Source organism: Cryptomeria japonica, chromosome 7 (genome assembly GCF_030272615.1).
Source record: "Cryptomeria japonica chromosome 7, Sugi_1.0, whole genome shotgun sequence".
NCBI lineage: Eukaryota > Viridiplantae > Streptophyta > Pinopsida > Cupressales > Cupressaceae > Cryptomeria > Cryptomeria japonica.
Window position 1 is genome coordinate 102,588,825 of NC_081411.1, and position 288,358 is coordinate 102,877,182.

Genomic DNA, 288,358 nt, shown 5'->3' on the forward strand with positions numbered 1-288,358 from the left:
ACATGTGAACGTGTGATATATTATAATCTTATAATTTTTTCATACAGGAAATATCCATACCTATTTCGTCAATGGTGAACCCTCCTCCTTGCACTGGAGAAGCATCTCAGGATTTGGTACACTTTTGTTTGATATGTAAAATTAATTGTTTTTAACCTTCAATACTTATCATTATATTAATTGTATTTAATCTTTGAATATTTATTGTATAGGTAATAGTGACAGTTTCTACATCGATGGTGAGCCATCCTCAATCCATTGGAGAAGCATCTCAGGCACAGGTACATCATTGTTCACCATATTATAGCTTTTAAGTGTTTTTGATATATTTATGTTAGTACATTGTATTAATTGTACATTTAATCTACAATAGACCCCTTCGTGGTACGGCCATAATGTAGATCCATTTAAGTATCTCTTCAAGAAAACTCCTAAGAGTGACAAGGAGAGGAGAGTGAAGACATTAGCTCCTAGATCAGCCAATGAGGTAATCTACATTTCAATTGCAAAGGAATTAAATTTAAATGCATAGTTATGTTGTTAATTGTGAACTATTTTCTACAAAAGAATTTTAACTTGGCTTTTGAATTGTGGTTTTGCAGCCATCTACAGAGTCACGTACTGCATCGAAGAGGCTTTATTTTGATGATCCACCACAAGTTTAGGATCATATAGTGTTAGTTTTGGTCATAGAATGACCAATACATGTAGATATATTCTACATTTTTATTGTATATCGATTTGGACATGGCATATGCCACATTTTTGTAATACTTGTATTGACTTGGCAGACATGCCTTTTTTTATATATAAATATTGATATTCAATCCAATAAATGTGTAATGAGTTCATTATTTTGTATTCATTGAGTTTTGTGGTTGCCCTTTAATAAAGTTAAATAAATATTTGCATATTTAATCAACAATATGAATATAAACAACAAAAATATGTGATATAAAACATTGCAATCATGGAATATGATTTGATAAAATTTCTAAAATGTTGAATTAACCCTTAAAAACTCCTTATATTCAATTCATTATTGTGTATTTGTTGTATTTGGTGGCTGCCCTATTATAAATTTAAATGAATATTTGCATATGTAATCAACAATATGAATATAAACGACAAAAACGGACAATATGAATATAAACAACAATGTGTATGGTGCGAGAGCACCCTCATGCTTGTAATGGTCAAATTTTGTTTTTCGTGTGCAAAAACTGACATCACAATCACGTCTAGGTGGGCAGGTTTACGCTAGGTATGCCCTTGTCATGCATCCCAAAGTGCCAGAACGTCGAGAGTCCTACCGTACCGATGCAATCTCTCAAGTGCCCTGAGTCCAAAAAATTGTCAAAATTTGATAGATTGTTTATTCAAATACAGGACACATATGGTCAATCTGTTTGATCCCATGGGGTCACGTGAGGCTCCTCTATAATGGCCTATCTCTATTTTCGATGACTCGGAGCCATTTTCGATTAGTAGCATTTTTTCGCCTGCTACAAAAGTCGTTAGTTGCATGCAATGAAAAGTTGCAAGAGTGGCTAGAATTGATTCAGTTTGTCATGTGCACAAACCGACATCGCGAGCGCATCTGGGTGGGCAGGTTTACACTAGGCATGCCCTTGTCATGCATCTCAAAGTGTCAGAACGTCAAGAGTCATACCATACCGATGCGATCTCTCAAGTGCCCTGAGTCCAAAAAATTGTCAAAAATTGACAAATTGTTTATTCCAATCGAGGACACATGTGTTTGATATGTTTGATCCCATGGGGTCACATGAGGCTTCTCTATAATGCCCTATCTCGGTTTTTGATGACTCAGAGCCATTTTTTATTAGTAGCATTTTTTCGCCTACTGCAAAAGTCGTCAGTTGCATGCAATGAAAAGTTGAAAGAGTGGCTAGAATTGATTCGGTTCATCGTGTGCACAAACTGATGTCACGAGCACATTTGGGTTGGCAATTTTATGCTAGGCATGCCCCTATTATGCATCCCAAAGCGTGGGAACATCGAGAGTCATACCGTACCGGTGCGATCTCTCAAGTGCCCTAAGTCCAAAAAATTGTCAAAATTTGACGGACTATTTATTCCAATCCAAGACACATATGATTGATCCGTTTGATCCCATGGGGTCATGTGAGGCTCCTCTACAACCACCTATCTCAGTTTTTGATGACTCAGAGCCATTTTTTATTAGTAGCATTTTTTTGCCTACTGCAAAAAACATCAGTTGCATGCAATGAAAAGTTGCAAGAGTGGCTAGAATTGATTCGGTTCATCGTGTGTACAAACTGACGTCGCGAGCACGTCCGGGTGGGCAGGTTTATGCTAGGCATGCCCCTATCATGTATCCCAAAGCATTGGAACGTCGAGAGTCATACCATACCGGTGCGATCTCTCAAGTGACCTGAGTCCAAAAAATTATCAAAATTTGACGGACTATTTATTCCAATTTAGGAAACATATGGTCAATCTGTTTGATCCTGTGGGGTCACGTGAGGCTCCTCTACAATGGCCTATCTCAGTTTTCGGCAACTCGGAGTCATTTTTTATTAGTGGCATTTTTTTGCCTGCTCCAAAAGTCATTAGTTACATGCAATGAAAAGTTGCAAGAGTGGCTAGAATTGATTCGGTTCTTCATGTGCACAAACTGACATCACAAGAAGGTCCAAGTGGGTAGGTTTATGCTAGGCATGCCCCTGTTGTGCATCCCAAAGTACTGGAATGTCCAGAGTCATACCGTACCAGTGCGATCTCTCAAGTGCCCTAAGTCCAAAAAATTGTCAAAATTTGACGAACTGTTTATTCCAATTTAGGAAACATATGGTCGATCTGTTTGATCCCATGGGGTCGCGTGAGGTTCCTCTACAATGGCCTATCTCAGTTTTTGATGACTCGGAGCCATTTTTGATTAGTAGCATTTTTTCGCCTGGTCCAAAAGTCATCAGTTGCATGCAATGAAAAGTTGCAAGAGTGGCTAGAATTGATTTGGTTTGTCGTGTGCACAAACCGACATTGCAAGAATGTTTGAGTGGGTAGGTATATGCTAGGCATACCCCTATGGTGCATCCTAAAGTGTCGAAACGTTGAGAGTCATACCGTACTGGTGCAATCTCTCAAGTGCCCTGAGTCCAAAAAATTGTCAAAATTTGACGGACTATTTCTTCCAAGATAGGAAACATATGGTTGATCCGTTTGATCCTGTGGGGTTGTGTTAGGCATCTTGACAATGGCCTATCTCAGTTTTTGACGACTCAAAGCCATTTTCGATTAGTAGCATTTTTTTGCCTACTGCAAAAGTCATCAGTTGCATGCAATGAAAAGTTGCAAGAGTGGCTAGAATTGATTCGGTTCATCATGTGCACAAACTGACATCGTGAGCACATCTGGGTGGGCAGGTTTACGCTAGGCATGCCCCTTTCGTGCATCCCAAAGTGCCAAAACATTCAAAGTACAACAAATATGACAAAAAATATCATCGTTAGTGTGCAAAGTAGAACAAATATGATGAAAAATATCATAATGCATGGAAAATTCAATATGCATCCTACAACAACACATGGTGCATACATGATTAATCTTAATATAAAAAGGTTTTGCCATTTCAAAAAATCTTTGAGAAATTTTTATTTGAGGAAACTTTTGAAGGAATCTTTCATAAAATTTAGTTTGAGTCATATCCAAATAGTGTTTCGCATGTGGCTCATGATTTTTAGACCCAATTCTCCTTCTAACAACATCTCTTTGGTTGGGCGATACTCTTGTGTTGTCATGCCAAAAAATTTCAATTAATGATTTTAGTGTATCAACAACAACCTTGTCTTTGTGTGGTAGTCTACCCGAGAATGCCCAAAGAGAATTATTGTTAGGTTCCTCTATTTGTTCCCTCCTCTTTAATGCTTTACTTAATGTTGTTCTACTAACGTTTAATGACTTACTTGTTTTGCTTATCAAACGATCTTTTTTTATTTTCTTGCTCATTATGGTTGATGTAATGACACGTCGAGTAGCATTAGAATCTTTACTACATGATTTTGAACCAATAGATTGATATGCATCAAATAGATTTCTAACAATAGTTCTTTCACTGTTACTTTCAGATGATCTTAGGCCTAGAATTTTCATTGTCTCTCTAAAATTCAAATTTTTAATCATTTGAACAATTAATTGACATCTTGCGGTTTGATTTCAATTTTTAAAATAGTTTTGCCATATTCTTTTAACCATTCTCATACAAGTTTGTTCATTCATTTTATTGGGCATTGACTTCAATATATTCTCATCAATGTCAATAAGATACTTTGGTTTCCTACGAATGATTCTAGGAGGTGTTAACATCGGTGCATTATGTACATTCAATTCATCACTTAGTAGAGAAGGTGTAATATGTTCATCATTTAATTGATTATTCAATGTGGTATCTTCTTCAATTGCATTAGGTTCAAACGGTAAATTATCAAATGTTTCTTCTTCAATTGCATTAGGTTCAAACAGTAAATTATCAAATATTTCTTCTTCAATTGCATTAGGTGCATTATATTCATTTAGTAAATCAAATTGAGATGTTGAGGATGACATACCTTCTTCTCCCATTGTTCTTATGTCATGCAATTTCTTCGTACGCTACCTTTGTCTTTCCTTTTGAGCCTCTCATTGTTCGATCATTCCTCTCTTGTTCTTTCCCATGGTTGATATTGGTTGACCTAAATAGAATCATATTACATATATATGTAAAGAAAAGTTCATAAATAAACAAATAACCATAAATATGCATCTTATCACATTTTTTGGAATCAAACTATTAAACAATCACAATTTAATCATTTACCATGCAAAAACAAAAAACTAATAAAAACAATAATTCAATCATTTGAAATCATGCAAAAACAAAAAATTCACTTACTTTTATGTATACAACAGTGATAGAAGTATAGACACAGTTCCAGTGGGGCCTTCAACGACCTCAAAAACTTCTTTTGAGGTCGTTCATGCTCTTGGGCAACTAAAACTATGTCTATAAATTGCATATGTGCTACAAGTGTAAGAGCTTGACCTAACCCTAAGAGTACTGCCTAAGTTCTAAAACATATGATGCTATTAAATTTGCAAGGTTATAAGACTGAGCTCGATTGTGACTATAGGAATTACACACTTGATTTCTTTCATGGGTATGTACTATTCCAAGTTGTTTGACAAGTGATGATCATCATATACTACCACTATCATGCATACAACAAACTTTAATTTCTTGAGGTGACAAGCGTTGTCTAACAACATGGGAACTCTCGCATACCCACCACTATCATTCTACAAGACATCATCTATGTTACTCTCCCTCTTTCTCTTCCTACTTGTTGTTTTCTTCTAAAAAACATATTGCAAGTACTCTGACTCATCATGTTGCTTTGTTGACACTATTTTCCACATCTGCTCTGCTCATTAAAAACACATTCGAGGAAAATATTGCTACAGGTTTCCTTGTTTGGCACGGTAATATGCCCATGGTTCAATTTCAAACCCTATTCCTCCTATTCAATATACACCAACAAATCCATCACTTAATTTTTTTAGGAGAGGATACATGATAAAAATCAAAGAGGAAGTTGCAGACAAGAAATAAATTCACTTACTTCTATAGAAGTGTAGACACAGTTGTAGTGGCGTATGGAGGGAGGGAGAGAAGAAGAGAAAGAGGGATGAGGTATGGAGGAAAGGAGAGAGAGAGAGAGAGAGAGAGAGAGAGAGAGAGAGAGGCACCTTGTATGCATTTGAGAGGGGGAGACAATACACTTTCATGTGTAAATATATGTTTAATATATTATATATATACATATATTATATGTATATAAACATATTATATATGCAATATCATATTATACAATAGCGCGTATGCACTATTTATAGCAAAGGTAGTGCGTATGTGTTGTTTATAGGGAAAGAAGCGCGTATGCGCTGCTTACACTATAAGTACCCCGTATGCGATTTTTAAACCATACGTACCCCGTACACGCTTTTAAATGTTTAGGCTTGGAAATTGGCCTAGATGACAAAGCTACAGATTGGAAGTTTGATTTTCATCCATTTCTCTCATTTTTGACATGTTTTATTTTATCAACTTGGTTTATCGACTTTTTGATCATCGGGTTTACACTTCATCAAGTGGGTATTTCTAAAATTGCCACCATATTTTCACCCATCTTCTGATCTTTCTAACCATATAATTTGTTTTCAATTTGAACAACAATAACATATTATTATTGAATTTCTTTTACCAGTGTCTCCATAGTTCTCACAGACATAGGTGCACCATTTTTTGAATAACTTCTGATATACATATCCAAATTTTAAAAACTTCATATATTATTGTAGTGCACTTGATTCTTTACAATTTAAAAAAAAAATTGTATTTTTGATTTGTTTAGTGCAACTTATGCTTCGCACACAAACAAATACCTAATTTTCAGGATGTGCACAATTGAAAAAATCATTAAAATACTCAACAAAAAATTACAAAAAAATACACATCTTCTAGTGCACTATTAACTATCTTTCTGCCAAAGGATTTGTCAAAATACTAAATCTAACTATGACTTTTTTGATGCGCATGTCAGACACTATGTTATGTTTTTTAGAAAAAATCAGGGTTAGTTTTTCGTGCGCCAAGGATTTGACCCCCTTAATCTTATCCAATTTTGACAAAGTTTAGTAGTTTGGAAACTAGATTCAGAGTACTACAATATTTGTTCTTTGATTATCTTCATATCTTGAGTGGATGACTTTCAAAGTTTGCCTCCAAGTTCAGGTTCACCTAATTTTAGAAAAAAAAAGTGTCCACTTATACCCCCCTTTTTTACCACCATCTTTGTGCACTTACCCATATTATATATACAATATCATATTATACACATATTATATATTACATATATTATATGTATATACACATATTATATATACAATATCATATTATACAATAGCACGTACATGCTGTTTATAGTAAAAAGAGCACATACGTGCTGCTTACACCATAAGTACCCCATACACACTTTTGACTATTTAGGCTTGGAAATAGGCCTAGATGACAAAGCTATGGTTTGGAAGTTTGGTTTCCCTCCATTTTTCTCATTTTTGACATGTTTTATTTTATCAACTTGTTTTATCGACTTTGTCATCATTAGGTTTACACTTCATCAAGTGGGTATTTCTAAAATTGCCACCATATTTTCACCCATCTTCTGAGCTTTCTAACCATATAATTTTTTTTCAATTTGAACAACAATAACATATTATTATTGAATTTCTTTTACCAGTGTCTCCATAGTTCTCACAGACATAGGTGCACCATTTTTTGAATAACTTTTGATATACTTATCCAAGTTTTAAAAACTTTATATATTATTGTAGTGCACTTGGTTCTTTACAATTTAAAAAAAAAAAAGTATTTTCAATTTGTTTAGTGCAACTTAGTCTTCGCGCACGAATAGGTACCTGATTTTCAGGATGTGCTCGACTGGAAAAATCATAAAAATAAATACGCAACAAAAAATTACAAAAAAATACACATCTTCTAGTGCTCACTCTTAACTATCTTTCTGCCAAAGGATTTGTCAAAATACTAAATCTAACTTGACTTTTTTGATGCACACGTCAGACACTATGTTATGTTTTTTAGAAAAAATCAAGTTCATTTTTTCGTGCACGAAGGATTTGACCCCCTTAATCTTATCCAATTTTTAAAAAGTTTAGTAGTTTGGAAACTAGATTCAGAGTACTACAATATTTGTTGTTTTATTATCTTCATATCTTTAGTGGATGACTTTCAAATTTTTCCTCCAAGTTCAGGTTCACCTGATTTGAGAAAAAAAGTGTCCACTTATACCCCCCTTTTTGACCACCATCTTTGTGCACTTACTCGGTTCATTATCCACAATTCTAATTTTGTCACTATCGATGCCATCTTGGATAGATTTTTGAAAATCAAGGCAATCATCAGCATTATGGTCATGGCTTTGGTGAAATGAACAAAAAAGATGTTTCGAAGAAGAACCATTCTTACGGGCTCTTTTGATTTGTTGTCTTTGAATATGATCTTTAAAGTTTTGGAGCCTAAGGAATTTATCCATAGAAAGAGGAGTACTGCTTCCTAGGCCTCGTGTAATAGTTTGTGTGGGAGGGTTTATAGGGACACAAATTCCATGGTCAAATTTCTTGATGCCTTGTCCTTTAAAACCTTGTTTTGTCATTATACAAAAGCCACGACTATAAGAATGTTGCAATTGACTAGATGGAGGAACAAGATCATGAATTTCTTTGAAATCTGATGAGTAAGGGGGAAGAAAAGGATTTGTAGATAAAGGAGTATCATGTGAAATGGCAATCTCCTTTCCTTTATCAAGCTTATCCTTTTTGGAAGATTGGGGAGGAATATCCTCATCATCTAAAATCTCTATGTGAGGAGAAAGGTCATTAATAAAATGCATGACATCATCTTCCCCACATATACTTTGATGTTGAAGATAGGTCATAGGAGAATAAGGAGGATCTAAAGATGTAAGAATGTTGATGTTTTGATTTTTCTCAAGGGTATGTGTATGAGAAGAGAATGGGTCCATGTCGCTTTCCAATACTTTCTCTTTTTTAGAGAGATCATTGGTTAAAGCATTAGATCTCATTTCATCCACACAAGATACCCTAAGAGAGGTACAAGGGTTAAGATCTCTAGGTTTAGGATCTACAAAAGCCTTAAGGTGATCAACATAGGAAATGCATTTTTTTAACAACATCACCATAATGCAACAAAAATGATACATGAATGCTTTGAGATCAAATTGAAAAGAGAATAATTTGAAAATCTTAACAACAAAATATGACCAAGTGCTATGAATGAAAAGAAGCAACATGAAATGAAAGAAACCCTTATTTAACACATGATTGTAGTAAATATATGTGAAAATCAACATAATCATATGTGAAAGAGAAAATAAATCCAATATATTAATTGCCATTGATAGTATCTTAATTAAAATTTTAATTTGTTGGAAAAGAAGATCTAAAAATAGGACCTTATTATGAAAATTAATTTAAAATTTGAATTTGATGAAATTGGAATTTGTGTTTGACCTTAAAGGGTGTTAAAATTGATAAAGTACACCAATTTTCTAGATTTAAGCAAAAAAAGACAATCAATTTTGTCTCTCGAAATTTCGTGAAAAAAGTCAAGGACTGTGGTGAAAATGTACATAGTCTGACCAACTTTTTTTGAATTTTTCAAAGATGATATATATTACAATATTATTGTGGAATCCAAAAAAATAGTTGATTTGGAGATGTCTAGGTCGGTTAGATTTGCAGTCAAAGGTCAAAAATGAAAGGATCTTAAAAATTAGGGTTTTATGATTTAACCATTGAATTTTTAGAGTAAAGAGGCAGATTTGAATTGCAATTTTGAAATAGAAATCAGATTTGAAACAAACAATTAAAATGTTGCACTTCACAAGCTTAATTTCCTTAAAGTGAAAAATTAGGGTTTTTATGCAATTAACCACTGGAATTTGCAACTAGATCAAACTTAGAAATCAAATTTTGAAATTAAAATTGTAATTAATCAGATCTAATAATAAGAAATTAGAATTAATGTGTAAGACGTCAGGTTCACCAAAATGTAAAGTGGAAAAATTGAACCCTAGTGACTCCCCACCTAGGAGAGAGAAAGGAAGTCACTAGGATGGTTTTTCACTTAGGAGAACTTTACATTCAAAAGAGGGGCTTGAATTCACTAGATCCAAATCCAAGGGAAACAAGGATGTGAATTCCAAGTGGACTGCAAGGGTTGAAGTGTGATTTACCCTCTTTTGTAAATAGGAAAGTTGACTTGTTGACTATGTGGAAAAGAGAGAGAATGAGTGAAATGAGGAGCTATTGGTTCAGGATCATGTTGTAACTCCAGATCTGAACTAATTAGACTGATGCTGATCTGGCCTACAAATTTGGAGAAAAGTCATTGAAACTGTGGCGAAAGTGTACATGGTTTGTCAAAAAATCCGTGAAACAAAAAGGGTTTTTCTGTCTCTGCAAATGGAGTCCAAATCTAAAAATAAAACTGCGTACCTGTAACCTACACACATAAAAGAAGGGAAGAAGGGTTGTGGATAGGGGTTTTCCTTAGTCAAACCCCAATTGAGGAATCAACCTTGAAATAAAGTAATTGCAAAGGCTGAAATGTAAATGATGGAAATGTATACCTTGTATATTTACAATTTGTTGATGATGATTGCTTTGCTTCTTGAATGTAATCACAAATGTTGTATGAGATGGCATGTAACATGAAAAAAGCTTAACACACACACACATGCTTGCAAATGAATGTTGTAATGTTGCTCCAATGGATGAATGAAGACTTGAATGCTTGATGAAGACCTTAAAATCTCGTAGCTTAACCTTATGCCTATTATCCTTATGATCTTCTGTTATATAAAATGAGGGAATTGAATCTCCTTTTATACATGCCTAAAGGATTTAATTTTCAACCACCGAAGGCCGACAAAGGAGAATTACAAACCCCGAAGGTAGATTATGCATTGGGAACCAGGAAGACCCAACTTAGGGCCACCCTAGGAAGTGGGGACAGGGGCATGTCCTTCCCTATTTTAGGGCTCAGACAGGGTCTAAGGCAGAAGAAAACCTAGACAAGAGGGTTTCAAGGATGCAAATGCATAAAGGGATCCCGGTTAGGAAGGGAGAGTATCATTGCCAAGGTGAGGACTTTGAATGAGGTTAAAATCTCTAGGGTTGCAATTTTATGACACTACATTAGATTAACAAGATCTCTTGAATTCTCTAGAATGTTTGTAATTAATCTTTAGACATAATTCTTGGTACTTTAAAATGAATGAATGAATGTCTTTAAATACAACATAGCACTCAAATAACACAACTAATTTCTAGGTTGATTCATAATGACTAGAAAAGTGGCTACAAGTAACCAATTTTGAAAAATCCTTGGCTATTTGTGTTACCTCTTATAATAATTGATTTCATAAGGCTCTAGAAATTTTGTGATAAGTAGGAAACTATTGCATACTTTTACATATATGGAGGCAAAAATGGCCTCATGTTTTCTATGCAATGCCTCTAGGGTAATGATGTAATAAGTGAATTACAATTAAGATGAATGGATGGTGTAAATTCTTTTTCTTTAACATGTTAAGGGCCAAGATGCCTAGAGATGCAATTTGTTTAGCTAGTTCAATCCTAGATTTCTACTAGCAAGAACTCATTATTGGACATGTAAAATAATGCTAACAAAAGTTTGCATTTATGATAGAAAAATATGTAACTATTATATAAAAATATTCGCATCTAAAAATCTTGTCTCATACTCACACTTGTTGTTCTCCACTATATTTAAACATACACTAACAATTTTTAAGCATACATCAATGGCTTAAATTATAAATATGTTTTATCAAAAGATTTTAGAAATTCTAAAATTTTCAATAATAGAATAAATTTCCTCAATCAATAAAAATTCAAAATCAATTTTAATAAATCAATAAATAATTTATTAATTATTAAAATAATATATTAATTTTAATCAAAAAATTATAACATATAATCAATTAATATACAACTAATAATTTATTTTAATTAGAATAAGAATGTGCCAATTAAAAAAATTGTTACACAAACAATGCCATTTGCTAATTGGCCTACCAATTGACCTCATGTACTCCACAAATGTATGGAAATAATATTTAAACCAAAATTTTCCCTAATTGACCTTCAACATAGATCTTTGACATACCCATTGTACACCTAAATATGATTGCTAAAAATTAAATTCAATTAGAATAAAGCTGTCTCAAATATTTAATTTCATTTTACAAGGAATTTTTAAAAATTAAAAAATAAAATTCATAAAAAAAATATTGAAAACAAATATTATATATAGTAAAAATTAAAATTTTATTATAAAGCTAAAATTAAGTAATTAGGGGAAGAGCACCAATTATCGTCCATGTTCCAAATATCATTAACACTCCTTGCTCACCCAACCCCCCAATTACTAACTTTAAAGACACAAAAATATGATAACTAAAAACCCATTAATAAATTATGATGTTTGCTATCCAGATTCAATTGTGAAGTTTTCATGTCAAACTCGTTAACTCGTGTTCATGAGTAGTTCACAAAAACCCATCTCTCATGAGAGTGGATGTTACACTTAGCACTCATTGCATTTAGGTGCTGCTTACAAAGGTGAAACATTGGGCCCTTCGAGAGGTCACCCATATCAATACTACTACAACTCAATCACACTTCACCACAAAATTTACTCCAAGGTTAATTCCACTCAATTCGCAACTCCATTTGCAAAACCTTCAACAAATGTTATGCCTTATGATTGCTAAGTGCACCATACATTCTCATGAGGTACGAGTTCTTGTCCACCACGACTCTTGAAACATTAGCCAATGAGTTTGACTCAAAAGCTTCACAATTGAATCCCCATAGCAATACCATAATTTGACTTCTTGTGAAAATACCTCCCACTTACTATTAATAAATTTCACATGTACCAATAACCACACAAGTTTTTGACTCTAATCCACCTATTTGTACACCTTCATTAGTACCCATAGTACATGACTATTAAGAAATTTGAGCATAAATATTAACAATTATAAATGCACAATTATTAAAATTTCGTTGTACATTTCATAATCATTATGGTTGCTGTGAAGTCTTGTCATGCTTCCTTTCTCACTTTACACCCACTAAAATGAATCTACTGCTTTTTCACAGCAGCCCTGCAGCCACCTCTAATATGTTAAATGGTTGGGCCCCACATAATTAATTATCCAAGCCAAATGAGTGCTGGACACGTAGTTGCCTGTAGCTTTTGTCATTTAGCAGGACCCGCCCTTGTCGTTTACGCCGTCAGTAAGTCTCTCCTTCCATCCTTTTGCTTCCCCCCAACTTTTTGACTAAGATATACACTGAATCTTCCCTCCAAAGATTTCTTCTGCACAGTTCAACTTTAATCATTTTTTCCATTTGAATGTCTGAAATTATTTTTATGAAGTGGCCTACAGCTATTTTCGCTTAGCGGGCCCACCATTGTCTTTTACGCTGTCAATTAGTCCCTCCTTCCATTCTTTTCAAGACTTGTGCTTTCCATATCATGAGAAACAGCTGGATGATTGTTGTTTTGCATCATAAGATACAAATTCTCGAGGTTGTCATTTCAAGATCTATAATAATGATCTCAAATAATATAATTGAAAACAAATAATTACAGAAGAACATAGATTTGATATCATATTAGAATTTTTCATAAATCTATGAAAGATAAAAAAAATCTGATAAACTAGTCACAAATCTAGTTGAATAATAACACTAACAAGATTTCTTAAATTCTATTAAATATCTGTAATTATTCTTTAGAAATTAATTTTTGATATTTTAAAATGAGTGAATGCATGTCTTTAAATTCAACATAGCACTCAAATAACATAAACATTTTCTAGGTGGCTCATAATGACTAGTAAAGTGGCTATCAATAACTAAATTTGCAGATTCTTTTTCATTAACATTTTAAGAGCCAAAATGCCTAGAGATGCAATTTGTTTAGCTAGCTCAACCCTTATTAGACATAACTCATTATTGGACATGCAAAATTATACTAACAAAAGTTTGCTAATTGACCTACCAATTGAGCTCATGTACTTACACATGTATGAAAAAAATAAACCAAACCTTTTCCTAATTGACCTTCCACAAAGATCTTTGACGTACTCATTACAAACCTAAATGTAATTATTGATAACTAAATGTAATTACAATAAGAATATATCAAATATTTAATAAAATTTTTTATTCAAGATTTCTTAAATATTAAAAAAAATCATAAAAAGTATTTAAAAGAAATATTATATATAAAAGGCTCGTTCAAGGGTAGTCAAGGGTTGATCCTTCTAGTGGGCAAATAAAATAGGTGAGATGGGAAAAATCGGATAATGGATGGATTAAGATCAACTTTGATGGAGCCTCTAAAGGTAATCCAAGTGTATTTGGGGTTGGATGTGTGGCGCGAGATGAATATGGAGTGATTCTAGCAATTGGAGCCCAAATAGTTAAAGATAAAACCAATAATGGGGTCGAAGCTCATACAACCTTGCTTGAAATCAGGCTAGCAAGATGTATTAGTGTGTCTAAATTACACCTAGAAGGAGATTCATAGATAATTGTTGATGCTTTAGCTTCAAATGAAGCGCAAACTTAGAAGATCAACAAAGTAATCAAGCTGACTACGAGCCCCTTAGAACAATTTCAAGATTTCAAATTCTCTCATACTCTAAGGGAGGGAATGTACTTGCAGATAAAGCATTGAATTGGGGATGCAAGTTGGACAAAGTGCAAGAAGTTCCATGGTGGGAAGACAAGGATAACCTCCCTTTTCAAATTGATGAAGCCACTGGTAGTGAGATTGAAGTGATGGGAGAGGGTATGTGAGTTAGATACTATGATCGATTTGAACTGAAGGAGGATATAGTGCTAGCAGAGGGGCTATCGGTTTGGGATGTCGCTAGCCTCAAAAGTATTGAATTGGGACATTGTCAATCAAACACATTGTTAGAGGGGTCACAACATCCAATGCAAGAAGGTTCGATGGATGTGATCTGATTTTCCTTTAAACTTGTAGTCGTGAGTGTTAGACCGAAATAAGAAAGCATTGATTAAAAAAATTGCAACAGAGGGATGAACAAAGAAGAGAGAGGCAAACAAAGAAGAGATGAAAGAGAAATTCTCTCTTGGTGCATCTAAACAACAAGGAGCTTTCAAAGGGGTTGTCACTAAGGAGTGAATGTGTTATATATTCAAGATTGATAAACCTCGCTTCGTTTGTATGGTAGACATGATGTTGGGAGAAGTATGTGAACTCCTCTTTCGGATTTAGGACCAATGTGGATGTGGCTTCTATTTTTTTGGCCTAGTGCTTGGATTTTGGCATGAAAGAGGATGTAAAATGGGTCATGAGAGAATGCATCAAAGAAGAATGGAAAGATGGTCTTAATACTTTCCTAGCAGTGGCAAGGCTAGGTGAGAGATTTGTAACTACAGGTGGAGAGTGGATGCATGTGGCTTAGCCACCATTATAACCATTTCTTATTTGGGGAGCAGATGATGATCGTGAAGCAAGGAGAGTTGAGGTACATGATGGGTGGAGTCACATTAAAGAGTACCTTAAGGATAGAGAGGTGGATTTCGAAGATCAGGAAGAAGAGAATGGAAAGAAGAAGAACAAGGTAAAGCCATAGTTTAGAAAGAAGGATTATTGGATTAGCAGAGGTCTCACCAAAGGTGAATCATCTAGTTATTTAATGTTTTGTATAATGTCTAAAATTTTGTAATGGCATTTGTATTAAGGCATTTTGTTTATGTAGGTTTAAAAGGAGAAGTGTAGTAGGGGGTTAGTAAGTGTTGCAGGTTTGATATAGATCAGGAGAGTAGGTTTAGGGACTTGGATAAGAAGATATGTAAGGGCAATCTCAAAATGCTATGCATCTTTTTTGACATCTAATATAATACATATAACTTAAAAAATTATAAATAAAAGAATAAAAATTATTTAAAGTTGAAGTTAAATAATAAGTCACACCTCCAAATCTAAATTATAAATAAATAAATAAATAATTATATTTCTAAAATCATTTATGCAAAATTTTGTATACATGTTACCTATATGTTCATTCACAAAGTTTTCTTAAATTGAAAAGTACTAAAACAATTGTTGCAAATAGGGTTGCAAGCTAAGTGGGTTTAACCTTGGAGGAAACATCGTGGTTAAGTGTGCTTGAGTTGGAGTAGTACTAAGATGGGTGAGCTCTTGGGAAGGCCTAATGCTTCACCTATGTGAGCATCACCTAGATGCAATGAGTGTGAAGTGGACCATTCATTCTCATGAGAGATGGGTTCTTGTGAACCACTAATCATGAACCATTGGTCAATGAGTTTGACTCAAAAACTACACAATTGAATCTTGATAGCAAGATGATGATGATGATGATGATGATGATGATGATGATGATGATGATAACAACAACAACAAAAATATAATAAGATAGTCAATAGACTATCAATAGAATCATTAAGATCATATAGACAAATAAACATAGTGAACAACATCAAAATTGCTGCTCAACAAAAAGAGAAGTGTGAGATAGACTATTCAATGGGACATAATAACATAAACGCTGTCATAATTCCCATGAACAAGGAGATTAGCAACATAAACCATAATAAGCAACATAAACATATATAGTTTCCTATAAACAAGACAAATGTGTGACATAGACTATCCAAGACACAACAACACAAACCATAATAAATAGCATAAACATAGTTTCCTATAAACAAGACAAATGTGTGGCATAGACTATCCAAGACACAACAACACAAACCATAATAAAGAACAAAAACATAGTTTTTGATAAACAAGACAAATGTGTGGCATAGACTATCCAAGAGACACATAACATAAACAACATAACCATTGTTTCTAATGAACATGCTAAAAAAATAAACCACATATTAGGTATTAGTCGTACCCCCTCTCCCCACTTGATCTCATACACTTTTCTAGGGCTAATTACTTACAAAAGTCTAATTCTTTAGAATTACATTTATTGGTTAGATATTTTTTCTTGTGGTTTAAACTGTGTGTGAAACCATTTTGTAATCAACATTTCCACACATAGTTTAAACTAGAAGTGAAAATATCTAACATGTTGGACTGTGGAAATTACATGACTCTAATATTTATTGGTTGTTAATAAAAAATAATTACTTTTATAAGATTGAAAACACCAATTAAATATTCATGGAATCAAAGATATCTAGGGGAAGAGCACTAGTTACCATCCATGATCCAGCAATCATCCACTCCTTGCACTCAACCCCCGATTACTAACTTTAATGAAACATAAAAAAAATTACAAGGCCATTAATAAATTACATATACCTATAGCCACCCATTTTTTAGCATTTTTGGACAATTATTGGCCCATTTTTGCACCTTTATTCTTACACATAGTGTGTGACTGCTCATGTATTTGTCCATAAGTCTTGGCAATTTTAAGTGCACAATAATTGGGACATCTTTAATCAAGTATCAAGCAACACTTTGAAATATGTACTTTTTTACTCTTGCCCACATAACAGATACCATAACATGCATAGTTAAGACTCTATATTTCTATGTTACTCAAAAAGCTGAAGAAATTTAAGGAGGGGTCAAATCTTATGAAGAGGATTCCTTAGAGGATAAGAGAAAATTATGCAAGAAATATATATATATATATATATATTATTTAGTAAAGTGTCATCATGCATAACGATACAAGTCTCACCTAAAGGTAACCTGAAATCTATTGATAATTGACAACACACAAGAGGAAGACTAAACACTCAAACCTCCAAACAAACAAGTGGAAAGGTCTCCAAAGTAATAAAACAAGATCTAAGAGGTTTTTAGGATCACACAAGACCATCCCCGAAGTTACCAAGCTTGGTTCTTCAAACAGGACAAACCGCTAGGTCCTCGGTGTCATAGATGAGCTCCAATAAAATCCAAAATGTAAATGGACACCCTCAACATAAACCAAACTCACTCAAACCTACTCGGGGCCCCTTATGGAGTTCTCTAATGTCACTATATTCTCAACACATCTAAAATTGGGTCAAACTGACCTCTCCAGCTCTTGAAAATGCCCTCGGATTGAACAGGCAAAAGAGGGTTCTCAACAATGGCTAAGTGTCCCCACTGGAGGACACTAACACGGTGCATTGGTGTCGTAGGTGTTGGTGTCCTCCAGCCTCATAAACCCGCATTGCCATCCTTGAAATGCGCATTCATCCAAAACCAATGAGCTTCCCAGATGGATAGTTCGAAGCCACAACACACTAAACCCTTCAGTGAAGTTGATAGGACCATCCGATCCTTGAGTTGAGAGAATTGGGCGAAAAGGTGAGAAGATTAGTCAAGTCTTCAGACACTGGGTCATCGTGTGACTCCTATAAGACAAGGCAGAGTCCAGGTAGACTCACTTCACCACACTCAGCCCAATTCGCCCTCGACCAGCTCAAAGGGACACCTAGAATACAAGAAAACTAAATTCCACAATTGAGCCCACATTTCCCAAAGTTCAACACTTCAACATAGAATGCATTGTAAAAAACTCATGCAACCAAAATATACTCAATTGGCCGTAATGCCAAGAGAACGGACCCGATTCAATCCACAAATGAAACTTGCATATATGATATCATCATTCCACATAATAAATTCATAATTAAAACACCAAATTCATAATTTTATAAAAATGTCAAATTGACCAAACATTAGTCATGGAGCCCATCCATCATTGATAGACCTTTAAAAAGCTCAAATTTTCAAACAAAAATAATAAAAAATATGGAGAAATACATTAGTCCATAGGTGAACAACTCTCATCCATGTGTAATAAAATCAACAATTCGAGCATCCAAAAAAAATTGGGCAGCATTTCATTTTGTAAAACCATGATTTCAAATTTCAAAACATAACAAATCTATATTTTAACTAGAATTCAAAATTGAAATTAGGGAAAGCATCTAAATTCATTTGCTAATCATAAGTAACAAGAATTGAGCAATTTCATAAAGATTCAAGGGAGAAATCAGTAAAACTCATACATGGAGTCAAATAGTTCGAAAGAGCTCACGAAAACTGGGTAGCAATAGGTCTTCGCCCAAACGAATCCAATGAGCTCCTACCCACAATATTCCTCCAAGAATTTTCCTTCCCAATCAACAAATCAAATTTCCCATTGAAGGGTTCTTGAGAGCTCCAAATTTTAAAATAAAAAATGTCCCAAAAATGAACTTCAAAATACAATATAAACCCCATTTGAATTGAAAATATAAAATACTAAAAATCAAATTGAATAAATAAATCCAATTACTCCCAAAATACCCCAAAGGTAAAATCATTCAATCCACATTAAATCAAATATATAAGATCAACAAGAAGAACATTATATTTTTACTAGCTAGAACTCATTAGAACTCATTGTTGAACATGTAAAATAATACTATGAGAAGTTTGCAATCATGATAGTAAAATATGAACCATTATATTCAAATTTTCATATGTTAAAATCATGTCTCATGCTCCTTGTTGTTCTCCATTATATTTAAACATACACTAACTATTTTTAAATATACATTGATGAATTAAAATTATAAATATTTAGGAAATTGTGAAAGTTTCAATAATAGAAAAAATTTCTTCAATCCTCATTAAAATTTACAATCACTTTTAAAAAACCAAAAAATATACTATTAATCATGAGAAATTTGAATATTTATTAAACTATATATTTTTTATCAAAAAATTATTGAATCTTCCCTCAAAGATTTTTTCTTCACGATTAATCTTCCCTAAGAGATTTCTACTGCATGATTCAACTCTAATCTTTTAAATTGGTAGTCTACCATAATCTTTTTCATGCAAAAAGATTTTGTTTTTGTCTCCACTTAGGTAATGATCTTCACAGCTCTATTCATCTTTTTAAGAGCTATGTCGCCATCCTTGTATGAAATTTATTTATCTTTCTTCAAATGAAAAAATTCTGTAAGATGAGGAAATCTAATGGAAGCTTCATCATGTTACTTTTATTTTTATTTATAGTTTAATAAATATCAATAAAATAAATAATCTGATAATATTTTTGCACTATTTAGGTTTACTGAATAGGTAAGTTTGTTTTTAACAATATAAGCTGCAGTAGCCTGCAGCTTTTGTCGCTGAGCGGGGCCCACCCTTGTTGTTTAGCCGTCAGTCAAGTCTCTTTTCCATCCTTTTTTTCACTGTTGAAACAATGGGCTAAAAATATAATGTTATATATTTTAGGTTCTCATTTCGTAGGGTGGTATGACATTAATCATTCTCGTAGTAAATTTTAAGGTCTCATCTGTTTTAGAGGTGAATTAATGATTAGTTTTTATTTAAAAAATATTGAATATTTGTAGATATAATTTGTGTTCAATAGGTAGGCATTATGCCATCATTCAAGATGTCTATCTGTAGTGCTAGTTGTGACAAAATTAGATAATCTAAGGTACATTGTAACACATTTTTAAAATTAATTGTAAAGAAACTAATGTTATTATTTATCTGCACTTAGTTGTCTCAATTAAATATTTTCATTTTTTATTAGTTCATGAGTTCAACTATCATCATTCATAGTATATGGAATATATTTGACGTCGATTTTGTTGATACAATCTTATCATCAATGTCCCTAATAGAAATATGAATGTGAAAGTGTAAATTTAATTATTCTTGATTGAAATCTTAAATTATTTATAAATAATTATATATTACTATTATTCTATAATATATCGATGCAAGCACGTGACTTTCTTTGTTGCTATTTGACATTTTCATCTGCCAAGTTTTGTCAAACATTGGAAAAGCAACTTTCGAATAACTAAATGCATTAGTTTAAATATATTTTCATTAAACTCATGCTCTCTTTCAGGTAAAATAGGTTTTAAATTTTGACATGGGTTGTAGTTTATACATACCTAAAATAATATATTTTTAAACAATAAAACTGCGTATGCATATAATATTTAATTAATATATATTTTATAAAAACAAAAGAATAGATTAATGTTATGTAATTTATTTTGATTTATTTTTTTACAAATTAATTATATTTTTAAAATTTTAATTTTTATCATGATTTTTCATTATAATCAATATATATAATAATGAATATCAAAATATTTATTATTATTATTATTTTTATTTTTAATAAAAATAATATTACATATTTCCAATTATATTTTAAAATTAATTATAAATTTAATTTTTTATATTCATGAATTAACTTTTTCATTTTAAAATTTAGCATGAAATACCTATAGATACACATTTAAAATAACAATTCATATATATTTTATTTATAAAATATATATTATATTTTTTTATTTCTATGCACAACATTATAATAGTCAATAAAAATATTATAATAAGTAAAAAAATTTACCTTAAAATCTTACAAAATTTTTACTTATTAAGATTCAAAAAGTTTAAACTAGCAGTTGCAGGGGAAGTGCTTGCAACAAGAGGCCGATAGGTGTGATTGTTAAGGAGAATGAATGAGTGATACAGTTTAGTTAAGCATAGAAGCCTTCAATAACTGAATAAGAAATTTTTATTAAAGTGAAAGAGTTAATTGTTTGTGTACATATCCCAACCAATGGTTGTTCCCAAATTTTAAAATTTCCACCAACCATCCCCCATGCTGGTGTATGCAACATGATGTACTTGAAGAATATGTTATGAATATAGTTATACATTTTTTTTTGTAGGCTATAGTATTCCCAACTAATTTTTTTTGTTGGACCCAGAGTCTTGTTGTTATCCACCCTCCACCCCCCATGCTGGTAAGAGCAGCATGTTATATAGCCTTCTGTTGAATTGTATGTGATGTATATGATAAAAGACCTGCATCATTTTTTCATTTATATATGTTAGTTTTGGATAATATAAAAATTTTGTGAAGTTAAAAACTTTGAAAATCTTGAAAATTTGAAAGATAGTATTTTTTAGTAATATAATACCTGATGAATGTGTAATTGCAGAATTGGAGTTTCTTGTATGATGCATGTGAGTAGTTCTTTGTTGTGAGGCAGTTTAAGCTTTTTTTGCAGTGAAGAGAACCTGAAAGTGGGACTGACTGTTAGAGAGAGAAGGTAGTAATTGTTGAATTGAATAATAGGTACAGATTCAAAACCTTGAGAAAGCATACATGTACTTTACAGATTGAAAACAAAAAGTACAAGAATCTACCTTGCAAATTGAAACCTTTCACAGCTTGCAGCAAACAAAATAGCCTTGAAAATTGCTTGCAAACTGCAAGTAGTGACACCCACAAATAGTTAAGTAACAGAGACAAAGCAAGAACCCTGCAAGCACATGGTAGGAGAAAATAAACAGTTTATAAACAAAAGGTAATGCATAACAAAAAGTTTTATAAATAAAATGGAACGTTACCTTGCAACTTCAAACCATTAGCTGCGTTAAGTTCACAAGGAAGCCAAGTAAAATAGTGATAACGAGAAGCAAACGTAACCAGTAAAAGAGTCACAATGAGAACAAAATCCTCCAATCTATGTAAACATTTGCAGAGTGAAAATTGCAAAGTGAAATATTGGCATCAACAACACAACAAATTACATTTTAAGGTTGCAAACATGCATAAATGATGCTACCATTCGTGCACAGCCTCGAGGACAAAATCATTAAAGACATCATTAAAGACAACATCTATTGGGAAGCGGAGAGTAAAACACTTATAAGTTAAACCACAATTTTATTAAGAACAGAATGGTCAAAATCTAAATACCTGTCAAAGTAACATAACCAAAGTAACAATCCTGCAAGCACACCATACCCTAAAATAACAAATAAATGTGTAAAATTGAACAGGTCTATTGGAAACTGGAAGTGGTGAAAACTATCAATAGTCAGAGAACATGAACAAAGCAAGAAACCTAAAAGTAGAGGACAGAAGATTTGAAGAGTGTTACATACCTTCAAATTACTGAACTTGGTGTATTGGTTCTTGTTATTTTTGAAAGTTAATGTTCATAAAGTGTAAAACCTGTGAAATGAAAGAGGTGCAGTTAAAGAAGAATCTTGTATTTGTACATTATTAGTTAATATTAAATCTATTGAACAAGTGAAATGGTAGAGAGAGTGTTGCATTAGTACATAGTATAATGCTTACCAATTGTAAATAATGTTGTAGTGAGTAAATAGCATCACAAACCATTATATGTGTTAACACCTGTTAAAGAATAATGGCTGTGAAGAATCTTGTATTAGTACATCATTAGTTAATATCAAATGTATTGAACAAGTGATATGGAATAGAGAATCTTGTAATAGTACATGAAAGTAACGAAATTGTTGAATAGGGAGTAGGTGTTACGTTTGTACTATTTTTCTTGCAGACTTGGGGAATGCAAATGGGCTCTTCACTTCTACAGTCATTCATTGTGTTGTAGATCCTGGAAAGTAGAAATATTGTTTTGTGATTGGTGAAAACTGTGAACAGTTAGAGAACATGAACAAAGTAAGAAACGTGAAAGTAGAGGACAGGAAATTTCAAGATTGTTACATACCTTTAAATTACTGAACTTGGTGTATTGGATTTTGTTATTTTTGAAAGTTAACGTTCATAAAGTGTAAAACCTGTTAGATGGAAGAGGTGTAGTTAAAGAAGAATCTTGTATTTGTACATTATTAGTTAATATTAAATCTATTGAACAAGTGAAATGGTAGAGAGAATGTTGTATTAGTACATAGTATAATACTTACCAATTGTAAATAGTGTTGTTGTGAGTAAACAACATGACAAACCATTATATGTGTAATACCTATTAAAGTATAATGCTTGTGAAGAATCTTGTATCAATACATCATTAGTTAGTATTAAATGTATTGAACAAGTGATATGGAAGAGAGAATCTTGTAATAGTACATGAAAGGAACAAAATTTTCGAATAGGGAGTAGGTGTTATGTGTGTACCTTTTTTCTTGCAGACTTGGGCCATGCAAAAGGGCTCTTTACTTCTATAGTCATTCATTGTGTTGTTGATCCTGGGGAGTAGAAATATTGTTTTGTGATACAGTGAATAGAAGATATATAATACATGAAAACACAATCAAGATTTGATTTGCATACTTGATTCTGTTTGGTCTGTAGGTATGCTTGTTCTGTGCTGTGTGAAAGCTCCAGCAAGGTGGATTCCTCTACCTTTCGAAGTACTATTGATGTTGCACCTTTCAATCGGGAGTACCTTTGGTAGCTGAAGTCTGGTTGTATACATAGATGTTCAATTGCTTTTACTCTTGAAAGGGCTGTAAATGTTAGGCCTTGTTTCTCTGTTTTGCCGATGTCAACTGCGGCAAAGTCTAATGCCAACCCCTATGATTTGTGAATTGTAATGCCCCATGCCATTGCTAGTGGAATTTGTGCGGTTTCCTCTAGTAATTGGTGGAATTGGGACATGTTTTGCATTCTGTGGATCCCATGAAGGCCCAGTATAATGTTTGAAAAGAACAACAACATATTTTGGCAAATCAGGTGGTTTTGAACCTGGAGTGTAGACAATTTGTTTGATCTGGCCCAAAGCACCATTTACAAGGCCAACTTCTATCCATAGATTTGCAATAAGCATAATTTCCTGGTCTATAGAAAGAAGAATTTAAAATGCTAGTTGTTCTTCTTGGTGTGCCTGCTTATCTCTTTGATGTGCAATGATTGTTGTTGCACGTGCAATGGGCGAGTGCAATTGTGTTAACATTTGTATGTTGTGTGCACTTGAAGTTGCATTTGTTGCAAACAAATGCTTCTGTTGGCTGAAGTGATTATTTTCATCAAGTGACAAAGCATGGGTTGACCGCAACTAGAGGGATTTCCAATCTATTTGCAATGGTGTTGAGTTGCAGATGTTAAGCAATATTTCATAGAATCTTATGTGTGAAGAACTTGTGCTTTGTTGACAAAATGGAATATCCAAGGTGACAACAATATTGAATGTGTGCCATAGAGCTAGTGCCATTGAGTGAGATGCATATAATGGCCTATGCATAACTGGTGGAAGTTGTGCAAGATCACCAACCAAAATGACTGAGATACCTGCAAATGATTCATGTTGTCTGCTAGGAAAAGCTTCTCGCAATCTTTTATCAATCTTAATGAGTAATTGAGGGCCAACAAAGCTCATTTCATCTATTAAAATGTAATGTAAGTGTTTCCATTGCTCTTGGAACATTAATAGGGAATGGCCTATTAAGGGTTTGTATTCTTGAATGGGTATACGTAGCATGGATTGTGGTTGCTTGGATATTATATACGGAGAAACCTCTTGGTGCTAGTACAAGCAAAGGGCATTGTACATGTTCTGTATTTGAGTTTAACTGTCTGCGTATGCAGTCAATAAGAAATGATTTTCCAGTTCCTGCAGTGCCTTGAATGATTAATTGTAACGGTGAAGAATGCAGGTTTTGTTCAGCATGAGTTTTAATAATATCAAGTGCAATCGTTTAGTTTCATGCAAGCTCATAGTTAGTAGGTGGATTTAAATGCGGGTTCGCAAGATTGTGGGGTGCTTGGCTTTTCTCTGTTAAAATAAAGTTAAATTCTTTTGAATGAAGTGGTTCATCAGGTATAGAAGCAGTCCAATCAAACTGTAGATCAAAATCACTTTTGCCAACTAGTTGAAGAGCAGCAACATTGAAGTTGTTTGATGCTCCCATTTGTGACAAAAACTCCCATTCGTACAATCCTTCCTGAGTTGATTGATGAGTATCTTCTGGTTGTAGCTCTTCACCATTTTCTATGGTAATGTGTTCTTCAAAACCATTTACATGCCATCGGATGTAATCTGTACTTTGAAGAGCTTTCCAATTTATGATAATTTCTTCAGGTGAGGTCCCTATATGTAGAGGAATAATTCGAAATGGTTTGTAAAGAAGCAATTCACTCCAACAAAAACTTTCAAAACTATTTTCATCTTCTAAAGGTAATGATTTGTGTTGTGGATAGACATTTACAATTGTGGGTAGCTTTCTTTTCATCCATTTACATGATTTACGGTGCTTGAAGTATGTATATAGCTAGGCTGAATGAAGCAGAGTCAAGTTTGCTAATTCTGATGGTCGTTTCATGTAGTTTGAGATATAAGATATTGAGGTTTGAGATTCTTCATTACAATTAGCTATGCATTGGAAGATTCTTTTACCAACATTCAATGTTACAAATTGGCGTGTGCAAGATATCAATGGGAGTTTAAGAAACATGTGACAAGTTTCTTGTACGCTAATGTCCCTATCAGCAACTATTCCCATAAGTAGTCTTTGGTATGCCAAGAGGATTGTATCATCTGAATTCATTGATTTAACTATACGTTTCAAGATATGAATATAACTTTCTGACTTTTGTTCAGTTTTTGATGCGTACTTTGAAATATATTATAGAACTGCTTTCTTGGAGCAGACAGGCTGACAGTCAACATTTGCTCTCCATATGGCGAGCATTGTAGGGTTGTGTACATTTAGGCGGCTATCATTCCTTGCTGGTTTGTATGATGGGTTATTGTTGTGGTCTAATATTAGTGAGGATTCAGGTTGTTCGGGCCAAGGAGCTTTGTATCGGCATTGAAGGATTGAGTTTTTTTTCCTCAAGTAGGTATACTCTGAACACTTTGTATGCCATTGAACATCATTGAGTAACTCAGTGTAATTAGTACAAGGATCTGATTTGGATATGATCTCTGTATCTGCAAGGCATGGATCTGAAATTGCAGGCATATATTGCATGTTCAAGCGAGCCTCTTCAGGACATGGATTCCATGCTATGATGTACTGGTCAAATAAGTGTTTTACTGATTGGATATTTGCATGATCTGACTAGTTAAGGTTATCAACATTTGGTGCTTGTGGCAACCAAAGAAAACCATGTATATGTGCAGAGCCTTGGTGTTGCCACTCATATCTGTACCAGTGGTCAATAGTTTTCAGTTCTTTCACAATGACTTCATCATGAAAGATTTGAAATCTTAAGTGTAAGTATAAAGCTGTAATGTGAGGATTATTGATTAAATTTTCAGTAAATTGTCTTCTATTGTTAGGTGGAGTAGCTGACTTTGACTTTGGCAATAACTTATGTGAGTCTAGCAATTTTGTGTCAGCTAAGCTTAAGGTGAAGAACAGTGTAGGTGCATCTAACTGTTCTATCATTGATGTAAGGTCACGTCGGGACTTGCTCCAAAATGCCCATGTACCACGCAATGAGGCTGCATATCGCATGATATGATTTGGTAATTCACTTGACGATGTGTTTTGCAAGTATTCCTTTAGGCCATAAAGATTATGTGGAAGATTATCTTGTAGATTAGTCTTAATGAAGACAAAAGCTGATTGCTGGGATCGATGTCTCATCATGAGATTGTAGATATAATATCTAAAGCGAACATGTTGCCCAAATCTTTGATCATAGTATTTGATCAAGTGTAAAGCATATTCATGTAAATGCACTTGCTTTGCTCTTTGTTGTAGTGGTAAAGCTATTCCAGTGGGGAAAAGTGTTGGGAATGCCATGGAAAGGAGGCCCTCAGTATTGTACTCATTGATAGGTGATGTACTAATTTGTGGCCAAGGAATAACGTTGTTGATGCTGTTATCTAGATGCAGGATGTTTTTGATTGCATCAAGTTCTGGTATTGATGATGGTAGTTGTGGGATAAATGAGGAACTATTCTCCCTGATTTGTTCTTCGTTGTTAATATCCGGGATAGTAGAGGTCTCTTCAACAACATCTTCTTGCAGGGAATATACTGAATGCAGTAGTTCTGTAATGTCAGTGGTTTGCTCTGGCAATAGAAGCACCGCATCTGGATCAATGACTACATCCTTGTAGTATTGACCATGTTCCATTTTGTAAGCCAATGCATTCATGACATGAAATCTATTCACATAACAGTCATAAGTTAAACCTTGGAAATTTGTTCTATGGACAATTAGAATTTCTAATTGGTTAATATGCCGAGGTAGTGTTATTGCAATATCAGAAATATCTTGTGGGAAGTTTATTGTATGGCCAAAATATTTGTATTGGCCTCCCCTTACATGTGTTACTTGTAAAATAGGGGCAATTCTTGATATGAGCATTTCTTCTACCTGAGAGAGAGACTTTAAAATAGAAGGTTGCTCACCTGGGTCCATATTGTTTGATAATGAGAAGTGGTGGAGGCCTTTTTCACCATAACATCTCATGCACACAACTACATGATTGAGTTTTTTAAGAGTCATGCCCACATACATTTCTTTGCAAACAGAACATGACTGTGTGACCTCCAACATATCAATCTTTTGCAGAAATTAGACAACGTATTTTGAAACAAAGTAGCCTTCATAGCAAGTTCAGGAGCAGTAGAAAATGTTTGATTGAGATTAATTTGCTCAACATCATTGTTTTCTATTTCTAAGTCTTGAGTTATTGGAAGGTGTATGAAGTGCATGACGCTTCAATTGTCGTTTCTTGGAGATATCAGCTCTGTTCTTTGCATAATAAGTTCTATTAGTCTAGCTTCTCCTCAATTTGATAGCATCAATTTCTTGAGGGCAAGGCTAGATAGATATCTAATATTTTAAAGACAGCAGAGGTATGTCAGAATTTTCATAATTGAAGGTAGTTAACTTTGAAGCATGTATGAAGAATGTATAAGAATTGAAAATGGCTTCATATATGGTTATGTGATTTCAGAGGATTTATTCTGTATGTAAATTGCTTTTGTTGTGATTATTTGTATCTGCAATTATCTATTCTGTTGTTTTGTTTCTCTTGTTGGCTCAACTTATATGTACAACTTTACTTGATATATGGGTTGTGGAAAGTCATAACTTTCTAGTGTTGTACTGCATAAATATGCTACTGCTAGCAAGTTGGTTTTGCAAAAGGTAGCATTGTCATATAGGTATAGTAATTTTTTATGTTTTGTGTTTTAAAAGCATGATTGTAATATAGGTATGCACAACTATAGTAAATTCTGATACATACAGATGTATGTATACATATACACATGCACATATACATATAATTTAAAAATTCAAGGTTTTGTATATGAACATATGCACATATATAAGTACATGTATATATTTAAAATACTATAACTATGAATACTTATAAATAGTTATGTATTGTATTGTTATACAGGTAGGTATAAGACCAGAAAAAGAACAATATACGTGCATATATGTATATTTTATTTGCAAACAACATAGTGTCAACACATTTAAAAGTAATGACTATGACTGAAAATAACTAATGTGAAGAGGAAAAACTTTCAAACAGATAATTGGTAGATGTAAGAAATGTCCATATAGATATTTATAGAAGCACCCTTGTCTTTGTAAAATGTACTTGTTTGTATGTGTAAAAGTATTAAATATGAAAATTAGCTAATAGTATAATTGTATTGTAAACTGCAAAGTTTAATAATTAGAAAATATATGTTATAATTTTAAGTCTCTGTACTTAGGCAGCCAATTTCTGCAAGTAATGCATGGCACTCAGCTTTGAAGTCAACAGGAGCAACTTTATTGACTATCACTTTCATCTTGGTTTCTGAATTATATGTCTCAGTAGAAACTAGCACTGTGAACAAATAGTAACATGATAGTAGTCTCTTGATCACCGAAGAAGGTGTCTCTGTTGTTGTTGCATCGTTTTGTAGTGCATAGAGTTGTTTTACAGTTTTGTGTAGCAAGTGAATGCCACCCTCATCAAATGTAGTGGCCCATAGAGTACCTGTGGCATCTTGCAACTTTAGAGGCAAGAGGTAACTATAATTACAGTCTTGCATAGTCATTTGACATCTAGAGCAGAACCAAGAATCATCAGCATGCTGTGTACATTTTTTCTTGCAAGGCCTTCCATTGACTATTAGTGGGCAAGCTACGTAATAGAAATTTTGGTCATTGATGTTCACAAAGCACAAAACAGCTAGCAATGTTGTCTGAATTATTTCTAGTTTGATGGTCATCTGCTCACAGATTGAAGAAATTGTCATTCTAGTATATCTGCCATCTATGTGGATAGTTTGTGCAACAAAGGGTACAACTAGCAAAGGGTCCTTTCCTCTTAATGTTAGAATCTCTGCTTCTGGAAAACTTGGGTTGATATGTAATGTTGTTGCAGGTGTTATGTTTATAAGCTTTCCATTGAAATAGCCAACACGAGCATTATGTAAAGCAAGGAATAGAAAACTATCATTGGTCAACATATTTTTCAATTCCAGACCCTTTTGTTCTGCCATTGGACCCCATAAGTTGATGTCAATTGCTGAACCAGATAGACCATTAATTTTCACCACATGTTTTTGTGTTTGACTACCATATTTCTTGTGTATAGGAATTTGATATCTCCAACATATAGAACAAGACCAATTATGTCAACCAGTGTGTTATTTGCTAGATGAAACAATTCACTAATGGGCATGAAAGGAGGACTTTGTTGATCTGGTTGTTCTTCATTGGTGCAACGTTTTAGTATGGATGTAACAAACAACATGATTTCTAAATGGCTGTTTAGTTTGTTGTACCTTGCATTTGCCTCCTTAACAGATCCTTTTGAAATAATATAATGTGAACCTATGTCCACACGATTAGAGTGTAACTTAGCTATCTCATCAAAACATGTAATTCTAATTTCAGAACCATCACAATCAACAATGTGAAAGCTAAACACATGGCCATTTTTGGTCGTTGTGCTGTATGCCTTAATAGGCCGTTTATGAGTAACTCTCCCTTTGATAGTCCATTTATTTTGGTATGGGTTCAAAGTTTTGATAGGGCTTATATTTTCAAAAGTTGTTGTTTGTGGGGATGGCAATTTAGTTGCAAACTGAAGAGATCATTTAGATGTTGAGGGTTTGTCCTCAAACATAATTTCTAGTTGTTGTTCTTTGAATAGATATTCTGGTTTACCAACGAATGGGCAATCATTTTGTTTCACTTCCAGACTAAGTATTACAATAGTCTTGTGAAAACAAAATACTTCTTCTTAAATTACTGCTAATTATACATAAATGAAATTAAAAAAAGATGAAACATATTGTATTTAATAATCATAGTTGATTTCCTACCTTATGTTCCATATGTATCGGCATGTATAGGTCGATAACTGGACTATTGTGCCTATTTTTAGAATATCTGAATCTATCAGAGTAGCATATTTAGAAGGTAAGATTGCCAACTACATGTATGTGCTATCAGATAACACTAATTTATGTTTGTCAATATCATCTTTGCTGTTCTGCATTTTCTGAAATGACAAGACTTGTAGCAATGCTGAAGGAAGGTCATCCCTAGCATTGATAGATTGAATTGCAAAAGGGGTAGGGACATACTCTTGGTTTTTTTCCTACAAAAAATAATATGAATATAGAGGATTTAAGTTTAATGACAACCAACTCATATATTTCCTTACTTGTTAATGTAAAGCTTGTGTTACTAAATGATGTAATCAAGCTATGTTATGTATAGAGTATGCATCTACTTTTGTACTATGATATAAAAAAGGTATGCATGTGGTAATGAAAAGGATGGTATGGAAAAGACCGATGAACTATCCAAAAAAAGAGCATAAAAGCTTTCTATATTGAAAAGTTTTGATAATTTAGCTTACCAAATTATCAATAGTGGACTGCTCTATGGATTCAAAGGTAGCTGTTGAAGATGCCATTGTGCATATATACCTTTTGAGAATTAAAAGTAAATTATAAGCATGATGAATTGTAGTTCTTATATCAGAATACAATCACAACATGATGTAAGCTTATCAAAGGTATATATGCACAAGTAGTGTAAAATTAAGTGAGCATAGAGTAACATTGTTATAGTTTTTTTTTTGTTTCAAATGGTAATGAATTGATCATAATGTGATTGAAACATGCATTGAAAGCGATAATTGGTCATATGCTGATAAGCTCCAAAAACATTAAATATGACATAATGATTTATATATTTGAGAGCATATTAACAAAATATGAGTTTATCTAATCAAAGATCTTTGAAAATATGGGATGCCTCTGTCTGTTTCAAACGTTAACAAAAAAAAGAATGTAACTTTTCAAAGATTGAATAATTACAACAACATAGGATCAACCCAAGCAACCCATCTGAGGTTGTTATCACTCCATTTAAATACTTTGTCTCCCAATGTGAAAATAACCATTGGATCAACTAATTGTTCAGTACTTGGTATTGGGAAAGGTGCTACTTCAATACTATCTATGGTTGTTACAACACTAGAAGATGTAGAGAGGTTGACTGTTGTTTGATTTGGTGATTTATGTTTGTAGTGGGCAATGATCTTTCTGAGGTTACTCTTTAACTTGTTGCTTTCTTGCAACATGCTTTCAATTACAGTGTTGATGTCCTCTGTTGCTTTCAAACTTGTATCCATTGTTGAAATTTGATAGTGTTAGTGTGGTTATTTTCTATTTGAATGACAGAGTGGAAATGCATCACTACAAAAAGTGAACATACAAGAATAATAGAGAAAATCTTTAAGTAGATCACATTTTTTTTTGTCAACCATAATGAATTTACTATTAACTAACTCTAAAAAGTTGTAATAATTACGACAACACATTAAGTTTTGTAAATTGTCTAATGAGTCAACTTACAAAGCTTTCACTTTGCGAGAGAAGTGCTTAGTTGCATTTATTTTATACTATGTGTATATATATATATATATCCATGTGTATATATACAAGTATACATGTGCATATTAGAGTACATAGATGTATACATATACATCTGATATATATAAATATATATCTATATGTATACATGGATACATATTTAAGTATGAGCATGAATACTTCCAGTATGCAACGTAAGTATCCAATTTTAGAGTTACAAAATTAGAATTATAGACATCAATTACAATATATTAATGTTCTAAATATGGAACATTTCTTAGTGGTTACTTAACCAAGGAGATTAAAAGCCTTCATGTGCACAAAGTCAGTTAACTGATTTGTGTTACCCTGACCAAATATTTTGTCAACCAACGTTGTCGTGTGGTCATCTTTGTGTGTGGGCTCTATTGGCAAAGCCATGCTATCTTTCATGATTTCATCCAAAGGTTGTGCATGAAAGTCGATGTTCTCTATGGTTGGTTGCAACCTTAAAATCTAATTTTTTTTGTTGTTGTCAACAATATTTTTCTCTGCTTTTTTTGCTCTAGAAATTTCCACAAAAGGTTATTAGCTTTTGTTCTTGTTGTGACTGTTTTATGGTCTGTTTCCCAAGTGATGTTGTCTTTAATGATATCTTTAATTATTTTGTCCTCGGTGCATGAATGTCGATGTTCTTTATGGGTGTTTGCAACCTTAAAATGGAATTTGTTTCGTTGTCGTTGCCAATATTTCTCTCTTCAAATGTTCGCATAGATTGTTGGGTTTTGTTCTCATTGTGACTATTTTACTGGCCTTCCTTGTGAGCTTGACAACGTTAATGGTTTGAAGTTGCAAGGTAAGGTTCCATTTTTTTAAAATACATTTTTGTTTTGTATTGCATTTTGTTTATAGCATGTTTATTTTCTCCTTCCGTGTGCTTGCAGGGTTGCTGCTTTGTTTATGTTATTTAACTATTTGTGGACGTGACTACTTTCAGACTACAACATAGAGTACACTATGTACATATACATACACACATGTCTATATGTACATACATGCATATATATGCATACATGTGTGTATTGATATACATGTATAGATGCCTACACATGCATGTATGTATATATATGTACATATGTGTATGCACATATACATATATTAGTACTTCAATGTGCTCTAATATATATATATATATATATATATATACAATTTGTTTATTTTTTTTAACTGTTTGTGGACATGACTACATTCAGACTACAGTGTAGTCTTGTATCGACAAATCTTACACACTTTACAATGGAGCCATACACGTGTATATGCACACACACACACACACACACACACACACACACACACACACACACACACACACACACACACACACACACACACACACACACACATATATATCGGTCCTCTAACAATTTCTTAATCTTTGCACACATAAAGAACGTCGACAATCATGCATAGCCTTGGGAACAAAATCATTAAAGACAGTGTTTTTTGAGAAATAGAGCACATGCATGGAGATGAGCACAAGAAAAAATTCTTGACAATAGCAAAAGAAATTAGATTTTAGGGATCTAACTAGCAACCTGTTTGATTTGGCTCCTTTATGAGTTTCATGACTTGAATGCTTTGATGTTCTTGCAGGGTTGTTGTTTGTGGTTGTTGTAGACAATATTTTGTTGTGTAAATCTTCACATAAGGCTATATATAGTTGTGGAGTTAGGTTTTGTTCTGGTTATGACAATTTTAAACGGTTTCTTTGTGAGCTTCACGCCATGAATGGTTTGAATTTAGAAGGTAAGCTTGGGTTTTATTTAAACTCTTTTTTTGTTTTGTAATGCATTTTTTGTATGGTCTGCTCATTTTCTCCTTTCGTCTGCTTGCAAGGTTGTCTTATTGTAAGTATTTTTCTCTGTAAATTTTCTTGTAATTTTTGATTTAGTTGTCGACTTAGGTTTTGTTTTAGCAGTGAGTATGTATTGCTCCATGCACACAAAGGATTTTAATCAGTAAGATAAATTGATAAATTGATATATATATGTACATCATGTGTTTTACACTGTAAAAATTTCTTTATACTTGCAGGCTTGCTACTTTATTTATGTTATTTAACTATTTGTGGATGTGACTACTTTCAGACTATAACATAGAGTACTCTATGTACATATACATACGCACATGTCTATATGTACATACATGCATATATTTATGGGTACATGTGTGTATTGATATACATGTATAGATGCCTACACATACATGTATGTATATATATGTACATATGTGTATGCACATATACATATATTAGTACTTCAATGTGTTCTAATATATATATATATATATATATATATATATATATATATATATATATATAGTTTGTTTATGTTTTTAATTGTTTGTGGGCGTGACTACATTCAGACTACAGTGTAGTCTTGTATCGAGAAATATATATATATATATATATATATGTACATGTGTATATGCATACATATATATATACATACATATATATATATATACATATACATATATGTATGTATATATATATATATATATACATATATGTATGTATATATCTATATATATATATATACATACATACATATATACATACATACATACATACATATATATATGTATGTATATATGTATGTATGTATATATGTATGTATGTATATATATATATGTATGTATCTATGTATATATATATATATTTATGTATGTATATATATATGTATGTATGTATATATATGTATGTATGCATATATATATTGGTACTCTAACAATTTCTTAATATTTGCACACAACAAGAACATCGATAATCATGCACAACCTTGGGAACAAAATCATTAAAGACAACATTGTTTGAGAAACAGAGCACATGCATGGAGATGTCCACAGGAAAATATTCTTGACAATAGCAAAAGAAATTAGATTTTACGGATCTAACTAGCAAAATAAAAGAATTCTAACATAAGCCACAATTTCATTAGTAACAGAATGGTCAAAACCTAAATACCTGTCAAAGTGAATAGAGATGATGTAGACTGAAAATAATCACGTTCAGAAACACTTAAATAACATAACAAAAGTAACAATCCTGCAAGCACAACATACCCAAAAGTAAGGACGGTATTAAATAATGCATTACAAATTTTGAAATTTTTAAAAACAAAATAAACAAGTACTTGGCAACATAAAACAATTAACGCCGACAACCTCAGAAACAAGCCCAATAAAACAGTCCGCATTGGTGCACATAACCGAGCACAAAAAGATTAAAACATAGTAATAAACTTAAATGAATAAATATCTAGAAATAGAAAAACCAAACTAAAACCCTTTTGACCTACAACAAAAGACACAAAGTAGCAACTTTGCAACTACACCAAACCAAGAAATAACCAGAGTATAGAAAAATGCAGTATAAAACAAAAAAGAATCTAACCAAAATCAGAACTTACCTTGCAAATTCAAATCATTCACCCAGAGTGACAACAAAACCTAAGTTAAAACTGAAAGTAGTCACGACCACAAACAGTTAAATAACATAGATGAAGTAACACCCCTGCAAGCAGAGCCAAGGAGGAAATAAGAAGACTATAATAAAAAACCAATACAAAACTGGAAAAAAATTTAATAAAATCAATGCTTACCTTAACAATTCAAACCATTCACAACCGACGACTATATGCAACCTTATACGAATATTTGCAGACCAAAACATTGCCAACAACGACAAAACCAATTAGATTTTATGGTTCCAAGGGCTCATAAAGAATCTAAATAAAATGGGAACTTACCTTGCAATTTCAATAGTCACGACCACAAACAGTTAAATAACATAAACAAACAAACAACCCTGCAAGCACATCAAACCATTCAAGGCATAAACCTCATAAAGGATCCAAATAAAATAGGCACAACTAGAACAAAACCTAACTGCACCACTATATACAAACCCATGCGAAAATTTGTAGAGCGAAATAAGGCTTACAACAATAAAATAGAGTAAATATTACAGTTGCAAGTGACGGAACTTACGTTGCCAATTCAAAGCATGCATGCTGTGAAAGTCACAAACCAGCCTTGAAAATGACTTCCAAAGTGCAAGTAGCCATGCCCACAAACAATTAAAGAACATAAACAAACCTACAATTCTGTAAGCACACAGAAGGAAAAAATAAGTAAAATGCATTACAAAAAGAAAAAGAAAACAAATAATACAAAAAACTACCTTGCAAATTCAAAACTTTTGCGGCTTGGAACTCATAGAACAACCTCGAAAATTGCTTCCAAATTGGAAGGAGCGATGCCCACAAACAGTTAAGCAACATAAATAGAGGAGCAACCCTGCAAGCACACGGAAGCACAAAATAAACAGGCTATAAACAAAATGGAATAAGAAAGAAAAACTTTTTTAAAAAAACCAGAACCTTACCTTACAACTTCAAACCATTTATGGTGTCAACTTTAGAAGGAAGGCCAATAAAATAGTCACAACGAGAACCAAACGTAACTAGCAAAACAATCAGAATGAGAACAAAACCCAACAATCTATGCGAACATTTGCAAAGCCAAAATTGCACAGCGAAGTATTCAAACAAAACCCAACAATCTATGCGAACATTTCCAGAGCGAAAATTGTAGAATGAGATATTTGAAGAAAACAATCTATGCGAACATTTTCAGAGCGAAAGTTGCAGAGCGAAATATTGCCCACAACACATGGAACCACAAAAAAAACAAGCTATAAACAAAATGGAATACAAAAGGAAAACCTATTTAAAAAACAATGAAATCTTACCTTGCAACTTTAAACCATTAACGGTGCCAAGGTCAGAAGGAAGCCCAGTAAAATAGTCACAAAATAGAACGAGATATTCGAACCAAACCCAACAATCTATGCGAACATTTGTAGAGTGAAATATTTGAACAAAGCCCAACAATCTATGCCAACATTTCTAGAGCGAAAACTGCAGAGCAAAATATCTGAACAAAAAGCAACAATCTATGCAAATATTTGCAGAGCGAAATATCGGCAACAACAACAAGTTGATATTCATGCATAGCCTCGAGGACAAAATCATTAAAGACATCATTAAAGACAACATTCATTGGGAAATAGAGCGCATGCACGAAGAGGATACACGCACGCACCGGAGAAAACAGCCCACATGCACGCACCGGAGGAAGAACGCCATCAGCAAGACATTTCGGTGGCCACCGGAATGTCTTGTAATTTTCCAGCAGCTTTCTCCCACTAAAAGCCTATCGGCTTAATTATTTTAAATAATATTAATTTACTTTATTTAGTTTATTTTAAATTAGTATTATATAATTTTATAGTATTTTTAAACATTTATATAATAAATTCTAAAAAAATATGTCTCAAATAATGCATCTATACATTTAGTGGATGCATATTGTAGTCACATAAATCTGTCCAATTCAATTAAATGAATATTTCCTATTTATTTGATTAAAAATCCACCAGCCATTAGTTAATTAAATTAATATTTAATTAATTCATCTTCAAACATTCTCCTATTAATTAAATAAATTATTCAATTTATTTTAATTAATTCATTCAACCAAATTCACAAATCAATTAAATGAATAAATCTCATTTATTCAATTAAACCCCCTTTTCCTCTTTTAAATAAATTAAATTAAACATTTATTTAAATCATTATTCCCCCCCCCCACTTGCATTTTCCTACAAATGCAACTTGCTCACATTTATTGAAATAAATGAATTTTATTTTAATAAAAATCCAATTTTCCCTCACCCACCAAACCCACTTGCAAATCTAATCCCTTTCTAGATTCTTCTAATCCCTTCCTAATTAGCCTAATCCATTCCCTAATAATTGTCACTTTCCTAAGCAACTTTAAATCACTTCTCAAAGACTTCAAAGTCTTTGAAAAGCATTAAATGCTTTGCGTGTTCAACAATTTAACCTCCAAAGTCTTCCAAACCACTAATGGCTCTTACATGACCATTAATGGCTCTTACATAACCATTTATGGTTATTTCAACTTGCACTCATGTGTCTCCTCAAGCATTTATTGCTTTGACCATGTTTATCCCTTTTGCCTTTGCACAAGAGTTTATCCATTGGATAAAAGCTTTATTCTTTGAATAAAGAATTTATTCATTTAGCTAACCTTAACCCTAACCCCCAAGTTGACTCCCAGGTCATGTCAAGCATTTAATGCTTATTCCCTCTCCTCTCAACCTATCTCATATTGACACTTGTCATCCCGGGATTAGGTTGAAAGCCCTCACATGGATTGAATATCATTCAATCCTGGCCCTTGTTGAGATTGCTCAATCTCAACCATCCGTTGCTCCATTTTACCTATAAATAGAGCTCACATTCCTCATTTTCAAATCCTCAAGCATTTAGCATTCTTAACCATAATCCTGAAAAACTTGTATGCATTTAATCTATAATGAATTTTAGAGAGCATTTTAGCATAATAAACTCATATAATTGTCATTTTGGTTTTAAAAAAATCATCTTAGTATCTATAGCATTTAGTATTAGCTTTTCATTCATATTTAGAGAAAATACTTTAATCTTGAATCTCCATAAGCATCCATAGTGCAAAAAGTTGTTGAGAGCTACACTATTTTGAACCTGGATAGGAGAGGAACAAGGAAGGAGAAGCTACCAGCATGGTAGAGAGCATTTGGAGGAGCTTAGTTGCTTTTTGTAGATTCCTTAAGCTTTCTTTTTGCTTAGTAGTGTCTTTCTTGATATGCTTGCTTAGGATAGTTTTTAATTTATGATTTTTTAACATCTAACAATCAACTTCTTGTTGTTTCTTGTTTAGGTGTTTGTTTATCCTAACCTGGTCCTTTTTGCAGAGCATCATTTGGTGAACCCGGCGTGAATCCAAGCACCCAAAACTTTAAAAAAAAAAAAACCAACTAACATGTTTGAATATTGAAATTGACACACAGGTCGCACTTTAGCGCTTTTGATCGCATTGTAGTGCTATTGAAACTTGTTATTCTAGTGCTATTGTCTCAAGTTTGGCGCTATCGTTCTTTTTTTAGCGCTTTTGTGCTTATTTTAGCGCTTTTGAGTTTGTTCTAGCGCTTTTGAGTTTACTGTCAAATTATTCTTTTAGCACTGTTGTTTATGTAAAAATGTGTTTTTGGTTAACTAGCGCTTCTATTTTTACACAGACTAGCGCTCTTGTAATAGAACACTGTAAGGAAGGCCTTGTAACCGAAAAATTGATTTATTTTAGGCTTGTGGAAGCCTCCCTTAGGTGTGGATTTTACTAACTGTTTGCTTTGTGTGCAGGTCTAAAACTCACTTCCTTAAAATCAAAATTTTGTTTTTGGTGTTTTAAAAATTGAACAAAAAGAAAAACAACTTTTCTTTTCTTTCCAGTTAGGATCATTTATTTTTGGTGCCTTAAAACTGAACAAAACAAACTTTGTTTATTGCAAGTTTAGGCTTAATTTTTCATTTGGTGCTTAAAATCAACAAGACAAATTTATTTCTAGCATCAAACTTAAGCAAAAATCTAAAATCCACACTTCAATCTTTGGTGCAAATAAAATTCACAATCAACTTGTCTCAAATTTTGCACAAGCGATTTACTTCGAGCAAACATGCTTTTTATTAAGTTGACCAGGATTTTCAAAATTCTAGTTTATTCAAACCTTTGCCTTTGAAGTTAAAAAGAACATCATGGTTGTTGGAGCAACATCTCCAAATAGTTAGATCACATGGCAATGAAAATCAGTTAAAAAGAACAAGTGCTTTTTGTGTTTGGCATGCTTGTGCAAAGAGTTGGTTGAGTGGTCCTACTTCTAACACACACTATCCTCTCCCTTGGCTTTCATGGTCCTAGGTGCAAGAGAAAAGTGTTAGTAACACTAAATTTTTTTATCTTTTTAAGAGAGGCCTGCCAAGAGACACATCACTCTTGGGAACGACCTCGCGCGGTAAATCCTTCGAGCCGCTATAGAAATCAAGTGAGAGAGAAAGTTGTAGCCTTAGGTATAGTTGTTCCTATAGTGTAACTTGCCAAAAGGACAAATGGGCCCCACCATGAGTTACAAGGCTCTTAAGTGAGTCACTACAGAATGAACTTATGTCCAAAAACATTGAACATTACTAAACACCTTTAAGTAGTAGCCCACCTGTTCTATTGATTGAAGATATTTGTGATACAATTCAGTGCAAGAGCATAGAAGGTTTTGCTCCCAAGATACTCACCAAAAATATTTTCTTGAGTAGAAACATAGCTTTTTGAAAAGTCACTTGTGGCTTGATGAAAGTGGTGACTCCCCCATCATAGGGATCATCTATTTGTTATACTTGAGCAAGACTTAGTATATCACATCCTTACTTGCCACAACAGGATTCATAAGGTATGTAGTACCAAAGTCGAAGAAATATCAAGATGTGGGCTGAATTTTTCACAACTGGCCATTTGACCTTAGGGATAAAAAGTGTTTTAAGTATTTTTGTTTTTGAGTCAAGACCAAGTACAAATTGAGCTGACTTCAGGCTTTGGAAGAACACCTTAAAAAGCACTTAAAGGAAAAAGGGTCATACAAAGTCCAAGATTGGGTTGATCTAGACCCATACTTATTTGTTGTTTTTGAGGCAACATTCTTGTGTTTGTGTGCTTGCTTTATTTTCTTGTCAAAGAAAAATCAAAACAAATCAAATCCAAAAATCAAAACAAGTATTCATCCAACCAAACATTTTTTCAAAATAAACCAAAACAAAAAGATCAAAAACAAAGAGAAAAGTATCAAAATATATGACCATTCTTCACATCTTGAGAAAGAAGAATTCTTATCAACACATCAACTTGAAGAAAAGACCATTAAGCTTCAAGGCTTTAATCAAAAGAAGGAAATTCTTCCATCTAAATAGGCAAATCTTTGTCTCTCATAGAACCTTCCTACGTCACATGTGCCTTTATCTTCAAGGAAAATCAAACTAATTTGATCCAGAATCATTGAACTGCAGAGCTTTTATGCAATATAGAGCTTTGAGTTATCACAAAAACCAAGGAGGCAAGATCAATCCCAACTTCTTCCCAGACATTTGTATCACATATAACGAAGCTCGAGAAATACCACCAACACTCGAAAGAGAAGAGATAGACTTTGTTCCATTTGTGACACAAAGCTTTTATTGAAGTTAAAACAATTCATCCATTTCAAAAACATTCATATCATCACTTCATTTCAACTCTCAAAACATTAAGAGGTTCTTGTCCTAAAGTTCTCTTTTAGATATTGCTTGAATCAAACACAATAAAACATCACTTTTAGATTGTTTCTACATCTAGGATAAGCTCATCCTAAGAGACATTTCTACGCAAGTAAAAACTAGTCTATGAGTGCATCCTCTCATTACTAGGTAGATGAGTCTATAACACATCTCAGATTTCTCTACACCTTATCACATCAAACTTTGTCAAAAATAGTAAGCAATTCAAGAAAGAACTTTGGTTAGCATCTACCTTTTTCATGCTAGGAATCCATATGCAAAGCACTTCACCAAACATCAATCTTTCCGTTCATCAACAAATCATTTTCATTTTCACCCAACTTCAACAAAAACTTATAAACAAGATGGCTCATACCAGATTATGAACTCGACAAATGGAAATTGAGGAGGAAGAGGAGGATAATATCAATGAGTTCCAAGAAGCCCTTGGAAGAAATACAAATGATGAAAACCCAAGTAATCCTACTCCAGTGGCAATAGAAAGGGCTCAACACAACCCTCTCTTTAACTGACTTTTTGACGAAATATTCAAGAGCAATGCAAATGCTCACTTTTTAAAGCTTGCTCAAGAAGGGGCCAAACTCCCCTCTGACTTTGATATTTCCCAACTAAGGCAAGCATCGGAAAGACAAAGTTACAATGAGGAAGACAGAGGTAGAGAACACATCAGATACAATCTTCCTCAAGGTAATCCCCCATCGTCTCCTCCTAATGAAATAGACATGTTGCGGCAACAAATTGAAAATCACACTCAACAAATTGATAGTGGCATAAAAACTAATCAATTTTCAATCAATGACATTTGCCCCTATCCCTTTGATAGGAATCTTTATATGCCACCTTTCCCACAAGGGTTCAAAACACCCAAGTTTGAAAAATATAGAGGAAAAGGAGATCCTTGCGATCATATCAGAGAATTCCATTTAGCTTGCCTCAAAGTGGCATACGAGGATACATACCTAATGCACCTTTTTCCCCAAAGCTTGGGAGGAACAACCACATCATGGTTTTCCTGATTACCAAGTGGCATTAGGACCTTTGAAGAACTCATCCAGAAGGTCCTAGCACATTACTCCCATAACATTGAACGTGATATCACCATGGCTGATCTATGTAACACTAAACAAAAACTAGGTGAACTATTCTTAGTCTTCCTGCAACGATGGCGTCAAATGTCTAGAAGATGTTCTCTTTAGTTGCTTGAACAAGAACTAGTGAAAATATTTATTTCCAACTTAAACGAAGAAATGGAGTTTTACTTGGATGTCAGAGACACCGATTCTTTCAATGACATGATCACCAAAGGCTTGAAATATGAGCGGGCCCTCATCAAGAAAGGACTTATCAAAATCTACAATGAACCCAAGGATGGTCCTCATCCATGCTTCAATAGTGATAAACCAAATTTCTGGAACAAGAACAAGAATGTCATCAACGATGGAGTTGTGGATGCCAGAACTATCAAAAGTGCACAACCTGTGGTTCAATTTGTCGAAGAGAATCCCCCACCTAAAACTAACACAGTTGGTCCTCCAAATCAAGGCCACATCACATCTCAAGATGATCCTAGATCATGTCAACAAAAACCAAAGCAAACATACACTCCCTTAGGGGAACCCATCGAAACAGTATTACGGCAGTTGGTTTCTCAAAATTTGGTTACCCTACCTAAAACATCAAACTATGAACCTCAAGTCAAACCTACATGGTGTAGAGATAATGAACACTATGATTTCCATCAAGGAAAAGGACACAAGACAAGCAATTGTCATAGATTAAAAGATCTTATTCAAGATCTTATTGACTAAGGTGATATTGAAATCGAAGGACATGACCCAAAGACAACAAACAATGATCATCTAATGTTCAAAAATCCACTTCCATCATATGATCAAAGGGGTCCTTCCACTTCAGGGAGAAACACAGATACCACCGATTATATGCAAGCCGCATATAATTACACTATGAATCACCTATATGACGCCAGTGAACAAATTGCCACTATTACTATAAAAAATCCCAGCTCCACTTGCAATGTTGTTACACATCGCAACAAGATTACCATAAAAGCAGCTCCACAGGGCACCACATCTATCCCAAAGCAGTATAACCTTGTGGACCAATTAGACAAAATGCCTACGCTTATATCCATTTTAGAGCTATTGCGCCTATCTTCGTCTCATAAAACAATCTTGGATCAAGCTCTCCAAGAGGGGTCAGTCCCTGCTAACTTGAATATAGATCAATTCCAAGCCATGGTTGGAAGTCTAAAATCATCCCCTTGTCTCACTTTTTTCGAAAGTACAACACATCCTTCTAGCAACCTCATAACACCTCACTACACATTGAAGGATTTATCAACCAGCATAGGATCAAGCGAGTCTTGATCGATAATGGAGCAGGCCTGAATATTTGTACATTGTAGTTAGTCACAGCTTTAGGATATGCCATTGAATTCGTGGATCCTCGCAAGAAGATCACAATCAAGGCCTATGATGATGCAGAGCGTTCATCCAAAGGAGCTATTGTGCTACCAATCTGAGTGGGCCCGGTTGTGAAACACATCATCTGTCAGGTTTTGGACCTTCCTCTGCCATACAATTTGTTGCTAGGAAGACCTTGGATACACACCATGCAAGTCGTTCCCTCCACTTACCATCAGTGTATCAAGTTCCCACATACTGGTGCAAAAATCACAATCCTGGGCGATGCAAACCCCTTTGCATACTATCATAACATAAGTCATCAACCAGAGATTACCATTCCCAATAATAGAGAAGCCATCTCCTCCACGTCATACATAAGTCCAGCTTCCCTCTCCAGTTCAAACACTATTATACCCAAGCAAGAGAAGCTTAAGATGAAAATTGCAGAGGAAGGTCCGGGAGAATACAATCTAAGCCAGCTCTTTTGTGTTGGACAAATGCCTACTTCTCCTAAAACACATGGTAAACCTCAACAAGTACTTCAAATGGCACTGGTTAAACCAGCATGTGCATTGACACCTTTCATCCTTGGAAAGAGTCAAGAAGAAGAAACCAAAGATGAAGACGTAGCAAAATGGATATATAAGGATCCTATCACTACCGATATTTTGCAAGCTAAGCTTCCCACAGATCAGTATGGCAAAGGTCTTCTCATTATGCAAAGAATGGGATATGATGGTCAAAGTGCTTTGGGATATTGTAAACAAGGGCAACATGAGCCGCTGCTGCCGGAATTACAACCCAAAGACAATGCAAGCTTAGGCTTTCAAAAGGAGATCTTTCCTAAGCTCAGATTCAAAGGGAAACCCAGCAAACCGCTATATCAACCCACTACAAAGAGGCTGCCTTTGATTATAAAAGTAGCACCCCAGAACATCACAACTGTCTCATTGAAGCTACAGATACCAGCAAAACCATCCACAACACCAATCATCCCACCAAACAAACCAGCAATGACACCATTAGCAGCAACAACTATATCTGAACCTCTGGCAATATCTACAACATCAACAATTCCAGCAGAAGCAACAGAGTCAATGCTACCGATACTTTCGGTATCAAATTCATTGATCCCCATAATCCTTCCTGCAACACCAATCATTTCCTCTACAAAGGTACATCAACCGATCACACCTGCAGTATTTAATTCAAAAGATATCCTAGTATGGTACAGTAACCAGTTACTGGAAAGCGACTTAGAGACTAACTCACATGAATGGGAATTTGATTTTGTCTAGCTTAATACTTTAGATGAGGAAGACACATCACTACCTCCACCCCACAAAGACATCCCTATTTATGGAGAAGCACAGATAAAGACTTCTTGGGTTCTTGAGCTGGAAACTTCTTCCACAGACCCTACGTCACATCCTACGCCTGATTCTGATAGGAAGATTACCATCAACAATCTTCACCACAACGTCTTAACCCTCACTAATACATCTAACGAACATAACCGAATCGATGAGATAATGCCCATTATCCATCCTGAACTCATCGAATGGAACCAACCTAATCCCCCATGTCTTGACCACTTCCAAAATGGTGAGGCGATCATTGACTTCTTGGACTTATGGGATAACATACCAAGCGGGAATCACAAAGTTGGATTCGCCATAGAACTTAATAATGCAACATACTTTGTGGCGGATGCCAAACCTTTCAGCTACAAAAATATAACAATAAAACATGGATCTTCTAGTGAAAACCACACTGTGGCACTGTTTGACCCCACAAAAGTAAAAATAAAGAGTGTATCCAATGGTGAAAACCTCTTTGAGGCGCCTTAGGATGAAAGGTTTGACATTCTCCCCTCTAGTACACAGCAGGAATGATCAATGATTCTCATCAAGGAAACAAAAGAATACAATGTAGGGACTCCTGAAACTCCTCACCTCATACATCTAGCATCTCTTTTAACTTCAAAGGAACAACCCAAGTTTGTTGAATTCTTCGAGAAGTGCCAAATCAATTTCACATGGTCATATGCAGACATGCCTGGTCTTGATCCAAATTTAGTCATGCATCACCTCACAGTAGTAGAAGGAGCCAAACCTGTCAAGCAGAAGCTTCGTAAGATGCATCCTTAGATTGCAGTCCTAGTCAAAGCAGAACGTAAGAAACTTCTGGATGTTGGTTTCATTAAACCCATTGATTACATGGATTGGATATCCAACATTGTTCCTGTCGGCAAACCAAAAGGGGGCATCCGCATTTGTATTGACTTCAGAGATCTAAACAAGGCATGTCCTAAGGATGACTTCCCCCTCCCAAATATCGACATCATATTAGACCTGACAGCAAGACATGCCATGCTTTCACTCATGGATGTCTTTTCAGGATACAATCAGATAAATCTTGCACCAAAAGATCAACATAAGACAACCTTCACATGCCCATGGGGCACATACTACTGGAATGTGATGCCTTTTGGTCTAAAGAATGTAGGAGTGACCTATCAGCGAGCAATGACCACCATCTTCCATGACATGATGCATACTATAATGGAAGATTATGTTGACGACTTACTAGCAAAATCACTCACAAGAGAAGGTCATCTGGAGATATTAGAGAAAATCTTTGATAGACTAGAACAATATTATGTTCGACTCAACCCAAAGAAATGTGTCTTTGGAGTAACCTCCGGGAAACTTCTAGGATACATTGTCTCAAGCAAAGGTATTGAGGTTGATCTAGCAAAGGTCAAAGCAATCATGGACATGCCACCTCCAAAGAACATCAATTAGCTGAGAACACTACAAGGGCAACTTCAATCCATCCATAGATTCATCGCACAACTAGCAGACAAGTGTCACCCATTTACACACCTATTACACAAGAACATCCACTTTCAGTGGGATGCTAAATGCCAGCAAGAATTCTAGATGCTTAAGGACTATCTAATCAATACACCATTGCTGATTCCACCAGCTTCGAGCCAGCCTCTCTTACTCTATATATCAATGACAAGTATTGCATTGGATGTCCTACTAGCACAACACAATGAAGCAGGAAAAGAGTGTGACGTGTACTACATCTCTCGTACACTCGTTGGCTATGAACTCAATTACACCCCTATTGAGTGAGCTTACCTAGCAGTCATCTTGGCAGCCACCAAATTAAGACACTATCTGTTAATGCACAAAGTACAACTCATTGCCAAGATCAACCCACTCAAGTACTTACTCAGCAAAGCTACATTAACTGGCCGTTTGGCCAAATGGGTGATGATTCTCAGTGAATTTGATATTGAGTATGTCGACCGAAAGGCTATCAAAGGATAAGTTATTGTGGATCAGTTGGCCGATGCGCCACTCAAAGGTGATCATCCTCTCATTTCTAATTTTCCAAATGAGGAGATCTTCATGCTCATAGCCACACAATCATGGAAACTATACTTTGATGGTTCATACACTAGGCATGGCTCAGGGGCAGGCATTCTATTTATAACACGTCAAGGTGACAGTATCCCGAAGTCATACAGGCTCACATTTTCATGTACAAACAACATAGCTGAGTATGAGGCCTTGATCATAGGACTTAGGCTAGTCGTACAATGGAAGTTACAAGAGCTGCAAGTATATGGAGATTCCCAATTGGTCATTCGACAAACAACAGATGAGTATCAGACCAAGGATGATAAACTCATGCCATACAAACAAATGGTGGATAGGCTAAAAGAATCATTTACTACTATCACCTTTGAATAGATACCTAGAGATCAGAATCGAGCAGTTGACGCTATGGCTACTATTGCTTCTCTCCTAGATCTTCCAAAAAATTCAACACGCTATGAGTTCTTGGTTGAACAACTTTGGATTCCCGCTTATGATATCCCTGAATCTCACATGATATGTTGCCTTATCGGATCTGAATCCCCATGGTATGGTGAGTTTTACACCTACCTTCGCGATCACACCCTTCCACCTAACCAATCGAATAACCAACAAAAAACCTTCATCCGCCAAACTACTCGATATACCATTATTGTTGATACCCTATACCGACACAGTCTTGATGGTACTCTCCTTCGATGTCTGGAACAAGATGAGATACATGAAGGAATTTGTGAAACTCATGCAAGTGGTCTGTCACTAGCCAAGAAAATCATGCGCACTGGATACTATTGGCCATCTATGGAAAAATACTCCTACTACTTTGTCAGAAAGTGCAAGAAATGCCAAGTTCATGGAGACCTGATACATCCACCAGCACAAGAATTGCAACCAATCACAACACCATGGCCTTTTTGTCAATGGGGCCTTGACTTTGTGGGTAAAATCCATCCATCTTCATCCAATGACCACAAATTCATTATTACCGCCACTAAATACTTCACAAAGTAGATCGAAGCTATTCCATTTACCCAAGTTACCGGCAAGCAGATCGCTTCCTTCGTCCTCAATTACATCATCTGCCAGTATGGTGTACCCATGTCCATCATCACAGATAACGGTCTTCCTTTCAAAAATCAGGATGTCCATGAACTCTGTGAGAAATTTCACATCCAACACTGCTTTTCCACTCCCTATTATCCATAAGGCAATGGTCAGGCCGAAGCCTCCAACAAGAACATATTGAGAATCCTAAAGAAGACAGTCAATGATGCTAGTCGTGATTGGCATGTTCAATTAAAACAAACACTATGGGCATATCGAACTAGCATTCAAACCCTTACAGGCGCAACTCCCTACTCATTGGTCTATGGTGCTGAAGCTATTTTACCTATTGAGGTTGAGATACCATCACTACGGGTTTCCTTACACAATCTCATAGACGATGAAGCATACAGAGTATCCCGTCTCCAAGACTTAGAGCTACTTGATGAGAAGCGAGAAGCTGCATACAATCACCTCAAGGCCTATCAACAACCCATGAGCAGAAGCTATAATCATCGAGTTAGACCTCATACATTTGAGGTAGGTGATCTTGTTCTTCGAGAAAATCCTTGTAACCAACCCAACCAAGAACATCAAGGAAAGTTTGAATCAATTTGGCTGGGTCCATATGTTCTCACTACTGTATTTGGGTCTGGGGCATATCAGTGAGCTACTTCAGAACAAGAACCACTAGCTGATCCAATCAACAACATGCACCTCAAAAGGTTTTATACATGAGTTGCACAAAGCATCAGGCTCCCTTACATACCGGCAAAAACATAAAAAAAAATTCAGAAAAATGTCTTGAAGAAAATACAAAAACATCAAAATAGTAAAGAAAAATCATACATCCAAACAGTGAGAAATCACTCTGGTGGCACCTGGCAAATAGGTGCCACTCATAAATGATATGACTCCATTGTCTTTCAGGCTTGTTGCGATCACATTCATTGCATCCACTCATCCATCAGCCAAACATTCATTACACACACATATCCATCCGTCCACACCATGGTTGGTTATTGATCTGCAATAAAGAGATAGTACTTCATGTGTCTTGCATCCTACTTTTTCATGGTCCTACCTATACTAGGGGCAATATCCTTAACCTATTCATGGAAGCGGATTTCTACATTACTTGTGATTCGTTGAGTTCTTCATTCAAAACTATCTCACAAAATCCAAAAACATCAGAAAACATCAAAAATCAAACAAAAACATGGCAACACATTTGTACATACTCATCTAAGTAGATACCAAACAAGCATTGAAAAATACTCGCATGATGATCACTTCTCCAAATTGACCAAACCATCAACATCAACACTCAAAACTATCTTCACCAAGGATGCATCCTTCCTTACCAAAACAAAGACAAAATGACATTTTCTTTGACAAGAAAATTATGTGTTAAGCTATCAAATACTTGGTTGATTTGTGAGTAAATCATTCGTTTATATGTATCAGGTTCCTATGACATTGTTTGTGTCTCTTCGGTGCATTATTTCGATGAAGTTCTGGGGCATGTCCTAATGGTGTCTACATGGGAAGTTCACTAAGCTACATGATCTTATGCAAAATGCAGCTATAGATCACTACAGCTTGCTGACTACAGCGTATACCTCGACCATATGAGCATGAACCATTACCAAGGATCCATATTCTTTATTCTTTTGTATATACTGTTTGCATGCAAGAACAATGCTCCTTCTTTGGTTCCTCCTCATCCAATTTGGATAAAGGTTTTTGTCTCTTATTAAGGTGTGAACTTGTCTTAGGATATGATCAACCCAAGATCAAGGAGGATGATCCAAGTCATGCATGAATGGAGATGATCCTTGTCTGTTCCGCAAGCAATACTCTGGTCAACTTGACCCATTATATCAAGTTGTTTGTATTAACTTGCTATATCAAATCCATGTAAGAAATACTATGGTCATCTTGAATCATTATGTCAAGATGCTTGTCTTTTCTTACAACATTTTAAAGCTCAATGATGAAAATAGAGCACTATGGATCATCATTTCATCTCATCTATTTATATGTTGCATTCCGTTGCATATCACTCATCCATTCACTAATTTATATGTATGATTTTTGTATGCCAATATGAACAAAATTAAAATGAGCAAGTTCTGCGACAATTGAGCTGGTCTTGGATATGATCGTGACCAAGTACTCTAATACATCATCGATGCATCATGCAAAGTCTAAAAAACCTTGCATTCATCATGGTCATATCATCATCATTACATTTAGTTGCATTTGCATCAAGAATCGTTCATATCATTTTAGTTGGTTAAAATGCATATAGTTCATTATCATTTATTGAAACATTTATATCATCTCATGATTGCATAATTGAGATGTTTAGATTCATTCCTATAAATCAATTGTCCCTGATTGTATTAACCATTTACTATGCATTCATTTAGTGTCAGTTATCCATTATCATTTTATCATCCTTTATCATCCTTTATCATTTATCATTGCATACATTCATTTATCTATTCATTAGTTAAAAAAGTGCATTCATTCATCCATTATTAAGTAATCTTACTATGCTCATTTTAGGATTCATTTAAAAAATTGCATTCATTATCCCTTTTTAATTGCATTAAGGTGCAGTTATTAAACCATAAGTTGTATTATCACTTTACTTAATCATATTTTAGGCATTTGAAATAATAAAACCATTTGTTTCCAACATTGGTTCATACATTATACATAGGCATTCATATAAACATTTGTACTTTACATTTGTTTATCCATATGTCATTCATCTAACAACATCTAGATGCATATCCATACATAAATCATTCATTCTTTGCATTAACATCATTGCATATCATTATCTCATCATTATATATAACATGAAGAACAAAAACCTGTCCATATCATTATAAGCATACATCATCATCATGGCATTACATACATAAAGCATTACATCAAACAAAACATGCACACATGTATAAACCTGCATTCATATGTCAGTATCCAACATCATAAATCATCATAAAAACATGCATATAGGAATCATCTCATCAATACATACATATACACGTATCCATCTAAGCATAAACTCATAAAAATCACCATCCTGCATAACATCCAGACATATCAAATGCATATCATCAAACTATGGGATCTCCTCATATATATCATCTCATGTATTAGAGTATAATGAAGTCTACAAAAAATCGGCTACCCAGAGCCATCCAAGATACAGTCCAAAAATAACAATGATAAAATACATGCATGCAAAATGCTCTCTCAGATGCCACTCTGACCAGATGTTGCACCACCATCACCACCTGCTCCCCCACTGGTCCCTACACCACCTGATCTATCTCTCTATGGAGGCCCCATCAAACCACCACTAACTCTAGCACCACCTGACCTATCTCTCCGTAGAGGACCCATCACACCCCCACTGCTCTGCATCCTCTGCGACTGCTTTGACCTGGTCTGTCGCATTTGTGTATAGCTCAATGCTCGCTGACTAGCTGGCACCACCTACTCATATAAACCCCACCAATACTCTATCTTAGCCTGTGCCCACCCAAACTGTCTCATCACCTCCCCAGTAGGACCCTGTGCTCCTACTCCCACCTGAACTCTCTCTTGTAGCTCCGCTAATCTCTCCACCGCACTATCCCTCTCCCGCAGCACCACAGTCAGCTCCAACTCTCATGCAAATAGCTGCACATCTCTCACTGCAACCTCCACCTCCAGATCCTCCACCCGTGTCTCGACTGCTGTCAGACGGGTCTGCAAATGTAAAATCATGTGATCTCGAAGATCACCACCCCCTGTCGCTCCCTCCCCTGTATCCATAGGTGCCTCACCTGTAGCTCCCTCTCTAGTGGCTCCCTCCCCCCTGTCCATCGGTATCTCACTCTCCATACCTCGGCCACCTAATCTGACTCCTCCCTGTATCAAAGGACCCTGTGATATTCGCAATGGCAATCCACCTCTCCCTCTCCACGGGACCCGACTACCTAAGCCACCTTCTCCGCCACCTCCTTCATCACCTCCACCACCTCCATCGTCTCCTCCTCCTCCACCACCATCTCCTCCTCTCCTCCATCTCTATCCCCTCTTATCCTCAAAGGCGGGAATCGGCTCTGCTGGATCTGATATTCGAAGTATCGGATGCACTACCCTATACTGTGTATACTCATCTGACACCCTAGCATCCACCACCCTCGGTCGTATATCCCATGGCCTCGCCTGAAGCATCCAGAACTCCACCAATGCCTAATCATATGGAAGTACTGGTCCCCATGCATATCTCTCTCAAACCACTCTGGCATACTCTCCTGATCCCCTCGGCAATCCCTGCTGCCGTCCAAACTGCCTCAGAACCCTGCCTGACACCTGTCTCTCTACATCATAGGATGTCCGCCCAATGAGGAATCGAGTCATGAATACATATGGCAAGGCCTCGACATCATCCTCCCAAGGCTCACACTCCAGATAAGGTCTCCAGATCATCACATCAAGATCATCTAGCGCCTGTCGCCACCACTCTAACTTCTCCAGGTGGGGCTGACTCATCATGTTGTTGAACATGAACATATAGGGCTGATCAACTGCCCAAAATCTAAGACTCACTGGTCAAGTCACCGGTAAGTGCTCCCACGCCCAAATGTACAGCAGCATCACTCCCACTACCAAAGAGCCTCTCCCACGGTATGCTACCTCATGTAGCTCCTGATACATGTGTGCTGACACGCACGGTCCTCAAGCAAATTGGGTCCCCTCCATCATCATCTACTCTATAACCTTTCCCCATCCAACGGCCAGACCATGCGAGCACCTATCAGGACATAGTAGCCCTCCCACGATCCCAGACAAAACTGCTGGCAATGGCTCATACAACACCACGATGTCTTCCTAGGCTATGGAGTTGTCATCAATGAACACGTCCTCATCAAAGAATCTCTGCACTGCTAGCATCCCCCATGATCTGTTATATGTGACTAGCTCACCCCGAATGGGAATATGAAGGATATGCCACACATCCTCCAAAGTCACTATCATCTCCCCCTGTGCTAGGTGAAACATGCACGTCTCACTGTGCCAGCACTCTGCCAAGGCTGTAATCAAATCATGATTCATCTAAATCACGAGCATATGCATCACATCATACAACCCAGTCGCTGCAATGCAATCAATCTCGGCCTCTGTCAGCCGATCCCGTAACCCCTGTGTCACTAGATCATAACTATAACATGCATAGATCCTCCTGCACACGGCCATCAATCAATCATTATCAGTTGTTTTGTTTTCAAACTTTCTTAAGTTTAAACCTATACTATCAACAGATACTTTGATCAAATGTCTTCGAGTCTCAACAGGTAAGCAATCATGGCACACCTAAACTTCAATAGGCATTTATCCTAATGACCTAAGTCTCATTAGGACTGCTATGGTTCAAAACAACTCTCACTTCACCTCCCCATCCATCCATCGGCATCAAGAGATTTTTGTTCACACACATTGGGGCATCTAGTTTCCTAAACACAAGTGCTATTTTGCAAACAAAAGCACACCTAGAAAATAGCGCTAAACCCCTCACAAAAGTGCTCAATCAACCTTACAAAAGCGCTAAAAGTGCAAAAGCGCTAGAAAACCTATGCAATAGCACTGCTAAATGACAAAAGCGCTCAATTGACCCCTCAATAGTGCTAAACAAACAATAGCGCTTAAACATACACACAATAGCGCTAATCTTTTCCATAGTGCTCAAACAACAGCACAAAAGTGCCATTGTGGCACAAAAGCGCTAGTTAATTAGACAAAAGCGCCAAAACATAGTTTCAGTGCTATTGTCCTGACTCAACTTGGACTCAGCAAAAAACATGACAAAAATGCGTAAACTTCAAAATTTCAAATTTGCGTACCGCTGGTCCATAGTCATCTAACCGATAGAATCGATGAACTCACTCGAAACGGTGCTCTGCAATCGGTACTGCCATCCTGACTGGTGCTCACTCCTCTAAAAATGTCACTATCAGAGCTTTGAATTCACACTGGTCGCAGTTTCAAATGATCCTATTTTCACCCATTTCTCGCCATATAAACCCTTCGCCGTCACCGTAACTTTCACCCGCTCATCACCATGGTCCCCGTTAACTTCTCGAGCCTCCCATTTCTCCATTTTATCTCCGATTTTTTCTATTTTTCACCTGCATTGCTAACTTCTCCTCTTCTATCACCCTGCCAATTTTCATTCTTTTTTGAGAGATCACCCAATTTTTTGAAATTTTTTGGCCCATCTCTCGAGGGGGCATACCACCCATTAAATTTACATTTTATGGGGAATTCCTTCACACCTATGCTTCTTTCTTTAAAATGACGCGATAAACTGCATTGTCTCAAAGAGGGGCAAATGTAGTCACATAAATCTATCTAATTCAATTAAATGAATATTTCCTATTTATTTGATTAAAAATCCACCAACCATCAGTTAATTAAATTAACAGTTAATTAATTCATCTTCAAACATTCTCCTATTAATTAAATAAATTATTCAATTTATTTTAATTAATTCATTCAACCAAATTCACAAATCAATTAAATGAATAAATCTCATTTATTCAATTAAACCCCCTTTTCCTCTTTTAAATAAATTAAATTAAACATTTATTTAAATCATTATTCCCCCCCCACTTGCATTTTCCTGCAAATGCAACTTGCACACATTTATTGAAATAAATGAATTTTATTTTAATAAACATCCAATTTTCCCTCACCCACCAAATCCACTTGCAAATCTAATCCCCTTCTAGATTCTTCTAATCCCTTCCTAATTAGCCTAATCCATTCCCTAATAATTGTCACATTCCTAAGCAACTTTAAGTCACTTCTCAAAGACTTCAAAGTCTTTGAAAAGCATTAAATGCTTTGTGTGTTCAACAGTTTAACCTCCACAGTCTTCCAAACCACTAACGGCTCTTACATGACCATTAATGGCTCTTACATAACCATTTATGGTTATTTCAACTTGCACTCATGTGTCTCCTCAAATATTTATTGCTTTGACCATGTTTATCCCTTTTGCCTTTGCATAAGAGTTTATCCATTGGATAAAAGCTTTATTCTTTGAATAAAGAATTTATTCATTTAGCTAACCTTAACCCTAACCCCCAAGTTGACTCCCAGGTCATGTCAAGCATTTAATGCTTATTCCCTCTCCTCTCAACCTATCTCATATTGACACTTGTCATCCCGGGATTGGGTTGAAAGCCCTCACATGGATTGAATATCATTCAATCCTGGCCCTTGTTGAGATTGCTCAATCTCAACCATCCGTTGCTCCATTTTACCTATAAATAGAGCTCACATTCCTCATTTTCAAATCCTCAAGCATTTAGCATTCTTAACCATAATCTTGAAAAACTTGTATGCATTTAATCTATAATGAATTTTAGAGAGCATTTTAGCATAATAAACTCATATAATTGTCATTTTGGTTTAAAACAAATCATCTTAGTATCTATAACATTTAGTATTAGCTTTTCATTCATATTTAGAGCAAATACTTTAATCTTGAATCTCCATAAGCATCCATAGTGCAAAAAGCTGCTAAGAGCTACACTATTTTGGAACTTGGAGAGGAGAGGAACAAGGAAGGAGAAGCTACCAGCATGGTAGAGAGCATTTGGAGGAGCTTAGTTTCTTTTTGTAGATTCCTTAAGCTTTATTTTTGCTTAGTAGTGTCTTTCTTGATATGCTTGTTTAGGATAGTTTTTAATTTATGATTTTCTAACATCTAACAATCAACTTCTTGTTGTTTCTTGTTCAGGTGTTTGTTTACCTAACCTGGTCCTTGTTGTTTCTTGTTCAGGTGTTTGTTTATCCTAACAGCTAAAAGAGTCCTATAGCCTCACTCTCTCCTTTTCGATTGATAAGACCTTTGCTTTCCATGACCTCCAACTTCCCCAATTTTTCACTAAGACATACCACTCATTCATTGAATCATCTCTCTGAGATTTCTTCTGCACACGTCAACTATAATCTTCTTTTTTCATTTGATAGTCTGTGAAAAAGAATTCATGGAAAATGATTCTGTTTTAGAATCATCAGTAGATGATTTATTTTTTCCTTCTCGCAATAAAAAATAATAACAATATTTTTTTTCCTCCCCTGCCAACTGTAATTTTAAAATTAATGAAATCAAAGGCAAGCTTTCAATCTCTTTACGTTATTTGTACTATTTAGAGTTACTACTGAATATTTATGTTATTTCTTTGTTAAACATATAATTAAGAATATTCATTTTAATTCTTCGTTAGATGATTATTTTTTCAATTAAAAAAAAAAATCATAAATTATATGATCATTTATGAGATTAATACAGAATTAATGTCCGAAAAAGCAATGAATGTATCAATAATTTTGATGTCTATATTTATTATTTGTAATTAAAGTAAGTGTAAGAGATTTTGATTTGAGTAAGGGAAGAAGATCCATTAGCTGAACATGTACAAGTAGTTATGAGGGAAATTGTGAGGGGACTTGTCATAATTTGACCTACTAATAGAACATATTTTCAATATAATTTGAATATAAAAAATATCAATAAATATCTATTTTTGTTTTAATAAATATTATATAAATAATTCTTTTGAATTTACTTTACATATATGATTAGTACACCAAAATGCAAATAAATGCCCATTAGTGAATCAAATGAACAAGGATTAGTGATTCATTGCATGGTCCATAGGAAACCAAAATAAATTAATTAATTACAAATAAAGATCACTTATGAAAATATAATAAAATTATAACAAAATATTATGTAAAATTTATTTTAATCTTCCAACTAATTTGTCCAAACACATAAATGATACCCATTAGATAGACATCAATGGAATACTATGATTTCCTTGGCTCCACCTGTGGTATCTTGTATGTAAGCTGAAATTCCTTAAAAATCTTATATTTTTCCTTTACTATTTGTCTAGTAACAAATTTGTTACATATTTTAGGAAAACATCACAACAAACCTTACCCGTGCTTTATGGAATCCCACTTTTGTCATCATAAGGAAAAAAAAGACATAAGAGAAGAGCACCAGTTACTAACAATGTTCCAATAACCATTCACTCCCTCCACACCCTACCCCGCAATTGCTAATTTTATAGAAACCAAAAAAACAACTAAAAGCCCATTAATAAATTTTACATGTACCAATAGATTCTCATCTTTTACCATTTTTGGACCAAACTGGCACATTTGTATACCTTTATTGATACCCATAGTGAAAGACTACTAGGGCATTTGTTCATATTGGCAATTTTAAGTGCATGGTTATTGGGGCATCTTTAAGGTGACACTTTGAAATGTATACTTTTTGACCCTTGTGCTTATTAAAAATCCCATGAAATGCACTGTTACTACCTAGAAGCCAAAACAATAGATATATGTATTTATGTCACATGTAGAGAAAACAAAAAAATTCACCAAAATTTGATGTACCATTTAGAATCTATGGGTGAGTAGAGTTAGCTATAAAGGCTACTAGTATGCTTCCCCTAGTTGTTAAGACCAGACTTGTAATGCTACAAAAAAATTACATATAAATGCATTCTTTGACCAAGATCGTAGGCCATCCAATAGGAGCATAAAGGCTAATTTACATAGATAAATTTATAATTGTCCTTGCTCCTTCAAAAGTTGACAATAGAATCACCTTAAATCTCTTTCCAATATATATTTTGTTCAATCAATAAATCTTAACATGGAACTTTTCAATGCATATAATGGATTTTACTAATAGTTACATTTATGTTCAAGAATTAGTGAATAATAATTATGGCATTATGTAACATATATTGAGTTTTGTAATGTACCTAACCTATATAATATAAATAGAAAGATTTTAGTTGGTCAATAATATTTAATGAATCTTATTATCATCTTTATGAAATTTATAACCTTCTTGATTGACAAAGAGAAATATGAATAAAGGAAACAAAGAAATTATGGAGAACAAAATCTCATGAGGCACATTTAACAATCCTATTAAGGATTTTAAGGTTTGGCTATAAACATGAAGATGCCAAAGAAATACGAGGAAACAAAACTAAAGTACCTTGGATGATGTGTCAATAAGGGATAATCTTTAAAATTTGAATTTGAATGGATTAGTATCAAGTTTGTAAACACATTCTTTAGCTCAAAGACCGTTGAAAATCTATTATGTGGTAAAATAGTAGAAATAGTTGAATAACAACTATTTCATATTAGAGATATACATAGAATTATTAAATGGTTAGAATATAAAAATTCTATTTGATTTTGGGTGTAGCTGGATAAGTTGAAATAAAATTGGTAAGAATATACATTTATAGGTATAAGTAAATTTTGAGAAGATATGCTCAACTTTACATGAGATTGTGTCATTTATTCATGTCTACATACATTGAGAATTTTTCTTAAAAAATGACATAGATAAGAAAATTCTTTAAATATGTACTTTAAAAAGAATGTAATACTCATATATAAGGGACATACCAAGGTAAGGTTATCGATGCACTCTATAATAAGATGTGATATCTAGCACAAAAGTGATTTATATAAATCAACTAAGATAAATCTTTTGAAAAGTATGTGAATCATGAAAAGTCATGGAAAAGTCATACCTAAAAACTTCTTGTCTTGGAATACTGAATTGGCTTACTACACAATATTAGGTATTGATGAAAAATCACCAATATAGATACTTAATATATGAGAATCTTATACAACTAACTATTCTATACTATAAGTATTCTTTTCTTATTTTATAATTATTAAATAGCATTTACCCAAGGGGTAAACTCTTACCCAGTGGATAAAGCTTTTACCCAAGGGGTAAACTCTTGTGCAAAGGTTAAAGGGATAATCATGGTCAAAGCAATAAATGCTTGATGAGACCCTTGGGTTAGATGGAGGTTGAGTTAAGAGAAAAAGTCTCTAATCAAGCTAGAGGGTTGAGTTAACCATTAATGGTTTGGAAGACTTTCAAGGTTAACTTGTTGGAGACATAAAACCTTTAATGGTTTTCAAAGACTTTAAGGGTTTGAGAAATGACTTCCCTTTGTTTAGGGATGTGACAATATTTAGGAGATGGGTTAGGCTAATTTAGATGTGATTAGAAGAATCTAGAAGAAGGTTTAGGGAGGCAAGTGGGAGATGTAGGATTTTGCAAGTGGGTGGGGAAACTAGAATTTAATTAAAATAAAATTTATTTATTTCAATTGGTTGCAAGTTGGGAAATTGAATAAATAAGATTTATTCAATTTGGGGTAAACTTATTAATTAAATGTAAATTTAATTAAAAAGTAAGAAGAAGGGATTTAATTAAATAAAAAGATTTATTCAATTAAATGACATGAAAGGGCTTAAGTGAATTTAACTAAATAAATTGAATAATTTACTTAATTAAAATAGAAGAATGTGGGTGATTTAGTTAAATTAGTTTTAAATAGAGGAATGGGAATAAAATGAACATTAGATATTCATTTAGGAATATGGTCATTTTTATACATCTGCAATAATAACTTATCAACCAACATGTTTTATTCCCTTGAAAGATATTGTAGAAAGGAAAAACATAGATGACTTGGTCACAAGATTAAGGAAGTAAAGACACATCCTGTTCATATCTAAATGAATCTTTTGGAGGGAATTAAACAATAACTTGAACATTATTTCTTGTATCAAATACGACCATGAAAGGAACCTTGAAGTTCAAAAATGATAAATGAACAAGTAAGGACTTATAAACTTCTCATATTACTCATCTTGTCAGTTAAGTTGAAAGTAAATTATAATAGAGTGAAAAGAGATATCAATTGTAGTTATTTGAGATAAGCATGCAATCAATAGATCTATTTAGGAATATAAATTGAATATTTGAAATATTAAAAATGTTTAAATCCATACAAGGAAGAAATGACCATCCAAGGGTATTTGTTTGAAGAACCTCCATTCATATACCTCTTTGAATGAAGGTGCTATTAATGTTTAAAAAAATATTAGAAATATATATGGCCTTTAAATGAAGGCGATTGTCTATTTTTTTCTCTTCAACTATGTGAACATCTAATGTCCCATAATTTAGACTCAATATTGTGGGTCTAGTCCTAGACCTTGATTACAAACCTAATTAGAAATATAGAGAGTACTCCACAAACATATAAAAATCACCTATGCTTGTGAATAAATAGAACCAATTACTAACTTTATATCCTCAAAGGTTTAGGTCTCCACTTAACAACATGACATAATAGCAAAGTGTGATATCCAATAAGAGAAACCAAACTATCTATTAATTTCTATGAGGAGAACTTATTCTTTATATGTACTTCACACCACCACCTTACTAATGATGAATTTGAAACATTTTATTGAAAGAAAAAGAAATGTTTGGGATTGTATAACAAGGTGTTATCAAATAAGCCTACCGCCACCTTTTATTGAGAATCATGTGCAACATGAGCCATCACAAGCCAAGATCTCCCTTTGTTGATGCTTCCCTTAATCTGATTGCCTCTCATACATATTATTATCAATCTAATATCATGTTACATAACACTAGATCAACTTTTATTTATCTTTCAATAAATATATGAACTTGATAGTTGCATTTGAAAATGCATACCACCTTTGTTAATGGGGTTGTGTGTAAACAACAGTTTCATTAGGTTCTCAAGATGGATATCCATGTTTCAATGCCTAAGGTGACATCTATAGTTGAAATTCTAAATGGTAGCTCTTGGAATTTCATTGCGGCTTTTAAGTTAAGTAGAGTTAAATTAGTGGATTGTAAGTTAATAGATTGAAGGGGAGGAGGTCCAATTTTGACCTCTAGTGGTTTGGGGCCAATCTTTATTATCAAAGTTTCCCATTCCATCTCATTATTAAATCAAATACCTAAAAATAGAGATACACCATTTATCAACTCTCCTTGTAGGTTACATAACACAAAACCTCCTCTTGTTAGCTCTTTGATGCTTGACAAAAGATGGAATATTAATTGGTCTAGGTATGATATCTTTTATACTTGACTTATATGCACAATTTGAATAATATGGCATGAGAAATGACAAATAATGATTAGTTGGAAAGGGGTCAACTTAGGACCATTATTAAATTTGAATGCATGTTGATAATGTATGTGGATGATCAATCATTGGAAAAATTTAGAAAAAAAAAGGTGAACCAATGATTGAATGATTTCTAAATAGATATTATTTTTCACTATTTATAGTCAATAAAAAAACAAATAAGAAAGAACACCAAACAAATCAAGATTATAGTTTACAAATTAATTATTAAGATATTCATATAAAATAATTTAAAACAAATAAAAAATTTATTACTATAAAAATCTTCCAAATACAATTAAAGTATAATTATTTTTTTAAAATTTTAAAAACATATGTAATACTTTATTATACTAATATTTAATATAATTAAATTATTAGATGTAATACGATTTTAATCACTTTCTTTCTCTTTAAAGTATAACTTTGGGTTATCCACTCAACAACTTTATTGGATTCCCAATACATGATCTTGTCCTCGCTTTAAGTCTTTATCACTGAGTTCTCTATCTTATCTTTGTTTACTTCTCTTGTCTAGGTAGCTTTTATCTTCGCTCTTTGCCTCGTAAACCTTGTTTTACCTGAAACCCCAAAAGACCCTGGTTTCTTCTCCCCTCCGTGTTCAGTTCAATTTCATTCCATTGAAATGGCTTCCTCTTCTACAGCCAGACACAATCAGACTGAACTGGAAAACGCTTTTGAGCATCCTGAACCATATTCAGAACGTAGGCAAATTCAGAAATGCCTAATGGTGATCATAGAACTCTTGCAGAAATGGGTTCAATCCATTCGAAACGATTTGGAACGAATCTGCCCCCTTCCATTCCGCAGGGGTGCGTCGGCTCCTGCAGTCAGCCGCCAAACGCTACCTCTCCTCTCTCTAGGTTTCTCACTCCCTTCCTCTCCACCTATCAACCTCTACATCCATGTCTCATTACCCACCTCTCTTTATCCCCCTCTATCTATCTCAATCCTCTATCTCAGCATCTAGGTCTCTCATCTCTCTTTCCCCATCTAGCTCTCGCATCTATCTATTTGTCCCCTCTCTAGTTCTTTCCCTCTCTCTCCCTCTCTATCTCCCTCCCCCTTTACTCCTATCTATTTCTTAAATCTCTCCTCTTCTCTCTTCCCTCGCCTCATTTATCTCCTCCTTCCCTAGGTCTTTCACTCCATCTCTCTCTCTCTCTCTCTCTCTCTCTCTCTCTCTCTCTATATATATATATATATATATTCTTTTGTCTCTCCTCTTATCGCTCCCTCCCATTTCTAGGTATCTTCATTCCTTTCTTCCCTTCTCCATTTCTATATTTTGAAGCTTATTATAATAAGAGAATCCCCTTACCACATATTATAAGGAAAGTATAGGGTGTTTTAAAAAACAATGTGTTTCAAAACATAACGTGTTTCAAAATACACTATATTAATCTACATTTCACAACATACCCAACCCTCCTTGCATTATAGATCTTAGTATTATTTATATCTACTACCATTTACCTAATTTTTGTGAACAAAATAAAGCATCAATTAGATTATACAAGTTAAGACCTAACATAAAAAAAACTTTGGGCAATCGTTTTCTATTTTGGTATCTAATTCCTTTCAAGATAGATGGAATTTTAATTTAATTCTCATCTAAGTTGAGTCATGTCAAAACACCCATTAATAAGATTGATAAAAAATAAATGATAAGTAACTAAGAAGCTACAATGACCTCATCATGAACATGAAAACAAAACTTTTATAATCTGCAATATAGTCTATAGTTCCCAAAATATTTCTCAACTATGACAAAAAAATTGTAAATCTAGAAATCTAAGAGTAAACTATAACTATCAACCCTTAGATCCTTGCATCATCTGGAAGTCTCCATCTTTGTTAGAAAACTAGTTATGTTACTCTGAGAATATGTCATGATATGATATAACTAGTTTGAAGAATATATCCCCTCCAGTAGTTGATGTCATTTTAGTAGCCTAGGTTAGCATTCAATGAGCCTATGAAACCTTTAGCAAGCCATGTGAATGTAACATCACTACTGCATTTGTAGTCACACTAAAAATGACACCCATTTTATACTGTTCAAATGCCCTTCAATGTCTTATTGTGTCATAGCTCCTCATGGTGTGGCATCAAAACCACAAGGTTACAAAGATCATGTCAGTGCTGCCCATGAGAAATGTGCATTTGTACCAGGTATAGTTTCTTTGAAAAGGCTCAGATTCATAAGCATGTCATCGTCAAAACTCTCGATATATGCCTAGGATCTAAGGCACACAATGAGATTTCAAATAGTGGCGACATCATTTTGGGGTTACAATCTACACTGATATAGCTCCATCGATCCTTGAAGCCTATCGGCATCTCCCATTACTGCATAGTCTCAAAGAAGATATGCTTGACAAGAAAAAATCCTCAAAGACGCCCCATTGAATCACTTTGCTCTGACTTTGCCACAAGATGTCGCTTCTATATCATAGAGAATCACTGTTTATCAGGCCATGTGACAACTCAACAAGATGACCACACACAACTTCATTCTGGGCATCGAAAACAGTATCGAAATATGAAATACAATACAAAACATTTATACAAAAGAAAACAAAAAACAATTTACCTGGATCGGCATAAAAATGACAGGAAAGGAGGTGCAAAAATGGTGGATGAGTAGCTGAAGAGGGATATTTTAAAGAAGACCAACACTAGCCTTGTTGTCGCCCACTACCGTATTTGCTTTTAGATTTTCGAAATGAAAAAAATAAAATGAAAAAAGCAAGAAGGATATTTGAAATGTATTGAGTGGGAGGGATTTTTAAAATTTGTTGGGCAGGAGGAAGATTTTAAAATCCACAAAAAACTGTAGTTGTGTCGTGACCATGAGAGTTGCCGACAAATGTTAGTCACGTGCAAATGCTTTCTGTCAACCACAAAACAACAACATCCCTCCCACGTCAAAGATGGTGGGTCCCAAAATGTCTCTCATGGCATCATAAGAGGGCATGCGATTTTGGAGCCGCATCATGGTAGGGCATGTCATTTTGGAGCTAGAATAGCTACAGCCTCCCTCAAGGAACCTAAGAAAGAGGTTGAAATTGAGATAGTGGGATAAAGTCTTGACCAAGTTAAGTTGGATAATGTTTTGCAAAGTTCACAAACATCATCTCTAGCACCCATCTAGTTAAAGATCAATTTGGATAAAATAAAACAAGTCATTGTTAAATATTTGAGATTACATGACATGGTTGTGGAAGTTGGAAAGGTCAAACCAAAGAAGAAGCTTTGAGATCTTTGCACTCAACTAGAATATATGACTTCAAATAAAGGATTGTTGATATTACTACTCTACTAGTTGATAGGGATGATATCGATCTTTAGATGACTGACTATCAATTATCACAAGTTATTTTAGGAGGTAAAAAATAGAAGGGAATAGATGGCTTCCTTAGAATCAATTGTGGGAACAACTGTCACAAGGATGACCAAAGATAAATAAAGCAAGGATGAACTGAAATCACAACTAGCACAATAGAAAAGGTTCATTGTGGACTTGACAAATCTTATTGCCCAATAAGTGATAAAACCACAAACCCTAGTTTTGATAGCTAACAAAGAAGTAGACTCATTATATATAATGAAATAAAAAACTAATATTGTGGATAGTTGGGCTTCTAAATTGGCAAAAGAAGTTGATGATTTTATTTTCACAGAATATAGATATTATAAAAAGACTAATAATCTTGAAAGTGAATTGCTAGCATATAAAGGAACACTATGAAATGTATGGAGAAAACCTTAAGCATGTCAAAGAGAACTATGTAATTTGTAAAAAATATTTAAAAAATTGTAAAAAAATATATTGAAATATATATTATATATGAGAGAAAAAATTAAGATTTTGTATGACCGAAAAGACTAATTAAATATTAATTGAACTGACAATACACATAAATTTCTTTGTTAGTAAAAAAGGTAAAGAAAGTTTTGGAGGGGCGGAAAGTGGAAGTCATATGAGAGGGGTTCCACCTTCCATTTGTTTGCTTGTCAAGTCTTATCGTGCCCCCTTTCTCACTTTACACCTATTAAAATGGGGAATCTCCTGCTCTTTCTGTGGTCGTGCTTAGCGGGCCCACCATTGTCTTTTACACTGTCAATCAGTCTCTCTTTCCATTCTTTTCAAGACTTCTGCTTTCCATATCATGAGAAACAACACGAATGATTACGTCTTCAAATTGTTAATCTATAATGATCTCAAATATTATAAATGAAAACAAATAATTATAGAAGAACATAGATTCGATACCATATTAGAATTTTTCATAAATCTATGAAAGATAAGGAAAATCTTATAAACTAGTCACAAATCTAGTTGAATAATAAAATCTCTTAAATTCTATTAAATATTTGTAATTATTCTTTAGAAATAATTCTTGATATTTTAAAACGAGTGAATGAATGTCTTTAAATTCAACATAGCACTCAAATAACATAAACATTTTCTACTCCGGGTCAGCCCCCTAGTTTTTGTTTTTGTTATCAAAAACATAAACATTTTGTAGGTGGCTTATAATGACTAGTAAAGTGGCTATCAATAACTAAATTTGAGAAATTCTTTAGTATTTGTCTTACCTCTAGAAATTGGTTTCATAAGGCTCTAGACATGCAATGTGTAGATTATTTTTCATTAACATTTTAAGAGCCAAGATGCCTAGAGATGCAATTTGTTTAGCTAGCTCAACCCTTACTAGACATAACACATTATTGGATATGTAAAATTATACTAACAAAAGTTTGCATTCATGATAAAAAAATATAGGAACCATTATATTCAAATATTCACATGTTAAAACCTTGTCTCATGAATTGATGATGTAGATTCTTTTTCTTCAACATGTCAATGGCCAAGATGCCTAGAGATATAATTTGTTTAGTCAGCTCAAATATAGATTTTTACTAGCTAGAACTCATTTTCAAACATGTAAAATAATAATAAGAAAAGTTTGCATTCATGATAATAAAATATGAACCATTATATATGCAAAAATCACGTCTCATGCTCCTACTTGTTGTTCTCTACTATATTTAAATATACACTAACTATTTTTAAATATACATTAATGAATTAAAATTCTAAATATTTTTAATGATTTGAAATATTTTAGAAATTGTGAAAGTTTCAATAATAGAATAAATTTCCCTCAATAAATTAAAATTTAAAATCACTTTTAATAAATCAATAAATATACTATTAATCATTAGAAATTTGAATATGCTCTTGAAAAAATGGTGTTCGTGCGGGGGCATGCAGGAGGCCAAGCTAGGGTTTTGTGACCCTAGCTTGCAGGTGTTTTTGGTGTGGATTCACGTTGGGGGGAAGTGTAGGGTGTCGGGGGAAGACGGTGGTGGAAGGGGCTGGTAGGGCTCAGTTGTGGGTGTGGGGCTAGTCGTCGGGAGGTCTGAAGACTGCGCAAGGGTGTGGTTTTTGCCTGTTGCGGCCGAGGCTATCCTGAGTGACAGGGATTTTCGGTGGGCCTTTCTTCGGTGGTGTTGGTGAGGGGAGGTGCCTTGGGTGTCGAGCTTCCGTGGGGAGACCTTTGGGGTGTGGGCCCTTGGCCATTTTGTCCTTGTTATTTTTTAATTTTTTGTGCCCCGATGGTGACTTTGGGTGGGGAAGCCTCGCAGGTTGCTCCAGCCATGGATTTCCGTGTTGCGGTGGGCTCAAAACCCCCATTTCATAATTTCAAGACATTTAACAATAATCTCTTCTCTTCTGATTCGGGATCTGGGAGTGTTGGTAGCTCTCGCATGGTGAAAATTAATGGTTGCCTAAAGATATGTAGTGAGAGGTCGAAGCTGATCATCCCTCTTGAGATAATAGTTGAAGACATTGAATATTTTTCAAATCACTCACTATATTGCAAGTTTTTGGGAATGAGGGTTTCATTGCAGTTTTTGGAAAATTGGGCGCAGCGGACATGGGCACTGGAAGGGGAAATGGAGATTATGCTTTTGGAAAATAACTACTTCATGGTTACTTTCAACTGCATGGAGGATCGCAATAGGGTCTTTGAAGGAGGCCCATATTTTTACAACCAAGTGGGATTATTCATCAAACCTTGGCATGCGGGGTTTAATCCTTCTGAGGAGCACCCAAATAGGGTTCCGGTGTGGGTTCAGTCACCATGTCTTACAGTGGAATGTTGTCAGGAGGATGTGCTACGGATGCTCACCGCTCTTCTTGGGAGGCCAGTGGGATCCTTGTCGCAAACTCTGGGGAGAAAGGTAATGACCTTTGTATGTATCTGTGTTGAAATATATCTTAGTAAACCCTTGCCAGATGCTATAGATATGTGTGCAGGCTCTTATTCTTGGGTTCAACAGTTAGATTATGAGACTTTACCATTCTGCTATCGTCTGTGTCATGAGTTTGGTCATTTATAGCGTAAGTGTCCTAGATACAAACTGGTGGTGCGACAACCTCAGCAGTCAAAACCGAGCCTTGATAGGGCTGAGAAAGGGAAAGCTGCCATGTCAGGCACGTGGTAGAGGGTGCTGATGGTTTTGTCTCAGTTAAGACAAAGAATAGGAATAGAGGACAAAAGAGACCCTTACAGGAGAGACGTGAGGAGGATACCTTTAACAGATTTGAGGCCTTGGATGACCTGAGCCATCATGAAGTAAATCCAGGGTTAACCCCTCTAGATCAGGGTGCATCAAGAGGGGTTCCGGAAAGTGTAAAGGAGGAATCTTCCCAAGCCCTACTAGTGGTTGGAAGCCAGTAGATAGAGATGGACCAGACAGTAGGGGTTCAGTTGGGCTTGGCTCCTGGTATTGAGGTGAATCTGGCTGAGGGGGAGGGTTCTTCGATTGCTTTGAAATTGGAACCAGCTAGGGGTTAAAGTAATAAGTCTGCCATTCACCTGGGTCTACATCAGAAAGATATTAAGAAAAGTGCTTCAGAGAAGAGCTCAAAGGTTGGCAAAAAGAAGGATCTGGATAAGATCAAATTGATGGGGGAGAATTTGGTTGAGTTAGGGTCGATGAAGACTTTGGATTTGCACTTTTCCAACCCTCCTAAATGATTGTGCTCTCATGGAATGTAAGGGGCTTGAACAATAGCCCTAGACAAAAAGTTGTTCAGGATTTGATTAGGAATCATTCACCTGATGTCCTTTTCTTGCAAGAAACTAAACTTTCAGTGGAGAGTATGATGGGTCTAATGTCAAAGCTATGGGGGCGAGGCAAGTGTCAGTGTGTTGGGGTAGCTGGTTCCTCGGGAGGGGTGGCCTGTCTTTGGAACCCTTTAAGGTTCCGCACTGTCTGGTGGGCTACCTCTAGATCCTCATTATCAAGGGTGCTATCTAGTCTTGAGACTGGGGAATTCATCTTGTTTTTGAATATCTATACTCCCACTGATCTTCAAGGTAAGCAAAACTTATGGTCTCATGTTTCTGGTATGCGAAGGTTGGCCCCTTTTCATCCTTGGATTATGGCAGGAGACTTCAATGCCATCCTGGAGTTGAGTGAAAAGAAGGGGGGTGTAATGCAGTTGGAACCTTCTTCTTTCCTATTCTAGGATAGTATCTCCTTGCTGCGGCTAGTTGACATCAAGCCTAGCAATGGTTTGTTCACTTGGAACAACAGGAGGGTGGGAGAGAATTGGATTGCTGAATGGTTGGATCATTTTCTGGTTTCTTGTTTTTGGATTGGTGGGGGGTGGTCCACAAGTTCTGAGATTCTTGACTAGAGAGGGTTGGATCACTAGCCCATCAAGATAGTTTCATCTTCAGCTCAAGTAGCCCATTCGCCTTCATTCAGATTCCAACTTATGTGGCTTTGGGACCCTTCTTTGCAGGTTCTTGTTGTGGACTAGTGGAGGAAAGGGAGGCCAACCTTTGGCACTGCCATGCACTCTTTTGCTAAGCAGCTGCAATTTGTTAAGCTTCAGCTTAAATAGTGGAACCGACAAGGTTTCGAGAACATTTTCATGAAAAGAAAGGGACTCAAATTGTGCTGAATGAGATCACCAGTGAAATCAGAGAGCATGGGTTGTCTGAGGAATTGCTTAGAGAGGAAGACAGGGCTATCAAGGTGGTAGAGGAATAGGAGCTTAGGGAAGAAATATATTGGAATCAGAGAGCTCATATTGATTGGCTGAAGGAGGGGGACAAGAACACTGCTTTCTTCTTCAATTTAGTGAAAGCAAGAAGACACGGAAATTCCATTCCTGTTCTAGTTAATGACAGAGGTGAGCGGTGCTTATCCTTGCAGGAGATGTCTAGGGAGTCTCTCCAATTTTTCCACTCCCTCTTTAGGGAGGACTCTCAGGGGCAATCAGTGGAGGAGAATCTAGTTCTGGCTTGCATCCCTTCTCTTGTCTCGAGGGAGATGAATGAGCAGCTTTTGTGTCCTATTTTACTGGAAGAACTTGAGAGGATTGTCTTCCACGTGAGGAAAGGAAAGGCACCTGGACCAGATGGGTTCCTGGTTGAATTCTTTCAAGAGTTCTGGGATATAGTTAAGCTGAATTTATTGGAAGGAGTCCAGGAGTCCAAGAGGAATAAGCAGATGCTTAGGGCATTGAATGTGACCTTCATTGCTCTAATCCCCAAGTGTGAATGGGCCAACCAGTTAGGCCAATTCCGCCCTATCTCCCTCTGCAATGTGATTTATAAGATCATCTCTAAGCAGATAGCGGATAGATTGAAGAAATGCCTGGGGAATGTTATTTCTGAGGAGCAGAGTGGGTTTGTGGAAGGGCACCAAATTCTGGATGGGGTGGTCACTACTACGGAGACCATTCATTCTATGGTAGCCTCCAAGGAAAAAGCTATGTTTATCAAGCTAGATATGGCTAAGGCATACGATAGAGTTTGGTGGTCCTTCCTTCAGAAGATCCTTAGGGCTTTTGGTTTTGCTGATGAGTGGATCCAATGGGTTATGAGTTATGTTACGTCCACCTCTTTCTTTGTTCTTATCAATGGAGACCATACTGAGTTGTTTGGTGCTTCTAGGGGTCTTCGCCAGGGGGATCCCCTCTCACCTTATTTATTCATTCTTCTTGCTGAAGGTCTGGGGAGGCTGATTAAGCACAATGTGGGCCTGGGTACTATTCAGGGTTGGAGATGGGGTAATGACTTGCAGCTGCAGTCTCACTTGTAGTTTGTGGATGATACAACCCTTATGGGGCTAGCTCGGATCAATGAAGCTACTAATTTGCGTAAGGTCTTGGATGTTTATCTTGCGGCTTCTGGCCAAATGATCAATGAGGATAAATCTTCTATCCTCTTTTTCAACACTCCTGAATCTATTCAAAGGAGGATTTCTCTTATCTTGAGATTCCAAGTTGGTTCCCTGCCCTTGATGTATTTGGGTATCCCTATTTCTCCTGGCAACCCTCCTAGGAAGTCCTGGCAGGGGATCTTGGATAAATTCTGCTTGAAGGTTGAACACTAGACTCATAGATGGTTATCCTTTGCGGGGAGGGTTCAACTAATTCAATCGGTGGTTCAGGCTCTTCCGATCTATCGATGTATGCTTCAGGTGGCTCCTAAGTGGTTCTTGAAGGGTTTGGACTCTCTGGCTAGGCAATTCTTATGGGCAGGTAATCTCACCTCTTCCAAATGGAGTTTGGTTAATTGGGACATGGTATGTAGCCCGAAGCAGTCGGGGGGCTTGGGTTAAGGCAGTTTATTCTTTTTGGGGAAGCACTTGCAACTAAATTGTACTAGAGGTGGTGTGTTGAGCAGAGTCGAGGCTGGGCTAGGATTTTGGCCAACAAATATATGCAGAGGATGCCGATGGAGGAAATCCCTAGATATCCGCTTGAAGGAAAGGGCTCATCGATCTGGTACACTCTCAAGAGGGGGGCTTCTCTCATTAAGGCAGGGCTTTTTTGGATTTGCAGAAGGGGGGAAGAGGTCCTTTTCTGGAATGATTCTTGGGATGGATACCCTCCCATCCTTGATCAGTTTCCTAACCTTGGAAACCTGGGCCAAAGGTTTTTGGAAGCACGATGGTCAAGGGTGAGTGACTTTAAGGTTGTCTATAGCTGCAGTTGGCTAGATTTGGAGCAGTGGAAGACTCCTAATGAATGGTCGGTTGTTGGGATGGAGGAAGAGTGTGTAGAGTTGCAGGGCATTTTGGCGAATAGACACTGTAGCTCCTTTAAGGGTAGGGATGGGCTTGCTTGGTCTCCAAATCCTAAGGGCATTTTTTCTGTGGCTAGTGGATACAAGGAATTATTGAGCCAAAGACTTGAGGGAAGAGAAGTGAACTGGTGGAAACAGGTGTGGAATAATGCTTCTTGGGCGAAGTGTAATTGCTTTGCCTGGACTTTGGCTTGGAATAGATGTCTAACTTGGGACAATATCCACAAGCGGGGATTCTTGGGGCCTTCTATTTGTGTTTTGTGTGGTAATGGAGAGGAAGACTCCTCACACCTATTCTTCAGATGCCCCTTCTCTATGCTTATATGGCACTATTGGTGGGGGGTGTGGAAGCATCCTTGTGTCCATGCGGATTCTCTGGTGGAGTTTTGGAGCAGTTTGGGTAGACCTCCTATTTCATCCTCCTTGCTCTAGATGGTCTGGTATATTGGGCCCATCTTCATTCTATGGCAGATCTAGCTCGAAAGGAACAAGAGGATCTTTCATGAGGCCAAACTATTTGTTCAACAAGTTTGGAATAGGATCACTACTATGATTCAAGACATAGTGGAAGCTAAATGTGAGGTGAATTTCCCACTGGGTAGAGATGAGGTGGATATTGTGAGTAGGCTTGGCTTGCAGGAGTGGTCCCCTACTTCTGCTTGTATCAGGAGAGGTAGACGGACTATGAAGAAGGTGCAAAGGGTGGGAAGGTGGATACCCCCTCAGGATGAGTTTATCAAGATTAACACTGATGGCTCATCTAGGGGTAACCCAAGCCCTACTGGAGTAGGTGGAGTTGGCAGGAATAGTAGGGGGGAGGTTGTTTTCTTCTTTTTGGTGCATAAAGGGTGGCAGTCTAATAATTTTATGGAGGGTTTTGCAATTCTTTATGAACTTGACCGGGCTTTGGCATTGGGTTGTAGGAAGGTGATTTGTGAATTGGATTCACAAATTGTTGTTAACTTGCTATCTGATCAGAAGGTGAGTGGGATTCAGTGGCAGTTGGCAGGGATTGTTTAGCAGATTCTCCAAATTAGCTCTTTAATGGACCAGGTGTCCTTCATCCATATTCCTCGAGAATGGAATGGAGTGGCTGACTATTTGGTCAAGTGGGCCTCGAAACATGATAGTGATTGGAAAGTTGAAGGTTGGCAGTATCTCTCTGGGGATTACTATCAGGAATTGTAGAAGATTTTCACTGAGGACATGGATGGCTTTGAAGCTGGTTGATCTGTGGTTGGGTTGGTAGTTCTTCTCTGGGGCCTTGAGGCTTTGTTTCTTTTTGTAATGCTTCTCTCTGATTCTCAATAAAGTTTTTACCCTTTTAGTCATTAGAAATTTGAATATTTATTAAAATAATATATTATTCTTAATCAAAAAATTGTAACATATAATCAATTAATATAAAACTAATTACAATAAGAATGTGTCAAATATTCAATAATTTATTTACTATAAATTCTTAAATATTAAAAGATATATTTCGAAAAAAAAAAAATTTACAATAAGAACGTGTCAATTATAACCTTTATTGCAGAAACAAAATCATTTGCTAATTGGCCTACCAATTGAGCTCATGTACTTACAAATGTATGCAAAAAATAATCCAAACCTTTTCCTAATTGACCTTCCACATAGATCTTTGACGTACTTATTACACACCTAAATATAATTATTGATAACTAAATGTAATTACAATAAGAATATGTCAAATATTTAATATTTTTATTTATTAAAGATTTCTTAAATATTAAAAAAAAAAATCATAAAAAGTATATAAAAGAAATATTATATATAAAAGGCTCGTTCAAGGGTAGTCAAGGGTTGGTCCTTCTAGTGGGCAAATAAAATAGGTGAGATGGGAAAAATCAGATAATGGATGGATTAAGGTCAACTTTGATGGAGCCTCTAAAGGTAATCCAAGAGTATTTGGGGTTGGGTGTGTGGTTCAAGATGAATATGGAGTGATTCTAGCAATTGGAGCCCAAATAGTTAAGAACAAAACAAATAATGAGGTCGAAGCTCATACAACATTGCTTGCAATCAAGCTAGCAAGATGTATTGGTGTTTCTAAATTACACCTAGATGGAGATTCATAGATAATTGTTGATGCTTTGGTTTCAGGTGAAGCTCAAACTTAGAAGATCAACAAAGTAATCAAGCTGACTATGAGCCTCTTAGAACAATTTCAAGATTTCAAATTCTCTCATACTCTAAGGGAGGGGAATGTACTTGCAGATAGAATTGGGGATGCAAGTTGGATAGAGTGGAAGAAGTTCCATGGCGGGAAGACAAGGATAACCTCCCTTTTCAAATTGATGAAGCCACTGGTAGTGAGATTGGAGTGATGGGAGAGGGTATGTGAATTAGAGATTATGATCGATTTGAACCGAAGGAGGATATAATGCTAGCAGAGGGACTATCGGTTTGGGACGTCACCAACCTCAAAAGTATTGAATGGAGACATTGTCGATCAAACACATTGTTAGAGGCGTCACAACATCCAAGGCAAGCAAGTTCGGTGGATGTGATTTGATTTTCCTTTAAACTTGTAGTCGTGAGTGTTAGACCGAAATAAGAAAATGAACGAGCATTGGTTAAAAAAATTGCAACAAAGAAATGAACAAAGAAGAGAGAGGCGAACATAGAAGAGATGCAAGCAAACTTCTCTCTTGGTGCATCTAAACAACAAGGAGCTTTGGAAGGGGTTGTCACTAAGGAGTGAATGAGTTATAGATTCAAGAATGATGACCCTCGATTCATTTGTATGGTAGACATGATGTTGGGAGAAGTATGTGCACTCCTCTTTCCGATTTAGATCCAATGGGGATGTGGCTTCTAATTTTTTTTGCCTAGTGCTTGGATTTTGGCATGAAAGAGGATGTAAAATGGGTCATGAGAGAATGCATCAAAGAAGAATGGAAATATGGTCTTAATACTTTCCTAGGAGTGGCAAGGCCAGGTGAGAGTTTTGTAACTATAGGTGGAGAGTGGATGCATGTGGCTCAGTTTGAGCCACCATTATAACCATTTCTTATTTGGGGAGCAAATGATGATTGTGAAGCAAGGATAGATGAGGCACATGATGGGTGGAGTCACATTAAAGAATACCTCAGGGATAGAGAAGTGGCTTTACAAGATGAGGAATAAGAGAATGGAAAGAAGAACAACAAGGTAAAGCCATATTTTAGAAAGTAGGATTATTGGATAAGCAGAGGTCTCACCAAAGGTGAATCATCTAGTTATTTAATATTTTGTATAATTTCTAAAATTTTGTAATGGCATTTGTATTAAGGCAATTTCTCTATGTAGGTTTAAAAGGGGAAGTGCAGTAGGGGGGTAGTAAGTGTTATAGGTTTGATATGGATCAGGAGAGTAGGTTTAGGGGCTTGGATAAGAAGATATGTAAGGGTGATCTCAGAATGCTATGCATCTTTTTTGACATCTAATGTAATACATATAACTTAAAAAATTATATATAAAAGAACAAATATTGTTTAAAGTTGAAGTTAAATAATAAGTCACACCTCCAAATCTAAATTATAAACAAATAAAAACATTTTATATTTCTAAAAACATTTGTGCAAAATTCTATATACATGTTACCTATATGTTTATTCAAAAAGTTTTTTTTTAATTCAAAATTACTAAAAAGGATTACAATGATAATAAGGCACAACACCTGCTAAATTTTTTGCAAATGGGGTTGCAAGCTAAATGGGTTTAACCTTGGAGGAAACGACATGGTTAAGTGTGCTTGAGTTGGAGTAGTACTAAGATGGGTGACCTCTTGGGAAGGCCTAATGCTTCACTTATGTGAGCATCACCTAGATGCAATGAGTGTGAAGTGGACCATTCATTCTCATGAGAGATGGGTTCTTGTGAACCACTAATCATGAACCATTGGTCAATGAGTTTGACTCAAAAACTACACAATTGAATCTTGATAGCAAGATGATGATGATGATGATGATGATGATGATGATGATGTTGAAATGTGGTGACTGATCAGCAAAGTACTGTACACTCAGCACATATCCTCGCCGTTTTTCGTTGATGAAAACCGACATTGTAATAAAACCCTAAAAAAGGCCGACTTTGTTTGTTGCCCTAAAAATGCATGTTATAAGCGGCTGGGATGCTTAAGGCATTGTAAGGTTGATGTACTATTTTTTGCTGGATAATAAGAAAGATTGGACGGCTGTGTATGGTGGACGTAACCCTTTCTGGGTGAACCACGTTAAATCTCTGTGTTATCTGTGTCCTGTTTCATTTCTTTATCTTTTGTATTTAAATCTGCATATAATTGTTAGTTCATATTTGCTTCGGATCTGCTTGAAACCCTAACAATTGGTATCAGAGCGAGGTTTTCTGTAAATTGGCAGGACTTTCAGATTTGAGTGGGAGCAATGGAGGATTCCAAATTCAAGGTCGAAAAGTTTAACGGCCAGAATTATCAGTTATGGAAAATGCAGATGGAGGATTACCTGTATCAAAAGGATTTGTGGCGGCCATTGGAAGGAAAGGCAAAGAAACTGACCACAATATCAGATGAAGAGTGGGACATTTTAGATAGAAAGGCATTGGGATCCATTCGATTGTGCCTTGCATCATCTGTAGCATTCAATATAACAGAAGCAAAAACGACTGTAGATTTGATGGCAACATTGGCTAAGCTGTATGAGAAACCCTCGGCTTCGAATAAGGTATTTCTTATGAAGCGTTTGTTTAATTTGAAAATGAGTGAGGGAGGATCTGTAGCGGAGCACTTAAATGAATTTAATACAATTACCAGTCAATTGTCTTCGGTAAAAATTACCTTTGCAGAAGAGGTTAGGGCTCTCTTGATTTTATGTTCTTTGCCAGAAAGCTGGAATAGCTTGGTTATGGCTGTAAGTAACTCTGTCTCTGGTAAAAATACTTTGGTATTTGATGATATTGTTGGTGTTATCCTAAGCGAGGAAATGCGAAGGAAAAGCACAGGTGAGACTTCAACATCATCGGGTAGTGTTTTGAATGTGGAGAACAGAGGAAGATCAAAGGAAAGAGGAAAAGGCCCTAGGAATGAGAAGTCACGAGGGAAGTCAAAGAAAGGATGCTCTCAATCTAGAGGAAAGAAAGATTGCTGGTACTGCAGAAAGCCTGGTCATCTAAAGAAAGACTGTTGGTCTCAGAAAAACAAAGAAGGAGACAAAAATGAAAATGACAGTAAGGAAGCTAATATTGCAAGTAATACTTTACAAGATGCTTTAATCTTATGTTTGGATAATGTTAATGATTCCTGGGTAATAGATTCTGGGGCTTCATTTCATGCTACACCCCATAGAAAATATTTTCTAGATTATGTTCAAGGTGATTTTGGACAGGTATATTTGGGTGATGATGAGCCCTGTCAAATGGTTGGAAAAGGAAAGATAAAGATCAAGTTGCAGAATGGTAATGACTGGTTTCTGCAGGAGGTAAGACATGTTCCTAATTTAAGAAGAAATTTAATTTCTGCAGGGCAACTAGGTAGTGAAGGTTGCATAGTTACCTTCTCAGATAGTATGTGGAAGGTCACTAAAGGATCATTAGTAGTAGCTAAAGGTGCAAAGGTAGGCACATTATATCTGTGTACTGGTAACACTTACTCTACCTTAGCTGCTACAGATAAAGTTACTGCAGGGACAACAACAATAAATGTTGCAAGAACAGATTCGATAATGTGGCACCATAGGCTTGGGCACATGAGTGAGAAAGGGATGAAAATCCTTCACTCCAAAAATCTATTGCCAGGACTAAAGAAGATTGATTTAGAGTTCTGTGAAAACTGTGTTTATGGTAAACAGAAAAGAGTCAGATTTCTCAAGGTTGGGAAAGAGAAGAAGAGTGAGAAGTTAGAGCTTGTACATTTAGATGTATGGGGACCGGCTCAGGTATCATCTCTTGGTGGCTCTTGTTATTACGTTATTTTTATTGATGACTCAACCAGGAAAACATGGGTATATTTCCTAAAACAAAAATCAGATATTTTTTGAAACTTTCAAGAAATGGAAAGCTTTGGTTGAGAATGAGACAGGAAAAAGGTTGAAGTGTCTCAGATCGGATAATGGAGGTGAGTATTGTAGCAAAGCATTTGAAGATTACTGTTCCTTAAATGGGATTCGAAAGCAAAAGACAGTTCCAGGAACTCCACAGGAAAATGGTGTGTCAGAGAGAATGAATAGGACCATCATGGAACGTGCGAGGAGCATGAGATTGCATGCTGGATTGCCCTTACATTTTTGGGTAGATGTTGTACATACTACTGTCTATTTGATAAATAGAGGACCTTCAACTCCTTTGGATGGTGGTATTCCAGAGGAGGCATGGACTGGTAAAAAGGTAAATTATTCTTTTCTAAAAACTTTTGGTTGTGAAGCTTTTGTCCATGTTGATAAAGAAAATAGAACCAAGCTTGATGCTAAATCTCAGAAATGTACCTTCATTGGATATGGGATAGATGAATATGGCTATCGGTTATGGGATTTTGAAAATAAGAAAATAATTAGAAGTAGAGATGTTATATTCAATGAGAAGGTTGTGTATAAAGAACAAATGCAGGAAAAGAAGCATGGACAAGACAAACAAGAATATGTGGTGTTGGATGAGATTCCTGAAAATGAAATGCCACAGGTAACTGATGCTCAGCAACAACAGATTGTCCCACAAACTCCTGCAAGTGTTAGACGTTCTACGAGGACAAGTAGACCCCCTGAAAGATTTTCTCCTTCTTTGTATTCTATTTTATTAATGGATTCTGGTGAACCAGAAGAATATGAAGAAGCAATGCAGGTGGATGCCAAACAACAGTGGCAACTAGGCATGAAAGAGGAGATGGACTCCTTGATGAAAAATAAGACTTGGGACTTAGTCCCTTTACCTGCAGAAAAAAGAGTCTTGCCTAACAAATGGGTTTATCGGCTGAAGGAGGAGGAAGGAGGTCAGAAAAGATATAAGGCCAGACTTGTGGTAAAAGGTTTTGCACAGAAAAAGGGTATAGATTATGATGAAATATTTTCTCCAGTTGTAAAAATGACTTCAATTAGAACTGTACTTAGTCTTGTGGCTGCAGATGATTTACATCTTGAACAATTAGATGTCAAAACAGCTTTTCTCCATGGAGATTTGGAGGAGGAAATTTACATGTTGCAACCACAGGGATATGAGGTCAAAGGTAAGGAGAACTTGGTGTGCAGGTTGAAGAAAAGTCTGTATGGCCTAAAGCAAGCACCCCGACAATGGTATTTAAAATTTGATAGTTTCATGGCTGAACACGGTTATCATAGATGTCATTCTGATCATTGTGTATATTTTAAGAGATTTGATAATGGCAGTTATATTATCCTATTACTTTATGTTGATGACATGCTTGTTGCTGGGTCTAACATGCAACATATAAATGATCTTAAACAGAAATTAGCCAGGTCATTTGCTATGAAGGATTTGGGTGCAGCTAAGCAAATTCTTGGTATGAGGATTACACAGGACAGGAAACCTTGAATTTGTCCCAAAGTGAGTATATAAAGAAGGTGTTGAAAAGATTTAACATGCAGGATGCAAAAGCAGTTAGTACACCTTTGGCTAGTCATTTCAAATTGACTAAGGAGATGTGCCCAAAGGCACAGGAAGAGGTTAATAAAATGTCTAACATCCCGTATTCACCAGCTGTTGGCAGTCTGATGTATGCAATGGTATGCACAAGGCCAGATATTGCACATGCAGTGGGAGTTGTGAGCAGGTTTATGAGTAATCCGGGTATGGAACATTGGAATGCTGTGAAATGGATTCTTTGGTATTTGAAAGGAACTACTACAAAAGCATTATGTTTCAAAGGATCTAATGCTTCTCTAAGTGGATTTGTTGATTCTGACTTGGCTGGTGATATTGATTCACGGAGGAGTACTACAGGGTATGTTTTTACTATAGGGGGAACTGCAGTCAGTTGGATTTCTAGGCTGCAAAAGGTTGTTGCACTTTCAACCACTGAAGCTGAGTATGTTGCTACTACAGAAGCCAGCAAAGAGATGATTTGGTTGCAATATTTTCTAAAGGAATTGGGTCAGACACAAGAGGATAGCCCATTATATACTGATAGCCAGAGTTCCATTCATCTTGCGAAGAACTCTGCTTTTCATTCAAGGACAAAGCACATTCAGCTCTGGTACCACTTCATCCGGACTGTTTTGGAGGAGGGCCAGTTACGGCTTGAGAAGATTCACACAAGTGAGAATCCTGCTGATATGTTCACAAAGGCAGTTCCACAGGAGAAGCTGATTTCTTCATCAGTTTCTGTTGGTCTTCTTGATTGATGATTGTGGAATTTATACCAGTCAAGTCCTAATGTTTTATCCAGTGGATGTTGCATGTACAGTGGTGTCGTGTAGTATCAGTCTCCAAGTGGGAGATTGTTCGGTGTGGAGCCTGATCAGTCTCCAAGTGGGAGATTGTTGAAATGTGGTGACTGATCAGCAAAGTACTGTACACTCAGTACGTATCCTCGCCGGGGTCTGAGGCCGGGCTGGGCCCCGGGCAGGGGTTCGGGGGCGGCAGCCCCCGAGAAAAGCGGGGGTTCAAGGGCGGCAGCCCTCGAGAAAAATTTTTTTGCCGTTTTTCGTTGATGAAAACTGACATTGTAATAAAACCCTAAAAAAGGTCGACTTTGTTTGTTGCCCTAAAAATGCATGTTATAAGCGGCTGGGATGCTTAAGGCATTGTAAGGTTGATGTATTGTTTTTTGCTGGATAATAAGAAAGATTGGACGGCTGTGTATGGTGGACGTAACCCTTTCTGGGTGAACCACGTTAAATCTCTGTGTTATCTGTGTCCTGTTTCATTTCTTTATCTTTTGTATTTAAATCTGCATATAATTGTTAGTTCATATTTGCTTCGGATCTGCTTGAAACCCTAACAGATGATGATGATGATGATGACGATGATGATGATGATGATGATGATGATGATGATGATGATGATGATGATGATGATGATGATGATGATGATGACGATGATGATGACGATGAGGATGACGAGGATGAGGATGACGAGGATGACGATGACGATGACGATGACGATGACGATGACGATGACGATGACGATGACGATGACGATGACGATGACGATGACAATGACGATGACGATGACGATGACGACGATGACGACGATGACGATGACGATGATGACGATGACGATGATGAAGATGACGATGACGATGATGAAGATGACGTGATGATGATGATGATGATGATGATGATGATGATGATGATGATGATGATGATGATGATGACGATGACGATGATGACGATGACGATGACGATGATGATGACGATGATGATGATGACGATGACGATGATGACGATGATGATGACGATGATGATGATGACGATGATGTGATGACGATGACGATGATGACAATGATGACGATGACGATGATGATGATGACGATGAGGATGATGATGATGATCATCATCATCATCATCATCATGAAAAAATAACAACAACAACAACAACAATAAGATAGTCAATAGACTATCAATATAGTCATTAAGAGCACATAGACAAATAAACATAGTGAACAACATAAAAATTGCTTCTCAACGAAAAGATAAGTGTGAGATAGACTATTCAATGGGACATAAACAACATAAAAATTGTCATAATTCCCATGAACAAGGAGATCAGAAACATAAACCATAACAGACAACATAAACATATATAGTTTCCCATAAACAAGACAAATGTGTGACATAGACTATCCAAGACACAACAACACAAATCATAATAAATAGCATAAACATAGTTTCCCATAAATAAGATAAATGTGTGGCATAGACTATCCAATACATAACAACACAAACCATAATAAAGAACAAAAACATAGTTTCTAATAAACAAGACAAAAGTGTGGCATATACTATCCAAGACACAAATAGCATAAACAACATAACCATTGTTTCTAATGAACATGCTAAAAAAATAAACCACATATTATGCATTAGTCGTGCCCCCTCTCCCCACTTGATCTCATACACTTTTCTAGGGCTAATTACTTACAAAAGTCTAATTCTTTAGAATTACATTTATTGGTTAGATATTTTCACTTGTGGTTTAAACTGTGTGTGAAACCTTTTTATAATCAACATTTCCACACATAGTTTAAACTAGAAGTGAAAATATCTAACATATTGGACTGTGGAAATTACGCTACTCTAATCTTTATTGGTTGTTAATAAAAAATAATTACTTTTATAAGATTGAAATCACCAATTACATATTCATGGAATCAAAGATATCTAGGGGAAGAGCACCAAGTAACATCGATGATCCAACAATCATCCACTCCTTGCACTCAACCCCCCGATTACTAACTTTAATGAAACATAAAAAAACTATAAGGGGCCATTACAAAATTACATATACCAATAGCCACCCATTTTTTAGCATTTTTGGACAATTATTGGCCCATTTTTGCACCTTTACTCTTACACATAGTGTGTGACTGCTCATGTATTTGTGCATAGGTATTGGAATTTTTAAGTGCATAATAATTAGGACATCTTTAATCAGGTATAAAGAAACACTTTGAAATGTTTACTTTTTGACTCTTGTGCACATAACAGATACCATAGCAAGAATAGTTAAGACTCTATATTTCTATGTTAGTCAAAAAGCTAAATAAATTTTAGGAGGGGTGAAGTCTTATGAGGAGGATTCCTTAGAGGATAAGAGAAAATTATAAAAGAAATGAATAGAAATACTATTTTTATTTAGTAAAGTGTCATCATGCATAACGATACAAGTCTCACCTCAAGGTAACATGAAATCTATTGATAATTGACAATGCACAAGAGGAAGACTAAACACTCAAACCTCCAAAAAATCAAGTGGAAAGGTCTCCAAATAATTAGAACAAGATCTAAGAGGTTCTTAGGATTAGGCATTAGGAATTAGGCATTTTTATACATAGTAGCATTAGGCATTTTAATGATAGGATTTGTAGTAGAAAGGGCCAAACCTTTATAAATATAGATTATAATGATTTCAAAAATTGATAATTTTTTTTTGAAGTGTATACTTATCAAAAACAATGAAATCCATATGTGCTCGTGATAGCAAATGTGTATATATTATCGAAGAGATCATTAGCCCCCCATAAGGGGGAAAGTGAGAGACTATGTAGCTCCCCCATGGTAAATAATTACCTACAAAATGGGAAATGTCTAAAGACATAACATGATCCAATTCTTATTAGAAACTTGTCTCCCCTTAGGAAGAAAAAAAACCATATATAGATGTGCAAGGATGCTTCCCATTTGGGATATGTAAAGAAAGATGAAAGCTTGAAGAATGAAAATGATGTCACTGAAATCTACTTATGTATCTCCTTGTCCATGAAAGATGACGATGCCACACTCCAATCAGGTACACACATAAAAATATAAGAAAGTGACTAGTTGGAACCTTGTAGAAATTGATATGGAGCAAGATCCAAAGATAAAAATACTAAAATATTTCCTCCAACCAAATGGAAAGTACAATGGTAGTCCCTCTTGTTAGGAATGATAAAAGTCTCAATCGGTAACTCTAGGGAAGAAGTCATTGAGAGTGAAGGTGGATCAATTATCTCTGAAGAAGAATCAAGAACCTCTGAAGCAACCTCGATTGAAGTGTCAAAAAAATCCAAAGGATTGTAATCAATGTTTCCTAGAGGCATGAGTGGTAATCGAGGTATAACCCTCTTCTTTGCAATCAAGAGATTTGTCCTCATGTTTTGGAGATAAACTTGACGAAGAAGGAACAAAAATGTTATGCAGCTTGAGTAATTATCGCAACTCATGATTTTCCTTTTCAAGCAATTCAATCCTTGAGTTTGCTATTAAATACAAGAGCACAAAAGGATGAAATGCAAGAGATACCCCTAAAAAGAGAAAATTTTAAATATAAAATTTTCTAAGTGTCACATTTGTCAAGTGAACAACAATCACAATTATGAAAAATTGAAAAAAACTGAGCAAGTTGGAACAAAACACCTAAATTGGATGAGTACGACTGGTGGGAGGTGGTCGACGATGATTGACTAGCTTTGGAAGGCATTGGTATGATGGAGATGTCGGTCATGAAAAAACTCTCCTCCAAATATTTGCAGTTGTGAAGAAATATCTAAGTCCAATCAAGAGAAATACTTGTTGCAACAGTTGGTGGTGTATCATCATAGCCTGAAAAAAGATCTCAATGATTAGACTGGATCATATTTACTCCAGGTTGATATGTATCTCTACACCATGGGTGGAATAAATCACTCTCTAGTCACCATAGGCATGCATGTCATTGCCATGAACAAATAGAAAGAGGAGAATATTAATATCATTGCAACACAAACAATAATAATTGTTGCAAGTAATGTATGTTGTTGTGGGCAAGTAGATTTGTCATTGAAATTAAGAAAAATAATATCGCCATAGTTGTTATGACAAATTGAATGGAGGTGACTTTCATAAATTTTGAGAATTTCCAACATCGAAATGAGGTCAAATTTGCAAACAGGACTATGAGAGATTCAATAATAAATTGCTCTCTCTAGTCACTAAAGGTGTGTATGTTGTTGCAACTAGTAGATGGAAAGACGAAAAATTATCGCCATAGTCAGGAACAACAGAGTGAAGCGACTTCTAAAAATTCCAAGAATTTTCAATGCTAAACTGATATCAACTCTGTGAACTGGTCTGTAGGAAGATAAATAATAGATCTCTTATCAACTGCTCAATTCTTTTATCAGGAAGGTAATTTGTTTGGATGAAGCTCTAATACCATGTTGGAGAAATTATAAGCCCATGAAGTTACACATACTTCAATGGATCAACCAAGAAACTATCCAACCACACATGAGAATGTTGCAACTTGAGAAATGAAGAGCAAAGCTTGAGATTAACTTGTATTGAATTGCTATAAATTTATATGTTACAATGTACAAATGAGTTTTCTTATATAGGCAAGAGGCTACACAATTAAGAGCGAGATGAGAGAGTAGGTAGGAATTGGTACAACTACCCTATAACAAAATTATATGCATAAAACTAACTCATCTCTATCTAGAATGACACCTAAGACAACTAATATGGATAATATTAAATGATTGTGTTATGTGACAAATAAAGCTATCCTAAGTAAACTTAATCAAAGTAAATAGAATAAATCTAATTTACTCCAATATATACAAGCTTTTGTCTATGGACATAGAGATTTAACAAATAAAAGATTGATGGTTCATTCATGGCCTGAGCATATATTAGAGTTATTTCTTAAACAAATGGGACCAATGTTCTAAGCATATAACAATCATTGGATCTAGATTCAAGTTGCATGGTGATACCATACTAACTTTAGTAAGTAGACCATACAAATCCATTTATAATCAACACATTCAAGGGTGAAGTGGAACCCCCAAAAGGGTAAGGGTTGTGTGTTGGACCCTATTGTTTTCCTTATGCTACTTTTGATTTTGGAGTGTCACATTGTGTATTTTAGATTTGGTGGTGAATAAAAACATATTAATAATAGTTTAATAAACTTAATTTACTAACATCTATTTTATAACATTTTAAAATTACTTATTTTATAATTTTTTAAATAAAATAAGACAATATTTATCATATAAAATATATTTAATATAATTAAATAAATTATATATTTTAATCAAAAATAATTTTAATCGCTTTCTCTCTCTAAATATAACCTATGGGTACAATGGTAATTTCGATTTTGATACCAACTTGCTAATTTTATTGGGTAATTTTGATACCCACTGGCTAAATTTTATTGAATACTCCATACGTGTGAAAAGTTGTTGCGACAAAAGTTTCACTTTGACAAAATACAGTTTCTTCTTTCCGGAAAAAACAAAAGATTCTTTATAATCGTGGTTGTCTTCCACGGAGACGCTTCTTTGCAATTTGTATGAACGCTGTTCATTCACGCGGTTTCGTACACGCCATTTTCTATGCTTATCCTCCCCTTAAATCTCTTCCAATTTTGTCCATCTACATCACTTTTATCCTCACTCTTTGCCCCCAAACCCTTCTTTTACCAGAAATCCAAACCAGGCTGAACTCGGAAACAATTTTGAGCAACCTGAACCATCTCCAGAGCCCAGGCAACATCTAAACTGCCTAATGGAGATCATAAAATTATTACAGGAACGGTGCCTGTCCATTCTAAACGTTTTGGTACGAATCTGCCTCGGTCCATTCCGCAGGTTTGCGTTGCCTCCTCCACTCAGCCGGCAAACGCAACCTGATCGCCAAAACGCTTTTGACCAGCTCGCACCACCATTCTCTGCGTCTGCATCCACGGAGCCCTGGCAGATATTCATTAACCATCGCGGAAGTGATGTCAAATACACACTTGCCAGCAAAATTCACCAAACACTTGATGGCAAGGGATTCCGAGCTTTCCTCGATGTAGAAGAACTTAAGGCCGGCGACGTGATACCAGCAGAAATAGAAGCAGCAATGAAGAGTGCCTCTCTTCACATTGCCATTTTTTCTCCCAACTATGCCCAATCCCCATGGTGTTTGGCTGAGCTATCTTTCATGCTAAAAACTGGTGCAAAAGTTATCCCCATATTCTATCATGTTGAGCCCTCTGACCTCAGATGGATTGAGCAAGGAAAAGGAAAATATGCCCATGCATTTTCAGATCACAGAAAGAAAGGCAGATACACCCAGGAAAAGCTCAATGAGTGGAAAAAGGCACTTCACGACATTTCATTCCATTCCGGCCACGAGGTCAAAAATAATGAGTATGTATCATTTTTCATATTTTTTCGATGAAAAGTCTTATATCAAATAAATAGGTTCTTCTTCTATTCTGTTACCAGAAGGATTCAAACAGACTAGTGTGTTATATTTTAATTTTCGGCTCTAAATATTTAGGGACGAGGCCACAGTTTTGAAGAATATTGTAACTTGTGCATTGAAAGTCATGAAAAGTGTTCCCTTGTGGGTCGCCGAACATCCCCTTGGATTGGATGAAATGGTGAAAGGCTTCCAATCAGTCGCAAGTGAAGGCAATGTAAAAATCACGGGGATCGTGGGCATGGGAGGTAGTGGTAAAACCACTTTGGCCAAAGAACTCTTCAACATAAACTTTTCCTCCTTTGAGAGATGCAGTTTTGTTTCGGATGTGCGTGATGCAGCATCCAGAAATGCTCTGCTTGACAAGCAGAAAAAGCTTCTAACAGACCTCGGTGTCCATCATCTGTCATTCGACAGTGTAGATGAAGGCAAAGCAGTTCTCGGAAATCGATTGGGCTCTCATCGGGGGCTCATCGTTTTGGATGACGTGGATCACATCGACCAGTTGAATGCTCTTTTGCCAAATAAAGACAACCTTGGATCCGAGAGTATGGTTATTGTAACATCCCGTGAATTGGGGGTCCTTAAATTATGGGGCCTTTCCTGCATTTATAAAATGCCAGGACTGAACAGGTCACATGCCGAGCAGCTGTTCTGCTGGCACGCTTTCTTGCAACACTTTCCACCCACTGGATTTGAAACTCTGGTTCAAGATTTCTTGAAGGCATGCAATGGGTTGCCTCTGTCGCTAAAGGTTTTGGGGGCACAATTATATGGCGAAAAGTCAAAAGATTACTGGAAATCCCTATTAAATAAACTCTCAAGAGTATTGCCTGGCGACATCCAAAAAAGTCTACAGCTTAGCTATGATGCTCTGGATGAAGAAGAAAAAGAGATGTTCTTGGATGTGGCTTGTTTTCTCATTGGAGAATGGAAAAGCACTGCTATAGCAGTGTGGGATGGAATGCATTGGAGTGGTCTGCACGGTTTACAAACACTTGTGAATAAGTGTCTTGTGGAGCTGGTTGACGAGCGAGATTATCGGAGAGGACATTTCTTCTACGAGGAGAAGCTAAGGATGCATGATCATCTCAGGGATATGGGAAGGGAGATTGCAAGTAGACACTCGTCAAATCGTCTTTGGCAGCCACAGATTGATGACAAAAAACATTTCAAGGTGAGGTTAATTGGCATCTCAATTATCGTTAATCATTGATAAGTGATATCGTATAGGTATCCTTCTGTCTGCCTCTGTTTTCACTAAGTTCATTGAAATAGTTTGTATTTCTATTTTTTTAATTCAGAAAGAAATGCCAATTCGAGGGATACAACCTCCAGCTACTTTTGTCGCATACAAAGAGTACACGCAGTTAATGGGAATCTCAAGTAGATTATCAAATGGATTAGAAATTCTTCATGTAGAAGGAAATGATTTCACAGAAAATTTTGCATCGTTATCAGAACATCTTGTGTGGCTTCGCTGGGAAGGTTTTCCCCTAAAATAAATTCCAGTATGGCTTACATTAAGACATTTAAGTGTTTTAGAGATTCATGGTGGTGATGAGCTGGAAGAATTGTGGGAAGATAATGTGGATGTAAGTATTTTGATTTCGTTGTTAATAAGATCACTTAAAAAGCTTATTTTTCGTTCATGCTTTTTTGAATTAAATTAAGTACTGAACAATTGAGAGAGCTTATTATACAGAGTAACAGAAAATTGCAGCGGCTTCCAAGCTCAATTGGACGTCTTCACTATTTGAAAAAGCTTTTATTTAACTTTGACGGTAGCAGTTTGCCAGAACAGTTCTGTGGTCTCCAATCGCTGGAGTATTTGTCGTTTTTTGCTCCAAATCTATCTTCACTGCCTGATGGTTTTGGCAATTTAAAAAGCTTGAAGTCTATATGTCTACAAAATTGCAGGCAGTTGAGCGAGTTGCCAGGTTCTTTCACGCAGTTGATACACCTGGAAATGCTACAAATATCAGGTAGTGAAATTCTGTCCTCACTACCTGATGGTTTTGGCAATTTAAAAAGCTTGAAGTCTATACATATAGATACTTGCAAGCAGTTGAGCACGTTGCCAGATTCTTTCAAGCAGCTGATACACCTGGAAAATCTAAATTTATGGGGTTGTGAAATTCTGTCCTCACTACCTGATGGTTTTGGCAATTTAAAATGCTTGAAGTCTATAAATCTACATTATTGCAAGCAGTTGAGCGAGTTGCCAGGTTCTTTCACGCAGTTGATACACCTGGAAAAGCTAGAAATATCAGGTTGTGGAATTCTGTCCTCACTACCTGATGGTTTTGGCAATTTAAAACGCTTGAAGTCTATAAATCTACATTATTGCAAGCAGTTGAGCACGTTGCCAGATTCTTTCAAGCAGCTGATACACCTGGAAAATCTAAATTTATGGGGTTGTGAAATTCTGTCCTCACTACCTGATGGTTTTGGCAATTTAAAACGCTTGAAGTCTATAAATCTACATTATTGCAAGCAGTTGAGCGAGTTGCCAGGTTCTTTCACGCAGTTGATACACCTGGAAAAGCTAGAAATATCAGGTTGTGGAATTCTGTCCTCACTACCTGATAGTTTTGGCAATTTAAAACGCTTGAAGTCTATAAATCTACATTATTGCAAGCAGTTGAGCACGTTGCCAGATTCTTTCAAGCAGCTGATACACCTGGAAAATCTAAATTTATGGGGTTGTGAAATTCTGTCCTCACTACCTGATGGTTTTGGCAATTTAAAACGCTTGAAGTCTATAAATCTACATTATTGCAAGCAGTTGAGCGAGTTGCCAGGTTCTTTCACGCAGTTGATACACCTGGAAAAGCTAGAAATATCAGGTTGTGGAATTCTGTCCTCACTACCTGATGGTTTTGGCAATTTAAAACGCTTGAAGTCTATATATCTACGAAATTGCAAGCAGTTGAGCGAGTTGCCAGGTTCTTTCACGCAGTTGATACACCTGGAAAAGCTAGAAATATCAGGTTGTGAAATTCTGTCCTCACTACCTGATGGTTTTGGCAATTTAAAACGCTTGAAGTCTATAAATCTACATTATTGCAAGCAGTTGAGCGAGTTGCCAGGTTCTTTCACGCAGTTGATACACCTGGAAAAGCTAGAAATATCAGGTTGTGAAATTCTGTCCTCACTACCTGATGGTTTTGGCAATTTAAAAAGCTTGAAGTCTATACATATAAATACTTGCAAGCAGTTGAGCACGTTGCCAGATTCTTTTAAGCAGCTGATACACCTGGAAAATCTAAATTTATCGGGTTGTGCCAAGCTTAAACTGAAATTAGATGCACTTGAAAACATCAAGAAGCTCGCGTTCTTGGGACTCAGTGGTTGCGAGGAAATAGAAGATCTGCCTCATCAAATAGTGAACCAGGCATCCTTGAAAAGCTTTACCTACTAACATTGGTGCACTGGTCAAGTTGAGAGCTTTACCTACTAACATTGGTGCACTGGTCAAATTAGAGTCATTTGAAAGTCCGATGTTAAAATGCTTGCAAACTTCTCTTGTAAACTTGTGCTCATTGAAGACTATTAGAATTATAGATTCTATTGGTGAAATGGATTTTGATGCCCCGGCTGAAGACCACAAACAAGTCTCCATTTAATGGAGATAGAGACACTGCCAGTGTCTCTCAAAAGCCTATCAATAAGAAAATGCCACGTGCTGAAGAATATTGGGTGTGTTAGTGGTCTCGTAAGCCTTAAAAGATTGCTTATATGTGATTGTCCGCAGATACAAGAACTCCCAAGCTTTGCTGATTTGGCTTCGCTGAGAAGATTTGAAATGGCGAATTGCCCCAAAGTTGAAAAAATAGAAGGTTTGCAACACTCCAAGTCATTGAAGAAACTGCGGCTTCGAAATACCTGTTGGAAGGTGCCCGGTATACAAAGTTTGGAGAGAGTGGAACGATTGGAAGAACTAGTGCTCGAATGTGACACCATATCAGCTGTGAAACCTTGAATTCAGTCTATGAAGGTAAATAAATAATAATTGTTACAAATTCAGAGGTTTTCGTATTTATGTAAATGTTCATATTACTGACTTTAATATAATACAATTTGTAGGAATGCCCAAGGTATCTGGAGATACAAGGTAGCGTGAGCCGTGTGGCGGAGCCAGCTGTAAATTCTTTGGCGTTTCCTGATCTTGTGGTCAACGAGGTGGATGAGACGTTCGAACATTCGTATAAGGGTGATTATTTGTTTTATTTGGAGGGAAAGGAGAAGAATGAGGAGGAGAGGAAAGTGGTACGAATATGTGTGTGCTTAGACAAGTATCGTCCTATATACATGTGGTCACACATGTGGTCACTTTCCTTCGGGGGAAGTGTTGAAGTAGAGAGAGAGAGAGCAGTGGTAGTTGAGGGAAGAAGGGAAAGAGTGGTGGAGGCATTTTACCGATTATTAGCACGTCTGGAATAGGTAACACTCATTTTATGCTTTTAAGAAAATAAGATAGCCTAGGCATTAATAGAATTAGGGAGAATTATGTGGCAGTCTAAATTAACTTTATGTAAAGTTTATTGTTCTTGGATTTTTTTCTTTCCACTAATTCTTAATAGGTACAAAGAATTTATATTTCCATTTGTGCTCACAAGTATATGATTGCTATATATAATATAAAATATTTTTTTACTTGTAATTATTTAATTATTTTATAAAATAAATTATTTTATTAATTTATAGATTTTTTATTGTTTGATTAAAATTGTCAAAATATAATATAAGTATTTAATCTTCTGTTATTGATTTATATGTTGTAAGAGAAAATAATGTTGTTTTTTATAATTAGATGTTGAACATTCATTTTAAAATTAGTTTGTCACAATATGAACATCCAATTCTTATTTTTCTATTTTTTAACTTTGAATTTAATGCACTTCTCCATCTTTTACAAGCATACTTTTGTATTTTTTAAACTAATAATTAAATATTATTCATATTCTTTTCATTAGATGTTAATCTGTTTGTAACTATTTTTGAATCCCCTTCGATTAAATACTTAAGTCTTGTTCTTAATATTTGATCATCATGACTTAAAGACTTAGTTAGTGAATGCATGAATAATTAAATATTATTCATGTTCTTTTCATTAGATGTTAATATGTCTATAACTATTTTTGAATCCTCTTCGATTAAATACTTGCGTCTTGTTCTTAATATTTGATTAGCATGAATCAAAACTTAGTGAATGCATGAAATATTATAGTTAAAATCAATTTGTTTTATACGATGACCAATCATTTTATTGTAATTAGTAATATTTGTTTGAATTTGTATAATTTTGATTTTTTATAATAAAAAAAGTTATTTATCTGTCATTCTACTGGTAACTACCATTGCATAATTCATTTTTTATTTATTTTTTAAATTGTCACTTCACCATGTATGGTGCAACTTGGCATAATGAAAGAATTATGGCTGCTAGTTGCATCTTTGTATCATCATCATGCATCATTTCCATCCCACATCATACATTTTTCTTAAAGAAGAACAAATCCACCAGATCTTACCATCACTCAAAGAAAACAGAACCAAGTCGTTGGTAAAATCCTATGGAGGACGCCATGTCTATTAGTAAATCACGTCAACAGGCAAGAAAGAAAGAAATCCCTTCTTTCCTCCTCCCTTCGTGTTTGACCGAAGCTTCCCAACAATACAATAACTACATCCCAAGGGGCTTCCCAATATTAGCCCACCAAAACCGCCTTTATATAAATACTGATATACATTGAAATGCCTCTTGCTCTGCAAAAACTATTTTTGACAAGGACTTGTGTCTAAATTTTTTACCAATTTTAATTAGCGTTAATTGTTGTTAATCAAAATACATTTTAGAACAAAAAACTATATCTGATGGGTATGTGCACCAAGTTGTGGTACCAAAAGGGGGTCTTAAGATGCCACTTTTTTTTTTTTTTTTTTCTGAAATCAACAAATTCTGAACTTCAATGACAAATTGAACATAGTTACACTCCAAATTAGAATATGCAACAAGAACAAGAGTTAGAGTGCTTCAAGTCTTCTTTCTAAACTACTATTTTTTTTTGAAAATGGTGGAGATTAAGGGCTTCAAAAAGGGGGGCCACAAAAAGTTGTCCTGTTTTTATACAAAAAACATAACATAGCGTCTATTGTGGCTCCCCTAAAATGTTAACGTTTTTTTTGAATTTTTAAAATCACTTCAGTGAGAAACTAGCTAACACCTTGTAGTTTATGCTAGATTTTTTGGCTAATTTTTTAATGAGTACATGATTTTTTACTAATTTTTGAAGTGGACACACCTTGAAAAGTGGAAATTTGAGCTTACTCCCCCCTAAAATCATTGAAAATTAATTGAAAATCAAAACTTTTTTTTTTAAATTGTGTAGAATGGAGTCTAGTTTCTAAAAATGTATGTTTCTTCAAAATTTGATGAACGTGTAAAAAACTATAGCCAAACTAGTGCATGTTGGTTTTTGACAAAAAAAGGACACACTAACAAAAGAAATTATAGATGAAAGCCTTAACGAAATCAAAATGTGAAAAACATTACATGCTTGGATAGCTAAGAGAGATCTTGAAGTCTCTATGGTGTTTTTTTAAGTTTCATTGAAACACGTGCAAACCTGATGGAGAGCACGGCCAAAAATATGTTAAATTTTTTAATCTTCTGATAAAAACATGTTTCAGGCCTAAAATGGTCGTCCAACCCTTTGGGTTGGATGCCCAAGTACAATCCAACCCAAAGGGTTGGTGGTTTCCAAAGAAAACCATTTGGCGAGTGCTAAATATGGCACTCGCCCTATTTGGCGTGCGCCAAATTCAAAAAATTGACTTTTCACATTTGGCGCTCGCTAAATGTGAAAAGTCATTTTTTTGCATTTGGCAAGCGCCAAATTTGGCACTCGCCAAATGCTCTGCATTGTCCAATTTCACATTTTGGGAACAATTTTCAACTTGGGCACAAGTCATACCCACCCGACAGGAGAATATATACATGAAATATAACATTTAAGTATAAGTCACATTTCAATATGTCTTTCCTTTCTTATACTTTAAGTTATATTACATGTATATATTGGCAGGATGTTTGAGAGTGGTTTCAGCTCTATAGGAGTTATAATGTAGATTCTTGTTTTTAGAGGATCATATAAAATTTCAGACAGTCAAATTTTAGTAATCAACATGTCAAATTTCAGTAATCAGCATGCTCCTATTAGCATTTTTTATCTCTATATCTCACTCTCTTTATCTTCCCCAAACTCTAGACCTATCTCTCTCCCTCTCTTGTCTCTCTCACTTCTCTCTCCCTTCTCTAGGTATATCCCATCCTCTCTACCTTTCATTCCTTCCTTATACCCCCATTTCTATCCTTGACTCCCTCCCTCTCTCTTCTTCTCTCTCACCTCTTATTATTTCTCTCCCCTCCCACTACTTTCTCTTGGTCCCTACCTATCCCTTCAATCCTCTCTCTCCCCATATCTAGGGCTCTCCCTCCCTCCCTATTCACCCCACTACCTCTCCCTCCCTATATTATTAGTCGCCTCTCCCTCCCCATCTAGGTTTCTCACTTATCTAATTGTCCACCCTCTAGTTCTCTCCCTCCCTCACCACCTTTCTCTCCCTTCCCCTTACCCCTATCTATTTATGAACTATCTCCCTCTCTTCTCTCTCTCTCCAAACCTATCTATCTCCTCATTTGCTAGGTCTTTCACTCCTTCCATGTCCACCTCTCCATTCATCCCCTCTTATCCATCTCTTTGTTCTTATATCTCTTCTCTTCTCCATCCTTCCCCTCTCTAGTTCTCTCCCTTCCTTTCTTCCCCTATACCTCTCTATCTCCCTCCCCCACTCTCTCTTCTCTCTTCCTCTCTTATTCTCTATCTTCATTTTCTAGGTCATTACCTCTCCATCCCACACTCTCTAGGTTTCTCCCCTCCCTCTCCACCTATCTACCTCTGCATATAGGTCTTGTTACCCACCTCTCATTATCCCCCTCTATCTATCTCACTCCTTTCTTGCCATCTAGGTCTCTCACCTATCTATACATCCCCTTTATAGTTCTCTCCCTCCCTCTCTACCTCTCTCTCCCTCTCACCACCTTAACTCTATCCCTTTATGAACCCCCTCCTCTTCTCTTCCTCCCCTTACCTCTTTATCTCTTTCTTCCATAGGTCTATCACTCTCTCCATGTCTAACTCTCCATTCATCCCCTCTTACTGCTCTCTTTTTTCTTTTGTCTCTCCTCTTCTATCTCCCCCCCCCCTCTTTAGGTATATCCCTCCCTTCTCCTCTCCCTCTCTATTTCCTCATCCATACACACCCCCATATATATCTCACTCCCCCACTTTTTTTTTCTCTCTCTCTACATTCTAGGTCATCAACTCTCTCTCCCCTCTCTAGGTTTCTCACTTCCTTCTTCTCCACCTATCTACCTCTCCATCATGTCTCATTACTTACCTCTCTCTCTCCCCCTCTATCTATCTCAATCCTCTCTCTTGTCATCTAGAGGTCTCTCATCTCTCCTTCCCCATATAGTTCTCTCACCTATATATTTGCCCCCTCTTTAGTTCTCTCCTAGTAGGACATCGTATGGTCCTAAGGGGTCATATGGTGTCCATAGATAGACCTAGATAGGGAGAGAGAGAAGTGACATAGATAGAGGGGGATATAGAGAGGTGGGTAATTATACAAGGATGCATAATTAGAGAGGTAGAGAGGAAGGGAGAAGCATAAAGAATAGAGAGACAGAGAGAGATGAGGGTAAGGAGGGATGGGGGATCGAGAGGGAGAGAGGAAGAAAGGGAGAGAAACCTAGAGAGGGGAGAGATAGGTGAGAGAGAGAGAGATAGAAATAAGTATCAATGCAACCAATACCCCCAACCTTATGTAAGGGAGAGACTGAGAGACCAAGAGATGGAAGAGGTAGATAGGTAAGGGAGGGAGAGAAGAAAATAAGAGAGAAAGAGGGGTAAGGAGTTAGAGAGGAAAGAATTATAGACCTAGATAGGGAGAGAGAGCAATGACATAGATAGAGGGGGATATAGAGAGGTGAGAGATCTAGAGCCTAGGAAGAAAGAGGTGAGAGACCTAGGGAGGAAAGATAGAGGTGAGGGAGATAAATGGGGAGAGACATGTGCGTAATGAGGGATAGAGATGGAGAGAGGAAGAAAGGGAGAGTAACCTAGAGAGGGGAGAGATAGGAGAGAGAGAGAGAGAGAGAGAGAGAGAGAGAGAGAGAGAGAGAGAGAGAGAGAGAGAGAGAGAGAGAGAGAGAGAGAGAGAGAGAGGTATCAATACAACCAATACCCCCAACCCTATGTAAGGGAGAGACTGAGAGACCAAGAGAGGGAAGAGGTAGACAGGTAAGCGAGGGAGAGAAGAAAATAAGAGAGAAAGAGGGGTAAGGAGGTAGAGAGGAAATAATTATAGACATAGATAGGGAGAGAGAGAAGTGACATAGAGAGTGGGGAATTGTGTCCTAAGGGGTCATATGGTGTCCTAAGGGGTCATAGGACACCATATGTGTTGGCATTTTTGTTGTTTATGTTGTGATTGTCATTGATGGACACACACTTGTATTGAGATCCCCTTTAAATGTATGAGCTCATGCTCAACCAGTATTTGTTCCAACCGGTATGTTGTATACTAGTCTTTAGACTAGTGGTGATTTTACAAAATGTGTTTCTCGGTAGGAAACGACATGTCGACCCCAAGCGGTTCGTAGATCACAAGTGGTACGAGGGAGCAAAGCAGCATAACACATTCTTACCAGTCTTCATTTTTGTCAAACTGGCAACCGGTATATTGTATAAACTAGTAATACTCTATGATGAGTTACCAATCCACCGATTGTTTGACGGTGTCGACACATTGACGGTGCTTTTTGTGTCATGTTACTGAGTATGTCTAGATTCATTGAACCTAGGAAATTGTAATGTAATCCTATTGGACCGACGTGAAATTAGATTCCTTTAAAAGGACATCATGTCTAGGGTTTTAAAGTTGTTGTTACTGCTACTGAAAGGGTTAATGTCGTGCTAGGGTTTAAGGTGGAAGTTGAGTTGTTGTGAGAATGATCTAATCTATGAAGATCGAGTTGTAACTGTGAGAGATATAGAGAAGACTGAAGTAATGCTGGAATGCATTAGCTGTGAGTAATACTGGATCTAACCAAGCAATTTGTGCTATTAGATAGATCAAACACTTGTTGATTACTCACATCTTTGATAAGTCTGTAGCCCTTAACCGGGTAGGCCTCAAAGCCTTTGTAAAATCCTCTCGCAAGGTGGTTCACACATGTGAATCTAAAATCCTCTAACAAGGTAGTCTTTAATCGGACTTATCTCCTAACAGAGATTGAGATTCCTAACAGGATATGTTCTGGCAAAGAACATTGTAAGACCTTAACCGATCTGTCCTTTACCGGTCTGGTTTCTATTCTGCAGATAGTGACTTGTGAGTTCCATCTCACCGTGGTTTTTCTGAGTTGGGTTTCCACGTCAAATATCTTGTGTTATGGTTGTATTGCTTCTGTGGGTGAATGCTTTATTCGCATTTTGGTTTGCATGTGTTGTAACTGGTTTGATTGTTAGACTGCTTTACCAGTTTATGTTTAGACTATGTAAGTGTTTTAGTGCAGTAATTTTTGGCATACTAATTCACCCCCCCTCTTAGTATTCATCAATATGACCCCTTAGGACACCATACGACCCATAACGACACCATATTGTGTCCTAAGGGGTCATATGGTGTCCTAAGGGGTCATAGGATACCATATAACCCCTTACGACACCATACAACCCATAACGACACCATATTGTGTCATAAGGTGTCCTAGGACACTAGATGACCACTTAGGACACCATGTGACCCCTTAGAACACCATATAGTGTCATTATGGGTCATATGGTGTCCTAAGGGGTCGTATGGTGTCCTAACAGGTTATATAGTGTCGTTAGGGTTAACATTGTGTCGTAACGGGTCATATGGTGTCCTATGACCCCTTAGGACACTATATCACCCCTTAGAATACCACATGGTGTCATTATGGGTCGTATAGTGTCCTAAGGGGTCATATGGTGTCTTAAGGGGTCATAACGCATAATATGACCCGTTAAGACATAATATGATCTCTAACAACACCTAAGGGGTCATATGGTGTCCTATGGCCCCATAGGACACCATATGACCCCTTAGGACACAATATGGTGTCGTTATGGGTTGTATGGTGTCCTAAGGGGTCATAGGACACCATATGACCCCTTAAGACACTATACGACCTATAATGACACCATATAGTGTCCTAAGGGGTCATATAGTGTCCTAAGGGGTCATAGGATACCATATGACCCCTTACGACACCATGTGACCCCTAAGAACACCATATAGTATCGTTATGGGTCATATGGTGTCCTAAGGGATCATATGGTGTCCTAACGGGTTATATAGTGTCCTATGACCCCATAGGACACCATATAACCCCTTACATGTTGTTAGGGTTCACATTGTGTCCTAAGGGGTCATATGGTGTCCTATGACCCCTTAGGACACTAAATGACCCCTTAGGACACCATATGGTGTCATTATGGGTCGTATGGTGTCCTAAGGGGTCATATGGTGTCTTAAGGGGTCATAACACACCATATGACCCTTTAAGACATAATACGATCCCTAATGACACCTAAGTAGTCATATGGTGTCCTATGGCCCCATAGGACACCATACAACCCATAACAACACCATATTGTGTCCTAAGGGGTCATATGGTGTCCTAAGGGGTCATAGGACACCATATGACCCCTTAGGACACCATACGACCCATAACGACACCATATTGTTTCCTAAGGGGTCATAGGATACCATATGACCCCTTACGACACCATGTGACCCCTTAGAACACCATATAGTGTTGTTCTGGGTCATATGGTGTCCTAAGGGGTCATATGGTGTCCTAACAGGTCATATAGTGTCCTATGACCCCTTAGGATACCATATAACCCCTTACATGTCGTTAGGGTTCACATTATGTCCTAAGGGGTCATCTGGTGTCCTATGACCCCTTAGGACACTATATGACCCCTTAGGACACCATATGGTGTCATTATGGGTCGTATGGTGTCCTAAGGCATCATATGGTGTCTTAAGGGGTCATAACACACCATATGACTCGTTAAGACATAATATGATCCCTAACAATACCTAAGGGGTCATATGGTGTCCTATGGCCCCATAGGACATCACATGACCCCTTAGGACACCATACGATCCATAACGACATCATATTGTGTCCTAAGGGGTCATATGGCATCCTAAGGGGTCATAGGACACCATATGACACTTTAGGACACCATACGACCCATAACGACACCATATTGTGTCCTAAGGGGTCATATGATGTCTTTAGAGGTCATATGGTGTCATAATGGGTCATATAGTGTCTAATGACCCCTTAGGATACCATATAACCCGTTAAATGTTGTTAGGGTTCACATTATGTCCTAAGGGGTCATATGGTGTCCTATGACCCCTTAGGACACTATATGACCCCTTAGGACACCATATGGTGTCATTATGGGTCGTATGGTGTCTTAAGGGGTCATAACACACCATATAACCCGTTAAGACACAATATGATCCCTAACGACACCTAAGGGGTCATATGGGGTCCTATTGCCTCATAGGACACCATATGACCCCTTAGGACACCATACGACACATAATGACACCTTATTGTGTCCTAAGGGGTCATATGGTGTCCTAGGGGGTCATAGGACACCATATGACCCCTTAGGACACCCTATGACCCATAACGACACCATATTGTGTCCTAAGGGGTCATATGGTGTCCTAACGAGTCATAGGATACCATATGACCCCTTACAACACCATACGACCCATAACGACACCATATTGTGTCCTAAGGGGTCATATGGTGTTCTGAGCAGTCATATGGTGTCCTAACGGGTTATATAGTGTCCTATGACCCCTTAGGATACCATATAACCCCTTACATGTCGTTAGGGTCACATTGTGTCTTAAGGGGTCATATGGTGTCCTATGGCCCCATTAGACACCATATGACCCCTTAGGACACCATACAACCCATAACGACACCATATTGTGTCCTAAGGGGTCATATGACATCATATGACTCCTTAGGACACCATACAATGCATAATGACACCATATTGTATCCTTAGGGGTCATATGGTGTGCTAAGGGGTCATACAATACCGTAAGACCCCTTACGACACCATACTGTGTCCTAAGGGCTCATATGGTTTCCTAATAGGTCATATAATGTTCTATGACCCCTTAGGATACCATATAACCCCTTACATGTCATTAGGGTTCACATTGTGTCCTACGGGGTATTATGGTGTCCTATGACCCCTTAGGACACCATATGATGTCATTATGGGTCGTATAGTGTCCTAAGGGGTCACATGGTGTCTTAAGGGGTCATAACACACCATATGACCCGTTAAGACACAATATGATCCCTAACGACACCTAAGGGGTCATATGGTGTCCTATGGCCCCATAGGACACCATATGACCCCTTAGGACACCATACAACCCATAATGACACCATATTATGTCCTAAGGGGTCATATGGTGTCCTATGGGCTCATAGGACACCATACGACCCATAACAACAACATATTGTTTCCTATGGGGTCATAGGATACCATATGACCCCTTATGACACCATACGACCCATAACGATACCATATGGTGTCTTAAGGGGTCATAGGACACCATATGACCCCTTAGGACACAATGTGAACCCTAACGACACGTAAGGGGTTATATGGTATCCTAAGGGCTCATATGACATTATATGACCCATTACGACACCATATGATCCCTTAGGACACCATATGACCCCTTAGGACACAATATGATGTCATTATGGTTCATATGGTGTCTGAAGGGGTCAAATGGTGTCCTAATATGGTGTCGTTATGGGTCATATGGTGTCCTAAGGGGTCATATAGTGTCCTATCGGGTCACGTAGTATCCTATGACCCCTTAGGATACCATATGACCCCTTACGACACCATGTGACCCCTTAGAACATCATAAAGTGTCGTTATGGGTCATATGGTGTCCTAAGGGGCCATAGGACACCATATGACCCCTTAGAACACCATATAGTGTCATTATGGGTCATATGGTGTCCTAGGGGTCATATTGTCTCCTAACTAGTCATATAGTGTCCTATGACCCCTTAGGATAGTCGGTAGGGTCCACATTATGTCCTAAGGGGTCATAGGACACCATATGACCCCTTAGGACACCATACGACCCATAACGACCTAATATGGTTTAGCATATTAGGTTATAGGGTGTATGGTTATTGTATAGGGTCGAGGATTTAGCATATTTGGTCATATGATCTAGGGTATTTTTTATAGGTTTGAAATGGTTTAATTTTTATGGTTGTGGCTATCAAACTATAGGGTATAGAGTATAAATTTATCAAAGGTTAAAATATTTCAATGGAAGTCATTTGGCGCTCGCCAAATGAGATGCACTAAAAAATAGTTATATGGGACCCTTGACCCATGATCCAAGCCCACATTCTCTCATATAAGGCGCGCGCACTATAGGGCACTCACCTTATAGGCTTGGTGTGCCAAGCCTTATATGGGACCCTTGACCCATGATCCAAGCCCACATTCTCTCATATAAGGTGCACGCACTATAGGGCACTCGCCTTATAGGCTTGGTGTGCCAAGCCTTAGGCCTGGCACACCAAGCCTATAAGGCGAGTGCCCTATAGTGCGCGTGCCTTATAAGGCGTGCGCCTTATGAGCATTTTTCATTTTTTTTAAAGTGTGGCACCTTTTTGGTACCACAACTTTGTGCATATACCCCGATGATCTTAATTAAACTGTGAATTAAATTTAATTATCAGACATTCAAACATGAACTCTAGAAGAGCTAGCAACAAGATCTCCACACCTGGTATAATAAACTCTAAGGCTCCAAAGGCATTAACAACTTGACATTAGGAAAATGCATAAATGCCTTGGGTATGAGGACTCTAATATTTATGAAAAAGGAATCTAGTTGTAAATTATATTCCTGTAAGACTTATGATGAAAACTATAGAATGATAGTTGTGATCTTTCTAGAATGAAGAACACATGTAAAGCTAGATGGCAAAACTATGTTGGCTGCATCTTTTACTCAACAAGAAGAAAACATCTTTTCTTGTCAAAAACTCCTTCGTAAATGCTATTTTATCCTTTGTAAACCATGAAAACCATAGCAAAAATTGCCAATTCCTGAGATTAAACCTGTTAACAATGTGCCTGTTGTAGTCATACAACCAAAAATAAATAAAAATGACTAATTTTGAGATCTATTTAAAAGCACATACAATGAAAATTACAAAATTTCTTACTATTTTATCTTTTAAAAAGAGAGGTTGAGATGGCGAGTATGAACCAAAAGAAAGAGGCCATCAATCTATGTCATCGACGCAAAACTAATAAACAAGCTCTTAAAAAGAAAAAAAATTAAACATTGCATTATGAAATTTAAAAAATAATCAATCCATCTCTCCAAAAGTTTGTCTAAGAAGTAACAACATAGAACCTTGTAGAAAAATTCTACTTTCAAAAGCAAGAGAAAGTTGCATGCTTTCAACATTAGTGATGCAGGAGCATCACGCTAGAATTTTCTAAATGACTAATCATTCATCTTGTCACCACATTAGCAAGAGGTTGAATTGAATATGAACAATTAATGAGTGATGAAAATAATCAGTTACAAAGGGTAATTAAATGGTTAGGAGGAGTAACTCAGAAATAAACCAGGTAAAAACGCTAAAGATTGGAATTGGCCCGATTAGGATGGGTGCTGAAAGGGAGAAGGCTGATAGGCAAAGGGAAGGTGATTTGACTGGAATGAAAAAGGCCAGAATCGACAATACAAGAGGGGATTTGGCAGTTAGTGTGAAGAGGTATTAGATAGAAAGGCTGAGAGGCTGACCTTTAGAAACTTAAGTGTCAGGAATGGGAGTGTGGATTGATAATTGGGCAAAACCAAAAGAGTCCCAATTTGGATGAATAGCAACAAAGGATTAACGTGTAAAAGAAGTCTGAGTTTGTGTAGCAAACAGAGGGGAAAGGTCATGGTCAAGAAAGATAGTTGATTTGTGTGTGAAGTAAGCCGATCAGATACTTGGGTTCACAAAGGGAGAGAAAATAGAAAACGTTGCATGAAGTAATGCACAAGGAAACTATAACAGGTAGAGCTGTAAGGATGTTGAGTCGATGAAAGGGGCACATGGAGACAGAAACAAAGTGCAGGTGGTTATTGAGTTGCAGAGGAGAAGTCAACCAACAGATGTATGACCAGTTTGTTTGTTTGTAAACATCTATTATTTTAAGTAGCCACCTTCATATGTTGAGTAATAATAAAGATAACCTTTTTGGTGTTTACATTTGCATTGTTGGTTGTTATTGATGGTTCCCGTTCTCATTGTAATTGAATGCTAAATACATTTTTGTTATCGAATTTTGTTATTCTCTATTTCGTTCCTGTCACAATTCTGACAACAATGTTTTCCCCTGAACTTCCTATCATTATTGTTTGTGTGTGGAGTATGCGTTTGGGATTTAGCCACAACCGCTACATCAGTCAGTCATAACAATTCTATTTTGGAGGAGTCTCTAATTAGCAGAATGCAATAGAACACATTATCCTCTTCCATTCTCCTCTACCAGAAGCACTCCACAATCTAAACAACTGAGTTTGAGTTATTTTCCCAATTGAACCAATATTGAGTACAACCTGTAAAGTCAAAATTGCTAACCTGATATTACCCATTGCCTGAAATATGTTTGGATCCTAGCTTCATAAACTTCATTTTGGAAGATGTCTTCTTTGACCCCTCTTCAGCCAATGAACGTTGCACTTACCACAACAAAATCCCCCAAGAATACAGTCTTTGTATTACAAACAAGACTATTTCCAGCCCAAAACCTGGATAGACATAAAAATTTCAGATTTCGAGGTCAAACATAAATTAATTTATCTCAAGAAAAAAATGCTAAGATCAGTAGATGTGAAAAGAGCTCAGAAGGAAGAAATTCTGAACTTTGACTTAAAAAATAACAAATAATAGATCATTTACATTTTATAATACCATTCTCTCTCCCCTGGAACAATGGTGGATTTTGTGAGTGTTGTTTTAATGGGTTTGTTTCCCAAGCCAAAACAGAGTCCCCCATAGTGCAGACAATCAGTCAGCCAGTTGAACCACTGCCAACTTAGCACAAAATAAATACAAAACATAGCTCGACACCCAACATTACGTCCATATTACTGCACATCCCCCTCCCTCTGCTTCATTTAATTTACTCTGAAAGTCAGCCCAACAGTTTTGTTTTGTTTTTAGTTGTTTTTTCTATTTGTTTTCTCTCCCTTAGTACAACCAAAGTGGACAAATGGCCAGCAGGCCAAGAAAGTAAGTGGGATTTTCCTCAACTCATAATCCACATATATTTCCTATGATAATGGCTTGACATATGATTTATACGGATGATTTGGGCTAATGGGTGCATACTCTATGCACTTGTTTCCTTTTCTTTGCAAGCATCACATTGGAAGCAACATTTTGCTTGAAGGTGTAAGAAAAATACATTAACATTGTGTTTTATGAAATGCAATATGAACAAGTGGATATCACTGAGACAAAAGGGCCGATTTTCTAGAGTAGGGGGCGGGGTGGGAAGAGCCAAGAGAAATAGTTGTGGAGGAGAATGTTCTTTGTTATGAAATGGTATATGAGGTTTTGCAGGCGCAATCCATGGCTTGGAACTCACCTACCACTAGGCATGATAATAAGGAGGAATGTGTCAAGCCTCTGTCTCACAAAACTGCTCTTTTTCATGGCGGTTTTTTACTAAACCTGTTTTGGGAAAAGTGAAATCTAATTATATGGCCTTGTGAGGTGTACCTCTGAGTTGGGGTCTAAATTTCCTACATGGCGCTTAGGTGTATTCAGGGCCAGAGAAGATATGATTCTTCGCATCCAGGGACAATTTATTGAAGAAAACTTCATTCTCAAGTATACAAACATACTTACAATTCAAAATAGAATGTTTAGTGGGTATATGTTTTTGTTTTCCAATAGAACAAAAATATGATACGAGTTAATAAATAGGTCTACCTAGCTGCTAGCAACTTCTTAATTACTTTTTCTTACATGCCTAGGATAGATCAGCCAGATCATACTACCCAAACATTATCCATGTTCAAATATGGATAGGAGTTTCTTAAATGGAAAGAGAAGTGTTCGAAGTGTACTATATGAATGTTGAGCATGGAAATCGAAGATGTCCATCTGTACTTTCAGCAACCAAAACCTGTATACCTATGTGAGAGAGGATAACTTTATGTGAAGAATTTCTAAGGCATCGAATCATCTCTATGGCATGATATTACACAAACATTGCTGGTATTAAATATCTGATTGATAACTAATAATTTTGATAGATATATAGAGGTTATGTTGGGCAAAGGAAAATGAGTGCATAAGAATGATAAGACAAAGATGTCAAACCTCTTGTTGGAGATGAATATGCTAGGGTAGTGTGTGAAGAAGGCCATCCATATAGAAATGGAGATTTTATGACCTTATAACCATTGTCTTCATTGGTGTGATTACAATATTTTCTTGCTTTCAAATTTTCTTCTTTGGGAATTCATACAATGCATTAATGACAATATTAAGGACCATGTGAGCTGGGGAAACTTGTGTTACGATCTTATTTCTATCATAAGAAGCTCTTCGATTTGGAATTAAGGAATTCATTACTAGGAATAGGTGAGGTGACAGAGTGGAAACATTTGTTTTTCTTTGAAAAGAATTTGAATATAATCTTATAAATATATAGATTATGGCAATTAAATTGGACATTTAATTTTGATATTCTCTATATTCGGCCTTCTTAAATTATGTATGAATTCCTTCTTACAAATTAAATCTTTAATAAAAAATTATATTGAAGAGAGAGAGGTCAAGAGGCATTTTGGAGGTTAGAAGAATTCTTTTGACTCCTCCATCAATGTAGGTATACACTAAATTTGGTAATTTCCAAAGCAAATATATTGAATTTTATGGTAGCAAGCATTAAGGGTTTAAAAATCATGAAAATAATTGATTTTGTTGCAAATATTGAGAATTGCTACCTTCAACTTTTGTATGTATTGTTTGTTTGGTTCTTCTCATGGATTGTTAAATGATTTTATGTAATGATTTATTGGAGTTAGTATGGTATAATGTATGGCTCTTATTCTAGTCTTTGGACTAACAATTATCTACCTGGTTTAGTTTCTCATTATCTTTTTATTAATTTAGTTTAATGTTCTACATCTTGCCAATAGTCTTTTAACTACCCTTCATCATTGTATTTTTATTTATTTACTGTGCATTAGTCAATAAAAAAATGTTGAGGATGAGAATATCATTATGGGAATGAAAACAATGAAATTAAGGTTGCAAGAGTTGAGAGTGCCAAAAACTCAATTTGGAAAAGAATTTACCAACTCTTGCTACTCAGATTCAAGATAAAATATTGACATTATCCTTATTAATTTTAAAATATTTCCCAAACTAAAATATAAGAGTTAAAGAAATAATGCACTTTTATTTATATTTCTCTTGTTGCCCTATCCCTATCGACTCTTAATCCTTGTGATCCTCCACAACCTAAGTGCACCTCCAAATGTTATCCCTAACAAAAACCATCTACTTATAATTTGAACATAATAACAATGTTTGTCACATTTATTAATCATTAGGAATTACCATTAATTGTATTAGAGCAACCCTAAGAGTGGTCTATTAAATCAAATTTAATATTGACATAAATCAACAATATAACTAAAAAAAAAAAAAGCTTTAGAAATCTAACATATAAAACAACCCATTCATACAAATAACATCATATGTATCCCGAAAATCCCCTTAAAGAGAGAAAAAATCGAGCAAATTTTATTAAACACTAGATGTGGTTATAGATATAATGAAAATTTTAACAATACTAAATATTTATCATTTGCTACTCTTGGTAGGGTTTTAATAGCATTCCATTAACTTCTAATCTCCTCACACTTATTATGCATGCTTTTTCAAGCTTCTCTCAAGCCACTTTCCCAAGTGTTCTACATATAAACAAGGACAAAGAAAATAATTTACCACGGAAACTTACTAAGAAAACCATAATGGAAACTCACTTGAAGTGAGATTTCATAAGGTGGATGCCTATATTTGACTCATCATTCAAGGCTAATTAGAACTTCCAAGATAAAATTATGAGCCCTCCTATTTAATCTAACTTCTTAAAGTTTCTTATCACATTATCCAATATTACATATACAACAAATGCTAAAGAGAAAAATTATTATAACCTAAATTTGGCATTCCATTTGACATAAAAATTTCATAATATTAAGTATTAGTATGAACCTCCAAGTGTGGTGTCCCCTGGCAATTGAAAATGCACCATATCTACTAGCAAACATTTAATGACATTCACAAGGCTAATAACGTATCTCTTGACAACATCAATATAATAATATGATTATATAAGGCATACAACACACCTCTCTAACATGATTGTATTTTATCCTTGTTCTTCCATAAGCTTCTATCCACATGTTCTATGATCATTTAACTTCATTGCACTCATACTTACATGTAACTCTATGGGGATATTATAAGAAGATCCAAACTTGTTTTTACAACCTTTCAAAATGCCTTGTCTAGAATCATAATTTTTTTCAACTATTTTTAATAGTGGGTATTAATGCAGTTAAAATCTAGAAAACCTTTAATACATGTAATTTTGTTATATTAATATTATATTTTTCAATATATTAATTAAGTATAATTTTTGAATAAAATTTATTAAATATAGTTATTTAAAAATTAACAATTACAAAGTATAAATTATTAATTTTGGATATGAAAGATAAAATTTATAAATTAGTTTAATCAGATTTTTGATGAAAATTACTCCTAATTTATTTCCAATCTTGTAGTCATCTACATTTTTGTAATTATCAGTAGTTATAAAATGCAAATGGCACTGATAGATATCTTCCTTCTACATTCCTTCTTGGAAAAACCATCAAGGCATTGTGTTCTTTACCATTATACCTAGCATGTACATTAACCTTCTCTAACTCCCCTCTACCATCCACATTTTTAACTCTCAGCAGGAACATGATGTTTTACATCCCTTGTTAGGGTATGTGCAGGATCATGGTGTACCAAAACAGGCCCTTAAGTGGCAATGAAATTTATGAACATTATTTTAGAAAAAAGGTAAAAAAAGAATCTATAGAAAATTGAATGTAGTTTCTAAGCTACTAGTTGTTTTTTGGAAAAAAATCCTATTTGATGAAAATTTCAAATTTCAATACAGTGGTATTAAAATTACAGGAAAAAGATAAGAAGTAGGTGTATGTTTGACCACCCTAATCACAATCAAATCATAATATTATTTTATAAATTTATAATATAAGTATTAGACTCATGTCCAGATGTGACACATATTTTCTTATAATTTTTTATAAAGTAAATAATTATTTCTGAATTTTTTACTACAACTTTTCAGAAATTCAGAAACTCCTACGTCTAACCACCTTAACTTGGTCAAAACCTTATGAAATTCATTTTTTTTCCCTATAGTAGATGAAGCATAGGATGTGAGGCATGTTTCGGATTCAAAAAATGTTATACCGTTTGAAAGTTATACGTGTTTTTTCAATCAGTCTATCAATCAAGACTTCTGTCAAAATTTAATTAGAAAATAAATAATAATTATTTAATGAAGTTGAAATAAGACAAGCCTTATATTGTTGGAAAGCTAAGAATGTCCTTAAAAAAACCCTTTTCATTTTATTAATTTTGGCTATAAAAAAGTCGTTAACCACCAGTGTAAAGTCTAGAAAATCAAGGAATACTGAAAAACACATTTTTTCAATTGACTTTCTAGGCTTGTCACTTCCAAGCCAAATCCCAAAGCAAACTCAAATGAAAAAATGGAGGGAAAAATTTATGTTTTAAAATAGAATATCCAAATATCCATTTTGAAAACATAAAAAAATATATTTTAGTAAATTGGGCATAACTTTTGCATTTTATATCGAAATTTTGACTTTTTATGAGCATTGGAAAGGCAATTTAGAGCTCTATGATATGGAATAGGTATATTTAAATTATTTGTTTTAAAAAATAATTATAATTCATTTACATTCATCTTTCATTTTTAAAACATAAAAAGTTGTCCAAGGGGTTGAGCTTAGTTGGTTAAAACATTGAGTTGTCAATGTGGAGACTCAAGTTCAACTCCCATGAGGGACACCTTTGTGTAGAATTATAAGTTGTGACTCTTGGTCTTCCATTGGTTGTATTTGTCTCATTGTTAAGTGAATTTCTAAGTTGTGAGTCTTCCAATTGTTGTTTCTAGTTTGGTGCTTGAAAGGAGCTAGCATTTGTAATAAGTTTGCTCAAAAGGAGCTGGTATTTGTAATAAGTTTGTAACGTGGATGCTCAAATGAGAAAAAATGAGCTTTGTAATTCTATTATACTTAATACAAAAAAACATAAAAAGCTCATTACTTTTTCATATGATTTCCCTATTGCATGATTTTTTTGTAACAATCATCTCAAAATAAACTAAATAAGTAATTAATAATAGAAAATTTAGGAATTTAATTAAGTTCGATAAATTTTGATAAACCATGTTATCTATGTTTGTTCCTTTCTCCACCTCTCTCCTAAACCTATCACTCCAACTATTTGTTTCTTCATCCCTCTCTTTTGTCCATATTTATACATCTCTATCTAGACCTATATCTTTAACTGTCATTGAATACTTCATTCATTATCTCAAACTCTACAAGGTGCTTATATTTCTACCTCTTCATAATTTCCTCCTCTATGTCACTCTCTCTTCCCTAAGATCTAGACTAGTCTCTCTGCATTTCCTTCTCATCTCTAGCAACAAAATTTAGAGGGGGCAAGGAGAGGCATAGGGAAGTATCAAAAAAAGGAGAGGGGGAGAGAAGTGAGAAGGAGAGAGTAATTGGGAGGAAGAGAGAGAGAGAGAGAGAGAGAGAGAGAGAGAGAGAGAGAGAGAGAGAGAGAGAGCTAGAGGTAATTACGTGGTAGGTGAAGAGAGGGAGGGAGGGGGTGATTGGGGTGAAGAGAGAATGAGAGGGAGAGTTTGAGATTATTAAGGGGTAGGAGGAGAGGGGGAGAGGGGGAAGTATCAACAAAGAGAAAAGAGAGATGAGGACAAAGATGAAGAGGACATAGAGCGTAATTAGGGTGTGGGGGGAGGGGGGAGAGGGAAGTATCTATAAACCCACAGGAGGAGAGAGGTGATCGAGGGTAATTGAGGGACATAAATAATGTGAGAGAGAGTTGGGTGTAATTAGCGGATAAGAAGAGAGGGAGAAGTGTAAGTATCAACAAAAGGAGAGAGGGGGAGATGTGGAGAGAGGTGAAGAGAGTGATAGAGAGGATAATTAGGGGGAGCGGAGGGGAAGAGGGAAGTATTAACAAATAGATAGACTAGAGATAGGGTAATCAGGGGGCTCTCTCCCCATCTCCCCCCCCTCTTCTTTTGTTGATACTCCCTCCCTATCTCTCCCCCCTTCCCATTCCCCTAATTACCTTCTCTCTAGACCTCTCTCTTGGAACCTCTCTCCTCATCTCTCCCTCTCTCCCTTTGTTGATACTTTCCCATCCCCCTCTCCTCCCAACCCCTAATTACCCCAAACTCTCTCTAATTCTCTCTTCCCCAAATACCATCTCTCTAGCATACCTATCCTCAACTCTAACTTTACCATATGACCCATTAGGTGTTGTTAGGGGTCATATTGTGTCCTAATGGGTCCCATGGTGTCCTATGAACCCTTAGGACACCATATGATATCCTTAGGGCTCATATGGTGTGCTAAGGGGTCATATTGTGTCTTAAAGGGTCATATGGTGTCCTATGACCTCTTAGGACACCATATGGCACCTTAAAACACTATATGGTGTCATTATGGGTCGTATGGTGTCCTAACAAGTCATATGGTATCCTATGACCCCTTAGGACACCACATAGTGTTGTTAGGGTTCGTATAGTGTGCTAAGGGGTCTTAAGATATCATATGACCACTGAGGACACCATATAACCCCTAAGGTATCGTTAGGGATCATATTGTGTCCTAAGGGGTCATATGGTGTCCTATGACCCCTTAGGACACCATATGGTGTCATCATGGATCATATGGTGTCCTATGACCCCTTAGGACACCATATGACCCCTTAGGACAACATATGATCCCTTAGGTGTCGTTTGGGGTCATATGGTGTCCTATGACCCCTTAGGACACCATATGGTGTCGTTAGGATCTGTATGGTATGCTAAGGGGTCATATTATGTCTTAAGGGGTCATAGGACATCATATGACCACTTAGGATACCATATGACCCATTAGTTGTCGTTGGGGGTTATATTGTGTCCTAAGGGTTCATATGGTGTCCTTTGACCCCTTAAGTGTTGTTAAGGGTCATAGTGTGTCCTAACGAGTCATATGGTGTCTTATAACTCCTTAGGACACCATATGGCATCTTATAACTCCTTAGGATACCATATGACATCGTTAGGGGTTATATGGTGTGCTAAGGGGTCATATTGTATCTTAGAGGGCCATAGGACATCATATGACACCTTGGGTATTGTTAGGGGTCATATTGTGTCCTAAAGGGTCATATGGTGTCTCATGAACCTTTAGGACACCATATGACACCTTAGGACATCATATCATGTTGATATGAGTCTTATGGTGTTCTAAGGGGTCATATGGTGTTTTATGAACCTTTAGGACACCATATGGTGTCGTTAGGGTCGTATGGTTTGTTAAGCGGTCATATGGTGTCCTATGACCTCTTAGGACACCATATGACCCCTTAGGTACTGTTAGGGGTCATATTGTGTCCTAACGGGTCATATGGTGTCCTATGACCCCTTAGGACACCATATGGTGTCGTTGGTGTTTGTATGGTGTTCTGAGGGGTCATATTGTGTCCTAAGGCATCATAGGACATCGTATGACCCCTGAGACACCATATGATACATTAGGTTTTGTTAGGGGTCATACTATGTCCTAAGAGGTCATATGGTGTCTCGTGACCCTTTAGGACACCATATGACCCCTTGGGACATCATATGGTGGCATTATGGGTCTTATGGTGTCCTAAGGGGTCATATGGTGTTCTATAACCCCTTAGGACACCATATGACATTGTTAGGGGTCATATTGTGTCATAAGGGGTCATATGGTCTCCTATGACCCCTTGCGACACTATATGATGTTGTTAGGGGTCACATTGTGTTCTAAGGGTCATATGGTATCCTAAGGGGTCATATGGTGTTCTATGACCCCTTAGGACATCATATTATGTTGTTATGGGTCACATGGTCTCCTTAGGACACCATTTGGTGTTGTTATGTGTCGTATGGTGTCCTAAGGGGTCATATGGTGTCCTATGATCCCTTAGGACACCATATGACCCCTTAAAATACCATTTGGTGTTATCATGTGTCGTATGGTGTCCTAAGGGGTCATATGGTGTCCTATGACCCCTTAGGACACCATTTGGTGTTGTTATGTGTCGTATGGTGTCCTAAGGGGTCATATGGTGTCCTATGACCCCATAAGGCACCATATGAACCCTTAGGACACCATTTGGTGTTGTTATGTGTCATATGGTGTCCTACGGGGTCATATGGTGTCTTATGAGCCCTTAGGACACTATATGACCACTTAGGACACCATATAGTGTTGTTGGGGGTCATATGGTGTGCTAAGGAGTCATATGATGTCCTATGACCCCTTAGGTGTCGTTAGGGTTTATTTTGTGTCCTAAGGGGTCATATGGTGTCCTATGACCCGTAGGACACTATATGATGTCGTTAGGGGTCATATTATGTCCTAAGGGGTCATATGGTGTCTTATGACCCCTTACGACACCACATGGTGTTGTTATGGGTTGTATGGTTTTCTAAGGGGTCATATGTTGTTCTATGACCCCTTAGGATACCATATTATGTTTTTATGGTTCGTATGGTCTCCTAAGGTATGACCCATTAGGACACCATATGACCCCTTAGGACACCATATGGTGTCATTATATATTGTATGGTGTCCTAAGGGATCATATGGTGTTCTATGACCCCTTAGGACACCATATGACCTCTTAGGACACCATATGGTGTCATTAGGAGTCGTATGGTGTGCTAAGGGGTCATATGGTGTCCTATGACCCCTTAGAATAATATATGACCCCTTAGGTATCGTTAGGCATCATTGTGTGTCGTTAGGTGTCATATGGTGTCCTGTGACCCCTTAGGACACAATATGATCCCTTAGGACACCATACAGTGTCATTAGGGGTCATATAGTGTCCTATGACCCCTTAGGTGTTGTTAGGGGTCATATTGTGTCCTAATGGGTCATATGGTGTCCTATGACCCTTTAAGACACCATATGACCCCTTAGGACACCATTTGGTGTTGTTATGTGTCATATGGTGTCCTAAGGGGTCATATGGTGTTCTATGACCCCTTAGGACACTATATGGTATCGTTAGGGGTCGTATGGTGTGCTAAGGAGTCATATGGTGTCCTATGACCCCTTAGGAAACTATATGAACCCTTAGGTGTTGTTAGGGTTTATTTTGTGTCCTAAGGGGTCACATTGTATCTTAAGGGGTCATATGGTATCCTATGACCCCTCAGGACCCTATATGATGTTGTTAGGGGTTATATTATGTCCTAAGGGGTCATATGGTGTCTTATGACCCCTTACAACACCACATGGTGTCATTATGTGTAGTATGGTGTTCTAAGGGGTCATATGGTGTTCTTTGACCCCTTAGGAAACCATATTATGTTGCTATGGGTTGTATGGTCTCCTAAGGGGTCATATGGTGTCCTATGACCCCTTAGGATACCATATGACCCCTTAGGACACCATATGGTGTCATTATGCATTGTATGGTGTCCTAAGGGGTCATATGGTGTTTGATGACCCCTTAGGACACTATATGACCCTATGACCCCTTCGGATACCATATGACCCCTTAGGACACCATATGGTGTCATTATGCATTGTATGGTGTCCTAAGGGGTCATATGGTGTTTGATGACCCCTTAGGACACTATATGACCCCTTAGGATGCCATATGGTGTCATTAGGGGTCGTATGGTGTGCTAAGGGGTCATATGGTATCCTATGACCCCTTAGAACAACATATGACCCCTTAGGTATCGTTAGGCATCATTTTGTGTCGTTAGGGGAGATATGGTGTCCTATGACCCCTTAGAACACAATATAACCCCTTGGGACACCATAAAGTGTCGTTAGGGGTCATATGGTGTCCTATGACCCCTTAGGACACTATATGACCCCTTAGGTGTTGTTAGGAGTCATATTATGTCCTAAAGGGTCATATGGTGTCGTACGACCCCTTAAGACACCATATGGTGTTGTTAGTGGTTGTATGGTGTGCTAAGGGGTTATATTGTGTCCTAAAGGTTCCTAGGACATCCTATAACCCCTTAGGACACCATATTGTGTCATTAGGGGTTGTATGGTGTGCTAAGGGCTCATATTGTGTCTTAAAGGTTCCCAGGACATCAAATAACCTCTTAGGACACCATATAATCCCTTAGGTATCGTTAGGGGTCATATTGTTTCCTAAGGGGTGATATGGTGTCTCACGACACCATATGACCCCTTAGGACACCATATCATGTCGTTATGGGTCTTATTGTGTTCTAAGGAGTCATATAGTGTTATATGACCCCTTAGGATACCATATGACCCCTTAGGATACCATATGACCCCTTAGGACACCATATGGTGTCATAAGGGATCGTATGGTGTCCTAAGGGTTCATATGGTATCCTATGACCCCTTAGGTGTTGTCAGGGGTTGTATTGTGTCCTAATTGGTCATATGGTGTCCTATTACCCTTAGGACACCATATGACTCCTTGGAACACTACATGGTGCTATGGGTCGTATTCTATCCTAATTAGTCATATGGTGTCCTATGACCCCTTAGGATACCTTATGACCCTTTAGGATGCCACATTGTATCATTAGGGGTCGTATGGTGTCCTAAGGGGTCATATGGTATCTTATGACCCCTTAGGACACCATATTGTGTCATTAGGAGTCGTATGGTGTGCTAAGGGATCATATGGTGTCCTATGACCCCTTAGGTATCGTTAGGCATCATTTTGTGTCGTTAGGGGTCATATGGTGTCCTATGACCCCTTAGGACACAATATGACCCCTTAGGACACCATACGATGTCGTTAGGGGTCATATAGTGTCTTACAACCCCTTAGGACACAATATGATCCCTTAGGTGTTTTTAGGGGTCATATTGTGTCCTAACGGGTCATATGGTGTCCTACGACCCCTTAGGACACCATATAGTGTCGTTAGGGGTTATATGGTGTGCTAAGGGGTCATATTATGTCGTAAAGGTTCCTAGGACATCATATAACCCCTTAGGACACCATATGAACCCTTAGGTGTCCTTATGGATCATATTGTGTCCTAAGGAGCCATATGGTGTCTGATGACACCTTATGACCCCTTAGGACACCATATCATATCGTTATGGGTCTTATTGTGTTCTAAGGGGTCATATGTTGTTATATGACCCCTTAGGATACCATATGACCACTTCACACACCATATGGTGTAGTAAGGGATTGTATGGTGTCCTATGACCCCTTAGGTGTCATCAGAGGGGTCATATTGTGTCCTAATGGGTCGTATGGTGTCCTATGACCCCTTAGGACACCATATTACTCCTTAGCACACTATATGATGCTATGGGTTGTATGGTGTCCTAATTGGTCATATGGTTTCCTATGACCCCTTAGGACACCATATGACCCTTTAGGATGCCACATTGTATCATGAGGGGTCATATGGTGTCTTAAGGGGTCATATGGTGTCTTATGACCCCTTAGGACACCATATGGTGTGATTAGGGGTCTTATTGTGTCTTAAGGGGTCATATGGTGTTTTATGACCCTTTAGGACACCATATGACCCCTTAGGAGACCATATGGTGTCGTTAGGGGTCATATTGTGTCCTAAGGGGTCATATGGTGTTCTGTGACCCCTTAGAAGACCATATAACCCCTTAGGAGACCATATGTACTAAGTTTCAAATAAGTGGAGATATAAGGGTGAAGAGAGATGAAGAGCTAAAGAGAGGGAGAAGAACTAAAGGACAAAGACATAAATAGAGATATAGATATTAAGGATTATGAAGTGAGAGGGAGAAAAACTAAAGGACAAGGATGGATAGAAAGAGGTAGACATATCTAGATATTGAAAAGGAGAGAGAAAGATAGAGATAAAAAATTAAGATAAAGGGAAAGGGAGATGAATAGATATAGAGAAAGAGAGAGGTAAAGACAAAGATAAATATATAAAGAGATGGAGAAAAATGGTTAGAGAGGGGTAAAGAGAGAGATAAAAAAGGAAGAGATAGAGAGATATAAAGGAAGAGAAATATCTATAGATAGAGAGATATAGATAGTGCAAGAGAGTGAGAAAGAGAGATAGAGATTATAGATAGGGATAGATAGAGAGGGAGAGAGAGAAAGAGGGAGATATAGAGATATATAAAGGCGCTATAGAGAAGGATGGAGGGAGAGAGCCAAATATATATACAGAGGGATTAAATAAAGAGATAAAGGTAGAGAAAGGGAAAGATACTTCAAGAGGGTGGTAGAGGAAGAGACAAAGACGTAGATTAATCATGTATAGAGGAAGATATATAAAGATAGAGGAACATATAGAAAGAGAGATTGATAGGGAAAGAGATGGAGATGTGAAGATGGAGATAGAGATAGATATGGATAGAAAGTGATAGAGAGAGTAAGATAAATGGAGAGAGAGATGGAGTGAATAAGTGAGATTTAGAGATAATGAGATATAAATATACATGAAGATAGATCTATAGGGATATAGAGATAGAGGGGAAAAGATAGGGAGAGAAAGGAGGTGATAGAGACAAGTAATATATAAGTATAGGTAGGATAAGGTAGAGGATGGAAATAAATAGAGAGAAGAGAGATTAGTAGAGAGAAATATAGAAATAAGGCGTGACAATGATGTAGTGGGAGAGGGACAGATAGGAATAGAAAGGTGGAGATATATGCAGAGATGCATGTAACTTGGGAATTTATTTATCTAGATGGGATGAGAAAATAAGTGACATAAGTAGATAAGAAAGAGATAGATGAAATATATTTATATAAGTATACATAGACAAGTGATACATAAAGGAGGTGATAGGAAAAAAATGAGACTTTGTATGCAAAATTTGTGAGTATTTAAAGTTTTAAAATTGAAAGACTAACTTGAAATGATTATAATTAATTTTTGGTCTATAATATCATAAATTTACCTTATCCATTTCATAGGTCTCTGAATTACCTTTCCAACGCCTGTAAAAAATTAAAATTTTGATAAGAAATGCAGACGTTATGTCCATTTTACTAAACTATATTTTTTATGTTGAGAAAAATGGATATCCGATTTGAAAAAGTATGACATCACAAATCGGATATCTGATTTGAAAAAATATGACATCACAAATCGGATATCCATTAAAATCGGGTATCCGATATTAAAGGATATCCGATTTGGTTTGGTATTACCAAACCAAATTCAAATTTTGGCCGACCCAAACAAAAAGTCAAAGCAGATTTTGGCATATTTGGAGAAGTTTAAAACATGTTTTTTTCTCCATTGCCACTTTTTGGCCCCCATGATCTTGCACATACCCGTTATAACTATGAAATTATTTGGAGTATATAATTATAACCATACATTTGTATCAAGAATTAATTATTGAAAAGTCGGAAGAAAGGCTTAATTGATATAATTTTGAAACCCTGAATGGATAAATCATATTTAAAATTGAAAAAAGTTTGTGTAATACATTATTGATGGATCTAATGAGAAGAGGTGGTAATATATTATTAAATGAAATGTAGATGAATAAACAATGAATTCATTAAATTGGGGTGCAGATATTTAGTTAATATGATACTTAATTCATAATATTTAGTCAACTAAATTGTTTAGCTTATCAATACACTTGATTGATAGTTAATTATAATAACATTTTTGTAGGATTGAGTTATTTGATTTAATTGGATACTAGATTGAATTGATAGAAGAGTTAACTTAGTTAACTCATGAGGAGGAATTGATAAATTTAATGGATAATATGGTAATGTGAGGTGGAATATGATTTGTTTTATTAAAATATTTGATAGACAATAAGGATATTAGATGGATTTTATTATTTAATAATTTATTTGAACACAAAGGATTCTAAATTATTAAATAAATAAAAGATACATTGAGTTTAATAAATAATAAGGTGATGACGATGACGATGATGATGATGATGATGATGATGATGATGATGATGATGATGATGATGATGATGATGATGATGATGATGATGATGATGATGATGATGATGATGATGATGATGATGATGACGACGAGGAATACTTGAGAATGATATTAATAATATGGGTAAGTGCACAAAGATGGGAGACCAAAAAGGGGTCTTAAGATGCCACTTTTTCTTTTTCTTTTTCTTTTCTTTTTTCGAGAAATCAGCAAAGTCTAAACCTCAATGAGAAATTGAAGATAGGTACACTCAAAATTTGAAGATACAGCAAGAACAAAAGTTGAAGTACTCTAGAAATATTTTATAAATTACTAATTTGTTTTAAAAATGGTGGAGATAAGGGTTTCAAAAAGGGGCACCACATTTATTGGTCATGTTTTATTAGAAAAACATAACACAACACTAAATGTGGTGCCCTTAAGATGCTAACATTTTTTAAAGAATTTTGCAAATTATTCTGGTGAAAAAGTTGCTAACACATTGACGTTTATGCTAGATTTTTCAAGTAATATTTTCATGAATATATTAATTTTTACAAATTTCTAAAGTGGACACATCCTAAAAGATAGAAATTTGAGCATGCTCCACCCAAAACTTTTCGAAAACTAATCAAAAATCATTTTTATTTTAAATTGTGCATAATGGAGTCTAGTTTCTAAATATGTAGTTTGTTTCAAAATTCAATAAATGAGAAAAATCTATTGCCCAACATACAACATGTTGGTTTTTGATAAAAAATAGACACACTAACATAAGAAATTAGAGATGAAGACCTTAAAATTATAAAAAATTGGAAAGAATTATATGGTTGGATAGCTAAGAGAGAGCTTAATTATTGTATGGTGTTTATTTTTGTTTGCATTAAAACATGTGCAAACTTGACGGAGAGTACGAACAAAAATGTTAGAAATTTTTCAATGTTTGCTGAAAAAGCATGTCTCAGGCTTGAGAAGGATGTCCAAGCCTTTGGGTTAGATGCCCAAGGAAAGTCCAAGCCTAAGGCTTAGCATTTCACAAGGAAATTACTTTGGCATGCACCAAATTCAAAAAATGTAAATTTTGCATTAGGCATTCATTCTATTTGGTGTGTGCCGAATATGGCACATGCCGAATAAGGAGCATGCCTAATCTATTGCATAACAATTTTTCAATCCCTCTCTTTATTTCTCTTTCAACAATGCAATATATTTTATGTATATATTGTAAGGATGTTTGAGAGTGGTTTCAGATTTGTAGAAGTTATAATGTAGATTCTAGAATTTAGAGTAGCTTTTAATTTCAAACTAAGTCAAATTTCAGTAATCAACATGCCCATATCAATCCCTCCCTCAAATCCTACCTTCCTCCTTCCATCTCTTTCACTTTGGCTCTCTCTCTCTCTCTCTCTCTCTCTCAAGTTTATCCCTCTCTAACTCAACCTCTCCTTTCCTACCCACCATCTTTAACTAAAGTTTTATGGTCTACATTTGTTGTCCAATATTTGATGTTATTCTCTCCAAATCTATCTTCATCGCTTCATGGTTTTGGTAGGTTAATAAGTTTGAAGTCTGTACAACTAAAGGTTGGCATGTAATTGAGCACGTTGCTTGATTTCTTAGATCACTTGATAAATCTGGAACATCTATATATGTCATATTGTGAAATGCTATCCTAACTACCTAATGGTTTTGGCAATTTAATAAGCTCGAAGTCTATAGATCTATGATATTGCAAGCACTTGATAAATTTTCCAGATTCTTTCACTCAATTGATACACCTAGAAAATATACAAATGTTAGATCGTGAAATTATATCCTCACTACTTGATGGTTTTGGAAATTTAATAAGCTTGAAGTTTATACATCTAGAGTCTTGCAAATAGTTGAGTATGTTGCCAGATTCTTTTAAGCAGTTGATACACCTGGAAAAGCTAGCAATATCAGGTTATGAAATTTTGTCCTCACTACCTGATGGTTTTGGAAATTTAATAAGCTTGAAGTCTATAGATCTACATAATTGCAAGAAGTTGAGAAAGTTGCTAGATTCTTTCACGTAGTTGATGTTGGCAAATGCACTCCAATGATACATTGTAAGTGATTGAAGGTTTTGTCATTGATGGCAATCTTACAATCCTATGACTCCGGCAAAGGCATCCACTGGCACATAGACCCCAACACAAAGACACTGGCACTGGTAGAGAAAGGAAGAATACCGACATAGAAGCCGACAGGAATTTTGTTTGTAATTTATTTTGCAATTATTCTAAAATCATTGTAAGCTGACTTAGGCGAATTGTAAAATGACTCATATATATAAGAGATCATTGTAGAACATTTTGGATAAGGAGTGAGAGATAGGAATAAGCATGGAGGAATGAAATTAGGCAAAATAAGGCAGACCTATTATGCGAATTATAGGTTAAGGGTTTATGTATGAAGCAGAGCTATAAACTGGTACTAGATCTGGCATTGTAGATGCTATTATGAAGCAGTACAAGACATTGGATTCATGTAATCCATTTTTGTAAGTCAGTGAGACTTCCATTTGAGCAGTGAGCTCTAGGGACTTGGCCTTCCTGCATGTGCAGGCCCCTATTGTAAGTAATATTCTCTTATTGGCCAGTAAGAGAATATTGTGGGTCACAAATCCCACTGAGGTTTTTCCCACACTGGGTTTCCTCGTTAAACTACTATGTTATGGTGTGTTGTTCATGTTGTTATTGCTATATTTGTTTATTGCATTATTTCTGGTTCACCGGTATGCAGTATTAATATGCTTTACATGTTTTAAGTTAAGAAAATCTTATAACCAGTAAGATACTGATTCACTCCCCCCCCCCTCTCAGTATCTGTGGGAATCCTAACAATTGGTATCAGAGCTTGGTCCTCTATTTTCTGAAGCTTGACAGCTCAAGGAAGGTCTTGACACCGATAAAACATGGGAAGATTGATGGAACAATTGGAAACTGCTCTTTTAGACTATGACGCATAAAAATTGAAAAACATCAAACTTGAAGATGATCTAAAGGCTGCTCAGGATATTATTCAAGGACTTCAGGAAAACTACACCAGAGCTAGAAATAAGAGAAGAGAACTCTGTGAAAAGATGCAAAAAGATGATGATGAGAAAGATGCTCTTAATGATCTGGTAAAGAGGCTGAGACAGGAGAACAATACAATGAAGAATGAGATGCAAGATATGACTATGAGATTCTATAAAGAAAATGAAGATAGGAAGAAGAATGAAAATGATTTGGTTAGAAGACTGAATGATGCTGCAAATGAAAACACAAGACTAAGTCATGAAAATGATATGTTGAAGACAGATCCGATACACACACAAAATGATTCAAGAGAACTCATGAGACAAAAAGGAATCTTGGAAGGAGAACTAGCTGCTGCAATCCAACACAAAGAAAAATTCAAGAAAAGCTCAGAGGAACTAAATGAGATGATAAAGAATCAGAAATCAAATGGTGATACTAATGGCCTTGACTTTGAAATTGGAGAAAGCTCCGGTACTGCAAACACACATGATCACAGCAAACTGGTAAGACAACCTAATGCTTATAAATTTTTTTGCAAATGCTTTAACTATAATAAGTATGGTCATAGAGAAAATCAGTGTAGATCTAGAAATTATCAGAACACCAATCCACCCACTGGTCAATGGTCTAAATGCAACGAAATTGGTCATAACTCAGAAAACTACAGAATGAATGTGAAATGTTATGTATGTGGAAGATTTAGACATCTATATAATCAATGCAGGACACATACCGGCATAGGCTATGGTAAAGAAATTTAGAAAAATAATGTAACTTGTTATGCCTATAACAAGATTGGACATATTGCAAAATTTTGTAGAAGCAAGTCCTCACCGGTAGACAATAAAGGTCCTAGCTTGAAAGGTAAAGAAAAGGTTGAAGAAGTTAAGCAAGAATTATCAAAACAATGGAATAGGAAATCAGAATTGAATGTTGGAAGGAATACTCCTCCATTGGTAGAACAGAGTAACACTCCACCGGCAGGAGACTCTTCATCAAACTGAAGGAAAATATTTTGGGGGTTTAGCAACTAAATGCAAAACATGCTATTTTTCCCTCGGTTGATGGTTAGAAGTTGAAATTACTTCTATACCAGCAGATAAGTTAAGTGATTACCTAACCGACATGCATTAAATGTGGTAGTTGATAGAATAAACATTATAAATAAGTTTTTTTGCTCCATTTTCATTTCACCATGAATTCAAATCATCAAGAACGCGAAAATCCTAGAGCGAAGGCATTCCAAGCAAAGAAGAGGAGAAATTCGGCAAGCAACCATTCCTAAGGCAGATAATGGTATTTATATCCATGGCTTCTTCATCTTCTCCTGAATTCATAGCAAACCCTATTGTAGTCGAAGTGATCAAATGCCCTAGACCCGTATTTTAGTTAGCTCCAAAAATTGCTAAAAAGGATGATAATGTTGGTGCATTTTCTCAAATTCCAAAAGGAGTAGTTTTTGCAGAAGACCCTAGGTTATACATTCATCATCACATAGAAGAACTAGGTGATGAGGAAATCAAAAACATGTACAAGACAGAAATTTGTGATGATTCCGGCAATATCAAACCTGAACACAAGATAGTTGAAACCCTAGGTTTTACGGATATTCTCAGTATTCCGATTTTTCCCAAGGAAGTGATAAGGTTAGTATTGAGCAGGGTACATGGTGAATTTTTCTGGTTGGATACAATCCACAAAATTACTAAAGAGGCATTAAAGGCTGTAACAGGGTTACCCTCCACTGGTAACAGACCTGATAAGACAAAGAAGGTCTCAAATGACCTAGTAACTAAACTAATAAGTGCAACATTTGACAAGCGATCTTTAAGGGTAAATGATGTTAAGGATATCAATGTCAAATTCATTAGCATGATTCTAGGCTACAAAACAACACATGCAAATAGATTGAATTCAGTTTCCAGCTTATGCATAAAGAGTGCTTATGACATGATCAATGATAATGTGAATATTGATGTTTGTGAGTGGTTAAAGGATGAACTGATTGATAATCTAGGAAAGATCAAGAAGGACAAAAAGGGGACATTTAGATTTGGAAACCTACTTGTCTATTTAATGTTGCATGTAATCAAACAAGTACTCGGTATTGGAGTTAGAAATCTTGGCTTTGATATATCAGTAGGCAAACAATTGTCTAACTTACTGAACAACACGGGTGAAGACAGGGAAATGAATATAAATGAATATTTTCAGTCATTGAAGGCCTAGATGAACTCTAGAATAAGATTATCACAAGCAATAGTAAACAAGTATAAGGATGAAATATGCTTTGTTATCAAGAAGGATGAGATTTAGATGGAGGCAGTTATCCCAAGAACAATTTGGGTTACTGAAATGGGTTATGAAACTGATGATCACATAATTGAAACATATGCAAAAGCCCTTCTAGAAGCACCTAAGGAACCTGAAGAAAAAGTATTTGGTAGTGCTGAAACCATTGAAAGTCAAATCCAATCTAAGAAAAGGGTAAAGAAAGTAGAAGCAATAGTAAGAAGGGGATCCAGGCAAGCTGAAGCCATAAAAGAAGATGTGCTCAAGAAAATCGACATCACTAAAGATGAGTTAAAAGCACTACAGCCTGAAACTCACCTTTCACCAGTAGCAACTTCTTCAGAGAGTGATATGCCAGCTGCATTTAAAAGAGTTGAAAGGAAAAGAGAACTTTCACTGGTAGCTACACCTAGAAGAACCAAATAAAAACAACAGGCATTGAGGCCCCCGACTAAAAATTTAACTCCAAAGAAGAAAAAGACAACACCCAAGAAAGAGACTCAACCAAACAATGCTCCAATTGATAAATTACTTGATGAAATAACAAAGGATGGATAGCTGAATAACATCAATAAATTATATGATTCATTATCAGCTGATGATAAAGGGAAAGTTGAAAACAGTGTAATCCTACACTTGGACATTTACAAGAAATTTTTAATGCAAGTTGTAGATGAATTACCAGCTGAACTGTTTAGAAGACTTGAAGCTAGAAGGGAAGCTGTTGTGGAGCTTGACAAGAAAATAAAAATAGAGAAGCTACTTGATGTTTATCCAGTTAACTCACCAAAGGAGATAGATGATATGATCTCACAGGCTATCTGGTTAGTATTCTCAATTGCACACCAACATATAGCACTTATGGTTGGTAGAGTGAATGAGGTTGCAGAGGAAATTGCTAATGCATGGGATATATTTCTTATTGAGAAAGAAAAATAGGAAGAATACAGAAATCCTAAACCCATCAAAGTTTACAAGAAAGACAAGGATAAAGGAAAAGGCAAGGTTGGTGGACCACCCAGCATAAAAATAACAGATAAGCTACCCCCACCGCCCTTATATACTCCATCGGTAGCTACTACTGATAATCAGTCGGCTAGTAAGAGTATGTAAACACCACAAGAGGATCCAAATCCTAATTTTGAGATATTATACATAGTTGATATTGATACTCAAAAAGTTAATATTGTGGTAGATAAGGATACAACTGAAAAGTCAGATATGGCTAGTGAGGCCCCAACAACAGATGGTACAAAAGGTAGACTGGTAGATGATAACATAGGGAAATAGGCTGATCAACAAGCATAGCAATAGGCTCCATCACAGGAATAGGTTTATACAGAGTCAGTGCCACCAACAACTATTGAGCAAAGCAAACCCTTAGTCAAGGAAATGGAAACAAAAACTGACCTACCAGAGGTCACCACAAGCAAGGATATTGCTTCCACCAGAGGAATACAGAATGTTGGATCTTTAACAATAGGATTCAGATCAACAAATGTAACAAAAGTTCTTTTGGACTGCATTAAGAAAATAACATATTGTAGTTCACAAGCATACAAGGATATAGATGATACAATTCCAATTTTGAAGATGATAGCTCCAAAATGTAATATAGATAATAAGGATTCTTTGAATCAACTTAATACTTTGTCTAAATATATTACCGACAACAATGTGACAGTTGAACAAATAAAAGAGGAAGCATTCAAGGAAGGATTAGAGAAAGAGAAACACAAATTCTTTGAGGAAGAAATAAAGAAATGCATGAGGAAATTTGACACACTTCTACCGGAACTATGCAATACTTTAAAAGAATTCAAAGAGTTGTACATAGATTCATGTAAAACTAACTTTTGACAGTTGATATTGATAAAAAGATTAGTAAGATATAGGAAGAAATAAATCAACTTGCCGACAATTTCATCAACTCACCTGATTCATTATTAGTTTTTGAGCAAAAGATAATAGGTCTTGAGGAAGAACTATTGAAATTGGAAAGAGAAAAAGAAAGGATAAAAGGTAAGGCTAAAGATCTTAGATGGAGACTAAGTCTAAAATTGGACTATCTTACCACTTTAAGGAAAGAAATATCTGATGCTTTGATTCAAGGACAGAAAACACCGGTAGAACAAATGCAACACCTCACCGGTACAGTTTAGAGGACAGAGGCCGCAATAAATGATAGTAAAAAGTTTCTTGAGAGTATGAATCTTGTTTTGGCAGATCTTTTTCAGATTTTAATCAACCACCTACAAGGATGAAATAGGAAACCCAACTCTATTGACACTTTGACAACCTTTGTCATTGATGCCAAAGGGGGTGTAGTGTAATCAGAAAAATTTCAGAACAGAGAGTAATGGTAAATGGACCCATCAGCTCAGGGGGAGCAAGCACATTTTTGGTAACACATTTTTGGACAACATTTTTTACGACACTTATTTTTCTCATGAGTGTTGCTATCAATGCCAAAGGGGGAGATTGTTGGCAAATGCACTCCAATGAGACATTGTAAGTGATTGAAGGTTTTGTCATTGATAGAAACCTTACAATCCTATGACTCCGGCAAAGGCATCCACCGGCACACAGACACCGACACCAGCAGAGAAAGGAAGCATACCGGCATAGAAGCCAACATGAATTTTGTTTGCAATTTATTTTGCAATTATTGTAAAATCATTGTAAGCCGACTTAGGCGAATTGTAAAATGACTCATCTATATAAGAGATCATTGTAGAACATTTTGGATAAGGAGTGAGAGATAGGAATAAGCATGGAGGAATGAAATTAGGTGAAATAAGGTAGACCTATTATGCGAATTATAGGTTAAGGGTTTATGTATGAAGCAGAGCTATAAACTGGTATTGGATCTGGCATTGTAGATGCTATTCTGAAGTAGTACAAGACATTGGATTCATCTAATCCATTTTTGTAAGTCAGTGAGACTTCCATTTGAGCAGTGAGCTCTAGGGACTTGGCCTTCCTACATGTGCAAGCCCCTATTGTAAGTAATATTCTCTTATTGGCCAGTAAGAGAATATTGTGGGTCACAAATCCCACCGAGGTTTTTCCCACACCGGGTTTCCTTGTTAAACTACTGTGTTATCGTGTGTTGTTCATGTTGTTATTACTATATTTGTTTATTGCATTATTTCTGGTTCATCGGTATGCAGTATTAATATGCTTTACATGTTTTAAGTTAAGAAAATCTTATAACCGGTAAGATACTGATTCACCCCCCCCCCCCCCCTCCCCCCCCTCTCAGTATCTATGGGAATCCTAATAGTTGATACACCTGGAAAAGCTACAAATATCAGGTTGTGAAATTGGTAAAAGAAGTTGATGATTTTTTTTCATGGGATATAGATATTATAAAAGGGCTAATAATCTTGAGAGTGAATTGCTAGCATATACAACTCAAGTATCAATATGAAATGTATGGAGAAAACCTTAAGCATGTCAAAGAGAACTATGTGATATATACAAAATATATTGAAAATATATTATATATAAGAGTAAAATTAAGATTTTATTATAAAACTAAAATTAAATAATTAACCAAAACTTCAAATATAAATTATAAATAAATAACCATTTTACATTTTTTTTTTAAATCCTACAAAATTCCATATACACATCAGGTGCCCCCTCTCCCCTTGCGTGATCTCAAATTCTTGAGTCTTCAGAATTAATTTGTTCGTTGTTAAATCAAAAATAGTTAGGCTACTTGGCCATTGTCTATTCAACACCTAGATTTATCATTTGATTGTGTTTTTTAAATAATAAAAATTAAAATATAATATTTTTTTTCCAACTAATTATTAAATACAGTCAATGGTAAATTTTGGGTGTTGAATAGACGTTGTCGGCTACTTTTGTATGACCGAAAAGACAAATTAAGTATTAATTGAATCGACAATATACATAAATCTATTTGTTAGTCAAAAAGGTGAAGAAAGTTTTGGAGGGGTGGAAAGTGGAAGTCATATGAGAGGGGTTCCACCTTCCATTTGTTTGCTTGTCAACCCTTATCCTGCTACCTTTCTCACTTTACACGTATTAAAATGGGGAATCTCCCATTTTTTCATGATTGTTTAGCGTCTGTCTCCCCTACTTTAAGTTGTTGGGCCCAACACAATTAAGCAATTATTTTTTGATGTATACAAAAAGTCAAAGTCAAATTTCATGCTTTTTACAAAGTAAATATGCATTTTTTCTCATTACCACTTTTTGGATCGTCCTGGTCCAACAATCACCCCTATCTATTCTCCTTATATCTCAATTATCTCTCTTGTTTTGGTGAATGCATCTTACAATATAATTATATCTACAAGATGAGACATGACCGTACATAGTACCCCTAGCCTACATACTATGTTCCAGTTCCTATGCTTCATGGACTTGATGAAACAACATGTAGCAAGATCTCTAGATCTCTATAGATTCCAAGCCTTATTTCTTGAATATGATTTTCTTAGGACCATTTTGTATCATACTATTGTGGTCTCTTAGACTAATTAATATTATATGGACTATCATGTATATGTTGGCCCTCATTAAAATATGTTGTAATATTGAGCATTGGTAGCATTTTATTGTCCCTTGCTACCTTGTGTGAGAAGTTCTTCACTACACCTAGTATCAAATTTAGTTTCTCATTAATAATGAGGGGTTTATTATAAATTTATCTACCGGGTTATGAGGTCTTCATGTCTATCATTTTGATATTCTTTTTGGACGCTCTCATGTTGTTTCTAATGTTTATATAGTTGTATCATATGTTTCCCTCAAAGGTTAGGGATTTTGGTTAATGTAGTTCCCCAATTTTTCATAGAGTTTTTAAAAGGTATTGTTTCTCCTACCCAAATTTTGTAGAAATAGGATAATCTTGATTGATTTTTTGGGAAAAATTACTAAATTTCACTTCTCTCATTAATACATAAGGATAGAGTAAAGTACCTATTTTAAGTAGGGTTCTATGAGTGTCATATTCAACTAGCAAATCAATAACAAAATAATTGAAGGAGCTAAATTTAAAATCATATGACTCGATAAATTATTTTGACCCTTTCGAGAAGTTAAAGGAAATGCTTCTTATAGTTTTTGTTGATCATGAACCTTTATTGGAAGGCTTATGGGCTAGCTTGCATGTTGAATATTTGATGCCAAAAAGACACAATTGCATATTTATTTTCCTACCAATTGAGGGAGTTTAAAATTAGAGATGTCATTCTTGATGAATTTTTGAATGATAGATAAATATTATATGCCATATATGATGCACATAGCATAGTCATAAAATATTTAGACACCATTAATCAGTTTGAGAATTAATATGTATCAATCTACACTCTTTCTAGGAGGGTAATTTATAGAAGCAATTCTCATACAGAACTCAGGATGGAGATTTCTCAAGGAATAATAAAGTGAAAGAAGCAAGGAATCATTGAGGTATCTTTCTTTCTCATCTACTCCATAAGGTTATTAGAGGTAGAAAACACATGATTTTTTTTTTTAAATTGAGCCAAATAAAACAAAAGTTATAGTAAAATAAGTTAATATGATGTTTAGAAAGACCAAAATATTATGTAAGTTTGCAAACATTGGGGTGGTAGAAAGGCTTGGTGCAATGGCAATGATTCAAGTCATGCAAACTAGGATGGAAATTAGACACGTTCAAAGGGAGATGACCCAAACAAGAACATGGACAATAAAATGTGGTAGAAAATCTTAATGTTCATTCTTCTCCTCCACTATAAACAAAAGAATCACAAGCATAAGGCCAACAACATCACATTGATTCTTTAGCTCTAGAGCAAGAAAATAAACAAAGTGATCAAGTAGACAAAGAACCTAAATCCTTCAAAGAGACTCCTTTAGATTAGGAATACATAGAGGTGGAAGATTTAAAGGAAAACATAGAGGACATTTGTATAAAAGATGCACATGAAGAATAGGTGGATTTTGAGTGAGAGGAAGAATAAGCATCTAAAAGTCAAGAGGTCCTTGTATAAAAAATTACCAAGAAGAGCATGTATTAACCTATGAAGAAAAATAATTGATAAGCTCAATAGAGGGTCATGTTACTATTTACTAAGTTGTCATTAGTTTTATGTTCAAAGTCATCCTATATACTCTAGTCGGTAAATACTACCAAAATACTCAGTCGGTAAGCACTAAAGTAGTCAGTTATAGAAGAAAGAAGCCACAGAGTTTAGTATACACCAAGTTGTCTACTGAGTAATGTTCTATGTCTACTAAGCACCAAAGAAGGTATACCGAGTAATCTGAACTGAGTAGAAATGTGTTACCAGATTCATTGAACCTAGAAACATATGTGGAAACGTGTTAGAAGATCGAGGAACAGGGAACCATTATCACATAGGAAATTGCACTTCTAGATTTTATATGATTTTGAGGACATCTATCCAATGAAATAATTTCTAGGGTTATTCATTCGATGAATCATGTTTGTAAGATTGAAGCATGAAAAGATCACCATCCTAAGAGATCTATTTATACAGAATGAATTCAGGATCAAAAAAGAAAGTGGAAAGCATGAGACATGTGTGTTAGATAAGTTGTAAAGGAAAATCATGAGAAAGCACAATGTGTTGTGACTGTTATGACTGACATAGACATTCAGAGGTCACCAAGATAGATTTTAGAGAATAGTTAAGGGACAGAGTAAACAAAAGGGTTTACCAAGTTAATTTATCAATTACCGAGGTATGCTATGAGCAAGCTAATTTCATATTGAGCACATAGAATCTGCTATAACATTTCAGATGTAAAGTTGCAGATATTTGTAAAGATTTTGATTGTATTATTTTGAATTATAAGAGAAACCTTTAACAAGGTAAAAGACTCTAACAATGTCTATAAATTTGTAAAGCCTTTAACCAGGTGCAACATTTAGTATAAGTGTTGTAAAATCCTTTAGCAAGGTAGATCTAAAGATCTTGATACTCCTAACAGGGTAAGCTATCAGAAATAGCTAAACATGTAGCTCTAACTAAGCAACCTTTATTATCTTAGTAGTGAAGTTGTGGGTGTCATCCCCACCACAGTTTTTCTCTCTAACAAAGAGTTTTTGTGTAACCAAAATATATGTGTTATGGAGTGAAATATGTATGAATGTTATTTCTATGTTTTAGCTTTATATTATGTTTCAACTGTATTCAATTTATGCTTAACAGTAAAGTTATTGTGGAAGAAAATTTTTGAAGTACTGATTCACACCTCCCCTCTCAGTACATTAGCTTTCCATATTGGACCTAACAATTGGTATCAGAGCTTTAATCTTGGAAAAGGGTTTAACAACCTAAAGAGAAAGATCTTATCAATGGAAGGCTACAAACATTCTCGGAGAATTATGAATCTTCAAGAAGAGTTGGATCATGCTAATCAAGTGATTGCAGACATGCAAAGACAAATGCAAAAATCACTGAAAGTCAGAAGAAGGTTGTTTGATGATTTACAAGACTCACAAGAGCTAGTGGAACAAATTGAGACATCATCTGAGAAGAGTATATCTGAAGAGACTGAAGAAATGATTGTAGATCTAAAGGAAAAGAACAAAGCACTGACCGATCAGCTAAAAGCAATGAAAAGAGAACATGAGCATTTCAGCACACAGATGACTAAAAATCTTGATGCATTGAGGACAACCGAGGATAACATAAGAGATATAGAAAGAGAAAAATAATAGCTTGAAGCATTAGTGTCTGAAAAGAATGATGAAATCACAAGGATGACTGGAATTCAACATAATTTGTTTGATCAATTGGGTTATGCACATCATGAAGCAAATGCAGGAAACCTGTGTCGGTAAAAGCATAAAAAGGAAGGTAATCAGTTTAAAGGAACCAAGTGCATTTAATATTTTTTGACCTAATTGCACGAAGCCCAATAAGGTAAAATGTGTACTTAAAGCTCTTTGCACGGTCATTTTACACTTACCAAGTTTTTAGAAAGCAGAGCTAAGTGATTCAAAGGCGATCAAACCTCTCCCGAGTGAATTTCAAGGTATTTATATAACAATCTCAACACATTTCCAAAGCCAGTTAACTGATCATTATTAGTTGTGAATACCTGCTTTATATTTACTAAGTGGAAAGCGCTTGTTGCTTAAGTTTCAACCCTAAGCTCTTTCGTCAGTAGATATCCAAAGTTTGAAATGGCTCCAAAGATTCAGAAACCCGTTGTTGTTGATACCATTAAGAAGCCCTCACTGAAATATTCCTTACCTCCCAAAGTAGCATCTGAACTGGATGATAAAACTGCATTTTCACTCATTCTAGATAGGGTTCTACTGGTTGAGGATGTCAGATTCTACACTAAGTGTCATGTTGAGGAACTAGGTCATACTGAGATCAAGGACATGTATGATGAATTATGCACCGATGGGAATCTGGATAGCAAATATGAGCATATCAAAGTCAAGGGATTAACTGAAGCCCTAACCTACCCATGAGTCTTCAAACCCCAATGGGTTAAATTTGTTTTGAGCAGAGTTCATGATGAATTTATGTGGTTAGAGGAGAAACCATTCAAAATCACCAGGGAAATCATTCACTTAATAACTGGATACCCTATATTCGACCATGCCCGAGCTCAGAAAATAATATCATCGAAAGAATTGATCACTTTAACCGGAGTTGAATCTGATTGCAGAGATCTGAAATTGAATAATGTTACAAATGCAGAGCTGAAGTTTGCAATTAGAGTCATAGGTTATTGTTTCTTTCAATCAGCAAGGAAAAACAATGTACCATGTGCAGCTGTTGATTTAGCATACAAAATTGTGAAAAAGGGTATGAAGATTGACCTATGTGAAGTGTTGTTGAAAAATCTATTTGAAAATTTCAACACCATAAGGAAGCCGAAGAAGAACAACTTGGCAAACACACTAAAGTTTGGGTCACTCTTGGTATGCATGTTTTTCTATTTTCAGAAATTCTTTCCATCAGTCGGTAATGTAGTTTGGGAGCTACACTGACCAATCACCCATCAAATAAATGACTTCATCAATCAACTAGGTGATAACTTCAATGAGATAATGGATGATTACTTTAGCAAATTTTAGGAAAAGATGCATAACAAGTTCAGAATCCTACCTCAAGTAGTGGAGAAATATAAGGATGATATATATTTTGAAGTAGACACCGACTACTATTATGTCAATGCAGTAGAACCAAGAACTCAATCTTTGCCGCCTATGGGTTATGAGATTGATTCTGATATTTCTCAATAGTAGATAGATGCCTTTCTTGCACTTCGAAGGCATGCTACCGAGATCAGGTACGGTACCTATGAAGAGGTCAAAGAAAAAGTTAAGATGAGCATTGTAGTACCTAAGGCTACAAGGAAAGCAACCAAAATGATCAAAGTATTAATAGAGAAATTTGGAGAAGGTTCTTCCTCCACTCCTGTCAAGAGCGGTCAACTCATCACCGAGGAGGAATTTGAAGCCCAAGAAGCAGCAATTACATTAAGCACCGAGTTGCCAAAAGGCAAAATTTTGAAAAGAAAGAAACAAGATACATCACAGGTATCACCTACTCCTCCAGTGAAGCGCCCCAATACTAGATCATCTACAGTGTCACCGAGTAAGAAGCAGAAAAATGTTGCAATGCCTAAGGTAACAAGAACTTATAAGAAGTCTACTCGGAGACTCATTTTGAATAAAGAGTCAAGCAACACTATTTCTGAAGATGTAAGTAAATTTCAGATTGTTAAGAGTACAAAGGAAAATGTACATAGTGTTGATAATTTTTGCACAAATCTGAAATAATATGGTGGATTTGGAGCATTTAGATATGCAAAATATGACTCCAGAACTGAAGATGAGAAGAGACAAATAGAAGAGGCAGTTGTATGCACACTTCTAAAATTCCAAGTATTTCCATTGGAAGTTACTGAATTTCTTCCTAAATCATTGTATTCACATATTGACACTAGGTGGCGATATGCTCTAGATTCGGAGAAACATCTTAGAGAAAGAGTTTTGGTACATCTCTTTCTAGACATGTTAGTAGAAAACATAAGGAAACATTTGAAAAACTATAAGACCAAATTTCAAGTAAAGCAAAGCACCTTGAAAATGATGAATGGACTTTACCTTGAAGTTGAGGAGGAAACCAAAATCAGATGGCAAGAAATTTTCCAAATCAAGAGTGCTGATGAGCAAGGTGAAGTTGAAATAGTTGATATCACCGAGCAAGATCCTATGTCAACTATACAACTTGATGAGAATATCATGGACATTGAGGCACAGGAAAAGGAGATGATAGAAGGGAATGCCTATGCCAAACTAGTATCAAGTAAATCAGTTTTGGAACAAGTTAAGTCCTATCCTCCAGTAACTCAACTTGTTTTAACTGAGACACCTTAGGATACTGATCAAGGCAAAAAGAGTCAACAGTCTACCAAAGGAGAAGCTACTTCTCAGGCCACTGGGGAACAGACTTCTCAAGCACCTACAAGCACTGAAAATGTTGCCACTGAGACCCCAAGCAAGGATTCACTGAAGGCTACATCTGAGGCTAAAGAAAATGACAAAAGCGTTGCCTCTACTGAGCAACCTACTGAGGGTGAACAAGCCTCCCAAGCCATGGTACTAGTTCAACCAATGAAAGCCTCATCCTCTAAAGAGAAGAAAACAAAGAAGCATAGTTTCAAGCTAGATCTGTCAAAGCCGATTGTGTTGCCAAATGTTGACATATCAAAACTAAAAGGGTAAGCACTTATTGAATTCGGGGAACTATGTAAAGCCAAAGCAGAACAAGAAAGACAAATGACTATTTAGAAGAAAAACTGAGTACTTCAGAAGGTTAAAGCATTATTAATAGACATGCTACTTGAAGCTACCGTGAGAAAAGATGCAGCCATCCATATGCAACTGGATGAACTCCTCACTAAATTAGAAGCATCTCAAGTAGATGCATCTGAATACCTGAGCAAATTGAAGGACAAAGAGCTCACTACCAAAATGATTGAAGAGGTACAAAAAGCCATTGCTATCGGTAAAGTTAAGCTAGCTGGACTCATTACTGAGTTGCCCCCTCAACTCAAGCACATTCTTTATTTATTTCAAAAGCTCTGTACATTTTCTTTATTCATTAAAGATATCAAGAATAAAACCAAAGTTATTGAGAAAGAGATCACTGATCTCTCAAATAAATTGACCACCAAGCCAAATTCTATTCAAAATTTCTATACCAAGTTACAAACTCTCATGGCTCAACAGTTGGAACTTCGGAATGAAGAGCACAAAATAAGGATGGATATTATGACTCTTCAAACCTTATTCATTCCACACTTGTCCTCCATCCAAGAACAGATCAACCAGGCTACCTCTTTATCCAATCAACAAGAGGGAAGCACTTTAGATGGTCTAATTTCACTGTTAGCTAATATTACAGCTCAGAATTCCCTCATGGACAGTGTCAAGGATGCCCTCTCTACCACTCTCACCAATGCAAGTAAAAAGTATAAATCCATTTTTGACCAGTTGCCTCCATCGAATGGTAACTAGTTTCGATGTTTGTCAAAAAGGGGGAGTATAGTGTATAGTGTATATAAGAGGAAGTATACCGAGCATATCAGAGTATCCAAATGTATAGGTAATCTTGACAGGGGGAGCAGTGAACATAGAGCATTGATCACAGATCATGCAAAATCAGAGTTATGTACAGTATATTGATAAGGGGAGTATATCTGAGTATACTATTTATTGACAATTGTATATACTGTCAATTTAGTCAAATTTTGTAAGTATATAGACTTTTGAGTTATGACTTTGAAAAGAGTTTTGTCAAACATTTCAAAACTGATGTCAGAAGGGGAGATTGTTACTATTTACTAAGTTGTCATTAGTTTTATGTTCAAATTCATCCTATATACTCTAGTCGGTTAATAGTACCGAAATACTTAGTCAGTAAGCACTCAAGTAGTCCGTTACAGAAGAAAGAAGTCACAGAGTTTAGTATACACCGAGCTGTCTACCGAGTAACATTCTATGTCTATCGAGCAGCAAAGAAGGTATACCGAGTAATCTAAATCGAGTAGAAACGTGTTACCAGATTCATTGAACCTGGACACATATGTGGAAATGTGTTACAAGATCGAGGAACAGGGAACTATTATCACATAGGAAATTGCACTTCTAGATTTTATATGATTTTGAGGACATCCATCCAATGAAATAATTTCTAGGGTTATTCATTCTATGAATCATGTTTGTAAGATCGAAGCATGAACAGATCACCGTCCTAAGAGATCTATTTATACAAAATGAATTGAGGATCAAAAAAGAAAGTGGAAAGCATGAGACATGTGTGTTAGATAAGTTGTAAAGAAAAATCATGAGAAAGCACAGTGTGTTGTGATTGTTATGACTGACAGAGATATTCAGAGGTCACAAAGAAAGATTTCAGAGAACAGTTAAGGGACAGAGTAAAGAAAAGGGTTTACCAAGTTAATTTATCAATTACCAAGGTATGCTATGAGCAAGGTAATTTCATATTGAGCACATAGAATCTGCTATAACATTTCAGATGTAAAGTTGCAGATATTTGTAAAGATTTTGATTATACATTAGCTTTCCATATTGGACCTAATAGGTCAAGATGCAAGGGTTGTTGAAATTGCTTCATTTGAGACATCCCTCAAGGAACCTAAGAAAGAGGTTGAAATTGAGATAGTGGGATAAAGTGTTTTCGAGTTAAGTTAGATAATGTTTTGCAAAGTTCACAAACAACATCTCTAGCACCCACCTAGTTAAAGATCGATTCAAGGATAAAATAAAATAAGTTATTGTTAAATATTTGAGATTACACAACATGGTTGTGAAAGTTGAAAAAGTCAAACCAAGAAGAAGCTTTTAAATCTTTGTACTCAAGTAGAATATATGATTTCAAATAAAGGATTGTTGATATTACCACTTTATTAGTTGATAGGGATCTTTAGATGATTGACTATCAATTATCACAAGTTATTTTAGGAAGAAAAATATAGAAGGGAATAGATGGCTTCCTTAGAATCAATTGTGGGAACAATGATCACAAGGATGACCAAAGATAAATAAATCAAGGATGAACTGAAAGCACAACTAGCACAAATGAAAAGATTCAATGTGGACTTGACCAATCTTATTGCCCAATAAGTGATGGCACCACAAACTCTAGTTTTGATAACTAAGAAAGAAGTAGAATCATTATATATAATGAAATAAAAAACCAATATTGTGGATAATTGGGCTTCTAAATTGATAAAAGACTTGTTTTTGATGATTTTTTTTCATAGGTTATAGATATTATAAAAGGGCTAATAATCTTGAGAGTGAATTGCTAGCATATATAGGTCTAGGATCAATATGAAATGTATAGAGAAAACCTTAAGCACATCAAGGAGAAATCTATGATATGTAGAAAATATTAAAACTAGCAATTGCACATTAGTGTGCAATGGGTACGCCGAAGAGGTGTTCAAGGTCAATTAGGGAAAATTTTGGTTTTTTTTTTGCAATAGGGAGAGAGGGAGAGAGAGGAAGAGATAGGGATAGAAAGAGGGAGAGATAGAGATGAAGAGAAAGGAAGAGGGGGCATAATGAGCTACGGATAGAGAAGAAGATAGATACAAACATTGAGAAGGAAAAGAAGAGGGATGGGAAGAGGATAGGGACAGATAAAGAGAGAGATTAAAAAGGAGTAGATAGAGATGGAAGAGATAAATATATAGAGAGGGAGGGAGTGGGATATGTAGATAGATAAATATTTAATAAGTGATATACAAAGGTAAAGAGGGATAGGTATAGTTTTAGAGAGAGATGGAGAGATAGAGATAGAAATATAAGAAGGAATATGGAGAGGTAGAGATTGAAAGAAAATGAATATCGATACAGAGGTTTAGAAAGGAGAGGGAGAGAGATGGAGGGGTAGAGAGAGGGGGACATGTCCAAAGATAGAAGGGGAGAGAGGAAAATAGAGATATAAATGAAGATAAAACAAGAGAAGAAGAGGGAAACAAATAGCGATATAGAGGGAGAGGGAGAGATAACTAGAGGAAGAGATAAAGAGATATAGAGAAAGATGGAGAAGGGGAGATAGAGATATAAATGGTGAAATAGAGATATATAAATATATAGAGAGGGAGAGAGAGAGAGAGAAAAAATTATAATGATTCTACAATGAATAAAATTTAATAAAATAAATAATTCTAAACCAAATTAACTAAATAAATTGTAATTTCATTAAAAAGACATAAATAATTAAAATATGTTTAAATTTAAATAAAAAATAAAATAGAATAGCAAATCAAAATCTATCAACATTGTTTCGAGAATTTTTTTGAGTTCTTGCAGAAGAAAGATATTGCAATAGACCATGCTAGGATATTTTCAGCGAAAATTGGCTCTGCAAAAATTAGGACCCACAAAAATAGGGTTGCAGAAAACCGCAACTACAAATTGGAAAGGAACCAAGCAGAAGAAAATAGTTGCCAAGAACGCTCCTATGCTATCAGAGCAACCCCAAAAATTCACCCATTTCAACAAAGTAGGATCAGCAAACAGATTTGAGGCCTTAAAAACCTGCGCTTCGAGGGCAAACTCCATTCCAGTTTCCTTAAACTAGAGGTACAAAGATCTTGCTAGGGTTTCTGGGGATCTTCCAAACTGGGCCTTGAAAGATATTAGTCATGCCCCCTCTTCTAGAATCTCTGGCCGGGAAAGAATTCAATAGAACCCTAGAAAGACTCTCAGCTCCCATCACAGTACATGAATGGGTTTGTCCAATAGATGAATGTCTTTGAAGCCTTTACCTCCAAGTAATTGTATCGCTATTGGAGCAAATCGGATAAATTTAGGAGAAAGAAGGTCCAGGATGAAGCCCTTGGCACAACTTAACCCACCTCAGGCTCACATCCCGGAAAACAAAAGATGGGATCATAGAGAGCCGCAACAAGTAAGGGGCTACGCCAAACTAGACTAAAAAATGATTATCATCAGCAATCATTTTACGGATGACCCCTGGGAAGAATATATGAAACAAGGGCTGTTCGAAAAATGGTATGGACATGGCATACCCACTCTGGAAATTATCCAATGGCCGGTTTTGATCACCAAGGGATAGGTAAGTATCATAACCCTAGAAAATGATTTTCTGTTTATTCTTTGTGAATCACCAAAACTAAAGAGAAATTTACTTAATAATCAAAATTATTTTTTCGAAGGTTACTACTTTGCCTTTTTTAAATGGAGGCAAAAATTTTCCCCTAAATTGTTTGAGAATTGCTTAGTCCACAGATGGATTGAACTGCCTAACCTCCCAGTTGAACTTCTCAATGAACATTGCCTGAGCAGGATTGGGGATTCACTAGGAGGTTTTGTAGGTTTTGAAAAAATTTATAGAAACTGAATAATGGCTAAATTGCAAGCAAATGCTGTAAGTTTCGAACCTATCAGAATTATAACTAACCACTTAATATATGAGGTAAGACCAGAGGTATATATGGGTAAGATGGATCAAATTGATGCAATCCTACCCTATCTAACCCTCTTTAGCCCTAAACGCCACAATAAAAATCAAAACAAAACTTCCCAGGAAATGACAAATGCCACCCTAAGCCTGACTAATAGTGGTGAAATCAAAGAAACACTTAGGGATAGGAAAATGCCCAACATAGAGTAAACAGACATAAAAACAACAAGTGACCTAGGAAAAAATCCAACTCCAAAATACACCCCAACCCTAGAATTGGAGGAAGGGGAAATAGATTGCAACTCTGAGAATGCTTCTGAAATCCCATCACTAATGGACCAAGATATTTTGATCCCTACCATGGGTGATCAAACCCTCCTTAATTGGTGCTTGAAGGCTCACTCTGGCATGAATACAAATGAGGATGGTGTATTGAAAATAAAACACATCCCGATTAAGGGTCTCCAATCAGAGAACGCACAAGAAATCAATGTCTCTGACTCACCACCCTTCAGCCCCCTGTTAAAAGTTATAGAGGAATCAGAGGTTGAGTATGCTAAGAGAATTACCAAGGAAAATAAAATCATTTTGGAGTACATGGGAAATGAAACAGTTAATGACCTGATTGAAACCTTTATAGATGAAGTAGCGAATGAGGAGGAACTGGCTTATCAAAAAAGATTTCTAATGTTAGGCCTACTTGAAGGAAAAATTTAAAAGGCTAAAGTCTCAGAAGTAGAAACCTCTATAAGCATAGAGGAAGAGGAGTTGGGCTTACCCAAAACATTAAATATTACCGATTCCCTGGATTGTGCAAAAGAGGTGAAGAGAAGGGGGAGGAAATCAACAATAGAACTCATTAGCAAAGCGGGCAAGGCTGAGGGCCAAACTACTTTAACTAATCTCTTTCATGTAGGGAAGGGGAAGATCCTTCCCAGAGCGAAACGAAGCTCTTCACGTGCAATGTTAGGGGCCTGAATGCCCCTAACAAGCAGCGTATCTTAAAACACTTCTTAACTAAATACAACCCAGACATAATTATGATACAAAAAACCAAATTAGGAAAAGATGAGTTAGAAAAATTTACCAAAAGATTGGGCAGGAGATGTTTGGAAGGCTTCCTAGCCAATGGGGCTTCAGGAGGATTAGCAGTAATATGGGACCCAAGGATAGATGTCTTTAACCTTCTCTATAAAACCCCAAATTGGCTATGCGGTAGGGTCAACAATATAAAGAGCAATTTAAATTTTGCCCTATTTAATATCTATGGACCTGTCCAGAATAAGGATAAAAAAAAAATCTGGGATGAGATAGAATAATTCCTCTCCTCTATCCTAGATCAATTATGTATTACTGGTTGGGACTTCAATGCCATCATTGACCCTTCATAAAAACGGGGAGGCATCAAAAAGTTAACCAGGCTACTACTGATCTCAGAGACTGGATCCTAAACTGCAACCTCATGGAAATTAAAACAGAAACTAACACATTCACCTAGAATAATAGAAGGAAATATTTCTGCAACATTGCAGAAAAGTTGGACAGATTCTTCATAATAGGAAATCTAGCCAACATTTCAAATATATTTGGTGCAGAATTCTTCCTCTCTCAGGCTCTGACCATTTCTCGGTCCAACTCTTCATCTCTGAATCCACCCCTTCTTTGAAAAGCCCTTTTAGATTCGAATTAATGTGGTTAAGAGATGAAAACATTATAAAATTGATAGAACAATGGTGGATGGAAGTTAGAGTGATTGGCTCTAAACCCTTCAAATTAATCACTAAGCTAAAATCAGTCAAACAAAATCTCATAGCTTGGAATAGAAACCAGTTTGGGATCCTCTTTGAGAAAAAAAATAAAATAGAAATACCCTAAAAGAAGTTAATGAAGAGGTCATTAGGTCCTGAATGGACAATATCCTCTATATGAAGGAGAAATCCTTACTAATAGAATATGAGTGAATCTTGGCTAAAGAGGAAATTTTTTGGAAGCAAAAATCCAGAGAAAACTGGCTGGAATCTGGTGATAAAAACACCAAGTTCTTCCACAACAATACTAAGTAGAGGAGAATATTTAATAGAATAACTAAAATTAATACCAAATCTGGGGCTCCTAGTTGCAACCCGGAGGTCATAGGGGCAGAAGCAATTGACTACTTCATGAATATCTTTCATAATCAAGATGGCTCTAGATTACCCCTGCGGAATAAAGTGCTCAAGTTTATCCCAAAAATAATAAATAAGAATCATAACCAGTTATTAAATGCAAAATTTTCTAAGATAGAAATCAAGAAAGCCCTTTTTCAAATGAACCCAGACAAGGCTCTTGGGCCTGATGAATTCCTAGCTGCCCTTTTCCAGAAATGATGGCACTTCATCAGTGCCATCGTGGATGAAGTCATTGAGGCATAGAAGGAATCAAGAACTCAAGGAGGGTCCTTAAGGAATTAAATAATATATTTATAGCCTTGATACCAAAAAATGATAAGGCCGAGAGTTTTGATGAATTTAGACCCATTGCTCTATGTAACACATTATACAAACTTCTCACCAAAACAATAGCAAACAGGCTCCACAATTTTCTCCCCTTGGTAATTAGTGAGGAACAAACAGGTTTTGTTCTAGGCCGCTAAATCTATGATGGAATCATTATTGCCCAAGAAGCAATACATACAGTTCAAAACAATAAACAATCAAGTATGCTCATCAAATTAGACATAAAAAAAGCCTATGATAAAGTTGATTGGTACTTCCTATGGAAGTGCCTAAAAGCTTTTGGCTTCACTAAACAATGGATTAATCTCATATATGAATGTATATCAACACCAAGAATGTCAATCCTGGTTAATGGGACCCCTGTGGGCTTCTTCAACACCTCCAGGGGTCTAAAGCAAGGAGACCCGATCTCCCCTTTCCTCTTCATATTAATGGCTGAGTCCCTCAGTAGACTATTGAAATTGGCTAGAGAACATTCTTCTATTCAGGGAATTCACATTACTAGTGGCCTGGAAGCAACCATGCATCGACAATTTGTGGATGACACTATGCTCTTTGGACAAAGTAGTGTTTAGGAAGTCAAAGCCATTAAGCATATACTATAAACCTATTCAATGGTGTTTGGTCAAGAAATCAACACCTCAAAATCTAACATTTACTTCTTCAACATGGAAGAGAAACTAGCAGACAAAATTAGCAAAATTCTAAATTTCAATAAAGGCATTATGCCATGCAAATACCTGGGCATCCCTTTGGACAAAGGTTGTAGATCTTCAAATATGTGGGTCAAATTATTGAAAGAATAAAGAACAGAATATGTTCATGGAGTGGGAAATGGTTATCTTCAGCTGGCAAGGCTATGATGATAAAATCAACATTATTAGCTATGCCCATTTACCAACTTTCCTACATAGACCTCCCTTTAGCAAAAAAGAATGAAATTAATAAACACATCAGAACCTTTTTCTGGCAAGGAGCTAGTGAAAAATTCAGAAAGCCTCTGATGGCCTAGGATAAAATCTACAAACCTAAAGAGAAAGGAGGCTTGGGGTTTAAGGACATGATACTATAGAGTAGAGCCCTTGGGGCTAAACTGGTAAGGAGAATGCATAATAAACCAAGTTTGAAATGGGCTAGGACTCTATATAACAAATAACTCCATAGCAACGACCCAACAAGCATCTTTAGAGCTCTTTCACCCCCTAGAAGGGATCCAAAATATGGAATTTTATGATGGAATGCAGAGAATTAGTTTCAAATAAACTATCATGGAATATAGGGAATGGCAGAAGAGCACTATTCTGGTCAGATTCCTGGGGGGGTTACCCTATACTAAACCAAAAAAACAAATATGACACCTCTAAGGTTATCCTAGAAAGTCTTTGGGGTGATAAGGCTGATGATTATATTGAGAAAACCATAGTGGAAGGTATTAGAGTGTGGAGGTGGAAACAGATTGATAATCTGGGACTTCCAGCTAATGAAGTTAAGGAACTAGCAGAAGCACTATAGCTAAGGAAAATCACTTTGGGGAAGGAGGAGGATGGAGTAATTTGGATAGGGTCTAAAAATGACAAGTATTGTACAAAAGAGGGATACGACCTTCTCACTACACATGACCATACAACTAATAAGGACATTCCATTAAAACTATGCTGGGACAATAGATGTCTCCCCAAAGCAGGGCTATATGCCTAGTTGGCATTACATAACAAAGTTTTAATGGCTGAGTTATTCAAGAAAATGGGTTATGAAGGACCAAGAAAATGTTTGTTATGTGAGAAGGCGGAGGAATCAATCAACCACCTCTTACTAACTTATGAATACTCGCACAACTACTGGAGGTGGCCCAAGGAACAAATGAATTGGTACTCACCCATCCTAGATTCAATCATAGCCATGTTTCAGGCATGGCCCATGTCGAACAAAGGGTGTATTTTTGAGGGAGTGTGGGTGGTAGCTCCCTCAATGCTTGTTTGGGAACTTTGGAAAGAGAGAAATAGGAGAATATTCAGAGAGGACAAACTGGAATGGCAACAACTCACAAATAAGATTGAGTCGGCCATCATAGAGTTAATTAACAGTCATTGTATGAAAAACCGTAAAAATCTAGAAATGTCTCGATGGGATGACAAAATAAGACTAAAATGGATTGGTTTAAAAATTCCTCCATTTATTGGGGATGGTCTAATTAGTGCTAATCACAAGCGCAGAGAATGCAAGTGGATGCCCCCAAAGGAGGGCTGGGTCAAACTAAATTTTGATGGAGCATCAAGAGGTAATCCAGGTGTGGTAGGCATTGGATGTTGCATACATAATTCAAATGGTGATGAAATAGAAGCTTTAGCCTACCCTTTGGGGCTCAACACAAATAATGAAGCTGAACTCAGAGCGTTGGAAGGAGTAAAACTATGTAAAATTTTGAAAGTTAACAAAATCAATATAGAAGGAGACTCAACCATTATGATTAACGCCCTCTGGAAAAGGGACATGCCTGATTGGAAACTCAATCCAACCCTTCAAAACATTCTTGATAGGGTCCAATTCTTTGAGGGAATAACCTTCAATCACATCTATAGGGAAGGTAATTTGAGGGCAGACCATCTTGCAAACCAAGGAGCTAATGGTAAATCGATTATTTACATAAAGCCTGGCTACTCACTCATAAATCAATCCCTCAATAATCAACAGTAGCAAGGTAAAATATTTTAAAAAGAAAAGAGGCTATTTTAAAAACTGAGAACTACTTTAATTAAAAGGAAAGCCTTAACTAAAAAATTCGTAATTAAGAGGACCCTCTTAACATAACACCTAGAGAGCATACATACTCAATATAGGTAGGATAATCATTAAATGATAATTAGCATCCCACCTCGAAAGTAAAAATCTGATGAAATAGAGGTGCCATTTAATTACAATGTTGTCCTCACATCACATGACATCAAAAAATCGATCCTATCATCATTTCAAGACACGGGAAGGAGTACCGAGATGATCATTTTATGGGCTAATGGGAAAGTCTGGCCTGAATCATAATTACTCACCAAAAGCGAGGCTATTATTCATGATTGCTTCCAGAAACTTCACTTCTCTCTTAATAAGTATTGGCATTGCTAAATTCACTTCCGAGTTACTCTTGCTAAAACAATTCCCTCTACTATTCGCCTGTGAAATGAAAGACATGGATACCCCAGTAAGACTGAAGAGCCAAAAAAGGCAAATGGCCTTCATCGGAGAAATCTCAAGAGATAGGCTGAAAAGGATTATCAAATACCCTCATGAGTTGGTTATGGATGCAATTGAGTGCATCCTTGGTGAGAAATTTTTAAATAATGAAGACAGAACCAGGGCCAACAATGATATCTCAGCCATGTTTTTAGCAGTAACGATGTTTATCGAAAAAGATAGAGACATCACAGTGAGCCTCTGTAGGGCAATATTCAAAGCATCTATTCTGGTTGAAATCGATAGGGTAATGGTCAACATCAATGATGAGTTGACAATCCCCATACCTCCACACTATGATATTCTGATTTTGAACAATAATCCGGTTCCCAGAAAGCCGATAGTGATTATTGAGGATATCACGGCCTTCAATGTAAGGAGGGATGAAATTCAGAGAAGCATTGAATTTCTCCTCAACTTGTTCCACCTCCATGTGCCTAAGAAGGCATCATGGTTTGAAGATTACCTCAAGATTCAGGGTATCTAACTCAATGGGGAATTAGACTCCCTTGAATCCTCAGAGGAAAATTAATATGTGAGGCAAGCCCTCTTTCTACTGAAGTTTTTGTTATCTACTATTTAGCCTAGGGCTTAAGTTTAACGAAGCATAGTTTTAAACTCTCTTTATATTAAAACAAAAGCATATTCTTGCGTATAGTATGTGATATATAAGACAGATATGTAATGAAAGTACAACAATATCAAAAACTTTGAATTAAAATATAGATAGGATATTTTGGAAAATGAATGCGCCCTGTTAAATAGGCAGATTACCGTATATGACAAAGCGCAATCTTCAGTCTTGATATTTGATTTAGGCTTAAATCTAATTTTCCTTGCGAAGATAACAATACAGCATCTCAGCTCTAGGTAACCATTTAAAAGAAATTAATGGGTAAATGGGTGCACTCAGAATAGGTAAAAGAAATTTATAAGACCTACCGGCAAGGATCCACACATACACTAGATTATTTAAAAATACACAAATATATAAATATATACACATATGTATATACATATATGTATACATAAATATATAGATATATAAATATGTATATGTGTGTGTATACACACACACACACACACACACACATACACTAGATTATTTAAAAATACACAAATATATAAATATATACACATATGTATATACATATATGTATACATAAATATATAGATATATAAATATGTATATGTGTGTGTATACACACACACACACACATATATATATACATAGATGAACTTATAGAATACATATATATTTATGTATAGGTAGATGCATCAAAATAGTATTATCACAGGTATTTGTCATAACAAATTATGTTGACCTTAGGGGAATTTAGAAGGAACCCTCGGCACTAAATATCTTGGAGATAAGTATACTTGTTGGGAAATTGCCACATTAGGGCAAGAAGGAACCCTATTTTCAAATACCAAAGACTGACAGGGCAGGATTCCCTTTTATAATAAGGGCCCTGTCATTTAAAAACTGAGTATTTGGATAGGTATTCGCCATGCAATGCATGACCAGTTGAAAGGCTCAGGGTGGCTTCTATATTACCTTTGTACACTGCATACGATTGTGGCTTACTACTATTTAAGGAAAAGTAGGATGGAAGGTTTTGTCAATCCTCCACCATATATAGCACTGTCTGAAAGCAAGCTAGCATAACTATGTTGATTTCTTGTTAAATTTCTAGGTTAAAGGGAGAATGTGAGGTCCTTTTATCCTGAAGTCAACGCAAATGGAGAATTCCGGATGGGTTGATTTCATGATACAAGACTCTATATCCCCCCCTATGTTTTTGATTAACAACTTTGTGCAGTTAGCAGGGGTGGAAGGTGATAGATTTGTGACAAACCCATCGATGTCAAGTAATACGTTTCTCAACATCAATTCAATAGGCCTTTCTAATTTTATTTGAGCAGATAAGGATGTTTTATCCTTCTTACTGGGCATATATTTGAAAACAAATGTGTACACTATTAGGATCTGGCTTTAACAATTGCACCAGTTAGGAGGATATGTGTTTGGTTTTTTGGTTTTATGTGTAGAAGATTCAGGATTATGAAAATGGCATATTGTTCCACTCGCCCCTGGAAGATTGGAAAAGTATGCTAGTACCATGGCACCACCCAGAAGACAAATAGACAAACTGCAACATCAACACTATGGAAGGACCAAACACAAAAATAGTATTATGAATATGTAAAATGGGTGGCCAAGCCTAATTGAAATTAAGTAAATTGGCAACTAATGTATATTCAAAATACTAGGAAGAAATTCCTTGGGCAAGACTGGAGGTTTTCTTACCTCGGTTCTTTCCTACCAGTGCCCACACTGAACCGAGGTGTAAATTTTTTAAATCTAATAAAATTTTGGCTATGGCCTATTACCTATCAAAAAAAATAAAATCAAAATCTATCAAAATTTAAATATTAATAACAAAAACAATTAAAAATAAATTAAAAAATGATTAAATTAAAAAGAAAAAACTATTTTTAGTATAAATAAGTTCTAGTAATTTTTAATTATTATATATAATTTGATAAAAATAATAAATAATTAAAATAAGATTTCAATTTAAACTTAAATTTTAAATTATAAATTATAAATTAGGATAAATAATATAAAATATATATTCTAAGGAGAACGTGGTAGAAAACAAAGAATAGTAAAGCGTGGTCATTTATAACTATTTAATAAATCCTTTCTGCATTCCCAATGTAAGATGTAACTTGTGTTTAAGTGAGCTGCAAACGTAATTCCCATGCCTCTTCCCAAATAACTGCGAAAAATTTTCCATGCACAAAAACTTTTAACGGTTCAAATGCCTACAATCGTCTTGCATTGTACTCAGTCAAAATTGACCTTTAGATTGGGGAAGACAGCCAATCCATCTCAAATAAAGGATACGTCTTCAGTGTAAAATTTTAAAAAAAATATATTTAAAATATATATTATATAGGGGAAAGGACCCAATAGTTGAGCATGTACCAATTGTTGTGAGGGTTGTTGATACCTTTTGTTCTAAAAATTGAACAAATAAAACCTATTGTTTGAAACAAAAAATATCAATTTTTGTTAGGAAATGTACCAACATTTGTTAGGAAATGTACCAATAGTTGTTAAGAAATGTACTAATATTGTAAAAAGTAACCAATCAGGTGATGTCATGTTAGCTACACAACTATTGGGGTCTCTTTTGCACGCATATTGGTCTCACTTTTTTGGGGGGCTATTTTGGATACCTTGGCAAAAAGCATGCTGATGTGGCATCATATTTGATTATGTGGCCCTGAAACCTTAGTTATAAGCAGGGGACTTGCCAAGTAAGATGCTGTAAAAAAATCGGAATGAATTGAAATTTCCAAGTAGGATTTTGAGAAGCGCAAAGTTAGGGTGCACAACTACTAGGTCCTTTCCCCTATTAAAAAAAAATGAAAATTTTATTATAAAACTAAAATTAAATAATTAACCAAAACTCCAAATATAAATTATAAATAAATAAATAAATAAATAAATAAATAAATAACCATTTTACATTTCTTAAAATATTCTTACAAAATTCCATATACACATCAAGTGCCTCCTCTCTCCCCATGTGATCTCAAATTCTTGAGTCTTCATAATTAATTCATTCGTTGTTAAATAAAAAATAATTAGGTTACTTTTGTATGACCGAAAAGACAGATTAAATATTAATTGAACCGACAATACACAAAAATTTCTTTATTAGTCAAAAAGGTCAAGAAATTTTTGGAGGGGCGGAAAGTGGAAGTCATATGAGAGGGGTTCCACCTTCCATTTGTTTTCTTGTCAAGTCTTATCGTGCCCCCTTTCTCACTTTACACCTATTAAAATGAGGAATCTCCTACTCTTTTCACGGTGGTCTCCCCTACTTTAAAGCCACCGGGCCCAACGCAATTAAGCACTTTATGCAGTGGCCTACAACTATTGTCGCTGAGCCGGGCCCACCATTATCTTTTAACCTTGTCAATCAGTCTTTATTTTCATTCTTTTGAATCTTGATAGCCATATCATAATTGGATGATTACCCTTATCTCTGGTAAGATATAAAAATAATATTAAAAAAAGTGGTTGCTTGCATAGATTTCTTTGATTGCTTTAATTTAATGAAAAAATAGATCTAATCTATCACCCAAATCAAAATTTGTAGTTTCCAAAATTTTGCATTGTAAATATAAAAAGTTCTTGGATGCATAAAAAAAGTTACAAAGGGGATTTACTCTTGTAACAACTTATGATGCACATTTTAAAACATCGTAAGGCATCTTTGATTAAGGGAAATTTCTGGTAGCACTTTTGGACGGTTTTAGCTCACACGCGTAATTACCATTTGATGATTTTATATTTTTTGTCTCCCATTCATTAGGTGCTTATTATGGAGGTTGAGGGTAGAATCTTGCATATACTAATACACTATAAGAATTCATTAAGATCTCTAGTTGGTGTTACTCTTATGGAGGGGTTCTTTACAAGTGTATCACAATCAAGATTTTTATTAAGTAATACTTTGAGCCTCTAGAGTGTGGGAATTTTCTGCTGAAAGGGATTTCCCCATATACAATAGTATTATAGTATTTATTATTTATTTTCTAGTTAAAGCATTTTTAACTTCTTATAGTTGCTAAAAGATTAGTACTCTCAAATTATTAGTGTAGGATATGTTTCGATGTACCTTGCTTCCTTTCAACTTAGAATATGCTATATAAAGTGAATAAGATACTACACCAACAAGATCTCTTAAATGCTCTATGATATTTGTAGTTATGAAACATAATCATATAGATGTTATTGATAACACTTTTTCTTTTCATCACTTATTATTTTTCCCACTATTTTGATTAAGATCATTCCTTTACAATTTTCACTTTGAAGCTTCTATATGTTCACAATTTTTTAATATTTATTTATATTTAAAATCAAGAGTTAGAAACATACATCAACAATGAATATTTATCACAAATAGGTATTAGAATTAGTATATTAATCAAATATTATAAATCATGTTATTTAACATTCATGATGACACACTTCATTTCATAAAGAAAAGGTAGTTATTTTCAAAATTTTAGTGAATGGTAGCTTTATCTACTAGAAGTGCAATACAATGTTTCATAATGCAAGTCTTCTCTTAAAACATACGAAGTTGCAAAATATTTTTTGTTTAGATAATTAATAATAGTATTTATTTTTATACAAACCTCACTATCTCACATAGATATAATAAATCTCAATAAGTTTAACCAATGTCAACATTAAAAATATGCTTTTTAGTTTTAGTTAGTCTTTGTATATCATTACTCTTCAAAACTTATTTTCAAAAATAAAAATGATTCATTATTTTTTTAGATTTTTCTAGATTGTTGTCCACCTAATCCTCTAAACTATTATGCAATGATTCACTAAAGGTTAAATTTATAGACATTGGATAGGTATAGTACTAGCATTTTCAATTCAAAGAACATGTACATACGTAATAGATATAGCTTGCAGAGTAGTGAATTGTTAGGAAAATGGTGTCCAAACCTTGTAATCATAATTTCGTTGGTGGATAGAATCCATATTCTATGTGAATACTTTAAGCATATCAACAAAAAAGCATATCGATCTAGTGAGACATTAGCTAATGCCATGTAGTTTTTGCTAGATTTTTTGGCTAAGTTTTTAACGAGTATATAATTTTCTACTATTTTTGAAATGGACACATCCTAAAAATAGAAATTTGAGCATGCTCCCCCTTAAAACTATTTAAAACTAATAAAAAAAATCACAACTTTTTTAATACATGTAGAATGGAGTTTTATTTCTAATAAATGTATTTTGTTTCAAAATTCAATGAATGAGTAAAAAATTATACCCAAAATAGCTCATGTTGGTTTTTGAGAAAAAGTAGATATGGTAACAAAAAAAACTATAAATGAAAATCTTAATAAAATCAAAATGTGAAAAAAATATATGGTTAGATACCTAAGAGAAAGCTTAATGTCATTGTGGTAATTTTTTTAATTTGTATGGAAACATATGAAACCCTGATAGAAAGTATGGCAAAAAATATGTGAAGTTTTTTATCTTATAAGAAAAACACGCCATAGACATGAAATGGTTGTCCAACCCTTTCAGTTTGATGCCCAAGGAAAATCCAACCCAAAGGATTGATTTTTTCCCAAGCCAAAAAAAATGACGAGCATCAAATCACATTTCAATGGTTCTTTTTTTTCCTTATATGTTAATGTAGTCACATAAATCTGTCCATTTAATTAAATGAATATTTGCTATTTATTTGATTAATAAACCCACTAGCCAACAGTTAATTAAATTAACATTTAATTAATTCATCTTCAAACATTCTCCTATTAATTAAATAAATTCTTCAATTTATTTTAATTAATTCATTAAATCAAATTCACAATCAATTAAATGAATAAATCCTATTTATTTAATTTAATCCCTTTTCCTCTTTTAAATAAATAATTAAAACATTTATTTAAATCATTAAATCCTCCCCCACTTGCATTCTCCTAAAAATACAAGTTGCACCTATTTGTTGAAATAAATGAATTTTATTTTAATAAAAATCCTATTTTCCCTCACCCACCAAATCTACTTGCAATCCTAAACCCCCTTCTAGACTCTTCTAACCACTTTCTAACCATTCCTAATTAGCCTAATCCATCCCCTAATTATTGTCACATTCCTAAGAAACTTGGAGTCACTTCTCAAAGCCCTCAAAGTCTTTGAAAAGCATTTAATGCTTTATGTGTCCAAGAATCTAACCTCTAATGTCTTCCAAACCACTAATGGCTCTTACATAACCATTTATGGTTAAATCCACTTGCACCCATTGTTAGAGACTTTGACCTCTAACTCAACCTTCATGTAACCCATGTGTCTCCTCAAACATTTATTGCTTTGACCATGGTTATCCTCACTAACTCTTGCACAAGAGTGTATCCATTGGATAAAAGCATTATTCCTTGAATAATGAATTTATTCACTCAACTCAACATTAACCCTACCTCCCAAGTTAACCATCAGGTCATGTCAAGCATTTAATGCTTCTTTCTTCTCCTCTCAACCCCTCTCATGTTGACACTTGTCATCCTGGGATTGGGTAGAAAGTCCTCACATGGATCTTAAACCCTTCAATCTTGACCCTTGTTGAGATTACTCAATATCAACCATCCATTCCTCCATTTTTCCTATAAATAGAGCTCATTTCTTCATAATCCAGATCCTGAAAACTTGTATGCATTTAACTTTAGTCAATTTTAGAGAGAGCATTTTAGCATAGTCGCTCACATATTGTCATTTTGGACTAAAATAAATCTTAGTTCATTTCATAGCATCTCATATTTAGCTTGTTTTTACACTTGCATAGCATAGTTTAGAAGCATTTTCAATCTTGAATCTCCATAAGACATCCATAGTGCAAAAAACTGCTAAGAGCTACACTTATTTGGAAACTTGGAGAGAAGAGGAACAAGGGAGGAGGAGCTACAAGTATGGTGGAAGGCATTTGGAGATGCCTTGTTGCATTTGTTGTCTTTATTAAATGCTCTATTTTGCTTATAGTGTCTCTCTTGATATGCCTATTTAGGATAGTCTTTAATTTGTGATTTCTAACACTAACATCTAACAATTGGTTTCTTGTTTCTTGTCTTGTGTTGGTTTATCCTAGCAATGCCATCCTTTTTGCAGAGCATCATTTGGTGAACCCAACGTGATTCCTAAGGAACCAATTTTTAAACTACTAACAATTTTCATGATTTGAATTGACACACAGGTTGCACTTTAGCGCTTTCGTTCACGCTTTAGTGCCTTCGAAACTGGGCACTTTAGTGCGCTATTGTCTCTCATTTGGCGCTATTGACCTTCTTTTAGTGCTATTGACCCTTAAATAGCACTACCGTAGCTTCTTTTAGCGCTTTTGGCTCTCAGTTTGACATAATTAATTCTGTCAGACAGAGTTCTTTTAGCATTTTTGTCTCTTTTTGTAGCGCTTTTAAGTTTTTTTTCGCGCATTTGTTGGTTGTTTAGCGCTTTCGTGTTAAATAGCGCTTCTGTTTTCACACACAGTAGCGCTATTGTAACAGAGAGTTGTACAAAAATACCTTGTAACCAAAAAACCCAAAAAAATTAGGCTTGTAAAAGCCCACCAAATAGGTGGATTTTACTAGCTATTTTTCTCTTTTGTGCAGGTTTAAATTAGACTAAAAAGTAGATTTATTTATTTTGCTAACTTTCTTTTCAAAGTTGGTTTTAAAAATGAATTCACTTTTTATTTTGGTTTAAAATTAACTTCACATTTCAAATTTGGGTTCTTAAAAAGAAACACACATTTATTTGGGCTCTTAAAAAGAATTTCATTTGTCCAAGGTAAAAAGAACCACAAACTTAAACCCACCAATCATTGATGCTTCTTACACCTCTTATAATAGTGTAAGTAGTTAGATTCCCTTTTACTTATGTGAAATTTGTAATGATTCTTTTTTAGCGAAAATTTACATCCCACACACAATTTCACCTTATAAAGAATATTCCATGCGCCTAGAAAATAATATTTAAATATAAAAATGTTTCCTTTCAATTGGACATTCAAGTTCACCTTCAATAATTCTTCAATTCATGTGAAATAATAATAAATGTTAAAATATTAAAATTAAAGTACATAATCATCATATTAATTGCATAATCAATAGGAGTAATCTTAAATGAATTTTATGATTGACAACATTAAAATAGGAATATATAAAGTTATAGTTCGGGTAATGTTAATATAACTTGAAATTTTTTCAAATAAGATTTAAAAAATTGTCCTAGGAATGATTTTTACATGAAAGATAATTCCCAAAAAAATCAATTTATAAAAAATGAAATTTAACTCATGCCGACCGATAACATGTTTAATACCCCATTAAGAAGGTTGTGACAAACTATTAAATAGAGTATATGAAGAATTCAAAATGAAAAATGCAATCCCATTTGAAGGGGTGCATCTAGTTGAAGAAGACACATCATCTCTTTCAACTAGGAGAAAACGCGTCGAAGAAAATGGAAGAAGTGGAATAATGAAAATGATGGCCCACCATTGTCTTTTACGCTGTCAATCACTCTCTCCTTCCATTCTTTTCAAGACTTGTGCTTTCCATATCATGAGAAACAGCTGGATGATTGCTGTTTTGCATCATAAGATACAAATTCTTGGGGTTGTCATTTCAAGATCTATAATAATGATCTCAAATAATATAATTGAAAACAAATAATTACAGAAGAACATAGATTCGATATCATATTAGAATTTTTCATAAACCTATGAAAGATAAAAAAAAATCTTATAAACTAGTCACAAATCTAATTGGATAATAACACTAACAAGATCTCTTAAATTCTATTAAATATCTGTAATTATTCTTTAGAAATAATTTTTGATATTTTAAAACGAGTGAATGAGTATCTTTAAATTCAACATAGCACTCAAATAACATAAACATTTTCTAGGTGGCTCATAATGACTAGTAAAGTGGCTATCAACAAAGCCACTATGAACAATTTCAAGATTTCAAATTATCTCATACTCTAAGGGAGGGGAATGTACTTGCAGATAGAGCATTGAATTGGGGATACAAGCTGGACAAAGTGCAAGAAGTTCCATGGTGGGAAGACAAGGATAACCTCCCTTTTCAAATTGATGAAGCCATTGGTAGTGAGATTGAAGTGATGGGAGAGGGTATGTGAGTTAGATACTTTGATCGATTTGAACCGAATGAGGATATAATGCTAGTAGAGGGACTATCAGTTTGGGATGTCGCTAGCCTCAAAAGTATTGAATGGGGACATTGTCGATCAGACACATTGTTAGAGGGGTCACAACATCCAAGGCAAGCAGGTTCGATGGATGTGATCTGATTTTCCTTTAAACTTGTAGTCATGAGTGTAAGACCAAAATAAGAAAATGAAGGAGCATTGATTAAAAAATGGCAACATAGGGATGAACAAAGAAGATATGAAAGCGAACTTCTTTCTTGGTGCATCTAAACAACAAGGATCTTTCAAAGGGGTTGTCACTAAGGAGTGAATGAGTTATATATTCAATATTGATGAACCTCGCTTTGTTTGTATGGTAGACATGATGCTGGGAGAAGTATGTGAACTCCTCTTTCGGATTTAGAACCGATGTGGATGTGGCTTCTATTTTTTTGGCCTAATGCTTGGATTTTGGCATGAAAGAGGATGTAAAATGGGTCATGAGAGAATGCATCAAAGAAGAATGGAAAGATGGTCTTAATACTTTCCTAGCAGTGGCAAGGCTAGGTGAGAGATTTGTAACTATAGGTGGAGAGTGGATGCATGTGGCTCAGCCACCATTATAACCATTTCTTATTTGGGGAGCAGATGATGATCATGAAGAAAGGAGAGTTGAGGTACATGATGGGTGGAGTCACATTAAAGAGTACCTTGAGGATAGAAAGGTGGCTTTACAAGATCAAGAAGAAGAGAATGTAAAGAAGAAGAACAAGGTAAAGCCATAGTTTAGAAAGGAGGATTATTGGATTAGCAGAGGTCTCACCAAAGGTGAATCATCTAGCTATTTAATGTTTTGTATAATGTCTAAAATTTTGTAATGGCATTTGTATTAAGGCATTTTGTTTATGTAGGTTTAAAAGGAGAAGTGTAGTAGGGGGTTAGTAAGTGTTGCGGGTTTGATATGGATCAGGAGAGTAGGTTTAGGGACTTGGATAAGAAGATATGTAAGGGTGATCTCAAAATGCTATGCATCTTTTTTGACATCTAATATAATACATATAACTTAAAAAATTATATATAAAAGAAAAAATTTGTTTAAAGTTGAAGTTAAATAATAAGTCACACCTCCAAATCTAAATTATAAATAAATAAATAAAAATTTATATTTCTAAAAACATTTATGCAAAATTCTATATACACGTTACCTATATGTTCATTTACAAAGTTTTTTTTAATTGAAAAGTACTACAAAAAAATTACAATAATAATAAGGCACAACACTTGCTAAAATTTTTGCAAATAGGGTTGCAAGCTAAGTGGATTTAACCTTGGAGGAAACATCGTGGTTAAGTGTGCTTGAGTTGGAGTAGTACTTGTTGGTATTTTGGATATGTTGATATGGTTTTGTCATTGATGTCAACACTTATCAACTCTAGCAATATTCACCGACAAGCATTAAGTTTGGTTAAGTTGTTTTTGGTTTAAATTTATTAGACAACTGATTCACCCCCCCCTCTCAATTGTCTCTGGGACCTAACAATTGGTACCAGAGCATAGTCCTCTTTTTGCAGAAGTTTAACAGCTTGAGGAGATCCAATGTCTACTAACTATTTCAGGAAGGACAGTCTGAAACTTGATGGAAACAACTATGGCATATGGAAGATTAGGATGGAGACACATCTAAATTGTATTGGGAAGGACATTTGGGATGTTACATTAAATGGCTATACTACTGTTGTTCAAGGTTAGCCTGCTCCAGCTAACTTGGCTAAAGATGAATAAAATGATTGCAAGGCAAGAGAAGCACTTTTGAGTGCATTATCAGATCAACAAATTATGGGATTATCAGATAGATCTACTGCTAAAGCTATTTGGAACCATTTTGAAACATTGTATGAAGGAGATTCCACAGTTAAAATTGCAAAACTTGAAAGCTTCCGAGTCAAGTATGAAAATCTAAAAATGGAAGAAGATGAAAGGATTTGTGCTTTTATGGAAAGAGTTAATGAAATTGTTTTGGGTATTAAATGTTGTGGAGGAACCTTAAGTGAAAGTAAAATTGTTTCAAAAGTTTTAAGAGGATTGCCATCGGCATACAAAATGAAAGTTACTGCTATAAATGAACTGAGAACAATGCCTAATGCATCAGTAACTAGGGATATATTGATTGGAAAACTTTCAGCTTTTGAAATTGAGGAATTTGGTCCTACTGCTACTATAAAGACAGATTTAGCTTTTAAGGCATCAACTTCATATGCACCATCATTTGACAAATTTGATTGGAAAGCCTTTTATGCAAGATAACTTGAAGAAAGTAGGAGAGAAAATGAAGAGCTTGAAGAACTTTAAGCACTATTTGCAAGGAAAATGCCTAAAGGTCCAGTTGGAAGTATGTATGAAGGAAAAGCACCCTTTAAATGTTTCAACTGTAATAAGATTGGTCATATGGCTTCAAGATGTCCTAAAAGACATGCAAGATTAAGAGAAGAAGCTAGAAGAACATATAAGCCTAACCCTGAATATCAAAGATACAGATTTAAGAAGAATAAAGATAAATCTTGTTATCTTGTTGATGATGGAGTCACTGATGATTCTGATGAGGATCCGATAGACAATGGATGGGTCTTTGTTGCTTTAACAGAAGATAAACTGACACCTATTGTTCAACCGGTAGAACATGCCCTGATAGCTAAAGTTGAAGTTAAGGATGAATGGATCATTGATTCAGGATGTTCACATCACATGACTGGAGATAAGAGTAAATTCTTATCCTTTCAGGAATATAATGGAGGTCTAGTAAGATTTGGAGATGATAAAGCTTGTTCAATCAAGGGTAAAGGTACAATATCTTTTGATGGTAAGCATAATACTGACAATGTTTACTTTGTTGAAGGTTTAAAGCATAATCTACTGAGTGTTGGTCAACTAGTTGAAAAAGGATTTCAGTTATAGTTCAAGAATGGAAAATGCAAAATCATGAACAAAACCGGCTTGGAAATTTCAACCGGTAATCAGACCAGAGGTAATATCTTTCATTTGAATAGTAATGAAAGTAAATTCTTGATTGCACACATTGATTAAAGTTGGCTATGGCATAAGAGACTCTGTCATGTAAATTTTGATTGCATTGTAAAAATCACTACAACTAAGGCAATTAGAGATTTACCTAAGATTGTTAAACCACACAATCCGGTATGTAAGGAATGTCAATTTGGAAAACAAGTTAGAGCATCTTTTAAAAGTATTCTAGAAAAATCCAATAATGCTCTTGACTTAATTCATACTGACCTATGTGGTCCAGCTAGAAGTAAAAGCTTACAAGGTGATAGATATTTCATGCTAATCATTGATGACTATTCTAGAATGTGTTGGGTTACTTTTCTCAGAGAAAAATTGGAAGCATTTGGGAAGTTCAAACTATTCAAAGCAATGGTAGAAAATGAAACCGACAAGAAAATCAAATGTCTAAGATCAGATCAAGGAGGTGAATTCACATCTAATGAATTTAATACATTCTATGAAGTGAATGGAATTAGAAGACAGCTATCAGCACCCCAGACACCACAACAAAACGGAGTTGTAGAAAGGAAAAACATAACTATCTTAAAACCAGCTAGAAGTATGTTGTCTGAAGTAAATCTACCACATGTATATTGGAGAGAGGCAATAAGTACATCGGTCTACACATTCAACAAAGTTAATATCAAAGGAGAAACCAGTAAGACCTCTTATGAACTATGGTTTGGTATTACTCCCACTCTTAAGTATTTCAGAATATTTGGAAGTAAATGCTATATTAGAAGAGATGAGTACATTGGTAAATTTGATCCTAGAAGTGATGAAGGAATATTTCTTGGTTATTCATCTAAGAGCAAGGCATATAGATGTTTTAACAAGAGATTGCAGAAAATTGTTGAGAGTACAAATGTGAAAATTGATGCACAATTTAGAGGAATTTCAAGGTATATAGACTCTGAACCGACACTAGAGATTCTGGTAAATGAACCTACAGTAAATCTGCCAGTACAGAATGAAGATCCAGGTACACCGGCATCATCTAAAAATTCTACAGTCATTGAGGAACAACAATAAATGAAGACACCCCGGTAGGTAAGACTGAATCATTCTTAAGATCAGATAATTGGTAACAAATATAAAGGAGTTATGACAAGAGGAAAATTGGCCAATGAAGAGGTATGTCTTATTTCTCAAATTGAACCATCATCAATTAATGAGGCATGGGAAGATAAACATTGGATTAAAGCTATGGAAGAAGAATTAGAATAAATAGAGAAAAATAATACAAGGACATTAGTTCCCCAACCTAAAGATAAAAATGTAATTGGAACAAAATGGGTATTTAGAAACAAACTTAATGAAGATGGTAAGGTAATCAGAAATAAAGCAAGACTAGTGTGTAAGGGATATTCATAGAAGGAAGGAATTGATTACAATGAAACCTTTGCACCGGTAGCTAGAATTGAGGCAGTAAGATTATTCTTGGCTTTTGCAGCACACAAGAACTATAAAGTATATCAGATGGATATTAAATGTGCATTTCTGAATGGAGATCTTGAAGAAGAAGTTTATATTGAGCAACCTGATGGATTTTCTTTGAGAGATAATAAAGATATGGTTTGCAAGTTAAGGAAAGCTTTGTATGGATTTAAGAAAGCTCCAAGAGCTTGGTATGCTAGATTGGATAAATATCTTTTGAAGATTGGTTTTTCTAAAGGTAATGCTGACAATAATTTATACAATAAAGTAACAAAGGATGATATCTTGGTTATAGAAGTTTTTGTTGATGATATAATCTTTGGAGGAGAAGAAGGATTATGTAAAGACTTTTCTAAAAAGATGCAACAAGAATTTGAAATGTCTATGATTGGAGAAGTAAAATTCTTTTTAGGATTGCAGATTTCACAAACTGATAATGGTATATTCTTGAGTCAATCTAAGTACTTGAAGGAGTTTTTAAAGAAAATTGGTATGGAAAACTATAAACCGGTAAGCACACCTATGACTACAACTGATAAATTATCTTTGAAGGATGAATTAGAACCTGTTAATCCGACAAGATACAAATCTATGATAGGAGTCTATTGTATTTGACACAAACAAGACCTGATATTATGAATGCAGTATGTATTGTTTCTAGATTTCAGAGTAATCCTAAAGAAAATCATGAATCAACAGTAAAAAAGATTTTTCGGTACTTACAAGGTACAAAAAATCTTGGCTTATGGTATCCTAGAGATGAACACTTTGATTTATGTGCATACACAGATGCAAATTGGGCAGGAGATGTAGATGACAATAAAAGAACCACCGGAGGAGCATTTTTTCTTGGAAACAGATTAATTTCTTGGTTGAGTAAGAAACAAAGTTTTACATCTTTATCAATAGCTAAATCATAATATGTTGCAGCAGCAACTAACTGTACACGGGTATTATGTCTTAAACAAATGTTGAAGGATATAAAGGTAAAATGCAAGGAACCTATAATCATCTATTGTGATAACACTGCAGCAATTGATATATCTAAGAATCCAGTACTACATTCTAAAACCAAACATGTTTCTATCAAACTAAATTTTCTGAAAGAGAATGTTGAAGCAAAAGAAGTAAAACTAGTTTATGTGAATACTAAAGAGCAAATTGCAGATATTTTCACTAAACCTCTGCCTAAAGAGACTTTTGAATATCTTAAAGACCAGCTTGGGGTCATACCCCCACCGATAGATACTTAGACAGTTGATGTTTGTCATCAACCGACATAATTAACAAAGAAATCTTTTACTCAAGCTTTGATGAGGAAACTACTTCTTAGGGGGAGAAGTTGATCTATTGGTATATTGGTTGGTATTTTGTATTTGAACCTGGTTTTTGTATTTCTTTGGCATTTGATGTCAAAGGGGGAGAGATTGATATGAAAAAACATAAGGATAACACATATTCCTAAGTGGAGAGATTGTTATTCTCTGTATCTCAATCTTGATTTCTGGTTAAGATCTCTTTTGGGAGATGTTTGTTGGTTTTTGGTATTTGGCATTTCTGTTTTGGCACTTTGATGGTTTTTCCATCTTGTGCTGCCATCAATGCCAAAGGGGGAGATTGTTGGTATTTTGGATATGTTGATATGGTTTTGTCATTGATGTCAACACTTATCAACTTTGGCAATATTCATTGGAAAGCATTAAGTTTGGTTAAGTTTTTTTTGGTTTAAATTTATTAGACAACTGATTCACCCCCCCCACCCTCAATTTTCTCTGGGACCTAACAGTACTAAGATGGGTGACCTCTTGGGAAGGCCTAATGCTTCACCTAGATGCAATGAGTGTGAAGTGGACCATTCATTCTCATGAGAGATGGGTTCTTGTGAACCACTAATCATGAACCATTGGTCAATGAGTTTGACTCAAAAACTACACAATTGAATCTTGATAGCAAGATGATGATGATGATGATGATGATGATGATGATGATGATGATGATGATAACAACACAACAACAACAATAATATAATAAGATAGTCAATAGACTATCAATAGAATCATTAAGAGCATATAGACAAATAAACATAGTGAACAACATAAAAATTGCTGCTCAACAAAAAGAGAAGTGTGAGATAGACTATTCAATGGGACATAAATAACATAAACATTGTCATAATTCCCATGAACAACGAGATTAGCAACATAAACCATAATAAGCAACATAGACTATCCAAGACAAATGTGTGACATAGACTATCCAAGACACAACAACACAAACCATAATAAATAGCATAAACATAGTTTCCTATAAACAAGACAAATGTGTGGCATAGACTATCCAAGACACAACAACACAAACCATAATAAAGAACAGAAACATAGTTTCTGATAAACAAGACAAATGTGTGGCATAGACTATCCAAGAGACACATAGCATAAACAACATAACCATTGTTTCTAATGAACATGCTAAAAAAATAAACCACATATTAGGTATTAGTTGTGCCCCCTCTCCCCACTTGATCTCATACACTTTTCTAGTGATAATTACTTACAAAAGTCTAATTCTTTAGAATTATATTTATTGGTTAGATATTTTTGCTTGTGGTTTAAACTGTGTGTGAAACCATTTTGTAATAAACATTTCCACACATAGTTTAAACTAGAAGTGAAAATATCTAACATGTTGGACCATGTAAATTACACGACTCTAATATTTATTGGTTGTTAATAAAAAATAATTACTTTTATAAGATTGAAAACACCAATTAAATATTCATGGAATCAAAGATATCTAGGGGAAGAGCACCAGTTACCATCCATGATCCAGCAATCATCCACTCCTTGTGCTCAACCCCCGATTACTAACTTTAATGAAACATAAAAAAATTACAAGGCCATTAATAAATTACATATACCAATAGCCACCCATTTTTTAGCATTTTTGGATAATTATTGGCCCATTTTTGCACCTTTATTCTTACACATAGTGTGTGACTGCTCATGTATTTGTCCATAAGTACTAGCAATTTTAAGTGCACAATAATTGGGACATCTTTAATCAATTATCAAGCAAAACTTTGAAATATGTACTTTTTTACACTTGCCCACATAACAGATACCATAGCATGCATAGTTAAGACTCTATATTTGTTATTCAAAAAGCTGAAGAAATTTAAGGAGGGTCGAATCTTATGAAGAGGATTCCTTATAGGATAAGAGAAAATTATGCATGAAATACATAAAAATATATTTGTTTTTATTTAGTAAAGTGTCATCATGCATAACGATACAAGTCTCACCTCAAGGTAACCTGAAATCTATTGATAATTGACAATGCACAAGAGGAAGACTAAACACTCAAACCTCCAAACAAACAAGTGGAAATGTCTCCAAAGTATTAGAACAAGATCTAAGAGGTTTTTAGGATCACACAAGACCATCCCCAAAGTTACCAAGCTTGGTTCCTCAAACAGGACAAACTGCTAGGTCCTCGGTGTCACAGATGAGCTCCGATAAAATCCAAAATGTAAATGGACACCCTCAACATAAACCAAACTCACTCAAACCTACTTGGGGCCCCTTATAGAGTTCTCTAATGTCACTATATTCTCAACACATCTAAAATTGGGTCAAACTAACCTCTCCAGCTCTTGAAAATGCCCTCGGATTGAACAGGCAAAAGAGGGCTCTCAACAATGGCTAAGTGTCCCCACTGGACAATAGAATGACTGGAGGACACTAACACAGTGCATTGGTGTCCTCTTCCTATGTAGGTGTCTTAGGCCCATGCCAGAGTCCCAAACTTGTGCTGGTGTCCTCCAGCCTCGTGAACCCGCATTGTCATCCTTGAAATGTGCATTCATCCAAAACCAATGAGCTTCCCAGATGGATAGTTCGAAGCCACGAACACACTAAACCCTTCAGTGAAGTTGATAGGACCATATGATCCTTGAGTTGAGAGAATTGGGCGAAAAGGTGAGAAGATTAGTCAAGTCTTCAGACACTGGGTTATCGTGTGACTCCTATAAGACAAGGCAAAGTCCAGGTAGACTCACTTCACCGCAGTCAACCTAATTCACCCTTGACCAACTCAAAGGGACACCTAGAATACAAGAAAACTAAATTCCACAATTGAGCCCACATTTCCCAAAGTTCAACACTTCAACATAGAATGCATTGTAAAAAACTCATGCAACCAAAATATACTCAATTGGCCATAATGCCAAGAGAATGGACCCTATTCAATCCACAAATGAAACTTGCATATATTATATCATCATTCCACATAATAAATTCATAATTAAAACACCAAATTCATAATTTTATAAAAATGTCAAATTGACCAAACATTAGTCATGGAGCCCATCTACCATTGATAGACCTCTAAAAAGCTCAAATTTTCAAACAAAAATAATAAAAAATATGGAGAAATACATTAGTCCATAGGTGAACAACTACTCATCCATGTGTAATAAAATCAACAATCCGAACATCCAAAAAAAATTGGGCAGCATTTCATTTTGTAAAGCCATGATTTCAAATTTCAAAACATAACAAATCTATATTTTAACTAGAATTCAAAATTGAAATTAGGGAAAGCATCTAAATTCATTTGCTAACCATAAGTAACAAGAATTGAGCAATTTCATAAAGATTCAAGGGAGAAATCAGTAAAACTCATACATGGAGTCAAATAGTTCGAAAGAGCTCACGAAAACTGGGTAGCAATAGGTGTTCACCCACATGAATCCAATGAGCTCCTACCCACAATATTCCTCCAAGAATTTTCCTTCCCAATCAACAAATCAAATTTCCCATTGAAGGGTTCTTGAGAGCTCCAAATTTTAAAATAAAAATGTCCCAAAAAAGAACTTCAAAATACAATATAAACCCACTTTGAATTGAAAATATAAAATATTAAAAATCAAATTGAATAAATAAATCCAATTACTCCCAAAATACCCCAAAGGTAAAATCATTCAATCCACATTAAATCGAATATATAAGATCAACAAGAAGAACATTATATTTTTACTAGCTAGAACTCATTGTTGAACATGTAAAATAATACTATCAGAAGTTTGCATTCATGATAGTAAAATATGAACCATTATATTCAAATATTCATATGTTAAAATCATGTCTCATGCTCCTTGTTGTTCTCCACTATATTTAAACATACACTAACTATTTTTAAATATACATTGATGAATTAAAATTATAAATATTTTTTTATCATTTGAAATATTTAAGAAATTGTGAAAGTTTCAATAATAGAAGAAATTTCTTCAAACCTCATTAAAATTTACAATCACTTTTAATAAACACAAAAATATACTATTAATCATTAGAAATTTGAATATTTATTAAACTATATATTTTTAATCAAGAATTACTGAATCTTCCCTCAGAGATTTTTTCTTCATGATTAATCTTCCCTCAGAGATTTCTGCTGGATGATTCAACTCTAATCTTTTAAATTGGTAGTCTACCATAATCCTTTTCATGCAAAAAGATTTCGTTTTTGTCTCCACTTATAGAATGGTCTTGACAGCTCTGTTCATCTTTTTAAGAGCTACGTCGCCGTCCTTGTATGAAATTTATTTATCTTTCTTCAAATGAAAAAATTCTGTAAGATGAGGAAATCTAAGGGGAGCTTCATCATGTTACTTTTATTTTTATTTATAGTTTAATAAATATCAATAAAATAAATAATTTGATAATATATTTGCACTATTTAGGATTACTGAATAGGTAAGTTTATTTTTATTTTTAAATATAATTTGGTAAGTTGTTTTTAACAATTTAAGCTGCAGTAGCCTGCAGCTTTTGTCACTGAGCGGGACCCACCCTTGTCATTTAGCCATCAGTCAAGTCTCTTTTCCATCATTTTTTTCACTGTTGAAACAATGGGCTAAAAATATGATGTTATATATTTTAGGTTCTCATTTCATAGGGTGGTATGACATCAACCATTCTCGTAGTAATTTTTAAGGTCTCATATGTTTTAGAGGTGAATTAATGATTAGTTTTTATTTAAAAAATATTGAATATTTGTAGATATAATTTGTGTTCAATAGGTAGACATTATGCCATCATTCAAGATGTAGATGTCTATCAGTAGTGCTAGTTGTGACAAAATTAGATAATCTAAGGTGACAATTAGATAATCTAAGGTACATTGTAACACATTTTTAAAATTAATTGTAAAGAAACTAATGTTATTATTTATCTGCACTTGGTTGTCTCAATTAAATATTTTCATTTTTATTAGTTCATGAATTCAACTATCATCATTCATAGTATATGGAATATATTTGACGTCGATTGTGTTGATACAATCTTATCATCAATGTCCCTAATAGAAATATGAATGTGAAAGTGTAAATTTAATTATTCTTGATTGAAATCTTAAATTATTTATAAATAATTATATATTACTATTATTCTATAATATATCGATGCAAGCATGAAAGTCTAAGGACGTGACTTTCTCTGTTGCTATTTGACATTTTCATCTGCCAAGTTTTGTCAAACTTTGGAAAAACAACTTTCGAATAACTAAATGCATTAGTTTAAATATATTTTCATTAAACTCATGCTCTCTTTCAGGTAAAATAGGTTTTAAATTTTGACATGGGTTGTAGTTTATACATACCTAAAAAAATATATTTTTAAACAATAAAACTGCGTATGCATATAATATTTAATTAATATATATTTTATAAAAACATAAGAATAGATTAATGTTATGTAATTTATTTTGATTTAATTTTTTACAAATTAATTATATTTTTAAAATTTTAATTTTTATCATGATTTTTCATTATAATCAGTATATATAATAATGAATATCAAAATATTTATTATTATTTTTAATAAAAATAATATTACATATTTCCAATTATATTTTATAATTAATTATAAATTTAATTTTTTATATTCATGAATAAACTTTTTCATTTTATAATTCAGCATGAAATACCTATAGATACACATTTAAAATAGCAATTCATATATATTTTATTTATAAAATATATATCAATTTTCTTTATTTCTATGCACAACATTATAATAGTCAATAAAAATATTATAATAAGTAAAAACAAATGATCTTAAAATCTTACAAAAATTTTACTTAATAAGATTCAAAAAGTTTAAATTATTTTAAATAATATTAATTTAATTTATTTAGTTTATTTTAAATTAGTATTATATAATTTTATACTATTTTTAAACATTTATATAATAAATTCTAAAAAAATATGTCTCAAATAATGCATCTATACATTTAGTGGATGCATATTATACGAAAATAATTGATAGATGTACTTTTAACAAACATAGTTGTAACGCGTCTCTATTTTGCATGGTTTTCCCACATGGGTAATGTTGGCCATTTCAGCATTTCATCATTAACATAGTAATTATGGAGAACTATTAGTTGACTCGATTTCAGGTTGATAATATATGTAGGCTAACATTCCACATATGCTGGCCCACACATCGCAACTTTCTCAGAGCTTTGTGTGGAAATGAATGAAATTAACATTTGCCAAAGTTCAAATTGATGTGAAATAACAATCAATGCACTTCGTGACTCTCTCCCTCCATATCTTTCTTACTATTCTAAACACTTCCCGTTTTTCCCTATTCTTCTTTTGCGTGTGAGAAAACTTAGTCTTTGATGTCATGCAAGTGGCTGGCAAAAACAAAAGACTTTCGGCCATTGCACATGACTTCGTAGATTTTTTTGTAAGCTATTGAATGGTTTACAGAAAAGCTTTATATACGTGGGATATCTAACTCTTCAATGTAGATGAAAATTGAGATAAGCTTAAATAGGATATTAATACGTGGAATTGTCTTATTATTGCATTATGTTCCTCAATCTCAACTTTTCCACAATTTTCACAAACACTAACCCATCTATGATGCCACTATCCACTTCAATATTACAACACTTACCACTTGTGTCACAACAATTCCTAAACAAACCTTCTTTTGTTTTGGCTTAACTTTATTATCACACATTAAAGATCTTTATAAATGCAAGGAAACCCTACATTTAAGTTCAATTTTGAAGTATGTTACCTCTAATTACAAAATCTAACTCTTTTTCTAGCTTCAATCCACTTTTCTTGAAACTAAAGTACCTTTTTTCCTTTGCCACACTTGAAGCAACTTATAAATAAATTCTTATTTTCTTCTAATATGATCTTCTATCTTGCTAAAAATATCCTCTACACTCCCCTTGAGCCTCTCAACAGTGAGTATCCTCTGCTTTCTTCACTTTTCAATAATTACCATTGCCATCTCTACTCCTAATGTGGCTTCTCCAATCATCTCACTTTGCGATATCCCATATCAAATTCATTCTTTCTTCAATAGGAACTCTATTCATCTCTTTAACATGAAAAACATTAAGACAAAGTATAGTTAGAGTTCCAACCTTTGAGGAAAGGATTCTAAGAGCACTATAAGGAAGAAATCAAGAAATTAAAATTGAAGTTTTAGAGTATGTGGGTTGTATCACATCAAAGGAGGTAGTAGATTTGTTAAACAACATGGATAAATTCTTTGATAGAAGGAGCTATGGTATAGGAATGCAATGTGAGATTTTTAATATCAAATTGAATGGTCATGCAATGATTTGGTGAGATAATATGCAAAAGGAAATATCTAGAAAGATGATTAATAAAATAAGTAAATGGAGAAAATTGAAGAAGATAGGAGAAAAGTTCTTCCATACGGACCATGCAAAAATCCTTTTTGCAAATTTGATGATTGAAAGGAAAACTTGTCTCCTATACAAGACTATACAAATGAATGTTACAAGATATCCATTCATGTGGAACATCAAGAGACTAATAAAAAAATGAATACAACGTATATAAATCGTGTAAAATTACTTATTCAAGATGAATAGAGAATGCATAGGATTAGAAATGTGGAAGATGCATAGCAGTTGACTTTAAAGGAAAAAGAAAACACAATAGAATTTCTTTTATAAAATAAGCAATAAGGAGAGGGAAACATATCCATTAGTAGACGACTTTGATTATGGTAGTGGAGAATCATACTGAGTAGAAAAAGTAGAAGACCCCTGATAGGACTTTTAAAACCAATGAAGAGAAAGAGGATTTAAAAGCGGTAGAGGTTATGGTGGTGGTAGATGATGGGATAAACAATGAGAACATTCTACTTATTATGGTGTGGTGAAGAGGGTAATGTTGAAGTATTGGCTGCACTCTAGGCCCATGTGCAATGAATTCACCTTCACAATAAGAGAGAAAATATTTCACCAAAAATAGAAACATATTTGAGATGTAAAAAATGTACATAATCTTTCCTTATAAAGGTAAGAGCAACGATGCAAGCACCAATGAGGTGCGAGGGTAGGTAGGGTAGGTATAGTCCAACTATCACCAACTACCCAAGCACAAAATACTAAAAGTAGGTAAACAATTAACAATAATAAAGTTCACCTATCCTTCTAGAAATATAATTACCTAACTCGGTCTTAAGTAGCTATACATATAAAATACATTTACTCCAATACTATCAAAATTATTATCAACCAAGCACTATCAAAATTATTATCATATCTAATATAATCATGAATTAAGGTTAGTACATGGTTGGATACCATCAAATCATCATAAAGTAGACTAAGTTATATCAATATAGTCTATGGATGAACGAAAAGAAAGATGAATCAGGGAGGGGCACTACAATAAGCATATGTCACACAAGAAATATTGCATATAAAAAAATTGACACTTTTAAACTCCAACAATCTCATACAAAAAGAATTAATCAATTTGATCCTACTATTGTGTCCTTGTTGTTATACAAAGATGGCATTAGGTTGCACACACTTGTTTAATATCTTGAAATGAAAAACCTAAAAAAGATTTTGGGAGACAAAACAAAGGATGTGCAAGTCTACATATTATTGAGGCCGATACTACAAAAAAAATTTATATTTTTTAAATTGTGACAACATTAAAGAGTATATTTTGTATAGTTTAGTATAATTATTCAGAGTAGATTGTAACTTCCAATATATTATACTATCGATATAACCCTTGGGACATAGTTGTTGCGACTTTAAAACGCGGTTAACAAATGCATGTTATTTACACTTCCGAAAAATCTCACAGCCGTTCTTTATGAAATCAAAGGTATAAAATTGTCATGTTACTTACATCCGTAGAACGACAGTTGCATTTTTAGAACCAATAAAAGCTACAGCTAACCCTTGAACCTCCTTGAACCTCCTTTTGATGTAAGTTGTAGTGTTACTCATTACTATGCTTGTCTTATTCCCACAAACGGGTGTCACACTTTTTCACGGTGGGCCTGCGGCCGTCCCTCGTACCTCAAGCCGCTAGGCCTTCCCAACTAATAATCCACGTCAGTAGTGTGATGGTCACGTAGTGGCAGACAACTTTTTTTTCCGAGAGGGGCCCACTCTTGTCGTTTATGTCGTCAATCACTCTCTCCTTTCATCGTTTTGTTCACTGTTGAAATGGATGGACCACCAGCTAAAAGAGTCCTATAGCCTATGAAAGAAGATCAAATCCTATAGTAAATACCTCTCTCTCCTTTTCGGTTGAGAAGACCTCTGCTTTCCATGACCTCCAACTGAAACATACCACTCATTCATTGAATCATCCCTCTGAGATTTCTTCTGCACACTTCAACTAGGGGAAAGGACCCAGTAGTCGTGCACCCTAACTTCGCGCTTCTCAAAATCCTACTTGGAAATTTCAAATCACTCCGATTTTTTTACAGTAGCTTACTTGGCAAGTCCCCTGCTAATAACTAAGGTTTCAGGGCCACGTCATCAAATATGATGCCACATCAGCATGCTTTTTGCCAAGGTGTCCAAAACAGCCCCAAAAAAAAGTGAGACCAATAGGCGTGCAAAAGAGACCCCAATAGTTGTGCAGCTGACATGGCATCACCTGATTGGTTACTTTTTACAATATTAGTACATTTCTTAACAACTATTGGTACATTTCCTAACAACTGTTGGTACATTTCCTAACAAAAATTGATATTTTTTGTTTCAAACAATAGGTTTTATTTGTTCAATTTTTGGAACAAAAGGTATCAACAACCCTCACAACAATTGGTACATGCTCAACTACTGGGTCCTTTTTTCATTTGATAGTCTGTGAAAAAGATTTCATGTAAAATGATTCTATTTTAGAATCATCAGTAGATGATTTATTTTTTCCTTCTCTCAATAAAAAATAATAACAATATTTTTTTTTCCTCCACTCTCACTATAATTATAAAATTAATGAAATCAAAGGCAAGTTCTTAATCTCTTTAAGTTATTTGTACTATTTAGAGTTACTACTGAATATTTATGTTATTTCTTTGTTAAACATATAATTAAGAATATTCATTTTATTTCTTCGTTAGATGATTATTTTTTCAATTAAAATATAAATCATAAATTATATGATCATTTATGAGATTAATACAGAATTAATGTCCGAAAAAGCAATGAATGTATCAATAATTTTGATGTCTATATTTATTATTTGTAATTAAAGTAAGTGTAAGAGATTCTGATTTGAGTAAGGGAAGAAGATCCATTAGTTGAAGATGTACAATTAGTTATGAGGGAAATTGTGAGGGGACTTGTCATAATTTGACCTACTAATAGAACATATTTTCAATATGATTTGAATATAAAAATATCAATAAATATCTATTTTTGTTTTAATAAATATCATATAAATAATTCTTTCAAATTTACTTTACATTTATGATTAGTACACCAAAATACAAATAAATGCCCATTAGTGAATCAAATGAACAATGATTAGTGATTCATTGCATGGTCCATATGAAACCAAAATAAATTAATTAATTACAAATAAAGATCACTTATGAAAATATAATAAAATTATAACAAAATATTATGGAAAATTTAATATAATCTTCCAACTAATTTGTCCAAACACATAAATGATACCCATTAGATAGACATCAATGGAATACTATGATTTCCTTGACTCCACCTGTGGTATCTTGTATGTAATCTGAAATTCCTTAAAATTCTTATATTTTTCCTTTACTATTTCTCTAGTAACAAATTTCTTACATATTTTAGGAAAACATCACAAAAAACCTCACCCGTGCTTTATGGATTCCCACTTTTGTCACCATAAGGAAAAAAGACATAAGAGAAGAGCACTAGTTACCAACAACATTCCAATAACCATTCACTCCTTCCACACCCTACCCCCCAGTTAGTAATTTTACAGAAACCAAAAAAAAAACTAAAAGCCAATTAATAAATTTCACATGTACCAATAGTTGCTCATCTTTTACCGTTTTTGGACCAAACCGGCACATTTGTATACCTTTATTGGTACCCATAGTGAAAGACTATCAGGGCATTTGTTCATAAGTATTGGCAATTTTAAGTGCACAGTTATTGGGGAATCTTTAAGGTGACACTTTGAAATGTCTACTTTTTGACCCTTGTGCTTATTAAAAATCCCATAAAATGCACCGATACTACCTAGAAGCCAAAACAATAGATATATGTATTTATGTCACATGCAGAGACAACAAAAAAATTCACCAGAATCTGACGTACCATTTAGAATCTATGGGTGAGCAGAGTTAGCTATAAAGGCTACTAGTACACTTCCCCTAGTTGTTAAGACCACACTTGTAATGCTATAAAAAATTACATATAAATGCATTCTTTGACCAGGATTGTAGACCATCCGATAAGAGCATAAAGGCTAATTTACATAGATAAATTTATAATTGTCCTTGCTCCTTCAAAAGTTGACAATAGAATCACCTTAAATCTCTTTCCAATATATATATTGTTCAATCACTAAATCTTAACATGGAACTTTTCAATGCATATAATCAATTTTAGTAATAGTTACATTTAAGTTCAAGAATTAGTGAATAATAATTATGGCATTATGTAACATATATTGAGTTTTGTAATGTACCTAACCTATATAATATAAATAGAAAGATTTTAGTTGGTCAATAATATTTAATGAATCTTTTTATCATCTTTATGAAATTTATAACCTTCTGGATTAACAAAGAGAAATATGAGTAAAGGAAACAAAGAAATTATGTAGAACAAAATCTCATGAGGCACATTTAACAATCCTATAAAGGATTTTAAGGTTTGGCTATAAACATGAAGATGCCAAATAAATATGAGGAAAAAAAACTAAAGTTTCTTGGATGAGGTGTCAATAAGGGCTAATCTTTAAAATTTGAATTTGAATGGAATAGTATCAAATTTGTAAACACATTCTTTAGCTCAATGACCGTTGAAAATCCATTATATGGGAAAATAGTAGAAATAGTTGAATAACAACTATTTCATATTAGAGACATACATAGAATTATTAAATGGTTAGAATATAAAAATTCTATTTGATTTCGGGTGTAGCTATATAAGTTGAAATAAAATTTCTAAGAATGTACATTTATAGGTATAATTAAATTTTGAGAAGATAAGCTCAACTTTACATGAGATTGTGTCATTTATTCATGTCTACATACATCAATAATTTTTCTTTAAAAATGACATAGATAAGCAAATTCTTTAAATACATACTTTATAGAGAATGTAATACTCCTATATAAGGGACACACCAAGGCAAGGTTATCGATGCATTCTATAATAAGATGTGATAGCTAGCGAAAAAGTGATTTATATAAATCAAATAAGATAAATCTTTTGAAAAGTATGTGAATCATGAAAAGTTATGAAAAAGTCATACCTAAAAACTTGTTGTCTTGGAATACTTAATTGACTTACTACACAAAATTAAGTATTGATTAAGAATCATCAATACAGATACTTAATATATGAGAATCATATACAACTAACTATTCTATACTATAAGTAGTCTTTTCTTATTTTCTAATTATTAAATAGCATTTGATGTCAAGTTATTGAATCCTTCTTGTTCTAATTGGTATGAATTAAATTAAGAAATATATTCACTTCATCACCTCCTTAATTAAGATGCTTACTAAATGCTAAGTTTATTTTAGAGGAATATTGAGTATAATATTCTTCTTTGAACTTTCCAATTTACACCTTGAGGATGACATTGAGTTAGTCTTACATTATTTCATCTATAAAAAGCTACTTAACATCATTGTAACAAAAAGAAAACTTAAACTAGGAAGATGATGGGTTAATCAGAATTATTGAGAAATTAACATTTCTATATAAGAACTTATCAACCAACATGTTTTATTCCCTCGAAAAATATTGTAGAAAGGAAAAACATAGATGACTTGGTCACAAGATTGAGGAAGTAAAGACACATCCCGTTCATATCTAAAATGAAAGGAACCTTGATGTTCGAAAATGATAAATGAACAAGTAAGGACTTATAAACTTCTCATATTACTCATCTTGTTAGTTAAGTTGAAAGTAAATTATAATAGTGTTAAAATAGATATTGTAGTTATTTGAGATAAGCATGTAATCAATAGATCTATTTAGGAATATAAATTGAATATTTTAAATATTAAAAATATTTATATCCATACAAGGAAGAAATGACCATCCAAGGGCATTTGTTTGAAGAACCTCCATTCATATACATCTTTGAATGAAGGTTATATTCATGTTTAAAAAAATATTAGAAATATATATGGCCTTTAAATGAAGGTGATTGTCTATTTTTTTCTCTTCAGCTATGTGAACATCTAATGTCCCATAATTTAGACTCAATATTGTGGGTTTAGTCTTATACCTTGAGTACAAACCTAATTAGAAATATAGAGAGTACTCCACAAACATATAAAAATCACCTATTCTTTTGAATAAATAGAACCAATGACTAACCTTATATCCTCAAAGGTTTAGGTCTCCACTTAACAACATGACATAATAGCAAAGTGTGATATCCAATAAGAAAAACCAAACCATCTATTTATTTCTATGAGGAGAACTTATTCTTTATATGTACATCACACCACCATCTTACTAATGATGAATTTGAAACATTTTATTAAAAGAAAAAGACATGTTTGGGATTGTATAGCAAGGTGTTATCCAATAAGCCTACTGCCACCTTTTATTGAGAATCATGTACAACATGAGCTATCACAAGCCAAGATCTCCCTTTGTTGATGTCTCCCTTAATATGATTGCCTCTCATACATATTATTATCAATCTCATATCATGTTACATAAAACTAGATCACCTTTTATCTATCTTTCAATAAATATATGAACCTGATAGTTGCATTTGAAAATACATACATCCTATGTTAATGGGGTTGTGTGTAAATGGTAGTTCCACTAGGTTCTCAAGATGATATCCATGTTTCAATGCCTAAAATGATATCTATAGTTGAAATTCTAAATGGCAGCTCTTTGAATTTCATTGTGGCTTTCAAGTTAAGTAGAGTTAAATTAGTGGATTGTAAGTTAATAGATTGAAGGGGAGGAGGTCCCATTTTGACCTTTAGTGCTTTGGGGACAATATTTATTATCAAAGCTTCCCAGTACATCTCATTATTAAATCAAATACCTAGAAATAGAGATACACCATTTATCAACTCTCCTTGTAGGTAACATAATACAAAACCTCATCTTGTTAGCCTAAGATTCCCCATGCCACATCAACTTAGTCAACCTTTCAAAAGGTAGGAAGAAAGAGACATTTATGCAGATTTCTTTGTTCATCTTCATATTATTTAATCTGCATTTTAAACCCCTTAACCCTTGAACATTAATAGATTTATCTTTGATGCTTGACAAAAGATGAAATATTAATTGGTCTAGGTGTGATATCTTTTGTACTTGACTTATATGCACAATTTGAATAATATGGCATGAGAAATGACAAATAATGATTAGTTGGAAAGGAGTCAACTTAAGACCATTATTAAATTTGAATGCATGTTGATAATGCATGTGGATGATCAATCATTGGAAAAATTTAGAAAAAAAATGGTGAACGAATGATTGAATGTCTTCTAAATAGATATTATTTTCCACTATTTATAGCCAATAAAAAATCAAATAAGAAAGAACACCAAACAAATCAAGATTATAGTTTACAAATTAATTATTAAGATATTCATAGAAAATAATTTTAAAAAAATAAAAAATTTATTACGATAAAAATCTTCCAAATATTTAGATCACAATTAAAGTATAATTATTTTTATAAAATTTTAAAATCATATGTAATACTTTATCATACTAATATTTAATATAATTAAATTATAGGATGTAATACGATTTTAATCACTTTCTCTCTGTTTAAAGTATAACTCTGGGTTACCCACTCAACAACTTTATTGGATTCCCAATACACGATTTTTTTTTTTAAACAAAAACAAACAAAGTAGCCAAAGACTATCAAAAATAATACATCAACGTAACATAACTAAAATAGGAGACCCAACTGAAAAAATACAAAACATAACCATACATTCCCATATAAATACTAACAACTCCCACATAAACAAAAAAGACGGACAGATGAATTCTTAAGTTTTACTTCGACGAAACAAAGTTTCTTCTTTTCAAAAACAAAAGATCCTTTATAATTGTGGCTATCTTCCAAGGAAAGTGGTATGAATGGTGTTCATTTAGGCAGTTTCGTAAGCAACATTTTCTATGGGCATATCGAACCAGCATTCAAACCCCTACAGGTGCAACTCCTTACTCACTAGTCTATGGAGTAGAAGCTATCTTACCTATTGAGGTTGAGATACCATATGTACGGGTTTCCTTGCATAATCTCATAGATGATGAAGCATACAAAGTATAACGTCTCCAATATTTTGGGTTGCTTGATGAAAGGCGATAACCTGCATATAACCACCTCAAGGCATATCAGCAGTGCATGAGTAGAAGCTACAATCATCGTGTCTAACCTCGCACATTTGAGGTAGGTGATCTTTTTCTAAGAGAGAACCCTCGAAATCAACTAAACAAGGAACATCAAGGCAAGTTTGAGTCCAATTGGTTTTGACCATATGTCATCACTGCTGTCTTCGGGTTTGGGGCACATCAATTGGCAACCTCTGAAGGCGAACCACTAGCCGATCCTATCAATAACATGCACCTCAAATGGTTTCATACATAAGTTGTGCAACGCATCAGGCTCCTTCCAATATCAGCAAATATCAGAAAACATTTAGAAAAATGTCTTGAAGAAAATACAAAAAAAATCAAGAAAATAGTAAAGAAAATCATTCATCCAAACGGTGAACAACCACTCTGGTGGCACCTTGGGTAAGTATGATGGTGAAAACCTGGCTAACAGGCACTACTCATAAAGACTATGCTTCCATTGTCTTTAAGACTTGTTGTAATCACATCCATTATATCCATTGCATCTATCCACCCACCATGTATACCATGGTTTGTTATTGATCTATAATCAGGATTATTCCTTCATGTGTCCATGTCACGCTTTCATCGCACCACCTAACTAGGGGCAAAATATTCTTAAAAGTTGCTGATGGGAGTGGATTATCCATTACTTGTGATTCATTAAGTTGTTCATTTGAGAATGTCTTAGAAAACACCAAAAAAATTCATAAAACTCTAAGAAAATACCAAAAACATTCACAACATTTCAAAAATCCAAAAAAACATAGCAAAAATATAAAAAACAATCAAAAACATTGTCAACATCTGTTATTCCCTTGTACAAACGCATTGCAAATGATGTAAAACACAACATTTTGGCACTACTCAACCGATGATCACTTATCCCATCAACCAACAAATCAACATATCTACACACAAACATCTCCACAAAGATGCATCCTTCCTTTCAAACAAGACATGGTACAATTTCTTTGACAAGAAAATTCAGTTGCCTGATAGGTACTTGGTCATTTGTTATTTATTTTATTAATTTATTTATATCAGGTTCCTACGCTACTCTAGTATATCCACATGTGATTAGAGTATCTGGGATGGCTCTTGATATCTTTTTTTTCTTTGTTTTCTATTTGTAGATTGTTCCAATGAAGTTCTCGGGCATGTACTAATGGTGTCTACGTGGGAAGTTCACTAAGCTACATGATCTTATACAAAATATAGTCATGGATCACTACGTCTTGCTGACTACAATGTATAGCTTGACCATTTGAGCATGAACCATTATGGAGGGTCCATATTCTTTATCTATGTTGCTTGCTTATAGGTACAATTCTCCAAACTTGGTTCCTACTGCCTCATCCAAGATTGATACTACCATGCTCAATGATGAAAAACAAAGCACTATGGATCATTTTTTCATCTCATCTATATATATTGCATTCCATCCATCCATAAATTCATATAGCTGCATTTTAGTCATACATAGTATTGACAATGCATACTCTCTATTTTCCTCTTCTTCCATAGGAACGAGTCATAAGTCCCCCATTTATTCTATCTAACATCAAATCCCCCCCTCACCCTCCCCATCTCGATAATCAGCATCACATACCCTACATCATATCCCATCCACCCAATCAAGCATGTTACTCTATCTGCACAGGTACATCAACTCCCACACACCTAGACTATCAACAGATACTTTGATCAAGTATCTTCGGGTCTCAACAAGTAATTGATCATGGTAATCCTAGACTCCATAAGGTATTTATCATAATGACCTAGTCTCAATGGGGCTGTTATGATTTACCACAAACAACCTACCACACACACACTATCAATTGATCCAACCAGTCAAACATAATCAAAACTGACAATTACATCAATTGTCTAAGTCTTAATGAGTATTTTGCTTCATATACCTTGACTTCATCAGGCAATTGCCTAAATTGTCTAAGTCTCATCAGGTCACTTTGATTCACTTACTCAAACTTTATCCTGTCCAAGTGACCAACTAACATCAACTATCATGCTTTGACTCGACCGAGGCAATTCCACCGATTGCATCAGATTATCCAAACAATTTTGATCAATTGTATAGCATCAATCGAAAGCACAAATACCACATTTGCACCGTATTTCCTGCATGACCTAAGGGTACTCACTGGCTCGATGTTTCTTTGTATTCATCCATCTTCTCCCATTCTTTTACCATCATTCTTCATTTCTTCTATTCTACCTCCCCTCCAATTCTTGTTCTTTTTCGAGAGATCGCCTGATTTTTCCAAAAATAATTCGTTCCATCTCTCAAGGTAGCATACCACCCACTAAATTAACATTTATGGGGCATATTTCTTCACAACTATTTTTTCTCTTTGAAACGACGTGATAAACCGCACCGTCTCAAAGAGGGGCAAATGTAGTCACATAAATTTGTCCATTTAATTAAATGAATATTTACTATTTATTTGATTATTTATCCACTAGCCAATAGTTAATTAAATTAATATTTAATTAATTCATCCTCAATCCCTTCTCCTATTAATTAAATAAATTATCCAATTTATTTAAATGAATTCATTAAACCATACCTTTAAATCAATTAAATAAATAAATCATATTTATTTAATTTAACCCCTTTATTCTTTTAAATAAATAAATTAAATATTTTTTTAAATACCCCTTTTAGCCCATTTAATTAAATTTAGATTTAATTAAATCCCCCCACTTGCAAAATCCTACAAATGCAAGTTGCAACCACAATTGAAATAAATTAATTTTATTTTAATTAAATTCTATTTTCCCCACCCACTTGCATTTTCGTACATCTCCCACTTGCCTTCTAAATCCCCTTCCTAAATTCTTCTAGAACCTATCTAATCCTAATCAATTGGCCTAAACCCTTCAATCATTCCTTTTCCCTAAATTTAAGGATGTCACTTGTCAAATTTGAAGGAAAGTCTTCCAAAAGCAATAAAGCCTTTATGTCTTCAACAAGCTAACTTGTTGAGTTCCCCCAAATTTGGAAGGACTCTTACAAATTTGTCCCCAAAGTCTTCCAAACCATTAATGGTTAACTCACCCTTGTGGCATGGTTAGAGACTTTTTGCCCAAATCAACCTCCATGTAACCCATGTGTCTCCTCAAGCATTTATTGCTTTGACCACGGTTATCCTCACTAACTCTTGCACAAGAATTTATCCATTGGATAAAGGTATTATTCCTTGAATAATGAATTTATTCATTCAACTCAACATTAACCTTACCTCCCAAGTTAACCCTTAGGTCATGTCAACCATTTAATGCTTCTTCCCTCTCCCCTCAACCCATCTCATGTTGACATTTGTCATCCTGGGATTGGGTTGAAAGCCCTCACATGGATCATAAACCCTTCAATTCCAACCCTTGTTGAGATTACTCAATCTCAACCATCCATTGCTCCATTTTTCCTATAAATAGAGTCCATTCTTTCATAATCCAGATCCAGAAAACTTGTATGCATCTAACCTATAACCAATTTGAGAGATCATTTAGGAACATAATTTACTATTGTTATTTTGGTTAAAAATTAACATTAGCTAATTAGATAATCTCTCATTTTAACTTTGTTTACACTTGCAAATTGCATAAAGAATCATTTTCAATCTTGAATCTCCATAAGACATCCAAAATAGTGCAAGAAGCCACTGAGAGCTACAAACATGGTGGAGGGCATTTGGAGATGTCTTATTGCATTTCTTAGTCTTGTTAAGATTTCCATTTTTTATTTTGTGTCTCTCTTGATATGCTTGCTTAGGATAGTATTTGATTTGTGATTTCTAACACTAACACTTGGTTTGTTTCTTATGTGTTTGTGTTCGTCTTCTTAACAATATCCTAACATTCATTTTTGCAGAGCATCATTTGGTGAACCCGACGTGAATCGAACATGCAACCTTCTGATTCAATTTTTTTTGAAAACTACTAACTTTTCATGTTTTAATTGACACACAGGTCACGCTTTAGCGCCATTGTTCACGCTCTACCGCCTTCGAAAGTTGGTACTTTAGCGCTATTGTTCCTAATAATAGCGCTATTTTCTTCCAACTGGCACTATTGTCTTCCAACTAGTGCTATTGTCCTTCTTATAGCTCTATTGACTAGTAAATAGCACTATTATGTCTAATTTTAGTGCTTTTAGCTCGATGTTTGATAGAGTCTTTTAGTGCTTATATCTCTTTTTATAGCACTCTTGCACTTCTTTTAGCACACTTGTTTGTTATTTAGCGCTTTCGTGTTAAATAGCACTTTTGTTTTCACACAGAGTAGCACTATTGTAACAAAGAGTTGTAAAAACACCTTTGATGTTAGGTTTGTCGAAGCCTACCAAAAATTCAGATTTTACTAACTAGTTCCTTTTTTTGCAGGTTTTTTACTTAATCTCATTGCAGGATTGGAGGACTTAAATTAGAAAGCTTTTATTCTTCTTTTTACTAACTTTGTTAAAGTTAGGATAAAATAAATTCACTTTCTTTTATTGGTTAAAAATCAACTTCACTTCAATTTGGGTTTTAAAAATTAATCACACTTTTCAATTTGGAGCTCTAAAAAGAACAACAAACTGAAAATCCAATGAATTTGTCTTTTGCAAGTTAGGAACAATTCTCATTTGGTGCTTAAAATCAACAAACAATTTTTATTTTTTGCATCAAGCTAAAATTCACAATCAACCATTCATTTTGGGCAAGTTTAAAAAGAATAAACCATTTGTCCCTTCAAGTTCAAAGTGATTTACTTCAGGCAAATGTGTTTCAAATTCAGTTGACCAGGATTTCAAGTTCATAGATTACATAACATTTTGGCTTCAAAATAAAAAAGAACACCATGATTGTTGGAGAAACATCTCCAAATAGTTAGATCACATTGCTATAAACTTGGTTAAAAAGAACAAGTGTTTTCAGTGATTGGCACACTTGTGCAAAGTTTGTTGAGTGGTCCTACTTCTAACACACACTATCCTCTCCCTTGGCTTTCGTGGTCCTAGGTGAAAGAGAAAAGTGTTAGTAACACTCAAAGTTTTATCTTTTTAAGAGAGGCCTGCCAAGAGACACATCACTCTTAGGAATGACCTCGCGTGGTAAATCCTTCAAGTTGTTATAGAAATTAGGAGTGAGAGAAAATTGTATCCTTGGGTATAGTTGTTCCTACAGTGTAACTTGTCGAAAGGACATATGGGCCCCACCAAAAGTTACAAGGCTCTTAAGTGAGTCACTGCAGAATGAACTTATGTCCAAAAACATTGAACATTTGATTGAGGATATAGTTGTTCTATTGATTGAGGATATTTGTGAGAAGTTCAATGCAAGAGCATAGATGGTTTTTCTCCCAAGATACTCACCATACATATTTCCTTGAGTATAAACATAGCTTTTTGAAAGGCTACTTGTAGCTTGATAAAAGTGGTGACTCCCCCATCATAGGGATCATCTATTTGTTATGCTCATGCAAGGCTTAGTATATCACATCCCTACCTACCATGGTTGGATTCATAAGGTATGTAGTACCAAAGTTGAAGAAATATCAAGATGTGGGCTGGAATTATCGCAACTGGCCAATTGACCTTAGGATAAAAAGTGCTTGACTTGTCTTCATATTGTGTCAGACCAGTACAAATTTGAGCCGACTTCAGGCTTTGGAAACACCTAAAATACATTTGGAAAAAGGGTCCAAGTTCATGATTGGGTTAATCTAGACCCACACCTATTTGTTCCTTTTTTAGGCAACATTATTGTGCTTGTGTGCTTGCTCTGTTTTCTTGTCAAAGAAATTCAAAACCAATTCAAAACAAGTATTCATCCAACACAATTTTCCATCAAGCATTTAACCAACACACAAAAATCAAAACAAAGTGCAAAACAAGATATCAAATTATATGACCATCCTTCAAATCTTAAGAAAGATGAATCTTCATCAACATATCAATTTGAAGAAAATACCATTGAGTTCAAAGACTTTCATTAAAACAAGGAAATTTTTCTATCTCAATAGACAAATTTTTATCTCACACAGAACCTTCTTACATCATATGTGTCTATATATTCAAGGAAAATCCAACGAGTTTGACAAAGAGCCTTTAAGAAATAGAGCTTTCACACAATACAGAGCTTTAAGTTATCACAAAAATAAAGGAGGCAAAATCAACCCTGCTTTCTTTCCAAACATATGCTTTACATATAACATAGCTCGAGAAGAACCACCAACCCTTGAACAAGAAGAGGAAGAATTTATCCCATTTGTAACACAAAGTTTTTATTGATGTTCACATTCTATCCACTTTCACATTCATACATCATCAATCCATTTCAACTCTCAAAAACATAAAAAGGTTTTGTCCTAAGTTCTTTTTTAGATATTGCTTAAATCAAAAGAACCCATCACTTTTTTTTAGAGTGTTTCTACATCTAGGATAAAACATCCAAAAGAAACATCTCTACGCAGGTTAAAACTAGTCTATGAGTGCATCCTGTCATGACTAGGTAGCTTGGTTTGTAACACATCTCAGACCTTTCTATACCTTATCACATCAACATTGTTGAAAACACAAAAAGAAATTCATAAAAAGGACTTTGATAACATCAAACCTTTAGTGTTAGAGATCCATCTTCTAAACACTTCACAAAACATTTATCTTTCGGTTCATCACCAACTCATTATCACTTTCACCAAACTCCAAAAACAACTCTCAAACAAAATGGCTCACACCAGATCGAGAACCAGATAGCTAGAGATCGAAGAAGAGGAGGACGAAAATCTCAATGACTTTCAAGAAGCCATTGGAGGAGGTCCAAATGATGATGATCCTAGTACCCCAACTCCTGAAGCAATAGAAAGAGCACAACAGAACCCCAGATTCAATCAACTTTTTGATGAAATCCTCAAAAGCTATGCAGATGCTCACATTTTGGGACTTGCTCAAGAGGGAGCAAAACTACCCTCTAATTTTGATACCGCACAAATATGACAAACATTAGAAAACCATAGCCGTAATGAGGGTGGAAGAGGTTAGGATAACTTTAGATATGACCTTCATCAATGGAATCCTCCCCCACCTCCTCCTCCTAACGACATAGACATGTTGAGGAAACAAGTTGAGAATCTCGCTCAACAACTCCATAGTGGTGTGAAAACTACCTGGTTTTCAGTTAATGATATTTGTCCCTATCCCTTTGATAGGAACCTACATATGCCACCCTTTCCATGAGAGTTTGAAATACCTAAGTTCAAAAAGTATTGGGGAAAAGGAGACCCTAGAGATCATGTCAAGGAATTTCACTCAGCTTTCCTCAAAGTAGCATATGAAGACACGTATCTAATGTGCCTCTTTCCTCACATTTTGCGGGGAACAACCACGTAATGGTTTTCCTGATTACCAGGTGGCATTAGAACATTTGAGGAACTAGTTCAAAAGTTCATTGCACATTATTAATATAACATAGAATGTGATGTTACCATGGAAGATCTATGTAATACCAAACAAAATCCAAGGGAGCTATTTTTCAGCTTTCCTACAATGGTGGAGACAACTGTCTAGTAGACGTTCTCTTCATCTGCCTGAACGAGAGCTAGTAGAAATATTTTTTTCCAACTTGAATGATGAAATGGAATTCCACCTAGACATGAAGGGCACAGAGTCCTTTGAAGACATGACCACCCAGGGATTAAAATGTGAAAGGGCTCTTATCAAGAAAGGACTCATCAAGATATACAATGAACCAAAAGATGGCCCTCGCCCGCGTTTTAACAATGATAAACCTAACTTCTGGAATAAGAACAAAAACATCATCAATGACGAGGTCGTAGATGCAAGGACCATAAAGAGTGCACAACTTGTGGTCAGATTTGCAGGGCAAAATCCCCCTCCTAAAAACAACACTATTTCTCCTCCACATAATCCAGGTCACAATGCACTGCAAGAGGAATCAAGACAATGAATACAAAATTATAAACCAAAATGTACACACACACACCCTTCAGGGAACCCATCGAAATGGTATTGCATCAATTGGTCTCTTCAAATCTAGTGACCTTACCAAAGACATCTACCTATGAACCTCAGGTCAAACCTTCGCGGTGAAGAGATAATGAATATTGTGAATTCCACCAAGGGAAAGGGCTTAAAACAAGTAACTACCATAGACTGAAAGATCTTGTTCAAGATCTTATTGACTGAGGAGAAATTGAAATTGAAGGACACCACCCAAAAACCTCAAATAATGATCATCTCATGTTCAAGAATCCACTTCCATCACAAGATCAAAGGGGTCCTTCCACCTCAAGGCGAAACATCGATACAACTGATTACACATGAGCTGCCTATAATTATACTATATATGACGCCAATGAACAAATTGGAACCATCACCATCAAAAAATCACATCCTGAATGCAATGTTATTATGCGTCGCAACAAGCTCACCATAAAAGAAGCTCCACAAGGGTCAACACCCATCCTGAAGCGGTATAATCTTGTGGAGAAGTTAGATAAAACACACACACTCATCTCCATACTAGAGCTTTTGTGCCTATCCACATCTCATAAAACAATCTTGGATCAAGCTCTCCAAGAAGCGTCAGTCCCTACCAATCTTAATATAGATCAATTTCAAGCTATGGTTGGCAATTTGAGGTCATCACCATGTCTCACTATTTCTAAAAGTGACAATACATCCTTTCAACAACCTCATAACACCTCACTCCATATTCTAGGATTTATAAACCAACACAGGATCAAGCGAGTTTTGATTGACAATGGCACTGGTCTAAATATATGTACATTACAGTTGGTCACAACATTGGGATATGTAGTAGAATCAGTGGATCCCCACAAAAAGATAACCATAAAAGCCTATGATGATGCAGAGCGTTCTTCAAAAGGAGCAGTTGTGTTACCAATCCGAGTAGGCCCAATGGTGAAACACATCATCTGGCAAGTTCTGGACCTTCCTCTGCCATATAATCTCTTGTTGGGAAGACCTTGGATACACGCCATACAAGCAGTCCCATCTACCTATCATCAATGTATCAAGTTTCATCATAACGGTTTAGAAATCACAATCTTGGGCGATGAAAATCCATTTGCATATTGTAACAATATTAACCATCAACCAGAGATCACCGTTCCTAACAATAAAGAAGTTAGAAAGACTTGTGCTGCCATTCATGTCTATTACTCTTCATGTTGGGCTCCTTCTAAGGCCTCTTACTTGAAGTTGGAAAGACTTGTGCTGCCATTCATGTCTATTACTCTTCATGTTGGGCTCCTTCCAAGGCCTCTTACATGAAGTTGGAAAGACTTGTGTGAGCTTTTCTTTGGGCCTCTGGTTTCGACCATCAAGGTTTTCACAAAGTCACTTGAGAGTATTGTTGTCTTCCCAAGGAGTCCAGAGGGCTTGACCTTATTTCTACCCAAAAACAAGGGCTTGCCTTATGTGCTAAATGGATAATTAGAGCCTTATCTGGCGACGAGGCTTAGAAAATCCTTCTTTGGTATTGCATTTCTTTAGGATTTCCTGCCAATAGGTCATCTTGGAAGGGGATTGGTTTTCAAACCCTACTCATTATGAAAGACCCTGTTAAGATCCAGGGTACTTTTGTTGTGAAGAGCGTCTAGCATGCTTGGGAAGCTATTAAGCCTTGGCTTCGATGGGCAGGTGATGGTTTTCGTGATGGGATCTCCATGAATCAACACAACCTCTAGTGGTCACCTCTTTTTCACGTGCAAGGGTTACCGCTGGCCCAAATCCAGGGTGTTAGTGCTCTGCATTTTCACAAATGTAGCATTCGAACAACTAAGCATCTATTTTCCAGAGTTTCTATGAGTCTCTAGTTATGGGATGACCTCCATGTCCAGTTTCGTCTATCTCAACCTGATCGACAGACTTATGACCTTCTATATTCAGCCTTACCCTCACATTTGTTACATAAGCTTGGAATTGAGTCTGTCAGACCTTGGTGGAAGGATTGGAAGCGGTATCCTTAGACTCCTTTCACTAGCTACAAACCCAAAATGGGTTATCTCTAGTTGGTTCATCATTTTCCTATGGTCCATATTCTCAACCAACGATGGCACTTGCAGTCTTCTCAGAAATCCTAGAGACTCAAGTTTCTTGTTGTCTAGTTCACCACCACTCAACCCAAGATTGCACACTTTTCTTGGTGTGTGCTTTTTCAAGGGTTTCCTTTGGGTTCCATACTTAAGCATTTGGGGATTCCTAATCCTCAGTGCCCTTTTTGTGGTCACCCAGAAACTTTTATGCACATTTTTTGGTTCTGTAGAAGAGCTCAACAATACTGGAGCTAGATCCATGATTTCTTTCAGTCTTTTTGGCCTGAGCCCTTTTCTTGGCATATGGCTATTCTGCGAGATTCACCTAAAATCCTCTTCAAGTTTTCTTAGATATGGCATGCTTTCAGAATGGAGATCCTATTTACTCTTTGGAAAGATAGAAATGCAGTTCTTTTTACTCACAACTCTTTAGAAATGAATGTCTCACTTTATAGTAAAGATTGCATTTGTAATAATGTATTAATACAGATTTAGGTACAATTTGACAAAGTGGATCTTGAGGTGGGCCACTTATAGGAGCTCCTTCAGCAATGGGGAAACGCCCCTTGTGTGGTTGCCAAGTGTTATTAGATTTTATTTCTGTCGACTGCACTACTCCCTGTGGCCACCGTCGTGGCCACAGTTCCTCCACCCGATGCTCATAGACCCTGTAGTCTTAGGCTCCTCACTGCTCCTCTCATGGGAGAGATGATGTGTGGAGGTGATGCTTGACTTCTCCTCCGTGTTGTGGCTTTGCCTCGAGGTGGCCTTCTACTGCTCTTGTGACTTTGGCTCTTGGTACTGGTGATGGCTCAGGGTGGCCTACTGCCACCACCTCCAAGTTTCCTCGCCTAGCTCTAGCTATTTTGCCTCCTAGGAGGGAGGAAGGAGAATAAGACAAAAACCCTGAAGATGGCTAGTACGTGCTGGACCCGACTCTTAGCCCCATTGATGTATGGGGCAAGAAAGATGATCCAGATCCTCCTCCTTCGGCTACCTTTGCTTTGGCTCCTTGACGGAGTTTTTTGATGAGTAGCATTATTTTTTCACTTCCACTTCTTTCCATGTGACTCTCGTGGGGTGATCTTGTGTCCCTCCGCCTTTTTTTGTGAATATGTACTTTAATATTTTTATTTAATAGAGAAGGCCTATTCATAAAAAAAATTAAAAAAATTAGAAAATGTCTTAATTTTCATTGTTTTAATATGGTACTAATACCTTTTGTATTTGTGCATGCCTGGCTACCTTCTATTTTTATTGTCTTGCATTTTATCTATAATCCTATGCTTTCTTATATGCCATTTTCAGCTCTTGTGCTTTTCACTTGGTTTAGAGTTGTTTTTTGTCTATATGGTCTTATGATCTCATTGTCCATGATTCATGGAATTTCTATTTTGCAATGTCAGCAAATATTAAATCATTCTAGTTAATCAATGAAAGATCATGTTTTGTAATTTTATTTGCAAATGCCCATCAAATCTAGTCAGGAAACATCAATGTTCACAAGTCTCTACAACTCGTTTGCTACAAATAAATATTTGGGAAAATGTTGGATTCTCATTTGTTACATATTTCAAATATGATCTTGAACAATCTATAACTTATTCTCTTTGAGGATTCTTTTGACTATGCATGTTGTCTTATAGGGAAATACTTCCACATTCTTTCATTATATTGTCCACTTCCATATGTTTATTTGTCTTCACTGCATCATTATTTGTCTTGCTCGCGAAATCCTCTAGATTTTAGACAATTGTTTTTGGAATACAACTTTGGTGGACACATGAGCCTAGCATTCTACAGTTGTTTAGCAACCTCTTAACAACAATGCATATTTTTTATTCACTCGCAAATGAACTATAATATATATATATATATAATCCGAGATTCAGTATACATTATTTAAGCAATGCATTGTAACTTATTATAATTGACTTAAGAGAAATCTGACATAATGACTTGTCTAACATGATAAGTCTTTTTAATTTTCCATGGCCATGTTTTATTTATTCTTTGATATGTTATCTTGCTATCGAGTCTCTTTAGCTACTTTATAAAAATTATGGTTTATTCTTAGTATTGAGAATTTACAAAAACAAAAATAGGAAACAAATATACTTTTCTTTCTTTTATATCATGTAAGTGGTTTTTAAATTGACTGATTAAATTTACACCCTAAAAAATAACCTTGTATTGAAGTTTCAATAACTAGTACACAATAGTTTAGACCTTTTTGACACTTAATCAATCAATTTACAAAAAATGAATCACTTAAATGGTAGGAAAACAAAAAAAAGTATCTCTATTTCTTATTTCTATTTTTGAAAAATTCCAATATCAAGAATAAACCACCATGTTGAAGAAGCGATTGGAGAGACTAGATAACAAGAAATACAGTATTAATATAATAACATATGAAAGAATAAATAAAACATAGGCATGAAAAATTGATAAACCTTATGTTAGACAAGTCATTATACCAGGTTTCTCTTAAGCCAATTAGAACATTTTTTTATCAGCTACAATGCATTGCTTAAAACTGAATCCTAGATTACATATGCATTATAGTTAATTTGTGATTAGGATGTGGCACTGACTAGAACCCTTGATTACATAAGTCCATTTTCATTTTCTTATGTAGTGCCAACTAGAACCCTTGATTTTCAGCACTGTAAAAATCTGTCTTTGAAATTATAAAAAAATATCAATTTTTTTCTGAAATTTTTTAAAAAATAACAAACATAAATTTGATTAATATTTCTATATTTTTTCAGTTTACATCATTTCAAAAGTCGATTTAGAAGTGTCACTTTTCTGCAGTCGAAGTTAAATAGTTTTAGTTGTGTTAGGTGATGCATTTATAAAAGTGTGACAGAACATTGTGCTTTTAACCTATAGATAGATAGATAGATAGATACATACATACATACATACATACATACATACATACATACATACATACATACATACATATATAGAAGCAAAAAAATATACAAAAAAAAGAAAAAAGAAAAAGAACACATAAAAATATATAAATCTATGTAAATGTATATATATATACATATATATACATGTACATATGAATATAAGAATAACTATAAATGTACATGAATAAATGCACAATATATGTATGTATGTATGTATGCATATAAAGAGAAGAGAGGGAAAAAGAACTAAAATGTATAAACATATAGGGGAGAGGGACTAGTAGTCATTAGGGCTAACTTCATCAACATGTAGCCCTCACATGGACTATCGTAAGACCTCCAGTCTTTTTAGAAATGTAAAATGGACACTTAAGTATCTACAACTAAGGTTTGAAGGTGTGACTCATCATGCAACTCGTCAAAATAACACGTCTACTGTGAAGTGTCCAAAAAATGACTTTTTAAAGATTTGACCAAAACTTAATCTAAAAATGTCTAGTAATTGAAAAAATATATATAATTTCTTGTTAGTAAAATATCATATTTTTATTTAGAATATAACTTACATGCAACATAAATGGACCAAATACATATTAGTAACCATAAATAGTTGTTATATCTAACTTGCAAATCCAACATAAATGGATCAATAGTTGAACAAAAAAAATTTGTTGTTATAAGAAAAATCATTATTATATAAAATACAACTTATATCCAACACAAATGGACCAATAGTCAAACACTAAAACTTGTTGAAAATCCTTCTCATTTCATGGAAAAATACAAGCTATCTTTTGTGCTTGCCTTTTATATTTGTGATGGAGCAAATTATTAATATGAAATACTCCAATGAATATACATTGCTACCCCAATAGTCGTACACATAGGAATACTAATTTTTTACTATGACAACAATACTTGCTTAAGAAAGTATCTGATTTTATTAAATGAAGATCTTATTTTTTAAATGATGCACTTATAGTGGATAGTTGTGATATTTTATTTCAAACAAAAACCTATTTATTTTGCTTGTTAATGAATGTATATTTGTACTTTTAATATAACATTTAGAGGTTCTTATGTGTTCAAGTATAGGTCTATTTTGACCAACATTTGGTTATTTTTTATATTTACATGTGGACTATTTATTTATAATATATAGTATAAATTTGTGGTAAGATTGGATATTATGTGCACAATTGCTATAACAACTATTGGACCCCATTCAACTACTCGTCCCTCTCCCTTGCAAGGGAATGAATATAAATGAGATTTTATTCAAAATTATATATATGAATATATATAATGAGAAAAAATAAATGCAAAGAATAAAGAACACGAATTAATGAGAGAGAAAAAGAATAAGAAAACTGCAAAAAGGGACAATCAAAGAAAAAAGCAAAAAGAAACTTAATAAAAAAAATTCGCACAACTGAATCGAGAAGCATATTTGAATAAAAATCACTTTGACAAACTTAATCATTTAGATACTTTTCCATTTAGAAGAATGTCTCATTAGAAGAAACACCAATATCTTATCTCTTGTTACATTTAAATTTTGCGAAAAACTCTTTTCCTTTTAACATTTGGAATAACAATTTCTCACTTGAAGCTTCTTGTTTAGATCAGTGGATTTATGGTTTTCTTATCTTCCAAATGCACATTGCTATCTCTTGACCTAGAAAATCAAATCTAGTTTAATACTTCATTTGGCATGTTAATATGCATAACTAGGTTATATAATAAGTTATTATGCTTTTAAATTATTTTCCTTATAATTGATATCAAGGTCCCATGTAATGCCCCGCCAAGAACCCCCAAGGAAAACCCACAAACAAGGGTGAAGAATTTTTTTTTAAAAAGTATAAACATCATAAGTGCATTTACACAACATGCATGATAACACAAGTGGAAGACTTACACAAGAATTCCTTAAGGGTTACCAATGAACAATTAACTTGACAAGATAAATTCCACAAATACAATTAATCCACCATTAACACAATTATCACAAGAATCCATAAGCAAATACAGATACATCATTGAAAGATTGAAAGGATATAATACAATTCCAGTTCAATAAGCATGAACACATATCATAAAGGAAACTGATGAAAACATCCCAACATAGGATTACATTGCTCTTCCAATACATGGCTTCTCAATATATATATAAAGGTACATCTCAACCAAATACAATGTTACATAGGATCAATATTACAATGACCACGTGGGTCTCCAAATAAAAATAATCTCCAAACATGAGATGAGCATGAGCCACAAGCCACAGGAACACCTGCGAAGCCAATCCTCACATGAAGGTACAAATCTGAACATCAGATGGGAAGTGGCACTACCACCTAACCATGTAATTCCCAAAATGGAATCACCCCACCATGCTAAGAGATAGCCGAGGACCCTCAAACAAGCATAAGCATGGCATGGTCAACAAAACAATACAACTCCATGACAACACAATATGACTCCACAAAATCTAGGTGACTCAACATCATAAATACACAAGTGAACCAAATGAGAGAGTGTCATCGCATAGCTTAAGATGGATACCATGGTGCAGCCTCCATAGGTCCCCGCTCACTATCCTGGTAACCTCTCCCAAACCTCTGGTTCCAACTAAGTCTCATGCGGACCCTACCAGCCTTTTGTGAAGATAAGGTGGTTAGTTTGCCATTCCAGGCCTTCTCACAACATGATGAGCCTCAGTACAAGCACTTACAATTATCTTTTTTAATGTTATGAAACTACCCTCTTAATCAATTCATTAGATTACTAGTTATTATCTAACTTTCACTGGGTTGTAATGCCTACCACTTTGGGCACAACTCCCAAGTGAAAGCCACTCTCTCAAAGGACACTTAAATAAACAAGGTCACTCCCGGAGGACCCTATGGTGAAGCAGACAGCCATAACCACCACTATCAGAAACAAGTGGTCAGACAAGGACCTACTGACTCTTGCTTAACCATAAGGAAAAGACACTACATGGTTAAGACAATAAAGCCAACATATATCACTTGGTCAAGGTACCAAATACGTCACCATAGGATGATGGAACCACAGACTAGAAATAACACAATATAAACTTGCAAGGATAGCTAATTCACTAAGTCCGCACTCAGACAATCTTGAGAAAATCAACATCATAAGCACTTGCAACATCATTGATTGAAAATTAAATCAAACACTCTTTTTCGGCATTCACATCTAATCAATTTCCAAATCAATAATCCATCAAGGATAAAATTCACATCAAATACTCAATCAAATAAAAACATGAAATCTTAGCAGGCATTTAATTCATTTCCAGAATATATCCAAATTAACCAATTTTAATCACTAAATTTTGCCTTGATCCCCATTGATAACTTTATTAACTATACAACAAAAATCACATGATAATCCACCATTTCAGTTAACACCAAAACTACTTCACAAAATAAATTTCATTTATTAAAAAATAACTTCATTGCACTAACCGATTTGAACCGCTAAAAGAACTTGGTAATGTAGGGGTCAAACCAACCCGCAGTAGTACCGTTGTTGGGGGCCGCAGTACTACCTACCGGTAGTACTACTACCGACCGGTAGCAGGCACTACCAACCAATAGCACTACTGCCGACCGGTAGCAGGCGATACCGTCCGGTAGCACTGCTACCAACCGATAGTGCTGCTACCATTCGGTAGCAGTAGCTACCGACCATTAGTACTACTACCACGTAGTAGTACTGCCGACCGGTAGTACTGCTACCTGCGGGTAGCAGAGCCTACTGACCCGTGTGGTGGGAATAGCCCACCATGGGGTGAGGTAAGGTAAGGTTAACAAAACAAAATAAAATACATGCCTCCCAAGGCATTAAAATTGATATGCCCATAATCGTTTAAACAAGAAAACAATTCTTTTCCGGAACATTTCATGGGCACACACAAACACAGTGCCAAATCCAAATTTTCAAATGGATATTTACTAGCAAGGTAAAAGATGAAATAAAGTCCCATAAGAAACCCAAATCTAGGCTACATGAAACTAGAAAGCACAGAGCAAGCTAAATCTAGTTCATTCTTTCCAAGAAGAAGAGGTAAAACAAGAAATTGATTTTCAAGATCAAACACACAACAAATAGAGAAATGAACCATTTCTTTCTGGAATGCAACCTTATGATATAAATTCACAAAACCACCAATAATAAACACCCTGTCTTCCATTCCAATCATTCCACAAGCATCTACAGGAAGATTTACATAATTTCCCCACATAGGAAGCAAACTGAAAATTTTAAATTTAAAACAAAAACAAGAAGAGATTATCCAACCTTGAAGCCAACTAGCAACCAAAAAGATGAAGAATTTCCAATCTTACAAACCAGGTTGAATTTCCAGTTCCTCTAGGAAGTTTCCATAATTTCTCTCCAGACTTCCCCTTTTCCTTCTTCCCATGAATTTCTAGATTTATATGGGAAATAATTTTTAACCTCAAATTTCTACATTAAAAGTTTTCCATCCAATCAAATTTAAATATTTTAAAACTAAAAAGAAATCAGATTTACTTCTTTTCAAAAATAATTCTTTTCCAATAATTAAAATGAAAAGGTCAAATGGAAAGGTAAGAAGGAAAGATTTATTAATTTCTATTTCCAAAATTACTTTCTTTCAACAAAATCATTTAACATTTAAATGGCTAGGCAATAATTTATTTCCTTCCAAAATATATCAATGCACCATACAAAATAAATAAGCCATTTAACCATTTAGTCTAGCAATTCATTAGTTAATTAAATCAATAATCACAAAGTATAATACTCAACTAATTACGCCAACATAAGATAAAATCATCCATTTAAATAAACGAAAACATGCAAAACCAAGAATGATCAAATGATGACTCTCAAATGACCAAACCAAGGCACCATGACTCGCATAACAGCCAGATGGGAAAGACAACCGACTGACAACACTCACACGAGTGTGACTGGGGGTCAAACTAGGGTACAAAAACTATCTCCTCCACTCCCATCGGATATAAAAATGAATGCTTATATCTATGAAACCAGGTGGAGTCAATACCCCGTACCTACCCGGTACTAGTACCTACAATGCCCTACACCACAAAACCATATGTGCATATAGAACAATATATATATATACAAACATGACATGCACACTGATGAAGGAGAATCGTGACGTTCCCTGTCTCATCGGAGTGAGTGAAGAAAAATCATCCCCTTCAATCCTAATACATTGGCAAACATGTAACATATAAAAAACACATTACAATATAAGGTAAAAGTGTCAGTCCATGATTATAATCCATAAAGTAGCATTAATCATAAGCACTAAAATATTGCATAGAAGCATACACCATACATTCTGATAAAGCATGAAACAACATTGCATAACATCCAAATCAATGTACAATAATGTTCCCATGAACAACCACATAAGTAAATCAAAATATACAAAAAAAGATTGATCGAGGAGGAGTACTACATCCTCTCCCCCTAGCCTAGGCTTACTCTTGGAAGCCTAAAATAGATAAGAATAAAGCTCTCTCATCTTCACTACATCTTCCCAAGTCGCTGAGGTCTCATCACTAGGATCTCATAGGACCCTTACTTGCTCGATGGTATGACCCCTAAGGGTTAAATCCCGATGCTAAAGCATGCACACAAGCTCCATGGAAAGCTGCCCATCCTCGACCTGCAAAGCATTCCAATCAAAAACATGGGTCATATCAGACTGATAAGGATGAAGAACAGAAACATGAAAGACATCGTGGATGTGGGATAGACTCGGTGACAAGGCAAGACGGTAGGCAACAGGTCCTATCCTCTCAAGGATCTCAAAAGGGCCTACAAAAACAAAGAGCCAACTTAGAACCCTTTCCATAACGGATTGGACTCTTCTGAGGATGCACTCTCAAGAACACATGGTCGCCAACAAAAAACTGGTGATCGACTCTATGGGCATCAACATACTTCTTCTACCTATCCTGAGTAGCAACCAAATGCCCACGAATTTGCTCAACCTGCTGCTCCATCTCACGAAGAAAATTCGGGCCTAAACACACCCTATCCTCCAACCGATCCCAACTCAAAGGAGTACGACAAGGACAACCATACAAAGCCTAGAAGGGCGACATGCCTATAGAGCTATGAAATCCGTTGTTATAAGAAAACTCCACAACGCAAAGATATTCCTCCCAGTGTGATTGCTGGTCCATAACATACATGCGAAGCATGTCCTCCAAGACCTGATTCACACACTTAGTCTGACCATTGGTCTCTAGTTGATAAGCTTAATTGAAGTTCAACTGGGTTCCCAAAGCATGTTGAAGAGAAGTCCACAAGGATGATGTAAAGACATGGTCTCTATTAGAAATGATCCACCTTGGAATCCCATGCCACCTCACCACGTCTTCCAAGAAGACTTGTGCCACCACTACTATCATATAAAATGATCGAATAGGCACAAAGTGAGAAACTTTGGTCAATCTATGAACAACGACCATGATGGCATCATGACTACATGAAGAAACAGGCAACCCTACTATGAAATCCATGGAAATGATATCCCATTTCCAATCTGGTATCAAATTAGGTTGTAAAAGCCCTGCAGGGTGCTAATGCTCTGCCTTCACTCATTGACACTCCAAGCACTTCAACACAAAATCAGCAATATCACATTTCATACCAGCCCAATGATATAACTGTCTAAGATCTGCGTTCATCTTCTTGACACCCGGGTGTGCCGAATAAGGTGCATGATGGGCCTCAGTCATGATTAAAATGCGAAGACCCTCCAAAGGAGGTACATAGATCCATCCAAGATGTCGAAGAAGACCACCTAACTCAAGAGAATAACCAAAATATCTACCCTCAAATGGTCTTCCAGACTCCACCACGGCTCTAACACCCTGATACCAGGTGTCTTGAGGAAGAACTCCAAGAATTCTCTCACTCAAGTCCACACTAAGGGACAATGTTGTAACTTCATGCCACCTACAGCTCAAAGCATCTTCCACCACATTCTCTTTCCCTTAAATATAATGAACCTCAAAATCATACTCGTAGAGGAATTCCATCCATCTTCGTTGTCGAGCATTCAAGTTTAGCTGTGTGAAAATATAGTGCAAACTTTGGTGATCACTATGCAGCTCAAATCGATGCCCCAACAGGAAATGTCTCCAATGAACCAATGCATGCACTACAATAGCCGACTCCAAGTCATGAACTGGATAGTTCAACTCGTGATCCTTGAGTTTGTGAGATGCAACCACATGTCCATCCTGCATCAGCACTTCACCTATACCTTCAAAAGAGGTATCTATGCATACCATGAAATCTCTGGATGGGTCAAGAACTGCCAAAATCGGAGCACTAACAAGGAACTCACGCTGCTCTGACCAAACAAACTTCTTCCCTTTCCTCTGAAGAGAAGTAATCGGATGGCCTATCCAAGAAAATCTTTGCACAAAGCGACGGTAATATTTGGCCAAACCCATGAAACTTCGAACCTCAAAAACATCGGTCAATGCTAGCCAATAAACAATGGCTTGGATCTTAGAAAGATCCATGAATACACTTTCTCCCAAAACTATATGACCAAGATAACTCACCTCTGACTGGAAGAAATCACACTTCGCCAAATTCGCAAAAAGTTGATTCTCCCTCAAGCACTACATTACCTAATGCAAGTGACCCTCATGCTCTTCCATAGATCTAGAATTAACCGATATGTCATCCAAGAACACAAGGACAAAGTGGTCAAGGTAGGTGTGAAAAACCCCATTCATAAGACTCGTGAACACTGAAGGTGTGTTTGTCAACCCAAATGGCACCACTGTGAACTCATAGTGACCATAACAAGTATGAAATGTCATCCTATGAATGTCTCTATCATGAACGCACAACTGATGATACCCAGATTTCAAGTCTATCTTAGAGAACACCTTGGCTCCCTTTACCTGATTGAAAAGATCATCTATCTAAGGAAATGGATATCAGTTTCGAATGGTTACCTTATTCAACTATCGATAATCAATGCATAATCGAAGAGAACCATCCTTCTTCTTAACGAAGATACCTGACACACCCCAAGGAGAAACACTAGGATGAATGAATCCCTTGGCCAACAAATCCTCAACCTACAACCTCAATTCACTCAACTCTTGAGTAGTCATTTGATATGGTGCTCTCGAAATAGGCTCCACACCAGGAACCAAGTCAATGTGAAAGTATATATCTTGCTTCGGAGGCATACTAGAAATATCCAAAGGAAACACATCAGCATACTCTCGAAGAATAGGGTGACCATCAAGAGTGACTTCTTGACTCTCTTCATCATCCACATCCTCAAGAGCAACTGCAAAAAGCTGACACCCTTGACGCATGCACCACCTAAGTTGCATAGAGAAAATTATATGTAAGGATATCGATCGCTGAACTCCAACAATCCCCACTCTCCTGCCATGGTCATATAAACACTCTACTATCTTCAGATGACAATCTACTTGAGCACTGTGAGATGATAACCAATCCATCCCCAACACAACTCCATAGGACCCCAAAGGAATGACTTGAAGGTCAACTGATGTGACGAAGGGTCCTAGGTCCAACTCACAAGTGGGAATGAAGGCATCTACAAACACTCGCACAGCAGTAGCCAACTCTACTTGCCACCTATTCACCTGCTTATTAGACATGAGCCCACACCGCTCCATAATGGATGAAGAAATAAAAGAATTTGAAGCACCAGAATCAAAAAGTACAGAGATAGGGGTACCACACAACACACTTGTGGTGTCAATCATAGTACTCTGATGCTCAGCTTGGCAGTCATCCACCACTGCAAATACTCTATGGGATCTACCTACATCCCCCACTGTCGGCTTTGATGCAGTTGGCCTCTGGCTACCTGTTTGGTGAGGATGCTAAGGGCACTGAGCGGCCTTGTGGCCATACTGACCACAAGTGAAGCAAGCTCTCCTAACCTATCCTCTACTCCCAGATGGTCCATTGGACTACTAAAAGCTCTCCCCACTAGGGGCCTGAGATGATCCCTGAGAAGACTATCTTGGAAAGGTCTGCCTACCCTTTTGCCATCTCCTCCTCTTTTGAACTTGAGAGTTGCCACCCTGCTAGCCCTCAAACTGCTTTGGTCTCGGTGACTGCTGCTATTGCTATTGACCACCCTTCGTGGGTGCCTGAGGACCCCTAAGAGGTGCAATAGTTTAGGACTAATTCCCTCTCCCTCTAGACCCACTGAAAGGATCACTCCCAATTTGAACTCTAGACTCACCACCATGAGCACAGCTAAGGTTCTTCTCTACCAACCTGGCTTTCGCCACAACTACCTCCACTGAAACAGGCTCAAAAACCCTCACTCCACCGCTGATGCGGTCATTAAGACCCCTCAAGAAGTGTTGAACAAGCATAGCCTCATCATTGCCAATCTCAACATATTGTTTGAGCTCATAGTACCTATGCTCAAATCGGTCCATTGACAAACCAAAATAGCGCAAAGCATAGAACTCATCTGCTCAGGATTGCCTACACTAGGGTGAGAGAAATCGTGCCCTAAATCTCTCCAAGAAGATCTCCCATGATGTGGTGTTAATTCTCACACTAATCCTCTCCTCCTCTAATCTCCACCAGATAGATGCAAAACTCTCGAGATGCATGATCGCACATCTCACCTTGGTGTTGCTATTATAACGATACATAGCAAAACACCGATCCAAACTAATAAGCCAGGTCTCTGCCTCGAGACCGGTACCTTTACCATCAAAGAAGGGAGGATTGGACCTCATCAAGTTCTGCATGTGCCCAATGCTAGCTAGATCCTTGTCCACTGGGACCTCTCTCCTTCTAGGAGATCTCTCTCTCTCTCTCCCTCTAGAATCTAATGAAGTGATTCCTCTACCTGACCATTGATGGGCTGATCCACCTGAGGTCTAGGGCCTAGTCTAGCTATCACCTCTTGAAACATCTGACACAACTCTTCCCTTTCAAGAACCTACTCTATTGAATGAGGTTCCTCCTGGTGAATCGACTGATCTCTATCAACACTCACATGAGTGGGTGGTGGGGAAGGACTATGGCAGTTGGGACCTTGACCCCTTCCTCCTCCTCTACCTCTGGTGTGGCCACCAAAAAGGCCACCTCCCTTGGCTTTCCTATCCATGACCTAACACTGCACAAGAGAGAAAAACTCAGATCAAGGGAAATGAAAGAAGCAAGGAAGTCACACCACAAGACCTACACAAAAGGTCAAGGAAAATGGGCTCACTACAAACCCAGAGTACCCAGTGTTTGAAACATGAGCTCTGATACCAAATGTAATGCCTCGCCAGGAACCCTGAAGAAACCCACAAACAAGGGTGAAACAATTTTTTTTGTAAAACTATAAACATCATAAGTGAATTTACACAACATGCATGATAACACAAGCGGAAGACTTACACAAGAATTCCTTGAGGGTTACCAACAAAGAATTAACTCCACAAGATAAATTCCACAAATGCAATTAATCCATCATTAACACAATGATCACAAGAATCCATAAGCAAATACAAATGCATCATTGAAAGATTGAAAGGATACAATACAATTCCAGTTCAATAAGCATGAACACATATTATAAAGGAAATTGATAAAAACATCCCAACATAGGATTACATTTCTCTTCCAATACATGGCTTCTCAATATATATATAAAGATACATCTCAACCAAATACAAGGTTACATAGGATCAATATTACAATGACCACATAGGTCTCCAAATAACAATAATCTCTAATCATGAGATGAGCATGAGCCACGAACCACAGGAACACTTGCGAAGCAAATCCTCTCATGAAGGTACAAATCTGAACATCCGATGGGAAGTGGCACTGCCACCCAACCATGTAATTCCAAAAAATGGAATCACCCCACCATGCTAGGAGATAGCTGAGGACCCTCAAACAAGCATAAGCATGACATGGTCGACAAAACAATATGACTCCATGACAACACAATATGACTCCACAAGATCTAGGTGACTCAACATCACAAATACACAAGTGAACCAAATGAGATAGTGTCATCGCATAGCTTAAGATGGATATCATGATACAACCTCCATAGGTCCTGGCTCACTGTCCTGGTAACCTCTCACGAACCTCCGGTTCCAACTAATTCTCATGCAGACCCTACCAGCCTTTCGTGAAGACAACGTGGTCGGTTTGCCATTCCAGGCCTTCTCACAACATGATGAGCCTCAGTACAAGAACTAACCCAAGCGTGAGGTACAATTATCTTTATTAATGTTATGAAACTACCCACTTAATTAATTCATTAGATTACTAGTTATTATCTAACTTTCATTGGGTCGTAATGCCTACCACTTTGGGCACAACCCACAAGCGAAAGCCACTCTCTCAAAGGACACTTAAACAAATAAGGTCACTCCCCGAGGACCCTATGGCGAAGCAGATAGCCATAACCACCACTATCAGAAACAAGTGGTCAAACAAGGACATACTGACTCTTGGCTAACAATAAGGCAATGACACTACATGGTTACGACAACGAAGCCAACATATATCACTTAGTCAAGGTACAAAATATGCCAGCACAGGACGATTAAACTACAAACCAGAAATAACACAATATACACTTGTAAGGACAACTAATTCACTAGGTCCACACTCAGACAATCTTGAGAAAATCAGCATCATAAGAACTCGCAACATCATTTATTGAAAATTAAATCAAACACTCTTTTCCGGCATTCACATCTAATCCATTTCCAAATCAAGAATCCATCAAGGATAAAATTCACATCAAATACTCAACTGAATAAAAACATGAAATCTCAATAGGCATTTAATTCATTTCCTGAATATATCCAAATTAACCAATTTGAATCACTAAATGTTGATTTGATTCACATTAATAGCTTTATTAACTACATAATAAAAATCACATGAAAACCCACATTTCATTTAACACCAAAACCACTTCACAAAATAAATTTCATTTATTAAAAACTAACTTCATTGCACTAACCGGTTTGAACTGGTAAAGGAACATGGTAATGCGGGGGTCAAACCAACCCGCAACAGTGCCATTGTCGGGGGCAGCAAGCACTACCTACCGGTAGTACTGCTACCAACCGGTAGCAGGCACTACAAATCAATAGCGCTGTTGCCGACTGGTAACAGGCACTACCATCTAGTAGCACTACTACTAACTGCTAGCTGTGACTACCGACTGGTAGTGTTGCTACCATTAGGTAACAGTAGCTACCGACCATTAGTACTACTACCGTGTAGCAGTACTGTCGACCAGTAGTACTGCTACCTGCGGGAAGCAGAGACTACTGACCCGCATGGTGCGACTATCCTGCCATGGGGTGAGGTAAGGTAAGGTTAACAAAACAAAATAAAATACATGCCTCCCAAGGCATTAAAATCCATACGCCCATAATCGTTTAAACAAGAAAATGATTCTTTTTCAGAACATTTCATGGGCACAAACAAACATAGTGGCAAATCCAAATTTTCAAATGGATATTTACCAGCAAGGTAAAAGATGAAATAAAGTCCCACAAGAACCCCAAATCTAGGCAACATGAAACTAGAAAGCACACAACAAGCTAAATCTAGTTCATTCTTTCCAAGAAGAAGAGGTAAAACAAGAAATTTATTTTCATGATCAAACAGACTACAGATAGAGAAATGAACAATTTCTTTCCTAAATGCAACCATATGATATAAATTCACAAAACCACCAATAATAAACACTCTCTTTTTCCATTCCAATCATTCCACAAGCATCTACATGAAGATTTGCATAATTTCCTCACACAGGAAGCAAACTGAAAATTTCAAATTTAAAACGAAAACAAGAAGAGATTATCCAACCTTGAAGCCAACTAGCAACCAAAAAGATGAAGAATTTCGAGTCTTGCAAACCAAGTCGAATTTCCAATTCCTCCAGGAACTTTTCCAGAATTTCTCTCCAAAATTCCCCTCTTCCTTCTTCTTGTGAATTTCCAGAATTATATGGGAAATAATTTTTAACCTAAACTTTCTAGGTTAAAAGTTTTCCATCAAATCAGATATAAATATTTTAAAACTAAAAAGCAATCAAACTTACTTCTTTCCAAAAATAATTCTTTTCCAATAATTAAAATGAAAAGGTCAAATGGAAAGGTACAATGGAAAGCTTTATTAATTTCTATTTCCAAAAATACTTTCTTTCAACAAAATCATTTAACATTTAAATGGCTAGGCAATAATTTATTTCCTTCCAAAATATATCAATGTACCATACAAAATAAATAAGCCATTTAACCATTTAGTCTAGCAATTCATTAGTTAATTAAATCAATAATCACAGAGCATAATAATCAACTAATTACACCAACATAAGATAGCATCATCCATTTAAATAAATAACCATTTATATTAATGGAAACAAGCAAAACCAAGAATGATCAAATGACGACTCTCAAATGACCAAACCAAGACACCATGACTCGCATAATAGCCAGATGGGAAAGACAACCAACTGACAACACTCACATGAGTGTGACTGCGGGTCAAACTAGGGTACAACAACTATCTCCTCCACTCTCATCAGATATAAAAAGGCATGCTCAAACCTGTGAAACTAGGTGGAGACAATACCCAGTACCTACCCGGTACTAGTACCTGCAATGTCTTGCACCAAAGAACCACACGTGCATATAGACCAATATATATATAGACACAACACACACACCGATGGAGGAGAATCATGGCATTCCCTGTCTCACCGGAGTGAGTGAAGGAAAATCATCCCCTCGCATCCCAATACACTTGCAAACATGCAACATATAAATAATGCATCACAATAAGGTAAAAGTGTTAGTCCATGATAATGATCCATAAAATAGCATTAGTCATAAGCACTGAAATACTGCATAAAAGCATACACCATACATTTAGATAAAGCATGAAACAACATCGCATAACATCTGAATCAATGTACAATAATGTTCCACTGAACAACCACAGATGTAAATCAAAATATACAAAAAGATGCTGATCGAGGAGGGGTAATACATCCCACCCTATAATTCCATGATATTGATTAGTGGGGGGCCTACTATTCTAAGGATAAACTTGCCAGCCCTTTAGAATATTAGGGAGTTAGCATAGGGGGAATAATCATACTAAATGAATGATGAGACAATAGGGGTTCATATTGAGATACAAAACACACATAATTTTGCATTTTCTATTGCCATCTATGACAATTATGTGACATGGTTTCATAGGTTTTTCTTTTCAATTATTATTTATTTTTTGTCTTTTTGACAGATCAAAAAATTTGCCCATAAGAAGCGAAAAAAATAGTTCTTTTTGCATGCTCGATTAGATACTCTTTTTGTTGGATACCATTTGTTGTATCGCTAACATACAAAAATATGAACAAACTAAATATAATTTTATATAGAATAATAACTTAAATTTCCAAATTACTATTAGTAGTATCAAATCTAACCAAATTTGGATATGAATCAAAGCACAGGTGCAATAGGTCGTGTTTCTTTGGCATGTTGTCATGGCAAGCTAATTTGTAGTTAAGTGTATAGCAATAAATTGAGATACAAAAACAACAACTTATACATTTGGTCCCATTGACCATTTTGGCAAACATGAATATAATTTCTTTCTTTTATTGTGTATAAAATCCACAACCTTGAAAGACTAGTTAATCCATTTGTTGAGTGCAAGACACTCAGTTTGTTGTTCACCCAATCACTAGCTACCTATGGTTGTTTATGTACTCAGGCAGTAAATAGGCATAAATTGCATAAATCGGATTATCAAAGAGTGAATCACAACTCTAAATCTAATTATTAATCCTAAATAACAATGAAATAAAGCTAATTATCAATTGAATTGAAATGATCTATCTAAGACTCCCTCAATTGACATAGAAAGGCTTCCATTGCTCTTTTCCATTGTTGTTGATGTAGGTGGCTCTCAAGTATTGCACTTGATTTCTTGCATAAGATAGACAACACTATTGAAGACTATGATTCTAAAAAAGATAGATTGAATTGATGAAAAGAGGTTGAATTTATAGATTTTTAACAAAAAGGGGGTGAGAAATAGAACTCAAGTGTTGATTGACAATTAACTGATCTAGATTGATTTAATGAGTTGGCGACATGCAAAGAGAATATCCTCATTTATGACACACAACGTAGAAAATAATAGAAGTTTCCATTTTTAGACTCAAAATGATGGCGGGGTCCACCTTCATGGCAAGTTGTTGAAGGAAACATGATGCATGATAGAAGAAATACTTTGTTTAATAAAGCAACTTTATATATTTAATTTGTTTTCGCTTAAGTCAATTAGATTGATTAAAATAAAGTTATCCTTGAGATTTAATTTATTAACAATCATGCAAATCTCTTGATCCCAAAGCCTTAGAATCATTATATATACTCGAGGTGAAAGGATAAGCATAACTCATCAAGTCACCAACAATAATCACATATACATCCCAAAATCTGCGGGTACAAAAGATGATAGTAGTGTCAAATCTGATTTAAAGATATAATTACCCCAAGATGCTTCCGCTATCATAAATTATAGTGCCTCATCAACACTCAAACTCCAAAGTGACAATCTTGTGCACACAAACCCATGAGAACAATCACTAAACATCAATGTGTAAGTTGAAACTATTCAACCAAGTTGAAAAAAACTCCCACAATTTGCTGCATACTATTGAAATTTTACCATCTTAGCTGTTATGTGAATTTTTCCCTCAAGGAAGAATGAAGTTATGAAATATTCCTTTAGAATTAAAAGGGAGATTAAAGTAAATGTCATTATGATCCTAAGCTTAAATGTGGGATTAATAAAGAGAAGTTATTAAAACCCTTTAAAAAGGGAGAGGAATAATTAGCTCTATTAAATCATTATTAAAAGGAAACTCTTACGAAAGGGTGTGACTTTTGTAACCACCCTTGGGATATTACTAAAACCTGAAAATTAAAATAGAGAGGAGACACACACAAACAAGAAAAGGAATTATTAAGAGAGGTTGAACGAGCGAGATCTCTAGTTAGCAGGCTATGGCCATTGGAGAAGGGGGCACACAGAGAGTGTGTCCAGCTCAAGGTACAAGAGTGTGCACTCACGACCGTCCTGGCCAAGGCTTGGGTAGTGGCACTTCTATTGAGCATCATTCCTGATGGAACCAACACTTGGGTAGAGCAAAAAAGTACACTTATTCCTCCTTTATTGTCCATAAATGGAAGAGGTTGAACCAAGGATCTTCTCTAGGCAATCTAGTGGACGTTCTGTATATTAAATTAAAGATAAGTATTTTATGGCATTACTAATGGAGTAATTTATTGTGATGTCTATTCATATATTTGTGATGCTTATTCATTAATTATTTGGTTTGATTGAATGAATGAAATCAATATACTTTTTATTAACTGCATTTTAGTTTAAAGAGATCCATTAAATTGATTGGTTTGTTAACTCATTTGATTGAGTAGTGAACTGAATAGATTGAAGAATGAAATGAATAGATAGATTAGTCAACTCACTTGATTGATTAGTGAACTGAATAGTCTGGGGAGATGACTGAATTGATGGATTAGAAGACTAAATTGATGTTGAGTTAAAAAGGATGATTGATAAGTTAACTGAGTTAGCTGATTTGATCAATTAGTTATGATTTTAGCATGTGTTGTAGGAATTTGAAATTGAATTTGATTTTTATTTTTATTTTCAATTTGAATTTGAATTTGGTCATTCGAATGCTGAAATGCACATGAAATTAACTGAAATTCAGATTTGGGCAAAATGTGAATTTGATGATATGAAATTAGATGAAATGAAGTGAAATTCGAATTTGGGGGAATATGAAATGAAATTGGATGGAATTAATTGAAATTTTAAGTTGGGGAATTGGAGGAATTTAATTAATTAATTTAAATAATTTAAATGAAATTATTTAAACTTAGGAAATAGAATTAATTAAATAATAAAATTATTTAACCAAGGAATAAATCACAATTAATTAAATAATTGATGTTTAATTAATATTTGAGATATGGTTAGCTGATTAAAATGTTTTGAGAATATAAATAGAATAATTAGAAGTGTTGAATGTGATGATCAGAAGAAATAATTAGTTTAATCAAATAATTAAAGAATTACTTAATTAAATAGACGAATAATTAGTATAGAATTAATGAGATATTTTTAGGTGTCTATAGTTTACTTTGCCAGCAACTACATAATTGTTCAAGGTTCAATTTTTTACATTTCATTGTACTTATGACTTACCTCTTTAGTCACTTGCCCAACCACTAACAATGCAACAATTGTTCATAGGAAAAATATCTTTTATGTGTCTAGGAAAGCAATATCCCGTCTTACACCCTAGATACATTTGAGTGAAAAAATATAATTTGAAAAATGATAGTGTTGTTAAATAGCATTATAGTTTAGCTCAAAGAAATTTCCTTGTTTTCAATTTCCTCTTCTTGCTTGGCTTATCATGGAACCAAGTGCAGATATTAGGATTTACTACCCCTCCTATCACATTTTTATACTAAATGTCTCAATTTTGTTAATTTTATAAATTTTTGAAAGCAAAAGCTCAAAACAATCAACAAATCCACAATACAACTATTGAAGAGCTTAGAATGTTTCCCAAAGACTTTTGAAGCAAATTATTCTTGAACTAGTTGTTCTCATAATTAACATGCAAACTGATTTTAGTACAATCAATGATGTTGCGAAAATCGATTGTGATCAATGAACTTTTGCATACAAATACGAGACAAAAAAATGTGATCACTCATTGAAACATTTTATGAAAAATCAAAGACTATCTATTCAAAATAAAATATTAGAAAATATCTTAATTTTCGTTTTTTTAATATGGTGCTAATACCTTTTGTATTTGTGCATGCTTGGCTATCTTCTATTTTTATTGTGTTGCATTTTGTCTATAATCCTATGCTTTTTATATGTCATGTTCAACTCTTGAACTTTTCACTTGGTTTACATTTGTTTCTTTTTCTATATGGTCTTATGATCTTATTGTCCATGATTCATGGAATTTCTATTTTGCAATGTCAGCAAATATTAAATCATTCTAGTTAATCAATGAAAGATTATGTTTTGTGATTTTTATTTGCAAATGCCAATCAAATCTAGTCAAGAAACATCAATATTCACAAGTATCTACAACTCTTTTGCTACAAATAAATATTTGGGAAAATGTTGGATTCTTATTTGTTACATGTTTCGAATATGATCTTCAACAATCTATAACTTATTCTCTACACGGATTCTTTTGACTATGAATGTTGTCGTATAGGGAAATATTGTCCACTTCTATATGTTTATTTGTATTCACTACATCATCATTTGTCTTGCCGGCGAAACCCTCTAGGTTTTAGACAATTTTTTTTTTAATATAACTTTTGTGGACACATGAGCTTAGCATTCTACAGTTGTTTAGAAGCCTCTTAACAACAATGCATTTTTTTTATTCGCTTGCAAATGAACTATAATACACATGTAATCTGGGATTCAGTATATATTATTTAAGCAATGCATTGTAGCTTATTATAATTGACTTAAGAGAAATCTGACATAATGACTTGTCGAACATGATAGGGGTTTTTAATTTTCCACGGTCATGTTTTATTTATTCTTTGATATGTTATCTTGTTATCGAGTCTCTTCGGCTACTTTATGGACATTGTGGTTTATTCTTAGTATTGAGAATTTTCAAAAACAAAACTAGGAAACAAATATACTTTTCTTTCTTTTATATCATGTAAGTGGTTTTTCAATTGACTGATTAAATTTACACCCTATAAAATAACCTTGTATTGAAGTTTCAATAACTAGTACACAATAGTTTAGACTTTTTTGACACTTAATGATTCAATTTAGAAGGTATCATGGCTCAACTGTGGGCAACATGTCTTGGTTGATGAACAAGCATGGGTGGATTTTGAAATTTGTGAGTATAAGGACAAATTATTATGTGACATATTGCCTATGGATTCTTGTCATTTGTTGTTGGGCCGTCCATGGCAATATGATGTGAGAGCTACTCATGATGGGGAGAAGAACAACTATCTTATCATCAAGAATGGGAAGAAGTATCAAATGGATCCACTACCTGAACCAAAGGAAGAAAAGAAAATAGGCTCAAGTGTGATGCTGATGAGAGGAAACGAGTTTCTCAAAGTGTTGAAACAAGAAGGTCATCAAGGCCATGCTATAGTGTTGAATCCTAGAGATGAAGCTAAGGTAGATCCAATGAATGAAGTGTCTCAAGAGGTGCAAGGTCTACTCAAAAAATATGCAGAAGTGATAAAGGATGACATACCTAATTCTTTGCCTCCAATGAGAGATGTAAATCATCAAATAGACTTAATACCAACAGCTAATCTACCAAACAAAGCTGCCTACAAAATGACACCTAGTCAAAATAAAGAGATCGCCAAACAAGTGCAAGAACTCTTGGACAAAGGGTTTATCGAGAAGAGTTTGAGTCCATGTGCTATTCCTACTATATTAGTGCCTAAAAAGGGAGGCAAATGGAGAATGTGTATGGAATCCAGAGCAATCAACAAGATTACTATAAGGTACTAGTTTCTCATGCCAGGGATTGAGGACCTATTAGACAATCTAGGAGGTGCAAGCTATTTCATAAAGGTGGACTTGAAGTCTGGTTATCATCATATTAGAATTAGACCTAGAGATGAATGGAAGGCAACCTTTAGAACCAATGTAGGCCTATATGAGTGGTTGGTGATGCCTTTTGGCCTCACCAATGTACTTAGTACCTTCCAAAGGCTCATGAATGAAGTCTTAGTTGAATTTATTGGTAGATTTTTTATTTTGTATCTCGATGACATTTTGATCTATAGTAGCTTCAAGGAGGAACACCTCAAGCATTTGGAGATGGTTTTGAAGAAGTTGAAGGAGGCTCAACTCAAGATTAACCTTAAAAATGTGAGTTTTTGAAAACAAAACTTGTATACCTTGGTTTTGTTATTTCTCATGGATGTTTAAAGATGAATCCAAGTAAAGTAGAAGAAATACTTAATTGGCCTATCCCTAGGGGCATAAGTAAAGTTATAATCTTTCATGGAATGGCATCTTTTTATAGGAAATTTGTGAGAAACTTTAGCCATGTGTGTGCTCCTATTCTCAATACCATTAAAGGAGGGATTAAGTGTCACTTTAAGTGGACAAAGGAAGCCAATAAGGGGTTTGAAATTTTGAAAACCAAGATAGGAGAGCTGCCTACCCTTAGATTGCCTGATATCAATCAGATGTTTACAATAGAATGTGATGCAAGCCAAAGGGCAACAGGGGCAGTTTTAAGCCGAGAGGGACATCATATAGCTTTCTTCTCAGAAAAGTTAAATGAAGCTAAGCAAAAGTACTCCACATATGACTTGGAGTTGTATGCAATGGTTCAAGGATTGAAAAAATGGCATCATTACCTGCTACCCAAAGAATTTGTAGTCTTCACTAACAATCATGCTCTTAGTTTCCTCAATGGGCAAGTGAAGTTGAACAAAAGACACCTAAAGTGGGTTGAGTACTTACAATCCCATACATTCACTATTAAAAACAAGAAAGGGACAACCAACAAAGTGGCTAATGAACTAAGTATGAGAGTCATGACTATGCAGGAGATACAATTGCAAAGTGTGGGTTTGAGTGAGTTAAAGGACGTCTACAAGGATGATAAGGATTTTGTAGAGATATATAATATGTGTACCGATTTTTCTAACACCTCACATGTCTCTTATTCATAATACATGATACAAGAGGGTTTTTTGTTCAAAGGTCATCTTCTTTGCATAACTCAATGTTCCATGAGGCAAAATATTATTCAAGAGAAGCATCAAGGAGGACTTGGAGGTCATTTTGGTATTGATAAGAATTTGGAGCAGGTTGGTAGGTTTTACTATTGGCCCAAGTTGCAATCAAAAGTGAGAAGGTTTGTAGAGCAATGTACCATCTACCAAATAGCAAAAGGAACCTCAAGTAATGCAGGTCTATATCAACCCTTGGTCATACCTCAGAGGCCTTGGGAATGTTTGAGCATGGATTTTGTGTTAGGCTTGCCTAGGACACCAAGAGGATTTGATAGTGTGTATGTGGTGGTAGATAGGTTCAGAAATATGGCACATTTCATATCTTGCAAGAGAACCAATGATGCCACCTATATTGCAAGCCTCTTCTTCAAGGAGATAGTCAAAATTCATGGTCTTCCAATCGACATTGTTAGTGATAGAGATGTGAAGTTTTTGAGCCACTTTTGGCGAACACTTTGGAGGAATCTAGGCACCAAGTTATCTTTTTCATTTGCCTATCATCCACAATTAGATGGTCAAACAAAGGTAGTCAATCAGTCATTGGGTAACTTGTTAAGATGTCTTACCAAACAACATGGGTAGACTTGGGATCTAGTACTTGGATAGGCAGAATATGCATATAATGACTCAGTGAATTGTAGCACAGGTAAAAGTCCTTTTGAGATAGTGTATGGATTCCATCCTATGAGTATATTAGAGCTCATAGATCTTAGTTCAATGGCACCCATGAGTGCACAAGGGGAGAACTTTGCAAAAGGTATTAAAGAGGTGCATGATAAGGTAAGGCGATCCTTACAACAAAAATCCAAGCAGTATAGGGTTCAAGCTAATAAAAAAAGGAGGAAGCTACAATTTAAAGTAGGAGACTTAGTGCTAGCATACCTTAGGAAGGAGAGACTTCAAAAAGGGCAACCTATCAAGCTCATTATTAAGAAAATTGGACCTCTCAAGGTGGTGCACAAGTATGGGAAGAATGCATATGCAGTTGAACTTCCTCCTACCATGGGAATATCTCCTATTTTTAATGTATGTGATCTCTATCCATATAAGGGAGAGTCACCAACAAATCAAATAGACATGTCATCAACAACTCATGAAGATTAGATAAAGGATTTTCCACCTAGTCAACCAGTTGAGTTAGAAAGTATCTTGGATACCAAGATAGTAAAAAAGACAAGGAAAGGAGTCGAAAAGAACGATCTTATCAAGTGGAAAGGGTTACCTAATTTGGATGCCATGTGGATGTTAGGGGAAGATATACTTCAGCATGGAGTGCTAATTGCAAACCTTTTAACTCAAGGGACTTGAGTTCTTTGACCTAGGCAAGTACGGTGCAGGGCACCTAGCACTCCAAGTTGAAATTTTTTGTTTTCTTTCAAGTTTGTGTGTTATCTTTGTGATGTAATAATGGAAAAACCATTAGGACTCAGTAGAGCCATGGTTGAGTTGTCCAAGTTTTGGTTTGTGTCAATTGTGATTAGGATGCTGACAGCCTGAGAAGTGAGATGCTTAGGTAGTTCATAGGTAAAGTACTCTAGATGAATGTATTCATGTATTAGGGGTCAATTTTGTTGTGTTTAGGTCTTCTAGGGTGTTTGAGGACCTTCAAGAGTCTTAAAATGCATTAGAATGCAAAGTTGCATCTTGGAGCCAAAAGTTGTCAAAAGTTGTATTTTTTGGTTATAGGCATTAAAAGTTGGTCGAACCAACTGAAAAATGGATATAAAAGACAAAATTCAATTCATTGTATGGGTTGGAGGTTTGGAAATGGAAGAGAAAGTGTTTGGTTTGTGAAGCAACCTTGTTTCCACCAGTTTTTGACAATTTTACTATTATTTTCATTGTTTGTACGGTCCAGTACAGACTAGATGGTGTAAATTCATTGCAATTCTGAGTGTTCATTGTATTTGTCTTCTTTAAGGTTGACTTAAAGGCTTTATTGTCCTAAGGTGTAGAGATTACTTCCATTATTTGCAACTAGGAGGAAAACCATTGCAAGTAGGGTTTAAGAGCAAGAAAATGGCTCTAACCTAGGCATTCCTTGATGGAACATTTTGAAATAAATAAGAATGCTAGGTTATGGTCCATACATAGCTTTATAATAGGGTGTGTGGGGTTGCAGGTCCAAGATGAGGAGAAACAATGAAGCCCTAGGCTCACCACTTTAGTTAGGACAACAAGAAAGGTGTGGTTTATGAGCACATGGGATAGGAACAAGTGACAAATGAATGGAAAGCCCTTTTAGTACCCTTGAATGTTCCCAAATTTTTTGGAGCATGAGATTTTTTGACTGGTGAAGAGTTTTAGACCCATCTTGGCAAGTCATTGATTAGGCCTAAACCCTTCAAAATAGTGCAACATTGGAAACCCCACTTGTACAGATAACGCAGATGCAGTTTTCCAATATTGTCTATAAATTCAAAAAAAGTACTCAAATCCATGATTTATTTCTAGGATTTTTTGGGACTTGTGTAAATTTAGACCCTAAAACCGCCTAGGGAGGGCTAATGCAATTAGGTATTTTTTGGTGTCGGTAGAGACCTAGAAGGGTTAGGAAGCCAAGGTGATGGATTTGGTGAGCCTTAAACCTCATAATACATTGAATACACTTGATAGATGCATTGGAAAACCATAGGAAGTGGTTGTGTGTTAAGATCCTTGCAGGACTGGTTGGAGCCCAGGAGAAGAGTGTGTGAGTAACTGAGGTGACAGCCTAAAGTGGTGGAGTTGATTGTCTAGAAACCATTAGCTATACCTAGGAGGAAAGTCAAGAAGGTTCAGACCTTGGAGGTATCATTATCATAACCCTTACTAAGTGCCATAGGAAGGACTTAAGTAGCTGAAGGGTTGAGTAGGATAAATCACTCAAGAAGGTGTATCAAACAAAGCTACAAGACTCTCTACATCACAAGGGTATAAAATGGAATTCTAAAATGAAATTTTTTTAATCAAGGATGTGAAAAATAATTATAAAGAGACTATAATTGGTAAAATGGATAATGCATTATATAAGTTTTAAGAATTTACCTCTACATGTGGAGATGAGCATATGTGTTATTGCGAAATATGATGATATGAGAAGGTTATTTCATGTCTATCGGATATGTCAATTATCAAAGTCTCAAGGTTATGGAGAAATTATAGATACTGCACAAGATTCTAAAAATCTCACCAAGAAAAAAGGTACGTAAAGGTGCAATAGGAAAACAATATGTAGAAATTTTCTCACAAGGAAAATCATGGAGGACAAAAGCTCATTTACATTTGGTTCAGAGTGATGTAATAGGTCCATTCAAGACACCTTTACTTGGAGGATCAAGGTACGTTCTCACATTTATAGCTTACCATACTAGAAGAATTTGGATATATTTTCTTCAAAATAAGGATGGATAGTGGTATTGAATATATATGTATAAAGCTTTCTTAGAATTTTATAAATAACATGGTATAAAGAAGCAATCCATTTTTTTTTACTTACCCCAATAGAACAAGGTTGCAGAAGCAAAGAATAGAACTATAATAGAAATGGCTAGGTGCATGCTTCACTCTACAAATATGGAGGCTAATTTTTTGGCTGAAGCAATTCATGTTGCAGTATATATTTTAAATAGAACACTTGCAAAATTAGCTATAACACAACACCAAAAGAGGCGTGGAGTAGAAGAAAGAGCGAGAAGTTCATAATGGTGGGGCATAGTGAACAACCAAAAGGATATAGGTTATCTAATCCTAAAACAAGGAAAATTTATATTAAAAGAAATTTATGATTTCATGAATATATTGAAAGTAATAATCCTCCTACATTATCCCACTTGGTAATTTTGATCAAAGAAGAAAAGCCTACTGACACTAATGACTCAAATCAAAGTGTGTCATGTTTTGCAAAAGGAGAAGAAATACAAGTTCAAGAATCAAGTGAAATTGATGATGAAGAAATAAAGAAGAATAGAATCATTCAAGAAATCTACCAAGAAGGCCCTCAATTATTTTTTCTAACTATACCCTAATTACTAAGTTTATCCAAGTTGACACTCCAAGTACAATGAGGAACAAAAAGAAAATATGAATGGGATGTAGCTATGCAAGATGAATACAACTCTTTAATGAAGAACGAAACTTAAAAATTGAAAACACTTACAAAAGGAAATAATGTGGTTGTTTGAAAATGGACCTACAAAACCAAGTTCACATTAGATGAAGCTATCAAAAAATAAAGGAAAGGTTAGTGGCCAGAGGTTTCTCACAAGTAGAAGGTATTGAATATACTAAAACAATTTCTTCAGTCATTAAGATAACTTCCATATGTACAATAGTTGCTTTAGATGCAAAATTTGGCTGGAAAATGTTTCACATGGATGCAAAAAGTGCACTCCTAGATGGTGATTTAAAAGAAAAAAATTACATGAAAGTGATTTGTTAAAACTGGTTAAGAACATCTAGTGTGTAGATTGAAAAATCTCTATATGGTCTTAAACAAGCTCGAAGGACATGGTACTCAAAAATAAATGAATACTTTATAAAATAAGGATTTGAAAAGAGCAAATCTCATCTAGATGTGTATGTAAAGCATATTAATGGTAAAATTTCTATTATTGTACTACATCTAGATGATTTGATCATTATAGGAGATCACATTCAATGTATTGAAGATACTAAGGATCAACTCAAACAAACTTTTGAAATAAATCATCTAGGATCAATGCATTATTTCATGGATATGAAAGTTTAGAAAGAAGGAAGGATCTTTCTTTCTAAAACTAAATATGCTCTTGATGTGTTGAGAAAATTTAATACGAGTGATTCTAAACCATCTAATACACCATATCAAATAGGATAAAAATTTAGTGCTAATTCTAATTGAAAGAAGGTGGATGCAAAATTGTATAGACAACTTGTTGGATATTTTGTATCTTACTATAACCAGGCCAAATATTGCATATATAGTTGGGGTTGTACCTGTATACACCTAAAAATGGTCTGAAGATAATTAATTGAATAAGCAATTATTTAATTAACCTCTCCTTCCCAATTTAATTGAATTCACTAAGCAATTTGATTAAATCTCTCATTCATATACTTATTAATAAATCTAAGGATTTATTAAATAGGTTCATTTCACCCCTTTAATTAATTAATTCAAATTAATTAATTCCCACCATCAAAATCATTTCTTCTAATCCCCTAATTAATTAAAACAAATCAAATCATGAGTTGTTGAGATTAATTAGCCATTTTCCTAATATTTTAATTTCTAAATTCAAATTCTCCTAACTTCTACCACTCTTAAACCTAACCATTCCTAAACCTAACCCATTCTACCTACCACCTTGTCCCCTTTCATCCAACACCTTCTAGAACCTTGTTACACTTGTCACTAAGTGTTCCCTTTAATCCAACCCCCTTTGCAAACCTCCTCCAATTTAACCATTGATATCTTCATATCAATCTCAATCGTTGATTCATGCCAACTCACTTCTAGCCATGGAAAATCCTATAAATATACCTCATTTTGAGTAATATGGATCCCATCTCATTCATAGCTTAAGCATTGTTACTATAGGCATCTAGCTTCTAGTTTATTAGTTTTAGCAATGTTATCATGCTCATTTTAGCTTAATTGCATCTTAATTCTAGTTAATTTTCTAGGTCAATCAATGCATTCATATAGCTTAATCATGATATTCTTGCTAGATCATGCATTTTCAGCATTCAAATCCTCCATCTAAGTGTAGTCAAGTCACTGAATTTTGCATAATTCGATTTGAGAGCATTTTTCATACTCGCATTTACTAGGAGGCAATAAGTCGATTAGCTATGGTTTTACATGTCTTTGATTTAAATCTTCTAACCATGCTTGTAATGATTTATTGAGTGCATTGTGGTTGCAGGTATAGGTACACTTCACAGAGCACGACATCTTGGCGCCCACCGTGGGGCCGAAATCATCATTTTCAGCCTCCCAAGCTTCCTCAAACTTCATCTCTACTAGATCAGAATCAGACTGTCATATGAGTTGCCTTTCTGGTTCGATGAACTTCCTTTTAGTCTCGTACGATATCTCATCTTGACTCATACTAGGTATAATCTTGACTCGTACGATATTTTAAACTACAAATTCTTGTCTCATACTATGCTGATCCTTTGTCGTATGAGTTTATTTTCACTGTCATACGATAGCTAAATCCTTTTCGTACGAGTTTCTACTTTGAAAATTGTTTACTCGTAGTAGACTGATTTTGTCTCATACGAGTCTATTTTAGGCACATTTCAATTTGGGCTTAAAGAAATGAACTATCATGTCTTATGTGTCTTTGATGATAGGTAAGTATGCTCTCACCTTTCTTAGGTGATCAGAAAGCTAGACTCATCTTTTTGCTTTCATTAGTGCATCTCCTTAGCAGGCCTACCCTCCCAAGGAGTTATTAACTCTTAGCCATTAAGGCCGGTGAGAGGGGAACGAACTAAGTGGGAACGAATAACTCCAAGTAATCCAACCCACTATAAAATAAATATGTTTTTGATGAAAATCAAAGCAGTGGCAGTGCTTGGGAATAGCTCTCCTCTATACCTTCGGGTATATCAAACCTTGGTTTTCAAGGCTGGGAGACCTCTTAATTGAGTTTATACCTTGACATGCCGAATGGATCCCTTGCTAGTGTCGGTTAAAATAGAAGCTACCCGATTCACCTCCGAAAGGGTGATAATCTTTGTGCAAGAGAGATAGTAACTCTCCCAAGACACTTGCCATATCGTGCCCCCATTAGCATTTGGAGTCAGATAATACAGTGTTGAGAATCCATTGCGTGAGACTCAGCAGCCGTATTCTGATTAGCTATTGGGTGTGTACCTAAGTCAGCAAGCAAAGGTTTTCATTCTCAGCCAACTTCCTTAGGGTTTAGCTTGATTGGAGTCATTTATCACATCATGTGTTTGTTGTGTATTCATCCCTAAAATGAAAAAATCATACACTTAAACTGGAAAACCATAGTAAAACATCAAAATTCAGTGATCAAAACTCAAACAAACAAACACTTTTTATCACTGTTCAAATACATTTTGTATGAGTCAGAAGTCTCTGTCATATTTCTTGATCCTTTATCGTACGAGTCAAGATATTATGTCGTACGAGTCAAGGTTCTATGTTATACGAAACACTACTTTTCACATGAAGTCACTAGTTTGTCATTTTGTTTTGTATCTTGTGTCGTCCTAAGCTAAATCTGTAGTATGAAACTCTGCATCTATCAGTCCAGAGTTGTGTCCTGCATGCCTGTTTCAGATTTATCATTTCTGCCTGATAAATTTGTAGTAAGCATAAACACCTATTATCTGTTAATCCGTGCTTAGATTGTCTTCTTGATTTGCTTGGTCAAGTTATCATCCGTCAAAATTAGACATTAGAAAATATACACCTCAAGATTTTCAAGTGCTTACCCCAACGAGTTCAAGATCTAAACATCTCAAAGTGCATTATCACCCTCTTTGATAAACTGATCACTCAAACATAGTTTCTCATCAGGATCAATCATCCTTTATCACGAAACTGAAACGTTTGGTCAGGATAACCTTTTCCCACATCATAGGATAGATCATTCCTATTGGACCTGGTTCTTATCAAATCATCACCATTGAACTCCCAAACCAAAGATCGAAAAACTTGCAAACTTTTAAACACTTGAATCCTCTTTTAGTGTCATATCACTCTATTGCCTTGAAATTGACTATTGATCACTTACCAAAACAACCTTTAAACAATCAAATCCTAGCACAATATCAAACACAATGCCCATTTTAACAAGAGAGCAGAGACATAAGATCGCTGAAACATTTGAAATAGCTAAAAAATCATATCAACATGACATACCAAAGAAAAACACAAGAAGAAAACATAACAAACCAGCATATTAGAGAAATCAAACAAGTTCAACATAAAAATCCAACTATGTTAAAACCTCACAAGGATTCAAATACATCTCAAAAGAAAGATGGCTCTTTTATGCACCTCTTAAAGAGATCCCTAAAGGATTTGGCTAAAGAAGATCAAAATCGTGCACCCATATCTATCAATGATCCATCCATCCATAAGCAAATTGACTCTCCAAAGGAATCTATTCCTACACCTCCTGAAAGCTTGCAAGAACCTTCTATAGAATCCTTGCCAAACAATACATCCAAAGCTGAAGTTCCCCAAGGGATATCCATGATTGCCATCAAGCCTATTTCAGAGGATCCTATTCAAAGCTGATCTCCTTCATATCTAAGCATTGATTCATTGCAAAATCACCATAGCGCTTCCTTAAAAATTGAAGTCCTCATTCATAGAACGCTTGTTAAACATGTCCTGATAGATGGGTGAGCTAGCTTGAACATTTGCTCTATGAATCTTGTCCATTCTCTAGGCTATTCAAAAGATGCAGTTGATCCCAAAAAAAGATAAAAATCAAAGCACATAATGAAGAAGACCATTCATCTAAAGGAATGGTGACATTACCCATCACAGTGGGACCTTTACAGAAGGACATACCATGCCAAGTTCTAGACTTGGACCTACCATATAATATACTCTTGGGGAGACCATGGATTCAAGATATACAAGCTACTACATCAACATGCCATCAGTGCCTAAAATTTTCCCCACAATGGGCAAGAAATCACAATATTAGTAGACTCAAATCCAGTGCAGTGTTGTAATAATCAAAAATCAGCTCAAGAGGTTATTGTTCCACATAACAGAGAGGTAGCAGCTCCAAGCACACAGTCCAAGGAACAATCATTTGAATCAATTTTGTCAAACATGGAAGAACAAATACAGTTGAAAGATCAAGGAAATGGAGAATATTTGATATCATGGACAAACAAACAAGAGCAACTTCAAATTGAGAGGGAAGAAGAAGAAGATATAGTAGTCGATGTAGTTCACATGTATGTAGAACAAACATTAGGAACTAGCCTACTTGAATCAGAATCACATGCGACTGACATGGACTTAACTGAGGATGATCAGGATTTTCTTATGTGAGGTCACTTTGACGAGAGTATCATTCTAGACATCGACATACATACTAAAAACTCTGACATCTCTATCATGACCCCTAATATCTTTGAAACTATTCATCCTGAAGATCCTTTATCCTTAAGCTATCCTAAACCTATGGACTGGGAAAATGAAGGACATACTGCTATTGATACCTTTCCAAATGACCATGCCATATCCTTATATCTTGATGAAATAAAACCCACAGCAAATTTCACCAGGGATTCCACTAACGTATCTTTAGGTCAAGTGGGTGTTAAATCTCCTAGTCGCAAAAGAGAAAATCAAGAAAACAATATCAGGTCTAATGCTAAAAACCATTTATTGGCAACATTAGACTAGGAAAAAGTAAAAATAAAGGACGTATCTAACAATGAAAACCTCCTTGAGGTGCCAGAAGATGGGAGATTTGACACCTTACCAGAATGTTATCAAGAGAAGTTATCTATCATAATAGCACCAACAAAGGTAGTTATCATTAGCACAAATGATCTACATCCAGCAATATCTTTATCAGAACTAGCAAGACAAAAATACTTGAAACCATTCAAAAGATGGAAAATCAATTTTACCTGTTCATATATAGACATTCCAGGGTTTGATCCATATCTTACAATACATCACCCGAATATCAGTCTAGGAGAAAGCATCAATAATGGAACACATCATGGATCAAGAGCAAGCATCAATAAAGGAACACAACATAAATCAAAAGAAGGCATTATATTCATCAAAATGGTTGTAGAATGGAACATAAAACAACTTCAAGTCTTTGGAGACTCTTAGCTTGTCATTAATCAAATCAATGATGACTATCAAACAAAAGATGACAAACTAATTCCTTACAAAAAGATGGTGGATGATATCAAGAAATACTTTGTAGAAATAACTTTTGAACAGATCCCCAGAAATGACAACAAAGCAGCAGACGCCATGGCTACACTTGTTTCTCCATTACAGACATAGGAAAATCAAGATCATTATGAATTCTTGGTTGAAGTGTTGTTTCATCCCGCCTATAATTGTCCTGATTCCCAAACCATCTGCCAACTCATTGGACACAATTCCTCCCACTATGGCCAAACTTACACATACTTGAAAGACAATATCCTACCTCTTGACTTATCAAAGAACCAAAAGAGAAATTTTATTCGCCAATCCTCACATTTTACTCTTGTCGTGGATACCCTGTATAAACAAGGTCTAGACAGTACTCTCTTACAATGTCTTGAACAAGAAGAATGTGAGAAGGCCTTACATGAAGTCCATAATGACATTTGTGGCACTCATTTACCCTTTCAAAAAAACTCATATGCTTGGGCTACTATTGGCTGACTATGGAACGAGATTCTTTCAAGATAGCAAGAACATGCGAACAATGTCAGATCCATGGGAATTTGATCCATGCACCAGCACAAGAACTACATGCTTTAGCAACATCTTGGCCTTTTTGTCAATGGGGACTTGATCTAGTAGGAAAGATAAATCCTTCCTCATCTAATGGACACAAATTCATCCTGGTAGCTACTGAATATTTCACAAAATGGATTGAAGCTATACCTCTCATCAATATCACAGGAAAACAAATTGTTGCATTTATCTTGAATTATATCATCTATCGCTATGGAATACCAATGACCATTATCACTGATAATGGGCGACCATTCAAGAATCAAGATGTACAAGAGCTATGTGAGAAGTTCAAAATCCAACACAGATTATCCACACCATATTATCCACAGGGAAATGGGCAGGCAGAAGCATCTAACAAAACTATCCTAAAAATTCTTAAAAAGATAGTGAATGATGCTGGGAGAGATTGGCATATCCAACTAAACCCTTCTCTATGGGCTTACCGCAACAGTATCTGCACACCGACAGGTGCCACACCTTTCTCTCTTGTATATGGATCAGAAGCCATATTGCCAATCGAAGTAGAGATACCCTCTCTATGTGTATCACTAAAAGGACTCATCCCAGATGAAGAACAAAGAGTATCTAGACTGCAAGAGTTAGAACTAATCCATGAATGCAGACACAATGCCTTTGATCATCTAAAAGTATATCAACAAAGAATGTGTTGGAGCTATAATCATAAGGTTAAACCAAGAATCTTTCAGGTTGGAGAACTAGTGCTAGAGGAAAATCCATGCAACTAGGTAGATCGAGAAAAGAAAGGAAAATTTGAACCAAACTGGTTAGGTCCGTTTGTGGTCACAACAGTATTTGGATTAGGAGCATATCAGCTATCAACATAGGATGGAGATCAGCTCGAGGAACCTATCAATAGCATGCACTTGAAAAAGTTATATGTTTGAAAAATCAGAAAAATCAAAAAAAGTGAAAAAGCAGAAAATCCAAAAAAAATAAAAATCAAATATCAGAAAAAGTGCAATAAAAATAGATGGTGAAAACCTGGCAAACAAGCACTATCTGTCCACTAGCTCTTCCATCTATTAGTTCATGCATTTTTCCGCTTGCATTCATTTTCCATCAGCGCTGACCATCATGAAGCCTTTATACATACGCAGACATCCCAGGTGGTTTCTTACCATGGTTTGGATCATTGGATATATCATAACGACTTTGTTTCTAGGCTTGGGGCAAAATCATACACCTAGCTAGGGTCAAAACTTGAGATCAATTTTGAGCTTAATCAAACAAGTAGACCAAATAGTTAGACAAATCTTATCAAGCGAACACTGAGACACATCCAACTTTGAACACAAGATAAAACTATCAACTATCAAGCTATCACGAAATCAATCTAAGCACATCACACACTTTTTAGTGGATAATATCTTTTTGAATAATGATTGATTGTAACATGATTGTTCAACTTTTCTATATTGCTTTTCGCTATCATGATTTCTGAGTGACTCCAAGATGTCATTGACTAGAGGAACAAGGAAGAAACATGATATTTTTCTTCTCTACTATCTAAAAATTAATCATTAATATGTGCAAATTTGTCTCGGGACATGATCATCAAAATATCATTGAAGACATTTCCAATTTGTATATTGAAATGATTAATACTGTCTGTTTTACGCAAACAACACTCAGGTCATCTTGATTCAATTATACCTAGATGCTTGTGTTAACTTGCTAGCTATATCAAAATCTAGGAAAGAAGTGCTCAGGTCATCATGGTTTAATTATACCATCGATGTTTGCACTCACTTCCCATATTTCAAAAGCTCAATGATGACAAAAATGCAAAATAATCTAGTGACTGGTCCGGTCATAGCTTTGCATTCTAGCTTGCATTTCATTCTTGCATGGGATCCTACAAGCTCCTTTTATCCAAGGCTAACTCTATCATAGGAATCATCAAAGTATCATCATAGGTGTATACACAATCAGAATGATGACTTATCTCTCTCATGATATTATCGACCTCACGAAAATCTTATGCTATCTTCCTCAACAGAATCAACAATCAGCATATCCAAATATTTCTGCATCTTGCTATCAACAAACTGTTAGTTCTTTATCTAATCAATTTTATCAAATTAAATCAATCAATCAAACTTAATCAATTCTATCATGTCTTATACAGGATGTCCTGAAACCAGATGTTCTAATCATGTCTTATAAAGGATGAATCCTTCCTGAAACTAGATGCTTTGATCATCATTGTCTTATACAGGATGAATCCTTCCTGAAACCAGACTGAATCTAATCAATCAAGATTTTTCAATCTTACCGATCTAGGCAATCAAGCTAATCAAAGACCTCGCACTTTCATCAAACCACAGTTGCAGAAATCAAATTAAATCTATCGTGATATCAATCTCATAAAAACTCCAAAGATCAATTCTCTTAATTGATCTCCCGAGGGGGCATCATTATACCAGAATTTAGCAATCAAGGGCTGGGGCATCCTATCAAATTAATACCATCATCAAAACGAGATTATTCTTTGAATCAACGCGTCATCACACCTCGCTTCAAAGAGGGGCAAAATGTATGCACCTAAAAATGGTCTAAAGATAATTAATTAAATAAGCAATTATTTAATTAACCTCTCCTTCCCAATTTAATTGAATTCACCAAGAAATTTGATTAAATCTCTCAGTCATCTACTTATTAATAAATCTAAGGATTTATTAAATAGGTTCATTTCACCCCTTTAATTAATTAATTCAAATTAATTAATTCCCCCCATCAAAATCATTTCTTCTAATCCCCTAATTAATTAAAACAAATTAAATCATGAGTTGTTGAGATTAATTAGCCATTTTCCTAATATTTGAATTTCTAAATTCAAATTCTCCTAACTTCTACCACTCCTAAACCTAACCCATTCTACCTACCACCTTGTCCCCTTTCATCCAACAGCTTCTAGAAGCTTGTGACACTTGTCACTAAGTGTTCCCTTTAATCCAACCCCCTTTGCCAACCTCTTCCAATTTAACCATTGATATCTTCAAATCAATCTCAACCGTTGATTCATGCCAACTCACCCCTAGCCTTGGAAAATCCTATAAATAGACCTCATTTTGAGTAATATGGATCCCAATTCATAGCTTAAGCATTGTTACTATAGGCATCTAGCTTCTAGTTTATTAGTTTTATCAATTTTATTATGCTCATTTTAGCTTAATTGCATCTTCATTCTAGTTAATTTTCTAGATCAATCAATACATTCATATAGCTTAATCATGTTATTCTTGCTAGATCATGCATTTTCAGCATTCAAATCCTCCATCTAAGTGTAGTCAAGTCACTAAATTTTGCATAATTCGATCTGAGAGCATTTTTCATACTCGCATTTACTAGGAGGCAATAAGTCGATTAGCTATGGTTTTACATGTCTTTGATTTAAATCTTCTAACCATGCTTGTAATGATTTATTGAGTGCATTATGGTTGCAGGTACAGGTACACTTCACAGAGCACAACAGTAACTAGGTACATGGCAGATCCACATTTTGAACATTGAAAAGTAGCTAAGAGAATATTGAAGGACATCAAAGGTACTTATAAGCTTGGCATTGAATAAAAATATGGAGGAGAGCCTACTTTAATTGGGTATATAGATTCTATTTATGCAGGTTATATTGATCATAGATATCAACTTCAAGATACATCTTTCATCTTGCACCAAGAGCAATTTATTGGATCAACAAGAAGCAATCAAAAGTGTCACTATCATCTATGAAGGTAGAATATATTAGCTCATCAAATGCATCTTAAGAATCTTTATTTCTTAGAAGACTACTTGAAGAAACCAAACATAAGAAAAATTACCCAACTATTATATTTGGTAATAATCAAAGCACTATCAAGCTCACAAAAAATCCTATATATCATGCTAGTTCTAATCGTATTGAAGTTCATTATCGCTTTGTTTGTGACTTAATGGAAAATAAAGTGGTCGAGCTATAGTTTTGTGGAACTAAAGATCAGGTTGTTGATATGTTTACCAAAGCATTGCCTATTATATTTGTTCGCAAAATTGGATACTTGTTACATTTCAAGGAAGTTGTTATAAGATTATTTGTTATGTTGGTGTAAATAATTATTCATCTTGGATATTATTACACTTTACTTAAGTTTACTTAGGAAATGCATTTCATAGTAGTTTGGGTATGAGACACTTGGGTGTTTGTGCCACATTGGGATAGTGTGTGTAGGAGAAATTCCACCTTTTATGGTGTTGATCTTGTTGTTACACTCGACATTCAGTGGGTGATCCACCTCATGTGGACTATTATATTATTTCTCCTACCTACCCACACCTATTTCCTACCTACCCTTGTTTCTTATTGAGCCACATGTCATGTTTGTGTGCTCACATATCTCTAGCCTTGCCTATATAAGCAGGCTCATCTACATTGTATGTAATTTGAACAATTGATCATTTATCTATTGATGAGAATATAGTTTATTCTTATCCTATATTTTGTCTCTATTGTACTTTTCATTGAGCTCTTGATCTTTGCAAAATCTCACATGGTATCAGAGCCATTGGGGCTTCATTGATTGGTTTTTGGAGACATCGTGGAAGACTTCTATTTTCGGATCTGAGGGACTGCATTTTTTGGAGGCATCTTAGAGTGTTTTCAACCTCACCATTGCGTCCGGGAGGCCATTTCCATAAAAATTGAGTATAAATTTGACCTATTTTGGTGAAAATTGATTTTTGGGTGTGGAGGAAATTATCTACCCAATTTGGGTAGTACGGTACGGAATTTTCGGATTTCTTTTCCCCAAAAAAAAAAAGAAAAAAAAATTCTGAAAATTATTTTCCAGTTTGAAAAAAATCTTGGAAATTTGTTTTTGGGATCCGTGCCATCTGCCCAATCAGTAGCTCATAGTTAGTGCCATGTCAGCAGTCCTATTGGCTACCAAATCACCTTGCCACATCAGTAGCCCAGTTGGCTGCCACATCACCTACCAAATCACTTGCAGCACCAAGTCAGCGCCCAGTCAGCCATGAAGTTTGGGCGACGGTCATACAGCCACCAAATTTAACCCCGCAGTCCGTTGATGTCATCATTTTTTCAAAAAATTTGTAGGCCCCTCTCATTGAGCTTTTTGATTTTGCAGTTCAACTTCAAATGGCCATATCTTGCTCATTTTTGCTCCTTTTTTGGTGCAAATTTTTTTGAAATGGGCTAGAATTTTGTGTAATTTCACGTGGAGGAATTATTTTCTGATTTTGATGGAAATATTTTTCAGAATTCTCAGTTTTTGGTGATTATACCTATCCAATCCCCATTTTTGCAACTTCTAGATCTCCGTTCAGGCTCATACGAACTCCTTTTCAGGTGCCATTTTTTCTTGAAAGTGCATTAGTTTTTGTCTACTCTCAGAATATGCTATCATTTTGCAGCAATTGTGGGTAGAAATTATACTTTCATCATATGGTCTTGACCAATTTGGCATTTGTATTGCATAGATCTATCTTTCTGATCTTTTGCTTTGTAGTTCTCAGCCTATTGGGGCAGTTGTAAAACAAAATCAGAAGTCCACCTTGCCATTGTTTACAAGTGGCCTATTGTACACGCACTACATATAAAGTGCCAAAATCATCATTTTTGGGGGGGCACTTTGATTGAGTGAATTTAGGGGGGTGTCTCTTGTGCTTTTGTGCTCTTGTGTTCCTTCCTTTTTGCTGCTATGGGTTCTTCTAAGTTTCGTCTCTTAACTCTTCATAATTATGCTACTTAGAAAATTGATGCACGGAGTAAACTTATGGAAAAAGGACTCACTCATTACATTGATGGAGCTATTGTTGCTCCCGCTGATCCTAAGGTTGATCCAGTTGGTCACTTGGATTGGCTCACTAAAAATATCACGGCAATTGGTACCTTAAGAAACCATGTATCAAAGGATCTCATTTTTCATATTGAGAAGTGTACTCTAATCAAGGATGCTTGACAAAAGTTTCAAGACTTATATGGTCAAGTTGATGAGATTAGGGGATATCAAATTGATAGTGATCTCACCATGTTGGATCCCAAGAACTTTGATACTATACAATATTATGTCACTAAGGAAAATGAGTTGAGGGCACAACTCAAAGATTGTGGCATTGATAAGAAGGATACTCAATTGATATTCAACTTGATAGGCAAGCTTCCACAAGAATATGCAACATTTGTTTCTAGTTTCCAAACCCATAGGATGACAATGGGTTCAAGCTACACAATCCCTACATTTGATGCTTTCAACGAAATGTTGATGATGGAACAAACTAAGTTGATAAGCATGGGCATTCTTAAGGCTTCTAAGTCTCAAGAACTAGTGGCAAATCAAGGGAACAAAGGAAATCAAGGAAATGACAACTCAAACAAGAAGAAATGGCAATCAAAGCCTAAGGACAAAGCACCATCTTCTCCACAACAAGGAGATTCATCCTCTTCCAAGAGGGATAATTCACCAAAGAGGGAGAGACCTACTTGTGCCTATTGTAAAAAGTTTGGTCATGAGGAGCGTCGTTGCCATTCTAAGAAGATTGATGAGCTCACACATGTCATCAAAAAGCATAACATTGATTTGCCTAATGTCTACAAGAAGGATGATTCATCAACTTCCACTTCCACACATTCAAAAGGAAAAGGGCAAGAATTCATGGCTTCTACAAGTGGGAAGACTCACTCTTTTGGGACAAGAAAAGGAAAAACTCTATGTGCTACTATCAGTCATGATTCAGAGAGATGGCTTCTAGATTCAGGGGCTTCTCATCATATGGCATCTTCGTAGTCTATGTTCTCTACATTTGAGCCTTGCATCATGCCATAGATTTTGATGGGCAATCATACATACATGGATGTGATTGGGAAAGGATCTATTGACATTGGGGATAACTCCTTCAATGATGTGTTGTGTGTACCCCACTTGACAAATAATCTCCTTTCCATCTATCAAATCACACATGGTGCAACTAAGAGAGTTGTGGAGTTCACACCTGAGTCAGTTTTCATTAGAGACTTCGAGACTAGAGCTATCATTGCGACTGGGGTGGTTGATCATGCATCTCGGTTATACTCCTTTTAAGATTTTGTTGATGATGAAGATTTCACATTTGATGATTCTACACATGATGATGACACTTATTGTGATGGTTTAGTTTTTTAGGAGAACTTTGGGCACTTGAACATGGGGATTCTCACATGTGACCCCATTCTTGAGTCTTGTATTTCATCTCCTCATATTGATATCACATCACCTATTGCACCTGATGATGTAGATAGTACGACAGTTTTGCCTTCATGTGATTCAGTACAGCAAGATATTCATTGTCTTCCAGCTTCATATTCATGGGATGATTACTTGACAGACATTGCAGGTTTGTTTGTGGAATCCTACATTGCAGATTTGGGAGACATCATTGATGACATTCATCTTCTCTCTGATGAAGATGATCCTTCTTTGATTTCTGCGAGGGCACACTCTTACCCTCTTGTTCATTCTCTACATGATCATTCTTTCAGGGTTGACTTGATTGTGGATACTTATGTAAAGTAGTTGGAGGAGGTCTCTTTATTTTTTGAGGAGACATGTGAGTCTTTGGATATTGTTCTACATTCATCTCCACTAGATCTTGGAGTGCCTTTTTCAGCAGTGTGGCACTGTTTACCACCTTTGGAGGGGGTATCTTTCAGCATCGACATGGGGACACTTGAGTAGTTTTCAAAGATTCCTTTCATCATGAGTTTTTTTTATACATCTTCCCTTCATGATTGGGGAGACTTCATGGATACACCTTTGGTTTTATTTCTTCCTAAGGGGAGGAATATTGTTCGACATTCGTGGAGCAGTTTCTTCATACATCGAGCTTCTATCATTGGTGCAGATTCCACATTGAGGGGGGGCTTCCTAGCTTCTCTTCTTCTGTCATATGGGGGGGACTTTTTCATCACATGGGGTTTTGTCCTTCACATACTTCTATGAGAGTTCTTTGTATCTAGTTTTTATCTCTCTTTTGGGGCAGGGTTTTTTCCCATCGAGTTTTTCTCTCTTTCTCCACTTTGTGAGAGATTTCATTGCATTGGTTTTCATGCATTTGCATTTGTACATGGGTACCTAACATGGCCTAGTAGCCGGGACCCATCTTGCATTGCTTAGTTGCATTGTAGACTTAAGTGCATTCCCCGAAGTTGCACTTAAGGGGGGGTGTTGGTGTAAATAATTATTCATCTTGGATATTATTACACTTTACTTAAGTTTACTTAGGAAATGCATTTCATAGTAGTTTGGGTATGAGACACTTGGGTGTTTGTGCCACATTGGGATAGTTTGTGTAGGAGAAATTCCACCTTTTATGGTGTTGATCTTGTTGTTACACTCGACATTCAGTGGGTGATCCACCTCATGTGGACTATTATATTATTTCTCCTACCTACCCACACCTATTTCCTACATACCCTTGTTTCTTATTGAGCCACATGTCATGTTTGTGTGCTCACATATCCCTAGCCTTGCCTATATAAGCAGGCTCATCTAGATTGTATGTAATTTGAACAATTGATCATTTATCTATTGATGAGAATATAGTTTATTCTTATCCTATATTTTGTCTCTATTGTACTTTTCATTGAGCTCTTGATCTTTGCAAAATCTCACATGTTCTAATTATTCTCCCCAAATAAACACTATACGAGGGATGTTGGAAATAGTAATGTTTATTCAGAAAGTACTCAAAAACATTCCATTAGTGATAATGATGTTTATATGGAAAGTATTCAAATCTTTATAACATATTAAAAAAATTAATAGTTCTTGAATATTTCCTTTTAGGGGCTTTCTTAGGTAGGGGTCCCATGGAGGGGGCTTAAGCTATATTTTTAAGGAAGAGGTAGTCCATGAAGAATTTTTTTTTCTTCTACAGGATTATTTAGAATCTTTTCCCAAAAAATAGGAGACCCTAGCTTTTAGGCATGTAATTTTAAGTAGGTGAAAATGGGGTGGGGCTAGAAATTGTCCCACCAACATAGGAATATTTTATGTCACTTGTCAATCATCTTAAATTTTTAAGATTAAAATAAATTTACTTACAATCACCTTGCTTAATTTTAAGAGTTTAAACTTAAGCTGACACCATCAACATCCTTAATTTTAGGAGTTTCAATTTTTAAGTTGAAGTGCAATACAAAATTCATGGCATTACCAACTTTAAAATATTCCTAAAAAATATCAATAGCCCCAGCTCTATTTTTTAGGAAGCCCCCTCCATGGGACCCCAACCTTAGCCATTCCAACAACTTCTAGAAATATCTATGAAATTTATATATTCAACAATGTACTTGTAATTATCGATGCAAGAATTAATAATATGATTACCAATATTTCAAGTGTTCTCCATTTTCTCTGTTGTTTTTGCTTTATTTGTTCAATAATGAGCAAAGAAGGTAGAATTGTGGAGGCATTTTAGCAATTATTACTACTTCTATAATATTTGACATTTGGCATGTAGCTTGTAGATGCATTGAAAAATAGCTATCTAGCTATTGAAATGTACCAATTCAAAGTTACTGTGTACTACTATAACTAATATTTTGGTGCATGAAGTTGAGTGACAATAATTAGAAAAATAAGGATAAGATGGTGGTGTTGTTAAATTATTAACAAAATATTAAAGAGTTGCATTGGATTGTAATAGTTCTATAAATAGATTAAATACAATAAGATATGCTTTGACATAAATAAATAAAACGGTATGTAATATATATGTGAGACACCAGAATCTTGCATACATTGACGTTAATACTATCACATCCATTTAAACACATACTAATTTTCACTCAGAGAAATAATGCATCTTACCTTAATTTATTCATTTTATCAAAATTAAATTGATTTAAATAATCTTTATTATTTAATTAATTTGTAAATAACCTTCAGACAACATTCAGAATATTAAAATAAATTATTTTTCTAAATTTTTTTATATAATCATAATTAATTAATCAATAAAAATTAGGTTACTTAATCAATTTTACAAAATAATTACAAATTTATTAGATTAATGAAATTAACTTAAAAATTTCCCATTCTTACATCAACTCCACTAATGTATCTTGAATCCTAAGTATTTGCCAAATTCTTTAAAAATATTTACATTGAGATCAATTTATCACTTTCTAATTTGAGCAATTATATGCTATACCAGCCAGCAACAAACATTTTATCATCTACATGACACAAAAATATTCTATTCCTCTGGACTAAGTTTGTTATTGCGTGTTTGGGTGGTTAGGCTTATACCCTAGCAAAATCAGATCCACACCATTGGCGAGTTACAGTCCCCTGTTCCCTCGCAATGAATTATGTATTCCATGAAAATCTCATGATTTGGTCTTTAGACGGTTTTTCAAACTACTGAAAGTACAGTAATTATTAGTTCCTGCCTTTCAAAGAACTATTATCGAGGGCATTCACTATCTTTCCAATAGTTCCTATTATCTCCTGTCAATCACATTGCAGATATAAAATGTTTAATTCCCACAGTTTCTTATTTTGCAATGTTTAAGTTGTTTGATTTAAACAATTTTTAACGGAAATGCATAAATGAATGAATTCTATGGCTTGTCATTGGATTAAATTTTTAGAGCGATATACTTTCCTTCACATGGAATGAGGCGGGCTTTGGTTGGTGCCTGGAGGGTTGGAATGTTTGGCTTTCTGTAGATGGCAGAGACAGAGACACTGCAGAGACCAATGCAAGAGAGCTGTAAAACAGGGACGTCGAAACAGTGCAAGCAGTTGGCATTTGGGGCTGAGGCCATACGACGTGGAGGTGCGTCAGTAGACAAAAGGCTATGGAGGCTTTCATTTTGGGCATGCAGGCCAGAGCAACTGTTTTTGCACAGTTGGGAGATGGTAGTGTAAAATAATATTTATAAACATATGATGCAGTATTTTATTGGCATTGGCATTTACAACTCCACCTGTAGCTTTGGCGGGGTTTTGTGGCAAGGAACAAGGGTTGTAGATAGATGGCTCTTAGCGTTTCTATTTGCATGCAGGCCAAAGAACACATTGCTAAGCAGGTGGAAGATGATAATGAAAGAATAGTGTTAAACATATGATGCAACATTTTTAGCGTTCAGCTACCTTAGAGCTCGACGTCGCCTTTTTATCTTCAGCGAAATCTTCTTTGTTCTGGTATCTGCGGAACCCATTGAGCAAAATGTGTGTATAGATTATTTTTCTCTTTGTAGGCATCAATTCGATTGGTGAATTTGTTTAAAAGGGTTATTGTTTGTTTGGCGAGTTGGGGTTTCAAATTCTTAATCATATTTGTGAGACCCACTGCATATATTCAAGTTTTGGCCATCTGTGTCATATGTTTGTGACAATATAGTTGGCAATTCAATTTTTTTTTTTAATCAATCTACTAAGTTGTTTTTAAAACCCTTTTCTCAAATCCATTCAAACATGAAATCATTTTTTTGGCTTAAAATGTTGCTCTCTTTCCTCAGCTTCTTTGGGGTCACTTGCTCGAATAATAGCAATATTCTCAATCTTATCTAGGTTCAATGTAGATTCTAGTTGTTGAATCAGCTCTAGTTGAAAACAATTACCTGAAATTGCAGAGTCTAGTTATTCTAGTTTTTGAATAGTTCCAATTGTATCTTCTAGTTGTTTAACTGTCTCTAGTTTCGAATGATTATCTAAAATTGCAGATTCTAGTTTATGGTAACGCAAAAACAACTAGGCTAAAATATGTGGCTCTGATTTTAGAAGTTTGACTCGACTGCTAGTTTGCTCATCTTAAGCCCCCATAGAGTGATCTCTCTGCATACAGAGCCCCATTTGCATAAATAATGGGGGGTCATTAGAATGATAGACATTAAAGAGTTTTTGACAAATTTTGACTTGACAATTATGAAGACATGTAATTTTGAGAATTACAGTCCTATTGGATTAGAGACTACCAAGATGCCCATAATTCACAAGGGACTTGTAACAAAATCTTCACCAGACAAGTCTTTGAAACAATTGTAAGAACAAGGATAGAAGAATAATTCATAAACATAGGTGGGTTGAATATTTTTTTATCAACAAGCTAAAATTGGCAGGTTCAAGTTGCATGATTGGAGTATTAGTATCTTTTGGAGTGTTGCGGCTTGTGGAATTTTCTCCACCCGTGATGAAGTAGATCACGATCCTAGTTTCATCCAAGGAAATAACTAATTTTAGTTGGTTAACAATATTCCAAACCCCTCATTGTTTGATCTAGATCATGCATAATATGGATAGAGTTATACTTTGTCATCCCAATATGAACAAGATGATGTAGATAGGCTTCTGCCCCTGCAACAATCACCAAATAAAAGTAAACAAATAATCTACCCTTCAAATCAACTAATCAAAAGTACCTTGTCCAATGATTCATATTCAAGACCATAAACATTTTTAGGACTTGCAAAAAACTACATCAAAATAAAACATGTTCACGTTATGCCCAAAGAAGATATAGATATATTCATGTTATTCAAAATCAAAATCAACATTGAAATGGAGTACATAGCACAACATGCATAGTATAGTTTTATGATGGTAGAATTGTCTCCAACACTAATTAAATCATCATATCTAAATAAATGTAAGTCTCTACCAAAGCTTTTTTTCTAGCCCACTAATTCTCAACTTGCAAACAAGCGAAACGCCTTTGTTTATATTGATAATTCTTTATGATTTCAAGAAAAGGCAATTCAATAGACTGATAATCTAGATGATAGCAAGATAAGCCTTTGATTTAGTGGTTTAACATATACCAATTAATTGTCATCATGCAATTCACAGAAGCAGTATGAATGCTACCCAAATATATGAAAATTTGAGCCAGAGAAAATATGTGATAGATATAAATTTATGTATAATTCATCAGGCACATTATGTGGCATTTGAACATGCGATGTCATTGTAAAGTGTGACTTTTGAATGTAACATTAAGCTCTAGCAGACACTTGTAGTCAATAAGCTGTCAAAAAGTTAGGAATTAGATCAGTTGAAATAGAAAACCTGACCAGAAACTTAGCCACCTCTTATAATATTTCCAAGATTTATGAAATTTTGATCAAAGGATGGAACTTCTGTTTGAGTAGCTAGAGTGAGTGTTTATAACCAAAAGCATCAACTTGCATCTACATAAAGAAATATGCTGAAGTGGTCGATGCATGTAAAATGATTTTTTGTAGATACCAAAAGCAGGAGAAATATTGAATCAAAATGAAACCACAACTTGAGAAAAAAAAAACACATACAACTTGTATATCATTATATTCTGGTGAGGCTAATAAAATTAGCATTCTCAACTAATGCAAGTTCAAGGAAGTCTAACGAAATAAACTAAATATGTTACATACAAAATCAATTTGATGGTTTCAACTCTGACTATAAAAGTCCTGTGAACATTATTGAAACTTCACTAGAGCGAAACTTAAAGAGAGGTTGTCTTGACTGACATGCCAGTTTCAAACCAAAGAAAAGTATTTAACTTCATCTAATTCATGATGGACAAGAAACATTAACTCTACATGGTAGTTGAAGTCCTCAAATACAAGAAAAATAATTAGGTGGATGAAACCTAGTTGAATATATTTGATGCCATTCGAGCTACAACCTTAATCCTATTAATATTGCAAGTTATGTACCTATTGTACCAGAAGTCAAACTCTGTCATCATTAAAAAAGACGTAATTGAAAGGAAATGTTAATAGATTGTTGCAAGGCAAGAAAGATTGGTTAAAACTAGTAACTGAAATCTAGACTATTTGCATTGAACAAAGTACATCAATATGAAGACACACAAATCCAGATTTTTGCAAATATATGATTGTTGTAGAGAGGATATTGGTCATACACATAGCATCCCTTAGGCACAACTCAATTGAGGAATGAGGAATTCCTATCCAACTTGGTAAGAAATTACATGGCCATAGATAAGGTGCATGTTTGTTTTGCATGTAGGCCATGATTGCATCTTCTTCCTGACAATCTGGGGCACCAACAATGGTATAGACTATTTTCTCAGAATATGCAACTGCCTCCTCTACATAAATGAATATCCGAGTACTTCTCTTTTGCCACCTACCTTGGGTAGTGTGCATTCTCTCCCTTGGAAAACTGTAACAGCCATTATTTCTCATCAAGGTTTTTTAGATTATGGTTTTAGCTATTTCATACATTTCTTAGATTTTTCAGAGGTTTTGAACATTTTCAGGCATTTCATACAAATCAAGATGAGAAAATTATGGGCAAAAGTTAGGTACAAAGATTTTTTTTTATATTTTGATATAATTGTTTTTCCTAGCACACTATTCAATTATAATCAACTTATAAATACGTGCCACATGCCTCAATACCAAGTCATATATAGTTATTTGCTATTAACCATTAATATTTTTTGAGATACCATTTTGTTGAATGTCTGAACATGCTATTTGTTGCTAATATCACATGAGTGCATTTTAAAAAAACACGGTGAGAAGATTGCCTTTTCTTTTGTGCAATTGGTAAACATGTTTTAATTGAATAGTTCAAATTCTCTTTGTTTCTCATAAATATTCTTAAGCATGCAACTTTATTTATCTTCAAGAGATAAATTAGCTTTACATTTTCTTTAGTTCTTTCTTGCTGACAAAATTAAGTTGTTTTGGTGTGAATGCTAATAAGTGAAACAAATGGTGACAGCTCTTCTAACTGAATCAGACATGAATGTTTCAGATGATGTTGTTGAGATGATTTTGGACAAGGTATATAGACTTTAATGGAGATTGTCTTTGTCAATCAGATTTCTTGTAACAAAAAGTAAGAAAAGTTGTCTTTGCAAATACTCAAAGTTATTTATGTAAGGAAGAAAAGGTGTGCGGAAACGCTTCCTACTCTAATCTTGAGAGGATGATTATGCAAATTTCAACTTAACTATTACAAAGATCACAAGAAGTGCATAGAGTAGAAATAAAACAATAAACACATAACACAGTGATTATAGTGGGGAAAACCCATATGGGTAAAAAAACCCACACTCTAAAACCTGCATAATATATTAGCAAATCAACAAGAGATTACAATACACTTGTAATGCAAGTTCTTACAAGAGCATCACGTCAACTCAAGCTCGGAGAGACTTCACTAGCATCCTTCTAGCACCCAGCCTTGCAAACCAAACTCCATAATACAAAATCCTCCCCAAGCCCTCATCATATAAGAATTTTACAACCTCGAAACCATTTGTAGTTTTACAATACCATGAGCAAAGCCTCCATGACACATGTTTCCCACCCTTGATGTTTCTTTTTCCAAGATAAGAAAACTAGGTTAACAATAGTTACTCACGTCCAAACTCTTATCCCCTATTTTTGACCCTCATAACTAACATGAAATGTGTCATATAATCTCTAAAAATGGCCCTCCTATATTATACTATGGACAAGGCATCTTTTGACAACTCATATACCTTTTTCCAAGGCACCGACACGTGGGAAACCTCCCAACTATAATTGGAACTATTTATTGAAAATTGCAAGGTTGAGAGACATTTATCTCAACATTCTCCCACTTGTTAAATACCTTGCAAGAGTCAGGGGATCCATATTAGCATGGACTCAACAGTTAAGGGCCAAGAGGCCCATAGACTTCGAACACCATCTAAACTTCTCTGTGCTCATGGGCTTAGTTAATGAACCAGCAACATTCACCAAAGTTTCTACCTTCTCCAGCTTCACTCTGCCATCCTCAAACATATCTCTCACAAAATGATATTGTACATCAATGTGTTTGGTCCTGGCATGAAAAGTCAGGTTCTTTGCTGGGAAGATTGCACTCTGACTATCACTATAAATTGTCACTGCACCCTGTTTAAACTCTATATCTGAACACAATCTCTTGAGCCAAATGGCTTCCTTGCAGGCATGATTAGCTACCATATACTCTGCCTTTGTAGTGGAAAAAGTGACCACAACCTGTCACTTGCTCATCCAATTGATTGCACCACCAAATAATGTAAACACATATGCACTGGTGGATCTTCTTCTATCAACATCACCAGCCCAGTCTGAATCCACAGAGCCTCTAATATCCAAGGAATGCTCATTTCTTGTTCCATGAATACATATAGAGTACTCTGATGTACGACGCAAGTATCTAAAAACTCTTTTCACTGCATCCCAATGTGCTCTTCGTGGATTAGACATGTAACGAGAAAGTACTCCCATTGCTTGGGTAATATTTGGTCTTGTACAAACATAGCATACATCAAACTTCCAACAACACTTTGGTATAGTACTCAACTCATCTCTTCCATCTCCAATGGGGATGTAGGACACTGTGAACTAGAAAGCTTTGTTCCCATTATCATAGGAACACTCAATGGTCTAGAATCTCGCATATTAAATCTTCTCAGAATAGTACCAACATACTTACTCTAGCCTAGCCAAAGCTTTTTGTTTTGTCTATCCCTTACAATCTTCATTCCTAGAATGTGTCTTGCTGCACCAAGATCTTTCATATCAAATTTTTCCGAGAGTTGAGATTTTAATTCTGCAATCAAACATTTTCCTTTCCCAATAAACAACATGTCATCAACATACAAGGTAATAACCAGGAAACGATCACCACCAAATTTGAAATATATACAGTGATCAGATTTAGATTGCACAAACCCCAAACTCAATACATATGTATCAAATTTTTGGTACCACATCCTAAGACTTTGTTTTAAAGCATACAAGGATTTCTTCCACTTATAGACCAAATTACTTTTACCTTTTACCACATAGTGCTATGGTTGTGTCATATAAATTTCTTCCTCCAAATCTTCACGAAGGAAAGCAGTTTTCGCATCTATTTGCTCGATCTCTAGATCATAAGCTGTTGCAATAGAAAGAAAGAAATGAATGGATGTCATTTTGGCTACAAGAGAACAAATATCACCATAATCTACTCCCTCAACCTAGGAGTAACCTTTCGCAACCAAACGTGCTTTGTACTTCTCAATTCTTTCATCTTAACCTATCTTCTTTTTGAACACTCATTTGCAACCAATAGGCTTTCGTCCTTCAGGCAATGGTACAAGGTCCCATGTGTCATTCTTCTTAAGAGCTGCCATCTCTTCATCCATGGCAATTTTCTAGGACTCTGAATCATTCATACCAAGAGCCTCTTCTATAGATTTTGGTTCATCAATATTAGCATTCAAAGAAAATATGCATCTCCAATCATTAGGAGAATATCCATACCTTTCAGGTGCTTTTCTTTGTCTAGTAGACCTTCGAACAAGTTCAGGTTTAGGTTCCTCTTCTTCCTTTTATGATTTAGAACTTGTAGAGCTCTCATCAACTTCTTGTCTTTCTAAGGGCCTCGATTCAACTTTTTCAGGTGTAGCATGCATTTGAATCACATCTTTCTTTTCTTCCTTTTTTTATGGCTACACTATAACAAAAGAAGACTTAGTTTCTCTAAAAATAACACTTCTGGAATAAAATACTTTTTGTGCAATAGGATCCCAAAGCTTGTATCCTTTCACACTATAACTGTATCCAATGAATATACATTTAACAACTTTGTTATCCAATTTTGTCTGTTTGTCCTTTGTCACATGAGCATATGCCTCACAACCAAAAACTCTCAGATGACTAAGTGAAAGCTTGTGGTTCGACCACGCTTCCATTGGTGTTTTATCAACAAGAGCTGATGTAGGAGACCTATTTATCATGTAGCAGGTAGTGGCTACAACTTCAGCCCAAAAATTTTTCTCTGGACCAGCACCACTTAGCATACTCCTAGCCTTCTCCATCAAGGTCTTGTTCATTCTTTCTACAACTCCATTCTGTTGTGGAGAATATGGAGTTGTCTTCTATCTCTTAATACCACAATCTTTAAAAAATGTGTCAAAATCATTGGAGCAATATTCACCACCATTATCTATCCTTAAACATTTTCTCTTCTTTCCAGTCTACAACTCAACCATTGCTTTAAATTCTTTGAAACAACTGAAAACTTCAGCTTTAGTCTTAAGAAAATAAACCCATGTTCTTCTACTGAAATCATCAATGAAAGAAACATAATAAACTGATTTACCAATAGAAGAAACATCAACTGGACCAAATACATCTGAATGGATTAGATCCAAAACACTTGAAGACTTATAAGAACTGGAGTAAAACTGAATGCAGTTTTGTTTTCCATAAATACAATGCTCACAAAAATCAAATTCAAGATTGCAATCATTCAACCCATTAACAAGGTTCTTATTTTTCAAAGTTCATAGACCCTTCTCACCTTTGTGATCGAATCTCTGGTACCACAACATGGTCTTCTCTATAGGCAACATCGATTCAGTAGAAAGAGCACTGTTGGGTACCCAAAAAGCATGACCATCTGCTAAAAGAGACACCCTCTCCTTTTCCAACATAGTCTTTATCACATTCTTATCAAAAATGCTATTGCACTCAACTGTGCATGCATCAAGCTGGTACAATGTACTCATTTTTCTTCCTCTTGCTATCGCCATAGCACCTCTCACCATTTACACACTTGCTTCATAAAACTGTACATACACACCCGCATCTATTAGTTTGCTAACAAATAACAAATTTCTTGCTAGTCCCAGGATATGCAAGACACCATCAAATCTTTTAGTTCTACCATCAGAAAATTTAACATGAACACTTCCACTACCAACAATATCAAGAAAGGAGTTATCACCCAAATACACCTTACCACCATTAAATTTTTCATACTTACTAAACCAGTTTCTAATAGGAGTCATGTGGAAAGATGCACTTGAGTCTATCAACCATGCATTGTCACCTGCACGAGTGGCCAAGGCTACAATAAAAGCATCTCCATCTTCCTTCTTGGACTTAGAATTAGAATCTTGCTTCTTCTTCTTTTTCTTTTTTTCTTCTTTATAGTCCTTTCGGAAATGTCTAGGCTTTCCACAATTCTAGCAAATTGCCTTGGACTTACCAGGAGATTTTGATCTCTCCTTATTCTTGGTCTTAGAATGGCCATTCTGCTTTTCATTCTTGCCTCTTTCTTTTGGTCTTCCTCAAACACTCAAAGCCTCTTTGGCATTCAGAGAGACCTTCCTTCTCATCTCCTCGGAAAGTAGAGAACCAACAACATCCTCCATCTTCAAGACAACTGCAGTTCTCCCTTTAGCCATCACAAGGCTATCCCATGAGTCTGGCAACGAACATAACAAGATTTGGCACCTTTCTTCTTCATCCATTGGTACCCCTACTAAGGTCAACTAAGTCACCAACATATTAAAACTTTCCAAATGCTTAGGAATTTGTCCACCTTCTTCCATTCTCAAGGAGTACAATTTCTTCCTTAAGAAAATTTTATTCACAAGTGATTTTGCTTGGTAGATCTCACTTAGCTTCTTTCAAAGCTTCTTCGCAGTAGATTCTTCATGGACATTAATCATAATTGAGTCTGCAAGACACAATCTTATGAGACCTTTAGCTTTTCTATCTATTACATCATATTGTGCAGCTAAAGTCGGATATGTGGGCCTTGACTTATTCTCATCCACTGCATCCCATAGATCTCGATTAATCAACAGATCTTCCATGTTCAGCTTCCACATTTCAAAGTTTATGCTAGAAAACTTTTCTACATCAATCTTCCCTGATATGTTTTTCATCTTTACAATCCTGCAATACAGAAATGAAATACTCTACACAAGCTCCCACTCAAACCTTGATTAGCTCAAAAAAACCCTATACCCAACAAATAGAACCAAAACTAGCCAACCTCTGATACCACTTGTAACGAAGCAAAGGTGTGCAGAAATGCTTGCTATGCTAATATTGAGACGACAATTATGCAAATTTCAACTTAACTATTACATAGATCACAAGAAGCACATAGAGTAGAAATAAAACAATAAACACATAACATAGTGATTATCGTGGGAAAAACCCATATGGGTGAAAAACCCCACACTCTAAAACCTGCATAATATATTAACAAATCAACAAGAGATTACAATACACTTGCAATGCAAGTTCTTACAAGAGCATTACCTCAACTCAAGCTCGAAGAGATTTCACTAGCATCCTTCTAGCACCCAGCCTTGCAAACCAAACTCCATCATACAAAATCCTCCCCAAGCCCTCATTATATAGGAATTTTACAACCTAGAAACCATTTGTGGTTTTACAATACCATGGGTAAAACCTCCATGACATGTGTTTCCCACCCTTGACATTTGTTTTTCCAAGATAAGAAAACTAGGTTAAAAATAGTTACTCATGTCCAAACTCTTATCCACTATTTTTGACCCTCATAACTAACATGAAATGTGTCATATAATCTCTAAAAATGGCCCTCTATATTATGCTATGGACAAGGAATCTTTTGACAACTCATATACCTTTTTCCAAGGCACTGACACATGGGAAACCTCCCAACTATATTTGGAACTATTTACTGAGAATTGCAAGGTTGAGACACATGTATCTCAACAATTTAGGGGGAAATTAAAGAAGACAAATGAAAACCACATCCCCATCCCCACACTCACAATTTCGGGCAACTTCAACTATATAAATGTACCTATACTCCTTTTCATTCAGTCATGCATCCTAATTCTGATGGCTTCCCTATCCCTCTATTTGTGTCCATACTCCCAAGTCTCAAGGTATGCAATCTCTTACTTTTTGGAATCCTTCGCTGAGGAAGACCAATTACATGATGAAATCAACAAGCACGCTACATCTTCACTCTCAAAAAATAGGCAGCAATTCTCAAACATGAAAACTCCAAACCACCATGGATATGACATGTGGTCTTCGATGCACCGACCATCACGATATCCATCCATTTTGCTGAAAGAATGCAACAAATAGGATCATGGTGAATCTATTTTACAAATGAGAACTTCATTAATGATACTTTAATATTGGATGTCTGTCAAAATAAATAAAGTGAAATAGAAAACTTAAACCAAATTTAATCGAAGGCATGAAAAAAGTCAAAACATTCATGGATTATTTACAATGGCCTCTCTCTCGGATTTTCTCTATACATATATTGAAATTACAATGTTATTAATTTTAGATTTGAAGTGTTTGTCCTAGGCTGAAATAATTTGAAGCAAACAAACTGACTAAGCCAAGTATATTCCTTAAAATTTCTTTTTTTCTCTCCTAGCATTTCACTATAAATTATATTTTACTTGTTGTTGACTGTGGTATATTCAAAAATAGCTAGAAAAGTGTTTTATGTTTAAAGAGTCTTGTTGCAAGCTCATTTACAAGCCTTATATTTTACTTACACTTTCAATAGAATTTTGAAATTGATTAAACTTTTACTTGAAGTGGAAGAATTAAAAATATTGTTATCATTTACTTCAGAAAGGAAAAATAAAATAGATTCAAACACTCAATGAATCTCCTAGCTTTTTATGTATGTGATCTATTTTTCTATTCTACATGTGGTCTAGTTTCTCATTCAGCATAATGGATTCAACTACGTTAAATTTGGTTTCCACCATTTGTTGGTTATTGGAATTGAATAAATAATCTTAAGATATCATAGCAGCTTGCACATCTCTCATTACTAGCTAAGTTATTCACATTTATGTTTTCTATTTTAACAATTTATACATATCATGTGTTAGAGAAGAGACGGATATAGTTTATTATCAATTAACTACCAACATTTTTACCTACATTTTTAACCATTGGTATTTATGCACGTGTTTGTATTGATTCTCTAAGAGACAAATAGTCAAGGTAGCATTATGTTTTCTTTTCAATTGATTTTCCAGATGGTAACAATAATTTTGTGTTTGCCAATCCCTCTTGATAGTACAGAAGCATGTGGGGCAATGTGGGGAAATTGAAAGAACTGATAGTTGCCATTGCTGGAATTTTTTGTGGATTGTGTTTTGACCTCTCCTAAATGGTATTTGGGTAGATGTACTTGGAAAATTACAGCCACAGTGAGTTGGATGAATCATTTCTCTGGAGCCTAAGTCTAGATGTTGGGTATGGGTATCGATGCCTTAGTCCACTGAACAACATCCATGTAAATATGGATGTAAAACAAACTGATAGTGAAGCTAATGGAATCTGTGATGGAAATGATCTCATTCTCTATCTTAAAAATTATATACTACTCCTTAAAAAATGGAATTTACCAAACTATTATTACATAGCCATTATAACTATATCAATTCCCCTGTTTTCTAAACTAAAACTGCACTACCAATATTTGGTAGGAACTTCGTTGCATTGTAGCTCTTGTTATAGGAGGCATACAAGTATGAAAATGGGTGTAGTTATTCTATTTCTAAAAATGTCACAATTTTGTACAACATGATAGATCTCACTAGAGTTCAACAAAACTAGTTGTGTCTATTATTTTTTAAAATATGGAAAGTATAGTTATTATTAGATGAGGAATACAAGTGTAGAAACATTCCACTATTATTATGAAGAGCCAAATATACTAATCCATTAATCCATTCATTTTATTAATAAGTATCAAATGATTCTCTCGTCTCATTTTTTATGATGTTCAAGTTTTGCTCATCAAAAATTGATTTCTTGTTGGCTGATTTAGAACCATTTATCTTCACCAATAGACTAAAGACCTATTGACTTATGATTTAATTAGATATTAGTATAAGTAATGTTCTTGATGTGGTGAAACATTTTGGATTTCTAATAGATTTTATTATAGATAAAAAGTGCTATTTAACTTAACTATAGAATAAGTAATCTAAGAAATCGTATATAAAACAATTTTACATGGATGAATTCACAAATATAAAATAAGTAATAGTGGAGATAGAAATCATATAAAAAACAATTTTACAAAGATGAATCCATAAATCATGTACAATAAACATCATGGACTATAAAAAACTAAAGATTTTAATAGTAGAGTCACTATATTTCATATTACTTATTATTTTATTCGTTAAAATAATTGTTATTTTATTTAATTGTTAATAAACAAATCAATAATAAAATAATATTAAATATATTAACTAAGTTTCATAGTATATATTTAATTATTTATTCAAAAATAAAATAGTTTTATTTGTGATTGTATTATGTAATAGATAGATATATATATATATATATATATATATATATATAGAGAGAGAGAGAGAGAGAGAGAGAGAGAGAGAGATGGCTTTGTGTTTGTGTGGGTGTCATGCTAGGGCCAACGTGCCGTAGCTTGTGTCGTGCGCTTTTCTTGCTTCATTCTGAGGGGTTTATTGCTTGCTAGGGGTCAGTTTTTTCTTGCATGTGGTTGGGTTTTCTAGGCTATCGCAGGGTTTTTTGCAACCATTTTCTGTTTCTTCTGCTCTGGGTTGTTGTCGGGGGTGTGCAGGGTTTTGGGGTTGGATTTTTTGGCCCTCTTATTTTTCTTTTTTTGGTATTTTCTCCAGGTCCATGGAGAATAGAGGATTATCCTCTTCTCAGATGATCTCTTGAGATCTGGATATGGCGGATCTGTCTCATTTGATGCATGCATGTGGAAAGGAACACATTAGTAATTCCCAATCAGGGGTAGGTGTCTCTTAAAAAAAAAATCCTTTTTGCATGAGAAAGGTGAATGGTTGTTTGGAGAGATCTCAAGATTGTCTAGTTCTGGTTGTTTGGAGAGATCTCAAGATCGTCTAGTTCTAGTTATTCAACTTGAGCAAATTTTAGAGGATTTTGAATATTGGTGTAATCATGCTCTCATATACAAATTTATCGGTCTTCGCCTCTCTATACATGTTTTAGAGTCTTGGGCACACCGTGTCTGGAATGTTGAAGGAGATATGGAGCTACTTATGGCAGCCAATTTTCTAGTTATTTTTTCCAACTTGGCAGACAGGAACAAGGCTTTTGAGGGTGACCCTTATTTTTTCAACCAGGTGGGACTCTTTATCAAATGTTGGCATATTGGATTTAATTCTACCGAGGAGCTTCCCTCTCATGTGCCTGTGTGGATCTGATTGTCAAGGCTTCCTTTGGAATTTTGAAGAGAAGATATTCTTCACTCAATCTCACTGCTTCTTGGTAAACCTGTGGGTTCAGCTTCACAAACTCAAGATTGAAAGATAATTTCTTATGCTTGTATAAGTGTAGAAGTTGATTTAAATAATCCTTTCCCAAACTCTATGGAAATCTATTTGGGGACATCTTCTTGAATCCAACAGCTTGACTATGAGACCCTTCCATTTAGATGCAGAATTTGTCATGAATATGGTAATTTACAACGAAGATGTCCCAGAAACAAATCTTCTAAATTTGTCATTTATGATCCTCCTCACTCTATTCTGGGGGAAGATAAGGAGAAATCCCCTATGCCTAATGGCCCTACTAATAAAGATGGCTTCATTCCTGTCAAACCTCAGAATAAAGGAAAAGGAAAGAAGAGAACCTAGTTGGATAGGAAAAATGATATCACCATAAATAGGTTTGATGTTCTAGATGATTTGGTCCAAGAGGAAGGAGTTCTAGTTGAAATATCCTTGGGTGCCCAATTTTAACATGACGTGCTAGATGGGGATTCCAAGAAGGAGGGTCTGGCCCTATCTTTGGAGAATCAACATGATGTTCAAATGGTTATGGATTTGTCCTCCCATGTTCAAGAAAACAAAGATCTTAGTGGGTCATAGGTCCCTAGAGGTACAATGGTCATGGCATCTACTCCTCCTTCCACTATAGTAGCCTCAGATTATGTGAAGAGCAACAAAGCCTTGCCTGTTTTAGGCTTGCAACAACAGACCCTCAAAAAGGGTTCTTTAGACAAACCTTTAATGAGTGGACGAAAAACAGATTAGGAAAAGGTTAAGCTTATTGATGATACTTTGGTTGAGTTAGGGTTTGTGAATCCCATTGATTCCCACTTCTCTCAACCACATAAATGATTGTGCTATCATAAAATGTAAGGGGGTTGAAAAACATCCCTAGACAGAAGGTTGTTCATAGATTAACTAACTTTGAGTATCTTTATGTTGTTTTTATTCAGGAAACCAAGCTTTCAGTGGATGGTTTGGCCAATTGTGCTTTGCGTGTCTAGCCCCAAGGCCTTTGGCAGGGAGTGATCTATCATGGCAATTTAGGGGGGTTGCTTGTTTCTGAAACCCAATGAAAGTTTTCCCTTTGTGGTGGTTTTCTAGCAAGTCTTCCATTTCTATGGTCGCTTGTATATTTGAGACTGGAGAAAGATGCCTCTTCTCTAATATTTATGCTCCTATTGATCTTGTGGGTAAGTCACATCTTTGGGCTCACATCAACCTTTTTTGGGCTCAAGATCCTTTTTTCCCATAGATTTTGGCTAGAGATTTTAATGTTGTTACTAGTCTGGAGGAAAAGTGAGGTGGGTTATTCAGGCTTGATCCTTCCTCAAATTTACTCAGGGATAATATTGGTCTCTTGAATCTCATTGATGTGAAGCCAATCAATGGTGTCTTTACATGGAATAATAGGAGGAGTGGTGTTGAGGCTATCTCTAAAAGGCTTGATAGATTTTTGGTTTCCTGCTATTGGGTGCATGATAGGTGGTCCACCAGTTCATAAATTCTTGATTGGAGGGGTTCTTGTAGACACCTAAAAATGGTCAACACTTGCGGAGTCATACTTTAACATTTGCGCATTGCCTCATTTTAGGTTTTTGCATCGCATTAACATTTCTCCTATGTCACGCACTTGGTTTGTATCATTTGCGAGCATCGAGTCTTTCTTCTACATTATTCAATCATCTAGTTCTCAAATTTGGTCTTGTCGACAACAATCTTCAGTCATGATTTTGGTCAATCTTATCCTGTCGCATCAATGTGCGTGTTCATTTGTCATCATTTTGGACATCGTCAATCCTAATTAGGGTTTTGTCCTCTTATCAATTTTGTCATCTGGCGATCGATTTGTCATCGATCGTGGCCATTTTCAATCTTGTCGTTCTGCAATCCATTTTGTCATCGATCCTTGTCCTCTTGTCAGTTTTGTCATTTTGCGATCAATTTGTCAATCGATCGTCATCGTCCTTCTCAATCATGTCAATTTGGATCAATTTGTCATTGTTCCTCATCAATTGGTGCATTCATCAATCAAATCTTTTATCAAGTCAGAATCATGATCAAATCGAATTGACATCAATTATCCTTTGTCAAGACCTAATTGTCATTCTTGCATTTTCTAATTCATTTAACTCTGTTTGTCATTTCTCCCTCTAGGTTAAATAATTTATTTATTTATCCTAGGTCTTCATGTCACAATTAAATGTTTAATTTAATTGGCTAATTATTCCTCTTTTTGTGAATTAATTAATAAATGACAAATTATTAATTGATTTACTTAATTTCTCCTAATTTCCTAATTTTTCATCAATTTCTAAATTCCCTCTTTGTGAATTAATTAATAATTAATTCACTAAATTCCTAATTTCCTCATTTCCTAATTCCTATTTTCCAATTTTTTTACTTTTCCTAATTTCTAATTCAATTTCCTCCTATTTTTGTGAATTAATTAATGAATGACAAATTATTAATTAATTTACCTAATTTTCATCAATTCTCTAATTTCCAAGTCATTATTTCCAACTTAATTTTCTAATTTCTCCTAAATTCCTAAATGTCTATTTCTATTTCAAAATCTTGTCATAAATCCTTGCATAGAAATTTGTCATAAATTGTCATAAATTGTCATAAATCCTCGCATAGCAACTTGTCATACACATGTCATAATTTTGCTATTCTTGATTTGAATTTCCATTTGAATTGAATCATGCTAATTTGATGTTTCTCCAATTTCTCTATAAATTGGATGAATTTCTTCAATCCAAGCTAATCACTTTGTCGAACTAATCGGATTATCGAATTTCTAATCACTTTGTCAAATCACACTTCAAGTATTCTTGAGCAATATCTTATTTACTTGCTTTCATATCATGATCATGCACTAGTAGGTGAGATCCACAACAAAACTATTTGGAGAAGAAAGAAGAACAATGGAGCCGCATGGAAGAAGCATTCAAGTCTGCATTTGGTTTGCATAATCTTTCATTTTTGAATGTTTCATTTTCATGTCTCTATTGAGTGTGTTAAGATAGATCAATTGCATGTGAGCTTTCGTGATTGAGCTAATGATTAGTTGTTATATGCTTGTGATGATTTCCTATTTCCTAACGTACATTAATTGGTGAACCCGATGTGAACACTAACCATCTAACCCCTTAACTATGTTTTTAAGTGCTTTTGAGTTGATTTGTAGTTCAAAAACCCAAAAACAGGGCAGTGCAGGGTTTTCTGGGGACTTCTGCACGTATGTAAGATAACTTGCGCTTGTGTTGAGCATTCTGTGCTTGTGTTAAGGACATTCTGCACCTGTGTCATGGGTTTTGCACCCGTGTCATGAGTTCTGTGCCTGTGTAAAGTCCAGAACAAAGGTAAAAATGCAGTGTTTTACTTGAAAATTATTTGTTTTTGCATTTTGTTTTCTATTTTTTTGGGTTTTTGGTACTAATTATCTGTGCAGCATCTTGGCATACACATGGTAAAGACAACAAATGAAACTACTAACATGTTTTATGCAGATCCGATAGTCAAAGAATAAACACCTCAAACTTCTAACTTGGGTTTTGCAGGTTGCCTTGGAGAAACAACTAAACTTTGTGTTTGAAATTAATGTTTAGGCACCTAGTGATTTCTAAATAGGTTGGAATGAATCTATGTTTGATTTGATTGTTGAGTTTGACATTGGAGTAGGAGAGTATGCTCTCATCCTTTTTAGGGTGATCAGAAATCCAGATCTTCAATACCACGCTCATGTCTTTGATTGTTTGTCACCCTTAGAGGGCCTGCCTTCTCGACCATTTGCTTTTGCAAGCAAGTGATAATCGTGAGAAGGGAATGACCCAAAGTGAGTATGGCTAGAATACCTTGGCATTCTAACTCACTATAAAAAAATACCTGATGGGCGAAAGCTTTGAAGGAAGGGTTACGTGGGAATTGTAGTTACTTGGGAAGTGATGACCCTTGAACTCTTTCTCATATCAACATCTAAGTAGGACCTCACGGTCTAAATCACGCTTGCATGACTACATTTGTTTGGTATCTTGGTGGGCTTAATGTCTCAATCACGCTTGCATGACATCAAGGAGTAACGCTTAACAGAAATCCTTACTAAACACCTTGTTTTTAGAGGCCAAAAACCCTTCTAGTTGCTTGAGAAGGACAAATTCAGATACTTGGAAGAGATACTAAGTTTGCCATGGGGAGATTTCCATGGGGACTGATGCTTGGCTGCCCTGAGAAGTGAGTGCCATGGAGGGGAGCGCATGGGGTCAAGAATCTATGTATTCTCCTTGAATCCCATAATGAGTCTACCTCTCAAGTACCTAATGTCCTTGCCTACCATAAGAAATGTGTGAATGAGCATGATTGTCTTGAGTCTAAGTCTCAACATTCATGTCACTTAGATTTAGGTTCATCCTAGGTTTGCATTTTGCAAGTTCATTGTCAAGGTTAAGTCATCTAAGTCATACTCCTTTGCATATCAATAAGGGTCATCCATTTTGTATGTGTCCTCTTGCATTAGAGTAATACCATTTCATAATTCAACCTTAGGTTTTGCCTTAGGTTGACATTGTCATACATTCATATTTGCATACCCTAGGTCTCTTCATTAAGTTCAGGTCATTATCATATCATATTAGGGTCATTTGCATAGTAATTATCCCTTTGCATATAGTGTCAAAACTAGGTTTTGTCATACTTGAGTAATGCAAATCTTTGATAAACCCTAAGTTATTGTTAGGAAGTCTATACCTTGTCAAACTTTTGTCTTTTTGTCATCAATGTCATTTGGTCAAACCTAGCTTAGTATCCAAGCATATAGGTGAGACATTGTCAATTTGTCCTATTCTCACTAGGTCCTTTTGTCCTTTGAGGTCTAGACATCATTTCAATTTCCTAAGGGTCTCATTTTTAGAATTGCATTCATGAGTTTGTCAAAATCTTGAAAAACAACAAAAACATTAAGTTGCATTGTCATCCTTTTAGGTTGCATTTGTCAATCCCATTAGTTGCATTGCATAGTGACATGTTTGTTGAAATGAGGTCTCAACCTTCTTATGAAGCCATGTCATAACAATTGAGAAATCAATCATGTCAATCCAATCTCTACATGTCTCAGAACTTGGACCAAACTTATCATGATGATGTAAATGTCCAAATACAAAAACTAGAGGAGAAACTAGCTCAATAAAATGAGATTTTGGAACAAAGAGTGAAAAACATTGAGAAGAATAGATCACAAATGTCCAAAATGTTTCAAAAATTTCTAGGTCAAAATCCAAAGATTGAGCCAATTGATGTAAGATCTCTTCTTGAACGATCAGACATACCAGCTCTCCTCTCCCAAATAGAGATGATGAAACAATTTCAAGAAAAGAGACAACATCAATTTCAACATTATGTGCCTCCACAACAAGAACAAGAAGGTGTTTACTATCAATCAGATTTTCAACCATCACAACCAATTGTTCAACATTTCCAGCAGACACAACCAATGGTCCAACATATACAACCAACACAACCAATGGTCCAATTTCAACAATATGTCCAACCAACAATACAATGTCCACAAATGGTTCAACCAATGGTGGAATATCAATGTCAACAACTACAATCACAAATTCACAAACAAAACTTGCAACATGCACCAAGCCAAATTTTGAACATGTCAAACCAATTTGATCAACATCTAGTTCGAATCAAAACATGACATCAGACCAGAACCAACTCCTTTCCAAACAAGTTCAAATTCCATATACAACTATGTCAAAACCTCGAAAGAAAGGTGGCTTTATTGCAAGGCTCTTAAGGAAACTACCAAGTGAGTTCTTTGAGGAAGATCAAAATAATACACTTATGTCTAGCAATGCCTCATCCCTTCGCAAGCAAATTGACTCTCTAGTGGCATCTATCCCCACACCTTTAGAAGTTTCACAAGAACCTTCTCTATTGTCCTCATCAAACAATACACCCAAGGATGCAATTATCCAAGGGCTATCCATAATTGATTTCCAAGATAATCCAATTCATGATACACATCCTTGTCATGTTTTAGAAATACAAGGCCCAATGCCACCATGCACTTTATTGCAATTATCTATTTTAGAGGACCCCATTCGAAGTCCTTCTTCCTCATGTTCAAGCATTGATTCCTTGCTAGAATCCATCACAAATGTTCAAAATGCATTTCCTTCATGCCAAAACATTAGTTCCTTGTCAGAATCCCCCATGCATATCCAAAGTCCAACCCCATGTCAAGAGGATAATTTAGAGCATGAAGAAATGTGTCTTGAAACAGATCAAGATCAAGATCCTGAAAACTTATCATCCCATCCAATTGTTGACCAGGACCCCATGTTCCCCGAAACTCATGATGATTCCCCTATTCTTGTCCATCCTATCCAAAGCCCTATTGACACTCCATTCCCCAAGCAAGATCAAGATATCCCAGTCCATCCAATCCCAAACGATCCCCTTCCATTTCATGAACACAATGTCCTTTCAAATCCCATTGACATTCCACTTCCTAAGAAAGATCAAGATATTCCTTCCATCCTTTCTGATGATCCCATTAAAAGTCAAGAGCAAAGCACCTTTAAACAGGATTCCAATGACCTTCCTCCTTATCAAGATCAAAGTATTCCTTCAGATCCTCCACAAGATTCACTTGTTCCTCCATCTCCTTGTCTTAATGCTCCATATACACTCCAAGATCGCATTTCTTTTGATGATCCCATTATTTCTCCCATTCCATCTCTTGAAGAGCCTGTCATTGAGCCATGTCCACTACACAATCCTAGTCCCCCTCATGATCCTAATCCCCTTCATGATTCTAATGTGTCAGTGCAAGATGTTCATGAACCCTCGACATGCATAATGGGTTCTTCCACTTTGGTGCAATCCGATCCACTTCAAGATCTCATTATTTCTCTCCTATCATATCCACCTCATAATGGACTCGCATCTTCTTCCCAAAGAAAAGAGTATCCTACAAGTCAAGATATTCATAAAGGCAAAGGAGTAGATCTCCATAAGCAAGAATCCCTTCATGTGAAAGAAAATGTTAAGGGTCATGTCTACACAACTCACTCTCAAGACGTTGGTATCCCTCCATCACAATCCAAACATATCCCTTCCCCTTCCATCCATCTTAGGTCCTTATATCCCTTCGTCCTCTATGCAGGGTCAGCAAAGGCACACATCCTTGAGTAAATTTCATCCATCCATGCATTCCTTTCCCCTTCCAAGCAATTTGGATGCCAAGTATAAAAGTCATAAGTCTAGCAATCCACATGTATTCAAAGATCAACATGTCCAATATAATCGACATGTCAAAACAAAGAACAATATGATCTATAAAGAAAAATATATATCCAAAAGGTCAGAAAGGCCCACTGAGCAAAATAAAGCAAAGTCAAAATATATATGGGTTCCTAAATCCCTTGTGCAAGCAATGCACTCCAAGGAACCACAAAAGCATGAAAAATCAACAACCATGTGGATCCCTAAGCGGCTCCTTGAAGCACAAAAGCCTAAAGAAACATCCAACTTGGCATCCAAAGTTGCTATTCCTCCATCCAAACCTCTCAAATTTGTTCCTCCATCACCTTCTTCATCCATTTTGGGCCCTTATGTCCCAAAATCCATAGCCTTCCCTCCGTCACAATCTCAATATCCAAAATACATCTTTCCTCCATCAGTCCATCACCCCTCAAGGTATGTGCCAATGTCGATCTTGCCTTCATTTCCATCCGCTCAAGCCCAATTTTTCCAATACCCTATCCATTATCCAATGCATATTTTCCATCCTTTGATCCCTTTGATCCCATCCTTTGCATAAATCCTAGCCTTAATTTCATCTCTTTTTCCATGTCCTTATCCTACCAATGTCTTTGAGCATACTTTTAATGGTCATGGTCTATTTTTTTCAAAGCTACTATCAAAATAAAAAAAGACGCTTGAGTCCTTCTTCCATCCCCTATCATGTGTCCATCTTCTATTGAAAAAGTCAGAAAAATGCAAAAAAGACAAAAAAAAAAAGAGAAAAAAAAGTAAAGAAAACTAATTCGTTCACTGGTGAAAACCTGGCAAACCAGTGCCCTAGGCAAGTACCGTGATGAAAACCTGGCAAACAGGCATCATGCGTAATCTATGAACTTCTTGCACACCACACTTGGGGCCAAGTTTCCTCCTTCATATCCTATTGCCCTTCATTATCCTATCATACCATGTCATACTCCTTCATGTCCTATTACCCTTCTTTGTCCTATCATCCCTCATGTCCATTTTCCCTTTCCACCTTTGATCTTGACAAGGCTGACGATCTTCATGAGCATCATGCATCTTATTTGTAGCTTTCAGTCTATCATAGCTTTTGGTATTTATCCATTTGCTTATTATACCCTTTCATCCATATTCCCTGGCTTATTGCAACTTTCTACCACTATCCCTTAGCCAATCCCGACCTTCAGTCCATGTCCCTTATCCATTCTTGGTCTTGCTTATCCTATCCATATCTTATCACTATCCATACACTCTTTTTCATTCCTTGATCTTGATCTGACATAAGGACGTGAAATGCAAAACATATTTTTCAAACACCTCTTGACATGTCCCTCAGGCCATGTTCCTGCTTTACATTGTCATATCTAGTCTCTTGTCCCATCACGCAATAGCCCTTGAAAATTGCATCCGTATTGTCTCCATGATAAAAGGCCTTTGTCTTCCCTCTATCCACCATCATTTCAGCAAGCCTATTTATTCACTTGTCATATTCCTTGCCTTGCTAGACACTGGGGGCAAAAATCATAAACAATTGAAAAATGTCCTGAAATAATTAAAAAAAAAAAAAAATCAAAATCATAAAAATCAAATAATGTCCTGAAAAAAATCATTGGAACTTAAAAATTGAAAAATGTCTTGAAAAAAGTCTTAAAAATTGAAAAATGTCCTGAAAAAAAGTCTTAAAAATTGAAAAATATCCTGAAAAAAGTCTTAAAAATTGAAAAATGTCCTGAAAAAATCTCTAAAAAATTGAAAAAAGTCCTGAAACAAATCCCTAAAAAGTCAAATAAAGTCCTGAAAAAAAAATGAACACAAAAAAATTGTAAAACTCAAAAAACAAAAACAAAAACAAGCATTTTGCAATAAATAATCCCCTTTGTGCATTGACAGCTAGCTGAGCGTACATCCAACGACACTTGCAATCCAACACTGTGCTTTCCTGAAATCACACATTAATAGATTAACTTTTCAATCAAACCACACATTCAAACTGATCAAAACTGTCATCTCAATCGAACATCAACATCGATATCTCTCGTCCTTGGCATACTATCATGGGTCTTATACAGGGTGTGGTATACTCGAAACCAGACTGTGTCCTATCTTAGATGGGGTACCGAATTCCCTGAAACCAGACAACATGATCATCCTATCAACACTTTCAACTTTTGACAATGAAGATCAAGATGTTTGTTTGATTTGTTGGGGATTTGTGCATCTTATCTTTTTATTGATTTATTTTTGGCTTCGATCATGTTCCTATGTTGCTCGATGATGTCACTGAGTGATTTGGAGTGACCGGGATGGTTCATGGTCCTTTTCCTTTTTGTTGTGATTGTTGTTTGTCTGTGATGTGTCTATCTTTTGCAAGAAAGGGTTGCATTTCAGCTCTGGCCTTCAATGCCATGATGCTATGCATCCATTTTGCTACATAAAAATAAAGGTTCTCACCTACAAAGTGCATTACTGAAAGCAAGTGTTTTTTTTCATCTCTAACTGTCCTCTGTCTCATTTCTTCTTACTAACACTTCTTCTGTCAGTTCGGATAGTCAGTTCGGTCTAGTGCTCCGATCTCCACACACATATACTGCATCCTACATACATTGGTTAGTACATTTGCATTACATCGAGCATCACATCAAGCATTTTATCCATTTCATATTATATATACATCAAAAATACATTAAAATACATCCATACATGTTCATAAACAAGTGCATAAGTCATCCATACATGAAAAAAAACTATAAGTCATAACACATTGCATCCCATCATATCAATGCATATCATATCACATATCATAATAATATTGGAGTACAAAATTGAACTGTCTATCCTAAGTATGGCCTGCAGGCTAACTACATTTGTCTCGGTCCTAAGGAGCATGTGCCTCTGTCACTGGGTGCTCCCTCTGTCCTCCTCATCCCTGCCATGTCTCATGGATGATGTCCCTCCTGGTCCTAGCTGTGGTGGTCTCATAGGTCCACTCACCCCCATGCTGCTCAATGACCTCCGAGAGCGTGCCCTGCTCTTTGTCCTCGATCGTGCTCGATATGAAGCTGCCCTCTACTCTAGTGGAACTGCACCCTCATATAGTGTCCTCCAATGGCGTATCTCCTCTCTAGTCTCTACCATCATCTGTGCCATCTCTCGTGCACTAGCATCCTGAATCGACCCAATGAACTCAGTGACTCTCTGTTCCTCTCGCTGTGCTTGAGCTATTGCTGTATCTCAAGCCACTGTGAGCCTAGCTATCTCTGCTCTGAACTGATCCTGCTGTCTCTCTAAAGTCGCAATGTGATCCTGCTAACTCGTTATGGTAGCCCTGCACATCTCCATCTCCTCTGTCCTAGCTATCTCCGGCTCTATGGGTGTATCATGCAATGCCTCCTGATCGCCTAAATCTGGCCCATCATCTCCATCCTCGTCATCCCCCTCATCCTCTCCGTCCTCGTCATCCCCCTCATCCTCATCATCCTCCTCATCCTCATCATCTCCCTCCTCTCCAGCAAGTGGGAATTCCTCCTGTCTCCTCAGTACTGGAATGTCCAGATCTGTCAATGGCACTGGTCATCGTCATGCAAACCATCTCTCATACTCCTTTGTCGTCCCAGCGTCCACAACATATGACCTCCAATCCCACTGTCTCTGTTGTAGCTATGCAAAGTTGGCATATGCTATGTGTGGCTGAATCATACTCCCCCACTGACTCGTCTCTCTGTGAGATCGGGCAAAGCATGCAGTCCTCCTAGGTACATCCTGCCTCTCTCCAAACTATCGTCTGACTCTCTCTGGTAGGTACATCTCGATCACTCTTTGGTGATTCACTAGTTGCCCAATCAAGTACCTCTCTTGTCTACAATATGGTAGCTCATCCCTATCATCTGACCATCCCGGGCAATCAAGATATGGCCTCTATGTGAACTCTCTCAGTTTGTCTAGCTCATGTCGCCAGTACAATATGTATCCAAAAGGACCCTGTCTCAGTGCTCCCCCATAGCAATACACATATGGTCGGTGTGGTACAACCTGTCTCTCTATAATCAGTCGACATATGGCTATGTGCTCAAATGCCCATATCTGTAGCAATGTGACTCCACAGCTCAGAGTCTGCACTCCCTGATATGCTATCTGATGCAACTAAAAATACAGCATAGCAAGCACACATGGTCCCCATGCGTACACTGTCCCCTCTATCGCCATCCACTCTAGCACTCTTCCCCAGCCAATAGGGAATCCATGTCCTCGTTTGTCCCCTGCTAGAAGACATGCTATCACTACTGCTATCACCACATATCGTCGGTCATACTCGGAAGCCATGCTCTCCCAGCCGATCTCCCTCTCGATGATGTCCAGATCATCTGCGTCACACTCAAATAGCCTGCATAACGTTTCTCTCCCAGTCACTAGGTCATACTCTATTATCTCTCCATGTATCGGAATGCGGAGGATGCGCCATACATCCTCTAATGTCACTGTCGCCTCTCCAGTCGCCAAATGGAATGAGGAGGTCTCTGAATGCCATCGCTCTGCCAATGCGGTAAGCAATCCTTTGTTTTCCCTAATCTTGGGCATGAATGTAATGTAATATATGCCAAGTCCTACTAATGTATCTCTGTCTGTGCTCCTGAGTCTATGTCATAGCATGAAACAGTCTGGTCGATTCTCCCATGTGATCAACGGATACTATCGACTCTGCATCACAATTGGGGCACATTTTGTCAGTATTAGGGTTTGTTCCTATGGGCTACATTTACTTGTTTCATGACCAAATCAGGGTGTTCTTTATCTATTTTACCCTATCCTACCCTTATCCCATCATTTGCATGCAGTTTTGAACCAAAATTGAGTCATCAATGCAAAAATGCGCTTGTGTCTTAACTCCTGCGCCTGTGTTATGTAACCTATGCCCGTGTACCCTTACACAAGCATAGAAGACCCTACACAAGCACAAGATTCGCCCTACACAGGCGCAAAAGTCCATTTTTGTAGTTTTTGTGGGCCCCGCAATGTCCCGCAAGCAATCAAAATTCATGAAATTAAAAATATGGGTTTTCGAGATACATACTGCTGCTCCTGCATCGTCTGGTCATCTGAATGTGCATACACATTCTCTGAGGTGATCTGCCCTTGGAATGTTCGCCATCTCTCTGCAAGTGTCCTTGTCCAGAGCAACAAATCCTCCTCTTTGGCTAGTGCAAATGAGCAAATTTCACTCTCTTTGCCTCATTTATAGATCTTTGTCAATGCATAGATGGACGTGAATCCTCTCCATCTTCTATTGGTCACGGTCTTTTGCACCTTAAATTGCCTATCCTTCATGCATCCGATCTCCGATTCTCAGTCCGTTTGATCCTATCATTTTTATCGATCAATTCGCCTCTTTTCTGCATGTTTCCGACCAATTCCTCGAGGGGGCATGCATATGTCATTATTATCATCTGGGGCATTTTTATTATTGTTCTTTGAAACAATGCTTAAAATTGCATTGTCTCAAAGAGGGGCAAAATGTAGACACCTAAAAATGGTCAACGCTTGCGGAGTCATACTTTAACATTTGCGCATTGCCTCATTTTAGGTTTTTGCATCGCATTAACATTTCTCCTATGTCATGCACTTGGTTTTTATCATTTGCAAGCATCGAGTCTTTCTTCTACATTCTTCAATCATCTAGTTCTCAAATTTGGTCTCGTCGACAACAATCTTCAGTCATGATTTTGGTCAATCTTATCTTGTCGCATCAATGTGCGTGTTCATTCATCGTCATTTTGGACATCATCAATCCTAATTAGGGTTTTGTCCTCTTATCAATTTTGTCATCTGGCGATCGATTTGTCATCGATCGTGGCCATTTTCAATCTTGTCGTTCTGCAATCCATTTTGTCATCGATCCTTGTCCTCTTGTCAGTTTTGTCATTTTGCAATCAATTTGTCTATCGATCGTCATCATCCTTCTCAATCATGTCAATTTGGATCAATTTGTCATTGTTCCTCATCAATTGGTGCATTCATCAATCAAATCTTTTATCAAGTCAGAATCATGATCAAATCAAATTGACATCAATCATCCTTTGTCAAGACCTAATTGTCATTCTTGCATTTTCTAATTCATTTAACTCTATTTGTCATTTCCCCCTCTAGGTTAAATAATTTATTTATTTATCCTAGGTCTTCGTGTCACAATTAAATGTTTAATTTAATTGGCTAATTATTCCTCTTTTTGTGAATTAATTAATAAATGACAAATTATTAATTGATTTACTTAATTTCTCCTAATTTCCTAATTTTTCATCAATTTCTAAATTCCCTCTTTGTGAATTAATTAATAATTAATTCACTAAATTCCTAATTTCCTCATTTCCTAATTCCGATTTTCCAATTTTTTTACTTTTCCTAATTTCTAATTCAATTTCCTCCTATTTTTGTGAATTAATTAATGAATGACAAATTATTAATTAATTTACCTAATTTTCATCAATTCTCTAATTTCCAAGTCATTATTTCCAACTTAATTTTTTAATTTCTCCTAAATTCCTAAATATCTATTTCTATTTCAAAATCTTGTCATAAATCCTTGCATAGAAAATTGTCATAAATTGTCATAAATTGTCATAAATCCTCGCATAGCAATTTGTCATACACATGTCATAATTTTGCTATTCTTGATTTGAATTTCCATTTGAATTGAATCATGCTAATTTGATGTTTTCTCCAATTTCTCTATAAATTGGATGAATTTCTTCAATCCAAGCTAATCACTTTGTCGAATCACTTTGTCGAACTAATCAGATTATCGAATTTCTAATCACTTTGTCAAATCACACTTCGAGTATTCTTGAGCAATATCTTATTTACTTGCTTTCATATCATGATCATGCACTAGTAGGTGAGATCCATAACAAAACTATTTGGAGAAGAAAGAAGAACAATGGAGCCGCATGGAAGAAGCATTCAAGTCTGCATTTGGTTTGCATAATCTTTCATTTTTGAATGTTTCATTTTCATGTCTCTATTGAGTGTGTTAGGATAGATCAATTGCATGAGAGCTTTCGTGATTGAGCTAATGATTAGTTTTTATATGCTTGTGATGATTTCCTATTTCCTAACGTACAGTTCTATTCATTGGCCTATTAAGCTTTCTATTACATCTTTTAGAACCTTCAAAAATCCCTCTTTCGAATTCCAATTGATGTGGCTTTGTGATCAGTCATTGAAGGATCTTATGGTTGATTGGTGGTATGAAGGGGTACCTAACCACGAGCGTGCTATGTACACCTTTGGGAAGATATTACAACATGTAAAATATAGGATGAAGAGGTGGAATAAACAATGTTTTTGGAATCTACATAAATACAAGATGGTAGCTCAATCCAAGCTGGATGAGGTTACACATCAAATTAGGGATCAAGGGATGACTGTGGAGCTCATTATGGCTGATTCCATTCCTCTTAAGGACTTGGAAGAGAGGGAGTTGTGTGAAGAGATTTTTTGGAAACAAAAGTCTCGTGTGAATTGGCTCCTGTAGACACCTAAAATTGTCCAGTCTAATGAAATAAATATATTTATTTATTTAATTATTTTAAGCCTAATTCTTCTATTAATTGAATAAATCTTTATTTATTTAATTAATTCATTTATCCTCGTCTAGCCATATTTCTCATTTAAATAAATACTTTTATTTATTTAAATTATCTTTTACCTAAATTAAATAAATATCTTATTTATTTAATTGATCCCACTTCCTCTATTAATTAAATAAATCTTTATTTATTTAATTAATTCATTAACCTTTTCTATCCATGACACATGTCATTCATCTTTTAATTCCTACACTACCTACCCTCTCATTATTATTTTTATTTCCTCTACCTACCCTCTAATCATAGCCGACCATTTACCTTTTACACCTCCCAATCTTATCCCTCCATTTCTTATAGTGTCTTCTATATAAGGATATGCCTCCTTCAAAATCAACCCTAATAAAACTATGCATTCCAACTACCCGACTATGCTTTCAAACATACATATTCAATCATACTTGCAACCACATTTCCATTCTTTGTTGAGCTCTTGTGCACACATAAAATCTAAGAGCAAATATATCAAGCAAGATCAATGGAGATAGGAAGAATGGAGATCCAAACCCTATTGGACATGTGATGGTATAATCTTTGTGATTTCATTTGATTTGCATTGTCTTAGGTAATCTTCATATGTTATGGTGGATCTTTGTTGTTGTTAGGCTAGGGTTTTGTGGTTGAATTCATTTAGTCTTTCAACATTGTTGTTATTTCTATTTTCACCATATACATTTTGGCACACCCGATGGGACTCTTGTCCCTTTTGCATTTAACATCTTTCGTGTAGATTTTGTGTTCTTGAAGTTGCAGATCTGACATTTTCGACAACATTTTGACATTTTCGTGTTTGCGCACCTTCGGATCGCGTTTTTGATTTTCTGTCACATCTGTGACATCTGAAATCGCGCCTGCACCTTCGACATTATTTTATTTTTTTGCAGATTCCAGGAAACGCGTCTGTGTTCCCCAATCGCGTCTACGAGGCATTCAGGCACGTCTATGTTCTGGAGTTGCATCTGTGTCAGATCTAGGTGCGTTTGCATATTTGTGTAGCATTTGTGTTACTGATAACCGTGTCTGTGTTCAGTTTTTGCATTTTGGTTTCCTTAATTTGGTTTTTCGACATTTGGATTTCAGATCTGGTTTATATTTAGCTAACATTTTCAGATCTAGCTAACGAAATTGGTGCAGCTTGTCTTGAAAGAAAAATTGTTTGTCGAAGGCCCCTATTTCACAAAGTCTTTTGGATCTAAAAGTTACCTAACTTGTGCACTTGCAGGAAGGGGTGATCATTTGAAACAAATCCAAACTACTAACAAATCTTTGTTGCAAGACCTTGGCAAGAATTTTATTTTTGATCTTTATTGTGTGCCTTTCTATCATAGATTATCAAACACTTCAATTGGTGCACTAAAATTGAACCAGTGTCTTTTGTGTCTTGAGCAATAGGCTCTTTTTGTTTAATCTTTAGAGGGCCTATCTCCCAGTGTGGACATTAGGACTACTAGTGAGGAGAGAATGACCCAAGTGGTAGCGAGGAAAACCCACCTCTTCCAAACCACTATAAGCAACTATATCCATGGTGAAAAATATGGATAACATGTGTTGATTAGTTGATACCGACACTATATCTCCCCATAAACCCATTTGATCAAATTTATTTGATCAGTTGTAAGGTGTAACCCCTACCGGCTGGGAGCCTTATGTATTTACAGAGCTGAAAGTGTCGCATGTATGGCCACATGAGCGGATGCCCTTACTAGCACCTTTTTATTTTAGAAGCCAAAATCCTTCTAATTGTTGGGGCAGGAGGTCGGACCTCTAGAAGCGACACACACACATACGGTTCTTAGTAGAGATACAAAGTTCGCCACGGGGAGTTTTTGTGGGGACTGATGCTTGGCTGCCCCGAGATGTGAGTGCCGAGGGTGGAGCCAGTGGGGTCAAGTATCTAAGTATTTGCTTTGAATAGCATAGCCTCGGGAGAAACTCCATGTGGGATCAACAACTATTGTCCTGGCCAACCATAAGAATTTTGCTTGTCTTCTTTTGAACAATCAAACATTCAAGATCAAACATCAGAAACATTGTGTCTTTTGTGTCTTCAAGTGTATGCAAAACAATTTTTACATCAAACAACACACTTTTTCATTTTGAGTCCAAACACTTGCAAACATTGAGTCCTCATCAACACTGTGTCCTGTTGTCACGGAAAACAGTCAAACATTCATATTTGGTCACAACAAAACAACTTTATAGATTGGAAAAATTGCACAAACTTTTCAGAAACGCGTCTATGTCTGACAGAATAGCGTCTGTGTCATCTAATCACGTCTATGTCTGACAAAATAGCATCTGTGTCATATAATCATGTCTGTGAAGGGCAAAAATGCATCTGTGTTCTCTTGAGCATAATTGCATTTACAAACTCTCAGAAATGCATCTGTGTTTAATAGAACCATGTCTATGTCAGGAAAGCATGTTTGTGAAGTATACAGGCACGTCTATATTTAGAATTGAAAACTCTACAGTCCAGCAAACAAAAATAATCCGTTTCGGACTTATTGAGCTTCCTAGGTTATCTCTCTGGGTTTTTCATCTAGTATTCAACCTGTTTTTGGATCTCACAAAGTCCATCATTGCTTTACACCTTACATTACATTCACATTTGTCTAAACTTGAGTCAAAAGGTCACTTCCTTGTCCTCATCATACTTTTTCAACACACAACATACAACAACATTTTCCTAATTGGTCCCTCATCAAAGTCTATCACCTTTGGGTCTCATTTGGTCTTACTTAGAGTCAAGGTCAACTTACCTCATCAAGAGAAACTATCATCTTTTTGGAAGCCATGCCTACTCTACTACATACATACTTGGTCTTACACTTTGGACATTGCAAGCACACTTCTAATTCATTTACATTCCATCCAACTCTTGGTCTTCCATACTCTTTCCATTTTCATCTAGTCTCACATATCTTGGTCAATACCTAGTTCATGGTTGAAACTCATTCCCAAAAATCTAGGAGAGAAACTAAAGAGGCTCAAGTGTCCGTAAACATGAGTTCCTATGAGTATGCCAATGATATCTTTTTCAATTCTGATCATACTACATTACCTGACATGGATGCTTATAGAAACATTCAAAATGTTGAAAACATGGACACTACAAACAAAAATGACACACACAATGACAATATGGACAACATTTTAGTACATTCAGCAGAAGTGGAAGACTCCATTATGGATCCCTGTTTCAATCGATTGGTTGAGGAAATAATGAGGAGAGATAGACAATACTTCTTACAAGTGATGGCACAAAGTGGAGCCAAGATTCCTCATGATTTTGACATGTCTCAAATAATGGAAAATCAACCTTTGCAACAACCTCACCCCAACATGGCTCAAAGGAGGCCTAATAGTGGAGGAAATAGAGGACCACATCTTGTTCCTGAATCACCATCATCTTTGTTTCAAAAAGCTGAGGTCCCATACACACATGGTCAAGCATATGATACTCACCTTCGCAGACCATTATGGAAGTCTTATGCAAAAAAATATACTCAATCACATACCAATGCTAAGGACCAACCACCAAAGCAATTGGATATTCAAAGGCATGCTCAAAATTTGGACACAAGGAAAACCTGCGTCAAACTTGGGGGCAACACACTAGAACAAACTCATGACATGCCTGTAGAGTATGGTATACATGGACAAAACAGATACTCTATTCCTCATCATGACTCTATACCAAGTGGTCCTTATACACAACATCACTATAGACCTCCTCCATATGAACATTTGTATGATCAATATCATTCATATATGCAATATGCTCCTCCTCCACCTAGTGGTTTAAGCATGGGGTATGGTCCAAGAAGTCGATCTCCACCTAAGAACAATTTGGAATAGCAAATTAAGGATTTGCAAAAGAAAATGGAGGACATAAATACACATGAGAAAACTTACACAATGAGAGACATATGTCCCTATCCATTTGACAGGAGCATTCCAATGCCTCCATTTCCTACACACTTTGTGACACCTAAGTTTGATAAGTATAGAGGAAAAGGGGATCCTAAAGCACATATCAGACAGTTTTTCATAGCTTGCATTGAGGTAGCAGTAGAATAGACATATTTGATGAGATTATTCCCACAGAGCTTAGGTGATCAAGCTATGAAATGGTTCTCCCAACTCCCACCTAGAATTAAGTCATGGGGTGACTTAGCCAAGGTATTTATCCAACATTTCTCATACAACATAGAGACAGAAATCTCATTCACTACCTTGTGCAGCACCAAGAAAAAGGATGGAGAATCATTTTCATCATTTTTACAAAGATGGAGGAATTTAGCTAGCAGATGCTCTTGTGAAATTCCACAAAAAAATATGGTAGAAATGTTCACTTAGAATGTTAACAAAGACATTGGTTATGACTTAAGAAAAGCTTGTTTTTCCACCTTCAAGGACGTCATCGAAAAAGGCTTAGCCACAGAGAAGGTCCTAATTGAGCAAGGCATCATTAAAATCTTCAAAGAAAACAAAGAAGACTTTAAAGGAAAAGACAAGCCAAGGTTTTGGAATAAAAACAAGAACACAGTCAATGATGGTGTTGTTGATGCCAATACAATGCAACCTAAAATCATTTTTTCTAGATCAAGCTCTACAAACAATCAAGTAAATACTCAAACAACTTCCAAATCATGAAGGAAGTACACCCCATTGGGAGAACCACTAGAGTTAGTTTTCAAAAAGCTAGTGGCAAACAAAATAATAACAATTCCAGATTTACCTCCATATGAGCCAAAGGTTAAACCAAATTGGTGGAATGATGATGAGTATTGTGAATTTCATAAAAGCAAGGGTCATACGATAGGAAATTGTCATCGACTGGAGAACATCATACAAGAGAAAAGCTAAAGCCATAGATGACCAAACCAACTATACCAGAGCATCTTATAACTATGATTCAACTATCAATCACATTTTGATGGACAATTATGTCTCTACCATTATCATTAAGGACAAAACACCTAAGAATTCTACCCAAAGACCCAAGATTGTCCTAAAAGGAATTGGATCTTCTTCTGAACCTACCTCTGAATGCAATGTCACAACTCATCAAGGTAAATTCACCTTGCAAGGTGCTCCAGCTAAAAACACCGCTTCCTCATCAACCAAGCCTAAGTATGACCTTGTAGAATAGTTAGGGAAGACACTCGCGCTCATCTCCATCCTTGAGCTTTTACACATATCCCCTGCACATAAATCCATTCTTGACAAAATCTTGAGAGACACTTATGTCCCTACCGATCTGAACGTGGACCTGTTTCAAGCCATGGTGGGATACCTTTCCATTCCACACTCCCTTACATTCATAGAAGCTGACGACGCCTCCGTGAGCCAACCACATAATGCACCTTTACACATTGAGGCCTTCCTACACAAACATCGAATAAAACGAGTCCTGATAGATGGAGGAGTTGATCTTAACATATGTACTTTGAACATAATAATACAATTGGGATATTCAGACAAAGATGTGAATGCTACAAACAAAATTACCATCAAAGCATATGATGATGAAGAGCGTTCATCCAAAGGCACAATCATCTTACCTCTCAGAGTAGGACCGGTTACAAAGGATGTGGTTTTTCAAGTCCTAGACCTCGATCTCACATACAACATATTGCTAGGGCGTCCATGGATTCATGAGATAAGTGCAGTCTCATCTACATATCATCGATGTATCAAGTTTTCACACAATGGAGTTGAAGTGACCGTCAAAGCAGATCCAAATCTATTCATATATTGTAACAATCTGCGACCTAGATTAGAAATAACAATCCCAGTCAATCGAGAAGCTATTCCTTCATCAACATGTGTGGATCTAGAATCATTGAAAGCTTCTACATCAAAACAAACAGAGCTAAAAGAAAAGTTCAAGTTTAAAGTCATGGGATGTGGTGAGTATATCTTTCATGTTGATCAACTCCCACTATCTCCTAAGGTATTCAGTCAACAAGAGCAACCTACAAACAGTTTTCAATGCCAAGGAATTGGGTACGAAGTGTTAGCCCTATATTTTTGCTTGTTCCTAAAGCCTCATGATTAGCTAAAAATCAGCTATTTTTAATATTTTAATGCTGAAGTTTTTGTGGCCAAACTCTATATCAACTGAGAGATTTTAATTCTTTAATATTTGAGTTACCCATATGTCCAAATAATTAAATCTCAAGTCTTATGTTTCATATGCCAAAATTATTTTTGGGTTATGCTCTACTTGGCTCATTTATTCTATGGTTAAAACTTCACAAGAAATGGAGTTTTCACTAAAAAGTTATGAAGGTTTTTCTATGGTAGCCCAAAGGAACAATTATCATTGAACTTGAACCTTGAACCTCCTTAGGTTCAAGTAGTTCAAAAGGTTCAAAAGTTCAAAGGTTCAACGCACAACCAGATATGAAAACAAAGTGATAAACCAAATATAATGTGGGTGCAGTTTGTGTTTTGAACCTTCTAACTGAACCTCGCATGTTCAAGGTTCAAGCGGTTCAAAAGGTTCAAGCGGTTCAAATTTTGGGTTCATTGTAATTTTTGGTCTTTGAACTTGAACTTTGAACCTTCTTTGGTTCAAGCCCGCAGGTTCAAGGTTCAAGGTTTGATTTCAGAGGTTCAAATTCAGAGTTTAGAGATTCATCAGATGTAGGTTCACAGTGTGTAACTTCAAAATTTCAGCAAATTTAAAATCCAATAATATTGGCATGTTTAATGTTTGTAATTTTCAATGTAATCTGAAACCACAGATTTTCTGAGACAAAAAAAATTAGTCTCAGTGTGAGGGGTATAACTTTCAATTGAACCGTTGGATCGTGGTGAAATTTTAATATAATTTGGAAAACATAGTTTTCCAAATTCTCACCAGAGTGATCGGACAAATATTATCGTAGTCAAAAGTTATTTGTCTCTGAGTACGGGTCTATAAAAATTCTGAGATAAAAAGATTTGAAGATTTAAAACAAAAAAAGTTATCAGGAAGAGGATAAAAGATAAAAGAAAAGATTGATTAATTATCTTTTCAAGAATCAGTTATTGATAAACTGAAAGTCTCTTTAAAGAAAGAGAGAGACTATATATATGGAAAAAAAAGAAAAGAAAGGGGTTCTGAAACTGTGATTTTGGAAACAATAGAAGAGTTTTTTTTTTAGGAATTGTGGGAAGTGTAAACGATAGCAAACTGTTTTACTTGTTAATTTCAGTGAAATACTCCATCTTTGAATGGAATGGAATGTTTGATACAACTTTTGAAACCTGTGTGTTTGAATATATAAAATATTTCTGTTGGGATATTTATATGTTCATGTATTGGATTCATTTCTCTGATTTTTATCTAATATCAAGTCTGTGAATCAATCTGATGAATGAAATTCACTGAAAGCATTTGAATATTCTGATTCCCCTTGTCTTATGAGGCATGAGCGAGTATCAATCAGAGTTCAAATATTTTGATCACTTTATATAGGTTAATCGTTATTTGAAGTTTAATGTTTTGTTATACGTTCCAATAATCATTGTGAGGCGTTCATTTTGTGTTGACAAGTGAATGTTAAAGCCTTTCTTTGCTTTTTGGTTAAAAGTGAACTATATGATAAAATTTGGTCAAAATTCATTGTAAATCTTGTAAAGAGGGAGCTGTACCTCTCAATTCAGAGGAAGATTATCAATTCAATGATAATCTATCTAATTGTTGGTGCTCTTTGTCCTTTATCCTGGGCATTTGGAGTTAGTATGTGTATGTATTTATTGAAGGACAAATCTGTTCACTAACACGAAGCACCTAGTGTTGTGGCTACTAAGTCTAAATGCAAATATCCTCTAGTGGTGCAAGCATCTCTTGATATCAATAGTCCTAGGAGTGGTTCGAACAAAGAATCTGTTGAGTGTATCGCCAACCCTCTTGAGAGCTCACATAGCTTTACCATTTCATCCGTTCATTCCATTTCCACTTCGCTCCTCGACTTGGATCAACAAGAATCAGACAAGCCCTTACTAATTGGGGACCAAAAATCAAGCTTTGAAAAGAAAAATCTAAAGGTCAATAATAAAGAAAAGTCCTTTAGTCCAAATCAAAATCAAAAGCTATTGGACTCTACAAATATCAAAGTCAAGGATAAAAATACTACAAAGAAAAAAGAGCAAGATTTGATCTCCCCTAATATCAAAATAACTAGGGGCAAAATTTATAAAATTTCAAGTCAAAAAGCATACTTGTTGATCCTAAGTCTCTATCATGCTATCCTAATTTTACTTCTTTTCACAATCATAAGCCTTTATCACTCATCCACTTGTTCTACACATCCTTTCAATTCTAGTGATACATCATGGACCTTTAATGGAGCTTCCTCGAAGGGCTTTATTATCAGGGATGCCCAAACTTCTTTAGGTGACACGCATATGGGCCTATGTAGTCCACACGCTAGTAATTCTATCTCAGTTCCTTTATCAAGGAAGACAATCACTCGAGCTATATATAATTCAGTTAAGGAACAATGCAGTTACAATCATAAGGTAAAGCCTCATATATTTGAGGTGGGTGACTTAGTTCTCAGAGAAAATCCTAAAAAATCAGCAAGATGAAGAGAATAAGGGCAAGTTCAAACCAAATTGGCTTGGTCCTTACATCATCACAGCAGCATATGGATTTGGTGCATATCAACTCTCAACCACAGAGGGTGAACCTTTGGAGGATCCTATCAACAACATGCACTTTCGTAGATTTTACACATAGCTCTTTAAAGTATCCTAATTCAAAAATACAAAAAAAAAAATTAAAAATACAAAAAAATTCAAAAATACAAAAAAATCATTACTTGATGAAAACCTGACAAACAAGCGCCTTGTGACACAAAAAAAAATTAAGAAATAAAAATAAATAAAAAAAAAAACATTTCGTCCAACGGTGAAAACCACTTTGATGGTGCCCTAGGCAAGTACCATGGTGAAAACTGGGTCGCCAACGCCATGCGTACAGACATTGCTCCTCCCTCCTTCAGGATTCCATTTCATCCTTCATTTTGCACACACTCACAGCCTGCACATCTATAATAAACATACCCACTCCCATCATGGCTTGTTATTGATCTACCCAAGATTGGTTAGCCGTTCATAATAAAAATTCCTTTTCACCTTTTTTCATCCATAATAAATCGGCTCCTATCTGTGGCTAAGGAAAATCCTACATCTAGTGATGGGTGTGGAACTAAGAGCATCACATGTTTTGAGGAGTACAGTTTCTTCCAATTTTCTTCAGTCTATCCGCACACAATCCACAATAAAGTAGCATTTGCATTGCCAATCTGCAATAAAGTTTCATCTTCTCCGCAATAAAGTATCAGTTTCATGGATTCAGTCAGTTTTAGATGAGACACAGCATCAGCAATGGGCTTCAACAATTTAAATCTTTCAACAGACTCAGACAACATTATGGTTTAGTGCTATTTATCCTTTTGTGAAAGTAAACATTGTGACCACAATCAAATAAGACTTATACAAGTGACAAGAGACACTAAACTTGAGGACTACAGTGGATGTTGGTGTCGATTCTTGGTTTTCTTTTGATTTTATCTTTTGGTGACATGTCTTTTAGCTTTTCTGGGATGTCTCTAACTAGAGCTTTTATCTCCAGGATGTCTTTGACTAGAAAAGCAAGGATGGGGTATCATCACCTATTTCTATTTGTTGTCTGTGGATTGTCTCTTAGTAATGCTATGACTTGTCAAAGGATATGAGGACACTGTGAGTCTAGTGTGAACTGGGGCATTCTGTGTTTGCAACTATCTTATCTCCATGCAAATGGGTATAATGATTTTCTAGGTCAAACATATGCCTAGATTGTCATAACCTCCTTGCCATAATAAAGCTCAATGATGATAACGCACAAGAAGATCTTTCACTTCCATATCTTCTATCTTCCATCCCCCTTTCTTGATTGATTTCTATCGCCCTTCTCGAGTCTGTGTAGCCCGCTATCACATGACTGAGTATAGTGGCATGCCAAAAATATCTGCATTTCATGTAGCTTGCACCTACATTCCCACATATTAGCATTTCATACATACATATAGATATCACAATCGCATCACATCCTGCACACAACACATGTTAGCACATTTTACATTCTCATCATGTAAATACTCATTTACATTATCACATTCATCTGCATTTCATACATTCACATTTGCATTGACATAACATATTAAAAACATAAAAAAACAAAAATATTGCATTTTATCATGTACATATTTGCATCCATATCATAACCATCACATAGAAACATACATCATAAGACACATAGAATCATACATCACATAGGTACACATGCATATAGTTGCCGCAAAGATGAATCATCTCATATATATATATAATCATAAGTGTCATGATACAATGATGTCAAAATCATATGGCTACAATCTCCCGAAGGTGTCATCATACAGAATGGTACAAAACTGATACATAGGGAACCCTCTATGGCTATGATGAACTCCCTCCCTCGGAGCTGCCTGGCCTTGATTGAGTCTGAGCCCTAGAAGGACCCGCCCTAGGATCATCTCTCCTATCCCCTCTATCTGGTGGTGGTAGATGGTCCACCACTAGACGCCTGTCTCGTGTGACTACCTCCAATAGTCGTCGTTGTCCGCGATGGTCTACGAAAGCTCCTAGCCCACTAATCTGGTGGCACCACCCCATAGTATAGGTCTTGCCAATAGCCTATCTCCTCCCCTACCCGTATAATATAGGCATACCTGGCTCCTATGTCCTCTATCGCCTACCTCCCTGCCCTCAGTACTATCTTAGCTTCTGTATAGCACTGGATAGCATGATCTCTCTCCTACTCAGTGTCTCTCAGCTGCCTCCTAAGCCTATCCCTCTCCCACTTGAGATATTGGATCTCATCTGCCTATCCCTGGCAGATCTCCCTCAACTCCAGTAGATCATCCCCCTCCTCGGCCCCCTCTACCTATGGCTACCCCTGTCCATGTCCCTGTGGCTGCCCCTATACCTGTCCCTGTCCCTGTCCCTGTCCCTGAACCTGTCTGGGACCCTATGCTGCTGGCATCTGTATTAGCAACCCACCTCTACCTCTCACCACCCGAGCCTGTCTCTCCTCTCCACCCTCCCTCCACGGAGCCACTCTCCTCTCTCCTACTACTCCCCGCCTCCTTTGTTGGCCTCTACCCCTGCCATCTCCATAGTCATCCTCATCCCCTCTGCCATCTCCATCTATTAGCTCTGCAGGATCTGTCAATCATGGAAATGGATGCTCCACCCAATATGTAGTATACTCTACATCCATCCCTGCATCCTCTATCTCTGGCCACATATCCCAAGGCAAGGGCACAATCTTTGCCAACTACATCACTACCTGATCATATGACAATAATGGCCCGAAGTGTGCCTGATCTTTCACTGTCCGAGCATACATCCCGAAACCCCATGGCATCCACTGAATCCTGACAAACTGCTTGCAAAATCTGTCAACCAACTACCTCTCCAGAATATAGGGCATCCACCCAATCAGATACCTGCTCCTAAAGGTGTATGGCAGCTCAACTACATCATCCTCCCACTCCTCGTACTCTCGGTATGGTCTCCATACCATAGTGTCAATCTCATCGATGACTCGGCACTAGTACTCCAATCTACCAATCCGTGGTTGTGATGTAATCATGTCATATAAGTGAACAAAACTGTGTCCATGGCCCCTACCTCTGAAGTGAATCGGTCGTGTCACCGACAGATGCTCATAAGCCCACACTTGCAACAATGTCACTCTGTAGCCCAATCCTATAGATCCATGGTATACAAACTGATGGAGCTCATAGTACAAATGTGCCAACATGCACGGTCCCCAAGCATATCTGGTATGCTATGTCACCAGTGTCTCCAAGGTGCTCCCCCAGCCCACAGCCAACCCTCGTGTCACCCTATCTAGACACAAGAACCCACTGATAACTCCTACCAGTACTGCTAGTAGTGCTAATCCTGTCCGTGTCATGGTATCCCAAGCCACGTGTCTTGCCCTCATCTCCAATGTTGGGTCCCAAAACACTCATCTCAGGGCATCCCTGTCTCCGTCTCGATCGTAGGGTATCAACTCCCCCTTCGATCAGTATCCTCAGTATCCTGTATACATCCTCTAAGGTGACTATCATCTCACCCATCGGCAAATGAAAAGTACAAGTCTCTGAGTGCCATCTCTCAGCAAGTGCAGTCAGCAATCCCATGTTTGCCCAAAACTCAGGCACATATAGAATAAATCACAAACCCATAACCTTAATAGCTTCTTTGTCCTCAAAAGTTAGCTCCGGTCGTGAGTTTTGAGTCGATGGGAATCTCTCCCATGACTCTAGCATAGGTAGGTACTCCTGCAATCAAGCAAATCAACTGTATCAGTTAAATTCAATTAAAGTTGCATTCACTATTCATCACAAAATGTTGCTTATTATCCTAGTGCTTATATTTATCATATGGTGCTCTATTCTAGTGACACTCACTGTTCATCACAAAGTGTTGTTGTTTATCCTAGTGGTACTCACTATTCATCACAAAGTACTACGTGTTTTAGCACTCCCTATTCATCACAAAGTGTTGCTCATATTTTTGAACTCCCTGTTCATCACAAAGTGTTACTCATATTAGTACTCCCTATTCATCACAAAGTATTATGTCTTGGTACTCCCTGTTCATCACAAAGTGCCTTGATCTGTCCTATTCTAGGGCCTCTACTTGAGTGTATCCTCTTGAGTAGTTTCCTAATTGGCAACATATGTTCTATCACAGAATTGTCAAACCTAGCCCTATTTGTTATTCTGGTCTTCTCTAAAGGACCTACTTAAGTGTATCCTCTCAGCAACTTATCCAATCGATAGCGTATGTTTATCACAGAACCGCCGATTTGGCCTAGAAGATGCAAACGCACTTTCATGACATAAACGCACTTACATATTGCACAAACGTGTCTGCTCTGCACAGACGTGCCTGAAATACACAGACATGTCTATGCTCTGCACAAATGCACCTACTCTACATAGACATGCCCACATAGCACAAATGCGCCTGCACAACACAGACGCGCTCGCATTTGTCATAGATGTCTTTTCCTGCATAGACACGCCTGGCACAAACACACACGTGCCTAGCTAACCTAGACGCGCCTGGCACCAGCACAAACGCGCCTCGACATTTTTTGACCTTGTTTGACATATTCTAGAAAACCATTAAATGTGCTACCTAAAATGCATTAATGGCAACATTTATTGCAACAAAGTACAAGGAGGTTTTGTGATACTCACCGGCTCTCTTGCATCTACTGGCCTCTAAAATTGATGAACGCAGTCGAATCTACGAACCAATGCCATTGCTATTAACTGATGCTACTCTATTCTCTCTTTGCACTCTGATCTCTTGGATGTGTGGATGACAATGAGGATGTATTCCCCTCGTGGTCTATTTTATAGACTGCTCTAGCTCTAGCCCTAGCCCTAGCCCTAGCCTCCCATGTCAGTTTTCTTCTCTCGTGACTCTGTCACTCTATCCAGTCAGTCCATTCTATCCCATTTTTCTTATCGAGAGATTGTTCGTGATCATTTCAGACATTTTCATCCAATCTCTTGAGGGGGCATATCATTCCCATCTTGGGACAACTTTGTATCAGTTCATCTTATCTTCTTTGAAACAACTGGACAAGCTGCATTGTCTCAAAGAGGGGCAAAATGTAGACACCTAAAATTGTCTAGTCTAATTAAATAAATATCTTTATTTATTTAATTATTTTTGTAGACGTATAAAAATGACCATATTCCTAAATGAATATTTTATGTTCATTTCTCTATTTAATTAAATCCAATTTAATTAAATTATCCATATTCTTCTATTTTATTAAGTAAATTACTCAATTTATTTAAATAAAATTCACTATACCATTTAATGAATAAATCATTTTATTCAATTAAATCCACCCTATCGACTTTTAATTAAATTCAAATTTAATAAAATAGTTATCCTAAATTGAATAAATCTAATTTATTTAATTTCCCCAAATTGTAACCAAATTGAATTAAATTACTTTATTTCAATCCTATTATCCCTCTATCCACTTGCAAAATCCCAAACCCCTTTCTAATCCCGTCTAGAATCTTCTAATCGCTTCTAATTAACCTAACCCCTCCTCTAAACTTTGTCACATCCCTAAGCAAAGGGAAGTCACTTCTCAAAACCTCAAAGTCTTTGATAACCATTAAAGGCTTTCAACCTTCAATCACTTAAAACCTCAAAGTCTTTGATAACCATTGAAGGCTTCCAACTTTCAACCACTTAATCCCCAAAGTCTCCAATAACCATTAATAGTTAACTCAAACCCTCCTACATGGTTAAAACATTTGTTTTGACTCAACCTTCATCCAACCCAAGGGTCTCATTAGGCCTTTAATGCTTTGACCATGATTATCTCTTAATCATTTGCACAAAGGTTTATCTTTGGATTAACTCTTAATCCATTGGGTAAGCCTAACTTAATCTTAACCCTTATCTCCTAGATAACCTTAAGGTCTTCTTAGGTATTTAATGCCTCCAACCCCTTCTCTCAACCCAACCCTATGTTGACACTTGTCACCATTTCATTGGTGCCAATTACAAACATGGATCCCCAACTTTCAAATTCAACCCTTGATTGAATCTTTCAATCTTGACCATCCATTGCCCTATTTTTGCTATAAGTAAAGCTCCCATTCCAACAATCAAAATCCTCCAAGTTTATATTATCACACTTATGTTCAAATACACTTAAGCTCACATATCATTTTATGCTCATCATTTAGCCTCTCTTTGCAATATAATTTAGTCTAAATATGCATGTTTAGAATACTTTCTTTATCATTTAGCTCAATCATAGATTAAATATATCATGTTAGGATAGTATTCATACTAACCTTGTCATCTTATCATCTAGTTTATTGTATTTCTAGAATCAGACATAGTTTAGAATACATCTATTTCTAAAATCAATCAAAGTGTCTCTCGTTCTCACATTTGCCATCCCTAAACCATTTTGCTCAATGATCTGAGAGCAAAAACATTGGTTTGAGGAACATTGTGAGATAGAGAACCATGGGACCCTCCTTGGGAAGCTGAGTAATACTTTATTACTCCATAGCTTGCACTAAGAAGTCCTGTGTGTGTTTGTGGACTAGTTTCTAACAATATTTTCACATATTAAGTTTCATTAGCCCACTTTTCCCGCATACATTTCTGGCACCCACCATGGGGCCCGACCCCAAATAACAAATCAGTTTTTCAAACTAATCACTTTTGTAGGTCTGCGGGAAACAAGAATCAGCGCGTGGGAAACATTCCCTAGCGTATCTGGTTCACAGTCTAGCGCATCCTGCTCACTATTTAGTGCGTGGCGTCTATACTCTAGTGTGTGAAGTCCTTTCTTTAGCGCATGACTTCTACTAATATTTTCCTGTAGGTCTCGACGCAGGCAAAACACAGAGTAGCGTATGCAGTAAACATAATAGCGCATCCATCCCACAGTTCAGCGCTTGTAGACCATCATTCGGCGCATGCAATTCAAACGTTAGCGCATCAAATTTCTAATTTTCCTGCAGGCCTCAGTGCGGGAGAGAGAAAATGACAGAACAACGCTTCCAACACGCAGAGTAGCGCATTCAAAAAATAGAGTAGTGCATTGATACTTAGTTTTAGTGCGTCAAGGGTATATTATAGCGCAGGCAGTCTTTTATCTAGCGCATCGAAGATAGAAACAAAAATTGTAACCAAAAAGTAAATTTTAGACTTGTTGAAGTCCACAAAATCCTCTGTTTTTCTAACTACTGTGGTGGTATTTTGCAGGATTTCTGACATTTTATTGCAGGGGGAGGAGCTTAGTGACTTTTTTTTTTAGAACTATAAATTGTTTAAATTTCACTAGCTTGTTCAAGTTAGTTAAAATTTAAAGTCTTTTTAATTCTAGTTAAAGAAAATTGAACTCACCTTACTTTGAGCTGTAAAACGAACCATAACAAAACAATCTTTATTTTTTTGTAACAAAGGGATTTAAAATGAACTTCACCATCCTTTGGTGCATAAAAGGATTCACTTCAAATTTCTGTAAAGTAAAAGAATCACACATATCCAAGAGTCAGTTACAACTAAAGAGGGAAGATCTTCCCCTTTTAAGCGATTTCTTTTGCTGACAAAAAATATCGAATTTACTTTGTTGACCAAAATTCTTTTTCATAGATCAGAAAATCATTGCTTTGAAAGGATAAATTGAACACCATGTTTTTGTGGAGCAACATCTCTGCATAGATTTTAGCAAATCACTGAATTGAAAGGATAAAATAAACCAAATTGATTGCTTTGTCTCGAAAGTGGAAGGAATATGCTCTCCCTTTAACTGGATGATCAAAAATCTAGACCACTATTATAGTTTTCTTTACTTCAAGCAATAAAACCTTTAGCAGGCTTGCCTTCCCGAGGAGTTGAAATCAACTCTTAAAGCCATTTATGGTCGGTGTGAAGGGAACGACCTAAGTGGGGAATGGCTTTGACGCCAAGAATTCCAACCCACTATAATCAAATGTGGAAAGCGATGAAAGTCCTTTTCAATGGTTGCGCGCAGTGATTAGCCTTCCCCCAGTATCCTTGAGATACGTAAAGTCTTTATTCTAAAGGTTGGGAAGCCTCCTGAGGGAGTTTATCACTGACGGCCGAATGGGAAGCTTGATTACGAACCTTAGAAATAGAAACTTTGAGCCGAGTCAGTAACCAGACATTTATAACGTCATAGTGCAAGGGTGGGGAAGAATCCGCCCCCAAGATTACTCACCATATATCTCCCAAGATAACTACTCAACTGTGAAGCGATTCACTTTGAGTTAATTTCTGGCAAAAGGCAAAAAAATGGGCGCCCTCTAGGGGGTGACACGGCTGTTTGAGCTGACGGAGTATCGAGACTAGTGGGCTATGATGTTATTTATGACCCTTGATTAAAAAGTCTTTCTGAAGTGTATTACTTGTATCCAAACTTATTAAAACATTGGGGATTTGAACACATCCTCGCAGAACATACACTTTTTGTTAGATTAGGCAAAATGGTTGTACTTTTTGTGTCATGCTTGCATTTATTACTTCAGAAAATCATCCATCACACTTGAAAATTTCACAACAAAATTCAAAATCCACAAAAAATCAACCAACAGGAAAAATCAGTGCAGTTCAGCACCTTAGAGCAATCTCTTAGCGCGTGGAATAATTCTGTTAGCGCATCCAAACCTCAAATTAGCGCGTTGGTTCAAAACAGTAGCGTTTTCATTTAAAGGCAAAATAGTGTAAAGTCCTTTAGTGCATCCCAACAATAGTTTAGCGCGTAGAAGCAACATCTTAGCGCGTGGAAACCAAACATTAGCGCATAAAGTCAAACAATTAGCATGTCACAGGCCCAGGATAGCGCATAGATTTTTCAAATAATTAGACAACAATTTTCAAAAAATCCAAACTTTAGTGCGTGGAAGAAACAGCTTAGCGCTTAGGAACAAAACATTAGCGCATAAAGTCAAACAGTTAGCATGTCAGAGACCCAAGGTAGCGCATAACTTTTTCAACAGTTAGACAATAATTTTTCAAAGGTCCAAACTTTAGCGCGTGTCTGGGGGCAGCCTAGTGTGTGTGGTTGTTCTTTTAGCGCATCGAGAAATTTCAGTAGCGCATGTAGACTCTGTTCTAGCACGTGACCCAAAACAGAAAAACAAAGAGAAAAACCAAGAAAAATTTTGAAATTTCAAAACCATTTTTAGAAGCCTTTTTCATCAAAAACCATTTTTCATCAAATCAGAGTGACAAACAAACCACTAAAACTATTTCTTGAGCTAAATTTGTGTCAAAACAAAAGTTGTAAAATCCTAAATGAATCGCGCAATAGAAGATATCTCTCCTATCATAATCCGGAAAATTTCATCATCAGTATCAATCGAATCCTTTACCATCTTACGGATTTTTATCTCAAAACACTTGTTTAAAATTTTCAAATTGTCAAATCAAGTTTCCTGATCGGGAAGCTTTCTATCCATATCATTTGACACGCTTTGTCATGAAGGGCATCTAAACCTTTACGTTGATAGAGTAAGATTTGAAATTTTTCAAACAAGAATCAACTAAATCCAAACAAATCAAAGGAAACCATTGATCACTCATACATGACTAATCCCCTTATTCTAAGAAGAAAGAACCTCTAAAGTAACATCACATTGAAGAAACAACAACCTAGTTTTTCCAAATTCATCAAGAGAAATAAATTTTTATACATCAATCGTCAACTCTTCAAATCTCATTGGGTATTCCTTCATCACGTCAAACATTATATCCAAAACAAATCTAGCGAATTTGATAAAGAACCCCTGAAGACAAGAGCCTACTGTCAAAAGTCTGTTTTTAAATACACCATAAATCGCGGCGGAAAGATCAATCCAGCATTCTTGCCCGACGAGTGTATCACATATAACACATCTCGACCAGAACCACCCACCCCCAAACAACATATCAATGAGGCTTTTGTCCCTTTCATCACTGAAAGTTTCTACTAAAATGTCTGTTACTTCCTCTCAAAGAGACAAACAAAGCGAGACACATGCAAAATCAAGTATGAATCGAAGATTATCAAATCCTTTTGAAGTTCCACCCGTAGAAGAACTTGAAATTACTGAAGCACTTCTTAAGGAATGTGAAGAAAACTTTTCATTCCAAAAACTTGTTGAAAAGCTCATGGAAAATGACAAAGAAAAGTATCTGCTCATGCTTACAAGTAAAGGCGTTAAACTTCCTGAAGATTTCGACGCAAACGTTTTTCAATCAGGGTCTCAACAATATGCATATCAAGAACAACAAAGAGAATAAGAAACTCGCATACCTGAGCAACATATTCCAGAACAACATATACCAGAAATGCGTATACCTGAGCTCGAAACTCCAGAACAACACATACCGTTTACCACACCTTTTCAGTTAAGAACAAATAGGAGGGAAGAATTCATCCCTCGACAAGATAATGTGCTCTTGGTTGCTCTTACTCAACAAATGCAAATGTTGCAAAGACAAATACAAGATATGCAACAAGAGACAACAGTGCGGTACTCTATAAACGAAATTTGTCCTTATCCATTTGATAGGAGATTAAACATGGTACCTTTTCCTCCAAACTCAGATGTTCCTAAATTTGATAAATATGATGGGAAAAGTGATCCTCGGGATCATGTTCGAGAATTTTGCACCATGAGTCTTGAATTTGTTCATGATGACACTTATTTGATGAGGTTATTCCCAAGAAGCCTGGGAGGACAAACAATGGAATAGTTATCCAAGATTACACCACCTGTCAGATCATTTGATGAATTAGTTAACAAATTCATAACCCAATATTCCTATAATATTCAACATGCCATAACCATGCTCGATGTTTGCAATACCAAACAAAAAAACAATGAAACATTCATGATATTCCTTCAACGTTGGCGATGCATGGTATCACGATATCCTCGAGATATTCCTGAAAAGGAGAAAATGGAAATCTTCATCAATAACTTGAATGGTGAAATGAGTTACAGACTAAAACTTCAATGCATACCATCTTTCGCTAAATTGATTGAAAATGGCATTCAAGTAGAGGAAGCATGTGTCAAAAATGGAACACTCAAATTCTACAAGGAAGGAACCAACTCATCAAATTACAATAATCAGAACAACACCAACCTTGACAAATCTCAATTTTGGACTCGAAACAAAAATGAAGGCAACAATGAATCATATGATCCCAAATCTAAGCAACCATTGCTTGCATTATCCGGAAATCCTCAAAATACGAAGAATCCTAAAAATGCTACTCCTAGTGCTAACACATATGCACCAAACACTGATCACGGACAACTCAACACACACAACACCAATGATACTCAAAGCAAAAACATGAATCCAGGACCTAACAACAATTCACGCAACAACACAAACAATTTTCAAAAGCGTATCTTCACACCACTGGGACAATCATTAGAATCAGCATTCAGAGAACTTTTGGCAAACAAGATTCTTTCTTTGCCTCCAATCAACAACTATGAACCCCCAATCAAACCACCTTGGTGGAATGATTCACACTATTGTGATTTCCATCGCAACAAAGGTCATAGAACAAACGAATGCATGAGATTGAAACACATAGTACAGGACATGATTGATCGAGGTGACTTAACAGTGGATGGTCTCAAAACAAATGGTGATCACGGAGCCTTCAAAAACCCTCTTCCAAATTACAACAAAGATGGAGCATCAACCTTAGATGATACACGTGGAGCTCGTATTAATCACATCTACAACAACACCATCAACCACATATCAGCTGAAGATCATCAAGTCAATGTCATCACCATTCGAGATCGGCATGATCATGAATCTGTCAATGTAATGACCCGAACTCAGAAGTATGTCTTGAAAGGACATACTGCACCTATGACTACCACACCAAAAACCCAATATGACTTGGTTAGCCAACTACGCAAGACTCCAGCTCAGATATCTATCCTAGAATTATTGAAACTATCACCAAAACACAAAAACATATTGGAGCAAGCGCTATTGGAAACAAATGTACCTCACAATCTGGATACAGACAGATTTCAAGCCATGGTCGCCCATATGACAGGACCTCATAACCTCACCTTCTCAGAGCTTGATAATACTTCATTGAGTCATCCACATAATACTCCTCTCCATATTGAAGTCATTGTTTGCAAACACCAGGTAAAAAGAGTCTTAATAGATGGAGGAGCCGGACTTAATATATGTACTTTAAAGCTTATCAGTGCACTAGGCTTCTCAGAAGAATCTATTGATCCTTGCAAAAAGATTACCATAAAGGCATATGATGATGAGGAAAGGTCCTCTAAAGGAACAGTGATATTACCTATTCAAGTAGGACTAGTACAAAAGGATACTATATGTCAGGTCTTAGATATTGATCTCACTTACAATATCTTGTTAGGATGACCCTGGATACATGAAATGCAAGAAGTACCTTCTATGTATCACCAGTGTGTCAAATTTCCTTATGATGGACAAGAAATCTCCATATCAGTAGATCATAATCCATTTCAACATTGCAACGCAATGGGGGCAGCTCAAGATAGTTTGGTTACTCATAATAGAGAAAAGAAGCGATCCTTGACATCAGACCTACAACCAGCAAAACCCAACTCCTTTTTTGAAAACTTCAAACAGAAGATGCAAATCAAAGACCAGGGCATGGGAGAATACTCTTTGGAGCCTTTATGTTTGGCCAAATTTCCAACATCACCTAGATTGCATGGTTTGCCTACTACATCAACACATCTGGCCTCTCAGCCCATCACTAAATTTGATGGTACCTTTATCCAATTGGGTACTCTAGCACATGAATCAGAAGACAAAGACGTTCTTAGCTGGTTATACAAAGATGAGGAAGAAGATAATAGAGCAGCCGCACTGGACATTGTTCTCCCAACACACCTATATGGAAAAGGATACTTAATCATGAAGCAAATGGGATATGATGGTAAAGGACCTATTGGGAAGCGCAAGGAAGGAGTCACTGAACCTATAGATCTTCCTTCACAACCTAGTAGAAACAAAGCAGGATTAGGTTCTAAACTCACGTTCCTATTGAAACGGCCACCACACACAATTGCAAAACCTTAGTGGAAGGTAAAGAAGAAGTACAACAAAGAATCCTGGCAGGAAGCACTCTTTGAATCAGCAGAAACAATCTGCAAGACACGAGAATGTCAAGATCAAAAGTTACATCAGGGAAAGCTTCTAAGTCATAAAACGGCCATATCTACTGCAGTAGCCCATATTCAAACACCAATGTCTCAAGAACAAATCATGTCATCTCCAGAAGCCGTTATTCCTCCTTGAAGAAGCACAGTCTATGAACAAATCCAGCAAGTGGAAGATGGATCGGACACAGAATCAACACAAAATATCAAAGTAGTATCCATCATCAAGGATTTGTTTTCACCATACAACATACCTGTTTGCAGCACAGATAGAATCTGGGATGATACCTATGAGATAGATTCCAATGAATATGAATGGGGTACCTGTTCCAATACTACTACAAATATCCCAGATGATATTGATTCCATATCCCTTTCTCAAGAAGAACATAACGTAGAAGATAGACCTCTTGAATTTGGACCACAAAATATCTATGACGTCAAGGAAAGCGAACAGAAACATTATAAACAAGCCTATGTGGAAGATGATACCATCGAAGACCTCGATGAAACCTTGGGCTACTTTAAAACCAAGAACCATCACAATGAAAACTCTGTCCTCACACTTACAGTAGCCAAACTTGATCCACCCAATGATTCCCTACCACTTGTCTTTCCTGATCTCATCAACTGGGATGAACCTAAAATCCATGATATACCAATTTTCCCAGATGATGAATCTATTATCCATTATCTATGTATCGTAAATCCCGAAACAGGCTCTACCAGTGAACAAAGTAACGATGTCTGCCAAATAGGGAGTGCCAAGTCTCTCAGTCGCAAAAATACATCAAATAAAGGATCTGACGCTGAAAACTAGTTAATGGCAGCTCTAGATCCCAAAAAAGTAAAAATAAAGGACGCATCTAAAGGTGAAAACCTTTTTAAGGCACCTGGTGATGGGAGACTTGACACTCTTCCTGAACATTTTCATGAGCGATCACCCATATTGATTGAGCCCACTCAATCAATCAACATTGGTACCACAGAAGCAGCCAGAAACATACACCTTGCAGAATCTCTGACAGAGGAAGAAAGATCGGCATTCATCATCTTCTTTAAAGGACAAAAAATTAACTTTGCTTGGTCATATGCTAATATGCTTGGAGTTGATCCACACTTAGTCATGCATCACTTGTCCATTTCTACAGAAGTCAAGCCAGTCAAGCAAAAGCTACAAAAGATAAATCCATAGGTGGCACTCATGGTCAAAACTAAACTGAAGAAACTATTAGATGTCGGATTCATCCGACCTATTGACTATGCAGAATGGATTTCCAACATCGTTCCAGTATCAAAACCAGATGGTAGTATCAAAATATGCACTGACTTTAGGGACATCAACAAAGCTTGTCCAAAAGATGACTTTCCTCTGCCAAGTATCGATATAATTGTAGACCTCACAGCAAGCCATGCAATGCTCTCATTAATGAACGGTTTCTTAGGCTATAATCAAATCAAAATAGCTCCTGAAGATCAAGATAAAACAGCATTCACTTGTCCTTGGGGAACGTACTATTGGAATGTTATGCCTTTTGGCTTAAAGAATGCAGGAGCCACATATCAAAGAGCAATAACAACAATATTCCATGACATGATGCACACATTTATAGAAGACTATGTGGATGATTTACTAGCTAAATCCTTCACCAGAGCTGAACATCTCGGTATCCTAACAAAGATCTTTGATCGATTGTAGAAATTCCAAGTCCGGCTCAACCCTAAGAAGTGTGTCTTCGGGGTTACATCAGGCAAGTTATTGGGCTACATAGTCTCAGCTAAAGGTATTGAAGTTGATCCAGCAAAGGTACAAGCTATTATGGACATGTCACCACCAAAGAATATTAGTCAACTCAGATCTCTACAAGGATGACTTCAATCAATCAGGCGATTCATCGCTCAACTAGCAGATAAAAGTCTACCATTTAACCATTTGCTACACAAAAATGTACCATTCAGATGGGAGACTAAGTGTGTGGAATCTTTTTACCAAATCTAACAGTACCTAATAAATCCACCAGTTCTAGTACCACTAGTCGCAGGAAAGCCTCTTATACTATATATCTCCACAACAGATATATCACTGGGGGCACTATTGGCACAAGAAGGTCAACAAGGAAAGGAACGAGCTATATATTACATCAGTCGGACATTGAATGGCTATGAACTCAACTATACATTCATTGAGAAGGCTTGTCTAATAGTGGTCTTTGCATCTCAGAAGTTCTGACATTATATGCTAGCACACACCATTAAGCTAGTAGCTAAAATTGATCCTCTCAATTATCTACTCAGCAAGGCAGCTCTTACAGGCCGATTGGCTAAATGGGTCATGATTCTCAGTGAATTTGACATCCAATACATAGAAAGATGAGCCATCAAAGGACAAGCAATTGCAGATCAGCTGGCTGAAGCACTGCTACCAGGAAAACAAACCATGGAGATTGAATTTCCAGATAGGGACATTCTTGCTCTTTCTTCCAAACAATGGACCCTATACTTTGATGGATCCTATACACAACATGGTTCAAGGGCCAGCATTCTATTCATCACTCCTGAAAGACACACTATGCCAAGATCATATAGGCTTATGTTTCCATGCACAAATAATGTGGCGAAATATGAGGCATTAGTTATAGGCATCAAAATGGCTGTCGAATGGAAAATCACAGAGTTAAAAGTCTATGGAGACTCACAACTAGTTGTTAATCAAATCAACAACAACTATCAGACAAAGGATGACAAGCTACTACCCTACAAATGGATGGATTGAAGCAGTTCCCATGACCACAGTGACTGGGAAACAAATTGCCTCTTTTATCCTAAATTATCTGATCTGCAGATATGGTATCCCAAGTTCCATCATCACAGATAATGGACGACCTTTCAAAAACCAAGATGTACAGGAACTATGTGAAAAATTCAAAATACAACATCAGGTTTCTACACCATACTACCCACAGGGCAATGGTCAAGCAGAAGCATCTAACAAGACCATCTTGAAAATCCTAAAGAAAATAGTGAATGATGCAGGCAAAGATTGGCACATACAACTCAATCCAGCACTTTGGGCATATAGGACTAGCATCCGCATGCCTACAAGAGCAACGCCATACTCATTGGTATATGGATCAGAGGCCATTTTACCCTTGGAGGTAGAAATTCCATCTCTCAGAGTCTCTTTGAAAGGTTTAATCCCAGATGAAGAATATCGAGTTAACCGATTGCAAGAACTTGAACTATTAGATGAAAGACTCCAACATGCTTACACTCATCTCAAAGCATATCAGCAATGCATGTGCAGAAGCTACAATCACAAGGTCATTCCCAGAAACTTCAAGATTGGTGACCTAGTCCTCAAAGAAAATCCAAGAAATCAACAAGATAGAGAAAAGAAAGGGAAATTTGAACCTAACTGGTTGGGTCCCTATGTCATCATATCAGCCTATGGATCAAGTGCCTATCAGCTTACAACTTCAGAAGGAGATGTGCTCGACGACCCAAATAACAACATTCATCTAAAAAAATACTATACTTGAATAAGCCTAGTGCATGGAAAAAGTCGAAAACAATCAAAAAAAAAAAATCCAGAAAAAGCAAAAACAAAGTACAATAAAAACAAATGGTGAAAACCTGGTAAACAGGTGCTCTTGTGAAAGAACGGCTCCTCTATCTATCTCCATGCCATTTTATCCATCAAACCGTTATCGACCATCGCCCGACACTTAGTGTATATTCATTCAGGACATACTTAGCGTAGTCACTATCCTGGGTTATCCATCTATATCTATCCTCTTACCGCATTCCACCATGGCTTGAAAATCACTGTACATAATCATATTCGGAGGCACACTCAGCTAGGGGCATTAACTTGTTCAAACACTTGCATACATTCAAGACATCACAACTATTGCAAAACTTAGAAGCATGACATCCATCAACCAAAACTACACTTCATCGCCAAACCAAAACAGAACAATTCACAAAAATATCAAGGATGGATGATTTTCTGAAGTACTAAATGTTGCATTATCACATAAAAGTCTTGACTATTTTTGCATTTTGAACTTTTTAATTATTGGAATCTACTCCTTATCTCATAAAATGCTCCAAAGTAGAGATCATGGGGAACTTCCAATATTTTCTTAGTCTTCTGTCTGGGAGGCGATCACTTGCACTGTGTGAATCCTTGCCTTGAGACGTGATACATCAAATATCACTGAAGGCTTGATTCCACTTAACGCATACAAATGATCAAATCTTGTCTGTTTATGCAATACGCACTCAGGTCGTCCTGGTTCAATTATACCTTGACGCTTGTGCTATCTTGCAAAATCAAAATCATGTAAAATTTGCTTAGGTCATTATGGTTCAATTATACCATTATGCTTGTACAAATTTTCAACATATCCTAAACAAATCAATGCTCAATGATGATATTTACAAAGAAAGCAAACAAATGGCTATATTGGATGGCAAATGCAAAATGAGGATGCTCCAAAAACATTAGATGCATATCATTTCTTAATTAAATTGCATATCATTTCTTAGCTGCATATCATTTTACACTAAGTTGCATATCATTTTTTTATTAGTTGCATATCATTTTAAACGTCATTGCATATCATTTTACATTTAGTTGCATATCAAATCATACATCTCATTTTCAAGATACATCTCACAACATATAAAAGCATACATCCTGTAGCATACATCATATCATCTATGTCAGCATTGCATCATCATGAAGAAATAACTCACATAACATGCATCCATATACACACACTCACAACATGATCAAAAATGGTGCCCCATATATATATCTCAAAAATGATCCAAATGTACAAAATGTGTCAAAACTGTGTCCAGTACAAATAATACAATGCTCAAAAATACAACAGAGACCATGTCTCTCAAGTATGACTATCCCCTAACGAAGATGGTCTCGCTCCAGATGCACCCGCCCCTAGATCTCCAGGAGGGTCCTGTCTCGGTGGCCCCGTCACACCTCGGCTCTCCGACCATGACCCAGTATCTCGAGATCGGCTGGATCTCGACTGTGCAAAACTCTATACTCATCGGTCCTTGGGTATTGCCACCTCATAGTGCCGCCTGTAATACTCTGCCTCCTGGGCTCTCAGCGCCAGCTCTCTCAGGGTGTCTCTCATCGGACCACCCGCCGCTACTCTCTGCATACTGGACACCACCTCCTCCGCTCGTCCCCGCTACTCTATCTCGGTATCTCGCTCAGTGGTCAACTGAGAAATCTATCGCTGATAGGTCAAAATCTGTGCCTGCAACTGCTGAACGATCACCTATAGCATCTGGATCTGTGCATCCTCCATATGACCAGGGATCCGAACCCGTAGTGGTACCTGTGCTGGAGGAACCCCTCCCACTCGGCCTGTCCTCGGTGCTGGAGGTGGGAGTACATCTATCCTCCTCCTCTGGGCTGGTTGCCCCGCCTCCTCTGTACCCCCCACTGCAGCTAGCACCTCCCCCACTCTCCCCTCTCCACCGGCTCTGATAGCCAAATCACCTCTCCCTCTATCTATCCTCCCCTATCGCACTGCTCTCTCCACACCCCTATCTCCTCTCCTCACTCTACCTCCTCGCCTCCCTCTCACTCCTCTCCCTCGTCCATCTCCTCCATCATCCCCATCACCTCCATCATCTACCCCATCTCCCACCTCCTCATCCGAATCAAATGATGGCCTCATCTCCTTAGGCTTAGAAATCCTGGCCACCGCTCATGCAGCAAACAATTGGGCAAAATCATCTGTCATACCCGCATCCTGAATCTCAGGGGCATAATCCCATATCTACCCTGCTAAACCAACAAACTCCTCTACCGCCACCACACTATCAATGGTCGGCCCCCAATCTGCTATATCCTGCTGCCACCGTGCATAAAGGCACGCTCCTTGTGGAATACCCTGCTAGCGCCCAAACTGCCTCAAAACTCGGGTCACCAGGAATCTCTCAATAACGAACGGGGTCCTCCTGATCAGGTACCGGGTCATAAATACAAAGGGCATCTCCAGCCCATCCTCGGCCCACACCTCACATCTTGTGTACGATCTCTAGGTGACCGTATCAATGTCATCAAGAACCCTCCTCCAGTGCTCTAGTTTGCCCAGCTTGCGCTGGACAACTAGACCCCTGTATCCATAGGCATATGCACATCCTACGGGCATGTCCCTGTCTGCTAGTGGCCTCGCTGCTGGAATGTGCTCCCAGCACCATACCTGTAATAAAGTCATGCCAGCTGACAAACTGCTATAACCGAGGTATAATACCTCATGTAGACCCCTATATAAATGAGCCAACATAGCTGACCCCCATGCAAACCTCCAGCCCTGAGTGACCATCTCCTCCAAAACTAGCCCCCATCCCACCGAGAATCCCTTTGACCTGCGATCAGGACAAAAGAATCCCCCAATGAACCCTACTAGTACGGATGGCAGCGGTGCATAATCTAAATCTAGAAACTCCTGCCATGGGATCTCATAGCTGCAGACTGTATCATCCTAAAAAATGTGGCACAGTGCCTCTGTGCCACCCTCCTCTGACTGCTCGTATGGTAGTAGTGCACCTACCATAGGGAATGCGCAAAATCCTGTAATAGTCCTTAGGCGTGACTGTCATCTCTCTAGTGGCAAAATGGAAGGTGTTCATATCACTATGCCACCTCTCTACCAAAGCTGTCAATAACCCTCGGTTCATAGTGAACCGAGGCATATCCAGGAGAGAAGTCAATCCACATCTCTCAATAATGTCAAGATTGGCCTACGACAAACGCGGTATCAATGTCCACAGTCTAGGAAATCTCTCTCGTGACTGCACCACACCTAATCACTCCTGTCAACAAGCAAAACAAATCCAATATTAGTTTCCACATCAAAACAAAGATATCAAAATCAAACTCACATCAACAACATGAAACAATTTGCTCATCTATCTCAAAGTTCAAAATCCTATCATTTCATATCAAACTTGTAAAACAACTCAAGTTCTCAACAACCATATCAAAACTTGTAACACAACTCAAGTCTCCACAATCACCTAAACTTGTAAAACAACTCAAGTTTTCCACCCATATCAGCTTGTAACACAACTCAAGTTTCCAACCCATATCGGCTTGTAACACAACTCAGGCTTCACACACATTGAACTTGAAATAGAACACGCAAATAAATCATATTCTGATCAATACAACACATTAGTATCTATACATAACTTGGAAAATCATAAATCAAAACAAGTTATACCAACACTCATATTGGATAAATCCATCACATCATGATAG

General features: G+C 35.8%; 2 protein-coding genes across 2 annotated transcripts; both read left to right on the forward strand.

Moving 5' to 3' along the window:
• Window positions 1–85,842: 85,842 nt before the first annotated feature.
• Window positions 85,843–88,642, forward strand: LOC131058780 (disease resistance protein Roq1-like). Its single transcript, XM_059208092.1, has 3 exons — window positions 85,843–86,534; window positions 86,668–87,766; window positions 87,894–88,642. The coding sequence occupies exons 1-3, from the start codon at window positions 85,906–85,908 to the stop codon at window positions 88,092–88,094; spliced, it is 1,929 nt and encodes a 642-aa protein (XP_059064075.1). The 5' UTR covers window positions 85,843–85,905; the 3' UTR covers window positions 88,095–88,642.
• On the forward strand, window positions 88,141–231,360 carry LOC131856480 (disease resistance protein RPV1-like). Its single transcript, XM_059208269.1, has 6 exons — window positions 88,141–88,184; window positions 88,264–89,986; window positions 90,347–90,562; window positions 90,679–90,861; window positions 230,960–231,151; window positions 231,298–231,360. Exons 1-6 carry the CDS (start codon window positions 88,141–88,143, stop codon window positions 231,358–231,360), a joined length of 2,421 nt encoding a protein of 806 aa, XP_059064252.1.
• The last annotated feature ends 56,998 nt before the right edge of the window (window positions 231,361–288,358 follow it).

Coding starts and splice junctions, on each gene's coding strand:
- LOC131856480 (XM_059208269.1), top strand. CDS start 88,141: ATGGTGGTGATGAGCTGGAAGAATTGTGGGAAGATAATGTGGAT. Junction 88,185..88,263: donor TGTGGGAAGATAATGTGGAT/GTAAGTATTTTG, acceptor AATTAAATTAAG/TACTGAACAATTGAGAGAGC. Junction 89,987..90,346: donor CTCATCAAATAGTGAACCAG/GCATCCTTGAAA, acceptor GATTGTCCGCAG/ATACAAGAACTCCCAAGCTT.
- LOC131058780 (XM_059208092.1), top strand. CDS start 85,906: ATGGAGATCATAAAATTATTACAGGAACGGTGCCTGTCCATTCTAAAC. Junction 86,535..86,667: donor CACGAGGTCAAAAATAATGA/GTATGTATCATT, acceptor CTAAATATTTAG/GGACGAGGCCACAGTTTTGA. Junction 87,767..87,893: donor ATGACAAAAAACATTTCAAG/GTGAGGTTAATT, acceptor TTTTTAATTCAG/AAAGAAATGCCAATTCGAGG.